Below are 288,358 nucleotides of genomic sequence, written 5' to 3'. Positions count from 1 at the left end.
AGTACATTCCTTGAATAGAATTATATACAAAAAAATACAATGTCAGCCAAAGTTCACAATAAAGGTTTGCATACAAGAAAGCACCTCCAAGCTAAGTATTTTACATAGAATTTGAACCATATACTGTTAGGTTTGCTTTTGCAACACAAATAGAACGTTAGTATGGATAAAACCACGAATCGAGTGTATGTGACTTGATCATAACACTCAGTTCATATTTCACCTGATATCCATCCAAGTTCAAACATGGACTTGATTTGAGGTCAGCAACGTTACTACCAAAATCAGAAAAGTTTTAAATGGTGCACAGTCACATACGTTTATGTCTCAAAGTATATCCAATTTTGGATGTACTGAGATTCTTGAAAGTGAAATGTGAATAGAAATAACTCAAGCTGTGGGCCTGTTCCAAAGGAGGACGGGATAAAGTTCCACCATCCACCTAGAATACAGCACTTGTTTTAATACGGATTAAAAAGCGAAATGAAACACAATAAATGCAATGCAGAAGGTACATACTGAACTGAAATGCATACAATGGTACACACATACACAAACCCATACCTGCCTCTTTGTACAAAGAACAAGTTACTTCTTACCTTGTAATGTTCTTTCGATGGGATGTTCCTCCGACGTATTCCTTATCTTAGATATCTCCTTCCAGCTCTGCTGACCTCGGAAAATTTTTCTCTAGAGGGCGCTGCGCGTCGACGTCCTCCGAGTCGATGTCCCTCAACAGCCGCCGTATCGACGTCATCCTGCCTATAAAGGCCGCGCGCAGCGTCCGTTGCTCAGTTCCGTTTTGTAGCCCACAGTATTTCTGTCTGGACTAGACTAATCACCCTGAAGGAGCGTAAACTGCAACAACAAGGGAAGTAGAACTGCGGGGATGGATGGGAGGGTCGATAAGGAATACGCCGGAGGAACATCCCATCGAAAGAACGTTACAAGGTAAGAAGTAACTTGTTCTTCGAAGGGATTGTGTCCTCCGACGTATTCCTTATCTTAGATAGGCTCCCATAGCAGTATTCTATTATTGGAGGTGGGAGTACTGACTTCACGCTGTCTTCTATTGATGAATAGAGTGCAGTACAGCCCTTCCAAACCTAGTCTCTTGACTGGAGGAGGAATCCAAGTTGTAAAATCGTGTAAAGGTATGGACAGACGACCATGTGGCGGCCGCACAAATGTCTTTAACCGGCACACCTCTTTTGAGGGCCGATGAAGCTGCAATACCTCTGGTCGAATGAGCCCTAAGGTTTTGAGGGGGCTCTTTCCCTGCCAGTTTATAACATTCCAAAATGGCTAGAATGATCCATCTGGAAATGGTCTGCTTAGTTATTGGTAACCCCAGCTTGTGACCTGTGTAACCTACAAACAGCTGGTCTGCCTGTCTTATCCTGGCTAGTCTACTGATGTAAAAACTTAAAGCCCTTCTAGGGTCCAGCCTGTGTAACCTCTCTTCCTCTTTCCCCGGATGAGGAGGAGGAGGATAGAAAGATGGTAGGGTAATCTTCTGAGTGATATGGAATTCAGAAACCACCTTTGGGAGGAAATTAGGCTTCACTTGCAGGACAACTTTGTCTTTGTGAAAGATTGTATGAGGGGGGTTTACAAGAAAGAGCTTGTAATTCGCTCACCCTTCTAGCAGATGTAAGTGCTATTAATAAAACAGTTTTAAGGGTAAGGAATCTTAACGAACAAGAATGGAGTGGTTCGAAAGGTGTGCCCATCAGGAAAGTTAGGACTAAGTTTAAATCCCATAGGGGAACCTGGAATGGTCTTGGGGGGATAAACATTGGTTAACCCCTTTAGAAACTGTATTACCAAGGGTAACTTGAAATAGGATGGTTCTTCCGCAGTGCGCTTAAAGATGGATAGCGCCACGAGATAGCCCTTAATGGTGCCAACTTGAAGGCCTGAATTCGCCAAATAGAGTAGGAAGGACAAAACCATTGGTGTACCACATGAAAAGGGGTCGATATTCTGTTCTCTACACCAGCTGCAAAATCTGTTCCAACGGCAGCGGTATAAAGACTTTGTTGCTGGCCTCCTTGCCGAAAGCAACACCTCCATAACATCATCAGGGAGGTCCCAATCCTTGTACCTCAGCCTTTCAGAAGCCAAGCGTGAAGGTTGAGGGTTTTGATGTCTGGATGGAGAACCTGACCTCCCTTCTGTGAGAGTAGGTTCTCTCTGAGTGGAAGTCGAATTGGAGGGCAGATGGACAAGTCTAGAAGGTCCAGGTACCACGTTCTCCTGGCCCAATCCGGGGCAATTAGGATCATGGTTCTCCGGAATCTTCTCAACCTCCTGATCATTTGAGGAATGACAGGGACCGGTGGAAACGCGTACAGAAGCGGAAACTCCCAGTCCACTATGAACGCGTCTCCCAGAGCTCCTCTCGGGGGAAATTCCCTTGAGCAGAACAGATCGCATTTCCTGTTGACGCTGGTGGCAAACAGATCCACCTGAGGGGTTCCCCAAAGGGCGAAGATCTCTTGAAGGACTTCCTGAGTTAGTTCCCACTCGTGGGAGACTGTGCTCTGCCTGCTCAGAGCGTCCGCTGTCAAGTTCTTCTCTCCGGCTAGGTGAACTGCCGATAGAGAGATTCCTTCTTGGATTGCCCAAAACCAGAGCTGCATCGCCTCTCTGCACAGGGGTAGTGATCCTACGCCTCCTCTTTTGTTGAGGTAATGCATGGCCACCGTGTTGTCCGTCATTATCAGGACATTTTTCCCTTGTAAGCTGGCAGGAACGCCTTCAGCGCAAGTCTGATGGCTCTCAGCTCTAACAGGTTGATATGTAGTCTGGACTCCGATGGAGACCAACGACCGCTGATGGTCAAGTCGTTGGCGTGGGCTCCCCACCCCGTGAGTGAGGCATCCGTGACTACTGTTATCTCCGGCCAGGGTTGCCAAAACTGTTCTACTTTCAGAATGTTCTCCTGACAGGCCCACCACTGAAGGTCTCGACCCACCCCGTCGGGAACCTGAAGAAGATCTGTCATTCTCCCTGAGAATTGTGACCACTGAGTCCTCAGTGTCCACTGGAGGGATCTCATTCTCAGGCGAGCCTCTGGCACTAGGAAAATGCAGGATGCCATGAGGCCTAGCAACCTCAAAAAGTCGAAGGCTGGGAGACGTTGGGCATCTTGGAACTTGGTAACCATCTGTAGAATATCTTGAGCCCTCACCTCTGGTGGCGAGGCTTTTCCCAGGGAAGTGTCCAGGATCGCTCCTATGAACTGGAGTCTCTGCGATGGTATCATTTGTGACTTCTTTGAATTGAGGGAGAAGGCCAGTCTGTGAAGGGAGTGGCAAACGTGATTTAGCTGGATCTGAGCTTGTTCCGAAGATACAGCCCTGATCAACCAATCGTCCAGGTAGGGGTAGATGTGAATCCCTTCCCTCCTTAGACTTGCCGCCACTACCGACATTAACTTGGTGAAGACCCTCGGGGCGGAGGTCAGCCCAAATGGCATCACTCGAAATTGATAATGAGAGTTGCCAATTGCGAACCTCAGGTATTTCCTGTGTTTGAGATGGATAGGCACATGGAAATAAGCGTCCTGAAGGTCCAGAGATACCAACTGAACTGAAGGGCCTGAAGGATCTGAGAAAGAGTGACCATCTTGAATTTGTCTTTCCTGAGGAATTTGTTCAATTCTCGCAAGTCCATGATGGGTCTCAGTCCTCCGTCTTTCTTTGGAATGAGAAAGTAAGGGGAGTACCAGCCCTTGTTCCTCTCCGCTACAGGTACCGGTTCTATGGCACCTTTCTCTAGCAGGTCCAACATTTCCTGCAAGAGGAGCGGATTGGAGCTTTCTGAGAGCTGATCCCCGGTGGATGACTGAGGTATGCGTAGGAGAGGCAGGCAGTAACCTTGGGCAACTGTTTCCAATGCCCAAGCATCTGACGTGATAGCCTGCCATTCCGCCAGATGTTGAGTCAACCTGCCTTCTACAGGTGTCCTGTGAGGGAAGTCCTCAGAGTGGTTTTGGGGCGGCTGATGCAGATGCCGATGGTAAAGAGGCACCTGCTGTTGCTGCGGCTTTTGAATATCTACCCCGTCCACCTCGGGTAGTTCTTCTTTGTCCCCTTTGAGCCGGTCGTCCTCTACCGAATGCGGAGTAGAAGCGAAAGGACTTGCCCTTCGCAGAGGTCCCTGTGGGGCGAAAAGGTGTCTGACGGATTGCAGCGCCAAGGGATTTTGCTGCTGCTTTTGAAGTTTGCAGTTTCTCTAAACTGTCATCCGCCTTTTTCCCGAACAAAGAAGAGCCATCGAATGGCATGTTCAAGAGCCTGGCTTGCACATCTGGGGCAAAACCAGACTTTCTCAACCAAGCGAATCTCCTGGTTGTTGTACTTGCCGCCATTGCTCTGCTGATACTGTCAGCCGAATCAATGCCCGTCTGGAGGGATTCGCACATAGCGTCTTTACCGTCCTGTATGATATTCAGGAAGGCCTCCCTTTCTTCTCCCTCCGGGATGCAGTCAGCCGCTGTAGAAGCACACTCCCAAAGTGTATGGCTGAATCTAGCAAGGGTGCAAGTAGCATTAACAGATTTTAACGCCATGCTACATGCCGAAAAAACTTTCTTTGCCATAGCATCATATTTTTTATCGTCCCTGTCCTGTGGGACGGTAGGGTAAGCAGTCTTGACATCAGTAGAAGATGCTGCCTGTACCACCAGACTTTCTGGGGATGGGTGTTTTGACAAAAACTTCGGGTCTGCAGAAGATACCCTGTATTTTGTAGACAGTTTTTTATTTACTGCCGGGACGACATCTGGGGTTTCCCAGTTCGTCATAATCTTTCTCTGAAGAGCTTTATGAAAGGGCACTACAGGATCCTCATGTGGGCCTTTGTCAAGAATATCCGTGAGGAAAGACTGTGGAAAGACTGTGAAGGAGCAGACCACCCCATAAACTCTGTGATCCTGGCCATTAAGGCTCTATAGGGGGTTTCAGCATGCTCCCCCGGGTCTGGCCTAGCAAACTCCACCTCAGGGGAAGTGTCTAACCCACTTGCCTCATGTAAGGAATCATGAAGATCCTTTAACCTGCGTTCTTCAGAGGATAACTCCTCTCTAACTGGGGTTGCAGGTCCCTGCAACTCAAATGTGTCTTCCTGTTCTGACAATTCACCCTCTTCCATAATTGAGGACATAGTTCTCAATTGTTCTGAACTCATAAAGGGTGTAAACCCCATCTCCAAGGCAGAGGGTGCCATATTTGTCATAATTGGCCTCGAAAACGTCGATGTCGTCGACGCCGAAGGCTTCGGGCGTGGCGTCGAAAACAAAGGCGGAGGCCTCGATGACCTCGACAGAATTGGGATTCTGCTCGAGGAAGTCGACAACCTCGACGTCATCGAGGACCTGGGGATAGCCACTCGGTGTGTCGTAACTGACTTTTCTTGGCGTCGATGCCGGTGTCGAAGATGGCGTCGAGTCGACAGACCCGTGTGTCGAAGGTCCCTTCGACAACGGCGTCGAAGACACCGACCTCTGCGTCGACTGAACCTTCGAAGAAGGTTTTGAGGTCATAGCCTTACTCGAGGGTTCGAGACGCGCTCGAGAAGCTTCCTTCGCCGGGTACTGCGACTCGCAGCGTTTTTGACCTTCGGGTCTTTCGACCAGAGCATCGCTCTCGGCAGTCTTCGAGGGGGTCGAGGCCGCTTTCTCGAAGACGCACATCATATTTTTGCGGAATTCCTCCCATTCAGCCCGGGAACTATGTTTCGTGGGGCAAGGGATTCTCTTTGGAGAAACAGAGGAAGAGGAAGACGGAGAAGGGGATCTTTGACGTCTCCTCTTAGAGTGCTTCGATCTCGAGGAGTGATGGGACCCACTCCGAGACCTGGAGCGCGAATGGTGACGAGGAGACGAATGTCTCGACTTCGTCGAGGAAGAAGAAGCTTTAAAAGTCTTACCTTTCTCCAGCTTCCCCCTACGCTCCTTCAGGGCCTTGGCTGTCATGGACATACAGTCCTCGCACTCCGAACAATGGTGTTCAGCTCCCAAACACCACAGACAAACTCTGTGAGGGTCAGTCAGCGACATCTTTTTCCCACAATCTCGGCATTTTTTGAAGCCGGACCGAGGAGTTGTCGGTTCCGACGAAGAAGCCATTGAGTACGGATTGAATATTTCGAGGTAAATAGGATTAACCTGACGAAACTGAGCAACGGTATTCCGAGGCACTGAGTAAGCGCGGAAAAACGGAACTGAGCAACGGACGCTGCGCGCTGCCTTTATAGGCAGGATGACGTCGAGGTCGATACGGCAGCTGTCGAGGGACATCGACTCGGAGGATGTCGACGCGCAGCGCCCTCTAGAGAAAAAATTTCCGAGGCCAGCAGAGCTGGAAGGAGATATCTAAGATAAGGAATACGTCGGAGGACACAATCCCTTCGAATAGCTAGTTCTGCACATAATACATTTTGATATGTTTACATTGAAAGCATAGCACATGCAAGTAGTTCAATCGCATACAAAGATTAGTGTAATATAATTTCTTGGTATGTTTATGAGGTTGATGTTGACTCCGGGAATGAGATTGATGCAGAATCTTGCTCCTTCATTTTCAACTCAATGTACGAAAATAGTACAATGGAAAAGGAAAATTAGTTCTTGAAAGTGGATTTATGCAACACTAAAACATTTCACTTTGTGCGTGTCGGTAGGGCTCACCATTGGGATAGAAGGCGTGGCCGAGGTTGTGTCGCTTGTGAGGGCTTGTTCTTCCAGCAATGTGCTCTAAGTGAAGAAGGATATGTCAACCAACATATTTCCCAAACAAATTTCCAAGGGGCACTGTGGAAGTTTTCATCAAGGATCACATTTACTGGTCAGAGGCTCCAGAAAGCGGGGAAAGATTAAGTATAACAAGATTAAATATTTGACACTTGTGTTGAATACAGCGACTATGGAACAAGGAGTAATGGAACAGTGATGTAGATCAACAGATGGAAGATCATACTTATTAATGCAGACCATCGTCCTACATATCAACAGACCAAGTCAACATTCACCTCTCACCTCACCACCCGCATGCGGAAATTGAGTTGGGATGGCATTTGCAAGCAATTAAGGAACAACTTGCAGCCGATTTTTTTGTGCACCTTGACTGGTCGTACATATCCTGGGTGAAGTGCAGGCTGCAAACGTGGAATCTATAAGCCCTCACGTCAGCCAAGATTTCCTTGGCCTTAATTTCAATCTCGTCCACTTTACAACTGCAATTTCTAAGCCATCTTCTTATTAAATCAATATCCTTTGGGAATACATGCAGGATAGTACCTGGATCTTTAACGTGGCTTGCAGAAGTGCAACCGACAACCACACATGGCATTCTTGAAAAGTGTGTGAGATCTGTATAAAGAAATATGAACTATTAGCACGAATAACAAGATGAATGTGAAAAAAGCAATTTGCACCAGAGATTTGTCTTTAAAATTTTAATTAGAATAAAGAAAGAAAAGCTATGAGACGTAGTCCAGTGAACTCTGCGACAACTTTATTATACAATTGTTATATCGCATATTCTACTACAACGCAGTATTGTGGTAGTTATCGAGAAGAAAATACCTGAACTAATCGCTAATGCACAAGTCTTTGAGATACATGAACATTAAAATCCTGGGTACATTTGGTGGAAATCGACAAACGTTCATAGTAACGTTCAATGAACATAGGGAAGTAATTGATTTACCCTTACTTTGGCAAACAGATGAGCAGATTCAGCAAGCAGAGGAACAAGTATCTGGTGAACAGGTAGCTCGATGACGATATTCCTAAATGTCTTCCTTCACAAGCTGTTCGCTCATCCGCCTCCAACTCCCTCAGAGTCAGTCGCTTCTCCAAGCAACAAGTTGGTGGTAGATCTCTTTCTTTGGCTGGGGCCTCTCTCTGGAACAGCCTCCCTGAAACTTGAGAACCATCTCCAGTTCCAGAAGCACCTCAAAACCATCCTCTTTGCTTCCGCTTTCTCTCCTCTCCCCTGCTGAATTCCTGGTTGAAACTGTACCCCACCCTCTGATCTCGGGCCCAGGTCCCCTGCCAGTTACACACCTGCACTGCCTCCCTGGCAACTCCCGCACTTTGGGACTATTTCTGTATTCCTACAGTCCCCTCACCAGCACTTGACACCTGATGTCTTCACTTGCCCCCTGCTGGCCCTACTTCTCATTGTTTATTCTATAACCCCTTGTACTGCACTGTCCCCCCCACCCCCACTCCGCACTTCTCCTCCCCCTGCACTTGTGCGATCTGAATGACACTTGGCCTAGTAGGATCGCTGTCTGTCTTCCCTCTGTTCCACCTCCCTTGCCACGTCGCGACTTGAAACACTTGTGTATAGGCGTGTTATAAATGCCATATCATACCTAGTAGATCTCCCAAATGTTCTCAAGGTAAATGTCAAGGTGTTTAAAAAGGCTTACAGAAGTGGGTGTGTATGTGAATGGATGACGTGTTCATAGACACCCACTCTGCCTCCATCCCAATGGTTCCCATCTGCCATATGAACCCACCCTGCCGCCTTTCCAGCGCACAGGCATAGGCCTAATCATGCAGCATGTAGGGCAATAGGGCCAGGCTTGTAACAAATGCAAACCTGGTTGTCATCAATGTTTGACAGCTCGAGCAGTCACACCCACCATGCCACCTTGGGAGCATACAGTCATTTGTGCGAAATGCCACTGATACAGGAAGGGTGGGTGGATGGGCATGAGGCGAGCGTGAAAAGGCCGGAACAATGCTGAAGGGACACAAACGTTTGTTGATTGTAGGGGCTGGGCTTTGAAGAAGGGAGTCTGGAGATACAGGGTCTGGGGAGGCCATGTGGACAATGGTGACCGTGCGGCAGATGCCTTTGAAGTGTACATGGTGTTTGACAACTTGAGCGCACAGTCATAGGTGCAAAATGCTATTGAAATTGGAAGGCCGATGGATGGGGACATGGTAAGCGCAGAAGTGCACCAAACGGAGCTGGACTGGGCACTGTGGAGATTTCCCTGTGTGCCTCTGCACTCTGTGCCTATTTTATTTTCACATTATATCATATGAAAAGGGTGGAGCTAGATCAAAATGTGTAATATGGGACCACTTTGCAAATTATTTTCAGTGCCTCCATTCGTTCACAGTCCACCCGGGCAACAACCATTCTAGCATGACACTCAGACGATTGCGCATGTTCTTTTCTAAAGAAAATATATGAAAAAAATATCCTTATTTACTGAGATGTATTTTATTTATTTAATTGGGTGATGTTGATGGCACCAACAAACTATACATTGTATACTTGAGGTTGAAGTACAGTATGCGAAAATCCCCTGTCCTGTCCGCTGTCACTGGGGAATTTGTGGCGAATGGCTCGAACGACACAGGCGGGTATTACTCGTCGATTGCGGTATCCAAGCCTCCAATAAAGTCACCATGTAAACGAGCGATAGGCCACCAGCCTGTACCACCTGAGAAAGAGAAACATACATATTTTAATTGAATGAACCTGATAAGTGTAGCAGCCAACTACAAAAAGTGCATCCGAAATTTGATGGCATAGTTGCCCCTAGAGAAATGAAGGAACAGCAGAAGTTCCCACTATATGCTAAAAGAAATAACACCACCTAGGTTTGATGTACCATCTGCCTTGCTTGGACCCTAGTGATATAGGTGGAGGTGTGTTGCTTTTGGGAGAATATACTGATGCACGGCATTAGGGCTGTGGTGGGTGTTCTGGAATGGTCAATGCAAGGGAGTCAGATGAGTATCAGCATGAAAGCAACTGGGGGGGTCAGGGCTGGTGGGACCCTGGACTAGAAGGGTTGGTGTTGAGAGGGCACAGGAAATTTAATGTAGATTGTACACTTGGGATATGGCTTGTCACAGCCTAACGCCCTCTGCAAAGCACCTTCTTTCGGTAATGATACTACAGAACTGTAACAACGGCATGGCAGGACTTTCGTAAGAACAGTTCTTTCGCGGAGCTGACAGGGGGAGGCAATGGGTGGGTGTGTGTGGGCTTGCAGTGCGAGATACTGGGGAAGGTAGAGCTGCATTTCTACAGAGATGGAACACAATTCTGAGAAAGTAGGAGGGAAACATGAAATTCAAATCGTCTAGGTAGTCAAAATGATATCACTAGAGTATACTTAGTCGTTACTTGGATTGTCTGGCCGAACTGTTCCGAAGTTTGTGCATAAGCACTGTCATAATCCTCAAAACAAACCTTGTGAGGCAAGCTGCCCTGAAGTCATGCAGCTCTGTAACACAAAGCAGTGGTGTCTCTTCTTCGGCTATGTAGGCCGAGCATCCAGAGTTTCCTCGACAGCAGCAGTTCTCCACCTCGGTTGGCATGACCTTGCATTGATTGGAGGTACACCACGTTGAAACGTCTCTCATGCGACTCGGCTGCGGCCCAAGCTGGGGTGATTTGTCTTGCAAACTATGGAACAAGTTACTTACCTGTAACTGTTGTTCTCCAGCATGGGTCTGGCATGGATTCACATGCTCATGAATATTCCCCGTCAGGCCGGGAATCCTCGGTATAGAAAAAATCAGTATCAGTTTTGTTTCTGATCTGTCTTTCTCAGTAGTAACCAATCACTGGTCTCTGGGTCATACTGCCCCCCAGCCAATGACTGCCCTCTCCCTAAGCCCCTCCCCTGGCAGCCATCTTCAGATTTGGTAGCACGTGAAGTGGCAGTATGACCAAGTGAAGAGCCGCATAGGGGTAGGCAGGAGGGTTCGCATGTGAATCCATGCCAGACCCATGCTGGAGAACAACAGTTACAGGTAAGTAACTTGTTCCTTCTCCAGCATGGGGTCTGGCATGGATTCACATGCTCATGAATCTAAGAATACATAGCAGTATACACATGCACAACCACGGGAGGTGGCACAAGGCTCAATATCAAGCAATACAACAACTCAACATTAAGCAACTCTTACCTCCTCACCAGGCTCACCTTAGGCGAACAGGTTGCGCAGCACTGCCTGGCCGACTCTGGACTCCTCCCTGGAATCCCGGTCGAAGCAGTAGAATCTCGTGAAGGTGTGCGTCGACCTCCAAGTACCAGCCCTACAGATGTCGAGCAGGGGCACACCAGACAGGAACGCTGTAGTAGCAGCGATCGCTCTGGTCGAATGGGCTCTCGGACGGCCGGGCAGAGGTCGGTTTGCCAACCGGTGACAGTGCATGATGCAGCCGGAGAGCCATCTGGAAATGGAAGTCTTCGAGAGAGCCTTCCCTTGATTCACAGGTCCAAAGTTCACAAACAGCTGTGATGTCTTCCGGAAACTCTTCGTGCGGTCCACGTAGAACTTCAGCGCTCTAGCCACATCTAGCGAGTGCAGAGTCCTCTCAGCCGGCGACGAAGGCGACGGGAAGAAAACTGGCAACACCAAGGGCTCGTTGAGGTGGAAGTCGGACGGCACCTTGGGCATGAAGGAGGGGTGCGTCCTCAGCACCACCCTTGTGTCGTGAAAAGTCAAGTATGGAGGCTTGCAAGACAGGGCCTGGATCTCTCCCACTCGTTGTGCAGAGGTGATGGCCACGAGGAATGCTGTCTTCCACAACAGAAACTTCAACGGCACTGAATGCATAGGCTCGAATGGGGCCCCCATGAGCCTAGTTAGTACCACGTTGAGCTCCCACGCCGGGGCAGGGGCCTTCACCGGCGGCAATGATCGGAACAGTCCTTTCATAAATTCCTTCACCAGACAATGAGACCACAAGGACGCCCGTCCTGTAGTTCTGGTGTAACGTGAGACGGCAGCCAGATGTACCTTGATGGAGGCGTGAGATAGGCCAGCCTTGGCCAAAGACAGTAGGTACGGCAATACTTGAGGGGCCGTAATCCGCAGAGGGTTAATCTTCTGTGCTCCGCACCAGACAGAGAACCTCTTCCATTTGTGTCCGTAGCACTTGAGAGTTGAGGAGGCCCTGGCCTTTGCAAGAACCTCTCTGCAGTCGGCCGGGATGTCGTATCCTCCAAACTCTAGTGCTGCAGGAGCCAGGTGTCATGATCTCTGCTTCCAAAAGGTCAGGGTTTTCCCCAACTCCCTTGGAAGCAGATCCATAACCCAGGTTCCGAGGGCCAACCAGTCCCAATTGGGACCTTTTGGACCCAGTCCCCAATTGGGACCTTTTGGACCCAGTCCCCAATTGGGACCTTTTGGACCCAGTCCCCAATTGGGACCTTTTGGACCCAGTCCTGGCGCCAGTGGCACCAGGCTCATAGATATGCCCAGTCCCAGCGCTGGAAGCGCCGGGCTCATAATGCTTGGGTGGACTTACCTGCAGCAGACCATGCTGCTTACTTGCCTGCCAGTTGAGCCTCTGATCCTCTTCTGTTTGGAACTACTTTTCCTGTTGGGTGGGGCAGGAGCCACTCCCTAGATTCAGAACACTGGAACTCTTCTGGAAAGCAGGAACTCTTTTCTTACCTAGGCGTGGCTGTGGAAGGAGACACCTAAGCACTACTGGAAGCTATTTAAACCACACCCGGTGGATGAATCTTGCTTTGCGTTATTCTGCATCCTCTGCAGCAGAACGCTCATCGTGTCTTCTGCATCGGATCCTGGGCCTAAGGAAAAAGGCTTACCATCCTGAATCCAGTCTTCAGCAACACCTATAAAGACAAGAAAGAACAGGTTAGCATTCCGGCATCTGAAAGACAAAAGCTTACCAACTCTTCGCACTCTCCGGAGGCCTTCGGCGCTGCATCCTGCATCTGAAAGACAAACAAGGTGCGTTTAAAGACATTGGGGAACTTTAATACTCACGTGCCATTACTCCTTTCCACATCTAACCCAGTGGGTATTCCGGCACCCTGCAGCCGCTCCGAACTCGTACCTGCAAAATAAAAGACAGTTAGAGCGCATCGTGAAGCAGGCAACAAGCGCTTACTTACGTGCTTCCAGGCGCTTCTATTCATCACACGGACTCCATCTTCAACTCACTTCAGCCCGTCATCCGCCATCGCCGGAACCCTGCAAAACAAGAGACATCATTACTAAAGACTTTAAAGACAATAGAATTACTCGAAACTTACAGTTCGTGCAGTAAACGACAGACAGCAGTCCTCTGAAGTCAAGAGGCCTGCGCTACCTATCCAGTGAAGAAACTGGTTACAGCACCCTGCCCTGAGGCAGATGGAGAGCTCGGCATTCACTTACCTAAGGTGAGAGCGTTAACCTTTGGGGGTCTACTGGAGAGCAAAAAAGGAAAGAGATAGGGACACCCCAATAACCCCAGTTCATTAATCCCATATTTTCTATCTGCAGACATCTTACTCTTGAAGTCAGGCATACAGTGCACAGAGGTCCAGCCCAAAGAGCCAACCGGGTGCTACACATCACCTTTGAAGATACGGTAGTCGCCCAGTCAAGACCGGCGCCTCTGCGAGAATCAGGTGAGCGTTACACCAGGCCTGCAAGTTCAGCGACTCTGGTTTGTGATGAAGAATGGCGCCTCCTTCTCTGGAGAGAAGATCCGCGTCCGTCGGTAGCTTGACTGGTGTGGACGCTGACAAGTCCAGAAGGTCCGGGAACCAGATCTGCCTCGGCCACGCCGGTGCGACGAGGATCATCCTGCACCGGGACCTCTTGAGCTGGTTGACGAGCCGGAGTAGCAACGGCAACGGCGGGAATGCATAAAGGAACAGGCCGTCCCAGGGGAACGAGAAAGCATCGCCCATGCTCCTCAGTTGGGGAAACCTGCTGGCGAACCTCTGGCACTTGGAGTTCGCCGCCGTCGCAAAGAGATCGATCTGGGGTTCGCCCCATCGTCGGAAGAGTCCGTCCACTTGATCCTGGTGCAGTTCCCACTCGTGGCACGAGCGCAGCTCCCTCCTGAGTGAGTCGGCGATGGTGTTTTTTTTATCCCTGCCAGATGAAAGGGTACCAGAAACATCCCTTGTGCGATGGCCCAATGCCACAGATCCTGGGCTTCCTTGGACAGGGCAGGGGAATCTGGTTCTGCCCTGTTTCCGAATGTAAAACTTCGTCACCGTCACCTGGTGGGCCGGGGCTAGGAAGCCTGTTCCCGCTGTCAGATGAGCGCGGACACCCCACCATCGTATCGCGTGACGGAACTTTTTGTCGAGCGAGATCCTGTCCTCGAAGCTGCCCGTCGTCTGGATCCAGTGGGCGTTGAGGAATTCTTGCAAGGGCCGCATCCGAAGTCTGCAATGGGGCACCAGATAAATGCAGGAGGACATCATTCCGAGGAGGGACTTGATAGACCTCACTTTGGCCACGTCCGTGGCCAGTAGACGTTGCACCTTTCCTAGGATGGTCCTTATCCTTTCCTCCGACCGTGAGGCCCGCCGCGCCACTGTGTCGAGCTGTGCTCCCAGAAACAGGGCGACTTGCGACGGGACCAGGTGGGATTTTGGAAAGTTGATGGAGAACCCCGGGTCCGTGAGCAGCTGGACGGACTTCGCAGTGTGTTCCACGGCGAGCTCCCTTGTCCTTGCCCGTATGAGCCAGTCGTCCAGGTAGGGGTAGACGTTGATGACCTGCAGGCGCAGCCGCGCCGCCACCGGTGCCAGGCACTTGGTGAACACCCTGGGCGCCGATTTTAATCCGAACGGGAGGGCCTTGAACTGGTAGTGCCGCCCTTTGACCACGAACCTGAGGAACTTTCGGTGCCTCTTTAGAATAGGGATGTGGAAGTAAGCATCCTCCAAATCCAACGACGACAGGAAATCGCCCTCCTCCAGCTGTCCCAGCACGTGCTGGAGGGTGACCATCCGGAACTTCTGTGCCTTGATGTATTTGTTTAGTCGTCGCAGGTCCAGGATGGTGCGCCATCCTCCTGTCTTCTTCCTCACAAGGAAGTATCTTGAGTAAACTCCGGAGCCCCGAAGCCTCTTCGGGACGAGCTCGATGGCACCTTTCCTGAGCATCGCCCGTACTTCCAACAGCAGTTGAGGGACGTGATTTTCCTTCCTGGCCACAGGAGGAATGCGGGGCACCTCTTCTGGAACTCAAGGGCGTGCCCCAGGGCCAGGGTGTCCAGCACCCTAACGGTCAGTGGAGATGGACTCCCACACGCCGACGAACTTCGTCAGCCGGCATCCCACCGGGGTGCTTCGGCGGGGGCCCGACCCGACGGACGGTTCAATCCTGCTTGGAGGCCGCTTTGCCTCCTTGACCACCTTGGCGACGACGGCGGGATCCACCTGTCTTGCCGCGTCCCCTGTAGGCCTCCTGCGACGAAGACCTTGCCGCTTGACGGTAGAGGAGCTGCTGCCGGCTCCCTTGGAGGCACCCTGTCTGCCTCCAGAGCTCCGAAAGGACGGCCGTCACTGTTGGAGCACCCCCAGTGCACGGGCCGTCTCCCTGTCCGTCTTGATCGCCTGAAGGGATTCATCAACCGCCTTGCCGAAAAGGTTGTTCCCATCGAAGGGCATGTCCAAAACCTTGGTCTGAACGTCCTGGCGGAAATCCGTCGCCCTGAGCCATCCTCGTCGTCTCAGGCAAACGCCGTTGCCCAACTGACAGAAACCGGTGTCGGCGATGTCCGTAGCCACCGTAATGGCGTGGTCCGAGGCAATCTCACCTTCCTGCAAGATTTCCAAGGCCTCAGCCCTCTTGGCATCCGGAAGGAAGTCCAACAGAGGGGCGATCTTAAACCACAACTCCCTGTCGTAGCGTGCTACGATGGCCAGGGCGTTGGCCGCCTTGATGGTCGTCCCATCGCGTCCAGCTTCCTACCCTCGCCGTCCGCTTTTGCCGCCGCCGAGACGACCGAGTCCGGGGTAGGTTGCGCTCTAAGGCACAAGGGGGCCGCGTCAGGGACCCAGTACTTCTTATCGTACCGGTCCCTCTTCGCAGGAGCCTTGGCAGGGTTCTTGAGGAGGGCGAGCCCCTCATCCCAGATGTCATCAAGAAGCGGTACGGTGAGGACCGTCTTCCTTTTAGCCTCGCGCCGCTGGTAAAGGAACCCCTCATTTTCCTCGGGGCAGAGCTGGAAGAGCTCGGATGCCCTGGAGATCATTGCATGGAAGGATCCAATCTCGTCGGGCGGGGGGCGACAGGGGACACGTTCCGTCGTCGCCTCCGTCGTCATCCGTACCCGTCGTAGTTGTGTCCATGCCTGTATCATCCCCGTGGGTAGTGGACCGGGGGGAAGGCAGAGAAGGCCGCAGAGGCGGGAGAGGAGGCCTAGGATGCGTCCTCCTCCTCCTCTTAGGTGGTGGGCTCCCCGAAGGTCCTGGCTCCGCATCCTCCGTCGGGTCTGGCTCAGGCTCCTCCGTCAGGGGAAGGGGCAACCTAGTCCTTATCTCCGAGCATAAGGACTGGATGGCTGACAAAATGGCCACCGAGGTGTCCTGCGGCGCCGGAAACGACGGGCGCGAGGGCTCTTGAGGAGCCTCGTCGGCGTCACCGTTGCCCTCGTCAGGATCCCTCCCGATGGGCTGTGTCTCCTCCACGACTTGGATGAGCTCCTCTTCAGAGGACGTGTCCGTATCCACGACTGCCACCAACCCCTCCCCCCTTTTTCCATCGAGGACTTCGTGGGGGTCTTCTCGATGGGTCTGAAAGACTACTCCCTCCGCGGTGGCAGGGAGACTCTGGTACCTGAGGGCGCCTCCACTGGTGTAGCCTCCACAGGCTGAGCCAGGGCCGCGGCGACATCCTCAATCGAGGTCCTAGCAGGGTGAATCACGGCCAACGTCACCTGTACGCCCGGGGCCTTCACCTTCGGGGGAGGGTCCGAGCCTCGCTCCCCCTCTGCCGGAGTCTTCGAGATCGACCGGGGCCTCTCCAGAAGCTTCGCCGGGTTCTCGGACTTCCTCTTACCCGAGCCAGAGCGTTGGCTCGTGGTTGATGGCACCAGGGAGGGTGCGCCGTGCCTGGCAGCCAAGGAGCCCGACCGTTCGGCGCTCCTGGTGCCCGCGGACTTGCGGTGCTTAGCCTTTTGTTGGGCCCCCGTCGCCGGAGCACCCTCACAGGACTTAGAAGACCGCTCGGACTACTTCTCGCCTGGCGGGCTCTTACCTTCCAGCCAGTTGGCGAGACGGATGTGGCGATCCTTCATGGTCCACTCCGACATGTTTCCACAAAACACGCAGTCCTTTTCCTTGTGCGTCTTGTCCTCATGGAGACAGTAGAGGCATAACGAATGCTCGTCCTCCTTGAAAACGTTCTGAAGCTGGCATCCAGGGCAGGTCCTGAATAGCTTCCCGGGCGTCGAGCTCCCTTTCTCCTGGGCCATGTCCGGGGTAGGCCTCGGAACTTCTGGAATCCTCCAAAAGCGTAACTCGACGAAATCTTCACCCTTGGGGGGCGTAGAAAACTCCTAAACGGATCCCCGTTGATCGGAAGTAGAAACGGTGGAGCTTGAGGCTCTTTTAACTGAAAAAATGAGAAAAATCTCCTGAAAAAAGCGCGAAAACGCAGCAAAAGCTCGAGAGCTAAGCACAAGGACTCCCAACACTTGAACGTGCGGTAAAAATCTGAAGATGGCTGCCAGGGAAGGGGCTTAGGGCCAGGGCAGTCATTGGCTGGGGGCAGTATGACCCAGAGACCAGTGATTGGTTACTACTGAGAAAGACAGATCAGAAACGAAACCGATACTGATTTTTTCTATACAGAGGATTCCCGGCCTGACGACGGGGAATATTCATGAGCATGTGAATCCAAGCCAGACCCCATGCTGGAGAATGTCAGATTCCCGATCGTTTCGGCAGCCTTCTCTTTGCTTTAGTTCCTCCTCTGAATACTCAGGCTCGTACTGGTAGGGCTGTTTTGTTGACATTGTTCGACAAAGATTTAACCAAAATGCAAGTAAATGAAATCTGTTCTGCTACTGTAAGTAACTGTTCGCAGGGGCTTTGTACTAGTACGACAGCTCAATCAAGCAGAAACGAGCAACAGGGATCTAAACTAAATAGAGTAAAACTGTTGATTAAAACTTAAGTGTTGCCTAATCAGAAAGGGTCGGTTTATACTTTGAGGAAAGCAGTGTCCTGCCATTTCCATGGAGACAAGCCAATAACTTGCGGACAGAGAACGTTGAAACGAGACATGCATTGGCGTTGTGGAATGGGCCGAACAAGTCTAGTGATGTCAGCATCAGGGGTGGGTGTTTTGATTAATTACCTCGAGTGCACTTGAATTTAGGGCGATCGATCCATAGATAAGATTAGCACAAGCTGGCCGCACCCAACATGTTTTTGCATGTGTAAAAGTGAGGAAAACTAAGGTAAGATGCATCAGAAACATTTTTATGATCACTATGCGTATAACGACTTGCCCCAACGATCGGGACAATAATATTTGAGCACACTATTCCTTTAAAGCTCTTTTACTGTTTGATTAACCAACAATTTTTCTTCCTAAGGAAGGATAGCTCAAGGGCAGCGCGTTTGTCTTGGAAGAAAAAAAAAACACATCGCAAAACAGGTTTGAATCCCAATCCCACACTTAGAAACCACTCATTGGTATCAAGCGTGTTGTAAAAGAACGCTTCCAATTATAAAAGACTATTTTATGTGTTTTTGCTAGCTAAATACAATTGCTGTATATCTTTGTCAGTGCACGAGTCCGTGTTATTGTCGATAATAGGGTAGAACTGTCTTTAGTGTCAAACTAACAATTGTAACCGTGAGCAACTACAAACTAAGCACTGGCCTTTGGCCTTTTAAAAGTATCTCAAAGTAGTTCTATGCATGTTGGTTTAATTATCTAAGCATTTGGAAATGTGTAAATACAAATATTTTACATACATTTATTGGTATAAGAGTTTCTTGGGTTCTGCTATACTCTTTTCAGTGTTCTTACCTGCAGCTCACATCTTATAAGCCTGACTGCTCTGCCACTCTACGAAGGTGCCATGAGTAGTACAGACTGACACAGAGTTGGGGAACTGTATACAAGTGGGATAGTTTTATGAAGTCTTACCTCAAGTGGACTTTAGGAAAACTCCCCTAACAATGCCGGACTGAGGTAAATGGCAATCCCTTGATTTTATTGAGAAATGTTGAAGCTAGTAATGGTGGCAGAAGGCAATATCCGGTGTCGCCTTTGGCATGGAGTCTCTGCAGCTTGGTAACCCTGAAAGTTCCGACTCACGTTTCATGGGCTAGCCAGTATTTTGTGATTGCTGCATCGTTGGACTATGTAGATATCAATTGATTGCATGGTGTGATCTGGAAACCAGTGCATACGTTTCGATATCTGGAGCATTTAGGCCACCCCTCTTGATGGAGTGGGAGTGTTTCCCATTTGACCCTTAACCATTTCCCCTACCTCCCCCAATGAAGGCTTGTCAATTGAGCATTTAGGCACATGGGGATGTCCGTGAATACGTACAAACACGTCGTCAGATGATGAAGGGGAGGAACGGTTGAGTGTTCTTCGTTTCAGCGCTTTATGTACTGTTTGCAGTATAGGAGCCAACAGAGTTATAAAACTATGCGTCCACCATCTGGGCCTGGTGCTTTGCCAGATTGCACTGCAGGGTCATAATTGCTGCTGCAATCTCCTCCATCAACAGAGGCCTGTTAACTTAGACACGCGGTTAGTCACCAAGCCAAATTAGTGTAGCTTCGTCCAAATAGGCATGCAGTTGGGCGTCTGTTTTGTTGGCCTTTGCTGAGTAGAAGTTATTTAGGAAGACCCTGTTAACATCTCAGGGGATAGCGGGGGCGGTAGAGATGGCTACTCACTCGTAGGTGTGGATAGCCTTTACCTAAAGGGGTCCATTAGGTCCCCGACTGTCCATACCATCAAGCTAGCAGGTCTATCTGATTCACTGTAGTGTCTAGCTAATAGCTTACGCATGCAGATTTTAGCCCCTCAGTCTGCTAATTGATATAGCTGCTGAGCTGTTAGCCTGTTCATTCTCAAATTAAGTTTGGTTTCAGTCTGTAGGCTCTATGTGTTAACTTCAAGATACAATGCTCAGACACGCATGAGATCTGAGGTGGTGGCCCATGAGCTGTGATGTTGAACCCATAGACCTTTTGATATTGATATTTTAGTTCTATCGCGCTCGTACACAAGTGTTTCAGAGCGCGACAAGGGAGGGGAACGGGAGAACAAAACAGCAATCTTACTAGGCCCAGTGACATTGAGAACGTGCAAGTGCATGGGGGAGGGGAAAGTGCATGGAAGGGGGGAGAAGTGGAAAGTGCGAAGCAGAAGAGAAACAGATTAATAATAAAGGCAACAAACAGTGGTAGTGCAGCCAGCAATTTGCAAGTGCTAGGTTTAAGGCAGCAGACAGGGTAGGTCTGATAAGTGCAGGAAGAAAAAGGGGGGGCTGTATGGGTACAGATGCAGACCCCAGTGCAAGGGGTGGCCCGGAGGCAGTACGGGAGGGTGGCAGGGTGAGCAGGTACCTGGGCCCGGAGGACAGAGGGTGGCCAGGTGCACAGTGCCAAGAAAGAACAGATCAGCAGGGGAGATGGCGGAGTGAAGGCAGAAGAAAAGAGGAAGGTCTTGAGGTGCTTCCGGAACCGGAGATGGTTCTCCTCAAGTTTTAGAGTGGCAGGGAGGCTGTTCCAGAGTGAGGCCCCAGCCGAAGACAGATCTACCCCCAGCTCGTTTCTTTGAAAAACGACTGACCCCTGAGGGAGTTGGAGGTAGAGGAGCGAAGAGCTCGAGAGGGGAGGTATTTGCGGAGGGATAGCTGAAGGTATTTTGGACCCAGGCCCCAGAAAGCCTTGTGGACAATGTAGAGGGTTTTGCATTTAATCCTTGCATCCACTGGGAGCCAAAGGAGAGATTTCCGAGCTGCAGAGATACGATCCCAGGGCTTGAGCCCAAGGACAAGTCTTGCAGTCCTTTTCTGGATTAGTTGCGGAGAGTAGAGGCAGGTAGATTTAGAGACTGTTACAATAGTCCAAGCTAGAGAGAACCAGAGCTTGGGATACCATGAGCTTCTGGGGGAAGGAGAGGAAAGGCAGAGTACCTCTGAGGAGGTGCAGTAGGAAATTTGACTTTTTAGAGACCTCAGAGATGTGGGCGGAGAAGGCAAGGGTGGAGTCAAAGATGACCCAGAGGTTCTTAGCCTTGGAGGTGGGGGTAGGAGGAGGGTCAAGGAAGGTCAGCCAGAGAGTGAGGGGAAAGGCTGGTGAAGGTGTGCCGATGATGGCGGCACACCAATCTTGAATGGCAGTTAGTCAATCAGGGATGAGAGAGGGAGAAGAGGTGGCAGAGGGGAGAGTGTCGACAGCGTAGCACCGGAAATTTGAGCAGAAACTGGCAATGCAGTCGGCGAGAGTTGCCAGGTATTGGTTGAAAAGCCAGGGCGAGAGGTTAGACCCTTGGGGAACACCACAGGTAGAGAGGAAGATAGATGAAAGGACCCAAGTTGGACCTGGGAGGGTCGATATGAGAGGAAAGAGGTCAGCCAGGCCAGAGCCTGATCAGTGATACCCAGGTTTTCACGGAGACGGTAGAGCAGGATGGTATGGTTGACCATGTCAAAGGCAGAAGAGAGATCAAGGAGGATGAGGACAGAAGGAATGTTAGAGTCAAGGTTGTGGAGCAGATCTTCACGGATGTTCAGGAGAGCAGTTTTCATGTTTCTGGCAGCTCTGAAGCCAAACTGGTGGTCATGGAGACAGCCCACAGAATTGGAATGAAGGTTAAGCTGAGAGATGGTCATCTTTTCAAGGAGTTTGCCCAGAAAGGGAGTAATGGAAATTGGGCGATAGTCAGCTGGACAAGAAGGATCAGCTGTGGGTATCTTGGGTCCTTTAAGAAGAGGTAGCAATACTTCGATATAGATGGGGATGCAGAATTTACTCAAACATCAATAATCAAACCGACTCCGGAAGTTGGCAAAACTTGGTCTGTTATTTGCAATTATCTAAAACAGGGAGTGACAACGGACGCTCGCTAGATTTCTCTCATGTTATAAAAACACAACTTTGATAGTCAAAAACATGTCATAAGTGATGTCACACTTCGTGGCAACTACAAAAACCTACTTGGGGATGTGATAGGCTTACAAGGAACATCTAAGTATATGTTCCATACTGACGGGGGAAGTGATTGGGTCTCTACTGTCAGGTGGGCAACTAAGCACATCCCAAGTGCAAGTCATGTTCTGTGTCTTACGAATACTCGACACTATTGGTTACACAAACTATAGGGCTCTTTGATACGTGGCCCTCTACAATTGGTTTGGCACCCTTGTACCCTTTTGGAATATTCCACATGCTAGCAGCATGCCGGCTACCATACCAGGTGCAGGGAGGGTCAGCGTGATCATGCCTCCCCTCCCTATTAGCCTAACATCCATCATCACTCTTGCAGTCTGCCAGTCAATTAAGGCTTTGAGCTTGGCCTTGCAGAAGCTCTCTGTGCCTGAGAATAAAAAGGAGTTTCTTGGTTTCGGTGTAGCTCGACACGTCTATTTTGATCCGACCATGTGACTTGGAGACAGTGTTTAAGCCCTTTGCAGCATTTAATTCTATTAAAGGATGAACTTTTGACGCCTTAAGTGTTTTTCCATTCCACCTCAAACAGAAGAAAAATGTACTTACCAACTGGTCATGTTCTTTCGACTGGAGATTCCTCCAACGTATTCCACATCTTTGACATGTAATGTTCACAGCAGCGCTGCTTCGGAAATTTTTCGGCAGAGGGCGTCCTGCGTCGATGGCATTGGGTCGATGTCCCTCGAAGGCCTCTGTCGAGTGTGATGTCATTGGAGGTTTTCCCCCTCCACAACGTGTGACATACTTGTACACAATGCCTGCTTGACTGCACATAGTCTTGTTGGAACGCAAGCTTCAATAGCATAGGATATTCTTCAGAGGGGCAGGTGATGAGGAATACGTTGGAGGAACATCCAGTCGAAAGAACATTACCAGTTGGTAAGTAACTTGTTCTTCGAATGGATTGTGTCCTCCAATGTATTCCACATCTTTGACAGACTTACCAAGCAGTGATTTTGCAGAGGGAGAAGAATTTAGATGTAACCAATCAGATGGCAGAATAAAGCACTGCTTTACCAAACGCCATATCTTGACCATGAAAGTATCCAGGGAGTAATGCTTGACAAAGGTGTGGATGGAAGACCACGTTGCAGCATCACAAATGTTCTTAACAGGAACTCCCTGCTGCAGGGCTGTGGATGTAGCCATGCCCCTGGTGGAGTGAGCTCGCAAACCCTCAGGAAGGTCCTTGCCAGCCAATCTGTAACATTCAGCAATGGTGAGGTTAATCCAGCTGGACAAGGTCTGTTTGGTAACAGCCTGGCCCAATCAGTGTCCAGTGTACCCCCACAAAAAGTTTGTCGTCCACTCTGACCCTGGACATCCTAGAAATATAAAAGCTCAAAGCTCTCCCGGGGTCCAATCTATGTAGCCTCTCCTCTTCATTACCAGGATGAGGAGGAGGATAGAAAGCAGGAAGCACCACCTTCTGGCTCAAATGAAAATCAGACACTACCTTAGGTAGGAAGGACGGACGTACTCTGTACAACCCTATCCTTAAGGAACACAGTAAAGGGTGGCTTAGATGAAATTGCCTGCAACTTGCTCACTCTGCAAGCAGATGCAACTGCAATCAAGAAAACCGTCTTGAAGGTCAACAGTCTCAAAAGGACAAGAGTGCAAAGGTTCAAACGGAGCACCCATTAAGAATTTCAAGACCAAATTCAGATCCCAAACTGGCACCTGAAAAGGACGGCGGGAACACATTTGTGAGCACTTTTAGAAACTGGGCAATTAAAGGAATCTTAATAAAGAACATTCTTCAGACGAGCGCTTGAAAATAGACAGCGCTGGCAGGTAACTTTTAATGGTACCCACTTGAAGACCCTTGTGGGCCAAAGAAAGCAAGAAAGAACGAACCATCGGAATGGAACACTGAAAAGGATCGACATTGTGTCCTCTGCACCAGTCGCAAAACTTACGGCAACGGTACAGGGATGTGGTTGCCGGACGCCTGGCCGAAAGCAACACCTCCATCACGTCATCCGGGATGTCCCAATCCTTATAGCTCAACCTTTCAGAAACCAAGCGTGAAGGTTGAGAGTCCTGACCTCTGGATGGAGAACCCACCCCCCCCCACCCCTCATGTGAGACGATCCTCTCTGTGGGGAAGATGGCGTGGAGGACAGATGGACAGTTGTAGAAGGTCCGGGTACCATGCTCTCCTGGCCCAATCCGGAGCAACTAGGATCATGTGGGACCCGAACCTCTGCAACCTCCTTAGAACCGGAGGAAACGCATACAGAAGTGGGTATGACCAATACACGACGAACACGTCCCCCAAAGCTCCTCTCGGAGGAAATTCCCTTGACCAATATTTCTCGCACTTTCGGTTGGCACCAGTCACGAACAGATCCACTTGAGGGGTTCCCCAAAGGGTGAAGATCTCCTGTAGGACTTTCTGAGCTAACTCCCACTCATGGGAGACTGTGCTCTGCCTGCTCAGAGCGTCCTCTGCCACATTCTCTGCAGTTCATCTGGTCGAGGAGGAGAGTGAGATTCCATGCTGTATCGCCCAGATCTGCATCGCCTCTCTGCACAGTGGGAGTGACCCTACACCCATTTTTTTGTTGAGGTAATGCATGGCCACTGTGTTGTCCATCATGATCAGGACACACTTCCCTCGCAGAGACAGAAAAGCCTTTGGGTCTAGCCTGATGGCCGTCGGCTCCAAAAGATTTATGTGGAGTCTGGACTCCAACTGAGACCAACGACCGTTGTCGGTCAGCTCGTTGGCATGAGCCCCGTCCATCCTGTGAGGGAAGAGTCCGTCACCACCGGCGATGGTTGCCAAAAAGGCTCCCCCCCCTTAAACAGATTCCCTGCACTGGCCCACCACAGAAGATCCTGTGAGACTGAGCAGAATCTGAAGGAGATCCGGCATTTTGCCTAAGAATTGCGACCACTGTGTCTTGAGAGCCCATTGAAGGGACCTCATCCTCAGTCTGGCCTCTGGTACCAGAAAAATGCAGGATGCCATGAGGCCGAGCAACCTTAAGAATTCGAAAGCCAAGAGACTCTGGGCATGTTGAAATGTGTCGACCATCTGTACAATGTGATAAGTCTTCACCTTGTGGGGCGAGCACTCCACCCAGGGTGTGTCGAACACAGCTCTGATGTACTGGAGCTGTTGGCAAGGTGCCATATGTGACTTCTTGAAATTGATGATGCCCAGTATGTGAAGGGAGTGGCAGGTGAGGAGGAGATGATCCAGGGCTTGTTCGGGAGAACTTGCTCGGATCAGCCATGGGAGGGGTAGACGTGAACCGCCCACCCCCTCTACCGAGATACGCTGCCACCACCACCATGAGCTTGGTGAAAAGTCTCGGGCGGAGATCAAACCGAATGGCAGGACCCGAAACTTAAAGTGTGAGTCGCCAGCCGCAAGCCTCAGGTATTGTCTGTGCTTTGTATGGACCGGCACATGAAAACAAGCATCCTGTAGGTCCAGAGACAACAACCAATCCTGAAGTCCCAGGGCCTGAAGGACCTGAGAAAGATTGACCACCCTGAACTTGCCCTTCCGGAGGAACCTGTTCAAGCAACTCAAGTCCAAGATGGGTCTCAGTCCTCCCTCTTTCTTGGGAATCAAACAAGATGGGGAATACCAGCCCTTGTCCCTCTCCGCCACAGGCAGTAGTTCTATAGCACCTTTCTCCAGCAGGGACAAGATCTCCTGAACAAGGAGCGGATCCGGAATCTTCAAAGAGAGATTCCCCGGTGAATTGTCGTGAGGCCGACTCAGGAAGGGGGGGTACTGTTTCCAGGACTCACGCATCTGATATAATGGCTTGCCACTCTTAGAGATGCTGAGACAGTCTGCCCCCAACCGGCGAACAATGGACCTGGCCTCACAGCTGTTTTGGAGCAGCTGCGGCAGCGCATCAAGGCAAAGAGGCAGCTGCCTGAGCGGCTTTGGCACCTCTTCCCTGTCCACTACGAGGAACCGTACGACAGCCCCTTTGACCGGCCACTCCTCTCTTTTTACCAAAACAAGAGTATTAACGTAAGGAACCACCCCTCCACTGCTGTCCCCTAGGACAAAAAAACCAGAGGTTGACGCACAGCTGCTCCCAAAGATTTATCAGCTGCCAGACAAAGGAGAACCGTCAAAGGGTATGTTGAGAAGACGGGCCTGGACATCCGGAGCAAACTCAGACTTCTGCAAACCTGCGTTTCACGGTGCTCGCACCCATGGACCGGCTAACACCATCAGCCGTGTCCAACCCAGACTGAAGGGATTCACACATGGCAACCCTTCCATCCTTCACAATAGCAAGGAACCCATCCCTTTCTTCCCCCTCAGGAATATGCTCAGCCGCCAGAGAGAATCCCACAGAGTGTGCAAAGGTTTTGGCAAGGCACAGGTGGAGTTGGCCGATTTCAGTTCCATACTCCCAGCCCAAAATACCTCGTGTTCCCATCCATTGAAGCGCTTGTTGTCCCCATCTGGAGGGATGGTAGTGAACGCCGCCTGCCTCGAGGTGGCCGCCTGAACCACCAAACTCTCAGGAATGGTGCGCGTGGATGGGTAGCTGGGGTCGCTACTGGATGGGCGGTATTTCTTAGTCAATGACTTGTTGACTGCGGGAAGAGACTCCGGGGTGTTCCAAATAGCAGCCACCCTTTTCTGTAATTTCATGTGAAAAGGCAACACCGGGTCAGTGGACGGACCCTGATCTAAATTGCCAGTTAGGTCATCCTGAACAAATTCAACTGGAGGGCCTGACCACCCAAGGTACTCCGTAACTCTAAACATCAACCTCTGATAGGAGGATTGAGCATGAGCCCCAGGCTCTGGCCTGCCAAACTCCATCTCTGGAGACGTGTCAAGGCCACTGGCATCATGTAAAGACCGACAGATCCTCCAACTGACGGTCTTCAGAAAAGAATGTCAGGAGCCTTAGGAGTTTCACTAGGAATATCAAAAGGCTCCAACTCCACATCAGACCACTCCTCATCCTCAAATGTTAAGAAGGGAATGTAAAAACTCCTTCCTAGGGAAAGGAGCAGACCTGGAGTCAAGAATAGGCCTCACAGGCTTAGACAGCCTTTCTCAGAGGATGCAAAGCCACAGGTGCCTCCACCGGCAAATTCTGACCTTTAGGCTCCGATGGCATCAAGGGCGCCGAAGGCTCTGAGGGCCTAACCGAGGGCAAAACCCTGACAGCCGCACTCGATGGACACGGCGCAGACTGTATCAACGCTGTCCTCGACACCTTCCCAGACTTTGACGGTTTCATTAGGGACGAAGACCGCGACCTGGATCCGACACGTCTCTGGCGATCTAACGGAGCTTTGTCCGAACGGGACCGCGACTGTTCCCGTTGTTTATCACATCAACTGCTCGGGTCCGAAGGCGCGTGAGTGTCGCACCAAGACCATCCCTTGCCGGCTTCAACCGAAGGCGCGAACGAAACAGTGCCCAGAGATTGAAAAATGTCCAGCATTTTCTCCCTGAATGCCTCCCATTCCTCCAGAGGATTGTCCACTTTCCTCGTGGAGCCATCACCCGACGAGGATGGGGAAGGCGAACAGTGATGCCGCTTCCGGGAGTGCCTCGACGAGGAGGAGTGGCAGGAACCACTCTGGGACCGAGATCTCCTGGACTCAATCCGACGGGGAGAGACACCCCTCGAGTCTCAGTGGAAAGACGAGCAGACTTTTGGGATTTGCGGGATTTGGATACCAGACCTACCTGCAATTTCCCCTTACGCTCCCGCAAGGCCTTGGCAGTCAACGACTGGCACTTCAAGCTGTCTGTGTCGTAGCCCTTGCCTAGACACCACAAGCAGACACAGTGCAGGTCCGTGATGGACATTTTGGACTTACAGTCCCGGCACCACTTAAAGCCAGTCCGCAGGGTCGGCGGGGTAGTCGAAGAATACATTATCGAAGTAGATAACACGAGGTGCGCCGAGTTCTCGAAGCAAAAACTTTTGCAGAAAAAAATGGAACTGAGATACAGGCTTTGTGCGTGCTACTTATAACATCCAATGACGTCACCCTCGACGGAGGCCTTCGAGGGACATCGACCCGACACCATCAACACAGGATGCCCTGTGCCAAAAAAGTTCCAGCACAGCTGTGGACATTATATATCAAAGATGTGGAATATGTTTGAGTACGCAATCCATTCAAAGTTTGTTTCTTTCTCGCTTTCATGTAACTACTGGATGGACAACCAGGCTCACAGTGGCCTCGACTTCTTGATGCTGGACCAGCCAAGCCTTTCTTGAATTCCCCTTCGCCATTAGTTATTTTCCAACTCCCCCACACTGAAAAACCCTTTCCAATCACAGGGTTTCAAGCCTTGCTAAAGTGCATTGTGGAATAGCCAGGTTCTATACATTTCTATGTATTATACATTTTGCATCGCCGCAAACTATTCACTACGTAGCCAGCCATAAGATCACTTTGTCTACTTGCGTTACTGCGTCTTTACAAGTATAAACTGATTTACATTTTCTTCAGTGTTTCTGTAGGAGCATCTTCACCTGGAGCCCGAAATGTTGCTCATCTTCGACACCTCTTCAGATCTTATAGAACATCAATGTTCTTTTGCCTCGTGCATCTTTTCTAGGTGTCAATTCTGCTCCGCATGACGTCACCAGTCCTTTCTCACTTGTTTTCACACTTCTTCCAGGACTTTGTGCAGAAGGCCCTTATATCTTCATGAATGCATATAGGGTTTTCTCAATGGATGACATGCTTTACTCACGTATTAGCATTTCTGATGATTGTATTTGCTTAGATTCACATGCTGTGCATATGGTCCGACATCCAGTGGTAACCGCGGAGTATTGCAGCTTTTCTTTCTGGGACCGAAAGCAAACGTCGGCATTGGCGTGTCTGTAACACCATCCCTATCGTGATGTGTAGTGTACCCAAAATCCCTCACGCACCAAGGTCCCTCCGATTGTATTTTTTCTGCCATGAGGGAGCCCAAGGCTATTGTGAGTGAGTACATGGAGAGAAAGACGTCTATGCTCCTTTCACCCATAGCGGTTAGGCAGGGAGGGCGCATGTGAATCTAAGCAGATACAATCATCAGAAATGCTATTACGGTGAGTAATGCATGTCTTCTGATGCTTGTTAATCTGCTTAGAATCACATGCTGTGATTAGACTAGTGAGCAGTACCCGGAGTTGGAGGTGGGTTGTGAGAAGGAACAGTAGAGAAAATATGTCTTAATAATGCTTGTCCCACCTGAGAGTCAGATCTAGGTTGAGTGTCTAGGCAATAGTGTTTTGTAAAGGTGTGTACAGAACTCCAGGTTGCCGCTTTGCAAATTAACTCTGGGGGAACAGTTGCAATGAATGCTATGGAAGCCCCAGTGCCCTGAGTAGTGTGCACTCTAGGCTTTAAGGGCAGGTCTCTCTTAGCAAGAGTGTAACAGTGTGATGCATTTGACAAGCCACCTTGATTAGAGACAGGATCCCATTCTCTACCAGCTGCCACGGAAACGAAAAATTGGTTCGTTTTCCTCAGTGGTTTCTTTCTTTCCATGTAGAACATGACTGCCCTGCGCACATCTAGTGTGTGCAGGCTTCTTTCAGCCATGCTTGTGGGATTCTGGAAGAAAGTGCGTAGTTTGATTGATTGGTTCACATGGAACTTCGAAATGAGTTTAGTCGCAAATCTCGGATGAGGGCGCAGAACTACCTTATCCCTGTGGACTGTAACAAAAGGGTCTAGGACAGAAAGGGCCTGTAGCTCACTAAGCCTTCTAATAGAAGTGATGGCCACTAGGAAGGCCGTCTTGAAAGTAAGGTCTTTTAGACTTGCTTCATGCATTGGCCCAAAGGGAGATCCCATGAGTCTGATTAAAACCACATTTAAATACCATCCAGGAGCTGGGCGAGACATGACGGGATGGATTCTCGTAATCCCTTCCATAAAGGCCTTAATAACCGGTATTTTCCACCATGACTTTCTGCTGTGACGTGGTGTAGGCTGAGAGAGCAGCAAGATGAACCTTTAGGGAATTGAAGACCAGTCCTGTGTCTAACAAATGGGTTAGGTACAGCACAATGTGTGTGGGTGAGCAATCGATGGGATTGACGCCCTTGGTATTCCACCAGACGACAAAGCGTTTCCATTTACTGGAATAGCGGGTGTTAGGTTTCCTAGCTTCCCTGAGAATGTCCATGCACCTCCGAGGGAGCTGAAGGTGTCCAAACTCTATGACCCCAGGAGTCAGGCTGCTAAATTCAGAGTTAGTGGGCATTAGTGAAGGGTCTCCCCCTGGCCTGAGAAAACATGTTGTACGGGCAGGGTAGTTTTACTGGTGGGGAGAGTGACATCTCCATTAGATGAGTGAAACAGGGTTGGTGGGCCCACATGGGGGCCACCAGTATCATGGTAACTAGTTCCTGGTTCATCACTATCTTGTTGAGTATGGGAGTCGGGTGGGAGGAAGCGTAAACAAATTTCCCTGACCATGTTATCCAGAGTCCGTTCACCCTTGGAGCGGTTCTGGGGGTACCTGGAGGCATAATCTTGGCATTGGGTGTTCTCCTGAGTTGCGAACAGGTCGATCTCTGGGAAGCCCCTTTCTGCGAAGACGTTGGAGATGCCATTCGTATTCTATGGGCAGTGGGAAATCTCTGCTGAGCACGTCTGCCAGAAGATTGAGTTCCCCTAGAACGTGTTGGGACAACAGAAACATCTTGTGTTTGAGAGCCTACATCCAAATGTTTTGGGACAGCTTGGATAGCCCTGGAGAGTGCATGCCCCCTTGTTTGTTTAGTTAATACATGCCTGTGGTGCTGTCTGTCAGAACCAGAACTGTCTTCCCTTGTAGTTGAGTCTGAAAGGCTTTCAGTGCCTTGAACACTTCTAATAGCACTAGCAGATTTATATGGTTGGCTGCTACTTGTGGGGACCACACCCCATGTGCTGTCTGCTGAAGCAGGTGAGCCCCTCCCACCCCGTGAGAGATAGTCTGTCGTGAGAGTGACTTCCACTGCAGGGGTGGTGAAGGACTTCCCCTTAAAGGATAGTTCCGGGACTTTTTTTTTATTGTCCCTACGGTTCGGCCATGTGTTTTTAAGCATAAATCGGTAGATCGTAGAAAACTTTCCTATGGACCTTACCCGACTTTTCGTGCATTAACGCACTCGAAATCAGCCGCCATTTTGTGATAATCCTATCATTTCCCCCATCGACCTGGCTCACCTACGTTTGCAGCACTAAATCAAATCCCCCGCCCCTGAGCCTGACATCAGCAGACGCGTACCGCCCATTTCCCAACGCCAAAGCACGTTTCGTGTCAACAATCGCTGCGCCTCAGCTAATGAAGTGTCGCCATGGAAATGGCAGGACGCCTCTTTCCTCAATAAGTATAAACACACCGTTTCACAACACACAGCAGCAGATTTCCGATTCCATTCCTCTCTGTGTTATTTTGAGTATTCTGTGACTCGTTTCTGTGCTCTGGTCAGCTACCTTCGCCGCTTCTAGGCCTTGTGAACACCTGTACCATCTCTGTAAATTATTTTACTTTCTTTACCACACAATGGCTACAATAATGCCGTATATGTACGAGCCCGAGTACACCGAGGAGGAACTACTGGAAAGGCAAGCACGCGAAAACGATGGGGATTCGGACGGCAGTTGGGAGGACCAGTCAACGGATGAAGAGCCTGGACCATGTCGCATGGACGGCGTCTCCACCTGGTGCACGTGCAATCGGTGCGAGCTAATGCCAACTGAGGAGGAGAACTGCTGCTGCCGTGAAAATTCCGGGTGCTTGGCCTACATTTCGGAAGGCGAGCCAAGTCCGCAATGCATCACCGAGCTGCCAGAGTTCAGGGAAGCCTGCCTCTCACGGACCGTGTTGAGGATGATGATGGTGCTTATGCACGAACTTTGCGGCACTGTTCGTCCGCGTAATCCGAGTAACGAGTAAGTATACTCTGGTTGTGATGTCAGTGATGAAAGTTTTGTCATTTTAATACAGTTTGCATCTTTCTTTTTCACAGGTGGTACAGGCTGGTGGCCTATCGTTGCTTCACTTGGTGGCTTCACGGGAGGCTCGGACACCGCGTTCGGAGAGTAATACCTGCCTGTGCGGTACTTGCCATTAGACAACATTTCCCCAGCGACAGTGGACAATACCGCGGATTTTCCCTGGATGTGCTGCAACCGGAACTTTACAATGTGTAATGTTTATTATTTATGTTCAATTGAAATTAAGATCTAAAATAAAACCCAACATATATTTTAACAATGGTTGTTTTGATTTTTTAAATGATTCTAGTGTGTCTCCATTGAATAGTCTTCCTGTGCCTTGTCTTGTCACACCACATGTCTCCGGCCAGCATCCTCCCTCACGCTGGCCGCCCACCTTCAATCCACATAAGTGTGTCTCCATTCACGAGTCTTCCTGTGTCTTGTCTGCACGACCACCGCCCCAATCCACCCCCCGCCCTATCAAAGGCAGTTCGCACCGGGGTACTTGCGCTGGCAAGTGGAGCTGTCAGGGAGCGATAAAGGCCAAGAGGTGCCAAAGACCATGTACACTTCAAAGTGGTCTATAGAGCATGGGTTGTTGTTCCCATTGTCTACCTCCAGACCCCGTGTCTCCTGCCAAGCATCCTCCCTCACGCTGGCTGCCCACCTTCAATCCACATAAGTGTGTCTCCATTCACGAGTCTTCCTGTGTCTTGTCTGCACGACCACCGCCCCAATCCACCCCCCGCCCTATCAAGGGCAGTTCGCACCGGGGTACTTGCACTGGCAAGTGGAGCTGTCAGGGAGCGATAAAGGCCAAGAGGTGCCAAAGACCATGTACACTTCAAAGTGGTCTATAGAGCATGGGTTGTTGTTCCCATTGTCTACCTCCAGACCCCGTGTCTCCTGCCAAGCATCCCCCCTCACGCTGGACACCCCCCTGCAAACCGCATAATTCCACGACATATACACGTCATTCATTCACAAACACACCCGTTTCGAATTCTTTATAACCCACTTCATATTTCTAATGGGAACTTCTTTGCGCTTTGCTAGTCAACCCGTGAAGGTGCTGGTTATCTGCTCTTCGTCTGTGAACTTCCGTGACCACTTCGAGCAAACTCGTCAGTTTGCAACCTGTGTACTGCTCCCTGTTCTACGACAAGAAACTACTCTGATCCCTGCATCTAACTGTTTGTTCGTCAAGGTAAGGCCATGTACCATAATCATTTTGCGTCCAATTTTTTAATTTATATCTATTTGCTAGTAGTCATCAAATTGCATCCATGTTTTTTTTTCGTTCAAGACAGTGCATGCAAGGAACTAGTCACATGTTCTGAGTTTAGTCAAATTATTTTTCTATTTTTTTAAAGTTATTCAAATACTTATCCGCATGTGAATAACGTGTATAGTTCCAAGAACCAAAACGAACCTTGCATTGTACCTTTTATGTGTCATTTAATTTTTTAACACATTGGTATTCATTGAGAATTGTTGATCTTTACTTTTCAGAACTTTCCACAATGCCTGCCTGTTGCATTGGCGGTTGCCCTTCGAAGACCCATAATAAATCTGAAGGTACTATAATGCATGTTTTCCCTAAGACAATAGATCAGATAAGAGAATGGGTCCGATATTGCGGATATCCACCGTCTGAGCTTGAAAGTAGAGTCCTAGAAGTCTTTGCGGACAAGAGGGGTGATCGATACCGCATCTGCAGCAGGCACTTTAGCTCAGACATGTACTACACATCATTGCTAATAAAGAAGAAAACACCGCGAGCGACGCGAAAATTGCTCTCAACCGCTATTCCCACTCTATTCGTCCACATCCCTCCACTGGTGAGTCAAGTTTACGGATTTAGCTCTCGGCCTTGCGGTAGTGTGTAGCATTAGCTAACAATAATTTCCCCATTTATGTATCCACTCAATATGAAGGCGGAAGATTCTCCATCCGTGTCGTTATTGCAGTCATCAGCCACTTCAAGCGCCTATCGGGTAATCTTACTTGGCTATTCTGCCACTGACTTGTTTTAGGCATGTAAATCAATAGTTTTAATTTATCGTGTAATTATTTTACCTAATGGTACACCCTAGTACTCGTCCTCTAGTCTTTGTTTCCAGTTATAATTATTGTTATCCAAAATAATGCAAGTACTGTCTTTCAGGGAGATGCTGAGGAGTCCAACGCATTGACGACAACCGTTGATGTCACTCAGATGCTCGAGGTACGTTTCCGGACAGTTCCATCGATGGAGATCATCAGATCTTGCATTCTTGTAGCGTGATTGTTACACACAATGTTTCTTCCGTTTTTAGCCATTGATATGTCCTTCTGTCGTCGCCCTCCTATGTGTCTTCTTTTTTCAATATTGTGTTCATTACTAATGAAAGTCCTATGTTTCAGGGAGTCGATGGAGCATTAGTCCAAGAAGAAGGGGGAGCATGCAGTTAAGGGTCGGCGCAACAGCTTGCAGAAGTGTGCACCGCAGTTACAGCGTCCCTTGATGTTCTTATGCATTTCGAGGTATGGATACTGACAGTTCGATCAAGCGAGATCATATGACGTGATTACATCCGCTATACTTCCTTCTTTATTAACGCAAGTACTATGTTTCAGGGAGATGACGGAGCTTCTTCTACAAGAACATCACCCCTAGTAGTTGATGCAGATCTCTGGGTGGTGACACTTCCAACGATCGAGCAAATCGAATCATATTTAGATATCCATTATTTATTTTAGACAACTGATCATTTGTGCAGGTCTATTTAGATGAGCCGTTGACGCCTGCACAAAGTTTATGTTCTTTTTCAACAAAATAGAAAACCATACTAATGCAATTACTGTGTTTCAGGGAGTTGCTGAAGCGTCATCTTCAATAATATCATCAATGGAAGTCTATGCGGAGCCCGAGGTATGGATCTTGACAGTTCCATCTAACTAGATCAACAATGCGTGAATAATTGTCGTTTGAATGTTCTACACAATGCGTTCATTCGTGTTTTGTTATTGAGATGTACGTGGGTATTGGTCCCCAAGTACATTTTGTGTTTTCAATATTATTATACATACTAATGAAAGTTTTATTTTTCAGGGAGTCGATGGAGCGTCAGTGCGTGTTGGATGTGCTTATCATGAAAATATAGTCGTTGCAGCGCAAGAGGAAGTGGAGACATGCACACACGAGTCGGAGCAACAGCGTCCAGATGTTGAAGTTCGAGGCAAGAAAGTTTCAAAGAAAAGAAAGCAAAAGAAGGTTAGTGTCCTGGTCACTATATTATGTTGTTTTTCACTGTTAATAGTTCAATACTGTAAGTTGTGTTTAAACTGAACATCCCTTTTCCAATCTGTCCTCTAGTTGCGAGTGGGTGTACGAACTAGATCTACACAGACAGTGAAGCGAACGAGAGATGTTGCTTGTCAAACCTTTTGGCAGGGACTTGAGACTGGAGATGCATCGTGCCAATGGGAAGAATATGAAGTGATTGACAAGCCATTGATCGTGAATGTCCTCCTGGTAGTTCGGATGCAGTCGGAGATCAATTCACAGAATCCACACCCGCAAAAACTAAGACCGCGAGAAAGTTGAAGAAATTGTTTTATTCTCCCATCGCCGGAGAAGGAACAGATGTTGCAATGGAAGAGAATGAAATGGACGACAATGAAACACCATCAATATCACTGAACACAGCGGAAGACGTTATCAGAGATTGTACCTTTAATGTGAGTGACATGTGCTCAACGTTACAGGCCGAACCAGCTGGGATGCAGAGTGACAGTATAAGGAAAGAGGCCAAATTCATTGTATTCGATAGTTGTTTGATTGATATTATTATTATGGTGAAATGTGGGCATTCGGTTGGTGGGGAAGTATGTGGGGAGCCATTGATTAATGTGACTCGTGCAATTCGAGGCACTAATCTTAAAATACATGCCACCTGTACACAATATCATCCATTCTCATGGTCTGCACAACCCATGCTGGGGCTACTGCCAGCAGGCAATCTACTTTGTGCAGCGGCCGCACTTTTTAGTGGTTCAAGTTTTAAAAAGTTTGTGGGAATCCATTTCATTGCGAAAACTCAGTTCTACAAATACCAAACCGATTATCTATTTCCAGCCATTAGCGAAGCTTGGAGAATGGAAAAAATGTCTATTGAAAGTACATTCGCGGGCAAACGGTTCAGGCTAGCCGGTGATGGCCAGTGCGACAGCCCAGGATTTTCAGCCAAGTACTGCACCTACCACTTTCAGGACATGGAAAGTAAGAAAATTGTGAGTTCGGTGGTCGTGCAGGTGTCACAAAGTACATCCTCAGTGGCCATGGAGAAAGTTGGCTTTGTAGCATCATTGCAAGAACTACAATCGCGGGGAATGGTGATCGACCTGATAGCCACGGACAGACACGTTTCAATTGCCAAGACAATGAGAGAAGAGTACAAAAATATAAATCACCAATTTGACGTATGGCATCTTGCAAAAACATAAAAAAATGTCAGCTGCAGGTAAAAAAAAAGATATGCAAGGTATTTCACAGTGGTCCAAGTCAATCAGCAACCATCTTTGGTGGAGCTCAAAAACATGTGAAGGGTCGTTGGAAATTCTACTGGAAAAATGGTGGTCAGTAATGCTACACTGTAGCAACGTTCACCGCTGGACCACAAACCAACATTTCCACAATTGTGAACATGGCCATTTGTCCACAGAGGAGGCACGGAAGAAGAAGTGGTTGATTCCTTCATCACCCACTCACAAAGCCATTGAAAAGATTGTATTTGATAAAACTATAACAAGAGATTTGAGGGGACTCACAGAATTCTGCCACACAGGAGATTTGGAGGTGTTCCACAATATGTGCCTAAAGTACAGGCCAAAACGATTGCATTTTGGCATGGAGGGCATGATAAATCGGACTCTTCTAGCGGTCTTGGCACATAATGTTGGCCGTCAACAAAGTAGGACGACCGGAACTTTAGGGACGCTTCGCTACAATAAGGCCTTCACTAAAAGAAGTAAACAATGGGTGATCAAACCAGTGTTTGAGGATATGCAATATGAGTTTGAGAGACTTATTGTTGATGTCCTAGATAGGCACATACATGGAGTTGTGAACGAACCTGTGCAGGGGACAACTGCATTGCCACCCAACATTGCCTCTGTTCCATGTCCACCTAAAGCAGAGCTCATTGAGAAATACACATCACGGTTTAAATGATTGTAATTTGATTGTCTGTTCTCTCGAGTCTCCTCATGTTGCAGGCCCATTGAATGTGTGTATCTATGTAATGTGTAAATAAAAGTGATTGCTCAGTGTACATGCTATGTGTCTCTCCACCCTTGCCCCTCCCTTCACCGTGCAGTAGTGCGAACCACCCGGGTGTCACCTGTGACTTTGCTCTCGAGTCTCCTCATGTCGCAGGCCCATTGAATATGTATAGCTATGTATTGTGTAAATAAAAGTGATTGCTCAGTGTACATGCAATGTGTCTATCCAACCTTGTTCATTTGCGCATTAAATTAAACCAAACAGTATTATAAATCATTTTTCAAAAAATATAGAATGTCTCCGTATTTATGGTTCTCTGGGGCTGCAAAGCACGCAGACAAAATGCAAAGATGGAGTGTAAATTTCAAGTCCTGCGAGATGGCCTTACACTGAATGTAGCTAACTAGGAATGTGTGCTCGTTCAAAGTGAAGGTCAGCTGCTTTGATTTTTTGCTCGGGTGCCGGAATGGCCCACGACTCAGTATAAGGTTCTATTGTTATTTGACCTTGACAGGCCGGGACCATCCCGAAAGACTTCTTTTTGGTGGTGTGGTGCAATAACGTAAGAAACGATCATGAATAAAATTTCAGAAACGTTAGAAGAAATAACGTCGGCATAGAAGGAGTGGTATTTCGGGGCTGCCCTACGCACAGACACAATGGAAAATGCAAATATAATGTAAGTAACTCTTTAGATGAGTTTATACCGCAATTTAATTACTATACAGTAGCTTTAAAGACGGGTTAAGTTGTACTTGTTCGTTCTATGTGGCATATTGTTTTGTACCGCGCACTATCTTGAGGAGAACCATCTCCTTTTACGGAAGCACCTCAAAACCTTCCTCTTTGCTTCTGCTTTCTCTCTCCCTCTCCCCTGCTACAACTGGTCCACTGTCTGCGACCTCGGTCCTGGACCCTTCCACTCTCCACCTGCACTGCCTCCCCGTCAACCCCTGCACTGGGGGACTGTCTCAGTATCCTACAGCCCCCCCCTTCCCAGCACTTGTTCTGCAATTACCTTGCACTCGCCACCAGCTGGCCCTATGTATTTATTATTTTATGCTACTTACCTTGTACTCCACTTCCCCCCTCCCCTTCCCCTTGCACTTTTACCTTCCCCCTACCCCTGCACTTGCGCGTTCTGAATGACACCTGGCCTAGTAGGATCGTGGTCTGTCTTCTCCTTGTTCCCCCCCCCCTTCCTGACTCGCCACGCCCTGAAACACTTGTGTATAGGCGCGTTGCAAATGCCATATTATATCAGATCAGTGACGAAGTGGTCCACTGGCGCTCAGGCGGCTCTGAAAAAGGCAGAGGAGAGGGGGTGGGTTACTGGAAATGACGTATAATATCCAGTTGCACTGTCCTAGCTATGAAATAATTTCCCGACCTAATATATAAAATGAATAATTTTAATAAAGATCTGATGGTGAGACTAATTTCATTTTTTATGTTTTTAAAACAGGTACATCCTTCATTATTGTCTGTGTCACGAGTACCAGACACCGGCGGATGGCTTTTTCAACCGCCAGTTGCTTCTCCGCGTGAACAACGTTACCACCCTGACCATTTTATGGGACGATCGCCAAGTACAAGTATGCCCTTAAGCGGTACTAATGGCTAGATGCAACATACATACCGTTGTGGTGGCCTAGTGCCTCGTTGTTGGAACAGCCATGCGATTATCAGTGCGACCGAAGAGCTTATTTTATCGTAAACCAACACCCTGTGTACTGCACACGAACATTGCTTGCCTCAAGAGGAACTATTTTGGATCGAGAGCAAAGAAAAATGCAAATCGCTGAATATTCTCTAAACATTTGATGTCCAATAAATGTACTTTACCAAATGTACCGTGTTGCTGTTTCATTTTAAAGTACAGTTTCATATTCCAAATTGTGGCGCGCTGTGTTGTGAGCTGATCTGTGTTGGTTTCCGGGTTCTGTGTGGAGTCGCGTAGAAGACGCCTGGGCGCGTTTGCCTACGCAGCACAGTCACGTCACGGATAGAGGCGGGGAATATGAATGTTTTGATAAAGTCTGTTTCAGGGGCGGGGGATATGATTTAGTGCCGCAAACGCAGGTGAGCCAGGTCGATGGGGGGAAATGATAGGATTATCACAAAATGGCGGCTGATTTCGAGTGCGTTAATGCACGAAAAGTCGGGTAAGGTCCATAGGAAAGTTTTCTACGATCTACCGATTTATGCTTAAAAACACATGGCCGAACCGTAGGGACAATAAAAAAAAAGTCCCGGAACTATCCTTTAAAGAGGTTTTCCCTCGACCACCACTGCAGAGAGAATAAGGGCTGGCCAGACAACTACCAGATCTTCCCATTGTCCGCTGGCCTGACACCACTGGCTGTTGAGCCACTCTTGCATGGGATGCATGTGCAGGCGCGCACGGGAACCAAGTATATGCATGATGCCGTCATACCTAGCAGCCGCATGGCCTTGCGTACCGTCACCTCCGGACTGGCTACATAATAAGGGATCTGAAAAAGCATTTTCTGAACCCTTTCGTTGGAGGGGAAGACTAGGCCATACTTCGTCCCGATTAGAGCCCCCAGAAATTGTTTTACTTGACTGGGGACTAGACTGGACGACTTCTCGTTGATAAAGAATCCCAGACTGAACAGGTGGTCTATGATCTTCTGGGTGTTCAAAAAGCATGTGTCGTAAGAGTCCCCTGTTATGAGCCAGTCGTCGAGGTAAGGGTAAACTGGGACGGATAGTCTGTGCAGGTGTGCTGCCACTATGGCCGGGACCTTTGAAAATGCCTTTGGTGCTGAGGCAATGCCGAAGGGGAGCACCTTGAATTGATACTGCCTGTCTTCTATCATGAACCTTCGATATTTCCTGTGCGTTGGCAACATTGAAATATGAAAGTATGCATCTTTCATGTCCAATGTTGCCATGTGGTCCCTCCTGTTTCAAACAGTGGGATCACTTCCTGTAGCGTTATCATATGAAACTTTTGAGGTTTTATACATTTGTTCGATGGGTGCAGTTGTATAACAGGGCACATGGTGCGGTCCTTTTTGGGTACATGAAAGTACATTGAATAAATACCGTCATTTACCTGAATAGGGACGGCTTCTATGGCGTCCTTTCCCAGAAGCGCTTCCACGTCTTCATTCAGGATCTGCAGATGGTCCGGCGAGAGGTGTCGTGAACGTGGCGTCTGAACTGTGGTGGTCGGGCGAATTCCATGCAGTACCCATGGGCGACCGTCTTTATAACCCACTGGTCTGAAGTTATCCCCTCCCATACCGCGAAGAAAGATGTTTAACGCCCCCCCCCGCCCGACTGGGGTGACATGGGAGGGGATCTGGCTCCGTTGGGTCATTTCTGACCAGAGGCTGCGGCTCCTCTGGGGCTAGAGCCTCTGCCTTGTCGTTGACCCCTTTGTGGGTAGTTGGCGGGGCTTCCGGATGTTTTTCCAGAGTTCCAGTTTCCCGTATTATTGTAGTTTTGACCGGCACAGGATTGGCCTCGAAAGGACTGACGAGAACCGCCTCCCCGTTGGGGGGGAAGGATTCTGAGTTATTTGTTGCAATGACTTAAGAGTCTCATGCTCTTTCTTGGCCGTCTCCAGAGAGCATCATTGACTGCTTTCCCGAAGAGATTGGTCTCTTCTATGGGTTTGTTAGACGGAGCGGCCTGTGTTTCAGGCTTGAACCCCGATTTGCGGAGCCAAGCGTGCAGCTTTAGTAGTGTGACCTGGGCCTGGGACCTGCCTGCCGTCTCTGCAGTGTCCAGAATGTTTAATTATATTCTGATTTACCTGCCTGCCCTCAGCCACGATGGTGAGAAGTCTGGAACTAGCGGGTTCAGGAACCTCCTGGCGACCTTCTTGTACAAGGTTCCATTGTGCGTCTGCATAATTGGCAAGCAGCATAGTGTTATTCGCTAGTGTAGTGTATGTAGTGTATGCAGCTGCCGAGGTAACCCGTACACCTAAGGCATACAACCCTTTAGATTCCTTATCTGGAGGTTCCTCCCCTGTAGCAAGGGGTACCCCTGCCAGTTTCCGGGTGGTAGTGACTACCAAGGAGTTGGGGGTGGCGTGGTCTTTAATATATTGAGGGTCCGTAGGAGCTGGCTGAAGTCGTTTTTCCACTCTTGGATTCACTGCCCGGGTCTGAGCTGGCGTGACCAGGGAGGGTGACAACCTTCTTTTAACAGAGTTCAGGAGAGTAATGGCTTGGCTTGAGGGGGTTTTTTCTTTGAGAATGTTCTCCACAAGACCCTGTTCAGGTACAGACTCCTGGCTGGTGATCTGAAAGTGCTCTGCTGCCTTCCTTAAGATGGCATTGAAGTCCATTTGATTGTCTACAGGCAATGCCTAGTGGCCAGAGTGGTGGGAGGAGAATCCAGGCATAGGACATCAGTGTCCTGATCTTGTGGGGGGGGAAGAGACCATGGCTCCGTCTCCACTTGCTGGGTTTCCTCCCAGTTGGTTGTCCATGGCATCCGCCTGGTCATCAGGGTAGTCTTGCAAGAAGGAAGGGTCTTCTTCCTAGTCATAGATGTCTTGGTAAGTGTCCATCTGGACTACATCTTCATGGTGGTCAGAAGCCGAAGGCTGAGAGTCAAGATTTTCCTGGAAATGTGAAGCTGACCCCCCCAAAAAAGGGTCTTCATGAGATCTCTTAGGGGAAGGAACGCGAGACAATCCTTTCTAGACGGTCCATGCATCCTTCGAACTTTTCCCTGGTCCACTTAGATGAACCAGAAGGGCCAAAAGGTGGAAAAACGTAGTCTTCCTCTCTTTGGTGTCGAAATTTGTCACCATGGGTGCTGGATAGAGGCTCCCCACTGTCCTCGTAGCTTTTGCGAGTACTGGGGTGCCATGGCGTGTCTATAGACTCGTCCGCGGCACGATCCATGCGTTTCAACAGTGTCTTAGGCGTCAGCCAACCGCTGAAGTAATCCTCGCAATACTATCCTCAATCTCCGCCGAATCGGCATGCGTCAACGGGTCAGCGGTAGATCTACCACCTACCGCGGCATCAGAGTGTCTAGCGGTAGATTTTGCACCTGTGGAAAGGCTAGGAGGCCTAGGAGTAGTTTTCGGGCCTACTGGGGCCTTAGGGGGTGCCGGAGCTTCGGATGATCGCGCTTCGGTGTTTAAACCCAATTTAGAGGTAGCGCCCTTAGCTTTGTAGTGCCCAGTCACAAGATGCTGCTGCGGATGCGGGGAAGGCTGCTGATCCACCAGATCAGATGATTCCGTCAAAATCTTTGGCGGTCCTGTTGGCGCTTTCACCCTTTTCAACGGAACCGTTGAAATCGGTGGTGGGGTTGTTTGCTTAGTGTGTTTCTGTACGCCCCTGTCGCTGAGTGTTTTCTCTGAAGTGAGACTTAAGTCAGGCCTCAAGGTCGATGACATCCGACACGGATGTCTGGTCATCCTCAGAGACACCGTCACTTTCGGCAGGTGTGGCGGTGGGGGGTTGAGGGTTCAGCCCGCGACATACAGTACGCAGCCCACCGCTTTACACAGCGCTCCTTAAGGGTCTTAGGCTAAAGGAGCTTACAAGCCGCACACCACTGGGGTAGACAAGAATTACACGTTCTGTGCTAGTCTTTCCACAGGTACCTGACCCTACACTTAGGGCAGAACCTAAATGATGTCCTTTCCATAGCGAAAGGTATAGACAAAGATGACCAGACCTAGAGGGCAACGAGAGGGAAAGAGAAGAGACATAACGAAAGACATGGCCACCCCAACCCCACTCTCCCTACTGTGTAGGCCAGCCAAAGGCCCAAGACACGTGGATGACTCAGCCGCCGGATCTTAGGCGCCGAAATACACTGCCGTAGAAACTTCCTGCCGTCTTTGCCGAAGTTGCTTGAATTGCCGAAGTGATTTATGGGGGAATAACTGACAAGTCGGTGTAAAGATAAATGTCTCTTATGAAGAGCTCCACTATAGGGCGACCAGTTATCTGGGCGGAAAAAAACAATCTGAGGGACCTCGGAGCATGAGGGATTTTGGGTACACTACACGTCACGATAGGGTAAGTGTTAGACACGCCTATGCCGACGTCCCCCTTCTTTCCCCGAAAGACCAGATGCAATACTCTGGTTACCACTGGATGTGGGACCATATGCACAGTATGTGATTCTAAGCAGATTAACAAGCATCAGAAACCTTGTTTCCAGGATTTTCTGCGGTACAGGCATCCTCACTGGTATTGCACATCTCAATTTCTGGATCCCAACATATAGGCAACATGGGGGTAGTGCTTTTGCTGGGGGTACTTTACTCCTCCACTACAATGTCACAATAGCCAACACAACAGAGGCACTGTCGAAAATGTCCTAGGTATGATTTTGCAAGATATTTCAGATGAAGCAAGCCATAAACCTAGTCAGGAATGTGAGTCATGACTAGATTCATGACGTGTACACCATCAGTCTGACAGACCAAATGTACTCATACCCTCTAGTATGGAGCGAGTGGTGTTCGGGTGGCCTTTGCAACATTTGGAGGATCTGTCCAAAAGACCTTTAAGGGTAGTATTGAATTCACCTCGAAGGATCTTGTTTCCTGCAGAATTGGCAAATTTAGAGTATCGAATTGAAGAAGGCAGGCTAATTAAAATGTGGGTCCTAAATATTAATAATTGCAGTATGAACATTGTTTAAGCGGGGGGGGGGATGCGGACCTAATCCTCCGAGCTCTGCTGAGGCTGCCGTAAATCTTGTTTAAACATCCTGAATTCGGCTGCTATAATCTGTCAAAAACTCAACATAAGTTTCCTGAGGGTCCCCCTCCACAGAATGATCATTTCAGTGAGGTGAAGCAACACCAAATTGCATTAAATTCTGCCTTGGCGCGTGAAACACCAAACGCCAGTCGCCATTTTGCTGGAATCGTGGGAACGAATGAGGACTGGCTCCCAAGACGGCCTCGGAAAATATCAGCAGAGTACAGTGGCAGTCAGCAGGATGAGTGTGGTGGCCTGGCTTCCGCATCACATCTTGCTGGGGACATTTGGGTGCAAAGGAAAACCTGCTGAGGACACCAGCGCCTTCGCTGCGGCGGGGCTCCTCTGAGCATAGCTCACGTATCAGGGCGGCCCGCGGGGGAAAGCGGGTGGCCATGGACAATGCTGTAGCTACCCAGTGAACCGGCCTTAAATCGGTCACTGGGGAGCCGCGCAGAGCCCAGTTCTGTACTGCGGGGAGCCTTCCTGGAGCGGTGGGACTAAACACGCGGCGTTGCCGGCCACCGGCTTGGAAAGGGACAGCACAAGTTAACGATCGGAGGATAGTCCACACATACGGATGACATCTCCGCGGTAGCCACTTTCCAACCGGTGAACCAGAGCAACACCGTTATAAGCAAGTAAGTGGCCATTGCAACCGAGGGCGAGAAGGAGCCACACTCCGGAGGAAGGGCAAGATTCAGCTCCACGCTAGTGTCCTCTAGACCAGGAGGAGAGGAGCGGTCCACATAAATAAAATCAGGGGAGCCCCCTAATCCATCAGTGGAAACTCCAAGACGGACACGGTCACATGCTGGCACAGAGGATAACACCATGAGCAGAAAACCGCCAAATGCCTGAAAGGAAACCCCTAACCGACTCTCAAGCAAGCACATATATATGCCCCAAGGCTAATAACCAAGGCAATCTGTCAGCTTGAAATGAGAAAGCAAAGAGGAACTGAATAAAGAGGCACCTAAAAAATAGAAAACCCAGAACAAATCTGCAAGGCAGACACAAGCAAACCTTAAAAGACCCCGGAGCAAATCAAAATTGAAGACTAGCCCCAAGAGATATTTCAGCTGCGGACAGACTATATGAGCACCTGCAAACATGGTGAAAGGCCAGCAGAAGATGGAATCATATGTTGGCGCCAGGTCCAAATAGTTCAAACGAACTCCCGACCAGCAAGAGGGAGATACGAGTAAATCGGAGGAAATGGGCGGAGTGACTGATTACCTTGAATTGCTGTCATGAGTTTCTCCAAAGTATTGGAAACCAGAATCCAAGAGGTGGGGGTGGATGTGTCGCTGGTACGAAAAGACCCCTCCTCCCCCCCCAGAGCCATAATAGCCAAACTGCTCAATTTTAGAGATTGCGACGCGATCCTGCTGGAGGCCAGAAAACCAGGGAACATTCATATTGAGAACGCCCGGATCCTGATATTCCTGGACTTTACACAAGAGGTACAGCGGCAAAGACGATCCTTCGACTCAGTGAAAAAAACTCTGGGAGCGGGGCCTATGATATATGAGGTTCTTCCCGGCTAAACTAAAGGTCTTAGCGGATAACCGATCACACCGTTTCCTCACATCGAAAGAAGCCTGGTCCTGGTTGGAATCAAAAAAATGACCAAGCTACTAGCCCAGGAAAGCAGAACGATACAGAAGTCTGAACAACAATGGTCCATACGCTTGGAACGTTATGAGACCGTCAATTGCACGTAAGGACACGGAACCACAGAAAAGGACCTTCAGGAACTTCGATACTTGCAGCCAAAGTTGAGGCCGAAACCCCGACTGCAACCCCACTAACCTCACTGATAAAGCGCGATTGAGCAGTCCAACCTGTATCTTTTTTGTGTTGAGGTTTAATGGCAGACTTCCGCCACAGTATAAATTAGGAGTTAGCTCCTACGACACACCTGTTGGCAACATATGGTGAATCAAAGGAGGTGGGAACCGGGAAGGGGGGGGGGGGGGGGGGGTGAACAGCACACGTCAAAATCGACAGGTTTTCACCAGATCAACACAACCGACATAACCAGATGGCAACTTCAGTCTTAGACACAAGCACAACTACACGAGAGGGTGGGGAAGCAACAGAACAGATAGAATGGGGGTTAACCCCGGTAGAGGGGAGATCTCTTGGGACACAATACACAAATGGAGTAAATGTTAACTAAACTAGGGACATGGACTGTATGGTGCCTGGGAAAGAAATCAAAGCACTTCCAGGTCAAGCAATTTATGCGAAGACATGGAATTCAGATCGCGCCAATACAGGAATCACACTTGAATGCAGATCGATTTTAGGGAACTACAAAGGAGCTAGGGTGGCACCACATACTCATTGTACTCTAGGGGAGTTCTTATCTGGGTAGACTCCATCATGCCATTACAGGTGGAGTCTACAGAAGGGGACGACAAGGGGCGTACATTTATAGTCTAAAGGACATTACAGAGTTACAAACTATGCATAGTGAATTTGTACACCCCCCCAACTCGGATAACGAGGACTATTTCCAAAAAGTGGACAAGATGATGGGAGGGGACAGGTCGGATATTCTCATCTGGGAGGGGACTAATTGTTGCTTGGACCCAAACAGGGACGGGACCCAAACAGGGACGGGACCCTACCAACGTCCCCTATCGACTTGCTGCCTTAACAAAATAGTACAGGAACTAGACCTACAGGAACTGTGGAGGGTGTCACATGGAAATGATAGGGAATACTAATTTCACTCACCCATCCCTGGGTCACACTCCCGCTTGGACTACCTACTCACAGGTGTCGAACACACACAGATTCTCACATACTGAATATCTGGGGAAGGTGGTCTCCGACCATGCCCCTCTGGTCAATGCTACAATTGGGACAGCGCTGTCCTACAATACCGACTTGGAAACTGGGGATAGAACAACTTAAAGATGGGGCCTTCGATGCAAGCATAAGGGAGGAGATAGTCTCCTTCCTGACAACAAACGAGGGATCGGTAGAAGGAGTGGGGTCCCTATGGGAAGCCCTTAAAGTGACAATAAAAGGGGTATGTATTGCTAACACAGTGGGTATTAGAAAGACTTTCCAGAAAATTAACATGATCAGAGGGGGTGATCAGAAGGTGAGAAATTGACCTGGGGGAGGGGAAGGAAGTGGGACAGGACTTGGCGGGGGACAACATTACTCAGTATACATAAAGAAGCCTTGTCTAAATACGATATAGCTACACCAAAAAGGTACATAGAGAAGGAGATAAAGCGGGTCGACTACTTGCGGAGTTGATCCGAAAATAACGACCCAGGGGTGCAATCACACATATTACTAACAATATGGGTTCCAGAGTGACTACAAGATTAATGAATTCTTCCTCGAATACTATAAATCACTATACTCGAGCAAGGGTACATATTTTGAGGTGGACACGTCAGATCTGCTGGAAATATCAAGGATCCCCAAATTGTCGACACCACAGATAGTAGCACTGGAAGCTCCTATAGAGGTCAACGAAATAGAGTGGGCACTAAGACCACGCAGAAAGGTAAATCCCCCGGTACGGATGGTTTGCCGGTGGCATATTACTTTGAGTATGCCGACATACTACTCCCAGTGTTACAAAATGTTTACACAGAAGCATTTACTCTGGGAGTTCTCCCTGAATCGATGAGGGAGGTGCTAATCACGGTCATCCTGAAACCCCCAAAAAGACCCTCTTATGTGGGTCATACAGGCCCATGTCTCTTAAATGTGGATACAAAAATCCTAGGGAAGGTAATTGCATTGAGGCTACAAAAGGTGGTTATGGATATCATACACCCGGACCAATGCGGTTTTGTGAGAGACCGTAACACCTCTATGAACATTAGGAGACTACATTTCATAAGGTTACAGGTCCATCACTCGGAAGAGGAACTGGCCATGATGAGTCTAGATGCCACAAAGGCCTTTGACTCCCTGGAGTGGAGATGGTTTTTCAAAGTCTTAGAGGGGTTAGGGATGGGACCCATAATGCAAAACTGGATTTGTGTACTGTACACCAGCCCCAAGCGAGAGTAAAAACCGGGGAGTGGATATCAGAAAAATTGATGTTAGAATGGGGCCCGCAACAAGGCTGCCCAGCATCACCGATATTTGCCCTGGCACTGGAACCCCTGGTGGGATTCTTTAGGCAGTATATTCCAGCGACGGGGATTAATACTGTGGCAAAATGCACAATATATCATTATATGCGGACAACGTTCTGATATACGTAAACCCCAAAGATAATGTTCCAATAATATTAGAGGTACTGTCTAACTTTAGAAAACTATCGGGCTATAGTATTAACAAAGAAATCCCTGCTGTTCCCGCTGGGGAAATGGAGTACACAACCTGTGGACTCGCTCCCTTGGGAAGGAATACCTTGGGAATCTGAGTCATTCCATTACCTAGGGATTACAACTTTTCATTACCTAGAGGAGACATTTCAATTCAATACTGAAAGAGCATTGGCCGGTATAGGCGACTCTACTAAGTTCTGGAAAACTTGGCCACTCTCTTCGATAGGGAAAAGAGCCCTATGCAAAATGGCGATATTACCCAGACTATTGTATCACTGTTAAGATGCCGTATAAAATTAAAAATATATTTTTCAGGATGTTCGAAGTCTATATAGGGAAGCTGCTTTGGGGATCAAATAGACGGAGAATGGCACTCGCCACTCTGCCTAGACAATACACTTACACTAGGGGGACTTACACTACCGGATTACAAAGCATACTATGCAGCGGCTCAATTGCAGACAGTCTTTAACTGGGTACGTACAACGGGTGGGGACCTGAATTGCCTGTTAAGAGGATTTCCCGACACAAAGAAAGGGGATTGAACTTCTGTGGGATCTGATAAGCCATAGGGGAAGAGTCCAATTTATGCGATACCCATTGAAATATAGAAACAGATATTGGGGAAATCAAAAAGCCCTCACCCATATAGTACAGATTTACCATTGAGCTTCAACACAGACATCAGGGGATTAAGGAATCTTGATTGGTCCAAATTACGTAGCATATTGTGCACGTCAGTGGGAGACATATGAGGGAGGGATATTGTTGCCATTTCAGGACTGGAATCAACGATACGTCAGGACTGGAGTCAACGATACGTCCAAAGGGTCCTTCCTAAGGTATGCCCGAATCGTAAAAAGAATAGCTAATATATGGGAAGAAACCCTGACAGAACCGGAAAATAATACTCGTACATCAAGTTCTGGACATCTCAGCCAGGTTATAGATGGAAGAAACTCCCGGAACTAGCCGTGAAAGCAAAGTGGGAGAGACACATTGGAAGGGAGATACCCATCGAGCTGTGGTCCAAGATATGGGAACAGTCCCGCAAAGTTTCTAGAGACTGCAGGTTTAGGCTGGTAAAATATTTTCACCCACAGGGTGTATATGACACCATCTAGATTACATATGATTAACCCGCCTCACACATGCCCGAGATGCAAGGAAGATACAGCAGGGTTTTGTCATATGACCTGGAACTGTTCGATAATTGAATTTTGGGAAGAGGTGGTAGATCAAGTCAATACTTGAACCAACAGTAACTATGTGTTCACCTGAAACATGTTTGTGGGGGTTGTTACCAGGGGGAAAACAAACGAAATCTAAGAAGGAGAGCAGCCTTTTTACGAATATTGGCCAAGCGTAGAATCCCAATCTCATGGAAAAATCCAAAGGGCCCATCGATTCAATAGTGGTTCAAAGATTTATACCGTTGGGGGACAGCAGAGATGGAACTACTTAGAGAACAGACCCCGGAGGATGCAAAGACGGACAGCAGTATAAATTGGGACAAATGCTGAATGAGCTAATGAACAGTCCCGATTGGCGCCCCCAATGAAAAGAAAGAGCAGTCAAAACTAATCTGTCGTGGCGCAGAGTAACCGGAAAAAAAGAAAAACCACACGAGACAAAGATATTGATCCGTATCACCCCAATAGTGACAACTACCCGCCCATTTGAAGCAAACAGGAGCGAAGATGTGGATCTCAAACTTGTAAAGGCTCAATGTAGGCACCAGCTTGATATGTATGGAATCAAATTCCCACACCTGTGAGGTAAACAGTTGTGGCACAAACGGCTGGCAAGACTAAGAGCCCACTCACCGTTTATTATGGTAGAAAATTAGGTGTTGTCTATACAAAGTAACTACATTGCCAGGATATGTATGTTGATGAATGGATATATTGTTGAATGCTGTAACCACTTACCAATAAATACATTTAAATAAAAAAAGAAATTGTTTAAGCTGCCAAACACCAGCACATACATACTGTCCACATCAATGTCAACATTTATACATTTTAAAAAAACCAACATTTTTGTGAATTCTGTTGTTACACCCCTTGGGTATGAGGAGTATCCTGAACACCAGTGTTTACACAAAGAGTGCAGTAGTGCTACATGGGCGGCATAAGCAAGATATGTCTCTTGTAATAGAATAATGATCACTGTGCCGCAAGCAAGCACTTTCCGTGACTTCATTGAATTACTCAGACCTCCGACGTTCCAGGTGATGCATCTAGCAGACCCCATTACCGACAGATTCAATGGCTTGCAGCAACCCCCGGGCTGCACAGTAACAGGCAAGTTGAATCTTGTCTGCTACAACATCCCGTATACAGCTAAACTGCTTAAAACGTACACATACAAAACAACCCAAGAATTCAGAGACGAGCACTGCCTACTAGACCAGGCTCAAATTGGTTTCAGACCAATGATAGGAACGGAATCTGCTCTTCACTCAATATGGGATGACCTAAAAGCAAACGCAGATTCAGACAACAGCACTGCCTTGATACTTCTAGACCTCTCTGCGGCATTCGACACAGTTAACCATGACATTCTCATCACGAGATAAGAAGGATTGGGAATAACACATCGCCCTACTATGGATCAAATCCTTCCTAACTGAACAAAAACTATATGGATGAAACCTTTCAAATCCAACCCAAGTGAATCCTCATGCGGAGTACCACAAGAATCGTCCTTCTCCCCGGTATTTTTCAACATCTACCTATCTCAACTAATCAAAATCATCAAAAGACACTGCCTCACTTGCTACAACTATGCCGACTCTATATAAATGGTCTTTAAAATACAAGACACTGAAGAAGAAAACACTAGAGAACTGCCTTCGTGATGTATTCAACTGGATGAACTCTCAAACTACCTCAAAATCAACCCGGGCAAAACAGATAATGATCATTACAAAAAATGGGAGGAGACAACCACTAGATCCCTTGGCCGAGGGAACTCGGTACAACCCCAGCCCCATCGTCTACTGTACAAACCTGGGGGTCCTGATGGACAACAAACTTACTCTAGAGCCACAAGTAAACGCTCTAAAAATGCTTCTTTCTCCTGCAAGCGGCAAAAAGGATCCTAGCGTTTCTGCCATTCACCAACAAAACACTTCCCATCATCGCTCTTGTCATGTCCAGAGTAGATTACGCCAATAGCCCATATCTAGGTATGCCTGAACGACTTCTAAAAAAAAAAAAAAAAACTACAACGCATACAAAATGCAGCAGTCAGACTGCTCCTCAAACTACCCCGAAGAGAACACATCACACCTGCGCTAAACACACTAAATTGGCTACCAATTAAACAACGAATCAAATTCAAATCAATGTGCATCACGCACAGAGCAATCTACAACCAAAGTGCAGGGTTCCTGAGAGACAAATTACGCTTACACCACCCAGCAAGAACGCTCAGATTGAGCAAACTCAGAGGATCTTCCTCTCACCTCGCACCAAAAACTTGGAATGACTTACCAAAGAGCATACGTAACAAGAAACCACCTACTATTCAGGAAACTGTTAAAATCCTGGCACTTCACTGCATAACTAGAAGAACACCCACAGGGTAACGCACGCAGCTGAAACAATGAGTGATGATACCGATTCCGGATCCCACCAAGCAATCAACCACAAGCAGAATCTAAGGAAGACCATCTACGACATACCAACTACAAACTGAGAGATAGGTATGATAGGATGACACTAAAGACTGAATACATAGACCAAGACGGAAGGACAAGAACAATTCATCAATAGCACCCTGGCCCCGAATTACACCCAAGCTCCAACAAACCACTGTCTAAATAGGTAACGAGGAATAGGGGGCAGCCAATCCAGAGCCCCAACACCAGGGGGGGGGGGGGAGATAGCCACTCCCAACCCCACCATATTAAGTTCAAATGCAACACGCCCAGAAACCAACCGTGCCATCACCCACAACAGTTAGATGGTCAAGAAAGGAAATCAGCAACTAAGCCTACCCATATAAATGCTAGTTAAATAGAACAAGATCTGCTAGAACCAGACATACAACCCACTAACCAAACTTCAATTCTCTGCAAACCTAATTCACCGGAAAATCCACACAACCATTTCTCGCCCAGCAAACCATAACGCAGCAACAGCACACAAGGTCTTGCTCCGGTCCAATACTCGCACCAAAGCTCAACGCACATGGAATCCAAGCTGAAGCCGCCAACAGCATCCCCCTCTCTCTCCCTCTCCCAGACTAATCTAACCCGCCCGCCTTGTTTTACAGATCTGCATGGGGACCAACTGCGCTGGTGACGGTGCATGATATAAATACCTTTAACATAACTAATACTTTGATTAGCACATTATGTTATTTCACTATAGATAAAGTATATTGCAATGGCTGGTTTTACCCACATACCCTTCCCTCAGAAACCCACCCCCATTGACGGCACCAACTTGCCAGTCACAACGTATTCATCCCCAATCAATTAACATCCTACATATTTTGGTTAGAGCTCTGCCATCGCCCAGGTAATTTGAGGTCGCTCCAGTTTCCCACTAGAATCTTTACCCTATGTGAAGCACTAGGAGACCAAGCACAATTGCCCGAGTGGCGTTAGTAAAAAAACATTTGCAGCAGCCGACTGCCTCCACAATGTGGTGGTGATGCTCGGGTGTTGGTTTTGCATTAGTCTAGTGCCTCTAAGGGAGAGGTGAAGAAATGAGCTGCATTGTATATTCATTAGGAATGGCAGATGTGTAAAGATAAGGCACATTTAGCTGGACTCGTGGTGATGGGGAATCAGACAATGAAACACAAAATCATGCACATACTTTTTAATCAGCACTGCTTTCATACAACTTTCCAACCAGTCAAATAAAAAGCAAAGCAGATGAGACTTGGATTTAAAAAGACACCATCCAAATTTATTTGCCTCCCTTTATAATAATCAAAAGGAGTAAACAATCAATTTGTCTTGGAGCCCCACATTCTCTGCCTCCCAAGTCCCTTCTTTTCAAAGCCTGGCAGGCGATTGGATTCTGTGGACCACAGCGATGAGGAAGACACTCAAGACCAAAGTGAGAAAAAACAACGGCAGAGTCATCAATAATAATTATATTAACAAAGATACATTTTTTTCTGACTCTGCGAACTTCGGTTCGGGTTTAGGATGCAGGTGAACGGCTGTAAATGGCTTTCTGCACCGTGGTGGTGTAGCCAGGCGCAGACAGGCCACATATGGAGCGAGTTGAGTGCCAAGGTGTGGTGCTTTTGGTGTTTTACTTAGGCGGCCTGTACGCAATCTTCCTGCTCTTTAACACAGACCACTTGTGCCTCTTCAAGTAGTACATCGTGGGAAGAATGATGGCAGCAATCATCGCCACCTATGAAAATCAAGCAGGAGAGAACAAAAAGTATAAGATGCATTATATTCCAATCAAGTTCAGTAGAGAAGAGCTCCTTCACAGTACTACATGTTAACGAGTATAAAGGATAGCTCCACCCGGCAGTAAGAGTCAGAGTGCCAAGAGAACATCCCGCCCCCGCCGGCTCGAATCAGAAACGTTACTCAGGCAATCATCTTCTGAAAACGTAGACTTTAATTGGACCCATCATCAAGTGTAAGACATTAGTACATTTGAAAAATTGTTTAGGCCCAACATCTTTAAAGATGCAAAGAATTGCCGATTTAAGAGTCTGCAGAGGACGCCCATCCAAACATTAGAAACAAAATACTGTAGAGAAGCAAGCAGACACCCAAAGACACCCCTTAACTCGCTAAAGAAGCAGCTTTCCCTCAGAAAGGGCATTCCATATAAGGCAATTCCAGCACAGACCGGGTAGGAAGAAGGCCAAAGAATGGTATGGCTAAAGGACAGGCAAAATCTCATGGCAAGTCAACCTGATTGCTTGCCAGTCTCAGGAGCCATTTGTAGTAAATGCAAAGGTGCACAAGGAAAATGTTCAAAAGACGGTAGGAAAAGATCTGCTGCAACTAGCCCAGCCAGACCACATTGTATTTTCAACCCAAAAGTTACAAACAAAAGATACAGGGATACAAAGTATCCTAACCGCACTTCACAGTGGTGTGTGCAGTTGTAAAAATACAAGAAATCCATAAACAAACGTAGTTTCGAAGCACTGACAGTCTTATGGACTGATCAATCAACCAATATAAATGAGCATAAGCAAGGGAACTAAAGCAGAAGGCTTTACTTGCATCCATAAAGTCAGGGTAGGAGTCCAAGCACAAAAGAGCGTCCCATACAGGTCTATGAGAGGAAAGCAACAAAAAACTTTTCCAACAAGCAGTGGTATGTTCCGAGTGTCCAGTTTTCAGGACCAGTCCAATGAAGCCAAGAACCGCAACTAGCCTACCCAAAAAAAAAAAATCCCAATGCCTGAAGTTCCATGCACTCAAGACCCGTGGACTTTCTTCAATGGAACCAAGGTACAAATCTAGAAGGCCCATCCATTATAGGAAATCCTACGGAGGTCCCCGAGTGAATTGGAGTACATACTGTTGCAGCCTGCCCCCATGTCATAGGGTTCTATGGACAAAGTCCTAGTTGTATCTCTCCCTTTGCCTAGTTTTGAACGTGTTCTGCCCTGGTATCCTCCCATGGGGCTGATCTAAAGTGGTTGGATTGGGAGAGGGTCTGTTAAAGACCTTTTTTACTAAACTTTGGAATACTCAAACTTCTTGTTGACTCCAGGCAACTTGTGTTCAACTACCCAAAGAGGTTTAGCCTAAGGAAAATACATATTGGTACCTGTGACTAAGGACAATACGACCCTGCCTTTCTAGCTAGAGAAGGACTTGCTTAGGATCTTGTTTGTAAGGTTTTGTACAAGGTTTGCCAACTCCATTATTTTCAAACTATTAGTTCTCAAGTGTTGATTACTTTTTATGCATTCACTTGCTTTGCTACACTTTAGTACCTTGAAATATATCAAACTATTTAAAAGTCAAGTGTTAATCCTCTTGGCAGACTACATCAAGGTGAATATGTATACAATAGTAGTGAAAGTTGGGCGTTTCGTACCTGCAATTTTTCACTGATAAGTGTTTGACTAAGGCTTAATTAACTATTTTGATAGCTTCTGCCCAACTTGTATTGGAGAGCTCCGTGTGTACTTAACTGAATACTTGACTACCTTCACAGCTATCCAATCCACCATAATCAAACAGGTTGACTGTGCTTTGGAGTAATTATGATCCCAAAGATCATCCAGCTGTCCTCGCCATCATTGACCCTAGCACTATTTAGCCTGCTGCACATGGCCTTTACTATGACCTGCATTAGATACACCCCTTGCCCGCTAGCGGACAAAAACTGCCGATTTAGGGCCAGATTACCTCGCCTCTACGAGGCACCCAATCACAAGCTCATAATACCCAACCAGAAACAGATTGTAAACGCCCCTGATATCAAAGCTACACCCAACTTCGATACTGAGAACTCGCACAGAATACTGATCTCAAAGCCTCGCTTTCCTCAAAACCAAAAGTAACTCCTCTCCATCTAAACCCATCCTCAACAGCCCACAGGACCCTAAAAACTTGACTATCATCTCTAGTGCTCTGATGAACACTAGGTCGCTAGTGGCTCACGCTACCGAAATAGCAGACACTATCTACACTGAGAACCCCGACATCCTAGCCATCACAGTCATGGCTGCATGACGCTGCACACCCTGCCCTCACGCTTGCAGTCCCTGAAAATTACCAGCTATTTAGAGCAGACCGACTTAATGCCAAAGGAGGCAGTTTAGCCCTCATAGCTAAATCTGGCCTTTCTATAAGACTTGTACCCTCGCCTTCAATCAATTCTGCGAACTGCTCACTGCCAAACCCCCATATCTAATTGCTGTACTCCATTTACCTACTCTATAGACCCCCGGGGCCTATCAGCACCTTTGAAGAAGACAGATCTAGTATCCTAGCAAACACTAAAGATTCCTCACAAATATTACTACTGGGTGACTTCAACCTCGGATTCAATGACCCTGCAGACAAAAATGCCCAGTCAGTAGCTAATATCCTGCGAGAAGAAGGACAACCACAAAGAGTATCCCCCAACTACCCATGACAAAGGCAGGACCTTAGATTGGGTAGCGGACCAAAACTGTGAAACCTCCATCACTAAGGTCACCCCACAACACTGGACTGATCACAATCTGATCACCTTCACCTTAGCCACAGCTAATCAACGGCCTAAAAACAAAGCTATGGCACCTCATCTTCCTACTAGAAGTAGGAAGAATATCACCCCGGAAAGCCCACTTCCTCACATCCCTCCATCACTTAACTCACTCCCAGTTACCTCTGACCCCAATCTCATGGTCAAAGCATATATCAACACCATTTCCAATGCGTTAGACACGATTGAACCTCTTAAAATGCATAGAAGCAAACATTTTGCACACCTTAATGATTGATTCTCACCTCCCCTCAAAAACCTGAGACTACAAAAAAGGAAATTAGAAACCATATAGCGACACCCCCCCCCCCCCCCCAACAGATGAAAACAAATCAATTTTAAATTTGCCAATAACTACAAAAAGGAAATAATCCGTACCAAAAAACCCTCTACAATGAAAGAATTTCAAAAGCCAACTCTAATACAAAAGAATTATTTGTGATACTACGCGAAATGGAATCCCCTATTCCGAGGACAAACTATGGTGCACAAGCATACAGAATGCTCCAGCTAACAAAATAACTACTCCAAAACAAGATAGCAAACAAAAAAGCCTCCCTAAATAATCTTGAGCCACATCCGACCATCCTTTTAGAAACTAATAGAACATTTGAACCATTTAGATTCAAGAAAATATCCATCCAGGAAACCGAAAAAATTCTCTTCTCTAAAACCGTCCAATTGCCAAGGTGATAACTGCCCCACACAAATAATCAAAGAGGCAGCGAGAGACGTTGCCCCATTCATCTCCAAACTCATCAACGCTTCCTTTGCGACCAACACTGTCCAGAGCAATTTAGAAGAATCTTGGGTTTTATCACAACTTTAAAAAAAAAAAACTCTAGATGCTGCCATCCCAACTAACTACAGGCCGATTACTACAGTGCCTTTTCTCCTTAAAATAATCGACAAAGTAGCATACTTGCAAATACAGTCCTACCTTGAGGCTAACCACCTCCTAGGCTACAGGCAATCCGGCTTCAGGCCACAACATGGCATGGAAACGGTATTTATCGACCTAAAAACCCAAATCGATGAGGTCAAGGACAATGGGAAATCTGCCATGCTACTCCTCCTTGACCAGTCAGCTGCCTTTGACCTGGTAGGTCACGCAGTGCTGTGCAGACATCTGGCATCGGCTGCCCATTTCTCTAAAGGTGCAATTGCCTGGGTCCAATCGTTCTTAAATAGAACAGAGTTTTCTCCCCATCGGCATCTGCAGATCCCATCTTGACTACATGCGGCGTGCTACAAGGATCTTGTGTCTCGCCGACCATGTACAATATATTTACCAAGCTTCTGTTTGACAAATTGGACAGGCTGGGTGTCACCTAAAACTATGCAGATGACACCCAGAGCCTTATCCCACTTTCGGGCAATTACGATGACGACTTAAATAAAATCTACCGCCTCATTCAAGCATGGATGGCAACCCATGGCCTATGCCTGAACAACGACAAAACAGATCCTGATTCAGGGCTCCGCTGTCAACCTAAAAAAAAACCACTGAACAATTACTCTGCCTTCAATATAGATGGAAACACGATCAAGGTCATGAAAGTAGTAAATACTCTTGGCTTCTACCTGGACTCTGCACTAACCTTTGGCAAACAGGTTAACTCCTTGGCCCCCTCATCTGCCTACACGTGCAAGTTAATCAGGGCCTGCAGGTCATTTTTATCGAATGCTAGTTGTATTGTCCTCGCCAACGCATTAGTTTTGTCAAAACTGGATTACTGCAACGCCCTTTACCTGGTTGCTAACAAGTATATCTTAGATAAACTCCAAATTGTACAAAAGAATGCGTTAAGAACAGCTTTGAACATTCCCAACAGATAGCATGTGTCAGAAATCAGAACAGAAAATTGTTGGCTGAAAATAAATGATAGAATCCTGCTCAAAACTGTGACCCAACCTTCAAGTGCCTTAACAAGGCAGCAACCCCTTACCTAACAGAGAATTTTAAGAAAAACCTCCACCCGCCCCTCTAGAAAGCCAAATGCTTTCTGCCTCAACATCCCCAGATTTAAATTTGAAAAAAGAAAACTGGAGAAATTCGCTTTCCTGTGAAAGCCGCCCAATCCTGGAATGCACTTCCAATTGACCTTCGAGCTGACCAATCCCTCCTCAGCTTCAGGCGCAACACCTTGAACTGGCTGTGCTCCAACGACATCTGATCTGTCTCTCAGAACCTGGCTCAGCAACTATATCCGATTATGTACTGCCTGTACTCATTTATTGTATCTAGATCGGTATATCTATACCTGTGCCTTAATATGTACTTTAACCTGTTTAACCTTGTACCTTTCTCTAATTCTGTGTATTCATATGTAACTTGCCTGTCATTGTAACCTAAGCTGTAAATCTCCTTAGGCAATTGTTGCGCAAAGTTACCTCCGGGTTTGATTCGCCCTACAAATCAACAAACAAACTACTATCACACCTTTTTAAGTCTAAACTTTGCAGCTCTTCCACACTATCCAGAGTTTGGCTAGACAAGGTTTGTCCCTGTTCATCAGCAAGGGTGGACTAAGAATTCTGTCCACAAGGCACATTCAGAAAATCTTAAAGTATAAAAAATTACCTTTTATTTAGGCCTAAATGCACATGCAAGTAAAATTTAAGGATTTTTTATACTACAGCACAAACATGGACACTGTAATTAGTCCTCAGTACTTTACACTAAATACTGAAAAAACAAGCAAATCAAAACTGTGGCATAGAAAGTATAGAAAAGTAGTTAAAACAGGTGCAATTATAGGGGAGGTTGCATAACACAGAAGGCACCTTAGCTCGAGTATGTACTTACCCAACCAGGTAAGTAATGTCCCAAAGATTTCAGTCCACAGGCAAGAACCAGGGAAGGTGGTTAAGAGGTTTTAAAGTTCCACTGCACACATTTTGGCTTCAGCGATTTCAGGTAGAAATATTTTCAGTAAATGGCAAAACTTGGTGCTCCCTCAGCAGCAACAAGCAGCTGAGCGAGGGCTTTTGGGCTGGCTTGAAATGTCAAATATAAACATTGTTTCCCTTTCACAGTTCAAACCTCAAAGTACATGCCCAGTGTGCCACACAGGGGTCAACAGGGAGTTTAGCTTCCCTAGTCTTGCATGGCCCATTGGGGATGCAGGCCGTGGTACAGCAGCCAGCTTTGAATATGTTTAAGGGGCGCTCTTGCACCTACCCGCACATTCAGAGCTGCCAGGGGACACTTTGGCTCCGGCACGCAAGTGCAGGAAGCGTTACCTGCTTCCTGTTTATGCCCAGAGCAGTCACAGGATCCAGTCCTCCTGAAAGCGGTGGAGCGAATTCTGGACCAGGGGTGCAGGTAAGAAAAACAAATGTGAATGCATAGCTACGTGTGTAGAAAGGAGTACGTTTTGGAGCGTGAGTGAATGAAAATGTGTTATATGGGTGCTTGTGAAAGAGTAGGTCATGGGTGGAAGTTTTGAATGCTGTTAATATTTGCATGGGTTAAATGGGTTATTAATGGGTGAAAATGTCCCTCGCACCCTCCAATTTGGGGTGCACTAGGTGCCACCAAATCAGAGGAGCGCTCACTGTGTTGGTGAGCAGGCTTTTGATTTGGAGTAAAAAAGAAATCGGAGCAGAAGCCCTCACACCAGTAGAGTGAGTGGCTGGTGAGCAGGCCTTTAATTGGTATATGAATCAGATGTCCGCTCACCAGCACCTTGAGCAGCGCTCACCCTACTGGAGAGCGGCCTTCTGATTTGGGGTCCGCCCCTTCTTCGCAGCCCCAAATCAGAGGCAACTCTCATTGTGCGTGGGACCCCGATTTGGTGGATGCTTTTGAAGGGCGTGCATATTTTACTAGGTGTCAATGTTCTAGCAAACAGGATAGTCGGTTTGCTTTAAACATGATGCTCAGTAAAAAATGCCAGGCCAGAGGCACAAAGGGTAACCAGAGACTTAAGAATTGGTGCAGTCGAACTGGTGCAGGACTACACAAGACCTCTCTTGGGATTAGGTAACCCACATTTTAATATAGGCCTGCACTACACGAGTTGGTAGTGTGACTGAGCAGCCAGGCTCATCTTAAGTCGGGTAATGCGAGCTGTAGAGCTGTATAATGAAATCAGTAAATACAGGTATCCAAAACTAAGTTATATAATTAATATGTATACACAAAGATATTTAAAGCAATCTACAAAAAGTAGTAACTAGCAGTAACATTTATCCCTATAGGATTCAATTCAAAAACTGAATAAAGCAGGTGTGTAATTCAGTCATATGTTACACATTTTCCAGCACCAAGAGTTGAGATCATTTGAGAGCATTATAACACTTATTTTGTATCACCTTTGTAGTATTGAGTTACTATAGGAGGGAAAGGTTAGATCAGAACAGACTGGTATTCTATAAACAGTTAGTTTCTCCCAAAGGGATCCAGGCAGTCTTTTAGCCATGGAAGATTCTGCAGCCTTGGAAAGTGCAGCAAGTGGGGGGGTTGTGCCAAAATAGAGTGTCTTGAGACTAGTTGATCCCAACACCCTAAGGGAGGAATTTGTCCCATACGACTCTTCCCTGTCGATTTGAAAACTGGATCAGCACAGCTGCATGGCTTCACCGGGCACTGCACGGTCCAGGAGGGTGCTGCCGGCATCTTATTCAGAGGTTGTCTCCAGTGGTCAACTCTGCCTCTAGGTCCCAAAAACCTCTTTATGCGAATTTCCATTCATTCACAACCCTAGGCTGTCAGACAGCAGGGTGGCTGTCCTTCAGGACAGCCAGCCGGCCAATTGGAACTGGTTTCACTCAGGCACCCCTAGTGACAAAAAGACAGGGAGGTTTCAGGACCCTCCCTCACCTCCGGCTTTTCCAGACACACTGGAGCCTGGGCGGGCTAATACAAGTAGTTACTTTTGGATTACAGTAATACAAGGTAGTAGCAGTTGTACCGTGACACTCCACAAGAAATCACACTAAGTCAACTGGACAATATACTTTTCAGAATAGTGGGACACTTTTTCCAGGAGTAGTATAAACATAACTCTGATTCAGGATAAGTTATCCTGGGCGAGTTGGACCATGGGTGTAATATACAATTACACTATTTTGTAGCTCAGGGAAACCGTCTAAGATCAGTTAGAACTTATTACACTATTTCTGGATGACTCGAGGCAGACCAAGGTTTGCTACACCTAAGAAGACTTCAAGAATGGCACACAGCTATTCTAGGCAGGTAAAACCTAAGGTTGTAATATACTATTACAGTTTGATTTTTAGATCAGTTCAACACAGATTAAGGCAAGCAATAACTAACTTGTTTTAGGATGGCACCCAGCTGAGACAAATTGAGTAAAACCTATGCACGATTCCAAAGGAGCCATCAGCAACTTCAAGGTAAGTATAACCTAAGGCAGACTTATTCTTCACAACCTAACAGCAAGTCAGGGGAAGCAAGACCCAAATGGGGACACTCCTACATTTATATCCTACAGTGGGACCAACATTACTTTTAGGAAGGGGGAGGGAGGGCAATTCACAGGTGAGTAAATTAGCCTACCATCTACTTTCTTTTAGAATAGCGAGACTTTTAGTACACTTATTCAGAATGGCACACAGTTATTCCAGGTAGTTAACACCTATATATACCTACTTTTCAGAATGGCAAAACATATCTAAGGTAAGTAATAACTTTTCATATACTTTTACATGTGGCAGAACACTTAAGGTAAGTAATAACTTTTGTAACTAATCACTCAGAGTTAGTTACCAAACAAACTCTTTTACAAGTCAGTCAAACTTTAACACTTGTTTCACTTTCCAAGGCAGGCCCCTTAACGTATCCAGCCCTTCCCAATTCTACTACACGAGTACTCTCAGAGGCAGAAGAGGGACCCTAGTGATCTAGGAGCCAGCTGTAGGCAGATTGAGATGGGGCTCAGTTGTAGGCTAAATCATAGTTCCTGAGGAAGACTGCTCAAACAAGTAAGTGTTCTACTCTCAAAAGTTAGTTGAGAGTCCAGGGACTTCAGAGATGACACCCAAGGAGGATTCCAGCAGGGGCCTGGGTGAACTGGAAGAGAGGATTCCCAATCACAGTAAAAACCCCAAAGATACACAGGAATCATAAGAGGCTTGAGGTAAGTAATACCAAAGCCAACAGTACCTCAGCACAAAAGAAGTGTTTGCAGCAGGAGCACATCAGGATTTGCAGCCAAAGACCCAGGCGCTGAATTCCTTATAATTAAGACAGGACCCTGGATGGGCTTTTTCAGCAAGGATCGACACAGAAGGCTCCATGCAAAAGTTTCATTGCGGCTGGATGTGGTTTTGGCGCCCTTTTCAGGAGCCAGAAGACTACTGAATATCACTGGTCGGATTCTCGCCATTTAAAAAAAGGTCCAGCACTCCGGTGAGGGGACTTTTCAGACTCCATTCAGGTATCTGGAGGTCCAACAGGATGCCCACAAAGTTTCAGCAAGATTCTGAATTCAGAAGGCCATGCACCGCACAATGACTTGCGGTCACAGGGTATTGGATAATTGCAGCCCGCATGGTCGCAGCACGACATGGGATGGCTCAAAATGCAGGTCTCGCATCTAGTGGGACTCACCAGGCTCTGGGTCGAGAGGCGTTTGTTTCAGGATCCCCAGGTAGATTGGAAGGAAGGGTAACCGCAGACATTCCTTTCACTGGAAATCGTCTGTTTTCTTCTTCATCCTCTTCGGTTTCAGTCCCTGTGGTCGACTAACTTTTCAGCTTCCAGGATCAGACTTTTATGCAGGAACCCAGCCAAACAAACCACCATGTGTTAGGGAGAATTTATTTTCATTTCTGTGCCAATTCCCTTTAACCTTAGAGACCTCCAGCTCTCTTGCTGAACTCAGGGATTTGTAATTTGAACTCCTGAGTGAGTGGGACTGATGTGGGACTGTTTTCTCACTCATGTGTTTTTCTGACTAGGGTCTTTGTGTTTTACTGTTTTATGGAGTTTGGTAAACTCCATAGGCATCTGCTTTTTGCATTGACAGCACCTTTTGTGCAGTGTCACTGAGACGTACCTTGGACTTCTACTCATGTTTAACTACATTTTCTTGGGTGAACTACTGTTCCCAAGTATAGTAAGATGGCCCCAGTCTTACTTACCTTTCTCTTTGTGGGTCCAGCACACTGACACCAACCTATGTGGAGTGCTGGGGGTTATTTTATCCCACCCCTAGTGTAACATTGTTACACTAACTCACTTGAACGGCTGGTGGGAGTGGGTTATTTTTTACTACCTTGTGCCATGTATCTGCGTGCACTGGGCCTTCAGCTTGTGCTTCTTCAAGGTGGCGACTCTTGAGTTGCTGCGATTTTCTATTTGAACTACTGACTATTTAAAGACATTTTCTAAAAGCATCAGAACTTTCAAGTGGCCCTTTGACTTTGGCTGTCCGGGCTCCCTAGAGGCCCCCCTTCTGAACCTATTGGCTTTGGCAGTGCTTGTTCCCTTAGAGGTTTTAATTGTTTTTTTATCATCATATTTTATTAGTTTTTGCATTGAAACTTACAACAGACCCTTTCGGGGTCAACAAAAACAAAAAGAGGGAGACATTGGATTCGAATCAGTTACATGCAACATAACCATATTACTTTTATCATCTTGTGTAACATCTCGCACCATGCTTCGGACAGAAGGCTTACATTGCATCTTCCCACCGTTGCCAGATTTTGCTGGCTTTTTCCGGGCATCCTCTTGCTCTATATACTCTGCTCAATAACAGCGCATAACTGTACATCTTTGGTCCACTGTTCAACCGTTGGCACTTCTGCAGCACCCCATAGTTTTGCAATATTTCTCAATTACTACAGTGGCGGTTGACGAGCACAATTCTTCCTATCGGGACAAGTCTTCCTCCCCCTCCATTCACAGCAGCATCATCATCATCATCTTGGGATACCTGGTGATCGTTTGACCTAGGACCTTTGACAGTATCACAGCATTGCTGCCAGTAGTGTTTTATGCATGGGCAGTCCCATAATATATGCAAGAAAGTTCCTTTCGCAGTATGACAACGCAGGTAGTTTGGTTCTGCTACCTTGCCCCAGCAATACAATGCCACTCTCCGACAGTACACCCTATGCAGTATCTCTAATTGTATCAGACGTAGTCTGGCCAAAATGGCCACTTCACGTGGGTACGTTGGGGCCTTAATCCAATCCACTGGCATAATATCTCCCACATCCCTTTCCCATTTGGCTGTCAGGCTCAACAGTTGAGGCATGGCAAAGGAGGTGATGGCAGCATACATAACTGTGGTAACTTTTGTGGCAATCCGTTCTGTGACTGTTTCTTTCCACTGGGGTGCTTTCTGGCATGCTGGACAGGGCAGGTAGTTGTTGCTGTAATGCGTGTCAGTTCTGTGTAGTGATATCTTTCGGTTACTGGGAGGGCGCATTTCACCATTAGCTCTTCAAAGGGTATGAGAGCCATGTCTGCTATTACATCTCCCACTTTTTGCACACCGCCCTCCACCCAGGTTGGCCATTGGGGCAGTTTATTCACCCAAGGGAGGTTGCTATTCTCCCACAGTGGTTGTAGTGGTGTGACCTTTTTATCCCATCCAATGAAGGTATGCATCTCTGCCCAGTTCTTGGAAGTCCGATGACGTGTCTATGGAGTGACGTGTATGGCTTTAAATACAGTATCATTGTTGACGCTGCCCATGTGTGGTAGCATTTCATTATCATGCAGTGTATCAATGACAACAGACAACTGGCTAGCCCAGTAGCATGTCTGGAATCCTGGAAGACCAATCCCACCCTTCCATATAGATCTCTGAAGCATCTGAAGCGCTATTCTTGGGTGCCCAACGTTCCATAGAAGTTTCCCGATTGTGCAATCTATTGTCTGGAATATCTTTGTTGGTACGTGTATTGGGACGTTTTGCAAGACGTATAGAAAGCGGGGGAGTGCCAGCCTTTTAAGGAGAGGTGCCCGTCCCAATAGAGTCAGTGTTGTATGTCTCTTGCAAATCTTTCCATAATGGGCTGCAGGTTATCAGATGTATATCTATTAAGGTCTCGTGTGACTTGGATACCCAGGTACCGGAAGTTGTCATTCACAACTCTATATTATGGACAGGACTCAGGGATCCTCCCCTCTGTATCATTGATTGGGAACAGTGTGGATTTCTTTTTTTTTTTTTTTTTTTAAGGTATATCAGTAGGTCATCCACGTTTAAAGAGACTGTCCTCCCATCCCAGGGAGCCCGGGGACCCTTTCCAGGTTTGCGATTTCCTGAATAGCGTAGCTAGTGGTTCCATTGCTAGTGCAAAAAGGAGTGCCGACAGGGGGCAGCCCTGCCTCGTCCCCTTTCCCAGAGCAAAGGATCTTCATACCCAACTGTTTACCTTGATTTCAGCTATTGGTGAAGCATAGAGGAGTCTGACCCAACTCAAAAAATGTTCACCGAACCCCATCTGTTGCATGATCTCCCAGAGTGCGTCCCAATAGATCGAGTCAAACAGTTTCGCGAAGTCTATCGCCAATAGTGCTAATGGAACCTCTAGAGTCTGGGCACACACTATTGCTAGGTGCAGTCTGCGTATATTCATCCTTGTGGTTCTGCAGGGAATAAATCCACATTGATATTAGTGGATCGAGGATGTTATAACTCTCTGCAGTCTGGTAGCCAAGAATTTAGCTAGGATTTTTGTCTTGCTGTTAAGCAGGGATTTTGGCCTGCACTTATCCGGTGGTTTGTCGGCTTTGGGTATCACTACTATGGTGGCCATTCTAAGGACTGCTGGAAGGCTGCCCAGTTTGCTGGCTTTGTGATACATATTCAGAAGGTGCGGCGCAATCTCATTGCCTCCTATTCTCTTCCAGGTCTCCACAGGGAAGTTTGGACCTGGTGTTTTCCCAGACTGGAGCTGTGCCATCGCCGAGAGCACTTCTTCCGGGATTTCCACCTCTAAGATAGTGTTTTGCTCAGGGAAGGGAGGGTGATCTCATCCAATATGCAAGTCAAGGGGTTGGCACTAGGGGCCTGGTATAGTACTTCATAGTATTTCACAAACCCATCTGCTATCTCTGCGTCTGTTAGGAGCGGGTCGGCATTGTCCGGCATGATCATTCTCACCTGGCTATGGTCCTTGTCCCTTCGTTCCAACCACGCCAGCATCTTCCCCACTTTATCCCCTGTCTCGTAGATCCTGGCTATCACTGCGCTGTGGGCCCGTCTAGCGTTGTCCAATGCCACGTTTTGCAATTTCTTTTGGGCCAGGGTTAAAGCTCTGTGTGTCTATTTGGTCCTGGGCAAAATGGGCTCTTTCAGCTTGTTTAACTACCTCTTCTGCCTCTTCTACTGCTGTTAGGTGTGCTTTGTGTGCGCCATGGTCCAGGAAATCTCTCAGCGGAGCACTGGTTTGTAAGCCTCCCAGAGTGTTATGGGACATTCCACTGACCCTACATTCAGCTCAAAGTATGTTTTGCTTGTGGTTTGCATGCGTTCAGTTAGCTTCGGAAAGCCCAGATAGTAGCCGTTCAAGAGCCACAGTGGTGGAGGTGCTGGTTTGGAGGTTTCTATCCATATAAGCAATGGGGAATGGTCTGAGATGCCCCTTGGTTGGAAGTTTGTCTGCATGGCCATGTGTATGGTGGGTGCCGGTAGAAAAAAGATGTCCAAGCGTGACAGTGAAGCGTGTGCCCCAGAGTGAAATGAGTATTCTCTATTGTTTGGGTGTAGATCTCGCAACACATCCCGGAGTCCAAATGCTTCGGCGAATGTTGCCAATTTAGTACGTGTATTGGGGTCTCTGCCTCGTAAGTGTGTGCGGTCTTGGGTTACGTCCAGAACCTCATTAAAGTCCCCTCCCAAAATCAGGATCTCAGACGTATCCTCAATCAGCAGTGGTGATATATCTTGCATCAGTGTGGCTAATATTGTGGATGGAGAGTAGACCGCCAGCCAAGAGATCGCTTTGTCCCACAGTGTACCTGTAACGTATATGAACCCACCGGTATCCTGTGTTACTTTCGACAGGGTGAATGGGAGTCTCTTGTGTATAAGTATAAGCACCCCTCTAGAGCCCATCGTGAATCCTGCTTGTATTGCTATGCGGTAGTTGGTGTGTCCAAAGAGGGTGCCGTTTGTGCCTGCAAGGTGGGTTTCCGTCAGGAAGACCACACCCGGGTGTGTGTTTAAAAATGGTAACACTAGTCTCCTCTTTATACTGCGCCCCAGCCCGGTCACGTTCCAGGTCATCACTTTTAGGACCCGGGTCATTGTGTTACGTGTAGACATTTGGTGGTCTTGGGTGTGAATAACTAATGTCTTGTGTAAGGCAGCTGCCGGCAGTCCAAGTCTCTGTTCGGTGCCAGTCAATGAGTGTGCTGTGTACACGGAGTTCTGGCCAAATACATGCACGTCTCAGTGCATCCCTCCAATCATCCCAACTTTCAACATACAATTTGAGATTCAAATTAACACAAACTTACCCTTCCCCCCCAGCACCACCCCATACTCCGTTCCAAATCGAAGCCTCTGTCGCCCAAACTGTAGTCGGAAGACAACTATCTATTTGTTCCCGACTATGAACATTACATTAATACCCTGGCGTAGCATAGGCTCTACTTGGCCCTGCACCACAGTTCTTTCTGTCTGAGGCGCACGACACAACAAACCTGGTTTATAAACAACTCTGTGGGGGCCGCCATCATTCGGTCGTTCCATTCTTCTGCAGGAGTGCACAGTACTGTATGCACATTGTCTAGCGTACTGTTGGGCGACTGGGTAGCATCTTGCACGGTGGGAGGGGAACTCAGTTCACAGCATGCGGCCGAGGCCTATGTCCATTCATACACCCGCTGCACCAGGGGGTTTGGCGTCTCTTGGCTGTGGTGGGGGTGGTCTTCGATCTGGGTGAGCACGTTGGTTCCCATGCCTGTTTCGCGCGGTTTTCCAGTCACCGGCGATGTGAAGCTCTGCCCATTTCCACGCCTCCTTTGGGTCAGTAAAGTGGACGTCTTGCCCTTATGGTAGATTTTAAGCTAGGCGGGAAATAACAGACCATATTTAAAGTTCAAACCATGCAGTTGCCTTTTCAGCTGATCAAATGATTGTCTGGCTTTCTGTACTTCCAGTGTATAGTCGGGAAAGAAGGCAATCTTGGATCCGTTATAGGTTAGCGTGCCTTTTGCTCTTGCCCGGTGCAGCAGTGCGTCCCGGTCCCTATAATTGAGCAGCTTGGCAATTATAGTGCGGGGTGCGGCCCCAGGGATTGGTTTGCCTGTGGGCATTCGATGTGCTCTTTCGACAGAGAAAATTTGAGTAATCTGGTTCAAACAAGTCCGTGATGCACTGTTCGAGAAAAAGCTCCATACTTGGACCTTCTGTGCTTTTCCAGTACACCTAAGATCCTGACAGTTACGTTGCAAGCGTCCTTCTCCTTCGTCCACTCTTTCCTCCATTGTTTTCATTTTTGCTTTAATACCCTCCATTTGTTGCCTCAGTTCCTGTATCGCATCTTCAGTTCCAGCAATGCATTGTTCAGTTTCTCCCGTACGGGAGGGCAATTTCTGTAAGTCATGTCGGAGGAGTGAGACATCTACACTTATTCCGTCCATTTTCTGCTCCATTGGCGTGCGCGAGTCTGCTATGGCAGCCTGTATCCATGTTGGCAGTGCTGTCATCCGGGTCCCGTACTTCCCAGTTGGGCACTGGTTGCATTGTGACTTGGTCAATCCTGCTCTGGGTTTTGAATTTCTTTTGCTCGTCTTTGCCCATGGTATGCAAGGAGGTCAGTCGAGACACTTGTCCCGCCGCCATCTGGGATTGCAGTTTGAGTGCTAATCAGGCTGCTGATCGCCTGCAGCAGGTCTTCAACCTTTGTGTGGTCTTAGCTGTTCACGTAGGGTACCCTGCCTCGGGTTTGCCGCGTGTTTGCTAGAGTCTGCAAGGGGGCACACTTTTCCTCTGTACCTCACTCTTTTCCTCCCGCGTGAGAGCTCCACAGTAGCTGGATATGAGTTCAGGGCGGGTATTGGTAGATACACCACCCCACTTGCATACTCCAGGGGCTCCCAGATCCCCTGTCTCTTTGGCAACAGCTGTAGACAGCTATAATATTGTGAGCTGCAGGTTTTAGGTCTCTCCTGTTCCACAGTGGTATGGGGCTCATAGGCTCAGGGACTAAGTGGTTGTAGTGTCCCTTCTGCATATTCTGCTTGTCTTGCCACTCCCTAGCCTATTCGTTGTAGCCCTGTTGGCTGCGTTAGTTAATGGCCAGTGATGGCGTTCCCGTGAGGCCCTGACATGACGTTTCGCTTTGGGCAAAAAAGCTCTGTTGTCTCAAGGTGTGCCTCACCTTACACCACGCGCCCCACCACCGCCTTTGGGTTCTTGCGGGCGCTCTGTGTTCACCCAGCATGCATGTTCGCCCAGGGCTCGCTAGCGCTCCATACCTCATGGTCTGCGGGCCGGGTGTTCCATTGGTGCGACTGCTGCAGTTCCCAGGACAGTATGCTCAATGCCAAGGGGTGCGTCACTGAGTGGGATGGAATGGACTTCCCTGCAGCGTGCTTGTGTCGCTGGTTTCTGCTGCCCGTAGCACAGATATGGGTGGCAGCCAGCTGCAGTCCTCACAGTGCTCTGGCGTTTCTTCTCAGGACGATCAGCTCCTTCGTCACTCCACCTCGCTGCGCATGGCGCACCAGACAGTGCGACCCGGAACGTAGTCTTTTGTTGTCAGCGACGCACCAGAGCTCTGAGGGACAGATCCGCAATTTCGCCCCGCTCGTCGTTACCGCTGTTCGTGGTGTTGGATTGCTCCTCTTTCAGATTTTGCTGGGGGGCACACTCTCCGCTCGGTGGTGCGAGAGCGGGTCCACAATCCCCACCGTTCACACTCAATCGCCGGCTGTGACTGTCTGCCAGTGCAGGGTCCTCAGGCGTCACACGGTGGCCATCTTTGCTTTTCTTCCCCATCCGCAGTTCGACTCACCGGAGGCCGGCAAGACAGCCCCTCGGAGCGCCAAAAGTCGCCAGGATTGTGCTCTAGGTATTTGTGTCACAGCACAATGCTTTATTCATTCGATTGTACACTGGGAACAGGCTGGATGTAGCAGGATTGTTTGGCTGCCCGTAGAGCTGTGTGGACTCATGTCCGCACTGCCTCGCCGCTGGCCACGCCCCCCAGGTTTTAATTGTTGAACACTATTATTGCTGTGATAAAAGACTGCCTTCATCCCTTTGGGAGAATCAAACTGTTTTTGTTGAATGCCAGTATATTCTGATCTAACCCCAACCTTTCCCTACCTTCTAACTCAATACTGCAAAAGATATACAAAAATAAGTCATTACTGACGTCAAATGAAATCACCATTGGTGCTGGAAAATGTATAATCTATAAAAGAATGACACCTGCTTTATTTTTCACTTTTTTTAATTGAATCCCAACTTGGGATTAATGTTACTATTAGTTGCTGCTTTTTAAAGAATGCTTTAAATATCTGTATATATAAATAGTTATTTAAGTGTTTATTTGGATACCTGTATTTCCAGATTTCATTGTACTGCTTTACTGCTCTTTTTTTATTGATTTAGTTGAATCGAATCAACTTTTCAATATACAACTGAATAAATCAATACAAATATGTACAATTATACCAATCTGATACTTCATATTTACAATTTACATTTTTCTTTCTCTTTAAAAAGAAAACAAGAAAAAAAACTTTAACAAATACAAAAAAGAAAAGGATATAAAAAAATATGTACACAAACATTAAAATATACCAATTCAACGTACAAAAGATATTATCTTATACAAGCAGACATCAATCAGCGATGACTTAACATTAAAGACAAGGTTAGTTTTAAAGCCAATATATCATAGACAAGAAAGTCCATCTGAACAAAGTTTTCAAACAATGTCTAATTGTAATGTCAACAAATGTACAGTTGCAATTTGAAAAACTAAAGAGGAAGAACCGGAGATAAATGCCCAACATGGACTTGAATCCATTATGGCAAAAGTAGAGCAGAGCTTATTAAAGTGTGCTTGTCTCTTAGTCTATAACAAGGGAAATTGTGTAATAAGATGTTCTAATGATTCATGAGTGCCAGGGGTACAACAAAAACGACAAATGTTTTGGGCAATGGAAAGAATCTTACGCGAACAAAGCAGATCTCTAGTCTTCCATATATGGAAACAAAAGCCCAGAATCAAGTGCCTATAATTAGAAGAGGGCGATTTGGACAAGTAATTTTCCATGACCCCTCTTGATTTTGGTGGAAAACGTTGGCTAGAAGCATTTCTATAGGTCAAACATTTAAGTTGATTGTCAATCCAGTCCATTTGATAAATTGTGTTGGACTTTATCTGGATTTGAAATTAATAGATCAATTGTGATGTCTCCATGTCCCATAATCTTATATGTAGAAGTAAGCAATTTTTGTAAAAATTGATGTTCAGTACTGAACATATAATTTGACAACATTTTTAATAGAGTTTGTTTGAGTTGAGATGTGGCACTTTCTCAAAAGTGCACATTGTCTCCAATGGTACATTGCAGATAATGAAATGATGCCCAATTCATAATGTAACCATGAGATTGGACTGCATTGGAGAAGGTGCAATACTTTACGCCAGAATTTAGCTTCCCATTTATCAAGGGTAAGAGCTGACAGAGACCCAGTTTCCAAACCATACAGAATCGTGGGAGTAACCTTCATTTTCTAAAAAGTCACTGCCGGAGTGACCGAAAATTTGCCATACCTTGCAAGTAGAATGCGAGCTTGAGAGGTTGCTGTTATAAGTTTAGAGTCAATCTGCTTTAGATGTCTAGTAGAATTGGGTATGGCTTCAAAAATGACACCCAAATATGTGTAGGCTGTGGCAACCAATAGTTTTACATTGTCAACGGTCCAATGCTTCATAATATGGCATCCTCTATTAGGATTATACATAACCACTTCGGTTGTGGCAGCATTTACTTTCAGTTCATTTTCAACTATGTAAGTTTCAAAGGTTGATACATTTTTGCAATCCACAAGGAGTCTTCTATATCAAAACAATATTGTCTGCATACATGAGGGCCTTTATCGGAACGCCATTAATTCTGGGAGAATCAGACAACAGATTCAAAAGCGTGTTTTATGTCGTGAATGAAATAATTAAATATGGCCAAGGCCAATAAGCAGCCCTGCTCGAGACCGCGCGCAGTAGGAATGGGTCTTGAAAGTAGACCATTGAGATTAATTCTGATTTGGACAAACGTAGAAGAATGAAAGCTGTACATTATATCAAGAAGTGTAGAAGGACACTTATCTCTAATAAGTGTTATCATGAGTTTAACTCTAGAAAGCGAGTCAAATGCCGAATGTAAATCTACAATTTATTCAATGACAGAATTACTAATGCCATTTCTAATACCAAGGAACTTTTCGCCATTGCTCCGGGATATGGAATCCCCTATTCAACCAACTGACACGGTCCCCAAGGACAAGATATGGTGTACTAACATACAGAATGCCCTGTCGAATAAAGTCTCCACCCTCCAACACAAAATAACTAATAAAAAGGACTCCCTCCTCCTACTGATCAACAAGTACCTTTAGCGACTGAACCCAATACTATTCCGCCTTTTAGCTTCAAACATATCTCCATTATCGACACTGAAAAGGTTATCCTCTCGCTAAAACCATCTAACTGTAAGAGCGACAGTTGCCCAGCACAAATAATAAAGGACGCAGCTAGAGATTTAGCCCCGTTTATCTCGAAGCTCATTAACTCCTCTTTCAAATCCAACAAAGTGCCGGCCAACCTAAAAGAATCCTGGGTCCTACTTAAAAAACAAACCCTTGATCCATCCATCCCAACTAATTATAGGCCTATCACCACCGTACCTTTCCTATTAAAAATCATCGATAGAGTAGCCCATTTCCAAATTGAAGATTACTTAGAAGCTAACCATCTACTAGGCTTGCGCCTATCGGGCTTCCGCCCTCTCCATGGCACTGAAACAGCCTTGATAGATCTTAAACTAAAATTGAGGAATTCAAGGATAGTGGGAAAACAGCGTTGCTACTCCTACTGGACCTGTCAGCAGCTTTTGACTTGGTGGATCATGTAGTCTTATGCAACCACCTCAAACTTGCTGCCAATTTCACAGGGGAAGCTATAGCCTGGGTCCAATCCTTTCTAGCCAACTGGACCAGGAGTCTTTTCCACCTCTACTTGTGCTGATCCCATCCAAATCAATTGTGGAGTCCCACAGGGCTCCTGTGTCTCACCCACTATGTACAATATTATCACCAAGCCATTGTTCAACAAGTTGGACAGACTGGGTGTAACCTATACAAATTATGCAGATGACACCCAGATCCTCATACCCCTTTCGGGCAACTATGAAGCGGACCTGGCCTTGGTGAATAAAATATACATCCTCATTCAGGCATGGATGGCCACCCATGGCCTCTGATCCGAGGAGCAGGATTTCAGTTTTATCGTCTTTCAGGCAGACCATAACCTAACTAAACTCACCCCGGACTATGCCTCTTAACATTGACAATAATACTATTAAGGTTATGCTAGAGGCTAAAACTCTAGGTTTACCTCGACTCAGCTCTCACCCTCAAAAAGCAAGTGAACTCCCTCGCCTCTACAACCACTTACACCTGTAAACTCATCCGTGCTGCCAGACCATTCCTGTCCAGTGCCAGCTGTCTCACCCTGGCCAATGCCCTTATGTCTAGACTGGACTATTGTAACGCCCTATACTCAGGAGCTAACAAGTCGGTCATTGACAAACTCCAGAGATTACAAAATAACACCCTAAAAGCAGCTTTGAATATCCCACGCAGAGAGCCTATCTCCAAATACTGGACCGAGGCCCACTGGCTAAAGATAAAGGACAGAATCCTCCTTAAAACCATTTCGCTCACATCTAAATGCCTAAACAATCAAGCACCCCCTTACCTAGCGGAAAAAATCAACTGGAGACCCTCAAACCGACCGACGAGATCTGCCAACACCTTCTTACTCGAAGTCCCTAGATTTAAAATAACCACGGCGGGAGGATCTAGCTTCCCTGCTAGAGCTGCTCAATCATGGAACATACGCCCACCTGACCTCAGACGCCCATTACCCTACACAAGATTTAGAAGTAACACTCTCAAATGGCTTCACAACAACGATATGCAACTTCACCCTCATCTAGCTGATCATGATATACATATGTTAAGACCGTATTCTTCTAATGCTGATCCATTATGACCCTGTATGCACTATCATTTGTTGTAAGTTACCTCTGGTTCGTAATAGCCTGTGTCAGGCACTGTAACTAAGCTTCGAGTCTACTTGTACTGTTGCGCCCAGCTGCCCAAGGGCTTGGTGCGCATTATCAAATAAATAAACAAACACAAATCCAAAGGCAAAGTAGATCTGTTGATTCTGTGAATTGCAATGTGATTTTATTGCATTGAGAAAAAACAGATTTACAGTAGTGTCCATTCTTGCAATGAAACCCGATTGATGAGGGTCTCGATGGGGAGTACACAGTGTCCAAGCACAAACATCTTTTGGCAAAAAAAATTCACAGTGTGTCAAGTAGCGCAATGGATCTGTAATGCGATGGTAGGGACCGCTCCCCTTTTTTAAAGATTGGCACAATGATGGACTTGTGCCAAGAAGTAGGTAGACTCTTTGTAAGTAATATATGCTGAAAAAGATGAAACGGAATGCCCGCCCACTACTCCGGATTATTCTTTAACATGTTATACTTAGACCATCAGGTCCAGCTGCCCTGGATTTATTGGCAAGTTTTATATAATAAATGATGGACTCAATATCACAGTTTAGGAGCCAGTTGGACTTGGTCTATATGTTATAAGAAAAATTGTCAAACAGGGGATCAGCATACATCTTCGAAAAAGGCAAGATCCATTGATCCTCTTGTACTCCGTTTGACTGGGAATCAAGTTGGTGAGAACGGTTTGCATAGTTAAGAAGTTTCCAGATTGCCACAGAGTTTTTGGAGTCAAGAGTGTTGAGCATGATTTCACCATTGTGCTGGAAACGAGTGGATCTATGCGCATGCACCAAATTCGTGTATCTGCATTTGTCAGTTTTGAGAGTATCAAATCGATTAATAGAGGAAGAAGCAAGCAGTGTCTTGCGTTCCTTTCTGTACATGGCCCTCTGGTGATGCAACTCAATATCATAAGAATGCAAATGGGTTATTGGCTTGTGTTAGGCAGAAACCTGTGCAGTTCCCTTAGGGACCAGTGCAAAAGATTTAAGACTACAGGTGTTTGGCAGTAAACCCACTTGGTAGCAGTCTGTACCACACAGATTCACTTGGTAGCTGTGGCTGAGCAGTCAGACTTCCCTCAAGAAGAGTTAGGCAGTATACAGAGCATACAAGATAGGTACAGAAATACAGTAGCACAAGCAAACACTGACCAGAGCTTGGGTGTAAAAGTATATACTTATTTAACACACTCTTATAAAACACACTAGCACTAAATTGGTAAGATAAGTTCAAAACACAATCACTATCATCATATGTACATCCCCGATTACTTGTTGGACAAGTCTTAGTTAACACCACTTATTTCCAGACAGAGGTGAGCGCTTAACGTTCGAAGGCACTCCAACGAGGTAAATAAAAAGGGAGGGAAAAGCAGAATTATGGAAGCATACACACTAAACACTTTTTAGAGAACCACAGCAAGTTTAGGAAGGCACAGTCTACTGGTGAGCAAGGAAGTTTAGGCGCCAGGCCCATTTTCAAGGGAGCCGGGCGGAATGATGCCCAAGATCGGACAGTTACACAGAGTCTTTGAAGTTTGTGGAGGTAGTTCGAAAAAGGTTTAGTTTGGTGCAGAAAAGTTAGCTAAGGTGTCCCAGGCTAACCCAGGTTCGAGAGACGAGGATTTAATACACCCCGTTCAAACGGTTGCAAGGGAACCTTAAATGGAGAGGATCATCCAGCGGGGGCAGTTGTTCCTGGCAGCGGGTGCAAGTCGCAGCGTCGTCCAGAGGAAGAGAAGATCTCGTCATGGAGGAAGGATGAAGGTCGTTGCACTGCCAGGGAAGAAACCAGCCGCGGAGTTCTCCGGTACAAAAGGTACTACCCTTTCAGTTCGCGATAGTGGTGAAACCGTGGTATCCCGGTTGCCGGGGTGCTTGGCACAGGCAAGGCGGCCACGAGATGCTCCAGGAAGGCGAAAAGAAGGTAGACTGGTTATCCCCACCAGTCGAAGGAAGACGACTCTCCGGGCAGGAGATCTCCTGTCATTGGGAAAAGTGGTGAGACGGTTCAGCAGGGCTCCACCGGTGGTGTCGTCGTAGCAGGCCGGCTCAGCTTCTCCCTCCTCGAATTCTTAGGTCCTGTGGCGACTTCTGAAGTTCCAGTCCCCAAAGCCCTGCTTTTATGCAGCACACCCCCATTCACTCAGCCTTGCTGTCAATCAAACATGCTAAGTGGTGAGCCGGCCGGCTCACCACTTGGGCCAATCACACAAGAGTGCGACTTGAGTTACCAAGGTAACTCAGTCCAGGGTGCCTAAACCCCCTCCGACCCCCCTTGTGGGTACCCAGACAGAGTGGCACCACTTTTGGAGGCTTCTGTGGAGAAGCCCGCCAAAAAGTGGAACAAAGGGCTCGACTTGGGTTGGAGTCGCAGAAGAGAACACAAACGCCATTTTAGAATCGAGTTCTGGCAAAAAATACCAACCGGCGAATTAATATTAAATAAATAAACAGGGGGTATGTTCGAGGCTATAAGAATTAAATAATTAAAGTTGGTAGCCTCGAACAATGGGAAAATCCCATAGATATATTTGCGGTCGAATATAAATAGCATCCACTGCCACCAGCCAAAACTCGATCAGGGGGGGACGGAGACGTGCCCCCTCGAACAGACCCCGGGGCAATCGAATCACCCCGACCAGTACGTCCACCATATGATGGTTTGTACTGGTTTCTGTTCATAATTTGGGACTATCAAAGCCAATGGTGACTTTACATGCCCTGGGAGACGGTCAGTCCCAGGGTATGGAGTCTATGTTGGGGGGGTCGCTACGACACCCCTGGGTTACGGCACGGAGGGTGCTGTGTAACCCACATCAAAAAAACACATGAGACCCTATGGAGTAAAAGACCCCATAGCCCATAAAACACATGGAAAGTTAAAGGAACACCTCAAATCATGTCTAAGAGTGGGAGCAAAAGAATCTCACTCTTAGCAGGAGAGAAAAAAATAAACCCCAAAAATCCAGCAAAGCTGCTGGGGGACTAGCTAGGTTTGGGAAATTAGCCTTACAGAGAATTCTCCCCAACAGCTTGTTCTTCAAAAATTTCAAAAAAATATCTGGATTATGAAGATTGTGAGTATATTCCGTTTCCCTATTGGAGATGGTAAATGAGCAACAAGGTTATTAAGATCATGTAGCTTATTAGCGGACCAAGAGAAGCTACTTCTAGCTTAGTTAACTAAAAGTGGTGGACAATAGGTTTGAGTGTAATTGGTAATGGGACTGGCCTAGAAAAAGAAAGACAACAGGTTGTGGTCACTGTAGCGGAGACGAGATAACTAAGGAATTGATATCTTAGAATAAATCCGAATCAACATATATAGTCGATCGTACTGACTAGTTTATCTCTGCCAGGTAGTAGCAGTGGGGAGATCTAGCACCGCTCCATTGACCATTTTGAGGTTTTGCTCCAACATAAAGGCAGACCACGTCAGGGCCTCCTGTATAGCAGCATTATTTTTTGGTTTTAGGCAATTAATATCGTCAGCTAGTATGATTGCTTTTATATCTTTAGCAAGAGCAACTGACATATCAGAGCGCTTGAAAAAAAGAAATGTTTGTAATTTTTAACGGGTTGCGATAGATGTTAAGTAGGGCAATGTTGCCACAAGAACCAGTTAATTTGACCAATTGTATGAAATTATTAAAGGAGGCCCAAGGTTTAATCGAAAAGCCGGAGCTTAAACTAACTGCCACCAAGAGGCCCAACGTGGGTCGTCCCTTATCTCTCAAAGCAGGTACAAGAGAAATGGTATAATTGTCCCATACTGGAGGAGTGATCAACCAGGTGTCTTGAAAAACTAGGACATCATAGAGGTGCGCAAATTTAACGATGGAAGTCTGAAGATGTACATGTCACCTCGTATTCCAACTGCATAAGGTTACAGAACTAGTCTGTCGTTCATTTTGTAGTTATGAAATAGTAGCATTTTTGGTTGAATGATATGTACGTGTCTCAGACGTGGAAAAGTGTGGCCCAGTTAATGATGGAAATATAGGAACAAACAATGTTTGAGACCTGACGAGATCTTGGCAGATGAGAAATCCCATATCAAAAATTGATAGTTTAGCATTCCAGATGGTTATTGCAGATATCGCCCAAGGGATCCATAATCTCACTGCGGTGAGGTCCGGGCCAGCTATAAACTCCACAAGATCAATGTCACCTGAAGTTACGTTCTCTAGAGTATCAACATCATTAAGTATATTCAAAATACATTGTCTGTTGAGATCGTATAAGGGAAAATTCCCTCCTCTGCACTTCTTGACAAGTGAGTGACAACTTGAGGCAGGATTATTTGAGGACTGGGGCAGTTTCCTTAAACGTATTAGTTGGCCTGGTATTGGTATCATAGGAACTCAAAGAAAGAGAAGAAGGCAGTCTATCAGGCTTTGTGGCGTCTATCGCCCTGGCTGTCCATGGTGCTAGATTAGAATCAATGGCATTGATATTAGGGACAACAGATCTCATCGTTTGTTGGTCCGAAGGAATATGGGCCAAAGCATCAAACATTGGAGCCAATTGGGTATTACCCCTGTCTGCATTCACCCGTTTGTCAAAAAAGCATCAATACTCTAACTGTAATGCTACCAAATTAGGGTGGGAAGAGTCTTCAACTGTTTTTTGAAGCACAAGTTGACCACCATCAAATGATGAAACCGGAAAAGAAACAGATTGAGCAATTCTAGAAGGGTCATTTGATAAGTTCAAAATAGATGGAACAGTAGGCACACACTTAGTTTGCAAACATTTGTCAACCATTTCTCTCATTCTCCTGAGATGATGTTTAGGAAAGAGGCAGGCTTCGCCAAAGTTTTAGAATTCAAATACTCGTCGATAGATGACTTCATGTGGGAAAAATGAGAATTAGAAACAGGAGACTTATTCGTTATGGAGTCATGAACAATAGCGACTTCTACAGGCTTGGAGATTGGCTCGAATGGTAAAGGGAGTTGAATTTTTGGTAAGGTCTCTACAGCAGGGTTTCCCAACGCATGAACAAGATTACTTAAAGGAGAATATTGTAGACCGAGTTGAAGCAGCTACTGAGTTTGCGGCAGGAACTTCGTGTAGTTTCAAAAGGATTTTCTTAGTAATATCAGACTCAGTATTGGAGCACAGATGCAATAGAGTTTTTAGGTACCTTGGGTGCAACCATGTTTTTAGCTTTTTTAATCAAAGACTGACGTGGAACCATTTTCTTTTTCATCTGCTTTTTTGCTTTAAGAGAGGTACGTGGAGGCTCTGGACTATTGGATGCAAGTGGAAAGGGTACTTCATTCTCACATGGCTAGTCTATGATCTCAGGAGAGACACTCCCATGGACTGACAGTATACTCAACCAGGAGGTGTCACCTACTTGAGGAGTAGAACTGGAATTTGCGCCATCAAATGTTCGAATGATTGCCAGGATGGCAGGCACGATTGGATAACTTACAGGATCATCTGCAAGAATAATCAGTGCTGGACAATCCAGGGGCCTTAGAAAAGGGAGCAAGCTTTTTAGGGCAGCCATCCATTCACATATGGAGTCAATCTGTAGATTCTGTTTAGAGGTCTATTCATCCAACCGTTTGAGTAGTTTAAAGACACTCAGAATCGAAGTATTTATAGCAGCAAGCGTTCTCTAACATCGTAGGAGTCACTGATAGAGGAAGCTGCTCTGGGAGTGCCTTAGAACGTGGGCACGGGGTAGGCTGAACGTACTGCGAGGTCTCATCAAACACGCTGCTTATTGATGAAATATCGTTCTGATGTTGTGCAGTATTGCTGCCAATAGCTATGGGGGATGCATATTGCCTCGCGTGAATAGAGATTATTGTCATCATTTGGCGATTCATGAGAGGCATTGTTATCGGTTGATGTGTATTGACGGTTCAATGGACATTGTATCCCTTAAACAGTCAGCCGAAAGCAAGGTAGAATCAGAAAGCACCTGCGGCATCGCAATGATATTATTGGAAAGAGCCTAAGTATGATTGTTCCGCAAAGGACCCTCAAGGCCACAAAAGGGGGAGTGCAAGAAATCTGGCAAACGCGCATTTCCAAACGATAAAAGGCAGGTTGGAGGATGAACGCGCAGTAGAAAAATGTTGGCACTCCAAACGACTCACATTCATAGTCGCATTTAATATGTTTAATGTATTTTTGGTGTTACGACTAGGAGTCAGCATAGTCTAGGTATGCGTTCTGGACATTGCATGCAAGTTGCCTGTAGCTGCCACCTTGGATGAGATAATATGGTCAGGCATGCCAGATTTAAGAGAATATAAATGATTAAACAGTGAAATTAATAAGTAGACACTTGAAAAATCACTTAGCTTGAACAGACAATTGTATAATAACCTTTGACTGCCTTAGCAATTAAGTGCAAAAAAACCAAAAAGTACAACTACACTCAGCTACGCTGGGCAAAGCAGTACTTAACTAAAGGTACTTCGCAGAGGGTGCAGGTGCGTGCACGTTCTTATGCAAAGAAATCAAGACCAGCCCTGTTGTGGGCGGTGCTCGTCACTTTGAAAAAGGATCTCTCAACAGGAATGAAGCAATCCGAGTCAGCAACGTACAAACACACCGTCTCACGCGGGCAAAGTGTTACTTAACCAAAAGGTACTTCGCCGAGGGTGCGCGCTCATATTAGCCCTCTTAAGATAGGCCTGGCTACTCAGTTCCACTAACAACTTGTGTAGTACAAGCAACAAAACAAAAAGGAACAAGTTACTTACCTGTAACTGTTGTTCTCCAGCATGGGTCTGGCATGGATTCACATGCTCATGAATATTCCCCGTCGTCAGGCTGGGAATCCTCGGTAAGAAAAAACCAGTATCAGTTTCGTTTCTGATCTGTCTTTCGTAGTAATAACCAATCACTGGTCTCTGCGTCATACTGACCACAGCCAATGACTGCCCTCTACCTAAGCCCCGCCTCTGGCAGCCATCTTCAGATTTGGAAGCACGTGAAGTGGCAGTATGACCAAGTGAAGAGCCGCAGAGGGGTAGGCGGGAGGGTTCGCATGTGAATCCATGCCAGACCCATGCTGGAGAACAACAGTTACAGGTAAGTAACTTGTTCCTTCTCCAGCATGGGGTCTGGCATGGATTCACATGCTCATGAATAAAGAATACATAGCAGTACACACATGCACAACCACAGGAGGTGGCAAAGGCTCAACATTAAGCATTACATCAAACTCAACATTAAGCATCTTACCTCCTCACCAGGCTCACCTCAGGCGAACAGGTTGTGCAGCACTGCTTGGCCGACCCTGGACTCCTCCCTGGAATCCCGATCGACGCAGTAGAATTTCGTGAAGGTGTGCGTCGACCTCCACGTAGCAGCCCTGCATATGTCCAGCAGAGGCACACCAGAAAGGAACGCCGTGGTAGCTGCGATCGCTCTGGTGGAATGGGCTCTCGGACGGCCAGGCAGCGGTCGGTTTGCCAACCGATGACAGTACATGATACAGCCGGAGAGCCATCTGGAAATGGAAGCCTTCGAGAGTGCCTTCCCCTGATTGACAGGTCCAAAATTCACAGAGAGTTGTGACGTCTTCCGAAAACACTTCGTGCGGTCCACGTAGAACTTCACCGCTCTAGCCACATCCAGCGAGTGCAAAGTCCTCTCAGCCGGTGACGAAGGCGACGGGAACAACACAGGCAACACCAAGGGTTCGTTGAGGTGGAAGTCCGACGGCACCTTGGGCATGAAGGAGGTGTGCGTCCTGAGCACTACCCTCGTGTCGTGAAAAGTCAAGTACGGGGCCTTGCAGGAAAGGGCCTGGATCTCTCCCACTTGTCGTGCGGAGGTGATGGCCACAAGAAACGCTGTTTTCCACGACAGAAACTTCAACGGGGCCGAGTGCAGAGGCTCGAACGGAGGTCCCATGAGCTTGGTCAGCACCACGTTGAGCTCCCACGCCGGGGCCGGAGCCTTCACCGGCGGGAACGATCTGAACAGTCCCTTCATGAACTCTTTCACCAGACGATGAGACCACAAGGACGTCCGCCCCGTGGTTCTGGTGTATCGGGAGATCGCAGCAAGATGAATCTTGATGGACGCGTGTGCCAGTCCAGCTTTGGCCAGCGTCAGCAGGTACAGTACTTGGGGAGCCGTAATCCGTAGAGGGTTAATCTTCTGTGCGTGGCACCAGACAGAGAACCTCTTCCATTTGTGTCCGTAGCATTTAAGAGTCGAGGACGCCCTGGCCTTTGCAAGAACCTCTCTGCAGTCGGCCGGTATGTCGTATCCTCCAAACTCTAGCGCTGCAGGAGCCAGGCCTGCAAGTTCAGCGATTTCGGGTCGTGGTGGAGGATGACGCCTCCTTCCCTGGTGAGTAGATCCGCGTCCACCGGCAGCTTGATTGACGGGGACGCTGACAAGTCCAGAAGGTCCGGGAACCATATCTGCCTCGGCCACGCAGGTGCGACGAGGATCATCCTGCACCATGACCTCTTGAGCTGGTTGATGAGCCGGATTAGCAGTGGTAATGGAGGGAACGCGTAAAGGAACAGGCCCTCCCAGGGGAACGAGAAAGCATCGCCCATGCTTCTCGCCTGGGGAAACCTGCTGGCGAACCTCCGGCACTTGGAGTTCGTCGCCGTCGCGAACAGGTCGATCTGGGGTGTGCCCCACCGTCGGAAGAGGCGATCCACTAGATCCTGCCGTAGTTCCCACTCGTGGCACGAGCGCAGCTCCCTGCTGAGTGAGTCGGCGATGGTGTTTTTTATCCCTGCCAGATGAAAGGGCACCAGAAATATCCTTTGGGCGACGGCCCAATGCCACAGGTCCTGCGCCTCCTTGGACAGTGCTGGGGACCTGGTTCCGCCCTGTTTCCTGATGTAAAACATGGTGGTGGTGTTGTCGGTGAAGATCCTCACCACCTTGCCCTTGAGGGACGGAAGGAAGGACTCGAGGGCCCAAAACACTGCACGGAGCTCCAGGACGTTGATATGTAGTGATTTCTCCGTCGGGAGCCAAAGGCCTCTTGCGTGCAGATTTTCGGTGTGCGCTCCCCACCCTTCCAGGGAGGCATCCGTGGTCACTGTCTCCTGGTGGGCTGGGGTCTGGAAGTCCATGCCCGCCGTCAGATGCGCGCGGGTGCCCCACCACTGGATCGCTCGTCAGAAACTCTCGTCGAGTGTGATCCTTTCCTCGAAGCTGCCCGTCGTTTGGATCCAGCGCGCGTCCAGGAACTCCTGCAACGGGCGCATCCGGAGCCTGCACAGGGGAATGAGGTAGATGCAGGAAGACATCATTCCGAGGAGGGACTTGATGGACCTCACCTTGGCCGCGTCGGCCACCAACATCCGTTGTACCTTGCCCAGGATGGCCCTGGTCCTCTCCTCCGACGGGGAGGCCAGAAGGGACACTGTCGAGCCTCGCTCCCAGAAACAGTGCGTCTTGCGCGGGTACCAGGTGGGATTTGGCGTAGTTCACGGAGAATCCCAGGTCCGTGAGAAGCTGGACGGTCCTTGACGTGTGGTCCACGGCGAGCTCCCTCGTCTTGGCTCGGATGAGCCAGTCGTCCAGGTAGGGGTAGACGTGGATCCCCTCTCGGCGCAGCTGCGCCGCCACCGGTGCAAGGCACTTGGTGAAAACCCTGGGTGCCGACCGTAGTCCGAAGGGGAGGGCTTTGAACTGGTAGTGACGCCCTTGGACCACAAACCTGAGAAATTTTCGGTGCCCCCTTAGGATGGGAATATGGAAGTAGGCATCCTCCAAATCCAACGACGACAGGAAGTCTCCTTCCTCCAGCTGACCCAGGACGTGCTGGAGGGTGACCATCCGGAACTTCTGAGCCTTGATGAACTTGTTCAGACGTCGCAGGTCTAGGATGGGGCGCCATCCTCCCGTCTTCTTCTTCACGAGGAAGTATCTCGAGTAAACTCCGGAGCCCCGAAGCCTCTTTGGGACGAGTTCGATGGCGCCCTTCCTGAGCATCGCCTTTACCTCCAGGAGAAGCTGCGGGACGTGAAGCTCTTTCCTGGCCACGGGGGGGGACGCGCGGGCACCTTCTTTGAAACTCGAGCGCGTGGCCCCGGGCTAAGGCGTCCAACACCCAACGGTCGGTGGAGATGGACTCCCACACGCTGACGAAGCACGCCAGCCGGCCTCCCACCGGGGTGCTTCGGTGGGGGCCCGACCCCACGGCCGGTTCAATCCTGTTTCGACGAGGCTTTGCCGCCTTGACCTCCTTGGCGAAGACGGCGGAGTCCGCCCGACTTGCCTCGTCCCCTATAGGCCTCCTGAGACGACGAGCGGGCCGCTTGACGGTAGGTGGAGAAACCGCCGCCGGAACCTTTGGAGGCGCCCTTGCCTCCGCTGCTCCGAAAGGGCGGCCGTCGTCGTTGCAGAACCCCAAGGGCCCGGGCCGTCTCCGTGTCCGCTTTAATGGCCTGAAGGGAATCGTCCACTGTTTTCCCAAACAGGTTGTTCCTATCGAACGGCATGTCCAGGACTCTGGTCTGTACATCTTGACGGAAGTCCGTAGCCTTGAGCCATCCACGCCGCCTAAGGCACACGCCGTTGCCCAACTGGCGAAATCCCGTATCGGCGATGTCCGTCGCAATAGTGATGGCGTGGTCCGACGCCACCTCACCTTCCTGTAGGATCTCCAGGGCATCCGCCCTCTTGTCGTCCGGTAGGAAGTCCAGCAGGGGAGCCAGTTTGTACCATAGCTCCCTGTCGTAGCGGGCCACGATAGCCAAGGCGTTGGCCGCCTTAATCGTCGTCGCTGCAAACGAGATGACCCTGCGTCCCATAGAGTCCCATTTCTTTCCCTCGCCGTCCGGCGGGGAAGTCGATGTGGAGACCGCACCCCTCCCCCCCCGCTTTCTTCCTGGCCGCCGCGGAGACGGTCTCTTCTAGCTGGCGTCGTGGAAGGGTTCTTGAGGAGGGCGAGGCCCTCATCCCAAATGTCGTCCAGTAGAGGCACCGCGAGGACCGTCTTCCTCTTGGCCTCGCGCCGTTGATAAAGGAATCCTTCCTTTTTCTTCTCCTCAGGGCAGAGTTGGAAAAGTTCGGATGCCCTGGCGATCATGGAGTGGAACGATCCAATCTCGTCGGGCGGAGAAGCCCTGGTGGGAGGTGACGACGGAAGATCCTCGTCGTAGACCTCGTCGTCCGTACCCGTCGCGGCCGTGTCAGTCCCAGTATCATCCCCTCGAGTCGTGGACGGGGAGGAGGGCTGGACGGGGCGCGACGGCTGAAAAGGAGGTGGAGGGTGAATCATCCTTTTCTTGGGAGGAGGAACGCCAGAAGGTCCCGGTCTGGTTCCTCCGCTGGCAACGGTAGTCTCGTCCTTATCTCCGAGCATAAGGACTGTATAGCCAACAAAATGGCCGCCGAGTTGTCTTGCGGCGCTGGCAGAGGGGAATCCGACGGGCGATCAGGGGCCCCGTCGGCGCCCTCGACGATGTCGTCGTCACCCGCGTCGGGATCCATCCCGACGGGCCGGTCTTCTTCCACGCCGAGGCCGTGGCTTAAGACCTCGATCAGCTCCTCCTCCGAGGTTGAAGCCGAGTCTACGACGACACCCTGCCCCCCCCTTTTTCTTCTCCGCCGGAGATTTCACGGGGGTCCTATCGATGGGCATAAAAGAGGACTCCCTCCGAGGTGGCAGGGAGACTGAGCCCCGAGGTCGCCACCACTGGCGCAGCCTCCACAGTCTGAGCCAGGGCCGCCGCGACAGTCTCGATACAGGCCTTGGCTGGATGGATTAAGGCCTTCACCACCTTAGGTGCGCTCACCGCCTTATCCTTGAGGGGGGGGGGGGGGACACTGCCTTGCTCCCCCTCCGATGGGGCCTTCGAGCTCGACCGGGGCCTCTCCAGGAGCTTCGCCGGGTGCTCGGCCTTCCTCTTACCCGACCCAGAGCGTTGGCTCGTGGTTGATGGTACCGGGGAGGGTGCGCCCTGCCTGGCGCCCGTAGAGCCCGACCGTTCGGCGCTCCCGGTGCCAGCGGACTCGCGGTGCTTGGCCTTGTGTTGGACCCCCGTCGCCGGGCCGTCCTCAAAGGTCTTAGAAGACCGCTCGGATTTCTTCCTCTTCTTCTCGCCGGACGGGCTCTTCCCTTCCAGCCAGTTGGCGAGACGTTGATGGCGGTCCTTCATGGTCCGCTCCGACATGTTGCCGCAAAACGCAGAGTCCTTCTCCACGTGCGTCTTGTCCTCATGTAAGCAGTAAAGACAAAAGGAGTGTTCGTCCTCCTTAAAGACGTTCTGCAGCTGGCATCCAGGGCAGACCCTGAACAGCTTTCCGGGCGTCGAGCTTCCCTTCTCCTGGGCCATGTCCGGGACTTGAGGCTCTTTTGACCGAAAAAACGAAGTTTTTGAGAAAAAACGTGAAAAAAATAGCACTAACGCTCGAGAGCAATAGCACGAGGATCCCAACACATGAACGTGCGGTAAAAATCTGAAGATGGCTGCCAGAGGCGGGGCTTAGGTAGAGGGCAGTCATTGGCTGTGGTCAGTATGATGCAGAGACCAGTGATTGGTTATTACTACGAAAGACAGATCAGAAACGAAACTGATACTGGTTTTTTCTTACCGAGGATTCCCAGCCTGACGACGGGGAATATTCATGAGCATGTGAATCCATGCCAGACCTCATGCTGGAGAAAGGTGGGTTACCTAATACCAAAGTCTTGTGTAGCCCCACACCAGTTTGACTGCTGAAATTCTTACCAAACACTGTGCAACATTCAAACTCTGGAGGGTTGGCAGTCCTATCCGGAAACCCACTTTAAACTGGACTCTTGCAGTCAGGCTGAAAGACAAAAGGGCTGCAGAGTTTTGGACTTCTCCCTCGCTTCCTGCCTTCACACACTGGAGCCTGGGCAGGGAATCCACAGGATTCCCACAAAGGATTTTCCCACCCTGAATGTCAGAGGAAGGAACCAGCAAGGACAAGAAACATTGAAATGGCGAAAAAAATAAGACAGGGCCAAAATGGTAAAATGAGCACCCATGTGGAAAGAGCTCTAAAGGTGACCCCAAATAAAAACGTTCACTACCACCAGCCATTAAAGGCAAGTTTGTCCTTGTAACATATGTTACATTTAGAATGAGAAAGGAGAAACCCAGTATCTCCCCAGTACTCCACATAAGGTGTTGGGTACTGGTTTCAATAATAAATTGTACAGGGGATCCAACTATCCTTTTTACCCTTGGGAACTGTAGTTCACCAAGGTTAGCCAGAGAAAGTTAAAAGGGGAGCCCCAAGGGCAACCCAGCAACAATAGGCAGTATGTGCCAAAAGAGGAGAATTAAAAAGACACTATGGAGAGTATTAAAAATGACACATAACAGAGTAAAAGATTACGCAAGTGTGGAAAAAGGTTCCCACTCAATGGAGGTATAGGGAAAAATAATTCACCACTAAAGCAAAAAGTTCTGGGGTTGACAGGTGCGGAAGATTTATTGTTGCTACGAAAATGTAACCCAATAGCTTTGTTCCCAGCTGTGGTAATGCACAGCAGTGTCACCATTGACCCAAAATGGTGGCTCCCTTTTTTCTGGTGTCCCTGTCCTTTCTTGGTCCTTCTACCAACCTGGGTGGGGCTCTGCAGCACTGTTTTCTGGCATGCCTGCCTGGCTACAGTTCCAACTAATGATTGACTGTTGATTGACTGGGTTCCTGGATAAAAGGCAAGGATACTGAAGCAAGACAAGTTGACCACTAGAACAGAAGAACCGAAGAAGAGGATGACCAGAGACGCCTGCAGCACCTCTCAGCAACCGGTGAAGCCCACTGAAGTGACCGCTGCTGTCCTGACCAGTTTTCAAATAGACATGACAGCTCTGAAGAGGACGACTTCCTACCTTGGACTGGTGGGCAAAGTCAGTCCGAAGACTACCTGCAATTTGAGCAATACCACGACATGCTGGGACCTTCCTGGGCTGCAAGCCGCCAATACCATGGGACCTCTGACTATCCTGCAGGGCATGGTCTTCCCATGAACACTGTCCCGAAACCTTGGTGGACTCCTTCGGGGCTTCCAGAGGCAGGATCCCCGCCTCACAGTCCCCTCACCAGTGAAGGTCCGAGCATGCAGGGTAAATCACTCTGCAAGAACCGTTCCTAATTCGAGTCTGAAAAGGCAACAAAACTGCAGACTGACTGAGCACGAAGAAATATTTACTGGGAGTCCTTTCTCCTGACTGCTGCTGCGACATACCTTCCAGAGTCCCTCCTTTTGCCACCACAACCAAGGAACAGTCGACCGGGTCGACCACTTTTGCACCGTAACAGAATCGAGCTCTATCTACTTCAACTCTCCACAGGTACTGTGGGGCTCATGGTAGTACATACCTAGAGTCACTCTGTCGGTCCTTTGCTGCTGGAATGCCAATTCCGGTGTTTTGGTGTTCGCCCAGGCCTAATGCTTGTGCGCCCATAGGAAGCATTTCCCAAGGTCCCTGAAACTTTTTGACGAACAGCCCTTCACTTACTTACAAGTAAAGCATCCTATGGAACGTTACCATTTCTGCATCTGTGCCTTATCTGCTTTACTTCCCATCCGACTTGAACTCATACGTAGATGGGGATATTAATATAAGTCTTTTAAAGTACTGATCTGATATTGTTGGTGTAGCTTAACCTTTTTATTCCTACAACAGAACATTGCTATATGTTAGGACTGATTTTCTATATAAAATTTAAAAAAATGTAAAAAATACTGTGGCCTAGTGGGCAGATATATAGATGGCCAACCTAGTATTGTGACAGGGACAACTCTGGGAAGCTGTAGCCAAACCATTTCCACGTAACAGGGCGAGTGGTCTAGGCTAAGTCTGAAGAGGTGTTGAACTTGTAAGGGGTCCACAATGAGCACACAGTGAAACAGTCCAGGAACACACTTAGGCAATCTGGTATAAAAATACTACTTATGGCCATATAACAGTGAAGAATGACTACTGACAGGTAATATACCATTATAAAACACAAATAGATATATAGACAATCACTGGAGTAGGGCAAAACACGCCAACTCTCAAAATAATCGGGAAACTAAACCATGAAACTACAACAGCTGGTCAAAAGGAGCAACACTCGGCAGGGCACATACTGGACATAATCTTCGCCAAGAAAAAATCACCACGGCACTTCCGATACAAATACTTTGGCGTGACCATCTCATTCCAACTGAGCTCACGCTACCGACCAAAGTTACGAACCAGCCCCTCAAAATCCAACCACCACAAAAAAACTGGAAAACCGTCAAAGCATGCAACCTAATATAACTGGAGCTGACCAAACCTTCCATGAACTGGAGAAGGCAGACCTAGATGGGGAAAATTGACCTACTACACAAATGAATTGCGGATACAATCAAAAACATCTCCCCGGAAAAACCATTTACGCCCTCAAGAAAAAAAAGCAATAGCACAATGGTTCACCCCACTGCTAAGCACCATGAAAAACAACAAGATGCTGGAACTAGAAAGTAGGAAAGAATATGACCAAGGTAACAAAACTCACTTCCAAAGACAAATCCGATCGTACAAGAAGGAAATTCAAAAAGGCAAAGAAAAGGCATGACGACAATCACCAAAGCCACCAACACACAAAGCAATATTCAACATTGTTAATGAAATGAGTAATCCACCAGGTTGCGACAACCCTCCAATACCTTCACAGAAACTATGCAACAACCTAGCAGACCATTTCAAAAATTAAATCAGCGACATCCGACAAATCATAAAAACAGACCGACCAATCCTAACACAACCAACTGGATCTGACAAGGAGCCAGAGCACAAACTCCAAAACTTCCTACAAATATCAGTGGAGACATTAGTCAAGTTGGTAAAACATAGCAAGAAAGCCGGATCACCCATGGATCCCTGCTCGCCCAGACATTTACATCAATCCTCACAAAAGGAACACCATCTGAATACTACAGAAATCTCCAGAATCTGTCGCTCGCGACAGGGACTGTACCACAATCCTTCAAATCAGCATATATTAACCTACTTCTTAAGCACACAAGTGGCGACATGGAAGACCTTTGCAACTACTGGCCGATTTCAAACATTCCCTACCCGGCAAAACTCCTATTAACTTATGTATACAAACTAACCCAAGGTTAGGGAGAATTCTCAGAAATGTGCTAATTCCTCTCTACCTTAGAGACCCCCAGCACTCCATAGGCATCTTTTTGCATTGTGTCACACAGCACCTTCAGTGCAGTGACACAGGGAACCCTTCCAAGGTTTAAATACCTTATTCTTGGATTAACTACTGTTTCCAAGGGCAGTAAACTGAAATGGACTTTACTTACATTGTAACTTTCTAGAACCAGCACACACCATCTTAAAATAGGGTGCTGGAGGGGTTACTTAGTAGCCCCTTTATCTAGCTTCTCATGTAACTTCTTTTAGGTTACCCATTACACAATTAATAGCTGGTGACAGTGGTTATTTTTTACTACCGTGTTGTGTTTTGACTGTGGGCTGCGTTCGAAGACACGGTGAAGCACCCATGGGTGCCATTTTTGTCAAAATGGCCCAGTCTTTTTTCGCCATTTCCTGTTTTGGTCCTTCAGATTTACTCTGCGCGCCAAACCAGGTTTGGTCCCTTTGTTCGTTTTGTCTTTGGCGGGCTTCACGAGTGAAACCCAACCCGCCTCTGGCTCTAGAGTGTCTGGTGGAGGCAGAAAGTGAGGGAGGTGCCCGAAACTCCATGCTTAGTCTCCTAGGAGACAGGAATGCACTCCTAAGTGATTGGCTGGCTGTCTGGCAAGGACAGCCACCCTGCTGGGTGACTGACAGCTAGGCTGGAATGAACAGGAGCGAGCTGCATAAAAGGCAAGGCTTTTTGGCTTGGAAGGCAGAGTCGACCACTGGGCGAAGGAACCCGAAGAACAACTTAGAGAGAACGCCTGCTGAAACTCCCGGGCCGTCGGTTTGCCCGGTGAAGCCCTGCTGCTGTGCTGGAACTCAAATTCGTATCGACAGAAGCCCTGCGAAGACGGCTTCTCCCCTTGAGTTGGTGGGACCAATCAACTCCAAAGTAAGCCACCTGGACATCCTTCTCGGAGCTGGTTGAATTTCCGTTGCAGTCACTGCTGGAACCAAATTGCCAGGGACAGGACCACCAGTTTGAGCGTTGATTTTAAGTTGGCCAAGAGCTCCAGGAAGATCCTCTGGACTCCCAGGAAGCAGGACTGAGCCATCTCAAAAGAGTGGACCCCCAGAAGCAAGGATAGCCCATCTCGACAGCCAGGAACCGCTGTGTTGCTGTTTGCGGTAGTCGCGAGAAGCTGAAACACAGTCAATTGTTTGAGGTTTGACGGTTTCCTTCGGTGACCGTCCCGTTGTAGTGCAGGAGTCCCCAGAAGTCCTCCCTCTTGTCCCCACGAGTGAGGCCCAGGAACAGGATCTGCAGAGCTGCACAGAACAGACGTCATCTGCTGCATCTTTTCTTCAACCTAAAGGTGCTGTAAAGTCTAAGAGAACTTACCTCTCATTGTAGATTTGCTTGCTCTTCTACTTCACATGTCTCCCGGCTTGTGGCCCTACATTTGATGATTCTTTTTCACCAAAGACTTCTAAAAACATTGTGCAAAGACTTTCACTTGCAAGAAGTGCTTCATTTCACATAGACCTTTGCCCATTGACATTGGCTTAGCCTGGTTCACCGAATGACTCTTCTCTGCTCTGTTATTGTGTTTCACCTATGCTTCCAGGAAGAGGTTAACTTACTCTACATTGTGGAGTTCAAAGGTATTTGCCTGCTTAAAGAATATTTGTGAACTCTTGTTCTAATAACCCTTTTCTTTTGACACTCTCAGAGCCTACTCTGAATGTACAGTAATATATTAATGTCCACAGTGTCCTAGCTACTTAAGTCACCTGAGGGTGTAGGAACCGTGTGTGCCATCCCCAATGGGTCTTTACTGATTCTGCGAAAACATAAGAGTGTGTATTTGAGTGTTACTTTTATATTGCTCCTTCTGAAGGCTTGTTTAAATGACTGGTAAATAAATTGCTTTATCAAGAAACCTTGAGTATCAGTTTATTTGAACACTACTGTGAATCTCTGTGTAACTACACTACTGCTCACATTGACCTCTCTTGAGATAAGCCTGGCTTCTAGGCCACACTACCAACCTGTGTAGTTCAGACTTGTACCAAAGGTTGGGTCCCTATTTCCAGGAGGCCGATGATGTTTTAGTGCACCCAAAAGGGTACTACCCAAATCTTTACCCAACACCCAAGAACACATAGAAAAACACCAGTAGCTAGACCAAGCACAAGTCGGCTTCAGACGTGCAAGAGGAACAGAAGCGGCACTCCTATCCATTTAGGCCAACCAAACAAACGCAGACTCTCAACCTCGACCCTGATTCTACTCGACCTCTCGGTAGCTTTCGACACAGTAAGCCAGGACACCCTGATCAAAAGATTAGAAGCTATAGGTATAACAGACATGGCACGAAAGCAATACATCCCGAGCGGCAGGGTCATTACCGAGCCTGGTAATGCCCCGGGGGCCCATAGTTATAGGCACGAGCGACTCGAGGGCCTTAACGTAGGCCTCGGGGCATTACCGGACTCGGTAAAGCACCCACTGCGAAGGGCATATTGCCATTAGTACCCCAGCCCAAGACATGGGTACTAAAAGCTTTTTTTCTGCCCCAAAACGCTGTAGCATTTCGGGATGGAAAATAAAATAAATGACACCAAAAATGGCCGCCGGGAAGGACAACCGAGTCAGTTTTCCCTTTTCATGGCAGCGATCGGGAGCGGACGTGCTGGGAACAGAATTGTTCCCAGCGCGTTTACTCCCGAAGGACAAAAAAGGTAAGTGGGGTTTGGGTGGGTGAGGGGAAAAAATGTACAAAAAAAAAAAAAAGTACCCGAATCCTCGGCAGGGGACGATGGCAACTTCCAGCCTCGCAGCGGGGATGGCACCGCTTTGAGCCTCCTCATTGGCTGAGGGGCTGACAAGCCCCCACCGTGGTCAAAACAGCTGGAATCCCGGTCGAGAATCGAGGTATACTCGGCCAGACAACGACCCTGCAAGAGCCAATCGGAATGTATGTTACATTCTGCTCGACTCTCGCCAGGTACTAATCTGGATTAAATTATTCCTAGAAAACAGAACAGAGTCTGTATGGATAAAAACCTTCATATCTACTCCACAGGTAGACGACTGGAGTACCACAAGGATCCTCACTATCACCATTGTACTTCAACATCTACTATACTCGGCTAATCAAGATTGAAATAAATATATAACCTTGTGTGCTACAACTACGCAGATGAGTCAAATCTTCTACACAATCGAAGATACACAAACAGATCACTCAACTCTAGGAGAATGTCTTAAAAGAATCTATAACTGGATGAACGCAAACAACCTAAAAATCAACCCAGGAAAAACAGAAATCATGAATATATCCAAAAACCAAGAGAACACTACATACCCTGGCTGAAAGAATTGGGACCCACACCCATACCAAAAGGTAGTCAATCTGGTTGTCGTTATAGACTATGCACTAACTTTAGAACCACAGGTAAACGCGATAATTAAGAAGAACAAGTTATTTACCAACTGGTAACGTTCTTTCGATTGGATGTTCCTGTATTCCATCCAGCTTTAGCTGCTTCTGAAATTTCGGCAGAGGGTGCCGTGCATCGATGGTCCCTCGAAGGCCTCCATCGAGGGTGACGTCATCGGGTATACAAGTAGCACGCGTGGCGCCCGTTGGCCTCAGTTCTGTTTTCTCCCCCTCTTGCTCTACTGTGTAGATTGTGCCGGTAGTCCGGTATCAGCCTTGCGAGAGTTGAAGTGCCAATCAACCGGAAAATCTACAGAGGGGTAGGATGGGAGGGCGATGAGGAATACGTTGGAGGAACATCCAATCGAAAGAACGTTACCAGTTGGTAAGTAACTTGTTCTTCAAATGGATTGTGTCCTCCAACGTATTCCTCATCTTATAAAGGTTCCCAAAGCAGTATAGAAAAATCTCTAGAGGAGGGAGTAGATTTTTGATACCATTATAAGGTGGAATATAGCACTGCTTTACCAAAAGCAAGCTCCTTAGACTGGGAAGCATCCAGACTATAGAATTTTTAAAACGTGTGCAGCGATGACCAAGCTGCTGCTTCACAAATGGATTTTATGGGAACACCTCTTTGAAGGGCTATCGAAGAGGCAATGCCTCTGGTGGAATGGGCCCTTAAGCCTTCTGGTGGGTCTTTTCCTGCCAATCTGTAGAATTCTGAAATGCAAAGCACAATCCAACATGATATGGTTTGTTTTGACACCGATTGACCCAATTTCCTTCCGGTGTAGCCAATGAAAAGTTGATTATCCACTCTAAGCTTGTAAAGCCTAGAAATGTAAAAGCTTAAAGCTCTTCTCGGGTCCAATCTGTGCAATCTTTCCTCCTCCTTACTAGGATGAGGTGGAGGGTAGAATGCGGGTAGAACAATTTTCTGATTTAAATGAAAATCGGACACAACTTTAGGTAAAAATGAGGGTTTAACCCTTAATACCACTCTGTCCCTATGGAACACAGTATAGGGTGGGCCAGAAGACAGTGCCTGCAATTTGCTCACTCTTCTTGCAGATGGTAAAGCAACTAGGAAAGCGGTTTTCAATGTTAGTAATCTTAAGGGACAAGTGTGCAGGAGTTCAAAGGGGGCACACTAAGAATTTTAGAACCAGATTAAGATCCGAACTTGGTACTTGGAAGGGGTAAGGAGTAAACGCATTGGTGAGTCCCTTTAAGAATTGTACTATTAAAGGAATTTTGAAATAGGAGCATTCTTCCAAAGAGCGCTTGAAAATGGAAAACGCTGCAAGATAGCCTTTAATGGTCCCAATATTTAGACCTCTATGAGCTAGGGACAAGAGGAAGGACAACACTTCTGGAATGGAACATAGAAAAGGATCAACATTCTTTTCTCTCCCCCAGTGGCAAAACTTTTTCTAACAGCAACGGTATAGAGATTTTGTTGCTGGCCTTCTTGTGGAAAGCAACACCTCCATGACGTCATCTGGAAGGTCCCAATCCTTGTATCTCAGCCTTTCAAATACCAAGCATGACGGTTTAGAGTCTTGACCTCTGGATGTAGAACCTGGCCCTCCATTTGTGAGAGAAGGTCCTCTCTCTGAGGAAGACGTAACGGAGGACAGATGACATGTCTAGAAGGTCCGGTTACCACGTTCTCCTGGCCCAATCCAGGGCAATTAGGAACATGCGGTTTCCGAACTGTCTCAATCTCCTGATGGCCTGAGGAATGACAGGAATCGGAGGGAACGTGTATAATAGTGGGAAGTTCCACTCCACCACGACCCTAGGGCTCTTCTCAGGGGAAATTCCCTTGAGCAATACTTTTCGCAATTCCGGTTGATTTCGGTCGCAAACAGGTCTACTTTAGGGATTCCCCAAAGGGCGAAGATCTCTTGAATGACTTCCTGAGCCAGTTCCCACTCGTGGGACAGTGCTCTGCCTGCTCAAAGCGTCCGCCGTCATATTCTCCTCTCCGGCTAGATGAATTGTCGTTAAGGAGAATCTTTCTTGAATTGCCCAATACCAGAACCGCATTGCCTCTCTGCACAGAAGTAGTGACCCTACACCTACTATTTTGTTTAGATAATGCATGGCCACTGTGTTGCCCGTCATTATCAGGACATTTTTATCTGACAGATGGCAGAAAATCTTTCAGCTCTAGAAGGTTGATGTGTAGTTTGGACTCCAATGGAGACCAACAACCGCTGATCGTCAGCATGCGCTCCCCACCCCATGAGTGAGTCGTCCGTCACTACTGTAATCTCCGGTCATGGTTGCCAAAACTGTTCTCTTTTTAGGATATTCTCTGTGCAAGTCCACCACAGAAGATCCTGCCGAACCTTGTTCGGAATCTGAAGAAAATCCGTCATTTGACCTGAGAACTGGGATCATTGAATCTTTAGAGCCCATTGAAGGGATCTCATCCTCAGGCGTGCCTCTAGCACTAGGAAGATGCAGGATGCCATGAGGCCGAGCAACCTTATGAAGTCGTAGGCCTGGAGATTTTGGGCATTTTGGAAACCATCTGAAGAATGTCTTGAGCTCTTGAGTTGGGAGGCGAGCTCTTTCCCAGGGATGTGTCTAGTCGAGCCCCCCCATGTACTGGAGCTGTTGGGAAGGTGTCATTTGTGACTTGTTGAAATTGAGGGAGAAGCCCATTCTGTGGAGGAAGTAGCAGGTGACTTTCAGATGAACCAGTGCTTTATCGGCAGAACGTGCCCTGATCAACCAATCGTCTAGGTAGGGGTAGACGCGAATCCCCCTCTCCTTAGGTGCGCTGCCACCACTACCATTAACTTGGTGAAGACCCTCGGGGCGGAGGTCAACCCGAATGGCAGGACTCAAAACTGATAGTGTGAGTCGCCAACTGCGAACCTCAGGTATTTTCTGTGCTTGAGATTAATTGGCACATGAAAATAAGCATACTGGAGGTCCAATGACACCAACCAATCCTGAAGTTGAAGGGCCTGAAGGATCTGAGAAAGTAACAATCTTGAACTTGTCCTTCCTGAGGAGCTTGTTCAATAAGTCCAAGATGGGTCTCAGTCCTCCGTCCTTTTTGGGAATCAAAATGTAAGGGGAGTACCAGCCCTTGTTCCTCTCCGCTACAGGTACTGGCTCTATAGCACCTTTCTCCAGCAGGGTTCGAACTTCCTGCTGTAGGAGCGGGTCTGAAAACTTCAAAGGGCGTCTCCCTGGTGGATTGCTTTGATGTTGGGTTAGAAAAGGAAGGCAGTAAACTTGGGCTATTATTTCCAGAGCCCAATCATCTGAAATAATGGCTTGCCATTCTTGCAGATGCTGCGACAGCCTGCCCTCCCACAGGTGTCTTGTGATGCAAGTCCGCAAAGTGGTTTTGTGGCGGTTGCTGCGGCCGCTGATGGCAAAGACGCTGCAGCTCGAGCTGGCTTTGCACGTTTTCCTCGTCCACCACGAGTGGCCTTTCTCTGGCCCCTTTAACTGGCCATTCCTCTCACCTTTCCATATGAGGAGTTGTAACGATAGGATCGTCCCCTCCAAGATTGTCCCTACGCACGAAACAGAGAAAAAGGATGACTATACTGGAAAGGATACTGACAGCCCCAGAACCGACAGGGAAGCTCCCGCAGTACCGGGACGGATGAAACCAGATGGAATGAAACACATGGTGACTGAGTCAACTACCCCAGGCAATCCCACCAACAACCTCCCCGTCCCCCCTTAGTTGCCACCAGGTACCAAGTGTCAATTGTCAATTGAATTGTCGAGACACTGACAATCACCACACTAGCTGAGTGGTGGATATAGGCAGATGCTCTGGCCCCAAAACTAGGAAGGGAGGACAGGTGGGGTGGTGAGGGAGGCTGGTTGAGGTGGGAGACAGCTGTCCAAAGGACATTGAATGAAAGATGGGCCCAGATCATATCAGTGGCACATCAGGAGAGCCTGCACAAGCCCAGCACCTCAATTCAGGATAGAGATGCCAACTAACCAATTCCACTAACAATTTCCCCCCTCTGCACACACCTCTCAAACTCCAAACAAACACAACCACAAACCTACAGCACAACAAACCGCACAAACTTCACTACATTGCAACACAACAAAAACAGACTTCCACAACAGTACACGACGACTACCGGCCGCAAACACCCTAGGCCCAGCCAACGGACCCACCGGGCTGAGTCCGCCAACAGCACATCACTGCTCTCTTGCACTTTTCCTGCTTTCTCCCACTAACTCACCCTCCCTTCCTCTTTCAGAGCCACCAGTGTGCCAGGGGACCACTCCAGTGGTTATAATGCGCGGTACAAATGTCCTTTAACATTAACGCTCGAAAAGGCTGAGATTGTCTAATAGCAGCTCCTAAAGACTAGGCAGCTGCTTTTGAGGGCTGCAACCTCTCAAGGCTCTTGTCAGCCTTGTTGCCAAAAAAGGCGATACCCGTCAAAGGGCATGTTCAGAAGACCGTTTTGCACGTCTGGTGCGAAACCAGACTTCCGTAACCACGCAAATCTGCGCATTACTAGGCTAGTGCCCATGGACCTGCTCACACTATCTGCAGTGTCCAATCCAGACTGAAGGGATTTCTGCATGGCCTCCTTTCCATCTTTAATGGCTAGGAATCCTTCCCTTTCATCCCCTTCTGGTACGTGCTCCGCCGCCATTACAATGCACTCCCACAGAGTGTACGAAAATTTTGCCAAGGCACATGTGGAGTTGCCCGATTTTAATGCCATACTCCCAGCTGAAAATACCTTGCGTGCCCAACCATCCACACGCTTGTCGCCCCTATCTGGAGGGATAGAAGAGTACGCGACCTTATTTGAAGCTGGGGCTGCCTGGACCACCAGACTCAGGAGTAGGGTGTTTAGACAGATAGCCGGGGTCGCTACTGGAAGGGCGGTATTTTGATATCAGGGATTTATTCACCGGAGGAATAGCATCCGGAGTCTCCCAATTTTTGGCCACCCTATTTTGCAAGGGTACATAGAAGGGTAAAATCTGATCTTTGGTGGGACCATGATCCAATATATCGGTCAGATCATCCTGGATGAACTGAGTTGGTGGTCTAGTCCCATCCTAAATATTCTACCACCTTTGTCATTAGTTGACGGTATGAGGGACTGGCGTGTTCCCCTGGTTGTGGCCTGCCAAAATCTGTTTCAGGCGAAGTATCAATACCACTTGCATTATGCAAGGTTTCCACCAGGTCCCTCATCCTGCTTTCCTCAGAAGTCAGGCATTCTGGGACATTTGGGGTGCCATATTCCAGTCCAAAAGGAACATTCTCCTCATCAGACCTCTCCTGTTCTTCAAAAATTGAAGTTAAGGATTTGATACATTCTTTCCTTGGAAGAGGTTTAAAAACCTTTTCTGGGAGAGGCGGGGGAGCACCACTGATGCACAGCAACGCAAAGTGATTCACTTGCTGCAATCACACTTCACCTCCTATAGTGGGTCCCCTGGATACTAGGACCACGAAATATTGTATATTTAAGTTGTATTGCACAAGATGAAGCTTCCCCAAGTTCCAGGCATCAACACGGAACAGCAACATCTGCAGCACAGTAGGCCAAACAAGCGTTGGTCAACCACTGGGCAGTCCAGGGGCAAAGGCTCTTCGTAGGTCTCAAGCTAACGTCAAGAATGGATGTTCCATCCACTCCAAGGGTCGCAGCTCCTTCGCAGGACAGTTGCAGATCTTCCACAGGAAAGGGGTCTACCAGGGCAGCAGCAGAGGTTGGTCACCAGGTCTTCTTCCAACAGGTCTCCGGTCTCCTCACAGGTCTTGAAGCTTCACAGAATCCTTTGTTTTCTTCCAGAATCTCTAGTGTGGGTGCAGAGGTCCACTCAGACGCACTGAAACCAGGTTGTGGATTGGGATCCGACAGTCCCAACCCACATGCTGGCAGCAAACGCACATGGCCTGCCAGTAGCCTGCCAAAAGCCTCTGCTTTCCTGGGCACTGGAACTCCATAAGGATTTTCCTTGCCTCACAGGCCAGGAAGAAGTGTTAAAGACAAGAAGGCCAAAGGACAAGCGAAAAACCATGTGCATGGCCATGTTTCGACACTAGCCACAGCTGGTAGCCAAATGCTGCAAGACTAAAATTAAACACCAAAAAAATTGCTAACGGTAACTGCTGCCACCAGCTTGTCCCATAGGCACACTTAGAGTAACCAAAAATACTCTGAGTCTTAGTCTATGGCAAAACAAAAGGTGTACCCCATTGTACAATGATAAGATAACAAACGTAATAACAATTTACTAACAATATTAAGATTAAGGGAAACAATGTTTCCCAATGCTGACAACCTGAAGCATATGTCATTTCCGCCCCCCACGATGACAAAATGAGCAAAAGCTGGTGTAGGGAAGCTTAAGGCTTCGCTGCACAGCACAAAAGGAGTAGGTCAGAATCAAAAATAAAAGCATGAAATGTGGGGGCTCCATTAAAATGGAAGCAAAGGGGCTGCAAAGAGAAATCTTACCCAACACTTTAACAAGTGATTTTATTTACGTTTGAACTGTGTTCAATTGTAAAATTCTAAACTTATGGTTTACACATGAAGTATTGCATTGGTTTTCTATTGTGTCTATTAGTTTGAAATAGTACTTATTGAATATAAATGTACCTTGTGTATATAAAATAAAATAACTATTTTACTATAACTATAAGTGTGAAAGTGTTTCTTTGGCTCCATGTATTTACTGAATTCACTGTACTTCACTACAGCTCACATCTCCCTCCAAAGATGAGCCTGGTGGCTGACATACTACCAAAACCTTTAGTAGTACAGATTTATACTACAATGTGGGGTTTTGTATACCAAGGGATGTTGTATAAAGTCTTACCACAGGTAGGACTCCTCGAACAGTGCTCTCAGAGTACAAAACATAACTCAACAGGAACGGACCAGTGCTCCCAAAATAAATAGGAGTTGTTGAGTGACACCAAAAAGGCTTTTCTCACCACAAAAGTCAGCCAGGATTCAACGACAAACAGATAATATGAGGGGCCTGCTGTGCAAGTCAATGATGGAATGCTAGATTTTCTTTTTTCACCTTTCCCTCCATAGATTTCTATGGGATCCCCTTTTTGCTTGTTTTGAACCATGTTCTCACTTTATGGAGGTAAGTCAAGCCTTCCACTTTACTACCGTTGCCCGTTTGGCTCATTCTTATGGAAGAAACTGACTAGTCGCTAAGACCGGCAGTACTGCGAGACAGCTTCCCTTTTGGAAGTCTAACATTTTTACAATTGTACACATCACCTTACAGTGAAGTGCAGTTGGGATATTTTGTATCCCATCTTTTCTTATAATGGCTTTTTGATTACTTTTACAATGTGCCTAAGACAAGCTTGTAGCAGCATTGATACCGTTTGTTTTATTTTACTCGTGCACTTTCGCAAGTACTGCATATTGCTACTAAATGTGGCTAGCACCTTAAAAATGGGCGTGGCTAATTTTTTTCACTTGTTCTTTGGCCATATTCCCACCTTCTCAGGTTAGATAATGCCTTATGTGAAATTACTCTTCTGGGTAAAGCTGTGGCTTTTGGGCGCTCAGGGGTGTTCTGTGCGTGTGACAGGGAAAGGGCTACAACTGTCTATTCCCAATCTACATCTCTGGTGCCAGAAGTCCATTGCTGGGCAGATATGACTAACTGTGGCTATAGATGATTGGATAGCCACTGGCTATCTGAAGAGTCCAGAGGTCCTTACTATCGGTCGGCATGAGCTTGCTCCCAGTCCGAATCCTTAGGAAGGATAGGCCTAGGGTTTAGTTGAGTACTTGCCTGAACTTCTATCTAACATTGCAACTCATGTATTAATCATAACCACTGGCATGGCTATTCCTATAAGAACTTACTCAAAAAGTATATGCTTTGGAACTGGTGACTTTCGGGCACAAGACCCCAAACCATCTTAGGGTTGGCCTTCAACAGAAAACAATTCCCCTCAATCTTATAGAGTTATTTCTATTGTATGCATCTGATTACTCACCTATGTTGCACAGGTAATTGATACATGTGCAATCCTCCTAAGGGTGAATGTATACATCTGTCTTGTAAGGGTTTTGTGTGACCGTATTTGCCTGGTATTTTTATCTGCTTAGTGTGTAAACTAAAGACCCAATAAATAATTGTATTTTCCTATATCAGTCTAACTAGTGTGGCCTTGTGTTGACTCATTGTAGCCCCTCCTCTCACCCTTCATGAGACTAAGGCTTTACCACTCTGCTACCTCACTTTGACTGGGGTTGGCTGACCCCTCAGTCTTCCCTGTTCACCATAGCAGGGTGGGCTCCCAAAATCCTCCAGCAGGGCCAATTTTTGGAATCCATCTTAACAGCTAATACTGGGTCTAACCCACAAGGTAGCCATGTTTGCCACTATAATAGGCAAAAGGCAAGATCACAGCATAAAGACAAAGATGCACAGCAGTGCTGAGATAGTAATATAGATAAGTAAGGTAAACCCAGCCACCAGTCTGTCGGGAACACACTGCCAGTATGTAAAATCTCCCACAGTAAAAAGAAATGGGGGGGGGGGGGGGAAGGCCTCCTACACTAGTTGCCATAGGGACCAGTAATGCTACACAAAACAGTAAAACGTGACAGGGTCCGCTGTCACGGATAGCTATAAAGGAATAATCCATGTAGCCCCATGCAAACAGTGCGTTACTTGCCAGGATAGATCGGAGTCAGAAAAGGCAAACCAGTGAAAGACACTGGGGGTCTCTAAGAATGAAGCTGTAAGAGTGGCATAGAGGAAACCACTGCTCCTGATGAAAATTAAACGCTGATACATTAGTTTGTAGTGCATTGGTTGGTTCCATATCAAAGCAGTGGTTTGGTTTTTAAGCTGCGTTCCCGAGAAAAGATACTCCTCTATGATCAATAACGAAAACTTGCATGATGGCAAAAGCACTACTGCCAGACTCACTACCCATAAGAATGGAAATGTGTTTCTTTGATGCACTGGTTAGGTGTCATTACCCCATCTTTAACAATATAGCCTCTCAGGGTTTGGATACAATTACAGTGGAGAGAAAAAGTAATCATGTTTCCTCCCGTCCATTCATTTACAATCAACTGGTTCACACTCACCTTCAGTCCCATACGTTTGCGCTGGTCATGCTCTGGCTCAGCTGCCCACCTCAGGAAGGTACAAACATCCTTGGCGACTTGAGACATGGTCGCTGGAGTGCCTGTGGTGTAGAAAGAACGATTTACTACAGTTAAATACAATTTGATAATCACCATTGTTACTGGTCTGCTTTTTGCAGGGTCTTCAACGTTTGACAAAAACAAATCACAAACAAAAGTATCAATTACTGCAAAGGTGATTCAGGCTTTGAGGAAAGACTCCTTTTGCTGCTTTCCCTGCAGAGACATCAATGGGACACCCCACTTTTGATATCGTTTTGAACCTTTCATGACTTTTAGGAGGTAAAGCATTTACGCTACACTTCGCTTGCTAAAATCAGAACACCACCACCCTCCACACCTCTTGTCATCACACCGGATCTAGCCAACTCACCTCACTCCTAACACTCTTCCTCGAGGAAGCCCACCCCACACCCCCATCAAACTCTTCGACCTCTGGCGCTGGCGTTCCCTCGCACCCTTCACACCAATTAAACGGCCCTCTCAGAGATCGGGTGCCACACTCCGGTGGTAAACCGCCAACCTCAAATCACGAAAAACTGAGCACCGTCTGTAACGGGCCCGGAGAACCTACCCAACCACCAAGAACAAAACCACCCTAGCAAGACCAACAAGAGCATATAGACTGAAAATCATAAAAACCAAGAAAGCATTCTACCGGAACAGAAGCCTAGCAAGGAACTGCAGGGAATCAGTTCCAAATGCATTTCTCCGAGCTGCTCCACCCGCTCCCCCCTCCACCAAACTCCCAATCCCTATGCCACGCCTTACCAGAAAACCTCCAAACGTAGAAGACTTAACTACAGACCCATCTCCAACATACCCTACATAGCCAAACTACTAGAAAGGTACGTCTACCAAATAACCCAAGAATTCATAGAAGAGCACTGCCTACTACACCAGGCACAAGTTGGCTTCAGACCTATGAGAGGAACAGAATCGGCTCTCCTCTCAATATGGGACGACCTAAAAACAAACGCAGACTCAGACAACAGCACCGCTTTGATTCTCCTTGATCTGTCTGCAGGCTTCGCCACTGTCAACCACGCCATTCTCATAAAGAAGGACTAGGGAGAACAGACACTGCCCTACTATGGATCGAATCCTTCCTAACAAACAGAACAGAAACAATATGGATGAAACCTTGTAAATCCAAACCCAGAGTCTCCTCGTGCGGAGTACCACAAGGATCATCCTTCTCCCAGCTTCTATTCAACATCTACATGTACCTACAAACTCATCAAAAAACACAGCCTGTTAGGCAGAAACCTGTGCAGTTCCCTCTGGGACCACTGCAAAAGATTTAGGACTACAGGTGTTTGGCAGTAAACCCACTTGGTAGCAGTCTGTACCACACAGATTCACTTGGTAGCTGTGGCTGAGCAGTCAGACTTCCCTCAAGAAGAGTTAGGCAGTATACAGAGTATTCACAATAGGTCAAGAGAACACAGTAGAACAAGTAAACACTGACCAGGGCTTGGTGTAAAAGAGATAATTATTTATTTAAAACCACATCTAGAAAAACACAGGCACTAATAGTAAGCAATTCAAAAACACGGTCACTAAAAGATATACACTCCCTTAAAAGAATATTAGACAAGTCTTAAGTAAAGCCCCACTTATTTTCAGACAGCGGTGAGCGCTTAACGTAGATGGCACTCTAATAGTTCGTTTTAAAAAGGGAGAGAAAAGCAGAGAACAAGTTGAAACAGATCCCAACACTTATCAGAACATAACAAGAGAGGAAGGCAAAGTAAAACCGTGAAGTTAGAGTTCAAGAGGCCGGATCCACTTTCAGAGGATCCAAACGAAATGTGTCCAAGGTCACACGGTTGCAGTGCACAAAGGTCTTGTAAAGGTTCAAAAAAGAGTTGGACCAAAGAAAGGGACCAGTTAGAGGGTCAAGGCGGCCAGCCCAGTCCAGAAAGTTAAGTGGTTATTATTACCTTGTAGCAATCTTTAGAAAGGGAGGCCTGGCGGACACAGTACCTTAAAGTGGTGAGAACGCTCCAGCAGGTCAGTTGTTCCTGGCAGCGGGTGCAAGTCGGTGCTTCATCCGGGGGAAGAGAGGATCTCGTCGTGGAGGAAGACAGGAGTCCGTTGCACTGCCAGGGAAGAAACCAGCCGCTGAGTTTCTCAGGTACAAGGAGCGGTCCGGTGATTCGCGGTTCAGTGGTGAGTGGCTATCCGGCCGCCGGGGTGCTCGGCACGGCAGTTCGACCACAAACCGGTCTGGGGTGCGAAGAATGAAGGTAAAACTGGTTGTGCCCACCAGTCAGGGGAAGAAGCCTCTCCAGCCAGGAGATCTTCTGTCGTCGGGAAGTGGTGAGTCGTTCTGCAGGGCTCCACCGGTGGTGTCGTCGTGGTAGGTCGGCTCAGCTTCTCCCTCGTCGGATTCTCAGGTCCTGTGGCGACTTCTGAAGTTCCAGTCCCCAAAGCCCTGCTTTAATGCAGAAAACCCCCATTCACTCAGCCTAGCTGTCACTCAAACATGCTAAGTGGTGAGCCGGGCCGGCCAATCACACAAGAGTGTGACTTGAGTTACCAAGGTAACTCAGTCCAGGGTGCCTAAACCCCCTACCCACACCCCCTGTGGTACCCAGACAGAGTAGCACCACTTTTGGAGGCTTCTGTGGAGAAGCCCTCCAAAAAGTGGAACAAAGGGCTCGACTTGGGTTGGAGTCACAGAAGAGAACACAAATGCCATTTTAGAATAGAGTCTTGGCAAAAAATAGCAACCGGAGAATTAAAATTAAATAAACCGGCGGTATGTTCGAGGCTATGAGAAATAATTAAAGTTGGTAGCCTCGAACAATGGGAAAATCCCATAGGAAAAAATTTGCGGTCGAATATAAAAAGTAGTTTCCACTGCCACCAGCCAAAACTCGATCAGGGGGGACGGAGACGTGCCCCCTCGACTAACAGACCCCGGGGCAATCGAATTGCCCCGACCAGTACGTCCACAATAGGATGGTTTGTACTGGTTTCTGTTAATAATTTGGGACTAGTAAAGCCAATGGTGACTTTACATGCCCTGGGAGACAGTAGTCAGTCCCAAAGTATGGAGTCTATGGTGGGGTGTCACTATGACACCCCTGTGTTACTGCACGGAGGGTGCTGTGTAACACATAAGAAAAACACATGAGACCCTATGGAGTAAAGGACCCCATAGCCCATAAAACACATTACCAGTCAAAGGAATACCATAAATCAGGTCCAAGAGTGGGAGAAAGAGAGTCTCACTCTTGACAGGAGAAAAAAAAAAAAACTCCAGAAATCCAGCAAAGCTGCTGGGGGACTCACTAGGTTAGGAAATTCAGCTTAAAGAGAGAATTCTCCCCAACAGCCTCACATGCTACAACTACGCCGACGATGGAACAAGTTACTTACCTGTAACTGTTGTTCTCCAGCATGGGTCTGGCATGGATTCACATGCTCATGAATATTCCCCGTCGTCAGGCTGGGAATCCTCGGTAAAGAAAAAACCAGTATCAGTTTCGTTTCTGATCTGTCTTTCGTAGTAATAACCAATCACTGATCTCTGCGTCATACTGACCACAGCCAATGACTGCCCTCTACCTAAGCCCCGCCTCTGGCAGCCATCTTCAGATTTGGAAGCACGTGAAGTGGCAGTATGACCAAGTGAAGAGCCGCAGAGGGGTAGGCGGGAGGGTTCGCATGTGAATCCATGCCAGACCCATGCTGGAGAACAACAGTTACAGGTAAGTAACTTGTTCCTTCTCCAGCATGGGGTCTGGCATGGATTCACATGCTCATGAATAAAGAATACATAGCAGTACACACATGCACAACCACGGGAGGTGGCAAAGGCTCAACATTAAGCATCAATCAAACTCAACATTAAGCATCTTACCTCCTCACCAGGCTCACCTCAGGCAAACAGGTTGCGCAGCACTGCTTGGCCGACCCTGGACTCCTCCCTGGAATCCCGGTCGACGCAGTAGAATTTCGTGAAGGTGTGCGTCGACCTCCACGTAACAGCCCTGCATATGTCCAGCAGGGGCACACCAGATAGGAACGCTGTGGTAGCTGCGATCGCTCTGGTGGAATGGGCTCTCGGACGGCCAGGCAGCGGTCGGTTTGCCAACCGGTGACAGTACATGATACAGCCGGAGAGCCATCTGGAAATGGAAGCCTTCGAGAGAGCCTTCCCCTGATTGACAGGTCCAAAATTCACAAAGAGTTGTGACGTCTTCCGAAAACACTTCGTGCGGTCCACGTAGAACTTCAGCGCTCTAGCCACATCCAGCGAGTGCAAAGTCCTCTCAGCCGGCGACGAAGGCAGCGGGAAGAACACGGGCAACACCAAGGGTTCGTTGAGATGGAAGTCCGACGGTACCTTGGGCATGAAGGAGGGGTGCGTCCTGAGCACTACCCTCGTGTCGTGAAAAGTCAAGTACGGGGCCTTGCAGGAAAGGGCCTGGATCTCTCCCACTCGTCGTGCGGAGGTGATGGCCACAAGAAACGCTGTTTTCCACGACAGAAATTTACACGGAGCTGAATGCAGAGGCTCAAACGGAGGTCCCATGAGCTTGGTCAGCACCACGTTGAGCTCCCACGCCGGGGCCGGAGCCTTCACCGGCGGGAACGATCTGAACAGTCCCTTCATGAACTCTTTCACCAGACGATGAGACCACAAGGACGTCCGCCCCGTGGTTCTGGTGTATCGGGAGATCGCAGCAAGATGAATCTTGATGGACGCGTGTGCCAGTCCAGCTTTGGCCAGCGTCAGCAGGTACGGCAGTACTTGGGGGGCCGTAATCCGTAGAGGGTTAATCTTCTGTGTGTGGCACCAGACAGAGAACCTCTTCCATTTGTGTCCGTAGCATTTAAGAGTCGAGGACGCCCTGGCCTTTGCAAGAACCTCTCTGCAGTCGGCCGGTAAGTCGTATCCTCCAAACTCTAGCGCTGCAGGAGCCAGGCCCGCAAGTTCAGCGATTTCGGGTCGTGGTGGAGGATGGCGCCTCCTTCTCTGGAGAGTAGATCCGCGTCCGCCGGCAGCTTGATAGGCGGGGACGCTGACAAGTCCAGAAGGTCCGGGAACCATATCTGCCTCGGCCACGCAGGTGCGATGAGGATCATCCTGCACCGTGACCTCTTGAGCTGGTTGACGATCCGGATTAGCAGTGGCAAAGGAGGGAACGCGTAGAGGAACAGGCCCTCCCAGGGGAACGAGAAAGCATCGCCCATGCTCCTCGCCTGGGGAAACCTGCTGGCGAACCTCCGGCACTTGGAGTTCGCCGCAGCGAACAGGTCGATCTGGGGTGTGCCCCACCGTCGGAAGAGGCGATCCACTAGATCCTGCCGTAGTTCCCACTCGTGGCACGAGCGCAGCTCCCTGCTGAGTGAGTCGGCAATGGTGTTTTTTATCCCTGCCAGATGAAACGGCACCAGAAATATGCCTTGGGCGACGGCCCAATGCCACAGGTCCTGCGCCTCCTTGGACAGTGCTGGGGACCTGGTTCCGCCCTGTTTCCTGATGTAAAACATGGTGGTGGTGTTGTCGGTGAAGATCCTCACCACCTTGCCCTTGAGGGACGGAAGGAAGGAACTGAGGGCTCAAAACACTGCACGGAGCTCCAGGACGTTGATATGTAGGGACTTCTCCGTCGGGAGCCAAAGTCCCCTTGCGTGCAGATTTTCGGTGTGCGCTCCCCACCCTTCCAGGGAGGCATCCGTGGTCACTGTCTCCTGGTGGGCCGGGGACTGGAAGTCCATGCCCGCCGTCAGATGCGCGCGGGTGCCCCACCACCGTATCGCTCGTCGGAAACTCTCGTCGAGCGTGATCCTTTCCTCGAAGCTGCCCGTCGTCTGGATCCAGCGCGCATCCAGGAACTCCTGCAAAGGGCGCATCCGGAGCCTGCACATGGGAATGAGGTAGATGCAGGAAGACATCATCCCGAGGAGGGACTTGATGGACCTCACTTTGGCCGTGTCGGCCACCAACATCCGTTGCACCTTGCCCAAGATGGTCCTGGTCCTCTCCTCCGACGGGGAGGCCAGAAGGGACACCGTGTTGAGCCTCGCTCCTAAAAAGAGTGCGTCCTGCGCGGGCACCAGGTGGGATTTGGCGTAGTTCACGGAGAATCCCAGGTCCGTGAGGAGTTGGACGGTCCTTGCCGTGTGGTCCACGGCGAGCTCCCTCGTCTTGGCGCGGATGAGCCAATCGTCCAGGTAGGGGTAGACGTGGACCCCTCGCGGCGGAGCTGTGCCGCCACCGGTGCGAGGCACTTGGTGAATACCCTGGGTGCCGACCGTAGTCCGAAGGGGAGGGCTTTGAATTGGTAATGACGCCCTTGGACCACAAACCTGAGGAATTTTCGGTGCCTCTTTAGTATGGGAATGTGGAAGTAGGCATCCTCCAAATCCAACGACGATAGGAAGTCTCCTTCCTCCAGCTGACCCAGGACGTGCTGGAGGGTGACCATCCGGAACTTCTGCGCCTTGATGAACTTGTTCAGACGTCGTAGGTCTAGGATGGGGCGCCATCCTCCCGTCTTCTTCTTCACGAGGAAGTATCTCGAGTAAACTCCGGAGCCCCGAAGCCTCTTTGGGACGAGTTCGATGGCGCCCTTCCTGAGCATCGCCTTTACCTCCATGAGAAGTTGTGGGACGTGAAGTTCTTTCTTGGCCACGGGGGGGACGCGCGGGCATCTTCTCTGAAACTCGAGTGCGTGTCCCCGGGCCAGGGCGTCCAGCACCCAACGGTCGGTGGAGATGGACTCCCACACGCTGACGAAGCTCGCCAGCCGGCCTCCTACCGGGGTGCTCCGGTGGGGGCCCGACCCCACGGCCGGTTCAATCCTGCTTGGACGCGGCCTTGCCGCCTTGACCTCCTTGGCGACGACGGCGGGTCCGCTAGACTTGCCTCGTCCTCTGTAGGCCTCTTGCGACGACGAGCGGGCCGCTTGACGGTAGGAAGAGAAACCGCCGCTGGAACCTTTGGAGGCGCCCTTGCCTCCGCTGCTCCGAAAGGGCGTCCGTCGTTGCTGCAGAACTCCAAGGGCCCGGGCCGTCTCAGTATCCGCCTTAATGGCCTGAAGGGAATCGTCCACCGTCTTCCCAAACAGGTTGTTCCCATCGAAGGGCATGTCCAGGACTCTGGTCTGAAAGTCTTGCCGGAAGTCCGTAGCTTTGAGCCATCCACAACGTCGAAGGCAAACGCCGTTGCCCAACTGGCGGAACCCAGTGTCGGCGATGTCCGTCGCAACGGTGATGGCGTGGTCCGAGGCCACCTCACCTTCCTGCAGGATCTCCAGGGCCTCCGCCCTCTTGTCGTCCGGCAGAAAATCCAGCAGGGGAGCTATTTTGTACCAGAGCTCCCTGTCGTAGCGGGCCACGATAGCCAAGGCGTTGGCCGCTTTAATCGTCGTCGCCGCCGAGATGACTCTACGCCCCATCGCATCCAATTTCTTTCCCGCGGAGACGACGGAATCCGGGGTAGGCTGCGCCCGGAGGCACAGGGGGGCCGTGTCCGGGACCCGGTACTTCTTTTCGTACCGGTCTCTTCTAGCTGGCGTCGTGGAAGGGTTCTTGAGGAGGTTAAGGCCCTCATCCCAAATGTCGTCCAACAGAGGCACTGCGAGGACCGTCTTCCTCTTGGCCTCGCGCCGCTGATAAAGGAAGCCTTCCTTTTTCTTCTCCTCAGGGCAGAGTTGGAAAAGCTCGGAAGCCCTGGAGACCATGGAGTGGAAAGATCCGATCTCGTTGGGCGGAGAAGCCCTGGCGGGAGGCGACGACGGAATATCCTCCTCGTATGCCTCGTCGTCCGTACCCGTCGCTGCCGTGTCAGTCCCCGTATCATCCCCTCGGGTGGACGGGGAGGAGGGCTGGACGGGGCGCGACGGCTGAAAAGGAGGTGGTGGGTGGATCCTTCTTTTCTTGGTAGGGGGAACACCGGAAGGCCCCGGTTCTGGATCCCCCGACGGGAGAGGTTCCTCCGTCGGAAACGGTAGCCTCGTCCTTATCTCGGAGCATAAGGACTGTATGGCCAACAAAATGGCCGCCGAGTTGTCTTGCGGCGCTGGCAGAGGGGAATCCGACGGGCGAGCAGGGGCCCCGTCGGTATCCTCGATGATGTCGTCGTCGCCACCTGCGTCGAGGTCCATTCCGACGGGCTGGCCTTCTTCCACGCCGAGGCCGTGGCTTAAGACCTCGATCAGCTCCTCTTCTGAGGTTGAGACCGAATCTACGACGACGCCCTGCCCCCCCCCTTCTTCCCCACGGGGGGTTTCACGGGGGTCCTATCGATGGTCACAAAAGAAGACTCCCTCCGAGGAGGCAGGGAGATTCTGAGCCCCGAGGTCGCCACCACTGGTGTAGCCTCCACAGGCTGAGCCAGGGCCGCCGCGACCGTTTCGATAGAGGGCTTGGCCGGATGGATCAAGGCCTTCACCACCTTAGGTGCGCTCACCGCCTTATCCTTGAGGGAGGGGGCACTGCCCCGCTCCTCCTCTGCCTTAGAGCTCGACCGGGGCCTCTCCAGGAGCTTCGCCGGGTGCTCGGCCTTCCTCTTACCCGACCCAGAGCGTTGGCTCGTGGTTGATGGTGCCGGGGAGGGTGCGCCCTGCCTGACGCCCGTAGAGCCCGACCGTTCGGCGCTCCCGGTGCCAGCGGACTCGCGGTGCTTGGCCTTATGTTGGGGCCGGGGCGCCCTCAAAGGTCTTAGAAGGCCGCTCGGATTTCCTCTTCTTCTCGCTGGACGGGCTTTTACCCTCCAGCCAGTTGGCGAGACGTTGACGGCGGTCCTTCATGGTCCGTTCCGACATGTTGCCGCAAAACGCACAGTCCTTCTCCACGTGCGTCTTGTCCTCATGAAGGCAGTAAATGCAGAAAGAGTGTTCGTCCTCCTTAAAGACGTTCTGCAGCTGGCATCCAGGGCAGACCCTGAACAGCTTTCCGGGCGTCGAGCTTCCCTTCTCCTGGGCCATCTCCGAGACCGGGCCTGAGAAGCTTCTGGAGTCCTCCGAAGTGTAGCTCGACGAAATCTTCGCCCTTGAGGGGCGCGGACGAATCCGACACGGGTCCCCGTTGATCGGATGTAGGATCGGTGGAGCTTGAGGCTCTTTTGACCGAAAAAAATCAAGGTTTTTTGAGAAAAAGCGCGAAAAAATAGCACTAACGCTCGAGAGCAATAGCACGAGGATCCCAACACATGAACGTGCAGTAAAAATCTGAAGATGGCTGCCAGAGGCGGGGCTTAGGTAGAGGGCAGTCATTGGCTGTGGTCAGTATGACGCAGAGATCAGTGATTGGTTATTACTACGAAAGACAGATCAGAAACGAAACTGATACTGGTTTTTTTCTTTACCGAGGATTCCCAGCCTGACGGGGAATATTCATGAGCATGTGAATCCATGCCAGACCCCATGCTGGAGAAACTCAAATAATCTTCAACATACAAGACACCCGAGAAGAAACCACCACACTAGAGAACTGCCTTTGTGACATTCAACTGGATGAACCTCAACCATCTCAAAATCAACCCAGGCAAAACAGATGATTGTTTCAAAAAAGGGAGGAGACATCAACTACATCCCCTGGCCAAGAGAGCTCGGCAGCACACCAGAACCATCATCAACTGTAAAAAACCTAGGTGTCCTCGTGGATAACAACCTCACTCTGGAGCCACAAGTAAACTCGGTAATCAATAAATGTTTCTTTCTCCTGCGAGCAGCAAAAAGGATCCTACCGCTCCTGTCATTCGCCAACAAAACACTTTCCATCATCGCTCTGATCATGTCCAGAGTGGACTATGCCAATAGCCTATACCTGGGCATACCCGAACGACATCTAAAAAAACCGCAACGCATACAAAATACAGCAGCCAGACTCCTCCTCAAGCTACCCAGAAGAGAACACATCACACACGCGCTAAAAATACTACACTGGCTACCACTGAAACAGAGAATAAAGTTCAAGGCCATGTGCATCACGCACAGAGCAATACACAAACAAGGCACAGAATTCCTAAGCGACAAACTACGCCTACACCGACCGACAAGAACACGGAGATCAAGCAGCGACATACGCCTGGAACCAAAACCCTATAACAACAAAAAAAGACTCGGAGGATAGTCTTTCTCTCACCAGGCACCCAAAACCTGGAATGACCCACCTAAGATTATACGGAATACAACAAACCACCTAGCATTCAGGAAACTCCTCAAATCATGGCTCTTCAAGTCATAACCACAACGGAGACGCACTAGAATGCCCAGACATCAAACAATGATGGAAATAAAACCAACCTCGACCACCCTCAAATTGGACAAACACTCAAACCAAAGAACCAACCACTCGACAGAGCATAAGACATCATGGAAAATAGCCACAAAGGAAGGCTGCAGAGACTGACCACATACCTAGACCCACACGAAAGCCCAATTGACTCCCCCATGGTACGTACCGGACAAACATACCCAGACCGACAGACGCATCTAGATAGACGCTGGCCTGCGTCGCATCTGGATAGGATCGATTGAAGGATAACATGCCCGCACTTAGAAGAAACATGAATGCCAACATGTGCCACACCTAGAGTTGTGAATGGCAGCCTGTGTGGCGCTCGGATGGAGTTGTGAATGTTAGCATGCCCACAACTGGACGGGTCTCTGGACACTGACCTGTGCCGCATCTGGGTGCGAGTGTTGGCATGACCACGCCTGTATGGAGTCTTGGGCGTTGGCCTGCGCTCAGGTTGAGTTGTGAATGTTGGCAAGCCCACAACTGGACGGGTCTCTGGACACCGGCCTGCGCCGCGTCTGGGTGGGAGTGTGAGTGCTGGCACGACCACGCCTGGATGGAGCCCTGGGCGTTGGCCTGCGCCGCGTCTGGATGGGAATGTGGAGGCCGACAGGTGCCGCACTCGGACAGAGCTGTGAATGTTAGCATGGTAAAGGTCAGGTAACCCACTAACCAATATAAGTTCAAACTCTGCATACTTATCTCACTCAAAAAACTCACACAACCATCTCTCGCACAACAAGCCGCACGCACTTCACAACACTGCAACAACACACAAGCAGGAACAACCGCACACGCGGACTGACTCCGATCCGATACCTGCAGCAAAGCTCAGCACCCGGTGTATACCGAGTTGATGCTGCCAAACAGAACACCACTCCTCTCACTATCCTACTTCCTTCACCTTACTAACCCATCCCACCTTTATCATTTACAGATCCGCCTGAGGACCAATTCCGTTGGTGACGGTGCGCGGTACAAATACCTTTTAACATTTAACAAAATCACCATCTAAATTAGAAAGAATACCCCCACCCCTCAACCATCCACATCGTGACCTCTGCCCAATCGGCATGCAGACCTAAACCTTCACCTCTTTCTCTCCAATCTCACACCAGGAGTTCCTCTCGCTCCTAGCAGACAGACACCCATCAGGTTTCCCCAAGGACCCCTGCCTGCCCACCCTCAAAAAACATCCTAGCCTCGACCTGTGCAGGCAGTATCGCACCCTCAACCCTCAACCACTCCCCAACATGGGGAACCTTCCCTAAATCCTCAAAAGAAACGTACACTTGACCCACTCCTCCCCCAGAACTGCTAGCCCATCTCCAACACCCGCTTCATGGCAAAACTCATGGACCTCACAGCATACAAGCAGCTCAGACATTTCACTTAAGCCAACAACCTCCTGGACCCTGCCCAATCTGGCTTCAGACCGCTCAGAGGAATGGAGTCCTGCCCCCATTGTCCGTGTGGGAGGACCTAAAAAGAACAGCAGACGCAGATTGCACGGTACTCCATTCTCCTTGACCGCTCTGCCGCCTTCAATACCATCGACCACACCATTCTACTAGACAGACTACACTCATTAGGAATCAAAGACACTGCCCTCTCTTGGATCTACTTTCATCACCAATTGCTCACAAATCATGCTCCTCCACCCTTTCACCTCCACCTCACGACCAGTACCAAAAAAAAATAAAGAGCATCCTCCCTTTCTCCCGACCTGGTCAACATCTATCTGAACCTATTCCTCACACTCATCCGCTTCCACCACTGATACAACTACGTATACAACACCAAGATCATCCTTAAAATCCCCAAATCGCCAGGCTCCAACCGTCCAGACTTGTCATTATGCCTCTCGGATATGGACTAATGGATGACTACCAGCCTCTTACTCAATCCTGGGAAAATGGAAATCTTAGTCTGCGGGAAACCAGCACTCCTTCCACAACCTATTCCCTGGCCTCAATCCACAGGCCCCCACTTGCAACCTCCACCTCATTGAAAAACCTTGGATGAACACTGGGCACGGATCTATCCCTCTCCCAACACAACTCTGTATCCAGAACCTGTTTCTTCCATCTACACATCCCGATGTGCATCTTCCCGTACAGCAACTAGCCTCGCTATTTCTCTGCCATCATCCTCTCCCACTTAAGACTATGCAAACTGTCTTTACCTAGGCACACGAGCATTTCAGCTAAGGTAACTGAAAAGAATCCAAAAACGCAGACGCCCACCTGCTCATTAGCCTACCCCCCCCCCCCCAGAGAACACATCAGCCTAAGAGTCCTTCATTGGCTCCCTATTGCTCTAGACACTACCTTTGTAGCCATGTGCATCACTCACTGAGCCATCCATAAAACTGGCCCTGAATTCCCAGGTGGTGTGTGTGCTGGTCCCACCAAGAGAAAGGCAAATAAGACTATGGACATAGTATGACTATGGACGCTGACAACAACTCATTTTCAGGCTGCCCCCAACCACCTTCTCTCCCTCTCATTGCCTAACTGCCATTCAAGATTGGTGTGCCGCTAATGATCTTTGTCTGAATGCCAGCAAGACAGATATCTTCCTCATCGGCACAACTTCACCATTCCTTTCCCCTCACTCAGGCCGCCCTACCTTGCCCCCCCCTCCAACCCCACCTGAGGCTAAGAACCTCAGAGTCATCTTTGACGCCACACTTTCCTTCTCCGCCCACATCTCTGATGTCTCTAAAAAGCACCTCCTCAGAGGTACTCTGCCTTCCCTCTCCTTCCCCCAGAAGCTCATGGTCTCCCAAGCTCTGGTTCTCTCTAGGTTGGACTATTGTAACAGCCTCTTTCTAAATCTACCTGCCTCCATCTCCACCCTCTGCAACGAATCCAGAACAGGACTGCGAGACTGGTCCTCGGCCTCAAGCACTGGGATCGCATCTCTCCCGCTCTGAAATCTCTCCATTGGCTCCCAGTGGATGCAAGGATTAAATTCAAAACCCTCTGCATTGTTCACAAGGCTTTCTGGGGCCTGGGTCCAAAATACCTTCAACTATCCCTCCGCAAATACCTCCCCTTTCAAGCTCTCTGCTCCTCTACCTCCAACTCCCTCAGGGTCAGTCGTTTTTTGAGGAAACGAGCTGGGGGTAGATCTCAGTCTTTGGCAGGGAGGTTGTTCCAGAGGGAGGCACCAGCCGCCCTAAAACTTTAGAACCATCTCCAGTTCCGGAAGCACCTCAAGACCTTCCTCTTTGCTTCTGCCTTCGCTCCTCCTCCCCCTGCTGATCTATTCTCTCGTGGCAACGTGCACCTGGCCACCCTCTGTCCTTTGGGCCCAGGTACCTGCTCACCCTGCCACCCTCCCGCACTGCCTCCGGGACACCCCTTGCACTGGTGTCTATCTGAAGCCCCCCCTTTTTTCTGCCCGCACTTATCACACCTACCCGGTCTGCTGCCTTAAACCTAGCACTTGCAAATTGCTGGCTGCACTACCACCGATTGTTGCCTTTTTTATTTATCATCATTTATCTGTTTCTCCTTTGCTCTGCACTCTCCACTTCTCCCCCCCCCTTCCCCTCTCCCATGCACTTGCACGTTCTCAATGTCACTGGGCCTAGTAAGATTGTTGTTTTGTTCTCCCCTGTTATCCCTTGCCTTGTCGCGCTCTGAAACACTTGTGTACGAGCGCGATAGAAATAAAATATCAATATCATCTTACTATTCTTGGGAATGGTAGTCCACCCAAGAAAATGTATTTAAACATTTAAAAGAGGTCCAAGAGAATTCTCTGTGGCACTGCACCTAAGGAGCTGTGTGTCACTATACAAAAACCAGATGCCTATGGAGTTTGTCAGACTCCATAAAACAGTAAAACACATAAATCCCAGTCGGGAAAATAGACGAGGGACTTGTAAAAAGGTCCCACTCACTCTCACTCTATACCGTCGGTACGCGCACAGAAACACTGTCCCGAACCCAACACCAATCCACTGCCCCCACCCCACCCCCCAAAGGATGTTGGCAGCGTTCACAGCGGTACACTGACATTCTCGCCCTTCCCTTCTCCCCCTCACTGACAGATCATACACCACCACTCATACGGGCCCCTCTCCCACTGCTCAGACTTCATTCGATTGAGACCACAACTGGCAAGAGCAGCCAATCGCAGTTCACCTAGAAAAACGGCTTCAAAAGACAAACTCCATCCAAGTTTACGCTATGTATACCTTGCACTACGTCTGGACACAGGCCGCTGGTACGGCCACCCATCCATGCACTCTAGAATGCAGCTAGCAGCTCGCGTAGCCATCCATATAAACCCCTGACATACTTCACCACCTCAGCTATTAGTATACAGCGACAACCTATAGTAAATGTCAGTCTAGCTGGGCACACATCGAATCTCCAGCACTAGCACGCTCTTAAAACCACCAACAGCACACACCCACGTGCCAGAACTCAGGGCTGCTTACTAGAGCCTAGTCAGCCCACTAAGTCCTAACCTGGCAAAATGCACATGCGCATCTTAAAATTAACTCTCTGAAACTCCCACACATGGACTGCGGTCACCAAGGGTGTTCATACCACAAACCGCATTGAGGCCAAACAAATGGGGAAAGGGCGCTATATAAATAATGAATACAATACAATCTGCTTTGAGGGCACGGATAAGTGCATATGCCTATCACTGCAGGAACAGTTCTCCACAGTGAAATTCTGTTCGATTTTCAGTGCACACATTTTCCATGAAGTGCAGTAGAGACACAGTCTCTAACTTTGTGGTTACTTGCATGATATGTCCAAGAGGGACTGATGGCAGTGGGTATTTTGTACAGTCTCATGCACTTTTGCATTTTACCACATACTGCCATTTAGATTACCATATACTCTAAAATGCTGTGCCATGCGAATTTCACCTCTTTGGCCATATTGTAGTTTGAACTCCTTGCCTGCCAGGCACTGATTTTCCATGTATGGCAACCCCTTTCCCTGGGAAAGCTCCAGCTTTCAGTGGCAAGTAGTGCGCTGTGTGTGGCCGGATGTGGGGTTGGGTCTGTCTGGGCCCAATCTAAATCTATGCCAAAGTGTCTATTGCTGAGCAGATGTAGTGACCAGAGGCTGTCCAAGACTGGACAGCCCCTGCCAGTTTGAATGGTGCAGATCCTTTCCATTGGGGGGCGGGGTAACTCCAGCCCAGATACTGGATAAAAGTGACTCCAGCAGCTGTTCAACATCATGATAATCATTGGAGGTCAGACTCACCTCCTCATTTCCCCCCCCCCGACCCCCTCGAAGGGGAGGAGCCCACTGAGAACTGGGAACTCATTGAGAGCCAGCCAGCAGCACTTTCTTCACTTGCCTGGCGAAGCCCTGCTCTCTGCAGATCTCCTGAAGACCTTTGTGTACACTTTGACCCCCGGACCGGCAGTAACCACCACTCTGGTTAAAGATCCAGCCATTGGAAGCGTTCAGAAGAGTCCAAGAACCACTCTGTTGGCAAGAAAGATGTCCTCATGGACTACTTCGCTGTACTGGTGTGGTCCAGAGTTCAGTCTTTGTACTCTATGTACTTGGCTTATGGAACGAGCATTCACCTGAGGTTACAGCTCTCCAACACAAACCAGAACCTTGTAGGACCCTTAACCAATTGAACAGTGTTCTTGTCAGGTATCCTCCTCTGGGCCTCCCTTAAGGTGGTGGGATTGGGAGAGGGTCTGCCAAGACCTTTTCGCAAGTTATTTCACTTTGTAACACTTAAAAACTGCCTGTTGGCTCTAGCCAGCACTCGAGCGATATCTAGCCTCCTGAAAATATTTCTATGGAAGCCTGACTCCAAAGGCATTGGGCCTTTTTTTCAAGCTCTAGACGGACTTTAAGGCGAATACCTTAGTTTGTAAGGTTTTGTATGGCGTGGACAACCCATTTTCAGCCTATTCCACACTTGGTTCCATTGTTTTATTCACTTGCTTTTCTACATCTAGAGTCTTCTAAAACAGATTTCAACTGTATTCTAAAAGGAAAGTGCTAGTGCTCTTTTTGTGCTGAACACATTTTATAATGTATATTAAAAACAATTTAAAAAAAGAAATCACAGGAAAAGCTACACGTTTTTGGCAAATAAATAAAAGCACTTCCAAAATTCACCATTGATCAGAGTGAGGAGGACATGGGTTCTTTACAATGGGGCGAGAGAATGTGAAAAATACCAGATGTTGAAGGGAAAGATGGAAACAAGCCAGGGGCCAGGACAGAATGACATAGAGATGGGATGGTGGAGGAAGTGCTAAATCAGGAATACAGGGATGGAACAAGTTACTTACCTGTAACTGTTGTTCTCCAGCATGGGTCTGGCATGGATTCACATGCTCATGAATATTCCCCGTCGTCAGGCCGGGAATCCTCGGTAAAGAAAAAACCAGTATCAGTTTCGTTTCTGATCTGTCTTTCGTAGTAATAACCAATCACTGGTCTCTGCGTCATACTGACCACAGCCAATGACTGCCCTCTACCTAAGCACCTCCTCCGGCAGCCATCTTCAGATTTGGAAGCACGTGAAGTGGCAGTATGACCAAGTGAAGAGCCGCAGATGGGTAGGCGGGAGGGTTCGCATGTGAATCCATGCCAGACCCATGCTGGAGAACAACAGTTACAGGTAAGTAACTTGTTCCTTCTCCAGCATGGGGTCTGGCATGGATTCACATGCTCATGAATAAAGAATACATAGCAGTACACACATGCACAACCACGGGAGGTGGCAAAGGCTCAACATTAAGCATCACATTAACTCAACATTAAGCATCTTACCTCCTCACCAGGCTCACCTCAGGCGAACAGGTTGCGCAGCACTGCTTGGCCGACCCTGGACTCCTCCCTGGAATCCCGGTCGACGCAGTAGAATTTCGTGAAGGTGTGCGTCGACCTCCACGTAGCAGCCCTGCATATGTCCAGCAGGGGCACACCAGATAGGAACGCCGTGGTAGCTGCGATCGCTCTGGTGGAATGGGCTCTCGGACGGCCAGGCAGCGGTCGGTTTGCCAACCGGTGACAGTACATGATACAGCCGGAGAGCCATCTGGAGATGGAAGCCTTCGAGAGAGCCTTCCCCTGATTGACAGGTCCAAAGTTCACAAAGAGTTGTGACGTCTTCCGAAAACCCTTCGTGCGGTCCACGCAGAACTTCAGCGTTCTAGCTACATCCAGCGAGTGCAAAGTCCTCTCAGCCGGCGACGAAGGCGACGGGAAGAACACAGGTAACACCAAGGGTTCGTTGAGATGGAAGTCCGACGGTACCTTGGGCATGAAGGAGGGGTGCGTCCTGAGCACTACCCTCGTGTCGTGGAAAGTCAAGTACGGGGCCTTGCAGGAAAGGGCCTGGATCTCTCCCACTCGTCGTGCGGAGGTGATGGCCACAAGAAAAGCTGTTTTCCACGATAGAAACTTCAACGGGGCCGAGTGCAGAGGCTCGAACGGAGGTCCCATGAGCTTGGTCAGCACCACGTTGAGCTCCCACGCCGGGGCCGGAGCCTTCACCGGCGGGAACGATCTGAACAGTCCCCTTCATGAACTCTTTCACCAGACGATGAGACCACAAGGACGTCCGCCCCGTGGTTCTGGTGTATCGGGAGATCGCAGCAAGATGAATCTTGATGGACGCGTGTGCCAGACCAGCTTTGGTCAGCGTCAGCAGGTACGGCAGTACTTGGGGAGCCGTAATCCGTAGAGGGTTAATCTTCTGTGCGTGGCACCAGACAGAGAACCTCTTCCATTTGTGTCCGTAGCATTTAAGAGTCGAGGACGCCCTGGCCTTTGCAAGAACCTCTCTGCAATCGGCCGGTATGTCGTATCCTCCAAACTCTAGCGCTGCAGGAGCCAGGCCCGCAAGTTCAGCGACTTCGGGTCGTGGTGGAGGATGGCGCCTCCTTCCCTGGAGAGTAGATCCGCGTCCGCCGGCAGCTTGATCGGCGGGGACGCTGACAAGTCCAGAAGGTCCGGGAACCATATCTGCCTCGGCCACGCAGGTGCGACGAGGATCATCCTGCACCGTGACCTCTTGAGCTGGTTGACGAGCCGGATTAGCAGAGGCAAGGGAGGGAACGCGTAGAGGAACAGGCCCTCCCAGGGGAACGAGAAAGCATCGCCCATGCTCCTCGTCTGGGGAAACCTGCTGGCGAACCTCCGGCACTTGGTGTTCGTCGCCGTCGCAAACAGGTCGATCTGGGGTGTGCCCCACCGTCGGAAGAGGCGATCCACCAGATCCTGCCGTAGTTCCCACTCGTGGCACGAGCGCAGCTCCCTGCTGAGTGAGTCGGCAATGGTGTTTTTTATCCCTGCCAGATGAAACGGCACCAGAAGAATCCCTTGGGCGATGGCCCAATGCCACAGGTCCTGCGCCTCCTTGGACAGCGCTGGGGACCTGGTTCCGCCCTGTTTCCTGATGTAAAACATGGTGGTGGTGTTGTCGGTGAAGATCCTCACCACCTTGCCCTTGAGGGACGGAAGGAAGGACCTGAGGGCCCAAAACACTGCACGGAGCTCCAGGACGTTGATATGCAGGGACTTCTCCGTCGGGAGCCAGAGTCCCCTTGCGTGCAGATTTTCGGTGTGCGCTCCCCACCCTTCCAGGGAGGCATCCGTGGTCACAGTCTCCTGGTGGGCTGGGGTCTGGAAGTCCATGCCCGCCGTCAGATGCGCGCGGGTGCCCCACCACCGTATCGCTCGTCGGAAACTCTCGTCGAGCTTGATCCTTTCCTCGAAGCTGCCCGTCGTCTGGATCCAGCGCGCATCCAGGAATTCTTGCAACGGGCGCATCCGGAGCCTGCACATGGGAATGAGGTAGATGCAGGAAGACATCATCCCGAGGAGGGACTTGATGGACCTCACTTTGGCCGCGTCGGCCACCAACATCCGTTGCACCTTGCCCAAGATGGTCCTGGTCCTCTCCTCCGACGGGGAGGCCAGAAGGGACACTGTGTCGAGCCTCGCTCCCAGAAACAGTGCGACTTGCGCGGGCACCAGGTGGGATTTGGCGTAGTTCACGGAGAATCCCAGGTCCGTGAGGAGTTGGACGGTCCTTGCCGTGTGGACCACGGCGAGCTCCCTCGTCTTGGCGCGGATGAGCTAGTCGTCCAGGTAGGGGTAGACGTGAATCCCCTTGCGGCGCAGCTGTGCCGCCACCGGTGCGAGGCACTTGGTGAAAACCCTGGGTGCCGACCGTAGTCCGAAGGGAAGGGCTTTGAACTGGTAATGACGCCCTTGGACCACGAATCTGAGGAATTTTCGGTGCCCCTTTAGGATGGGAATGTGGAAGTAGGCATCCTCCAAATCCAACGACGATAGGAAGTCTCCTTCCTCCAGCTGACCCAGGACGTGCTGGAGGGTGACCATCCGGAACTTCTGCGCCTTGATGAACTTGTTCAGACGTCGCAGGTCCAGGATGGGGCGCCATCCTCCCGTCTTCTTCTTCACGAGGAAGTATCGCGAGTAGACTCCGGAGCCCCGAAGCCTCTTTGGGACGAGTTCGATGGCGCCCTTTCTGAGCATCGCCTTTACCTCCAGGAGAAGTTGAGGGACGTGAAGTTCTTTCCTGGCCACGGGGGGGACGCGCGGGCACCTTCTTTGAAACTCGAGCGCGTGGCCCCGGGCCAGGGCGTCCAGCACCCAACGGTCGGTGGAGATGGACTCCCACACGCTGACGAAGCCCGCCAGCCGGCCTCCCACCGGGGTGCTTCGGTGGGGGCCCGACCCCACGGCCGGTTCAATCCTGCTTGGACGCGGCCTTGCCGCCTTGACCTCCTTGGCGACGACGGCGGGGTCCGCTAGACTTGCCTCGTCCTCTGTAGGCCTCTTGCGACGATGAGCGGGCCGCTTGACGGTAGGAAGCGAAACCGCCGCCGGAACCTTTGGAGGCGCCCTTGCCTCCGCCGCTCCGAAAGGGCGTCCGTCGTTGCTGCAGGACTCCAAGGGCCCGGGCCGTCTCAGTATCCGCCTTGATGGCCTGAAGGGAATCGTCCACTGTCTTCCCAAACAGGTTGTTCCCGTCGAAGGGCATGTCCAGGACTCTGGTCTGGACGTCCTGCCGAAAGTCCGTAGCTTTGAGCCATCCACGACGTCGAAGGCAAACGCCGTTGCCCAGCTGGCGGAACCCAGTGTCGGCGATGTCCGTCGCCACGGTGATGGCGTGGTCCGAAGCCACCTCACCTTCCTGCAGGATCTCAAGGGCCTCCGCCCTCTTGTCGTCCGGCAGAAAATCCAGCAGGGGAGCTATCTTGTACCAGAGCTCCCTGTCGTAGCGGGCCACGATAGCCAAGGCGTTGGCCGCTTTAATCGTCGTCGCTGCCGACGAGATGACTCTACGTCCCATAGCATCCAATTTCTTTCCCTCGCCGTCCGGCGGGGAAGTCGATGTGGAGGCCGCACCCCCCCCGCTTTCTTCCTGGCTGCCGCGGAGACGACGGAGTCCGGGGTAGGCTGCGCCCGGAGGCATAGGGGGGCCGTGTCCGGGACCCGGTACTTTTTCTCGTACCGGTCTCTTCTAGCTGGCGTCGTGGAAGGGTTCTTGAGGAGGGAAAGGCCCTCATCCCAAATGTCGTCCAACAGAGGCACTGCGAGGACCGTCTTCCTCTTGGCCTCGCGCCGCTGATAAAGGAAGCCTTCCTTTTTCTTCTCCTCAGGGCAGAGTTGGAAAAGCTCGGAAGCCCTGGAGATCATGGAGTGGAAAGATCCGATCTCGTCGGGCGGAGAAGCCCTGGTGGGAGGCGACGACAGAAAATCCTCGTCGTATGCCTCGTTGTCCCTACCCGTCGCTGCCGTGTCAGTCCCCGTATCATCCCCTCGGGTGGACGGGGAGGAGGGCTGGACGGGGCGCGACGGTTGAAAAGGAGGTGGTGGATGGATCCTTCTTTTCTTGGTAGGGGGAACACCAGAAGGTCCCGGTTCTGGATCCCCCGACGGGAGAGGTTCCTCCGTCGGTAACGGTAGCCTCGTCCTTATCTCGGAGCATAAGGACTGTATGGCCAACAAAATGGCCGCCGAGTTGTCTTGCGGCGCTGGCAGAGGGGAATCCGACGGGCGAGCAGGGGCCCCGTCGGTATCCTCGACGATGTCGTCGTCGTCACCTGCGTCGGGGTCCATTCCGACGGGCTGGCCTTCTTCCACGCCTAGGCCGTGGCTTAAGACCTCGATCAGCTCCTCTTCTGAGGTTGAGGCCGAATCTACGACGACGCCCTGCCCCCCCTTCTTCCCCACGGAGGGTTTCACGGGGGTCCTATCGATGGGCACAAAGGAAGACTCCCTCCGAGGAGGCAGGGAGATTCTGGGCCCTGAGGTCGCCACCACTGGTGCAGCCACCACAGGCTGAGCCAGGGCCGCCGCGACCGTTTCGATAGAGGGCTTGGTCGGATGGATCAAGGCCTTCACCACCTTAGGTGCGCTCACCGCCTTATCCTTGAGGGAGGGGGCACTGCCACGCTCCTCCTCTGCCTTAGAGCTCGACCGGGGCCTCTCCAGGAGCTTCGCCGGGTGCTCGGCCTTCCTCTTACCCGACCCAGAGCGTTGGCTCGTGGTTGATGGTGCCGGGGAGGGTGCGCCCTGCCTGGCGCCCGTAGAGCCCGACCGTTCGGCGCTCCCGGTGCCAGCGGACTCGCGGTGCTTGGCCTTATGTTGGGCCCCCGTCGCCGGGGCGCCCTCAAAGGTCTTAGAAGACCGCTCGGATTTCTTCTTCTCGCCAGACGGGCTCTTACCCTCCAGCCAGTTGGCGAGACGTTGATGGCGGTCCTTCATGGTCCGTTCCGACATGTTGCCGCAAAACGCACAGTCCTTCTCCACGTGCGTCTTGTCCTCATGAAGGCAGTAAAGGCAGAAAGAGTGTTCGTCCTCCTTGAAGACGTTCTGCAGCTGGCATCCAGGGCAGACCCTGAACAGCTTTCCGGGCGTCGAGCTTCCCTTCTCCTGGGCCATCTCCGAGACCGGGCCGGAGAAGCTTCTGGAGTCCTCCGAAGTGTAGCTCGACGAAATCTTCACCCTTGAGGGGCACAGATGAATCCGACACGGGTCCCCGTTGATCGGATGTAGGATCGGTGGAGCTTGAGGCTCTTTTGACCGAAAGAATCGAAGTTTTTTGTGAAAAAGCGCGAAAAATAGCACTAACGCTCGAGAGCAATAGCACGAGGATCCCAACACATGAACGTGCGGTAAAAATCTGAAGATGGCTGCCGGAGGAGGTGCTTAGGTAGAGGGCAGTCATTGGCTGTGGTCAGTATGACGCAGAGACCAGTGATTGGTTATTACTACGAAAGACAGATCAGAAACGAAACTGATACTGGTTTTTTCTTTACCGAGGATTCCCGGCCTGACGACGGGGAATATTCATGAGCATGTGAATCCATGCCAGACCCCATGCTGGAGAAAGGGGAGTTGACAGAAAGGTGATGTACAGTGGTCCAGGAAGGAAGAAGTAAACTGATGCAGTAGAGTGCTAGGAAACCAGTTCTTCAGAAAGGAGGGCTTTGATATTGGATTCAAATAGTGGCGACAGTGTAATGCAGAGAGGAAGAGCATCCCAGAGTAGGGGAGCAAGGAGATCGAGAGAGCGGAAACGAGGGGGGGCGAGGGCGCTTCAGTGGTGGCAATCAGGAGAGCCAAAGATGATCGTAACGAGCGTGGTGTAGAGAGTAAGAGCAGAAGGATAGACCAGGCATTTTAAGGAGAGGGATGACAGCAGAGGTCTTTTGGGATGAGGGAAAGTGGCACTGTCAAGAGAAGAGTAGATGAGAAGCAAGATGTGGAGGAACACTGGCAGCTATGTGCTTCAGACAGTGGGTCTTAGCAGAGCACACCAAGGTGAATGTGTCTTTAATAGTAGCAAATGTGTGTGTGTAGTACTTACCTGTGGACTTTCACTGGCAAGAGTTTGTCTAAGGCCAAAATAAATAACTTTTTTTTATACATTTTGCCTAACGTGTAATTAAGAGTGTTCTGTATGTGCCTTGGCGTTTGTCCCTGTTCATCGAAATAGGGTGGCCCCAGAATATGTCAAGGAGGATTCGGAAAATCCACCTTTACACACGTCATCAAGATCATTTGTTGGCATACAGGCCAAATACTCCATCGCCCTCACCTCTTGGGCTGTGAGCAGTTGGCTCACATCAGAAACTCTTATAGAACAATCATATGAATCATGGGATGTCCCTGAACAGGAAATCCTACAGTGAAGGAGTAACCTTTATACAGTAGACTCGGCCATGCTAATCACATTCAGGGCAGGGACTAGGACTGCATTCTTTCTACAAGTACACACAAAGCCTGATTGGATGTGCACTGGTGATAATTAAGTGCATTGTTCGACTGCTCCCAATGTTTAATTAGCTAATGAAAGCGGCAAACAAGTTATTAACTCTGATCCCATGCCTGCGTCTCATCTTGCTTTGGGTTGAAGCCGCACCTTCAAGAATAAACAACCCGCTAAATCAATCTTAAGTAGAGTAACCACCCATAGAATTTGCATCCAAATTTCATAGTCTCATTAACAAACTGAAATCCAATTGGGCTTGCTGTCCTACAGCAGGCTCCTCATGAGTCTAGATACCTCGTAGGGCCATCCAGAGGCACTTTTGCTGCCCCGGTGTCTGGGTATGTGCTTTTCAGCATTCAAGTGACCCAATTCTCCCATATTTGCCCATCTTGGTTTATTTTCCTGCATTCATCCGCCCTCCCCTAACCGCTCTGGTCCCACTTCCTGGTTTGATCCCTACTCTCACCTCCCAGCCCACTCTCGTCAGCCCCCCACCCCCCCAGCCTTCGATTGTGCCTGCTGTCCTCTTAGGGCAACCACTTAGCCGACTGCCTGCCCGGGCAGAGGCTGCCCTTAGGGCCACAAGGCAAAGGGCAGCTCCTGACGAAGCAGCTCCAGTCTGCATCTGCCTGTGTTCACCTTGCAACCCCACAACGCTTATTACCCAACGAATTTACATGCATCTAGCCAAGTGTGTAACTGGTTTTCATTTCACAGCTCGAGTTCTAGTTAAGTGTTTTTTTATTATACTGTTGAACCCATGAGGCCTTTAAATTCTAATTTTCTCCATTACCAGGCATCTTGAACCTGGGTGCAATCCCATACCCCACCAGACTACTATGTTTCTTGGAACTAGGTGCACTTTCCCCACTATTGTGTTTCTTGAATCTAGGTGCCTTTCATCCCAACTACTGTGTACTTTGAATCTAGGTGCATTTTCCCACTGCTGTGAATCTCAAAATCCCAGCTACACCTCACACTGCTGCAGGCTTTGCTTTTAGACATTTTTCGCAGCTCTAGACACCACGCCTCACATCCCTGCTCAGAGCGGCACGCTGGTGCTCCAGAAACGTTAACAATTACCCTCTTAACCAACCTCTCCCCTCTTTCTCAAACAGACTGCCCCTATTTCCAACCGACCACACACACAACCTCTCTATTCCCAGTTAAACACTCCCCCCACCCAATACCAACCTCACCCACCCAACTACAATGCAGGCCACGCCCTTCCCAACTCAGAGCTGCACACTGGCAAGCCAGAAATGAACAGACCCCTCCAACCTCCCTACTCTACTCCCCAGCCCCTTCCACCCAACCACCCCCTCTTAAATACTGTCCTCTCCCACCTTTCCCTCCCCTCACTTCTCTCCCACAGCCCCCCGCCCCCCCATCTCACACTTCCCATCACTAAGTGCAGAAAGGGCCGCCCTGGCCAACACCAATCGTGACAGACCCCCCAACCCCTCCCGTACAATACTCACCATACAAATGCCACAAAAGCGCTATGGACGCGACAGCCTCAGATGTCCCCTTGCCTCTCCGCTGCTCCATCCTAGCTCCCAACCCCTGCCCCATATCTACATCACCCAAAACTCTCCACCCGACCCTAACCCTATGACCCGCTTACTCAAATGTAACCTATAGAAGCCCTCAACATGCAACAACTATCTGTAACCCCCCCCAACCAGTCCTTTAATGTGGACATATCCCTCAGCATTCTTCCAATTCCTGACCTCCCAAGCCCCCATATCCCAGCTCTCCGGGTTACCACCTTCAACGACTACCGCCCATAGCCCACTTATGGAATAAATTCACTGTGAACCTGGATCTAGCCAATTCCCTGATCAACTCACTCCCAGCACTCACTCCAGAAAGGACCCCTCCCCACCCCAAGTGAACTCTTCAATCAGTGGCTTGCCAGCACTCATTCCCCTCACACCAACGAACCGTACCTCCCAGAGACCAGGGCCCAGCCCAAAATGGTACACATCCCACCTCAAATCTATCAAAATTCTCAAGCACCAATTGGAGCGGACTTTGAGAAACAACCACACTGCTCAAAACAAATCATCTTGAGCTAGACTGAAAGGCATACCGGTCAGAAATCGGGAAAGACAAAAACCCTTCTGCGAGAACCGAATCCTCAACTCCTGCAATCCAAACAAGGAGCTGCAAAGCATCATCTTAGAATTCAAGACGCCAAGTTGCTCATTTCCACCCCCCCAATCTCTATGAGACGCCGTGTCTGATCACTTTCAAAATATCACTTTTGATAGACACTGTGTCATCCTTTCTAAATAGCAGACTCTCTCCACCCCCCTCCATTCTCCATCCGACACCAGGCCAATTTCTAGCACCGGCTTCATTGCCAAACATCTGGACCGCACAGCATATAAACAGCTCTGTTTCTTTACAGAATCCAACAACCTTCTTGACCCAGCCCAAACTGGCTTCAGACCACTGAGGAACTGGGTCTTCCCTTGTGTTCTGGGATGACTTGAAAAGAACAGCAGATGTGGAAGGATGTGCAGCGCTCATACTCACTGACAGGCTATCTCCCTAGGAATTAAGGACTCGGGCCTAACATGGAACTCTTCCTTCGTCTGGAATTGCTCACAAATCATGTTCTTGTCATGCTCTTCCCTTTCGTGCCCTGTTCCGAAAGGGGTTCCTCAGGGAGCCTCCCTATACCACCTCCTCTTCAATATCTACCATAGGCCTCTCCTCGCACTCATCCATCTCAAAACCTGATCGGTCACAACTACATTGACAACACCCAGATCCATTCTGAAGATTCCAAAATCGCCAGCTTCCGCCCGCCCTGACCTCTGTCTTTCTGATGTTGACCGCTGGATGACAACCAACCACCACCTCCCACCTTCCCCTACTCAACCCCGACAAAACTAAAAGACTAGTATGAAGCAAAAACCACTTTCCTTCCCCAACCGATCCCCTAGCCACACTCTCTTGGACACCCCCCCGCCCCCAACCCCACGTCCCATTGCAACATCCATCTGCGGAAAAACCCTAGGCTGTACAGTGGACTCAAATCTATCACTCTCCCAACAGATCAACTCCGGGTCCAGAATCTGCTTTTTCCACCTACGCATCGTCAGGCAAATTGTCCCCTACCTTACCTAGCCCACACAGAGTCTTCGCTATCTTGGCCATCATCTCCAGCTTCAAGTATGCAAACTGCCTTTATTCTAGGCGCTCTGGCATTCCAGCTGAGGAAACTCCAAAGAGTCCAAAAACACTGTCGCCCGTCTCTTCATTGGCCTCTCACCAAGAGAGCATATCAGCCCCACACTCTGAGTGCTACACTGGCTCCCACGCGATCGACAAACTACCTTTAAAGCCATGTGCATCACTCACTGTGCCCACTACAAGTCCAGACCCAAATTCCTGCAGGATAAACTCTCATGCCATCTGCCCACCAGAAACCTCAGGTCTGGCTCTGCCCTTCTCGTTCACCCCCATTATAATTCCACCAGATTGGGAGGTTATCCATCTAAGTCCATCAAAACTTGGCGATTCCTCAACTGTAACCTGAAATCCGTCATGGTCATCTCCATAGATGTTTCACATGTAGCAGCCTCATTGTCTATCCAAAACACCACCTAGTGGATGCCGGCTGCTTTCGCAGCTGCCGGCTTGTCTCACATCATTCACTGAAACCAGATCATACACAAAGCCTAGGGCAGATGCCAGCTGGCCCACCCCATCACTTCACACATCAATCACTGGAACCCTCTCATACAAATGGCCTGCCCTGCTAACTCAACCAGACTTCACGCTTTGCACTATTAAACATCAGCGATGGAGCATTTCCACCTCATAAAATTGAGCCTGCCTCAACGCTTCAAGGTATAGGCTGGTAACCCTCCATTGCAATTAAAGTTAACCTTGTAACGCACAGCAATCAGACAGGGTTTCCTTCATATCGCACTTAGTATACCCTTGGGTTTATATATAGAGAATCAGGAAGAATTGTAGTAAGTCTATAAAGATAACCAGTCTATTGCGCTTAGAGAATCAGATTACCCTAGATTCTGGTACCCTGCCTGCCCCTCTCCTAGGAGATGTTCTAAGACAACCAGTCGATTGCACTTTGTTTGACCCGTGGATAGCCTGATCATAATGCCCAGAATGATCCATTTAGGTAGCAGGTGTGGCTTCTCCACAGAATAACTGATACAGCAACTTTAAAAAGAAGCTCCATCCGAGCTTAAGGTAGGTATAACTGAACCACTTTGGTGGACATCTGCCACAGGCACGGCTATTCATTCACGCACTTTAGAATGCAGCTACGACTATGGCAAGTTTGTTCTAGGTGGCCACAAGCTTTTTCGCACTGAAAACTCCAAACCTGCCTCACTACCTCTGCCACTAGAATACAGCACACAACCTATGACAAGGGAGTAGTTTCTTACCTGTAACTCCATTTCTCCAGCGTCATCTTTCATGGATTCACATACTGTGAACATTTCCCTGTCAGGCTGGGAAACCTCGGTAACTTTAACTTAGCGTTGTGATTGTCCCTGGACGACGAGTGCTTCGACAAAGACTCCCTCGGCTTCACCAGGTCTTTCTCAGACACCGTAGACTTCTCGGGCCTACCACCAAACCCCTTGAACTTGTCCGGTCCACCATGCTTGGACAACGAAGAGCCACTCATCCCCTTCGACTGATGAAGACTTGCTGCCACGCCCAACCACTGACGCCGGCACTGCGGCCCGATGCTTCTTAGCAGGGGGTTCTGCCGACTCAGCTCTATAGATTTCACCACCCTTCTGGAAGACTCGCTCCCCCAGGCCAAACCCACCTCCGAAGCCAGGCACGTGCCCTCATTAAGCCAACATATGAGCCGTCGATTATGGTCCTTCAAGGTCTTCTGGGAAAACCCCCGACATCTCGCAGGTATCCGCCGAGTGATGAGGGTAAAGACAGTCCATATGACCATCCCCTTCATGCACCTTCATGCCGCAGGTAGCACACGGCCGAAAAAGACTTCTGGGCTACAGACATCCTAGCCCCTGAACGAAACGCATGTGCAAAAACACGAGGTGATCCAACAGTTTTGAGACAGTTGAAATCTGAAGGGAAGCTGTGGGGGCGGGGCTATTTATACCAGGTGTCCTATTGGTGGGCCCTAAAGGATGCAGATAGGACTAAAGTGTTGAAGTTTTCCACAGGAAAATGGCAAGTTAGAGTTACTGAGGTTTCCCAGCCTGACGGAGAAATATTCACAGATGTGAATCCATGAAAGATCCAATGCTGGAGAAATGTCAGTCTAGCTGGGTACATATTAAGTCTCCTGAACTAGCGCTCAGTCATATTCACTTGCCCGACCTCCTGGGTTGCTTATTGGAGCCTAGCCAGCCACCCCCCAAGCCCCCCAAACAAAAGCCATACTAATCAGTAATTTAGATAGCATCTGTTCCAATAGTGCCTTCCCCGTTAAAACAGCAAAGTAGAATGATGAATGAACGTGCTCTTGTTTTCGCTCCTTGAAACGAAGCTGACTTTAAACTCAAGAACAAATGAAAGACAAATATAAGAGCAAAACAAGGAATGTTACCTTTGTGTCTTATATTTGGAAAACATGTGAAATGTTTAAAGGAAAACAACTATTCAAAGATGTTTAAGCATGACTAAAGTTATGTGGATAGGCTATGAACCCTAGGTAAAAGAGGGGCTGGACGATGTGTGCAGGATTGTGCAAATCTGTATAAATACTTGTGATTTTGAAATGTCCAGCACTTCCTCATCTCACAGTGTCTGCTTGCACACATTGCATGGTGTTGAGAGCCAGACAGCTGTCTGTTAATAAATGTACATTATAATTTGACTTTGTGACCGGCGTATTTCTATTATGTGGTATTAAGCCTCGATATTCTTTACTCTCACCTTCACTTAGAACTTTCCCACACCTGGACTTCGGTCCCCGAGGGTGTTCCTACAACAAAGTACCTTGAGGCCATACAAATGGGGAAAGCCGCTATATAAATGACTACTACAATACAACGAGGGGGCACAGAACACAGGTAACTGTTTTGAGGGGTCAGCAATGCGAGGCGGACAACCTTTGGATGATCTCAAAATACACCATTTTATTAAATCAGTAGTGTCAAACGCCTTACTAAACCTGAGACGAGGATTTCCCTATCAAAACAAAAAAGGAAAACGCCAACATAAGATATATGACATTATCAATTAAACATCAAGTACATAAAGAAAATATATGGTAGTTCATAATAACATCACAATGATATTCAGTCTCTTGGTAACCTGGGTGAATTTCCCTTTGGAAGATTTCAAGGTATAGTCAACTCCAATGTTCAACAAAAGAAACAAGGTCATCCAAGTTTGTAAAAGTCTCAATTTGGTTCTTGGCTTCTTCAATGTCAAAGTAAAGTTTTGTCAACCAAAGGTCCACAGAAAAAGCTTCTCTTCTGGGTGAAAAGTCTTTCCACTTCGTCAAAATAGAGTCAATGTCATTCCCTGCCGCAATGCTTGGCCACAAATTGCAGTTGTCCAAGAAGAAATACCACAGTTCATGGTTAACATTTAGTAAATACAACTTCTGCAAAAGTGTTGGTGAAACAGTTTTTTGGTTAGGTATCTTTGTCAGGATGACTTCAGAGCACATCTACTTCAGCAATTTACAACTCTGAGCAACTTATACAAACGTTCACCAGGGGGGTCTACTCCTCTACCCCATAGTATTCCAACTTCAATTGTGCCAATTGTGTATCAAAGCTAATGACGGGCAAATACACTACCACAGCTTTGGTACTTGTGACTTTACCAGTATTCGGGTAAGACAAGATTCACTTTCTGGTACTTCCACACCTGCAAGTAATCAAGGCACCTTTCCTCTGAATTCTCAGGGCAGTCCCTTTGCCTCTTGTCTGTCTGCCATGACAACCCAGAATTGCCTTAAAGACACTTCTCTCTCCTTCCTATTGGTTCTGGCAATGTAGGTTGCATCAACTTCAAAAGAAAACCCACAAGTAGCAAGCTTCCCTTCCCCACTCTTGCCTTTATTCCTCTACCCAATGTTATCCAGAATAATTACCCAGAAGCTTGGTCACCACCATTCAGGTAACACTTGCACACACTTCTCTTAAGCAAGGCTGAGGTTCTATTTGGCTCGAAGTAACAATCAGAATGTTCTTAGGGTCTGGGAAAAGCTGGTGTGTGTCTTAACTGGGGCAATACCTTGTTCACTCTTTGCTTGGGCAATGCTTGCTCTGTCCGACTTGTAATAATGTTTCAACACTTTGCTTCTCTACTAATGAATTAACTGCTTTAATAAAGATTCAGAGGTTACCTTTCCTTTTAGAATCTTTTATTAGACAAATGTGACCACTTCAGGTGCCTTTCAAGTTCAACAATGCAGTTTCACTGCTTTTTCTCTTCATGCAAGTGAAGGGGAGAATGCTTGGACACACGCGAGTGCTACAATTCAAGTGTTACATTGTCAAATACTTAACTATCAACTTCGCATCACTTCTACTCATAAGCAAGTGATTGTTTAGCTGGATATTGTTGCCAGCAGTGCTCGCGCAAGGAATCAGAAGGTCCGGATCAACTTGCTGGCTTCCCGGTTCCTTTCTCTACGTGCTGCACAACGTCTCCAACTTCTGGCCTTACTTGGGATCCACACCCTTTTTCGTTGAGGGAGTCTCCGGTCTGGCAACTCAATTAAGGAGCCCCTCTCCTGAGGCCCACTGCTCCACAGCAACTTCATGCCACAGTCTCAGACCCGCTTACTGGTGCACAATCTCTGCAATTAGGCTCACATGGGCAAAGGCAGTCTTCCTGCACGCTTTCTGCAGCCTCTGCACATCAGAGTGCACATCAGGCAGCAGATGGAGCTAAAGGGACAGAAATATTAAATCGGGTCCAACAAGATTGCAAGACAATAGCACCAGAGGTGGCAAAAGCTGGCATAACCTTAGATAGAGTTCACAGGGTGGGCCCTCTCAGATCTCCAAGATCCCAACCAAGAGACATTATGAAGTTCCACTCATATTGCACTAAAGAAGAGATACTGCAGGCCTCGAGGAAGTAGGAACTATCTACTCCCAGGGACAATGCGTTCTTATATTCCAGAACATAGCGGCCTTCACCCTACAAAAGGGGCAAGCATTCCGACACAACAGAAATTACAGAAGGAAGGTGTGCGCCATGTATGGACATTTCCCTTTAGGTTGGTTTTCACATGGAACAGCCATGAGACAAGAAGCACAAACCCAGAGAATGTGGCACAGACCACGGTTCTCCAGAAGCATGGAGAGCAGAGCATGGTCGAACATGCCAGCACGTAGGAGACCTGACAATCAGCGCCTAGAGTCCTGAGAAAAGTAATTCCTCATCATAGGTGCAGTTGACATAACCTTGATGGCTCCCAGGGGTGGTCTAGTGGAAGGAGTTGATCCTTGCTGATTATGTTGCGTTTTAGTGGCAATGGACACTGACGGGAAAGCCATCTTCTGCGAAAAAGACTGCCCTTATCCACTCAACTGGTGTCCCTTGCTCTCAAATTGTTTACTTCCCAGTTATTGCATTTTCATGTCTAGCAGAGGTTGTTATGGAACTATAAAGAACTATACTTTACTCAGTTTCTGCTCACCTCAAACATTGAGGCAGCGCTGAGAAAGTTAACTTACCTGCAAGTGGGGCTATTTATCTGTTTTCTTTTCTTGAATATTCATAGCCTTTGGACATTTTCTCATTCTGGTATTTGTTTAACTGGTATCTTGTACTGATGAACCGCCCTACTTCAACCTCTTGAGAGTGAAGTCCGGTCTGCTAGGCTACACACCACTTAATGATTCCCTCATGCTGACAAGGCTCGCTTTGCCAACATTACCCAAGTTACTCAGGCATACATAAAGACCCGGACCAAAGGGCTTAAGAAAAATCTCCCTAACAAAAAGGAGGAAAGATAGCACCAAAGACAGTAATCTGAAAAGACAGGCTGTAAACCACAGCAGTAGTCATTTTGGCTACTTTAGTGGCCAAAAGGTACGCTCATAGTAAATATAAAGATGCACCAGCAACATATATAAAAATAAAGTTAAACTGCCAGTCTGTACAGGACACAATAAGGGTGAGAAACACTAAATGACAGCCTAGTCCAAGAAGTGGGTTGTAGTGGCGAGGGGCAGGGGGGGGGGATATGGGGTACGGGGACGGCTGGGGGGGCGTGCGGGTCGGCTGGATAGGAGTAAACTTATAAAAATATTGAGGGGGAAGGGAGAATAAGTCTGCATATATGCAGAGGGTTGTGAGAATGGGGCTAAAAAAAAAAAGTGGTTAACGCCCCCCCCCATCTTTCCTGATAATCAACCAGGATTACAAAAGAGAAAGGCAAGCCTTGGCAGACAGCTCACAGATTAATTTTGCAGAATGTAATATAGCAGATCAGGGGGTTGCAGGCTAGGGATGCGTGAAGGGTTTGGGGTGAGGGGGAATGTCGGATTTTAAGGTGGCAGGATGATTTGTTAAAAGCCTGGTTCACAAGAGTTTTGCAATATTTTTCAGTGGTGAAATCAATGGCATCAAACAGGCGTTAGGATAGGAATGTAAATTGTGCTGAAAGTAAATGTGAATGGCAATGGGATCCTGGAACATGTCTTGATCAATGGTACAATGATACGAGTGTATATAAAAAGGAAATTACAAATTTCATTTCCCAGAATTATTGGTCATAAGTAAAAATTAATTCCTCAAATATGACAAATACAATGACAAATACAATGACAAATACAATGACAAATACAATGACAAATACAATGACAAATACAATGACAAATACAATGACAAATACAATGACTAGAGCAATGAGAAATCCAGATACCAAAAAGGTTGCTGTGAGCTCCTGGTCATGGACATCACACCATGCAAGTGGGCCACTCCTCCCGTGGTTAAGACTCCTAACAAACCCCCTACTCACCATCTTCGAACTCCAGAATCTCATTATAAATGGGCGGTGCCATGCCAATAGCCTGTCCAGGAAAGAAGGGGTTGTAATACAGTCCTTCCCGCATCGTGACCCCTGTTGGAGGGTCGCAGTAACCAGTTAATAGAGAGAAGACATAATCCTCAGCACCATGCCTGGAAAAAAAAAATGAACACATAATGAGAAGCAGAAAAATTTTAAATAGAAACTGGTTTAACAGACTACAGAAAAAACAGACACTACCGCATAGTAGAATATAGGCCAACTGACGGACAAATCTTACAAGAGACACAGCAACAACACTCCATGAAGGGGGACTCGGCTGTATAACCTGAGCAGGACTGTCTGCACAGGAACCATGAGCTAAACTAAACCAGAGCTAATGCTCAGCACTACCCTAAGTAGGGGTGTGTTTGGAATTAGTTCAAAGTGAGCCTGCCCACTTCATTCGGCAAAAGACTTGCGCCAAGTGTCCCACTCATCTCCTTAAGAGTAGAAAAGCTAAACTGAGCAGCACATTGTGGATCTTCCAGAAACAGAGAGGTAGTTAAGTCGAAGGTGTTCACGAGGTGGGCGGAGGGTCCTGTGTCATTTTGAACAGCATGCAATTAGTGTCTTGCCTTTTTCCTAGGAATCAACTAAAGCCATGGCCTCGGTGTCAACCTGCAACTGAAGACACAGGTTCTGCCCCATATAGGTGTTTTGATAGCATGCAACATAGAACAGCTGTGTGGGTCAATCGCAACAGATGCATCATTTACAGCATTCTTCAAAGGAAGGCAATCAAAAAGAGTGAAAGGCAACACCCCTCCACTCCCGACCCCCCCCCCCCAAAGTAGCATGGCCGTTTATCTCGCAGAATAAAACCGGAGGTAACAGCGGAGAAGATAGGTCCTGACTTACCCAAAGGAGGAAAGGCAGCAACCAAGGATATATACATTGGTGGCTGTGAGGAATTCGACCATCCGCACAGGAGGTGTGCGCTCGCCTGGACTTTTTGATTTTTATTTAAAAAGCATGAATGATGGGAGATCCAACTCCCGGAAAATATGTGGAGCCATTCCCGCACATATTTTCCACGCTCACTGCAGAAAAACAGTCATGTACTCTGGGAGGACACGGCTTACCAGCGCCGCCCTCCCCGGTCATGTGTAGCTGACACCAGACAGCTGTGGGTATATCAAAAGCCTCTGGCCGTGGAAGCATTTCAAAGCCCCTTTGATTTGCATTTCCATTGTTACATCTTGCTGGTGGTGGTGAATACTGAAGAATGTTAATTAGCAGGCCTCAGGGAAGGCCTGGGTCGAGGAAGTGACAATGGAGACCACAGACGCATACCCCTGTGCAATGCAATGTGTCAACTTGGTACTAACACCCCTCCTTGGTATCAAAGGGCAGTCGATGCCCAGTCTGGAACCACTCCTTCCAGGGCAGGGAAGCATGTGAATAGTAGGAGACGAAAGTCTGTCTGCAACCCCCTACTTCAAAGGAGGCCCATGTTGTGACCGCGCTGCATAGGGCTCAGTTAACTAGGGAGACACTTATGTCCAGCAGACAGGAAGATCGGTGGGACGTATATAGAAGTATATGTTGTCATCCTTCCCCGTCTGTTGCCAAGCGCCCTGATTCTGACCTGAAGCATCACTGAAGATGGTTGGTGGGGACCCAAGATTGGTTCCTTAAATTGGGCTTGTTTGGCTTAAAGAGGGCTGAGCCCCTCACTGATCAGATATGAAGACTTCACAAGGAGTAAGAACAACTCATTTGGACCCGAGCTGAAGGTACAGTCTACCTTACATCTTCCATCAGTGAAGGAAGGCCAGGAGTTCCAAGATGGAAGCAAGATCCCTCCCCTAAACATCTCCCAGGGAACAGAGGGAGCTCTGAGGACCCATCCATCAGCTCCAGAACCGGTGCACAGCCAGCACACAGCGTGCCCTGCTAGGTTCTGACAGCAAGCTTCCTAGGTGGGAAGTGCAGGAGAGTCCCTGGACAAAGGACAAGGCTGTTTGCCTGTTAACACCCTCATGAGCTTTGGACAATCCGCCTTGAAAGAACACAAGCCCTGCGAAGAAGCTAGGATGAGTGCCACTCGAGCATCGAGCGGCCATCTTTTTCAGGACAATTTTGAGACAGTCGAGTCCTTGAACTGCATCCAGCTGCACCGATGACTGTTGTCCTGCTGCAGTCACCAGAGCCATCAGAGACGCCTCGACCAGCATTCCAGATCCGCCAACCAGCACACAGAACGTTTCATGGCGCATAGCCAACGAGCCGGACAGCCTGCAGACGTCCGTCCAGCCTTGCTTGCCGAACTGCCTGTCGCCTGGTACCAGCAGCTGTCTCTCGCCACTAACTCAGTCTGACGACTGCAAAGCGCCTTGGAACTTCTTCAGCACCAGGTATATTGTGGTTCTGCCCCACTGGTCCTCTGAAGGTCCCTAGAGACAGGTGTTGAACCCAAATAATCTTGAACTGCAAGAAGGATTACTTTACCAACTGTCCTCTGTGTTCCTGTACAGTATAGGTTGTAATTGTAGTGTGCAAGAACTGTGTTGTAGTAATAATAAAGTAGTTATTTTTATACAACCTTGACTCAACAGTCCCTTTTATCATTGGGATACAATTGTATTTTCGCTGTGTTGCAACTAACCAACAATCCACGACCTTGCGGAGATGAGCCTGCCGCTCCGTCCACCTTACCAAAATTGGACAAGGTGGTCTTATAATTTACTTGTATTCCAATCTTTTCGGATCCGTAGTAGAGGTGTGGAGTTGATTGATGGTTAAGAAACCGATATTCATCCCTGGACTAGTGGTGCCCCGGAAGTTGATTTGTCATAGTGGTGGTCTGTAGGGCTCGGCCGAGAGATAGGAGGTGGTGCACATAACCCAACCCTAAAGGTTCTTCAAGGGACTGCAATCTTTTTAGAGATACTTTTGAGTCCCAAAAGCTTTGCAAGTAATTCCACATGAATTGCAGAAGAGCAGGATAGAGTAATCAGAATTTGGGCATGTGTATTCTTTAACAAAGGGATGCAACCATTGGCTTTCCAGATGTGTTGGTCTGCAACTACCAACCATCCCATGCCAGCGTAGTCAATGGATTGGGATCATGGAAGTTGCAGTCTAAAATATCCACTCTCCTGGAAGACAAATAATGGCATTGTAAGCATTACATATTTTTCTATTTTGCCTGTGGTTTTTTGTTTAAGGAATTTAGGTTTATTATAGTCCAAAGAATCATCCTCTTGGAGGACACAAAACTGGAATGAAAATAGTGAAAAACCTAACAGCAATGAAAATATCGAGAGCATCATATACAGTACAGAAATTAGACCTATGGCAGTTTTTCATATGTACCAACATCCGTCACACTGCTAATATCGAGCGAAAGAGGGGAACGCCACCAGTAAACCAATATGGGTGGAACCCGGTTGAGAGATTTTTGAGGTACCTTAGTTTGATCGGCACCTCATGTTCGTGCAGCCTAAACATTGAGCTGTAATTGTGGAATAAAACCGAGCTCAGCGAGACAGCCTGAAAATTAAAAAAATAAATTAGTTACCACAGGCATTGCGTGTTGGGACAGTGTTAGGAAAGATTTTCTTTTTGCTGCTTCGCTCCCATAGGCTATGGGATACCCTTTCTTTTTGCTTTGTTTAAACTTCTATCCTGACTTTTTAAGTAAAGCCTTCTGCTTTCCTTCCTTTGCCCGTTTGCTCATTCATATGAGGAAACTGATTAGTACCCAAGACTATCAGTTCTGAAAGACTGGCTCTAAGTGAATCCCTTGTATGGTTACAACTGCACACATCTTCAAGTGAAATGTGGTTAGGATACTTAGTATTCACATAATATTTTCTATAATTGATTTTGTGTTACTTTTACAATGTGCCTAGGACAAGCTGATGGCAGCAGTTATTTTTCTACCATGTGTGTAATTTTTACTTGTAGACTTCTTCACTTTTCACAAATGGTTGCGAAGGGTGGTCAGCACCACAACATGGATGTGCCATGAGGTTTTCGCTTGTCCTTAGGCAAAAAAGGCCAAAGACCAATATGCAGAGTCTTCTCAGGTCAGGAAATGCTGCATATGGAATGCCCCTTCCCAGTGAAAGCTGAGGTCAAAAGGGCCAGTTTATTTCTGAGCCTGGGATGTGGATGCTGGGAATGACTGGTCCCAGTACACATCCTGGCAACCTAATGTCTCTTTCTGGCCAAATGTCTCCAGTGGCCGGCCTGCCTGAATGGTGTAGATTCTTACCATTGGTGGGGTTGGGTAAGCTTCAAGCCGGAATCGTGGATAAAAAGAGGGCTCCTGCAGCCATTTTAGAAAAATCGCTGGAGCGATGTCCTCTACGAAGAAGCGCAGCCAGTTGATGACCAGAGGACTGTTGAGAACATTTTTTGAAAGTCCACCCAAAGGGCTTTATATGACTATCCTTGGGCAATAGAATAACTCCAGCTCTTAGTACATGTCTGTACCACTCAAGGTAATGGTAGTGTAGCAGAACAGCCAGGCTTATTTTAAGGAGGGAGAGAGGGCTGTTGGAAGGGAAAAAGAACTTGTAGCATACATATGATCCAAAGAAACAGATACATGGATATATTGTAAATTAATGGTTTAGTGTGTATAATATATATATATATATGGGATACATTACTCACCGTAATCGTATTTCTGATGCTTGTATCTGCTTAGATCACATGCTGTGCATAGGCCGACATCTAGTGGAAGCTGCGGAGTATTACAGTTTGTTTTTCGAAGTCGAAAAATGGGCGTCGACACAGGGCGTGCCAGTAATACTATCCCTAGTGTGACGTCCCCTGTACCCATGATCCCTCACGCGTCTAGGATCCCCAGATTGTGTTTTTCCTGACATGAGGTAGCATGAGGAGTAGCGTGAGTACAGATAGTCCAAGCAGATAGACAGAAAGGTAAGACTACAAGCAACCATGCGCCTTCTCTCGGAGGGGAGGAAGGGTGGGTCGCATGTGAATCTAAGCAGATACAAGCATCAGAAATACGATTACGGTGAGTAATGTATCCCTTCTGAGGCTTGTGGAATCTGCTTAGATCACATGCTGTGCATAGATTAGCGAGCAGTACCAGAAGAAGGAGGTGGGATGTGAGAAGGGTCATGAGCAAACAGGTGTCTTAGAACCGCTTGTCCCACTTGTGTATCTGCCTTGGAATGAGTGTCAATGCAGTAATGCTGAGTAAAAGTGTGAATAGAGCTCCAAGTAGCTGCTTTGCAAATGGTGTCAAGGGGAACATTTGCAATGAAAGCCAGAGTGGCCCCAATGCCTCTGGTAGAGTGGGCCCTTGGCGTAAAAGGCAGAGTTTTTTCAGAAAGAGAGTAACACAGCTGTATACAGTTGATAATCCACTTTGAGATAGCGCCCTTAGAGACGCGATCCCCCTCTCTGCCTGTAGCTACGGAGACAAACAGTTGATCTGTTTTCCTTAGCGGTCTGGTTTTATTTACATAGTATAAGACCGCCCTACGCACATCTAGGGTGTGTAGTTTCACCTCAGCTGAGCTCTGTGGGTTTTGGAAGAAAGCCGGAAGCTCGATGGACTGGTTTACATGGAACTTGGATATGAATTTTGGTGAGAATCTAGGGTGTGTGCGTAAAACCAGTTTGTCCTTGTGGATAGTAAAGAAAGGATCTTGCACTGACAGAGCCTGAATTTCACTGACCCTTCTTATGGAGGTAATGGCTACTAAGAAGGCCGTTTTATAAGTCAGGTGTTTGAGACTACTTTTATGCATGGGTTCGAAGGGGGGCCCCATGAGCTTAGATAGCACCACATTGAGATCCCATCCTGGCGGTGGGTTCGAGATAGGAGGGTGAAGTCTCTTTACTCCTTCCATGAAGGCTTTAACTACTGGTACTTTCCACCACGAAACCTTGTTATGGGATGTGGTGTAGGCTGAGAGGGCTGCCAGGTGTACTTTCAGAGAGTTAAAAACCAACCCTGCATCCAGCAGGTGGAGCATGTATGTTACAACGTTGGAAGGAGTGCAATCAACCGGGTTGATTTGTTTACTCTGGCACCAGATAACGAATCTTTTCCACTTGTCAAAGTAACAGTGCCTTGTATTTGGTTTCCTAGACTCTTTTAGAATGTCCATACACCTCTGTGGTAATTCGAGATGTCCAAACTCTATGACTTCAGGAGCCATGCTGCTAGGTTCATAGAGTTGGGTTCCTGATGCACTGTTTGACCTTGTTGCTGGGACAGAAGGTTGTACCAGGCTGGGAGTCTGATGGGCTCGCATACCGCCATCCTGCGTAGGTGTGGAAACCATGGTTGTCTCGCCCACATGGGAGCAACTAGGATGAGCGTCATCGATTCCTTGTTCATCTTGTACACCACCTTCCTGATGAGGGGAGTTGGTGGGAAAGCGTACGCAAACATCCCTGACCAGTTTATCCACAGGGCATTCCCCTGGGAGTCCGGTTGTGGGAACCTGGATGCAAATCCTGGGCATTGTTTGTTTTCGCTTGTGGCGAATAGGTCTATAGTGGGGAAACCCCACTGAGAGAAGAGATCTTCTACTACGTCTTTGTGAAGGACCCACTCGTGTTCTTCTGGGAGGGAGTCTCTGCTTAGAGCATCCGCTAGGGAATTGAGCTCCCCTGGAACATGTTGCGATGACAGGAAGATGTTCCGTCTGAGTGCCCATATCCATATTTTCTGGGCAAGCTTGGACAGATTTGGCGAACGAGTCCCTCCTTGCTTGTTCAGATAGAACATGGCTGTCGTGCTGTCCGTCCTGATCTGCACCGACAAGTTTAGTAGATGGGGCTCGAACGCCTGCAGCGCTCGGAATACTGCCAGAAGCTCTAGCAGATTGATGTGGTTCTTGGCTACTGAGTGAGACCAGAGACCCTGAGCTGTGTGGTGGAGATGGTGAGCTCCCCACCCCGTCAGGCATGCATCTGTAGTCACCACTGCCTGTACTTCGGGATCGTAAAAGGGTTTCCCCTTTGCGAGATTCTCTCTTGTCCACCAGTGTAGGTTCTGTACGAGTGTTGGCGAAACGACCACTAGATCGTCCCACTGACCACTTGCCTGAGACCACTGTTTCGCCAACCATTCCTGCATGGGACGCATGCGCAGACGCGCGTGGGGGACCAGGTAAATGCATGACGCCATCATGCCGAGTAACCGCATAGCTTTGCGTACTGTTATCTGTTGACCTGACTGATAATGCGGAATTTGCAGAAGTATGTTCCGAATTCTTTCTTCCGAAGGGAAGGTCAATCCTTTCTGAGTATCTAGGATAGCTCCTAGAAACTGTTTTGAGGTGCTTGGCACCAGACTTGACTTTTTCTCGTTGATGGAGAAGCCTAATTCGTGGAGGAGGTCGATGGTCCTCTGAATGTTTGACCTGCAGATTCCTGGGGTTTCCCCCGTTATGAGCCAGTCGTCCAGATAAGGGTACACTGGGATTGCCTCCCTGCGTAGGTGTGCAGCTGCCACCGCCAGTACCTTGGTGAATACCCTTGGTGCAGAAGCTATCCCGAAGGGCAGTACCTTGAATTGGTAGTGGCGACTGTCCACCTTGAAGCGCAAGTATTTTCTGTGCGCCGGGAGCATGGAAATATGAAAATAGGCATCTTTCATATCCAAGGTTGCCATGTAATCCCCCTTTTTTAGGAGTGGGATTACCTCTTGTAGTGTGGTCATACGGAATTTTTGGGGCTTGACATACTTGTTGGCAGGCCGTAAGTCTAAAACTGGGCGCATTGTTAAATCTTTCTTTGGCACAAGGAAGTAAGTTGAATAGATACCCTTGTTTACCTGGTGTCCCGGGACGAGTTCTATCGCGTCCTTTTCTAGCAGAATGGCGATCTCCTCGAGGAGGATCTTCTGATGTTGTAAAGAGTGGACTTTTTGTCTTGGAGGATGGTTTAGGGGACGTTGCAGTAGTTCTATGCAGTACCCATTGGATACTGTTGACAGCACCCATCTGTCGGATGTTATCCCTTCCCATGCCTGGGTGAAACTTGATATTCGTCCCCCTACTGGGGTTGCATGGGAAGGGACCCTGAACTGAGCGTCACTGCTTTGGTGGAGGCGTGCCTCCTCCTTTACTGGGGCTGCCTCTGCCTCTACCCCGTCCTCTTTTACTACCCCTACCATACGCCTGGGTAGACTGTTGTGAGCTGGTGTTCCACTGTGTACCCTGGGTGTGGGAGTAGCTATTTCCTCTATTGGAATTTTGGCCGCGGGGGCGACGAAAATTGCCATTCCCTCTTTGGTTAGGTGGTTTGGTAGTTAACTGGCCAAGGGATTTGAGGGTGTCGAATTCTTCCTTAGCGTTTTTTAGAGCGTCCTCGACTGCCTTCCCAAACAGGAGATCACTTTCCACTGGTTTGTCTAAGAGCGCAGCTTGTGTTTCTGCTTTGAATCCCGACTGCCTCAACCAAGCATGCCTTTTGATGACAGTCCCCTCTGCTATAAGTCTACCCGCATTGTCAGCGGCGTCCAGAGTTGCTTTTACAGTGCAGCCTGACACGTTCCTTCCTTCCGCACAAATGCGAGCTAGCTGGCTTTTAAGGGGTTCGGGAGCAGAGTCTATTAGTGCTGCCACTTCTTCCCACTGGTGACAGTTGTAGCTAGCCAACAGTGTGGTGGAATTCGCGATTCTGGCTTGGTAGGCTGCCGTGGAAGCTACTTTCCTGCCAAAACCATAAAGTTTTTTACTTTCTTTGTCGGGGGGAGCCTCAGAGGAAGATAATGGTGTACCAGCTCTTTTGCGGGTGTTGGTTACTACTAGAGAGTCTGGCTTAAGTTGACCTCTAATATATAGGGGGTCCGACTGGGCTGCTTTAAACAGCTTCTCCACTCTCGGATTTACAGGTCTTGTCAGGTTTGGGTTGACAAGGGATGGTGCTATTCTGCGTTGAACAGATTTTAGGATGGGAATGGTTTGGGCTACTGGCTTCCTTTCCCCTATTAGTTCTTCCGCAAAGTCCCTTTCTTCCTGGACACCTTGTGTGTCTATGTGGAAGTGGTTAGCTGCCCGAAAGAGCAGTTCATTCAGGAGGGGCTGATTATCTATTGGGGAGTCAGACACTGGGGCTTCCCTTTCGACTGGTGAGTCCATTCTGAAAATATCTGGGCTATTTTCTGGCTCATCCTCGTCTTCGTCTTCGCCGTAATAATCTGATCCTGCAGGATCTTCTGGCGTGTCAATTTCCTGACCTTCTATAAGGGAAGAGTTTCCTTGGTCTGTAGGGAAGAGGTAAGAATAGGGTTGGACCTCGATGGGGTCTAAAGGCCTAAATGGTGTCTCGACCCGGGGTCTTTTATTTGAGGGGATAGAGTCCCTAGACCCTGAGGGAGAATCTTCCTGAGGGTTTAAAGCTAGGAGTTGTTCAGGGTGTCTTTCGAAAAAATTCGCCAAGGAAGACATCCTTGACATTACTCTGTCAATGTCCTCGCATGACCAGAGTTTTGAGCTTGGGGTGACCTTGCTGGGACTTTCTATGGATTGGCCCTGAGAAGACTTGGTCAGTTCTTTTGTAGTGGAGGACTGCAAGGGTTGTTTCCTTTGCTGTTTACCCCCTTCCCCGTGGGTGGAAGTGTGTTTCCCCTTTCCCTTATCTTTCGACGCCTGGCGTCGAGGATCGGAGGTGGAATCCCTGTCTTTCGAACTAGGCTTCGAAACTGGCCCCTCTTTACTCCCAAGTGATGTACCCTTTTCCTGGGGTGCAGGCTGGGGGTGGAAGTCGTGTTCGTCTTCGGACGATTGATCTTCCGGGATATTAATGGTCGAGGCACTCTGTGCAAGTGTGGAGGCTTGCCTGACGTCGTGCGGCGACCTCGACCGGGACCGCCCAGAGGACGTCCTTTCGGACCGCTCCTTCTGTGCCTCTTTCCGAGGTTTCGACGACGTCGAATCTCGGGTGGATTTTTTGTGTTTAGCGTGTGTATGTGTAACGCTTTTGTCGCCGGGGGACTTCCCCATAGTCGCCGGGACGGACGACCTTCCGAGGCCGGGGACGTGCGTTCGGCTGTCCTTCGACGCCTTGGTGCCCTCGCCGTCCGAAAGTTCGGCGTCGCTGCCGTCGCTGAAGGTACCCTCCGCCTCCATAGCTGCTAGCTTGGCGTGGTGGGCCCAACGCTTGGTGGAGCGGTCCTTAAGAGTTTTTGCCTTAAACCTGCTACAGGCCCTGCAACCCGTCTCGGGGTGGTCTCTGGGTAGGCAAAGGTTGCACGTAGCGTGCTTATCTACCCAAGGGTATTTCTTATTACACTTGGGGCAAAACTGAAAGGGCGTACCCTCCATACGCGCCTGTGGGCAGCGGGCAAGTGTGTGTAGGTAATAAGGTGTCGAGTGTGGAAGTGTACCACCCCCCACTCTCCCTACTTGTAGGGCCGAGGCCAGCGGCCCAGGCCCGAGCCGAGGCGGAAGCCTCAAGGCCCAATCCGTCGGTATTCGACGTTGATCTCCTCCCCGGTTCGGCGTCGAGATGTTGATCGACGAAGGTTGACAAAAACGGGGCAAATTATAATTATTTTTAGTGAAAATATGGCAAAGCCAGGGAACTCCGATGAAGTGCTTCCGACCAGAATGGCGGAAAAAAACAATCTGGGGATCCTAGACGCGTGAGGGATCATGGGTACAGGGGACGTCACACTAGGGATAGTATTACTGGCACGCCCTGTGTCGACGCCCATTTTTCGACTTCGAAAAACAAACTGTAATACTCCGCAGCTTCCACTAGATGTCGGCCTATGCACAGCATGTGATCTAAGCAGATTCCACAAGCCTCAGAAATATATATATAACACACCAAGGCAAAGAATTCATTAGAAAGCCAAGGACGTTTATCAAACATATTTCTGTTGAGTAACCCAAAGTATTAAACACATTTAGAACAGTAGTAGGCAACTCAAGGTGAGCAAAACCACTGGATTAGACTTTTAGAATGGCAGTATGAAAATCGAGGCTGGAAGACGCTATGGTAGTAAACTTACACTTCTGTTTCAAGAATAATAGTTATACTAGCAATGTTACTTTCTAGAATAGTGGAATGCCATTCAAACCTAAGTCAATACTTTGTAATACGCAAGTAATAACTTTAAATCTTGCGACCTATTCCCTTTCTGGAATGACATGCATTATTCACCGTAGCTGCAAGAAAAGCAACCCATCATGATGAAAAGAAATTGGAGAACCATAAAAAACTCCAACCTAACCGAGCTCCTAGAACTCGGCAAACCACAAGCATCAACCATGGAAGAAGCAGAATTAGACAAAAAAGTTGCCCTACTTCATACCTGGATCGCAACAACCCTTGACGACATCACCAAAGAAAAGCCCTTCACACCATCATGCAAGAAAACTACAGCAAAATGGTTCACCCCACTACTCAAAACCATGAAAAGAAAAAACCGAAAACTAGAATCTGAATGGAGGAACAACAACACCGCAAACAAATTGAAATTCCTACAACAGATTCGCGCATATAAGAAGGAAATACAAAAGCGAAGAGGAAACATTACGACAACCGAATCTTCACAGCACCAAACGCTCAAAGAGAACTATTCAAAATCATAAACTAAATTAAAAACCCACCGGCCTGCAACACCACGCCAATCCCATCGACGAAACTTTGCGAGGACCTCGGAGACCACTTTAAAAATAAAACAACCTCCGTCCAACACACCATACAAAACAGACCAAGCGTTCACACCTCAAACGCCACTGACGGACGAGGAACACTCAAACAAGCTACGAAACTTCCCAGAAATATCAGTTGAGGCTTTGTCAAACTGGTAAACCAAAGCAACAAATCGGGCTCTCCTGATGAACCTTTCCCCCCTGGACCTATACAAAGCAATTCTCAAACAAGGAACCCCCATGGAATACCACAGGAACCTCCTCAACCTCTCAATCTCAACAGGTAAAGTACCGCAGGCCTTCAAATCGGCATACATCAAGCCGCTACTCAAAGACAACTGGAAACGTAGAGGACTTATCCAACTACAGACCCATCTCCAACATACCCTACATAGCTAAACTGCTAGAAACGTATGTAACAAATAACCCAAGAATTCATAGAAGAGCATTGCCTACTAGACCAGGCACAAGTTGGCTTCAGACCTATGAGAGGAACAGAATCGGCTCTCCTCTCAATATGGGACGACCTAAAAACAAACGCAGACTCAGACAACAGCACCGCACCGATTCTCCTTGATCTGTCTGCAGCCTTCGACACTGTCAAACACGCCATCCTCAAAGAGATTAGAAGGACTAGGGGTAATAGACACTGCCCTATTATGGATCAAATCCTTCTTAACAAACAGAACAGAAACAATATGGATGAAACCTTGTAAATCCAAACCCAGAGTCTCCACATGCGGAGTACCACAAGGATCATCCTTCTCCCCACTTCTATTCAACATCTACATGTACCTATTAATCAAACTCAACAAAAAACATGGCCTCACATGCTACAACTACGCGACGATACTCCAATAATCTTCAACATACAAGACACCCGAGAAGAAAACACCACACTAGAGAATTGCCTTCGTGACATATTCAACTGGATGAACCTCAACCATTTCAAAATCAACCCAGGCAAAGCAGAGATGATGATCGTTTCAAAAAAGGGAGGAGACCAACTACATCCCCTGGCCAAGAGAGCTCGGCACCACACCAGAACCATCATCAACTGTAAAAAACCTAGGGGTCCTGATGGATAACAATCTCACTCTGGAGCCACAAGTAAACTCGGTTATCAAGAATGTTTCTTCCTCCTGCGAGCTGCAAAAAGGATCCTACCGTTCCTGTCATTCACCAGCAAAACACTTACCATCATCGCTCTGATCATGTCCAGGGTAGACTATGCCAATAGCCTATATCTGGGCATGCCCAAACGACTTCTAAAAAAACTGCAACGCATACAAAATGCAGCAGCCAGACTGCTCCTCAAGCTACCCAGAAGAGAACACATCATAACCGTGCTAAAAATACTACACTGGCTACCACTGAAACAAAGAATAAAGTTCAAGGCCATGACCATCACGCACAGAGCAATACACAAACAAGGCGCAGAATTCCTAAGCGACAAACTACACCAACTGACAAGAACACTAAGATCAAGCACCGACATACGCCTGGAACCAAAACCCTACAACAGAAAAAAACTTGGAACGTCTTTCTCTCACCAGGCACCCAAAACCTGGAATGACCTACCTAAGAATATACAAAATACAACAAACCACCTAACATTCAGGAAACTCCTCAAATCATGGCTCTTCAAAACGTAACCACAACGGAGACGCACTAGAATGCCCAGACATTAAAACAATGACGAAAATAACTCCAACCTCAACCGCTCTCAAATTGGACAAACACTCAAACCAAAGAACCAACCATTCAGAGCATAAGACATCATGGAAAATAGCCACAAAGGAAGGCTGCAGAGACGGACCACATACCTAGACCCAGACGAAAGCCCCAAGTGACACTCCCACTCGTACGTACCGGACGAACATATCCAGACCGGCAGACGCATCTAGATAGACGTTGGCCTGCGTCGCATCTGGATAGGATCGATTGAAGGATAACATGCCCGCGCCTAGGAAAAACATGAATGCTAACATGTGCCACACCTAGAGTTGTGAACACCAGCCTGCGTGGCGCTCAGATGGAGTTGTGAATGTTAGCATGCCCACACCTGGATGGGTCTCTAGACACTAGCATGCACCGCATCTGGATGGGGGTGTGAGGGTTGGCATGACCACACCCGGATGGAGTCCTAAACTTTGGCCTGCGCCGCGTCTAGATGGGAATGTGAGGGCCAACAGGTGCCACACTCAGACAGAACCATGAATGTTAGCATGGTAAAGGTCAGGTAACCCACTAACCAATATAAGCTCGAACTCTGCATACTTATCTCACTCAAAAAACTCTCACAATCATCTCTCGCACAACAAGCCGCACGCACTGCAACAACACTGCAACAACACTGCAACACCACAAGCCGGAACAGCACACGCGGACTGACTCCGATCCGATACCCGCACCAAAGCTCAGCACCCGGTGTATACGGAGTTGAAGCTGCCAACAGAACACCACTCCTCTCACTATCCTACTCCCTTCTTCACCTTACTAACCCATCCCACCTTTATCGTTTACAGATCCGTCTGAGCGCCTGGGGACCAATTCCGTTGGTGACGGTGCGCTGTACAAATACCTTTAACATTTGATGATTGTAGCTGCTTAGAGTCACATGCTGTGCACATACACCAACATCTAGTGGTAATCGCAGAGTATTCCATCTTTCTTTCGAAGATCGAAAGGGGATGTTGACATTGGCGTGACTAACACAATCCCTAACGTGACGTGTAGTGTACCCAAAATCCCTCACACTTTTTTTCTGCCATGAGGGAGCCTTATACTTCCTTCTACTCCACAAGGTGAGGCAGGGTGGGTGCAGGTGAATCTAAGCAGATACAATCATCAGAAATGCTATTACGGTGAGTAATGCAGGTCTTCTGATGCTTGGGAGCAGTACCCAGAGATGGTGGTGGGATGTGTGAAGGAACAGCCTTAGCACCGCTTGGCCCACCTGAGAATCAGACCTAGAGTGTCTATATAGGCAGTAGTGTTGTATAAACAGTGTTTACGATCCACTTTGAAATCGCTGATTTAGAGACAGGGTCATCTTCTACCAGCTGCCACTGAAATGAAAAATGTGTTTTTTCTTACTGGTTTTATTTTTTCCTGATAATAGATTACCACTCTCCACACATCTACTGCGTGGAGGTTTCTTTCTGCCACATTAGTGGGGTTCTGGAAAAAGGTGGGCAGTTCTATGGACTGGTGTACATGGAACTTTGAAACAAATGCAGGTGCAAATCGTGGGTGAGTGCGCAGGACCACCTTATCTTTGTGAATCGTGATGAATGGGTCCTGAACTGAAACGGCCTGCAGTTCACCAACTCTCCTTATCGAAGTGATCGCCACCAGGAAGGCGGGCTTGTAGGTCAGTGCTTTAAGGCTAGCACTGGTACAAATGGAGGCCCCATTAGTCTGTTATGTACAACATTCAGGTCTCACCCGGGAGCTGGCTTGGAAATATGGGGATGAAGTCAGTTTTCCCCTTCAATAAAAGCTTTAATTACTGTAATTTTCTATCACAAAACTATTTTGGGACGTGGTGTATGCTGAAAGCACAGCTAAGTGGACTGAGAAAATTGAAAACCAGAACTGAATCTAACAGGTGGGTTAGGTACAGGACAATATGTCTTGGTGTGCTTTCAATAGGATTGATGCCTTTGCCATTATAACAGATGACAAAGCGTTTCCATTTGCTGGAGTAGCAATGCCCGTTATGTTTCCGTGCTTCCCGGAGTATGTCCATACATCTTTGAGTGAGTTAGAGGTGTCCGAACACTATGACCTCAGGAGCCAGGCTGCTAAATTGAGAGTTTGAAGGCATGGATATATTGCCTTCCCCTGATCTTGTGACAGCATGTTGTAAGGGCACGGCAGCTTCCTGGGAGGGAAGACTGACATTGCCATGAGATGGAAGAACCAAGGTTGGCGGGCTCACATCAGGGCAACCAGAATCATCCTTACTGGCTCTTGGTGCATCCTGTGCACTATTTTGTTGAGCAGGGGAATCGGAGGGGTTGAGCATACTCCTATTTCTCTGACCATGTTATCCAGAGACAGTTCCCCTTGGAGCAAGTCTCTGCGGAGTACATCCACCAGAAGATTAAGTTCCCCTGGAACGTGTTGTGACAGGAGGCACATCTTCTGTTTGAGAGCCCATTTCCATATGTTCTGGGACAGTTTGGACAGCCCTAGAGAGTGAGTGCCCCCTTGCTTGTTTAGGTAATACATGTCCGTAAAGACTAGAACCGTCTTCCCCTGGAGGCGAGTTTGGAAAGCCTTCAGGACCTTGAACACTGCTAGCAGTTCCAACAAGTTTATGTGATTGGATGCTACTGCTGGAGACCACACGCTGTGCGCCGTCTGATGGAGGTGAACCCCCTTCCAGTCAGAGATGCGTCTGTGGTGAGTGTGGCTTCTACTGCAGGGGTGGTGAAGGTTTTCCCCTGAAGAATGTTTTCCCTTGCTGAGAGAACCACTAAATCAACCCGCTGGCCTGACACCATTGTCTCGAGAGCCACTCTTACATGGGGCGCATGCGCAGACGAGCGTGTGGAACTAAGTAGATGCAGGCGGCCATCATCCCTAACAGTTGCATGGCTTTGCGTACAGTCACCTTGTGACTGGCTACATAGTGGGGAATCTGGAACACCATATTCCCATGTGCCCGCAGCCCTTGTCACAACTCTTCCTGCTTCCTCCACCTCCCGCCTCCTATTCCAACCCACCGCCCGTGATTGGCTGAAACAGCCTAGTGTTTTGGGTGCATCAACCCGTGCTTGCACGCTCACTGCCTTTCCCCAGACAGGCAGATGAGTGAGGCCCCGAGATCCATCTTGCTGATTTTAATCCATTTAAAAAAAAATAAAAAAGGCCTCCCGTCCCGCCCACCGCGCGTGATTGGCTCTCACCCAAGGTCTTAAGTGACTTCTCCACGGCAGCCCACTGCCCGGCAGCCCCTGTGGTCAAGGGCCCCAAGGCAAAGGGCGGCTCCAGATCGTGTCTGCAGGTGTCAGCAGGGGAAGCCAGTGGCCAGCCGTCAACCAGTAACGACTAGGACCAGTATGGGAGGAGTGGTCTAGGTGGGGAGTAGAGCAATCCCTCCACCCCGGAAGCCTAGCCGCTTATCAAACTTATCCAAAACACTGAATATTTTCCGCTGCCTCTTCCCTCTCCCCCACACTTAAAGTTAACTGTGTTTAGTACTTCACTCAATTGTTCTGTCAGGCGTGGGCCTCTCTCCCACTATAAAGGTATCTCAAGTCTAGCAGAGCCTTATTTCAGAATGTATTGTCTGGTATTCAAATTGCACTGTTGGCTGTAGGCCGCTCTCCCACTGTCCAGGTCTCTCAAGGCTAGCTGAGCCCTTTCAAACTGCATTGTCTGGTAGTCAAGTTGTATTGTTGGCCGCTCTCTCCCTATACGACTCAAATCTAGCTGTGTCCTATTTCAAATTACATTGTTAGCTATAGGCCTCTCTCCCGTGATAAAGCGATTATTGGCCGATTACTGTGGAGTGATACTGTAATTACTGGGTACCGCTCCATGAATGGACAGTGATTATCAGCTACGCCCATTTGGACTATTCTGTAGTTACCAGCTATACCCTTCTTCACACCACATAGTTTGCTTACTGCAGTAAACCTTTCCAGGGAGACCCACATTAGAGACAGACACTCTAATACCCTAACAATATAATCCTAGCAAACCTCCCCTACCTTACTCGATACAGCGACTGAACAAGCCAGCAATATCATCTGACAAGACCACCAAAAGAATGAGCCTTAAAATGTACCGGACAATCCCCTAGACCCAGTACAACACCACAAGACAGCCGGACCAAAGCAAAACAAACGCGGCATCAACCAACAGAAATAAAGACTAACAAAAACGCTCAAGCTCAAAATGCAGCGCAAACCGACTGGACCAAAGGAAAGAGCAGAAAGAACAAATTCAGCTGAACACCACTGAAGACTCGCAAATGCAGAACATACCCCCACAGACACAAACGACAACACAACAGATCCAACGAAGAGAGAAGAGAAAAATCCCTCTACCCAACTCCATAACTCGCAAATAACCAGTCACCAGAACGAGCCAACCCAACGTACAAATCAACAGCAGACAACCAAACAACCGCGCAGAAGAATGGACAACACTAGAAATGACAACATGATCGACGCACTAACCCATTACATCACCAAAACAAGAGGAACTTCCACTCCACAGCAAAATAACTTTGTAGAGGAACCTGATGAAAACAAAAACGCAAGACTGAACCTAGAAGAACTTTGACGAGACACACAACGGTACCAACACCTCAACAAGAGGCCGACCTGGAAGGAAATTGCAACACCACTCAGGAAACAAGACCAGACAATAAAACACAAACCACACCTTTAAAATCCACTGCAACCTAATAATCCCAAGATCCATGTCAAAACACTCAACAGAAATATTTGTGACAACGACATCCTATTCATCATAGAAACATGGCTGGACTACTGCAAAAATCCTCCAAAGCTGCCTCCCGACCAACTTCAAATGCCTTCAGGTAAACAGGAAAAATAAAATCACATTCAAAGGACAGCTGAAAAAAACAGACAAACCTCAACATCAACTGCGAAACCATGGTCATACACCCATCAGCGAATCCAAAATCTAACATCACATTCATCCTGGTTTACAGACCACCGACATACAATGCAACCTTTGTCGACAACTTCATAGAAGCCATCACTAACATAGCCATCAAGCACAAACATCTAATAATCCTGGGGGACTTCAACATCTGGTTCGAAGAAAAACACACCCACTCCCAAAACTCACCAATTGGGCAGCCAACAACTATGAAAATGCCAACAGTTGGTCAAAGGGGCAACACACTCGGCAGGAGACACCCTTGACACAATCTACACGAAGGAAAAACGTATCACCACAGCACCACTGATACAAAAACTGTGGAGAACCATCTCATCATCCCATTTGTGATCACAATACCAACTCCAGTCCGCATCCAGCTACCGAAACTCACAATCACCACGAAAAGAAACTAGAAAACCGTCAAAACAAGCAACATAATGGAACTGGAGATTACCAAACCCTCAACTACAGAACTAGAGCTGGCAGGCCTAGACAGGAAAGCGCAGCTACTCCACAAATGGATTGTTGGTGCAATTGAAAATATCGCCCCAGAAAAACCTTTTACCCCCTCAAAAAAAAAAAAAAAGCACAATGGCAAAATGGTTCACCCCACTACTAAGCACCATGAAAAAGGACAACAAGAAAATGGAATTGGAATGGAGGACAGAATACAAGCAAGACAAGATAATACTGTTCCAGAAACAAATCCGCACATACAAGAAGGAAATACAAAAGGCGAAGAGAGGGCATTAAGATGACAGAATCACCAATGCCACCAACACAAAAAAAGATGTTCAACATCATTAAAGAACTGAGAAACCCACCTGGTTGCAACAACATTCCAACCCCCCCCCCCCCTCCCCCCTGCCCCCAGAGAAACTTTGCAATGACTTGGCAGACAATTTCAAGAAGAAAATAAACGACATACGACAAATCATACACAACAGACCACCATAACACTCAACCAACCGGACCGAGCGAAAAGCCACAGCACAAACTCCAAAACTTTCCTGAAATATAAGCAGAGGAATTTCCCAAGCTGGTAAAACACAGCAAGAAAGCAGGATCACCCATGGATCCCTGCCCCCGACATCTACAAATCAATCCTTGCACAAGAAACGCCATCAGACTACTACAGAAACCTCCTAAATCTCTCACTCGCAACAGGAACTGTACCAAGATCCTTCAAATCAGCTTATATCAAACCACTTTTAAAAAACGCAAGTGGCAACGTGGAAGACCTCTCAAACTACATACCGATTTCAAACATTCCCTACCAGTCAAAACTCAGAAATGTGCATATATAAATGAACCCAAGAACATTTAGAAAAACACCAACTGCTGGACCAAGAACAAGTTGGTTTCAGACCCACAAGAGGAACATAATCGTCACTCCTATCCATCTGGGATGACCTAAAAACAAATGCAGACTCCAACACAACCTCAGGTCTGATTCTGCTCGACCTCTCCGCAGCCTTCGACAGTTAGCCATGACACCCTAACCCAAAGGATTGGAAGATATAGGTATAACAGACATGGCACTAATCTGGATTAAATCATTCCTAGCAGACAGGACAGAAACCGTATGGATAAAACTCTTCAAATCTACTCCACGAGTTAAAGACTGTAGAGTACCACACAGATCCTCACTATCACCACTACTTCAACATCTACCAGACTCCAGTAATCAGAATCTTCAAAAAATACAAAATTACATGCTACAGCTACACAGACGACCCTCAAATCATCTACAAAATCGAAGACACTCAACCCGATCACTCAACCCTAATTGAGTGTCTTAAAGAAGTCTAACTGGATGAATGCCAACAACTTGTAAATCAACCCATGGAAGACGGAAATCACGATTATATCCAAAAACCAAGAGAACGTCACCTACATTCCCTGGCCAACGGAAATGGGAACCGGACAATACCCTAACCTTAGAACCACAAATAAATGCAATAATCAAGAAATGCTTCTTCCTTCTTCACACAATAATAAGAATCCCACATTTCCTCTCCTTCACCCACAAAACACAATTGTCGCCATAATCATGTCAAGAATCGACTGCGTAAACAGCCTCTACCTCGGGATGCCAGAATACCTCCTGAAGAAACTACAACGCATCCAAAATGCAGCAGCGACACTCCTCAAACTATCCAGAAGAGACCACATCACTCCAGCACTAAAAAACGACATTGGGACCCAGTCAAACATCGCACCACCTTCAAAACAATGTGCATAACACACAGGGCAATCAGCGGACAGGGAGCTGAATGCCTACAAAAGAAAATAATCTACAAGCAAACCAGACTCCTCAGATCAAGCAACGCGATCCGCCCGGAACGAAAACCATCTCTCAAGGAAAAAACTAGGGGGAGGTCCTTCTCCGACCCAGCCGCAAAAACCTGGAACATACCGAAAGAAATAAGCAACACCAAAGACCACCTACAATTCAGAAAACTACTAAAAACCTGGCTCTTCAACGCTGCAGATTAAAATTAAAACAATCAAACAGGAAACACAAAGAACAGGATGACAGAACTCAAGATGATACTGAACACCCAGAACTGATTAAGGGTAACTCACAACAACAAGAGATGGCACCAGGTCGAATAGGACACAAGCCACCCCCCATAAGGACAGAAGTTGGCATCCCTGTCCAACTCCATCCAACAACCTCACCCACTCCATGAACGCTACCAGGTACCATAATTGATAGAGTTGTGTGAATGTAAGCAATTGCCATACCCGAGTTGCGGACATAGGCATTCGCCAGGCCCAGACGGAGTTGTGAATGATGACAGGTGCAGCGCCTGGACGTAGCTGCGAGTGTTGGCATGTGCCATGCTTTAAAGGGGCTATAAGCGATAACCTGCATGAGCAGCTGGATAAGACTGAGTGCCAACCACTGCCACATTAGGATGGAGTAGCGTTGGTTGACCAATGCTGCGTATTGACTGGATTGAGAATTCTATCAGGGCCAGATTTGGATGGACTCACAAACACTTGTGTAGTGATTAGGTTTCTTTGTTGCTTGTGCAGAAGGAGCAGACTGCTGAGTGAGTGACACAGAATCTTGGTTGTGAGAATGTTGATGTATGATTCAAGGGTTCTATGTTGGGAGTTGAAATGTAAGCCTACCTGGGAGGATGCAGGTGTATGTTGCCCTGAACCCAGATGTACTTGACCTTATATGATTATCACAATGTACTAGAACTTCAAGATGTTGCTGGAACTTCACCTGAGGTCAGAGTCATCTGTGGGGAACCCAGAACTCTACATTGGCGACGAGGATGCAGGCTGTGCTGGGGAGACAGCATTGAAGATGGCACATACACCTCCCCCCAACCCAAGAAGACCCTCCCAGGTAGGGCGAGCGCTTAATGCTGGAGGCACAGAAGGGCCCAGCGCAAGGGGCACAGGCGCAGAAAGTAAGGGGCTGCGCCAGAGCCAGCGGCTAGCTGGCCTGTCACTAGTAAGACAGGTCAAGCACAGAGGAAATCAAGAGACTGATAAAGGGCTGAGGGCCCAGAGACTGGTATAAGGGGTGTAGTAACCCAGGCTGCAGCATGGAGGGCTTGGTGCCCAAGGCAGTAGCAATTTGAAGAGACCTGGGGTCTAGTTACGCCTGGATAATGAGGAAGCCATGCTGTGCAGCTGGGGGCTGCAAGCCCAGGGCCGTAGCATTAGAAGAGGTTGGGAACCTACGCTGCGCCTAGATGTTAAATGGAAGATTGGTGGCTAATGTGCAAAGCGCCTGGAGCAGAGGAGGGTCATTCCAGCATTTGAGGGGTTTGTAGCCTGTACCTACACCTAAGAGACTTGTAGCCCGTGAATACACTTGGGGGTTTGGAGCCCATGGCATTGCTGGAGGGGCATAGTGCCCAGGTCAGCACTTGCAGTGCTTGGATAGGCTGGGACCCCATGGTACAACATTGGAGGGGCTTGGAGCCAGTCCAAATAAGATTTTACTGACAATTAGAAAAAGGTGTACCTGAAGGGTTCACAGGATCCATGAGCTGGATGATGCTGTGTAGCTGTGAGAGGCTCCTGGAGGCGTTGTGGTGCTCGTTTGCTGCCGTGTCTCCGCCCAGTGTTGCCTTTTATTTTAAGGAGTTGAAGCAACAGATGTAAATTGCCGAAATGGATATTTCGGCGGTACTTTGAGTTAAAGGGGTGGACACCCGAGTGGGGCTGTGTCCCTGAAGGAATTGTTATTAAAAGACGTGGATGGCAGGAGCAAGAAACGGAATGTTTTGTTTTCTTTGCCTTTGAGATTTTGTATATTGTGGTAGAACAAAGAAAGCCAACTGGTGATAGATGTCATGTGAGGCTTGTTTTTGATTTAGCCATCCCTGTGTGTAGCTGAGAGTGAATGCAAGAAGTGGTAATGTCGTAGCCTCTGTTAACAATACAGGTTGAAACGCAATTTTATGTGAATTACATGGTAGATTGGAAATAAGTATAGCAATGTTGTTTAATGGATAATATATGCGTTTGCTGTACTAACATTTTTTTTCAGGTTCATTTTTTTTTTAATAGGAAACGTAGTAATGCATTTGACTAATATTTGTTTCCACATATGGACTTTAAAGTGAAGTGGTTTGGTCAGAATTTCAAAATAGGTTGTGGAAGAGTTTGTCTGCACTCATTTTTCCACATGTGGGACTGTTCAAAGGACTTTTATGCATAATTTTTGGGGAAGGTTTTTTTATAGAGCATATGTACCATTGTAGGAGAAGCAAATAACTTAGAATTTTTGAAAATGTTGAATTTTAAAGTGTAGAAATAATTTGGCAGTGATGTTAATATTTGGTAACACTGTTTTAAGAGAGCAGTGTGGGGATATGCATGTGTGAGTAATTGTGGTGTGCTAGGTATTTAACATTTTGGCGATTTTATAGTTGTGTGCTTGGATGAATTAGAGTGTGTGGTGTAAATGATTACTCGCAGCAGTGGTGCTAGTTAGGTTGTTATGAGGAACACGGGTAACGAATGAGGGGTAGCAATATCACACTGGTTGTGTTCAATGGGTGTTTTACCCAGACGTTCAGACCATCCAGCCTGGTTTTTAGTGTGAGGTGCACATCTTGGTGCTGGTTTTAGTGGCTGCAGGGATTTGAGTAGATGTGGTTGTTTAGGTGACTGAGGTTTCGAGTTGTGTGGGATGTGTTTTCATGCTTACTCATTCAGTGGTTGAGGTTTGTCAGGTGGACCATTTGAATACAGGCGACGAATTGGGGGTGGCAGCATAGGCATTTGTTGTTTTGTTGTTTACGCGGGTGTTTGGAATACCCAGCCTTGTTCATTTGTGCGTAATTTAGCTTGGAGCTATGTAGTGATGTGAGTTAGCATGAGTCGTGTGTTGTTGTGTGGTAGAGGAGGAGAGATTATTGGTTTTCCTGAGGTATAGATTGTAAGTGGTGCAATTTTTATGGTAGTGTCTTTCCCTTACTTGGTAGAAAAGGGGAGGGGCATTGTAGTTGGTGTCATGGTACCATTTTTATTGGGGATGCTTTCAGGTTCTGGATGTAGTCTTAGTTCTAGTGGTAGGGATGTACGCACATGGAATTTGAGTGTGTGGATGCATTGCGTTTCGTGTATGATGTTTGGCTGGTGTGTCTGTTGTGTGTTAGGACGGGAGATATGTAGTGATGTAGTGATTAGGTTTCTTTGTTGCTTGTGCAGCAGGAGCAGAATGCTAAGTGAGTGACAGAATCTTGGTTGTGAGAATGTTGATGTATGATTCAAGGGTTCTATGTTGGGAGTTGAGAGATGAAGGCCTACCTGGGAGGATGCAGGTGTATGTTGCCCTGGACCAGTGGTCTTCAAAGCATTTTGGCCTGCCCCCCCCCCCCCCCCCCCGAGTCAAGTTTGGGCAGGCCAGGCCCCCCTAAAAGTGCCGGATGGACAGTATTTAGAAATCGCTATGAACCTTTGTGTGCCATCACCGCACCCTACTCCCAGTCCAGTCCAGATCCTGGGCTCTCCGCCTCCCTACTCCCACCACTTTCCCAGTGCTGCCGCCCATCCTGCTCCCACCACAGTCCCATAACACAAACATACACACATCCATACACATTTAAATAAAAAATAAATCGCCATAAACGTACCTTCTGCAGGGGGCCTGCGCATGGTTGCAAAAATGCCCCGTTCCAGGTTGCTCTGCCCGCATGTGCGAGGGGAGCACCCCCTCGCACATACATACATGCAGTGCCCCAGCCGGCATTTCCAATGAGCGATGCAAGGCTGGCGAAGCAAAACACCCCCAACATTGCATGGTTCAGTGATCATGTGCGGCTGGGAAATGAACTGTCAAAGGCAAACAGTGTTTCCCTTTGACAGTTCAGCCAGCCCAGGAGCACTCCCTCAGCTGGAAAAAGCAGCTGAGCGAGTGCTCAGTGTTTGACTGGGCTGGCTCCTCGGCTCCTCCATAATGGGTGAAGTGGCCAGTGGGTGGACGCCCCCTCACACATTATGGATGAGTTGGCAGGCTTGGACTGGCCTATAGGGCAATAGGGCGATGACTGTACCAAAAATGCAAAATGCTAGTGTAGGTCAATCAAAATGGGCCACTTTTTGTTGGCCAATGTGGACCAGTTTGAGGAGTTGCTTCACTATTAGTTTTGACCATTGTTGCTGAATAAATATTCTTTAAATATCACAATTTGTTTACATTTGAATAAAAAACAGCCCCTTGGGTACTATTCAAACAGTCTGTGACTAAAGGACTGAATATCCAGTTGCAACTGCTGGCCATGTTTTCATTGGTGCCTAAGACCCTTTTATGGTCCATTCCGAACATGTGAGCTGCCCCCTCCCATTTCCTCCAATCTAAAAAATAATTAAAAAAAAAACAAAAATATTATATTATATTATTTCATTATGTTATTATGTTATGTTATTATTTTACATTTCATGCTGGGCTCTGGCATTCCCCCCCTCCCCAGGAGGCGGCCGCGCCGCCCTGAGGGGGGCGCGCCCCACAGTTTGAAGACCTCTGCCCTGAACCCAGATGTACCGCACCATATGATTATCACAATGTACTGGAACTTAAAGAAGTTGGTGGAACTTCACCTGAGGTCAGAGTCATCTGTGGGGAACCCAGAAATCTACAACTTGCTTACCCCGCATACAAACACGTTTGACGGAGGTGGGCGGGGGCTGAACTTGGACACGGTTATGAATGTTGGTGGGCGTCATGTGTGGAAGGAACTGTGGGTGTCGGCCGGTGCCGGATCTGGAAGGAGGCACGGATATGCTTGCGCGCCCCACCTGGAGGGAATAAGGAAGTTAAGAGCTTTGCTTACAGGCAGCAATGCCAATTAACCAATCCATTAACAATTTCATCCCTCTGCATACACCTCTCAAACAAAACAACCACAACCCTATACCACAACAATCCACACAAACTTCACTACAACAACAAAAACCACACAAACTTCACTACAACAAAAACCACCCAGACGCGCTCAACAGCACCCAACGGCTACCGACAGGAAAACACCAAGCCCAGTGAACAGTGCCAACTGGGCTGAGGCTGCCAACGGCACATCACTGCTCTCTTGCACTTTTCCTGCTTACTCCAAGTAACTCACCCCCCCTTCCCTTTACAGAGCCGCCAGAGCGCCAGGGGACCACTCCGGGGTTGATAGTAGGCGGTAAGAGCAGATCTACCGTCTTCTGGGTATTTGTTAGGCATGTTCTGTACGAATCCCCAGTCGGCGAGGTAAAGATAGACTGGGATGGACTGCCTGCGCAGGTGAACAGCTACTACCGCCAGTACCTCCTTAACACCTGTGGAGCCGAGGCCATGCCGAAGGGAAGAACCTTGAACTGATAGTGGGTGTCCTGCATCAACCTTCAGTATTTTCTGTGTACTGGCAACACTGAAATATGAAAGTATGCATCTTTCTTATCCAATGTGGCCATATAATCCCCCCGCAACAGTGGGATTACCTCCTGATGGCGAGATCATTTTTGGGTCCAAGCAAGTACACTGAATAAATCCCCTTGTTTACCTGGTGAGGGGGGACGACTTCTACGGCACTCTCTTCCAGCAGTATTTGCAAGTGTGCTGGCGATGGGTGTCTGCTCTTCGGTGGGTGGTATCAAGGTGGCCGGTGAAACTCGATGCAGCAGCCGTGAGTGACGGTCTTGAACACCCACTGGTCTCATGGGATCCCCCCAGGCATGAATGCATTATGACAAGTGACCCGACCGGGGAGGTGTGTAGGGGACCCGAACCGGTAAATTACTTTGAGGTGGAGGCCGGGCAGCTTCTTGGAGTAGAGTTCCTGCCTCTACCCTTACCTCTACGCTGACCTCTCTGCTGGGACTGGCTGTTACCAGATGAGCCTTGGCTGGAGGACCAAGGGCTACTTCCAGAGCGATATTGCCCATGGGGAGACCGGGAGAAAGATTGCCCACGAAAGGAACAGAGAATTTGAGCCTTCTCGCTGCTGGAAGAACTTGGCTGTGATCTGGCCGAGTGACATCAGTGTCTCATGCTCTTCAGTCTCCGGGGCGTCATGGACAGACTTACCAAATAAGTTGGCGTCCTCAACGGGTTTATTAATCAGAGCGCCCAGAGTCTCTGGTTTGAAGCCCGAGTTCTTCAGCCAGGCATGTGTCCTAAGTAGATTCCCCTGCACTAGAGTGCATCCAGCAGTCTGAGCAGCGTCCAGAGCATTCTTCACGACCACCAGCAGGCGGGATCTCGTGGGCTCTGGGACCTCGAAGGCCTTCCTTGAGACGTCACTTTAACTAGAGAGGAAAGTCATATTAGCTATGATGTAGTAATAAGTTTTCCTAGGGAATAACGTATTTTTGCAATCTTTATCCGGGGGGGGGGGGGGGGGGGAGTTTCTGCTGTGGACACTGGAACACCCGTCCTCTTCCTAGTGGTTCTAACAGCCAGGAAGTCTGGTGTGGCATGACCTTGTATATACATAGGGTCAAATAGAGAGGGGTGGAACAATTTCTCAACCTGGCTGGGGGTCGACTGCCCTTGTAAGGGATGGTGACAATATAGAAGGAGCTAGGCGTTTCTTTATTGAATTGAGTAATGGAATAGCTTGATTAGTGGGAGGCTTCTCCTTGACAATATTCTCAACAAAATCAGAGTCAGGGACTGCCTCATTTGTGGCGATATCAAAGTGATCGGCAACTCTCTTTAGAATGGCATTAAATAACATTTGGTCACAGTCAGGTGATGATTGCCTTTGTTGAGTGAAGACGGTGGATAATAATAACAAATAGCATCCGGGTCAGGTGTATGTGTGGGTGAAAGCAAATGCCCCTGATCTGCTGACTGATCCCGATCCCAGTCGGGGTCCGGGTCAGCTGTGTCCTGATCAAAAGGATTGTCCCTGTATGGATCCTCTTGTTCAGAGTAATCGAAGACCACCTCTTGGTGGGCTTGTATAGGAAAGGGAAGCTTCTGCAATTTTTGTGGAATGGGGCAGGAGTCCTCTTTCCTAGGTCTCTTGTGAGTAATGTATTTATCAGAGAAATCTATAAATTGGGTCATCTTTTCCATATAATTCGCAAATCTATGCCTAGTCCACAGGGAAGATGCAGAAGGGTATGGAGGTGGAAAGGTCTTGTCAGAAGGGGGGGGGGGGGAGATCTTTCTGATAAAGCCTTTGAGAGAGGCTGGGGGGCTTCAGAATGCTATCGATGAGGGGGAAGGAGGGTGCCCTTGTGTTCTCCTGCTGACGAAATAATAGCCACAAGTTTACGACTACCGAAGCCTTAAGTGCCTGTTTGGACGGCGCGTCAGTGACTTTTTTGGGTGATCGCCCTTTTGAGAGGAAAGCCCAGTCGCATGCCAAGAAGACAGCTGCGCAGAGGGCGCCCAACCGCGATGTTCCGAAGACACCGACGTTTGACGGATGTCCATTGAGGAGGCCTTAGGGGTTGTGTGTTTGGGTGTAGGTGGTGCATGTGTGCCTTTGTCGCCAGGGTGTGAACTTCCCATAACCGAGCCAGTGGCCTGTCAGGGCTGGCATCTGGGAACCAGAGGGTTCCACCGAAAGGTTGATGGCTCCCAGTGCGGAGCCATGGCTACCGATTGATTCCTAGTCATCCAAAGTGACGGCGCCAACGGGGGACTATCTTTCGGCCTGCATTGCGTAGAAAGCCCGCCGTTTTGTCTGCCTGTCCTTTAAAGTCTTGAGACGAAAGAGCTTGCAGGACTTAAAAGAACACTTGTCGTGGTCTCGAGGTAGACACCCATCCCAACAGCGATGGGTGTCGTTCCAAGGGAATTTGCAGTTACACTGCCGACAAAATTTAAAGGGCGTCCTCGGCGTAGCAAAGTGAGACGGCAGCCAGACCAAATATGGAAAGAGAAGGGAAAAGGAAATGCATTCTTGGAAAAAGAATAAACCCCGGGCCCCACTCCCTACTGCTAAGGGCCTGGCCAGAAGGCTGAGGCCAAACGGTCAACCGGCTATCTGTAGTGGATGTCTTTGGCAGCAGGAAGTCCACGAACCAGTCATCGAAAAAAAGTAGTCGGGAGACTAGATGACCATAGGTCGTGGGACAAAGTAATATTGAGCAATGTTAAATCTTGAGAGTTACACATAAGGCGAAGAACTATATATATATATATATATATATGGGGGACCTCTAGGCGTGAGGGATTTTGGGTACACTACACTTGACGCTAGGGATAGTGTTACAGTCACGGCCATGTCGACGTCCGTTTTCAAGCTTCGAAAGAAAGACGCAATACTCCGTGATTACCACTGGATGTCCGACTACGTGCACAGCATGCGAGTCTAAGCAGATTTACAAGCATCAGAAATTCAGTTACAGCACCAACACATAGCAAGTAAGTACTTTGCAACACTTTATATTTTCTTCAGAGTACTTATACTTCAGGAGTGCTTCCCTAATCTAGAGCAGGAGTGTTCTTGGAGGCAGAAGGGGGACCCAACTGTCCAGGAGCCAGCTGTAGGCAGAACAAGATAAGGCACAAACTGTAGGAAAGTCAGAGTGGCAGAGCATTTCTTGTCTAACAAGCATCAGACTTCAACCAACTTTAAAGTGTTCAGGGACTTCTTAGAAAGCTCGCTACAAGCGTTCCAGCCTGGGCGAACTCCCAACTGTACGAATCACCACCGAATCACCACCCTAGCCACACAGGAACGACATGACTAAGTATTACCTCAAGCCACACAGTATCACAACAGTGAAGAAGATGCAGACAGACGCCTTCATGATGCAGCAGCAAAGGACTCAGTCTCTGGATTCTTGGTCATGGTGACAAAAGAAAGGACACTGGCGGGGGAACTTGCCGCAACAGTAGAGGAAAATAATCCCAGCAGAGGATTCTTCAGTGGCTCTGGATTTGGCATACTTTTCAAGGTATCAGATGAAGAACGGTTATCAGACCGAGTCACATCGCCATCTTCATCCAGCACTCTTGCTTCTGGACGTCCAACAGGAGTCCACTGAAGTTTCAGCAAGATTCGCTCATGGGAAGACTGTTAGGACAATTAAGGGCTTAGTAAAACCATTCACCTGAGACTATACAAGACTCCACTCTTAGTATAAGGTGTACCACCCGAGTTCATGGTAGCGTAACCTGAGCAGCCAGGCGTATTTTAGGAAGGAGAGGGGGCTGTAGCATCAGCACAAGCACATTGTATTATACATATGCAGGCTCTCAGATATGTAACTACAGACTCTCCATTTCCAGCGTCTACTACTCAGGCCTAGCAGCCTCTTGTGCAATCGAGTTGACAATACCCTTTCGCTTTGTACCCTGTCAAACTACTTACCTAAGGTACGATCCCATATAGGTGCTAAAACACCCAGACTCTACAATGCCTCCGACCAGCCTATCCTCTAGTGTCACTGCCTTGATGTTACTACGTTGGTGCGAGATACCCCGTCCTATAACCAAATATCCTGCCTAGAACTACATGTCTTTTCACTGAAAGAAGTTTCATTGAAAACTTTTCACCTAATGTAGATTTAGGAACAAGTTACTTACCTGTAACTGTTGTTCTCCAGCATGGGTCTGGCATGGATTCACATGCTCATGAATATTCCCCGTCGTCAGGCTGGGAATCCTCGGTAAAGAAAAAACCAGTATCAGTTTCGTTTCTGATCTGTCTTTCGTAGTAATAACCAATCACTGGTCTCTGCGTCATACTGACCACAGCCAATGACTGCCCTCTACCTAAGCACCGCCTCTGGCAGCCATCTTCAGATTTGGAAGCACGTGAAGTGGCAGTATGACCAAGTGAAGAGCCGCAGAGGGGTAGGCGGGAGGGTTCGCATGTGAATCCATGCCAGACCCATGCTGGAGAACAACAGTTACAGGTAAGTAACTTGTTCCTTCTCCAGCATGGGGTCTGGCATGGATTCACATGCTCATGAATAAAGAATACATAGCAGTACACACATGCACAACCACGGGAGGTGGCAAAGGCTCAACATTAAGCATCATATCAAACTTAACATTAAGCATCTTACCTCCTCACCAGGCTCCCCTCAGGCGAACAGGTTGCGCAGCACTGCTTGGCCGACCCTGGACTCCTCCCTGGAATCCCGGTCGACGCAGTAGAATTTCGTGAAGGTGTGCGTCGACCTCCACGTAGCAGCCCTGCATATATACAGCAGGGGCACACCAGATAGGAACGCCGTGGTAGCTGCGATCGCTCTGGTGGAATGGGCTCTCGGACGGCCAGGCAGCGGTCGGTTTGCCAACCGGTGACAGTACATGATACAGCCGGAGAGCCATCTGGAGATGGAAGCCTTCGAGAGAGCCTTCCCCTGATTGACAGGTCCAAAGTTCACAAAGAGTTGTGACGTCTTCCGAAAACCCTTCGTGCGGTCCACGTAGAACTTCAGCGCTCTAGCTACATCCAGCGAGTGCAAAGTCCTCTCAGCCGGCGACGAAGGCGACGGGAAGAACACAGGTAACACCAAGGGTTCGTTGAGATGGAAGTCCGACGGTACCTTGGGCATGAAGGAGGGGTGCGTCCTGAGCACCACCCTCGTGTCGTGGAAAGTCAAGTACGGGGCCTTGCAGGAAAGGGCCTGGATCTCTCCCACTCGTCGTGCGGAGGTGATGGCCACAAGAAAAGCTGTTTTCCACGACAGAAACTTCAACGGGGCCGAGTGCAGAGGCTCGAACGGAGGTCCCATGAGCTTGGTCAGCACCACGTTGAGCTCCCACGCCGGGGCCGGAGCCTTCACCGGAGGGAACGATCTGAACAGTCCCTTCATGAACTCTTTCACCAGACGATGAGAACACAAGGACGTCCGCCCCGTGGTTCTGGTGTAACGGGAGATCGCAGCAAGATGAATCTTGATGGACGCGTGTGCCAGACCAGCTTTGGCCAGCGTCAGCAGGTACGGCAGTACTTGGGGAGCCGTAATCCGTAGAGGGTTAATCTTCTGTGCGTGGCACCAGACAGAGAACCTCTTCCATTTGTGTCCGTAGCATTTAAGAGTCGAGGACGCCCTGGCCTTTGCAAGAACCTCTCTGCAGTCGGCCGGTATGTCGTATCCTCCAAACTCTAGCGCTGCAGGAGCCAGGCCTGCAAGTTCAGCGACTTCGGGTCGTGGTGGAGGATGGCGCCTCCTTCCCTGGAGAGTAGATCCGCGTCCGCCGGCAGCTTGATTGGCGGGGACGCTGACAAGTCCAGAAGGTCCGGGGACCATATCTGCCTCGGCCACGCAGGTGCGACGAGGATCATCCTGCACCGTGACCTCTTGAGCTGGTTGACGAGCCGGATTAGCAGAGGCAAGGGAGGGAACGCGTAGAGGAACAGGCCCTCCCAGGGGAACGAGAAAGCATCGCCCATGCTCCTCGCCTGGGGAAACCTGCTGGCGAACCTCCGGCACCTGGTGTTCGTCGCCGTCGCGAACAGGTCGATCTGGGGTGTGCCCCACCGTCGGAAGAGGCGATCCACCAGATCCTGCCGTAGTTCCCACTCGTGGCACGAGCGCAGCTCCCTGCTGAGTGAGTCGGCGATGGTGTTTTTTATCCCTGCCAGATGAAACGGCACCAGAAAAATCCCTTGGGCGATGGCCCAATGCCACAGGTCCTGCGCCTCCTTGGACAGCGCTGGGGACACAGTCTCTTGGTGGGCTGGGGTCTGGAAGTCCATGCCCGCCGTCAGATGCGCGCGGGTGCCCCACCATCGTATAGCTCGTCGGAAGCTCTCGTCGAGCTTGATCCTTTCCTCGAAGCTGCCCGTCGTCTGGATCCAGCGCGCATCCAGGAATTCTTGCAACGGGCGCATCCGGAGCCTGCACAAGGGAATGAGGTAGATGCAGGAAGACATCATCCCGAGGAGGGACTTGATGGACCTCACTTTGGCCGCGTCGGCCATCAACATCCGTTGCACCTTGCCCAAGATGGTCCTGGTCCTCTCCTCCGACGGGGAGGCCAGAAGAGACACTGTGTCGAGCTTCGCTCCCAGAAACAGTGCGTCTTGCGCGGGCACCAGGTGGGATTTGGCGTAGTTCACGGAGAATCCCAGGTCCGTGAGGAGTTGGACGGTCCTTGCCGTGTGGACCACGGCGAGCTCCCTCGTCTTGGCGCGGATGAGCCAGTCCAGGTAGGGGTAGACGTGGATCCCCTCGCGGCGCAGCTGCGCCGCCACCGGTGCGAGGCACTTGGTCAACACCCTGGGTGCCGACCTCAATCCGAAGGGAAGGGCTCTGAACTGGTAGTGACGCCCTTGGACCACGAACCTCAGAAACTTTCGGTGTCCCTTTAGGATGCGAATATGGAAGTAGGCATCCTCCAAATCCAACGACGACAGGAAATCGCCCTCCTCCAGTTGACCAGAGGTCGTGTTGGAGGGTGACCATCCGGAACTTCTGTGCCTTGATAAATTTGTTCAGTCGTCGCAGGTCCAGGATGGGACGCCATCCTCCCGTCTTCTTCTTCACGAGGAAGTATCTTGAGTAAACTCCGGAGCCCCGAAGCCTCTTTGGGACGAGCCCGATGGCGCCCTTCTTGAGCATCGCCTTTACCTCCAAGAGAAGTTGAGGGACGTGATGTTCTTTCCTGGCCACAGGGGGGAATCGCGGGCACCTCCTTAGAAACTCGAGCGCGTGACCCTGAGCTAGGGCGTCCAGCACCCAACGGTCGGTGGAGATGGACTCCCACACGCTGATGAAGCTCGCCAGCCGGCCTCCCACCGGGGTGCTTCGGTGGGGGCCTGACCCCACGGCCGGTTCAGTCTTGCTTCGACGAGGCCTTGCCCTCCTTGGCGACGACGGCGGGGTCCACCTGACTTGCCTCGTCCCCTGTAAGCTTCCTGTGACACCGAATGGGCCGCTTGACGGTAGGTGGAAAATCTGCCGCTGGAACCTTTGGAGGCACCCTGTTTGCCTCCGCTGCTCCGAAAGGGCGGCCGCCGTTGCTGGAGAACCCCAAGAGCCCGGGCCGTCTCCGTATCCGCCTTGATGGCTTGAAGGGAATCGTCCACTGTTTTCCCAAACAGGTTGTTTCCATCGAACGGCATGTCCAAGACTCTGGTCTGCACGTCCTGACGGAAGTCAGTAGCCTTGAGCCATCCACGCCGCCTAAGGCACACGCCGTTGCCCAACTGGCAAAATCCAGTGTCAGCGATGTCCGTCGCAATCGTGATGGCGTGGTCCGAAGCCACCTCTCCTTCCTGCAAGATCTCTAGGGCTTCCGCCCTCTTGTCGTCTGGTAGGAAGTCCAGCAGGGGGGCCAGTTTGTACCACAACTCCCTGTCGTAGCGGGCTACGATAGCCAAGGCGTTGGCTGCCTTAATCGTCGTCGCTGCCGACGAGATGACTCTGCGTCCCATCGTGTCTAATTTCTTTCCCTCGCCTTCTTGAGGAGGGCGAGGCCCTCATCCCAAATATCGTCTAGTAGAGGTACAGCGAGGACCGTCTTCCTCTTGGTCTCGCGCCGTTGATAAAGGAAACCTTCCTTCTTCTCTTCCGGGCAGAGCTGGAAAAGCTCGGATGCCCTGGAGATCATGGAGTGAAACGATCCAATCTCGTCGGGCGGGGAAGCCCGGGTGGGAGGTGACGACGAGAGATCCTCGTCGTAAACCTCGTCGTCTGTACCCGTCGTTGCCGTGTCAGTCCCCGTATCATCCCCACGTGTCGTGGACAGGGAGGAGGGCTGAACAGGGCGCGATGGCTGAAAAGGAGGTGGAGGGTGAATCCTTCTCTTAGGGGGAGGGCTCCCAGAAGGGTCTGGCTCCGGGTCCCCCGTCGGGAGCGGTTCCTCCGTTGGTGGTAACGGCAGTCTCGTCCTTATCTCCGAGCATAAGGACTGTATAGCCAACAAAATGGCCGCCGAGTTGTCTTGCGGCACTGGTTGAGGGAGATCAGGAGCCCCGTCGGCATCCTCGTCTTCCACGTCGGGGTCGCCCCCGACAGGATGGCCTTCTTCCACGCCAGAGCCGTGGCCCAAGACTTCGATCAGCTCCTCCTCAGAGGCTGAGGCCGAGCCCACGCCGACCTCCTGCCCCCCCTTTTTCTTCTCCGTCGGAGGTTTCACGGGGGTCCTGTCGATGGGCACGAAAGAGGACTCCCTCCACGGTGGCAGGGAGATTCTGGGCCCCGGGGTCGCCACCACTGGTGTAGCCTCCACAGGCTGAGCCAGGGCCGCCGCGACTGTCTCGATAGAGGCCTTGGCCGGATGGATCCAGGCTTTCACCACCTTAGGTGCGCTCACCGCCTTGGGGGGGGGGGGGGGAGGGTCACCACCTCGCTCCCCCTCCGATGGGGCCTTAGGGCACGACCGGGGTCTCTCCAGGAGTTGCCGGTTGCTCGGTCTTCCTCTTACCCGAGCCAGAGCGTTGGCTCGTGGTTGATGGCGCCGGGGAGGATGCGCCCTGCCTGGCGCCCGTAGAGCCCGACCGTTCGGCGCTCCCGGTGCCAGCGGACACGCGGTGCTTGGCCTTCTGTTGGACCCCCGTCGCCGGGGCGCCCTCAAAGGTCTTAGAAGACCGCTCGGACTTCTTCTTCTCGCCTGACGGGCTCTTTCCTTCCAGCCAGTTGGCGAGACGTTGATGGCGGTCCTTCATGGTCCGCTCCGACATATTGCCGCAAAACGCACAGTCCTTCTCCATGTGCGTCTTGTCCTCATGTAGGCAGTAAAGGCAAAGGGAGTGTTCGTCCTCCTTGAAGACATTCTGAAGCTGGCATCCAGGGCAGACCCTGAACAGCTTTCCGGGCGTCGAGCTTCCCTTCTCCTGGGCCATGTTCGAGATGGGCCTGAGAAACTTCGGGAGTCCTCCAAAAGCGTGGCTCGACGAAAACGTCACCCTTGAGGGGCGTAGACGAATCCGACACGGGTCCCCGTTGATCGGATGAAGAAACGGTAGAGCTTGAGGCTCTTTTGACCGAAAAAGAGACATTTTTTGAGAAAAAACGTGAAAAATAGCACTAACGCTCGAGAGCAATAGCACGAGGATCCCAACACTTGAACGTGTGGTAAAAATCTGAAGATGGCTGCCAGAGGCGGGGCTTAGGTAGAGGGCAGTCATTGGCTGTGGTCAGTATGACGCAGAGATCAGTGATTGGTTACTACTACGAAAGACAGATCAGAAACGAAACCGATACTGATTTTTTCTTTACCAAGGATTCCCAGCCTGACGACGGGGAATATTCATGAGCATGTGAATCCATGCCAGACCCCATGCTATACCGAATTTATCAAAAAAATGTTTTCTTAATTGGGTGGTCTCCCCCAACCAGTTTCCTGCCCTTAAAAACACCTCAAACATTCACAACAATTTTTTAGCCCCCCCCACCAACACCTGTTTTCCAAATGTAGCACTTTACCCCACCCAAACACATTTTAGATAAAATTGAGATTTTTTTGATGGTTTGCAATGAAACATTTTTCGGTGAAAAGACTGTATAACCTTGCAACCCACTATAAACCACAACCAGAGATCATGAAAGTTGGCTCGGTGTGACTAGGTTGGTGTGAGCGCTCCGGCCCTATAACCAAATATACTGCCCAATCCTAACCTGCAATCCACCATAAACCTCATCCAGTGACCCGAAACCGGGTCCCTAACATGAATAGCGCTGAGCCCAAGAATAATGACACTCTGACCGAGCAAGGAACAAGTTACTTACCTGCAACTGTTCTCCAGCATGGGTCTGGCATGGATTCACATGCTCATGAATATTCCCCGTCGTCAGGCCGGGAATCCTCGTTAAAGAAAAAAAAATCAGTATCAGTTTCGTTTCTGATCTGTCTTTCTTAGTAGTAACCAATCACTGATCTCTGGGTCATACTGCCCCCAGCCAATGACTGCCCTCTACCTAAGCCCCTCCCCTGGCAGCCATCCACAGATTTGGTAGCACGTAAAGTGGCAGTATGACCAAGTGAAGAGCCGCAGAGGGGAAGGAGGAAGGGTTCGCATGTGAATCCATGCCAGACCCATGCTGGAGAACAACAGTTACAGGTAAGTAACTTCTCCAGCATGGGGTCTGGCATGGATTCACATGAACATGAATATAAGACGACATAGCAGTATACACATGCACAACCACGGGAGATGGCAACAGGCTCAACATTAAGCAATACAACAACTCAACATTAAGCCTCTCTTACCTCCTCACCAGGCTCACCTTAAGCGAACAGGTTGCGCAGCACTGCTTGGCCGACCCTGGACTCCTCCCTGGAGTCCCGATCGACACAGTAGAATCTCGTGAAGGTGTGCGTCGACCTCCACGTAGCAGCCCTGCAGATGTCCAGCAGGGGCACACCAGACAGGAACGCCGAGGTAGCAGCGATCGCTCTGGTCGAAGGGCTCTCGGACGGCCGGGCAGCGGTCGGTTTGCCAACCAGTGACAGTGCATGATGCAGCCAGTGAGCCATCTGGAAATGGAAGCCTTTGAGAGAGCCTTCCCTTGATTCACAGGTCCAACGTTCACAAACAGCTGTGATGTCTTCCGAAAACTTTGTGCGGTCCACGTAGAACTTGAGCGCTCTAGCCACATCCAGCGAGTGCAAAGTCCTCTCGGCCGGAGACGAAGGGAAGAAAACTGGCAACACCAAGGGCTCGTTGAGGTGGAAGTCTGACGGCACCTTGGGCATAAAGGAGGGGGTGCGTCCTCAGCACCACCCTCGTGTTGTGAAAAGTCAAGTATGGAGGCTTGCAAGATAGGGCCTGGATCTCTCCCACTCGTCGTGCGGAGGTGATGGCCACAAGAAATGCTGTCTTCAATGACAGGAACTTCAACGGCGCCGAATGCATAGGCTCGAATGGGGCCCCCCCCCCCATGAGCCTGGTCAGCACCACGTTGAGCTCCCACGCCGGGGCAGGGGCCTTCACTGGCGGGAAAAATCGGAATTCTGGTGTATCGGGAAATGGCAGCCAGATGTATCTTGATGAGGCGTGAGCCAGTCCAGCTTTGGCCATCGACAGTAGGTACGGCAATACTTGAGGGGCCGTAATCCGCAGAGGGTTAATCTTCTGTGCACGGCACTAGACAGAACCTCTTCCACTTATGTCCATAGCACTTGAGGGTTGAGGACGCCCTGGCTTTTGCAAGAACCTCTCTGCGGTCAGCCGGGATATTGTATCCTCCAAACTCTAGTGCTGCAGGAGCCAAGCCTGCAAGTTCAGCGACTCCGGGTCGTGATGGAGAATGGCGCCTCCTTCTCTGGAGAGAAGATCCGCGTCCGTCGCCAGCTTGATAGGTGGGGACGCTGACAAGTCCAGAAGGTCCGGGAACCAGATCTTTCTCGGCCACGCCGGTGCAACGAGGATCATCCTGCACCTGGACCTCTCGAGCTGGTTGATGAGACGGAGCAGCAACGGAGGGAACGCGTACCGGAACAGGCCGTCCCAAGGGAACGAGAAAGCATCGCCCATGCTCCTCGGCTGGGCGAACCTGCTGGCGAACCTCTGGCACTTGGAGTTCATCGCCGTCGCAAACAGGTCGATCTGGGGTTTGCCCCACCGTTGAAAGAGCCGATCCACCTGGTCCTGGGGTAGTTCCCACTCGTGGCACGAGCGCAGCTCCCTGCTGAGTGAGTCGGCGATGGTGTTTTTTTATTCCTGCCAGGTGGAAGGGAACCAGAAACATCCCCTGGGCGACGGCCCAGTGCCACAGATCCTGGGCCTCCTTGGATAGGGCTGGGGATCTGGTGCCTCCCTGCTTCCGGATGTAGAACATCGTGGTGGTGTTGTCGGTGAAGATTCTCACCACTTTGTCCTTTAGGGACGGAAGGAACGATTTGAGCGCCCAGAACACGGCTCGTAGCTCCGGGATGTTGATGTGAAGAGACCTCTCCTCCGGGAGCCAGAGGCCTCTTGCGTGATCTCCGGTGTGGGCCCAACCCTCCAGGGAGGCGTCCGTCGTTACCGTCTCCTGATATGCTGGGGCCTGAAAGTCCATGCCTGCCGAGAGGTGCGCACGGGCACCCCACCATAGAATCGCCCGACGGAACTCCTTGTCGAGCGGGATCCTGTCTTCGAAGCTGCCCGCCGCTTGAATCCAGCGGGCATCGAGGAACTCTTGTAGCGGACGCATCCAAAGTCTGCAAAGGGGCACAAGGTAGATGCATGAGGACATCATCCCAAGGAGGGACTTGATGGACCTCACTCTGGCCACATCCGTGGCTAACAGGCGCTGCACCTTGCCCAAAATGGCCTTCGTTCTTTCTTCCGACGGAGATGCCAATCGCTTCACTGTATCGAGCTTCGCTCCCAGAAACAGTGCCACCTGCGACGGGACCAGATAGGATTTGGAGTAGTTGATGGCGAATCCCAGCTCTGTGAGCAGGCGGACGGTCCTCGCTGTGTGTTCGTCAGCGAGTTCTCTTGACCTTGCACGGATAGGGGTAGACGTGGATCTCTTGCAGGCGCAGCCGCGCCACCACAGGTGCGAGGCACTTGGTAAACACCCTGGGTGCCGACTTTAATACGAACGGCAGGGCTCTGAATTGGTAGTGACACTCCTGTACTACGAATCTGAGGATCTCTGTCCTTTTAGAATGGGGATGTGGAAGTAAGCATCCTCCAGGTCCAGTGACGATAGGAAGTCGCCCTCCGCCAGCTGTCCCAGCACGTGCTGGAGGGTGACCATCCTGAATTTCTGTGCCTTGATTTACTTTTTCAACCGACGCAAGTCCAGGATGGGGCGCCAACCGCCTGCCTTTCTGACGAGGAAGTATCTGGAGTATACTGTGGAGCCTCTTGGGGACGAGCTCGATGGCGAAAGTCCGTCGCCTTGAGCCGCCCTCGGAGGCAAACCCTGTTGCTCAGTTGGCAAAATCTGGTATCGGCAATGTCCGTTGCCACAGTTATGGCGTGATCCGACGCCACCTCTCCTTCCTGCAGAATCTGTAGGGCCTCCGCCCTCTTGTCGTCCGGTAGGAAGTCTAGCAGAGGAGCTATCTTGAACCAAAGCACCCTGTCGTAACGGGCCACAATCGCTAAGGCATTGGCCGCCTTAATCGTCGTCGCCGCCGAGATGACTCGTCGTCCCATGGAGTCCAACTTCTTGCCCTCGCTGTCCGGCGGGGAAGTGGAAGTTAAACCGCTGCACCCGCTGCTTTCTTCTTGGCCGCTGCCGAGACGACAGTCTGGCGTGGGCTGGGCCCTGAGGCACAAGGGGGCGGCATCGGGGACCCGGTACTACTTCTCGTACCTGTCCCTCTTGGCGGGTGTCGTGGAAGGGTTCTTGAGGATAGCCAGCCCCTCATCCCAGATGTCGTAGAGCAACGGCACCGCGAGGACCGTCTTTCTCTTGGCCTCTCGTCGTTGGTAAAGAAAACCTTTTTTCTGTTCCTCAGGGCAGAGCTGGAAGAGCTCGGATGCCCTGGCTATCATGGCATGAAAAGAGCCAATTTCGTCGGGCGGAGAGGCCCGAGTGGGGCTGGGGGGGGGGTGATGACAGGATGTCCGTTGTGTCATGGCCGCCGTCCGTCCCAGTCGCTGTACCCGTCGCCGTATCCTCCCAAGGGTCCGGCGAGGGGGATGAGGGGTCCACAGGCCTCGCGGGCACAAAGGGCGGAGCGGGGTGGACTCTCCTCCGCTTGTTCGGAGGGCTTCCCGACGGGCCTGGTTCTGGATCCTCCGTCGGGGTCCGTGGTAACCTCGTCCTTATCTCAGTACATAAGGATTGGATCGCCAACAAAATGGCTGGCGAGCTATCCTGGGGCTCGGGTAATGGCTGCGACGAACGGGATGGCTGCTCTACTGGGCCCTCGTCATCGCCATCGTCGCTATCTTCGATCACATCAGCGGGAACCTTCCCCTGGGATTGAACCTTCCCCTGGGATTGAACCTTCCCCTGGGATTGAACCTTCCCCTGGGATTGAACCTTCCCCTGGGATTGAACCTTCCCCTGGGATTGAACCTTCCCCTGGGATTGAACCTTCCCCTGGGATTGAACCTTCCCCTGGGATTGAACCTTCCCCTGGGATTGAACCTTCCCCTGGGATTGAACCTTCCCCTGGGATTGAACCTTCCCCTGGGATTGAACCTTCCCCTGGGATTGAACCTTCTCGAACCTCTCGTTGAGGCCTTTCATGGTTTCCACCGGATCCTCCTCGGAGGCTGAATCCGAGTCTGTAATGGCCACCGCCGCCCCCTCTTTTTCCACTGGGGTCTTCACAGGGGTTTTTACGATGGTCTGTAAAGAGGATTCCCTCCGCGGCGGCTGGGAAACTCTGGGCCCCGAGGCCGCCTCCACTGGCGTAGCCTCTGCGACAACCTCGATAGAGGCCTTTGCCAGGTGGATCAAGGCCCTCACCACCTTAGGTGCGTCCCGGGCTGTATTTTGGGGGGGGGAGGGTCATCGCCTCGCTCCCCCTCGGCTCCCTTCGAGATCGACCAGGGCCTCTCCAGAAGCTTACCCGGGTTCTCGACTTACTCTTGCCCAAACCAGAGCACTGGCTCGTGGTTGATCGTGCCGGGGAAGTCGCGCCCTGCCTGGCAGCCGAGGAGCCCGACCTTTCGGCGCTCCCGGTGCCCGCAGACTCGCAGTGCTTGGCCTTCTGTTGGGCCAGGGCGCCCTCACAGGACTTAGAAGACCGCTCAGACTTTTTCTTCGCCTTCTCACCTGCTGTGCCCTTCTCCAGCCAGGCGGCGAGGCGGGAACGACGATCTTGCTTGGTCCGTTCCGACAGGTTCTTGCAGAACGCACAGTCCTTCTCCACGTGCGTCTTGTCCTCATGAAGGCAGTAGAGACATCTCGAATGCTCGTCCTCCTTGAAAACATTTTGCAATCCGCATCCTGGGCAGCTCCTGAACAGCTTGGATCCGGGCGTCAAGCTTCCCTTGTCCTGGGCCATGTCCGTTGAGGTAGGCCACGGATCTTCTGGAATCCTCCAAGAAGCGTAACTCGATAAAAACTTCACCCTTGAGGGGCGTAGAAGAATTCCGAAACGGGTCCCAGTTATCGGAAGTAGAAACGGTGGAGCTTGAGACTCGATTAACCGAAAAAATGAGAAAAATCTCCTGAAAAATGCGAAAACGCAGTAAAAGCTCGAGAGCTAAAACACGAGGACTCCCAACATTTGAACGTGCGGTAAAAATCTGAGGATGGCTGCCAGGGGAGGGGCTTAGGTAGAGGGCAGTCATTGGCTGGGGGCAGTATGACCCAGAGATCAGCGATTGGTTACTACTAAGAAAGAGATCAGAAACTAAACTGATACTGATTTTTTTCAGTACCGAGGATTCCCGGCCTGACAACGGGGAATATTCATGAGCATGTGAATCCATGCCAGACCCCATGCTGGAGAAACATCTTACTCTGCTTCTAGCTGTGAATCTACCTCCGTGTACCGCTACCGCAAAACTTTAGGGCGACCACTATCAGCTCATCCAGATTGTAATCCTGGAACAGTGGGCTCATAATGAATAAACCATCCACTCCAGACACTCACCCCTCCTACCACTATGCTCACTCTACACCAACACTCAATTGAGCTAAGCTATACCCCTCGATCAATCTCGAGCTAGTTCCTCACATACTAAATATTCCATGAAGAACTCAATATCCTATTAGGAAACAGCTATACCCCACGGCAAAAACAATTAAACTAAAATTGGCCTATCTGCACACATAAAGGTCCTACATAGGCCTAATGCTGCCAGAATGCGGTCTTGGGGACCAAACACCTGACTGCACACATGCGAATGATCTCTCACTACCACTGCACCTAGTGTTAGTATGCAGCCGCCATCACACTGGCTGCACACATAACGAGTGCTGTTACGCACTAATTCTACGTCTCCCTGTGGGAGACCACACAACACTTGTCCTCTCGGTATTAGGTAACCCACCTATTGGTATAGGTCTGTACTACACAAGTTGGTAGCGTGACTGAGCAGCCTGACTTCGCAAGAGGGGTAAATGTGACTGGTAGAAATGAAATCCACAAATATAAGTATCCAAATAACACTTAGGTTTTCTAGTAACATTATTATTTAACAGTTTTAAATAAGCATTCTTTAAAAAGGGCAATATAAACAGCAATCAAATACACTTCAAAATACTTTATCAGAATCGACACAAGTCAAGTAGATACTCTTTAGAGATGCTTCATACACACTTCCTACACCCCGAGGGACTTCACTAACTAGGACAGTAATGGCATTTATACATCACTTGTACACTTTGTAAATTCTGAGGTTGGTAGAAAGGAAAGGTTAAAGGAAGGAAAAAGGTTAAACAGGTTCTCAATGCATGCAAGCACTTTAAATCTTCCAATGAGGTCTAGATTTAAAAAAAAAAAAACATTCCCAGCAATATTAGTTAAAAACCAATATATCACCTATGAGGGACAGTAAGAATGAAAGTCAATGGATTACTTCTTAGAAGACTTAGATAGTCAGTCTTGCACAAAGCTTGAGAGTTTGTTGAAGAAAAATCACTGTAGGTTCACTAGCTGTTACACTTGTTAATGTTAAAGGATATGTGTACGGCGCACTATCACCACCGGAGTGGTCGGTCCCCTGGCGGCTTTGAAAATGAAGGGGGGGGGGGAAGAGTTAGTGGGAATGAGCTGGAAAAGTGCAAGAGAGCAGTGTTGTGCTGTTGACAGCCTCAGCCTGGTGGGTCCGTTGACTAGGCTTGGGGTGTTTTCCGTTTGGTAATCGTTGTGTGCAGTTGTGCAAGTCTATGATATGGCATTTATAACGCGCCTATACACAAGTGTTTCAAGGTGCGACGAGGCAAGGGGGGGGGTCGGACAAAGGGAGGATAGACAACAATCCTACTAGGTCAGGTGTCATTCAGATCGCGCAAGTGCATGGGAAGGGGGGGGGGGGTGAGAGTGCCCAGGGGGAAGGGAGAGGGGAAGTGCAGTACATGGGATGTGGAATAAATAAGACCCAAAAACAGCCAGCAAGTGCAAGGAAATGCAGACGTAAATGCTGGTAGAGGGACTGGAGGGATACAGAAAAAATGGTCCCCAAGTGCAGGGGTTGCCAGGGAGGCAGTGCAGGTGGGTAATTGACGGGGCCTGGGCTAGAGATCAGAAAGGATGGCCAGGTAACCAGTGCAATTTCAGTCGGAGTTCAGCAAGGGAGGGGAGGAGAGTAAGCAGAAGCAAAGAGGAAGGTTTTGAGGCGTTTCCGGAAGCGGAGATGGTTCTCCTCGAGTTTCAGGGAGGCAGGAAGGCTGTTCCAGAAAGAGGCCCCTGCCGAAGAGAGCGATCTGCCACCAGCTTGTTGCTTGGAGAAGCGACTGACCCTAAGGGAGTTGGAGGCAGATGAGCGAAGAGCTCGAGAAGTAAGGTATTTAGGAAGAGAGTTGAAGGTATTGCGGCCCCAGACCCCAGAAGGCCTTGTGTATAATGCAGAGGGTTTTGAACTTAATCCTCGCAGTCACTGGGAGCCAGTGCAGAGATTTCAGACCTGGAGAGATACGATCCCTGGGCTTGAGGCCAAGGACAAGTCTTGCAGTCCTGTTCTGGATAATTGCAGAGGGCGGAGAGTGGAGGCAGGCAGGTTTAGATAGAGGCTGTTACAGTAGTCCAGCTTGGAGAGGACCAGGGCTCTGGAGACAGTGAGCTTCTGGGGGAAGGTGAGGAAAGGAAGAATACCTCTAAGAAGGTGCAGCTGGTAGTGTGACTTCTTAGAGACATCAGATGTGAGGGGAGAAGGAGAGTGCAGAGTCGAAGATGACCCTGAGGTTTTTAGCCTTGCAGGTGGGAGTGGGAGAAAGGCCAAGAGAGGCCGGCCAGAGTGCTGCAGGGAAGGAGGGAGTGGGTGTGCCGATGAGTAGAATCTCAGTCTTACTGGCATTAAGGCAGAGGTCTTTGGCAGCACACCATTCCTGGATGGCAGACAGTCAGAGATGAGGGAAGGAGAGGAGGCGGCCGAGGGTAGCCTGAAAATGAGCTGGGTATCCTCCACATAGCACTGAAAGTTGGGACAGAGCGGCGATGCGGTGGGCAAGGGGTGCCAGGTATCGGTTGAACAGCCAGGGGGAGAGGTTAGATCCCTGGGGCACACCACAGGTAGAGAAAAAGGTGTCGGAGAGGAAGGACCCAAGTTGGACCTGGGAGGGTCAGTTGGACAGGAAAGAAGTCAGCCACGCCTGACCAGTGATACCCAGGTTATCACGGAGACGGTTGAGCAGAATGGCATGGTTGACAGTGTCAAAGGCAGAAGAGAGATCAAGCAAGATAAGAACGCGGTTTGATTTGTTGTTGCAGTGTAGTGAAGTTTGTGCGGTTTGCTGCGTTAAGGCTTGCGGTTGGTTCGAGTATGAGAGGTGTATGCAGAGGAGTGGAGTTGTTAGTGGGTTGGTTATTGATTCAGGATTGCACACTAGGTTCAGGATAGGCAGCAGAGTAATATTTCAGTCATTGAATTTCTTTCCTACCTAGATGTGGCGCATGGTTGGCTAAAGAATTCCCTCTATGTGTGCACATGCTAACATTCACAATCCCATCTAGATGCAACGCAGGCAAAGCCAAGAATTCTAACTAAGTGGCGCATGCCAACATTCACATTTCTATCATTTCTATCAGTTCTGTCAAGTGTGGTGCATGCTAACCTTCCTAATTCCATCTAAGTAAGGCAAATGTTGACATTCATAAACCTATCCAGATGCGACGCAGGCTAGCGTCCACAATTCCCTCCAGGTGTGATATTTGGTAACATTGACTAGTATGTTAGGATGCAGTGCAAAATAACATTTCAAAGACTGTCATGGATAAGATAAGGCTGGTGGTCACAAATCTTCCTAAGTATGCATGGGCTATGTCTATGGCAGTCTATTTTGTGGGAAGGTAAAGTAGAGTGGCGGGGGCTTTCTGTAGTAGAGTGATTGCTCTACACCCCACCCATGCCACACTTACAGTTTTTGTTGGTGTCTTATGACTGCCGGCTTCATTGGCTTACCCTGCGGACACGTGCAGACATCTTGGAGCCGCCAATGTAGGAGCCGCCCTTTGCCTTGGGGCCCTTAGCCGCAGGGGGCTGCCCTTGGAAGGTGGCTTAAAAGTACTGAAAGAGCCAATCTGGGTGAGGGGGTGGGTAGGGAGGTGGGAGGGAAGGGGAACTGAGGAGCACGGGATGATTGGGGACAAAGGTAGGTGCCCGGTTGGGGGGGCAAACACTAAAATGGAGGCATGGTGCCCAGGGTCCCAGAAGTGGCACTCACCTGCAACGCCGAGATGGAATTTTGGCATTGTGAAAGTTAGAGCTGAACTCAACTCTAGAAAAAGCAGTTACTGCAAGTCTCAACTGCGAAAAGCAAGCTACAGACACCGAGATAAGTACCCCAAGTCAGAACAGTACCACTGGTTAGAAGTAGAGGGTCCAGCTGGCTCCTGTCTGGTTGCAGTGATGCAGATCCTTTGTTCCTGGGCCCAAGTTGTGGGGACAAGAGGGAGGACGTCTGGAGACTTCTGCAGCAGCAATTCGAATGTGGGCTTCAGCTACGGGCTCTTTTCGGATCAGCAGCACTTCACGGTTTCATCGCTCTGTAAATAGCACCACCGCAGATCTTGGTCACATGTAGGGCTTCCTTTACTCCTCGAGTCCTGCACTCTAGTGAGGGGACTAGTTCTGGTCATCCTGATGGAGCTGGTGGCCGGCTCACAGATGTTGCACTAGACTATGGATTTCTCGACTCCTGGCACTCAATTCCTGCAGCAGCAGAGAAGTACAGCCAGGCGGGGAAGATCTTCCAGCAAAGTTAGTCTCAGGGTTAGTTGTTCCCACTAATCCAAGGGAAGAAGTCGTTCTTTCCAGAGCTTCTCTTGTCAAAAAGAAAAAGGAGTTTCAGATGAGCAGCTGGGCTTCACCGGGCAGTTCACCGGTCCAGGAGGATGCAGCAAGCATCATTCACGGTTTCTTCGTCGGGTTGTTCTTCCCAGTGGTCGACTGCCTCTAGTCCCAAAACCCTTGCCTTTTAAGCAGGTTTCTCCCATTCATGCACAGCCTAGCTGTCACTCAAACAGCAGGGTGGCTGTCCTGCAAGGACAGCCAGTTAATCAGGACTGGGTGCATTCAGGTTTCTCTAGAGATGAACAGGGGAGTTTCAGTCACCTCACTCACATCCTGCCCTTCCAGACACACTGGAGCCAGAGGCGGGTTTCAGTACTGAAGCCCACCAAAGGCAAAACGAACAAAGGGATCAAACCTGGCTTGTGCGCAGAGTAAAACCCAAGACGTCAGAAAATGGCGAAAAAAGACGACCAGGGCCATTTTTGACAAAATAGTCACCCATGGGTGCTATACTGCAGCTGTGGATTCAGCATGCAGCAGAAAAGCACAATGGTAGGAAAACTAGACCACTGCCACCAGCCATTTAAAGTAGTGAGGGCAACATAAAAAAATGTTACATGAGTAAGTTGGTACAGGGGCTACCAAGTAACGCCCCAGCACTCCACATAAAATGGTGTGTGCTGGACCTACAAAGAGAAAAAGTAAAGTCAATTTCACTTTACTATTCTTGGGAACTCTAGTTCGGGGGCGTGGCTTGGAAGCCATGTGAAAAGACGTGCCTGTACGGGGGCTCCCGCTGATCCGTACATTATCCGACTGATACCGCGCAAGGACTGCTGCTACTTGGCGAAGATTGGGATGACTGTGTACATGAAGTTCGGCTGCACGCGAGGATACATTTTTACACGGGTTTGCATTGCGTACGTGTACTTGGGAGCCGAGTGAAGCGCTGGTGGCGAGACCTCGACGGACGACAAAATGGCCGCCGCCGCTTGACGAGGGGACAAAGGAGCGGTGGACCGGGACCACAGCATACGTGCGCCCTCTCGGCGTTACGAAGGGGGCAGCGCGACCCGGCCCATCTGGGGGGAGCGCCGGACAACAGCGGTGCCTGAGAATGTTGGGCGAGCTGGGACTCTCACACTGAGTTGTGGTGCATGGGCATAGTGCCTCCCTGCCTTGGATCTGAGCGCGGCCTGAAGGACGCTCCTGACTGGAGATATGTCGAACAAGCTTCTGAGAGCGAAGAATAAACAGCCCACGCTCGACGAATACGCCAAGACGCCGCCCGGCCCGGAAGGAGCCAGGAGCAAGGATAAGGCTCAGACCAAGGAGATGGCCGCCGGTGGTGCGAACCAGGAGGTCCTCGCTGCGATTGCGGACCTGAAGGCGACGTGGGAGACTAAGCTCCAACTTGCTGTGGCCGAATTGAAAACTGCGATGGAACTACAGGTTGGGGCGGTGCAGGAGGACGTGAACCTCCTGAGGCAGGATGTGCGAGCCCTGGCTGAGCGCACGGAAACTTTGGAAAAGGAGATGGGCCCTACTGTGGCGGACTGCACCGCACATAATCGTGATATCCATGCCCTGGTGCAGCGGGTGGGCAACTTGGAAAGTAGGGCTGAAGAGGCGGAAGGACGTGCCCGGAGAAACAACGTTCGCATCGTGGGCCTGCCTGAGGGGGCTGAAGGCCAGAATCCCACGGAGTTTATGGAGAACTTGCTGCTGCAGGAGATCACTGGGGGAGCCCTGTCGCAGGGGTTTGCGGTGGAGAGGGCGCACAGGGCCTTGATCAGGAGACCACCGCCGGGGAACCCGCCTAGGCCTGTGATCGCTAAGATCCTCAATTATCGGGATCGGGAAAGGATCCTCGAACATTTTCGGAAGGGGGGCACCATACGGCGAGGAGAGGCGTCCATTACTGCTTACCCCGATTACACTTTGCAAGTGCAGCGCAGTCGCATGAACTTTGGGGCGGTTAAGAGGAGATTGCGGGCAGCCGGGTACAAGTATATGTTGCTCTACCCGGCCAGACTGAAGGTTTTCTTCAAGACTAAGATGCTGTTCTTTAACACTCCGGAGGAGGCCATGGAGTGGCTCGATGCACAAAACTGTCCTCAGGAGCCAGATGAGCGGACGGCGGATGGAACGGGAAGAGATAAGTGACGCTGCGGGCCCGGTTGGGCTATGAACATTGGGACTGGAATATAGTCTGTGGCTTTGTTATGGAAGTGTATGCGTTAGGAGTTTGGAACATGGTCCGTGTGCGCGGATACAGATGCGAGGGAGAGGAGCCTCCAGGGGCTGTTCTTTGTACCCCAGTTTGAGTTTAGGTTAGTCACTGTGTGTGGGGTGACACCCTGTCGGGTTCTCTACTTGGGTTCCAGAGAGAACCGAACACGGGGATGCCCGAGATCCAGGGATGGAGCTGGGCAGTTGGTTGGGTTAGGGGGGTGGGGTGTGTTAGTTTTTATATGAGCCTGGGAGAGAAACTGGAAATGGGGGGTCTTTGAGGTGGGGGGGAGGCGAGCAGACCTGGGAGGGAGGAGGGAGCTACTGATAAATCATGGGGGACCTTAGGATACTAACGTGGAACGTCAGAGGGCTTAACAGCTACCTTAAGCGTAACAAGGTCATGTTGTACCTAAAAAGGCAAAAGATAGATGTCGCCTTGTTACAGGAGACGCATCTGACACGGGATAAACTGGAACTGGTGGGGAGGAAGTGGAGAGGGACAGTAGTTGGATCTACATACTCTGCCTATGCTAGAGGTGTGCTGGTTTGGGTTGCACCACATGTCCCGTTTAAGCTACTTGGGGAGGTCGTGGAGTCTGATGGGAGGCTAGTCATGGTAAGGGGGCTTGTGGAAAATAAAGTAGTGTGTATTATAAATACTTATGCTCCCAACCAGGACACGTCGACATACTTTAGGACGCTGATCACTAGACTTGGTGAAGGGATGGGGGGTCCGGTGATTTGGGGCGGGGACTTTAATTGTGTACTAAACCCCAGGGAGGACAGGTCGGATGACAGGGTGGTCAGGCCCAGCCCGGCGGCTAGGGTGCTGCAGACGCTGCTGGTAGACCTTGGCCTGGCAGACGTGTGGAGGACGAGACACCCTGGCGTGAGGCAATATTCGCATTATTCGGCCCCGCACCAGCTACACACAAGGCTGGATTACTTTTTCGCCACTCCGGACGTTGTCGCGGAGTGCGACCAGATAGACTACAGGGCGAGAGTCCTTTCGGACCACTCGCCCCTGGTCATGCGATGGCAGTTTTGTCCCCCACGTGCGCGAATTCCAACATGGCGCCTTAGGGCGGAAGCGCTCAAGGATCCAGTCTTCAGGGAGGACATGAGGGAGGAGATAGTTGCTTATTTTGAGGCAAATACAGGTAGTGTCAAGTCGGCTGGTACTTTGTGGGAGGCCTTTAAGGTTGTAATGAGGGGGGTTGCCATTGCGAAGTCCAAGGGATTAATGGGTGGAGTCCTGGCTGATCTGCGTAAGGCCGAGATTGAGTTGGAAAAAGAGCTGGCGGAGGGTGGGATCGATACGGAGGCGGTCACTAATCTGCAGCAGAGGTGCGCAGAACACTGGGACAGGCTCTGCAATCTGAATTACAGGAAGTACATTGAGAGGTTGCATGCGGGGGGGGACAAGACGGGCAGGCTTCTTGCTTGGCTGTATAAGAGCGAGACCCCGAGATCCCCGATCCGATCAATTATTACTGAAAAGGGCGTGGAGGAGGACACCCAGGAAGGGGTGAATGGGGCATTCGCGGAATATTATCAAGCATTATATGAGGATCGAGAAGGGGGAAGCCGGGAGGAGATAGAGGTAGTACTTGAAGACATAGGCCTGCCCAGGATAAGTGACGAAGAGCGAGAGGAGATGGATGCTCTGATCACTCTGGAGGAGCTGCAGGAGATTGTGAGGCAGCTTCCCACTTGCAAGGCCCCAGGAGCGGATGTGTTCCCCAGTGAATTTTATAAAGCGTATGGAGAGGAGGTGCTCCCGCCCATGCTGGAGATGCTTAATGAAGCATTCGAGGTGGGGCGGCTACCGGAATCGCTCAGGGAGGCGATTATAGTACCGCTCCCCAAACCCAATAAACCGGGAAATGATTGTGGCTCCTACCGGCCCCTGTCGATGCTGAACCAGGACAGCAAGATCCTAACAGCTGTCCTGGAGGCCAGAATGCGGAAGGTGATAAGCAAGCTGATCCATCCTGACCAGACGGGCTATGTCCCGAATCGGAATATTACTCAGAATCATAGACGCCTTCACAGGGTGGTTGAATGGGGGGGCAATGAGGACAGCGAAATGGTGATAGTGGCGTTGGACGCGGTTAAAGCGTTCGACTCTGTTCGATGGCCGTGGCTGCTGGCGGCTTTGGGGCGGTTTGGATTGGGACCAGGCTACATGAGGTGGGCCGAGCTATTATATAGTGCGCCTCTAGCTAGGGTCCGAACGGGCGCAGTGGTGTCAGATAGATGGCAGTTAGGCAGAGGCACTAAGCAGGGGTGTCCTTGGTCCCCAATGTTGTACATACTGGCCCTCGAACCCTTAGCGATTTACCTCCGGCAGCAGTATGACCCGGTGGGCATAGAGGTGGGAGGGGAGTGCCATCTTATATCCCTGTATGCAGACGATATGCTGTTATACCTGAAACATCCAGAAGAGAATTTGCAGTATATCTTGGAGGTATTGGAGAGGTACGCCTGGTTGTCCGGCATTGCGGTCAACCCTCAGAAATCCGCATTATTCCCGCTGGGTAGTTATGTGGGGATACCGGGGGAGAGGTTGCCAGTGCTGCGGATCCCATGGGCGACGAGCTCCTTCCGGTACCTGGGCATTGATGTGTATCACACGACCGAGGAAGAACATAGGCATAATACCGAACTAGCTGTGGGGAAGATTGAGAAGTGCATGAGGTTCTGGGAAAGATTGCCTTTAGCGATGATGGGTAGGGGAGCTATGCTTAAAATGGTGGTGCTGCCCAGGCTCCTGCATTACTTTAATAACATCCCGTATATGATACCTAGGAAGTTTTTTGCTAGGTTACATAGTGTATGTAGGGATTTCCTATGGCATGGCACGCGCAACAGGGTCGCATTGTGGAAATTGCAGAACTCTTATGAGAAAGGTGGCGTGAAGCTGCCGAACTTTGAGGCCTATTATATGGCAGCGCAACTGCAATATGTGGCCAGGTGGCTCTCGGATGAAGAGATCTCCGAACATAGGCTGCTAGGTAAAGACTGTTCCCCCTTCTATCTGCGGGAGGTGATCTGGGTGACCGGTTCATGGATGAGGGAGCGTCCTAAGATGCTAGCCCTTGGCAGGAACATGTGGCGGCATGCCTGTCGGATGATGGGTGACCCCTTGCCGTGTATGCCGCAGTTACCTCTGGTCGCCCTGGCGAAGGGAGACGGGCAGCTGAGAGCTATTCTCCGGACATACTGGGAGTCAGTGGGATTGATCACTATGGGCGACATCTGGCAGGATGGGACCCTGATGGAGTTCGATGAACTGGAGGCAGGGACGGGGCTACACAGAGGTCCGGAGCACGTGGCCCGAAACTACTTTGGCCGATGAACCGGATGCCACGCTGGAAACAATGTATGACGCATCAGAGGGTGGGCACGAGGTCTCTAGGTTGTACGAAATGTTGATGACAAAGGTTGGGAAGGATTTGGGGCACCTGAGACTGGAATGGGAAGCGGAGATGGGGGCCTCGATGACGGATGGGATGTGGGAGCGCGCACTGGGGTACCACAAAAAGGTATCGAGGAACGGCAGGTTTAAGCAGATGCAGCTCTATATTACGCACAGGGCATATATGACCCCCCTTAGAGTTTCCAAATTTCGGGATAACGGGAGCCAGGCGTGCCCCAAGTGTAACGAAGAGAATGCGGACATGATACACATGTTCTGGGCGTGCCCAGTGATTGCAGCCTACTGGGGTGAAGTGGCGCGGAGGCTGGCAGGGAGGGGTATCACACTTAAGGTGGATTCGGCTTGGGCCTGTCTGCTGGGAGGGTATCCCAGGGCGCGTAAGCTTCGACATGTTGAGAAGTTTAAAGATCTGGCTTATGTGCTTGCCAAACGTAGGATAGCCATGGGGTGGAAGAAATGTCATAAGCCGCGAGTGGAGGTCTGGTGACGAGATCTCCAAAAATGGGCTGATGCCGAAACGGCAGCATGGCAGGATGGCAGTATGGCAGGGGGGGAGGAAGAAACAGGCTCTCTCACGGCATGGACGTCATTGTTAGCTGAGCTGTTTGGTACGGGGGCGGCCTCGGCTGGACTTGAGAGCGATGAGGCCCCACCGCATGGAACGGACACTGATGGTGGACACTCTACAGGCTCATAGGGGGGAGGGATGGGGATTGCAGTGCCTTATTTTTTGTTTGTTTGATTTTTGTTGTTTGAGGTGTTTTATTTATGTTCTGTTGTAATGTTGTTTGGTTGAGATAAAATAAAATATATTTTAAAAAAAAAGAAAAAAAAAAAAACTCTAGTTCGCCCAAGAAAAGGATTTCTCTTGACAGTGCACTGAAAGTGGTGGGCGTCACGATACAAAACGTAGATGCCTATAGAGTTTTGTCAGACTCCAAAAACAAAGGAAACAATCCAAATCAGGCAAAAAACACACGAGATTGAGAAGAGATTGAGAAGAGGTTCACACACTCCAGGGTTAAAATGAAAAAGTCCTAAAGTCCAGCAAAAGAGCTGGGGTCTCTAAAGTTGAAGGGAATTAGCACAGAAATAAGAAATCTCCCTAACAAGTGCAGCCAAGCACCGTTCTCTATCCTGCTCCCTCGAATGACCTGGACTGCGGTCTCCAAAGGCGTTCAACCCACAAGCGCTTTGAGATCATACCAACTATATAGGGCGCTATATAAATGCCAAACAATATGGTCCATAGAAAAACAAGTAGACCAAGAATGTCTTTAGTACCATCACATTATATATAACCACAATTATAAAAACACAACCCTATGCTTTAAGGCACACAGGCCAAGGCATAGAACTTATTTATAACACCTAACAGTATTTCTAGGGGAGTCAGTCCTTAACAAATTCAGTATAGGACACACCTATTCTTGGGGAGTAAAAACGTTGGTTACTTTCTGATTACCTTTAGTAATACCAGGGTAGTAGACCCTCCTAGCAGTTGTAGCATGACGCTCAGCAAGGAACTCGCATAGTAAATCAACTGTATAATATACTTTTCAGCATAGTGGAACACTTATTCCAGGAACAGTAAAAACCTATAATTACATTTGTGATCACACCGTTACACTAGGCGAGTAAAACCTATGGTTGCAATATACTATTACAGGTGCTTTTTGAGATCAGTCAAGGGGTCTAGTCTTCCTCTAGAAGTCTGACATTTTCCCGCAACTGAGCTCTATCTCACCCTGCCTACAGCTGTCTCCTAGGCCACTAGGGTCCCGCTATTGGCTCAGAGAGTACTCATTTACTAGAATTGGGAAGGTTTGGATAATATAAGGGGCTAGCCTTGAAAAGAAAATCAAGTGTTGAAAAGTGACTTCCTTGTAAATGAATTAGTTGGTAACTGTAGCTCAGTGAAAAGTTAAAAAAAGGTATTACTTACCTTAGATATGTTCTGCCATTCTGAAAGTACATATAGGATTTAGTTATATTGAGTAAGCTGCGTGCCTTCTTAAGTAAGTATTCTCAATGTCTTAGAAACTGTCTCACAATTCTAACAGAAAGTAGATGGAAGGTCAATTTACTCACCTGTGAATTGGGTTCCCCTCTTCCCAAAAGTAATGCTGCTTGTTTCACTTTATTATTCCTGTTAGGATAATTGTATGCGTGTCCCCAATTGGGTCTTGCTTCCCCCTGATTTGCTGTACACCTGTCCAGAATAAGTCTGCCTAGGTCATACTGACCTTTTAGGTTGCTGGTAGCTTCTTACAAAAGTATATGTTTTACGTATAACACTTAATGTGTTATCCTAAAATAAGTTAGAATTATTGCTTCTCTTAGTCTGAGCTGAAAAGCAACTGTAATTGAATATTACATCCCAAGGTCCAACTCCCCTAGAATAGCAGTTATCCTTAATCAGAGTTGTGATGCCCCAAGGCATGGGGCCACAGCGGCAGAGACCCCTGGGGCAGATGATCACAGCCCCCAGGGGTGGAAAAAAAAAAAATCGAGGTAAGGGGGAGGTGGGAGGGGGTTGGGGGCCCGGGGCCCACTAGACCACCAGGAATTTGGCAAAAAGTGGTGTCCTTGGAAAGGGGGGTTCTCCCCTTTCCAAGGACACCACATATGAGGCATTGCTGGTCACGGATCGGCGCAGAGCGCTTGATCCGTGACCAGCAACCCACTAGACCACTATGGATCCGTTTGTGAGGGGGGAGGGGGCTGCCTCAAGTAAGCAGCCCTCTCCCCCCTCCCGGCCCCCAAAGCATGGGGGCACATGCATGTGAAAACTTGGGGCAGATGTCTGACCATCTGCTCCAGGGGAATGGATTTTTTTTTTTTGAAATGATGGGGAAAGGGGGTGGGGGAAGGGGTGGGAGGCCACTAGCCACCATGGATTTTTTACTGAATGAAAGGGGGGGATGCCCCCCAACCGAAATAGAAAGGGAACACCCCTTGTAACACTCCCTGGGGGCAGATATCTGCTCCTAGGAAGGGGCATCTGACCCCAGGGAGGGATGCATGAGGTGGGCCCCCCTATCTGTCCCCAGGGAGGGTTGCATGCGGTGGGCCCCTCCATTTGGGGTGGGGGGGTTGAGGGCCACCCCCCGTTGTAGTACATCATTCGCTGCCAATTTAGGGTGGTCCTCAGCCCCCCCCCCCTAAAAAGCAGCCTGTGAATTTGTATTTTTTTGTTTACCCAACTTCGCTTGGTGCAGATGGCCACATTACTGTGGCAATCTGCCCCAGGGTGCCCAAACCCTACTGCCCCAACTATTGGGGGGCCTGCCCCATCTTTTGTGGTGGCCCTCTCCCCCCACCCCAAATGGCTGGGGGGGGCACGTCATGCTGCCCTCCCTGAGCCTCCTAGGAAGGGTTGCATGATGTGCCCCCCCTCTATTTGGTGTGGGCGAGGAGAGGGCCACCACAAATGATGGGACAGGCCCCCCAATAGATGGGGCAGTAGAGTTTGGGCACCCTGGGGGCAGATTGCCACACTAATGTGGCCATCTGCACCAGGGCAAGTTTCGTAAAACAAAGAAAAAATGGTGGAACGCTTTTTAGGGGGGCTGTGGGGCACCCCAAAGGGTCTGGGAAGTTTCTAATGGGATGGGGCATTGACACCCCCCCCCGCCCCCAACGGCAATGGAATGGGTGCCATGTCATGCAGCCCTCCCTGGGACCAGATATCTGCTCCTAGGAACAGACGCCTGAGCCCAGGGAGGAGTGCAGGACAGCCCCCCCCCCCTTATCTGCCCCTGGGGAGGGCTACACGAGATGGGCCGCCCCTCCAATTTGGCCATGTGTGGGTTCCCACGGGTGTCCTCTTTTGGAAAATGCATGGGGTTCCCCGTTTTCCCTGCTGGCTTCGACGCCCTAGGCCCAATCTGTAGGTTGCCCACATGAACAAAATGGGCAGCGGCGAAAGGCTTGGGGTGACCAGTGGGTTACCCTTTTCCTTTTGCGCCCCCGGTAGGTGCACCCACACATGTGAGGTACCTTTTTCATCGGGACACCTGTGGGAACGCGGGACGGTAGGCTGTGTGCTGTTAGCGGTGTGTTTCGCTGAATGGCCAGAGGGAAATGTCTGAGAATTGTCTGCATTTCCAGCCAATTTCAGAGACATTTCCCTGTGTCCACTCACCGAAACACATCGCCACCAACAGATGTCATACCTTCTCGCGTTCCCACAGGTGTCCCGATGAAAAAGGTACCTCACATGTGTGGGTGCACTTACCGGGGGCGCAAAAGGAAAAGGGTAACCCGCTGGTAACCCCAAGCCTTCGCCACAGCACAATTTGTTCATGTGGGCAACCTACAGATTTGGGCCTAGTGTGTCGAAGCCAGCAAGGAAAACGGGGAACCCCATGCATTTCCCAAAAGAGGACACCCGTGGGAATGCGCAGAGGTCAAATGCCCCCAACATGGTCCAGTGGTAACTCCAAATCGATTATTGACTATATTTACATCTCTGAAGGAATAAAGAACTTAATTACCACTGAAAACTCTGCACAAACAGATCACTGTCAAATCTCAATAACATGGCAAACAGAACAAATCGAAAACTCGTCCCTGGACCTCCCAGACCTCCAAATAAACAACGAAACTAAGAATTAAACAGCATCAAACAATCGACTAAGTATCCAAATGTGAAAGATCAATGCCCGACCATGTAAAACTCAACAATGAATGGGTACTCAAGACTACCAATCCTCCGAAAGTACCAATCCCCATTGTTACACAAACATGCATTCAATATGGAAATTAAAGAAAAGAAAAAAATGCTTAGAAAAAAAATAAAACTGAATACAACAGCAGCAAATATCGCCATAAAAAAGAAAAAAGATCTATTCTAACTCGCTTAAATCAGTCAAAGGATTATTGCAACAAGGTGACGCTGAAGCTATTCTAGCGGCAATCAAAGGGAAAAATAAAAGGCAATTATGGTCACTCCTAAACGGAAACAGAACAACAAACATGATCCAGAAGCGTGGACTGCACATTTCAACACCTTATACAACAGTGCACACGCAGAGGCTATCCAACAACAATCCACCTGCCCAACATGGAATCTGGAATGGGAACCTGAGGACATCATTCAAACCATTAGAACTTTAAATCCATTAAGAGCGCCAGGTCCAGACGGATTATCAAACGCAATCCTGAAGGCTGCACCGGAAAATTGGGCTAGCCTCTTCTCCCACCTGCTCCTTATCATTGAAAAAACCCCAACGAATCCCACATAGCTGGACACTAGCCATCTTGATCCCCATCTACAAAACTGGTGACAGAAAGAACCCACATAACTACAGACCCATAGCCTTACTCGACCCGTTAGGAAAACTTTTTGCGAACTTTCTACTGAAAAAACGTACTGATTGGGCAATGGGCAACGAACAACGGGAAAGTTGAAAAAAGGCAAACAGGATTCGTAGGCAAAATCGGAACCAACGTCAACTTGATAATACTGAGCCTCCTCAAATACGAGGCGGCATTAAGAAAACAGGTTCATGCGGTTTTCATCGACCTAAAAATGGCATTCGATTCAGTAAACAGAACCAAACTATGGACCAAACTGACAACATGGGGCTGTCCACCAGCAATTTTTCATCCAATCAAGCAACTATACACCAATACCTCAGTACGAGTCAGGCTAACAAAACAGGGTAAAGTCACACAACCGATCAATACCTTCAACGGTCTCAAGCAAGGATGTCCCTTAGCCGCCTGCAATCTATTCACCTACGACTTTGTCAACTCAAAGATCCACTCTCAAATCCTCCGAAACTAAATAATGAATCAGTTCTATCATTAATATACGCTGATGACATCACAGTCATGGACAAAACCCCATCGGGTCTACAAAAAACTCTGGACAAAGTAGCAACCTACATGACAGCTAATGAACTTCAGATCAACATAAATAAAACCAAAGTAATGAACCTAACAACCCAAAAAACAAAGAAGAACCGAAAAACCCCAAAATTCCAGCTTGAAAGCAAAGAAATTGAAACAAAATCCATCAAATATCTATGGGTGATGGTCAATGCGTCATCCACGGAACAGTGGAAAATGCACATCGAAGACAAAGCCAGATCCCTAGCCAGACTAGGTTGGTTCTATCACTGCAAATTCAGGACATATTCCTTTAAATCAACAATCATCTTCTATAAACAAAAAGTTGTTCCCATATTGACCTACGCTGGCGAAACCCTGGCAAACCAAGGACTGAAATGGCACCTCTACAAAGCAATATTCTGGAGGAAAACACTAGCACTACCAAAAAACTTTCCCATGACATGGATCCGTTTCGAACTGGCGTTGGAATCATTACAATCCATAATATCACGGAAACAGATGGATCTCTACAGAAAAAATAATAAGCCACGAAAAGATCCCAGCCATAGAAATATTGAAAAGCAAAAAAAACACTATGAACGCAACAATTCTCCAACAATGGACCAACAAGAGCAAGACCCAAATGGAAGCTGAAGACATCACTGAAGAAACGTTAATGAACAGGCCACAACACGCAAAGCTAACACTACAAAGGAGCGACTGGATAAAAACTCTCGAAGATCAGACTAAATATAAACGCCACCAAGTATGCGAAATAGACATAAGAGCCCTTCATGAACTTCCACCATACTTGACCGGTTTTCCAGATCGACATACCCGAGATCTATTCTTAAGGTTCCGATTGAACATCTTACCAACCCAAGACTATCCGAGTATCACCCACCAGACAGAAATCAAATCTTCAGACTGTCGCTTCTGCCAGAGCAACGGAACCAAAGAGACATTGTTCCACATCATCATGATTTGTCCAGCCCCCTACAAGAAAAAAGAAATCTATTTAAGGATTTCTTTAGAATATCAAAAAAACAGATGACTACAAAAGAACGCTGGAACCATCTGCTAAAAGGCAACGACAAACATCTAATTCTAACGGCCATTCAATTTTGGATCGAGACCCAAAAGATCACGAAAAAAAACAAGTAAATCTTTCTTTAGCAATTATCCTAACGATTCTTCGAAAAACAAATATAATGAAAAGTTTGGATTACCAAACATAAGATTTAAAAAAAAAAAAAAAAAAAAAGTAAGTTTAAGAAGGAAAAGGTTAAACAGGTTCTCAGTAAATGTGAGGACAATTAAATACTCCAATGTAATCTAGTCAAGTCTTTCCCAGCAGTAACAGTCTAATAAAAAGTTACCACCTCTAAGGGACTAAATATCAAAGTCAATGGGCTAGAAGAGTCTGCAGGGAGCCAGGACAGCCAAAGTTAATTGGAACACAGTCTATGGGGCTGAGGCACTTCTTAGATAAAAAAAAAGTCTTGCACAAAGTTAGAGTTTATGGAAAAATCACCTGTAGGGGCACAAGCCATTAAGCCTGTGAAAATAAAAGGTAAGCCACTGCAAGCATCAACTGAGAAAAGCACAGCTCAAAGACATCGGGGTAAGTACCCCACGTCGAAACAGTACCTCTGGTTTAAAGAAGAGCGGTCCTGCTGGATTATGCCCTGTTGCAGCAGTGCAGTCCCTGGGTTCCTGAGCCTCAGTCGTGGGGAAAAGAGGGAGGACGTCTGGAGGGCTCCTGCGGCTGCAATTGAGGTCGTGGGCAGCTACAGCTCTTTTCAGTTGAGCAGCACTTTGTGGTTTCAGCACTTGGTAAGCAGCACCATCACGGATACTAGTTGGGCTTCCCTCACTCCTTGGGTCCTTTGGGAGACTCCTGGAGCTTCTGGCCGGATTTCAGACGTTGCACTCTACTACGGATTTCGAGCCCTGGCACGCGTTTCTTGCTGCAGCGAAGTAGTACAGCCAGTCAGGGAAGATGGTCCAGTGGAGTTGTCTCGGGGTCAGTTGGTGGCACTAGCCCAAGAGCAGTCGTCCCTTCCAGGGCTTCTCTATCGAATTGAAAACAGTTTCAGCACAGCAGCAGGGCTTCACCGGGCAAGTCAAAAGTCCAGGAAGATGCAGCAAGCTTAGTTTGCGGTTTCTTCGTTCGGTGTTTCTCCCAGTGGTCGACTCTAGTCTCAAAACCTTGCCTTCTAAGCAGGTTTCTCCCATTCAAGCACAGTTTAGGCTGTCAATCACACAGCCAGGTGGCTGTCCTGAAAGGACAGCCAGCTAATCAGGACTGGTTGCATTCAGGCATACCTAGAGACAAAGGACAGGGGAGTTTCGGGAAGCTCCCTCACATCCTGCCTTTCCAGACACACTGGAGCCGGAGGCGGCCTTCTGGGCTGAAGCCCGCCAAAGGCAAACCGAACAAAGGGCTCCAACCAGCCTCGACACACATGATGTCCCTTACCACAGCTGCGAAGGCAGCCCGAGAGAAAAGCCCACAAAAAGTCCAGCAAAAAGGTACACTGCCACCAGCCTGTCACATTAACTTGGAACAGTAACTAAAAGTTACTGGAAAAGAGAGAAAAGGGAGACAATGTTTCCCCTCAGCACTCCACTTAAGCTGGGGTGTGCTGATCTCACAAAATAAAATACAGGGGCAAAACGTGTCTCCCTGACCTCGTAACATGCGTTAACCCAGGTAAAATAAATGGGAAGCTCAAGGAGCTTCCCTCAACACTGCACAAAATATACTGCAATAATTGTAGATGACAGAAAAGATAGAGGGAAGCATCCATTACAAAGTATCAAAGAGGTAAAAAGGGTCCCCATGGTCAGAGTAAAAGAATGAGTGTGTGAAAAACGGTTCCCACTCAGGAGACTTAGTACAAAAATGCTGGAGGACTCACAAAGTGGGGAGAATTTCACTCAAGAAGAAAAATCTCCTCAACACAGGCAAACAGTTACTTTCAAAACGTTGGTGATACAACTGCAGACTTGAATCAGGTGCAAAGACGGGGGTAAAATGCAGGGGCAGCCAATCAATAGAAGATACAGAAGATACTGAAAGGGAGCTCCACTCAGCACTCGCTCAGGGCAGGGTAAAACAGCCCTGTAAGAGCAACTGGTTAACTTCCTCTGAAGCACAAAATAGTTTCATGCAAGAATACAAAATTGCCTGGCATTCTTCTGATTTTTTTAAATGTGCATTTATGAAGCGCACAAGCAGCCTGCAGGCGTCGTGGCGCTGTTACATGGAGTCGACTTAGTTACAGGTCATTGTACACGCTGGGCTACATGGTGATGTGTTACCTGGAGGGCGATAGGGCTACATGAGGGCATAAAGAGGAGTGCCTGGAGCGAACAGATGCCTAGAGCGAACGAGTGACTAGAGTGGAACGGACGTGTCCGATAGTGCGGACAAGTTGCGTAGAGCAGCCGAATGCGCGGGGCAGACTAGAGTGCATGCGCGGGGCAGACTAGAGTGCATGCGCGGGGCAGACTAGAGTGCATGCGCGGGGCAGATGGGAGTGAATGAGTGCGTCGAGCGAACCAGAGTATCTGGAGCAGAATAGGATGCATGGAGTGGATAGGAGTGCATGGAATGGACTGGAGCGCATAGAATTGCGTGACGTATATAGAATGGTTGGAATGCAGAGAATGTTTTGAAAAAGCATATAACCCATCATATCATACCACCACGCTTACTCTCTTCTTTACACCACCACTCAACTAGAACACAGAGATACGACACCATTCGGTATAACTGTTCTCATACCAACATCCGCCACATACTACACATCATTCTAAGTAAACACTGCGGGCTATGCACCCCCCCAAAGCCAGGCGTTCTCCTCAGGCCTAACGCAGCCACATTCGATCTGGATAAATCGTGCCAGAAAGATCACATACTCCTGATCTCTCTACCGCCAAGAAGCAGTTACTACACGAATACCGCACCAGCTGCACACATATCCGGTGCTCACACGCACCATTGACTCTACTCCCTCTACTGATCTGAACTTCGGTTCCCAAGGGCGTTCAACCTACCAGCGCCTTCAGACCATACCAATGGTATATAAGGCGCTATATAAATGCAAAATAACATAACACAGAGGCTGTGATGCTTGCTGGAGAAAACAGCAGGTGGGTGAGGGGGGATTTAAGGCATACAAATAGAAAAGACGTACCTGGCATTAACGATATAGCTGAGGTCAGGGGGCAGTGCCCCATTGTTGGCAGCCCTGGCAGCCTCTGGGTTGGGATATGGGCTGGGGAAATAATCCGACAACTTGCCTGGCCGGTTAAACATCTCACCATCCTCGTTGGGTCCATCTACCACTTGATACTGGTCATAAGAAAAGGGAAAGAAGGGTGATTAGCCCATCATCGGATTCACAACAGAGTATATCACTAGTCAGAAAAAGTACCCTTAAAAAACGTGACCCGAGAGCTTTCGGACAAAGCAACAGATTAAATAGGTGATGTTTTTAACCAATAACGAGCAAGCTCCAGATTTTCAGCTGAAGATTAATTTTACACTGATGGCCACAGAAACACCAAAGCCCTTTTGGTTTCCCATCTCTGTACCTAGCCCCTGGGGACACCAACCCAGAGATAACTAGCTGAGGCAGACAGCCAATGGGGGTGGTTGGGGGAGGGGGGGATGAGGGGGGTTAAAAAAAGAGGACAGTAAGAAAAGGCAGGTGGGTTGTTCAGGTTATGTCAAGTGAGAAGGGGGACCAAGAGACCAGGTCGAAGGAGTAACAGCGTGGAAGAGAATTACTGAGAGCGGGTGTGCAAGGCGAGGTATTGTTTGGCAAGTAAGTGTTACTTGAGAGCGAGAGTGCATGCATGGTGAACGAAGAGGGTGACTGAATTTAATTGCAAGCGTATGGCGAGTTAGAATGGTGAAAGAGGAGAGAGAGTGTATAGTCAGAGTAGAAAGTGAAGTATAGTAGGTAGTGGGAGAAGAGTAGTAGAATGTTGTGGGAGGAGAATGTAGCAGAGAAGCAGTGGACAAGAGTGGAGCATCGTAGAGTTTAGAGGGAGGGGAGTTGAGGTTTGGTGTGGGAGAGTAGAAGTAGACGTGAGTGGAAGAGGGGGAGAATAAAAGGAAAGGAGGCAGAGAAGGGAAGACAGGAGAGGGACAGGAAAATAAATAAAGGTATGGAGTATGAGGGAGTGAGAGGGAGTGAGAGATGAAGATTGAGTGAGACCTAGGCGCCTAGAAGGTACAACTTTCTAATAACCCCAGGTTAGGATCCAGCTCCAAGACCGGAGAGGGCGTCAGAAAGAAGGTTGCCTTTAGGCCTTCAGCACTAGCCAAACCAATTTTAGACTGTATGCGTTACAGACCTCTAGTGATCACCTTGGGATTTTGGGGAGTCTGGGCTAGGACGGACCATATTAAAATACTTTTTTTTTTAAAACCTTGAACCATCTTTGAGAGTTGGTGTGCTCTTGAGGCCATATCTGACAGCGCTCACAAAAGGTTATCCTCCAGTGTTGGTCGGACCTTGGACTTCAGTTCACACAATACAATAGTTTGTTCAATGTCACTTTCTCAATGTCCCCCCTGGGAACTAAAGCTTTGCGATACTGTGTTACTGTTCGCGCCATCCCATGTGAGACAGATTTTGGCCTCCAGGCCAATTCGAGGAGTTTGATTTTCAGGGACCCTAAAATGTGACAAAACTGGAGCAGATTGCCCATGACATTTGAGGTTAAGCCCAACGTTTAAGAGGTTAGTCAAATTGATCAGGTCTGTGCAAATCGGTGTCATGAGAGTTGTACAGAACGCCCTATTAGGAGTGCTGAGATTTGATGCTTGCTTCAATACCATAGATGCAAATTTCCTAACATCAGATGTCAACAAAAGTCAAGGTGGCAGTGGAGAGGCAATTGAGGGTCTTTGCATTTAATGAAAAACTTTTTTTTATTAAAATGTTGGTTTACAAATCAAACCTTTCATCCGATTATCGTATCGCACATCTCTTTCTACTTCCTCATATTCACAAGTGTCTTTCACAATTGTCTTTCTCCCATGTTGCTTTCCGTCAGTTCTCCTTTATTTTTTTGTCCGTATTCTTCCTCATCCAATTTGTTTGCTCTCCATTATGTTGTTCCAAAAAGATCACGGCAAATATCGTTTTTTTCTCGTTTCCTGCTATCATTAAGGCCCATCAATCTTCAGGCAAGAATGACGTTTGGTTATTCATAAACCATCCTCTAGATAGGGACATATCATGATGATGTGGTGCAGACTTTGTTACTGCACTGTCATTACAAAATTGGCAGTGTTTTTGGGTTCCAGGAATTCGGTTTCTTGTTGCCAAAATTTCACGTGTTGGTAAGATATTTAACCGCAGTCTCATGAAAGTGTCTCTTATCTTAGATGATGGGAATATCTTTAAATATGTTGGCAGTTTACTGATAGGTCTAACATCTAGTTTGCATGGTATATCATGATGATACTTGACTTTAATCTCATTTGTGTGTATCCAATCATTCGTTGTTTCTCCGTTTCGCTTTTTGTGGTCTTTTTAACAGCATGTCTAAAGAGATGCCTTGTGCTTCTCTTTTTGCTTCAACCGATCTTTTCCAGAGTTCCAGTGCTTGTTCATTGCTTCCTTACTTCAAGATTTCAAGTGGTGGCGCGTATGTTTTGCTCATTATTTCCCGATATAAATCGAATTGTTTCCAAACAACAATGGAAGCCAAAGATTGTAAAGCGAGTTCTGCCCGAATGCGAGGCATTGCAAGCGACGTAGGTAGATTTAATATTTTCCTCCAAAAGCTTCCCTCTAGTTGTGCCCAGATGGAATTGTCGATGTTTATCATTGCCTCTGCTCCACACGTTAGAATTGCTGTGACTGTCTATAGAATGTTATTACAGGGGTCATAGAAAGTTTTTCACATTTCCGATGTAGTATTTTGGCTTGGCGCGCTTGTAATAATGAACTGAGAAAGAACCTTTCAATTGCAGGTTGCTTTTCAGGAATCCCGTTTTTTCCCCCCGTTAATATCTTCGAATAGCAGAAAACACTGCTCCCTTTGAGCGACAGTCCGGGACTTGCGCAGGTGCCCCCCCCCCGCTGCCATAAAAAGGGAAGCGGGGGACAAGCAAACAAAAAACAAAAGAAAGGGAAAGGACCCTGCGGCGCCAGTTCACTTCCATGAGCGTGAAGGGAACCAGCGTTGCAGGGGGATTGCAGAGGCAGCACCACTCTTCTCTGTGTACCGCCAGAAGTTAAGGGTGTGGGGGCAGAGCGGGTGGTCTGAAAAGTCAGTGGGAGACAAAACAAAAATAACTGCTTTTTTTCTCCCTCAGTCATTTCGGATTCGATCATTACACAGTGATCCTGCTTTTTACATGGCAGTAGTGAAATAAAGTGTATACATCAATATTTCATGTCTAGTGCATCAGAATGGTGGCAGCTAATTAGTTATTTACCCCAGGTCTAGAGTAAGGGGAATATTTTAAATAATAAATCAATCAATGCAAGGGATAATTGAATCCCTGCCAGGATTATTAGGACAACTAAGCGTCCGGCGATAAGTCTCTGCCTGTGTTCTGGAAAGAAATCAGGCCACAGTGAAAGCATCCGATGGGGCGTTTGGATACATCAAGCACTCCCCATCTAGGAAGAGACATCCCTTGACAGTTGTTAGGGATGATTCTCATTCTATGGCTAATTGCCCACAAAACCAGTACAACCCATCTTACTATGGAAGTACTGGGAAGGGTTAATTGTTTTTCCCTAGTGTTCATTTTCGAGGGGGTACCGTACGGTCCCTCTCTCAAAGGTTTCTGGCTGGTAGCAGTGGTTACTACCATAAATCGGCCGCAAATATTTCCCTATAGGATTTTCCCATTGTTCGAGGCTACCACTTTTACTGACAGCCTCTAACATACCGTCGGTTTATTTTAATACTAACTTTACTCCGGTAGGATTTTATTGCCAGAACTTTGATAATATTTCTTTCTCGCCTCTTCCTCTATAATCCGAACCCAGGTCGGGGATCCTTTGTTCGTCCTTTTGGCGGGCTTCTGCACAGAAGCCCTCCTCTCAGCGCCACTGAGTCTGGGGTAGACAGGATGTGTGGGAGGGGGGAATAGGCACCCTGGACAGGGTTGCCTATGCAACCCAAGAAGCACTCTGCCCTGATAGGCTGGGGGGTTCTCCCACCAGGAGAGCCACCCCACTGTGTGAATGACAGCTAGGCTGTACGAATGGGGGTCTTGCTGCATAAAAGCAGGGTCCTGAGGACTGGAGGACAGACGTCGCCACTGGAAGAAACCGAAGAGGAGAAAAGCTCAAGACACCTGCAACTACCACCGGTGAAGCCCTGCTGCAGATCCTCCCCACTTTTCTGCAACGACTTGAGAAATTCTTCACCTGCATGAGTCTTCTTTCCTTGAGCTAGTGTGGCCAACCAGTTCGTCAAACGCCTTCCAGGACCTGCCTTGGTCAAATCGCCAGTGGCCTGCACCCAGAGACCGGATAGCCAGGCACCCGTCCACCACAACCGCGATTTAAAGGAGCGTAGCTTTTATTCGTTTTGGAAGCCCCACGGCTGGCTTCTTCCCTGGGCAGTGCACTTCCTCCACGACGAGAGTCTCTTCCTCTGCTGGACAATACGAATTGCAGGAACTGCCAGGAACCACCGCCACTGCAGGAGCCGCTTCCACTTTCAGGTACATTGTTCCGCCAGGCCCCCCGTTTCGAGGAGTACTGCTAAAAGCGTTTGAAATCCTTTACCTACCTCCTGGGTTGGCCACCCCTTTCAACTAACATCTTTTACCTTCTGCACCCTCCTTTTGAATCGTTAAACCAAAGACTTGACTGCAGCTAGAACAGTCTGATCCTGGGCACATTGCCTTGTACCACTAACTCTGGCACAGGCCTATTGACTTTGGCTAAATCTGTTACAACTGCCTTCACTAGATTGCTTTTCACCCTCAACTGTATTGGTGCACCAGAAACTCTTATAACCACTCTTCCTTCGCTCTAAGTATTGCTGAAGTGCCATTTTGCTCCGTTTTCACCTATGTATGACTATTGCTAAAGTGCTACCTTGCCTAACTTGTTCACAATCCACTTGGGAAGTATTGCTCGTGTGTTTAAGAGGTTAAATCTGTATAACTTGTCCTTTCGCTCCCTTTTGAGAAATTACTAGAGTGCAATTTTTGCTTGTTTGACCCTGTGCCATTTTGCTCAGTTTTCCCTCTGGCTCAAACTTGTCTATAATTTAAATAGGGAGTTGTGTATACTTTTCTTGACTGTTTGAACTTACTTTGATAACTTGATTTATGTGTTGAACTAGAAGTGTGTAAAATAAATATATATTATTTTTTAATACAAAGCTTTGGTCAGTGTTTCCTTGTACCATAGTACTGTAGTCCTAATGTGTAAACCCTGAATACTGTCATCTTCCTCTTGAGATATGTCTGGCTGCTCAGCCACAGCTACCAACTAAATCTTTGTGGTACAGACTGATACCAAAGGGAATGTATTGCATATACCTGTAGTCCTAATCTGCTGTAGTCTTTCCCAAGGGAACTGCAGTGGATTCTGCCTAACAGCGATATGTCACTGGTCAAAACATGGAGAAAGTATAATTTGGTGCAAAGCCCCTTTACTGGGCCAGACCCACAAAGCATTTACAGAAGTAATGTTTTAATGTTAGACAGATTTCAGTAGGCAGAGTGAATTCTGTGCTTGGGGACAGCCAGTCAGACGGTCCCCTTCCCGGCAAGGAACTGCTGTCCGACCAGTTGCACCTCTGGGGATCTTGTCTGAGGATTTCAAGTTACTCGTCCCAGTCTCACTCCTCCATACACCCGGGAAACTGACTTAATCGAAAAAAGAAACAGATCATGTTGAGGAGCAGCATATCCTAAAATAAAACAGGGATGAGGTAAACTTGGGTGAATATGGTCACACCAGTTAGGCAGAAATCCCACTTTTTGCCAAATGTAGTAGCTCTGTACTTTACGCTGGATTTGCAATTTGATTTTCTTCCAGGCAAGCTTAATCTAAAGCCTGACTAAGGGTTGTCTTTATTTTGCACTCTGCCTTGAGAGGCCTTAAGACATAGGTTTCCTCAGGAAAGGAGTGATAGAATTCAGGCGATAGTTAGCCGGACAAAGGCTTTTTAAGGAGGGGGTGTACAAGAGTGTTAGAGGGGGGAAGCACCAATGGCGAAAGAGTGAAGCAGAAATTGGGCAAGGCTGGCGCGAGTGTCAATGTGGTCCTTGATGGTTATGGAGGAGCAGGGGAGCACCTGTTTGGATGACACTTTCATAGAAAGGACTGGTCTAGAAACATCAGGTGTCAGAGAGAAAGAGGTAAAAGGAGGAGGAGCAGGAGAGGTGCCCGGAGGGGGGCCAAGAGTGGTAGAGGGAGAGGAAGAGGAAGAAGAGAGAGAGGACAGGAGGTCCTGAGTTTTAGTAGTGAAGTGAGAAGCCAGGGCCGTACAGAGGGCCTAGGAGGGAACAGGAGAGGTGGAGACTGCAGAAGGATTGGCCAGCTCCTTGCAGATTTCAAAGAGTTAAGACGTGTTGTTAGAGGCTGCAGAGACAAGCTTGGATGTAGACTCTTCTTGGACAGGACAGAGTCTGTATTGTATTGCCTTTGGAGCAGGTGGCAGGCCAGTTTGTCAGAGGAACACCCAGTCTCGGGAGGATAGCTCAGCGGCAACGTGCTCGCATTTGGAAGCAAGACTACTCTGAGCAACACAAGTTTAATCATCGTGTCCACGTTTAGAAAACTCTGGGTATTAAACGCGTTATAAATAACCAATCAAAGACCTAAGCCATCCATTTCCTCTCAGCCACCCTGCACTTGCGTTTCAGAGCTGCGAGGTCAGAGTCGTACCAAGAGTTCCACTCGGGGGTAGGTTTCAGACGGATTCTCGTGGCAAGGGTGTCCAGAGTGCATGAGATGGCAAGATGCAGATTAGACAGGGCTGTGTCAGGGTGTGAGTCAGCTGCAGGAGTAGGAGGAGCAGACGGTGGAGGCAAAGGCATCAACTGACAAATGCTTCAAGGGCTGAATGACTGAAGGTCAGTGGCAGTGCTGGGGTGGGTTTAGCGTGGTGGACAGTGTGCATCAGGTGATAGGAAAGAAGAAAGTGGTCATTCCAAGAGAGGAGAAGTGAGAGAGTTAGAGAGATGTCTGAGGAGATGAGAACATCCAAGGTGTGTCCGGCAGTGTGTGTCAGATCAGAGGATAGAATGGAGAGTAGTAGTAGTAGAGGTTGCGGAAGAGCCCCGGGGATGGATCAGAAGCATACAGGTGGATGTTAAGGTCTCTGAGAAAGAAGATGAGCAGTAGAGGCAAGGAGACATGCAGAGAGGTCAGCCCACTCTGAGGGGAAGAAGACAGCCTGGCCAGATGGCCTATAGATGGTGGCCAGTCCAAGAGAGGAGAGGCTAGAGAGCGATAAAGAGCCTGCAGACCAGGCATTCAAATGAGGAGTAGGCCTGCGTATTAATGACAGAGGCAGGGATCCACTCCGGTTCTGGGAACTGAGAGTATCGTGTAGCCATCAGGGAGGAGGGTGGCAAAACTTGTGACAGGGGTGGACCTGAAGCATGCCTCAGTAAGAGCGAGGACATCCAGGTCAAGCTCTTCGAGAAGGTGGCAGATATCAGAAGATTATTTGAAAGCGGAGTAAGAGTTGAGTGGCAATGTGGAGCAGGTTTCCACATTTGAAAGACTTCCGGAGAGTGGTACAGGCTTGAGGTAGATCCGGAAGTGGTAGGGGTACCTGAGTGGGCAGAGGTGATAGCAGGTGGTGGCAAGGTAGCCAGAGAGGGGGAAGGAGTTGGCAGAGGGGCCAGAGAGGTGCTAGTAGGGGTAGCAGGAGAAGGATGTTGGACGCTAGGAATACCCAACAAAAAGGAGACGATTGGGCTTAGGGCCCTGGACCAAGACAGTGCCATTCAAGTAGACTTTGTTAAGCAAAGTTTCTATGCAGTACCCTTTGGGACCACTGCACACAAATAGGACTACAGGTGTAAGCAGTTTTGTGGTAGCGCTGCTAAGCAGTCAGGCTGATCTCAAGAGGGAATGTGAGCTGTAAGGATGTTACAAAGAGGTCTAGAATTACAAGTATTCAAAGAGACTCTTATACTCAAGGTTTCTTGGTAAAGACATTTCACAGTCTGTTATAAAACATTCACTAGAAGGAGGCAATCTATATCACACAATAATATACTTCAGTACTTCACAAGATCAGGTTTTGAGGCATTTAAACTACTTTGAAGTAGGAGCAAAAAGGCATAATATATTAAAACGAATATTACAGTTACTGTTAAATAGTTGAGTTCCCCAGAGGAGTCGATTCAATGCAATGTGTTAGGCCAAAGTCAATGGGCTAAAGTCTTGTATAGGATAATACAGTTCTGGAAGTTAACCGTAAAGTCTTTGCCAAAGTTCTCAGAAGTAGTTCGCAAAAGAAAGATTCTTATGTTGGTCACAAGCTGACTAGGCCTGCAAGTTGCCAAAGTTTCAAGCACTTCGCAGTGAGGAAAGTTCTGTCGGGTTTTCACAGTACCTTACAATGAAGAAAAAGATGCAGATGAAGAAGTCTGTTCCTGGCAGTTCCTGCAGATCTTGCTGTTCCTGAGCCTCAGTCATGGGGACAAGAGGCAGGACGTTGGGGGACTCCTGCTCTGCACTGGGACTAGTAAAGTTGGCAAAGGAAAATCTTCAATTCCGGTAGCTGTAGTCAAGCACACAAACTGGTGTCCTTCTCCCTGGCTATTCGGTTTCCTGCAGAACTGCGAGGAAAATACAACCAGCTCCGAGAATGGTATCCAGGTGGCTTACGAGTTGATTGGTCCCACCAACACAAAGGGAGAAGTCGTCCTTGAAGGGCTTCTCTGTCGAGATGAACTTGGCGATTCAGACAGGCAGCAGGGCTTCACCAGGCAAACCAATGGTCCAGGAGTTGCAGAAGACATCCTCTTCCAGCTAGTCTTCGGTTCTTTTGTTCCAGTGGTCGACTCTGCCTTCCAAGCCAAGAGACATGTCTTTTATCCAGTTTCCTCCAATACATTCCAGCCTAGCTGCCACTCACCCAGCAGGGTGGCTGTCCTTGCTGGACAGTCAGCCAGCCAATCACGCCAAAGTGCATTTGGGTCTCCCAGGAGACCAAGCACAGGGAGTTTCGGGCCCCTCCCTCAATTCCTGCCCAGCTCAGACACTCCAGCGCCATAGGCGGTTTTCAGTCCTGAAGCCTGCCAAAGGCGTAGGAACAAAAGGACCAAACCTGGTTTGGCGTGCAGAGGCAAACTCTAGAAGGACCTTTCCAAAAAGAAATGGCGAAAAAAGAATACCAGGACCCGTTTGAAAAACGTGGCTCTCGCGATTAATGCTACTGGTGTTTGCAGTCGGTAAAAATCATAGTAGTTTGTTGTAAAACCACTGCCACCAGCCATTGAGAGGAAAGGGTAGCATTAGACTGCTACATGAGTTTCTAGCCATAGGGGATACTAAGTAACCCCTAAAGCACTATGGTAAGACACATTGATTTGAAAAGTTCAAAGTCCCAAAGTTTAGCAAAAGAGCTGGGGGTCTCTAAGCTAGAGAGGAATTAGCACATTTAAGAGAATTCTCCGTAACAGACATTAATGATGGTCTTGGGAAGAATGCCAAGAGGACCTTCCACCGAGTGCCAGGGAGAGAGATTAATGGGAGAGAGAGACCCAAGACCATATGAGGTGTCCCATGGGTCCAGTGACGGAACGACAAAGATGATGTCGGTGAGTATCTACAGGAAGCATGGATGTAGGCATCAGCGATAGGAAGGCCAGGGTTGGCAACCAGGATGTCCTTCTTGAACTTCTCCCTTCCAGACTTAGTATGAGATACAAGGTAGGAGATAGAGTAGCAGTTAGAGAAAGAGCACCATATAGCGTGCGAAGGAGGACAGTCGGAGGAAAAGGGCATGAGAGGATAGATGCACAGACCAGCGCCACACAATGCAGGATACGCAGCGGGGGCAGGGTCACAACCAAATGGGAAGACACAAACACAGGAGGAGAAAACCGGTGACGCACAACAGTACAGCGACACCCCGTTCAGAGTGGGGGACCTAGGGAGTGGGAGAGATTCTAAAGGGACAGTTAACAGTACCACAGTTACCACACTATACACCATCCAGATTCAACTTTCCTAAAAAGCAAAAAAATGGCTAGTTTTTAAACAGCAGCAATGTAAAACAGCTGATTTAAAACTTTCCTGATTTGTCGCAGCAGATTGGCGGCTGCAGGCTTCCTGCTTCCCTGGCAGATGCCAACTCGAGTTGCTGCCACAGAGCCCTTCGCCGAAGGGGGCTAAAACGGGCACAGGCCTGCCCTTTGTGCCCAGGAATGATGGGGCTGGGTAGCCAATGCAGGAAATAGCTCGGTGAATGAATGAATGAAGGACAAGATCCTCGTTCACAAAACAGCTGACCAATGAGGAAATAAGGTGGCACAAAGGGAGGGGGAAGCAACCAGGAGAAACTAACGATGCAGGGAGGACAAGGATTCAAAACACAAGCGAAGCAAAATTATAATTAAGGCATCCCAAGCTACTACAAGCCTCACCTCAAAGCCTTCCTATTATCAGGAATTCACATCCTCTGCAAACTCTCCCTGCAGTTTACAGAAAGTTGCAGGTGGCTGTCCAATCAGGACAGTCAGCCTCCTCTACCCCCCTCCCTCCACCCCGTGGGAACTGGTTTCTCTCAGGCACAATAAAAGATAAGGGATAGCAGAGTTTCGGAATCCTCCCTTGCTTCCGGTCCTCGCAGACACACTGGAGCTTCAGTGGGTTACACAAAGGGTTCCCGCCGAAGACAAAACTCCAACCAGACCTCCTCAACCCCTAATGGCAGAAGGACCAAGGAAGGACAGGCACACAAGAAATGGCGATGAAAGAAAGATGCCACAATTTCGGGTAAATGGAGCCCCTTCTGTGCACAAGCACAGAAGTGAAGACAGCCACGAGTAAAAACTGCAGACAATCAGTACAACCCGTCCACTGCCACCCGCCGTTAGTTTGTCTTATCAAATGTTACAGGAGTAGCGAGAAAGGGATTATAAGGTAACCCCTCAGCACTCTACATGTGTGCTGATCCCACACAAAGAAAAGCTAGCAAGGATAAAAAGTCTCTCAGTAACCTTGAGAACAGTAATTCTTAAGGAAAAGAAAAATATAAAAAGGAGAGCCCAAAAGGCTCCCAGCAACACTGCACAAAAGGTGCTTTGTGCTGCGAAAGTGAAACACAGGTGCCTTAAAAGGGAATGGAGGAAAGCAAGACTACATACACCAAAGTTAACACACAATGAACAGGGTTCTCATGGTTAGAGCAAAAATAATCAATGAGGGGGGGAAAAAGGCTCCCCTCATACAGGGAGAACAACTACACTGGTAACCACAATATAGTAACAGTGTCCCAATGATAGGTGAGCTTAAAGTAAAGCAAAAAAGACTCTTTACCCTCCAAAAGTCAGAACGGGGGGGGGGGGGGGGAATCTATGGAAGTCAATGTACGGAAAGTTGAAAAATGAAAAATCTACCCAAACATTGATGCGTGCCTAAAAACAGATTCATCGAACTCTTACCTCCTCAGCCAGGGCCTTCGCCTCAGCCTCAGTGTGACTGACTCCAATCAAGTTTCGGAAGGCAAGGTACTCCATGCTGTGGCAAGCAGAACACACCTGTTTGTACACTTGGTACCCACGACGGATGCTGGAAGGCAATAAGTAAATTGTGTAAAAAGGACGGCACAGCGACATTTTTTTAATTCACAGGTCACTCAAATCCTGTCACCATGCTATTTGCCAGTTAAGCAAGATGGTCGAATACATGGATTGGTGACCAAGTGGAGCATAACCCACAAATAAGCAGATCACTTGCTTTATGACCTATTAAGATATTCAAAGAAAGGATGTTTAGTTAATATTTAGAAGCTTTCAATGTATATACAAAAAATACACATTTGACTAATGTTGGGAACCGAATTGTTGTGGGACCATGGTTTTTTGAATCATGGAGCAAGAAGGCATGTGGATAAAAATAAGCTGTAAAAGTACACAATAACGAGACAAGCTTTTGAAGGTGCAGCAAAACAGATCTGAAGTTAACCGTAATGAACCGTTACTATGTTGCACACATGACGGCAATGTAATGGAAAAACAAATGACATGTCAGCCAACAGTTGTAGCACAATTTTATTTGTGCAGCAACCCTCAAAGGTTGCCTATATTTGGCATACATTCTAGAATGATGTAGTAAACATGGTTAATATCTGCAATAAGAGCTAGCCTTACATTGATCAGTTTACCGTTTTTTGGTTATTTCAGTTGATCTTTCGGAAACTTCAAGGCCTAAGAATGACAACTGTATTCCCGTACCACTTTGAAGCACTTCACCCCTGTATAAGCCCTTTACAAATAAACAATTAGAATTTACAATCACAAGACACTACACTCATAAGGTACGTTTAGGTTGGAGCAGTCACTTGTCTACGAACGCTACAGTGCCTTCCTTTTCAAAATGTACAAGATAGTACCTCACATACAATTCCTACAAACCATTTCTCAACCGCCTCATTGTAATATATGAAGTTTTCCAAAGGGTGCTCATGCAACGACCATAAGATTCATCCTTCAACTAGTATCACTGAAACTAGAGCAACCAACATTCAGATATTCTATTGTCCTTTTAAACTTACTAATTGAGACAATAGTCTCAATTAATAGAATTAAAGAGCAATTTCTAAAATCAACCCAGATTGGGGGTGTGGAGGCAGCGTTTTTAGGTCACCAAAGTTATGGTGAACAATGAGTACGTTTAGTCAAAACCCAGGCAAGGTATAATGGGAGAGCAGTCAAGGCTTGATGGGCTCGAGAGGGGTCTAGAGCCCCAATGAGTTCACACAGAAAACATTCATAAAAACAATATATATTAGGCCTTTCAGTACACACTAAGAATATCAGAAAAAACGATATATAACAAATATATACATTCACCAGTAGGTTCACTTACAAAGCAGACAATTTAACCAGGGAATTTCGGGAAGTATTCAGGCGCATTTACAATAAATTTAACAAACAACTCCCTTTCACCAACACAAAAAGGTAAATACGAGCGTCAAGTCATTAGAAGTAGCCATTTTTGAAAGTGCGCTCCTCGGGGTTCCTCTTAACAGTGCAGTGTCCAGAGCAAGATGACTTGGAGTAAGCATAAGATTGTCACTCAAATATATCTGGAAGGGATAATCTAGAATTAATGGGATCTAAGTCAGCACCCTAATGTTAATTTTCGATCTATATCCACAGGGCCTTAAGAAATAGTCAGAAGTCTACCACGCACAAAATATAATAGTCAAGGACAGACCAAGAAGGATTTTGGTAACACATTATGTAGGTAAGCTTCCAAAACATGTTATTCACTATTGAGATTAGAATAATTGGCAATTGTCCCTCTATGGATGAGAGCGGCATCGTAGTTGATATACATGTTCTAACTTACAGCAGCAGATTTAAGGACATGAATTATGCATGAAGGGATAAGATGACATATGGACATTGAGTGGACGAATTTCTAACTACACTCTACAGTGGATTTTTTGCTACCACACAGGTAAACTACATACATGTCCAAAATAGAGAACAGTCTAATTTATCCAACCTCAGTTGTCCAGGACATTTGAGATTACTATATTGGGTACTAGCACTATGTTTTTTAGCCATCAAGATTTTAACATGTAACTCTGAAGATATAACCTTTTACTGATCCACACCACCTCTCCCGTTTGCACGCGGAACCGTGCCCCATCGAAGAAATCCTGATAGAAGGAAGATTTCAAAATTCTTTGCAATATAGTATCATCCAGGTGATAATTTGAGTAGGATTCATGACAGATGTTGAAGGAGATACATTGTATCAAACAGATGATATATAATATATGATTATTATACACTGTAGATAAGAAAAGAAATAGCACTGTACTGAATAAACAGCTCCTGAAGAAGGGAATGGTTTCCCGAAACAGAGCAAATTTTCAAGGACACTACCAATACCATGAATCCACCAATGTGTAAAATTGTTTAGGATATGACTGGGAATAATTGTGCTGGTGGTTTTACTATACATTCTGGAGATATACAATTACTTTCACTTTTCTATCTATAAATCTATCTTTTTGATTTAATTTTGAATTTAATTGGTTTTGAAAAAGTGAATTATATATGTAAAATATGATCTAAAAATGTTCATATGAAATCTAATGCACAGGAACAGTAAAGTTTTTATTACACATTATGTCTCAAGTGGCGTCATGTAAGAGATATAGTAAATGGTGAATGTTTCGTTGTTTTTCCAACACAAATTGGGTGTGCAAGGGACGGAAGGTGTGGACATCTGCTGTTTCTCAAAATATTTACCATTGGCAAATCGGACACAGCGTACTGTAGCGCCACTATTGTGTTCAAGGACACACCCATCAACATTCTAGGAAGAGATTTCTTAAGCAAGTTGAACACCACAATTTCATTTTCAGATAAAGTGATGGTGTGCACCACACCCGAGATGTACCCAGCAAGAGTTGCAGTACAAGCATACTACGCACAAAGAAGCCCAGCACCTAAATTCAGGATAGAGATGTTAATTAACCAATTGCACTAACAAATACACCCTCTGCATACTCCGCTCAAAACACCAAACAACCACAAACCTACAGCACAACAAGCCGCACTAACTTCACTACATGGCAACAACAAAACAAAAAACACTGACTTGCACAACAGTACGCGACGACTACCGGCCGCAAACACCCCAGGCCCAGCCAACTGACCCACCGGGCTGAGGCCGCCAACAGCACATCACTACTCTTGCATTTTTCCAACTTCCTCCCACTAACCCTCCCCCCCTTCTTTTTCAGAGCCGCCAGAGCTCCAGGGGACCACTCCAATGGTGATAGTGCGCGGTACAAATATCCTTTAACATTAAAATGAACAAAGCACATTGAGAGGGATACACACACAGGTGTTTTTGTACGGGGTGCAGGTGCTGCTAGGATGGGTCCCAGGAATAGAGGGGGATGTTTTCGATTGTCCAATGAATTCCTGACCACGGTGCCCCGTCCACCATCACTCCAGACACAAACACACACTGCTAAACCCAGAGGAAGAAGCAGTCAAAAAAGACATACTAGTTGCTACAGATGATAACATGGAGTGGCAATCAATATTGCGCAACACTCCCACACTACACTGACAGGAGTAACAGAGTTGTTCACAAAAAAAGAGGGAGAGGGAGTGTTTGAATTGAGCATACCATGTCCAGTACAGATAAAAGAAAGAGCGGTGCCACAAATGATAATTGGTGAAAAAGAAACTAAATACTTGCAGGAGGATTTGGAAAATGATCCAAAGGTTCTATGGACCAAAGGATCCCATGACGTGGGCATACTGAAAGGGGCATGGGCAGTACACGTTAAAATAGAAGGAGCACTGCTACCGTGAGTAAAGCAATAACCCCTTTCTCGAGAAGCAGACAAGGGCAGATATGAGACCCTGCATGCCAAATGGCAGCAAGGTGCAATAGAGGAGTCTGCTTCATCTTGTAATATGACAATCTATCCGATCAAAGAATCAAAAGGGAGTGGTGTGGAGTTCCATACAGGATTTATGCCCTCCTAACTTTATCGAAGCAGGGTACCCACTAATTGGAAATCCTGCGAACATTTTCTGCAGCATCCCAGCAGAGGCACACTGCTTCAAACTAGTAGATCTGAAGAATGCATTCTTTATTGCCCTGCATCCTGACTCAAGGTATCTCACTGCGTTTACGTATCGCAGGACCATATTTGAACACACAAGAATGCCCCAAGGGTACTATGAGGGACCCAGCATATTTAACAGGGCAATACAAATGGATGCAAGCAATTTACAGGTTGCAAGTGAAGTGATACAATACGTGGATGACATTTTGGTGTCTAGAACAACAGAAGGAGTGCACAAAGAACTCTACTGACATTACTAGCTGACAAAGGGTACAAGGTGGACAAAGAAAAATTGCATTATTGTCAAAAATAAGTAGTTTACTTGCGAAAGATTGCGTCAGCCGATGGGAGAAAAATAGAGTTGAGGCAATATATAAAAACACGTAGACCAAGGACTGTGAAAGAAATGCAACAGTCTCTAGGATTATGTAATTACTGCAGAGCATGGATTTAATTACTCCACTTACATCAAGCCACTTCTCCAAGCACTCAAAGAATCTCCGAAATACAAAAGCAGCATAAATAGGAAAGCTGAAATGGGTGAAAACGTTGACTAAGTCAAAAATGAATTAGCACATGCACAAGTGCTGGCTAAACCCAATTATAAAAGAAGTTTCACTTGTTTTCCCATTCAGCCGGCAAGGTAAGGACAGCTGTATTGACACAAAAGAAGGGACAGAGACACAAGCCACTGGCCTACTACAATGGGTCACTTGATCCAGTGATGCAAGGACAATTTCCTTGTGAGCAGGAACTTGCTGCCGCTGCATTCGCTATTGAGAAAGCACCAACAATTATGATGGGATACCCACTCATTTTGTACGTGGAACATGCATTTTCCACAGAATTATAGATCCAAATCAACATTGACAACTTGGAGCATCTGGGTAGGAAAAACAAATACTGCAACAGAAGTGATAAGGTGTAGGATGGAAAACGCAGCAGAATTCAGAAACACTTGAGAATGGAAACTGTGTGTGGTATGTAAGGACAGGAATGAAGGGAACCCCCTAGTAAAAGAAGAAATAATTGAAGGGGGGGCATAAAATTTATTGAAGGAAGCTCAATTATCGACCCACATTCAGGACAGGCATTTTGATTTAGCAATAGTGGGACACAAGCATGGAATACACAAGAGGAGCCGATACTGTAGTCACAGACACCATTGGCAACGCACTACTCTGCCCAAGCAGCAGAGTTAGTGGCACTGATTGAGGCACTAAACATGTCAGAAGGGCAAGCAATATTTTTCAGACTCTGTGTACATAACATCCACTGTACATTCAGGACTAGCAAGGTGGGAAGGAGAAGATTTAAGAAATGTGATGGCACACCAGTACTGCATGCAAAACTTTAGTAAATTAATGGCAGTGCTGCCATTCCCAGTAGAATTAGCACTAATAAAGTGCAAGGCCCACACAAGACGGCAAGATTTAATTTCATTGGGTAACGAAAAAAGCAGACCAAGCAGAGAAAACACCAAATCTGCCAGAATGGACACGTGCTGTTTGTTCCCTGGCACGTAAGAGACGATGCCTCTTGTAGCATTGATAAAAACTAGCAAGGAAAAAGATGTATTGCCAGAGAGCTTTAATGCAACATGGGTAGTACAAATAGAATTGCAGGGAGAGGCACCAAATGATTAAGAGCTGTGGAAGAAAAGGAGGTTGTTCTTTCTTTGTTACCGACTGATTTAATTTGCACCACGATAGCACGGGTAAGGTAGTAATGCCAAAAAAGTTGTTCAATGTAGCACTGGAGCAGCTTCACTAGACTGCCCATGTGGCTGCAGGGATAAGCGAGGACAGGTTTGTGCCAAACTATGAACATTTTTCGAATTTGTGATGAATTGCATGATTTGTCAAAAATTCCTGCCAGGTCACTTTAGAGACTAGTGCATGGGACTTTACTGCGACCAGAGGGGCCCTTCCAGCACTCTCATGTAGACTATGTTGGCATGCAAGAGAGATGTACCGCTTACAGATACATGCTTACTGTGGTATGTCCATTTTCACGTTGGCTTGAGGCTGGTCCCTGTGCCCTTGATGCCCAATTAGCGGCGAAATTCTTGGTGAGGGAGCTATTCCCGAGGTGGGGGATCCCAGGCAAAATTTGCTCCGACAATGGTCAGCATTTCACAAATTATCTGATTAAATAATTCACTGCCCTCCTGGGTGGGCGGAAATCGGACACAAACTTGTGCACCGTTTATCACCCACAAGCCAACCGTGTAGTTGAGAAGATGAATGGTCTACTAAAACAGTGCTTCGCAAAACTAACGCAAACGCTTGGTAAGTCCTGGTTGCACTGCTTACCTCTTGCACTCTTCGCTTTGCGCAATTCGTCTGGAGATCATCTCACTCTACATGAGTTACAGGCTGGAGAATGCATGCGCCTATACCTCCTTCACTTACAATCCCCAACGCCAACACTTCTAACAATGTAGGGGAAAACTATGCATACCTATTGTTACAGAACTTACAAAATGTATTAAATACATATCCAACAGTTCAGACGGAACAAGCAAGCTAGCAGCGTGGAGAGTTTCCACAAAGAGCACTTCTCTATCCAGGAGACAAGACATACGTCAAGAATCTCATCAGAAAGTGGAAGGAGGAACGCTTCACAAGTCCTCACAGTGACTTAAGCAACACCAACCACAGTAAAGATAGGCCGGCGCGGATGGGTCCACATAACCGACATGCGCAAAGACAAGAGCACCACCTCCCACTGAGAAGAGGAGCGCAACAGGATGGGAAATTTCATTGAACTTTTTTCAGCTATGAGACTTTATAAAAGACGAACAAAGGAGGAACTAGAGAGTTTTTCAAGACAATGTCATTATAAACAGCAAAAGCTGCATTTTTTGGAGTATAATGTTAACATGCAGTAGTATATAGATTTTCTATTTTTGTTTTGCTAGGTTTTTAAAGTAAAATGTGAAACAATTAAATGTGTGAGAATAGAGGCAAGAGATGTATTTGATGAAGAAGGGTTCCATCAGGACACTGAAAAAGGGCAAATTATATCTAAACTTATGGTACAAAGAAATGTTACGTGTGGCAAAGGAGAGGGCAAATGGCACATGCTATGTCTGTTGTCTTCTCCCACACATAGTAGGGGCAACCAAGCTCTTTCTGCCTCAGGCTGTATCCTATGAGGAAACAGGATGCCTTATGCACCTATCCCTCTGTAAAACTAGGGGTTTATTCCAAGGAGCAAACGTTACAGTTCAATGGGTAAATGAAGGGGATAATTATATGCAGCTAAACAGGAAGGCTAAAAAAAAAAAACACTTGAGTTGAATACATAATCGAGGGATCTAAAAGAAGGAAGCTAAATATTAGTGAACACAAGCAATTACAGTGCATAAATGAGGGGCATAGCATTCCCTGGTGCCATACTAGACCATTGATGAGGATAAAAGGAGCATTGTGATATGGTGGCCAATAGGAGGAGGGAAAATGTAATGTTGTGGTTAAGGTTTGGTGGGATTTGAACGAGTGAACAACAGCTGTAAGGCAGTTTGGGGAAAACATGTACATGCATTAACTTGGATAGAAAAACGTCACCCGGTTGACAAAGAGCATTACACAATTCCCTCTGTTTTTCAGGTCCATCGAGTCCATTCATCTGGGGACCAACAATGGCTGTACCAAGGTGATGAGTGCAGCGCCGATGTTGGGGTCAACCGTCATCATGGACATGTGGAGGGCCTGTGGATCGAAAGCCTATGCGCCTAGCTTCCGCCCGATTGGAGTGGGGTTTATGTGATCATTACACTGCACAGCCCGGCCCTGGTGGTGCCTCAAAACAGCAGTGCCATGGAATTTACACTAAAGGAGAGAGTGGTGCAGCAAAGTAAAGCAAGCATTGCTGAGCAGGTAGAGAAGTAACTAATGGTCCAAAAAGGAGTCCAGAAAAGAAAATGTGCCCGCTATGACTGATGAATTCCGCCTGTTTTCCAAGGCTGCCACTTTCTTTACATCTTTGCTGCTTCCAGGTGTGCAGGCTGCAGCCAATGCGAAATGGCTCCAGTTTACCAGATACGAGTTGCTGCTGCTGGCCAATTCAACAATAAAAGGCCCAAATGCAATAAAGGAAGGAGTTGAGAGCATAAAGTTTGGTGGCTCTCCAAAATCGATATGTTCTAGACGTTTTAACAGCTACAGAAGGCGTGCGCCAAATTTGGGAGTAGCTGTTGCACAGTAGTGCCTGATGGAGAAGCTTCAAATGGAAAACTGAAAGCAGCTATCAGTGAAATAAAGAAACTCCACGAAAGGATGACAAATTAAGTTGGCGGAGTGCAGTCAAACTGGTTGAACAGCGTTTTCACATGGGTGCCCATCTGGTTTTCTGGAGGATTTCAAGTGACTGTTTCCACATTGGGTCACACCTTCTGCACTGGCAAAACTATTTTAAGACTTTATACTAACAAACGGAGAGGGCAATGTATGCTGCTCCTGAATGTTGATGGGAAAACGCGCAGGCATCGGGGCACAAACATAAAGACACAATCAAGACAAACATGTATACAACGGGACAAGAACTAGGGACACCTAATCGAACTAATTAATCCGCCCCTTGACTTGAAGAGGTGCGTGTTCAGAATTTATGAACACTATTTAGTTAGGCTCAAGTCTAAGTCGCAATCGGAGGTTGTTCCATTTTTTACTCAGGTATCACTGGAAACTATCTTCGATGGTTTGTCGGCCGAGACTGTGATCTGACCCAAGGCCTCCGATCTCAGAGAGCACCTGGGTACATGTCGAGTAATCCTTTCCTTCAGGTATGCCGGGGCTTTCCATACAGACATAAAAGCACTAGGGTCATGGTTTTAAAAAATTAACAAAGGGAGATAAAAATGATTACGTTCATTGGGTCACAGTACAACCTGAAGACATTGAAAATTTAAGCCTATTGGGTCTCATGTGATATGGATGGGCCTGGTTGTGTGTTGATAGATGGACCATTAGAAAATTGCGAAGATGATGGAGGAGACATGAGTAGACTAAAAAGGTGTGAATAACAAAAAGGAGAGCAGCGGAGTGGGGACACGGGGGTGGTGGAGGAGGGAAATAAGACTGAAGATGTTAGTTATTGATGGATCAATAAAAAGGGGAATAATGTGGTAAAAGGGCAAGTTAAACACAGTAAAAAGGGTCAATCTTACCAGCTGTAGGATTAGCCCACCCAATGTAGATGGGGCTTCATTGAAAACCACACTTTTACATGCACCAGGCTGGAGAATGCACCCATTACTTGTGTTTTAAGCTAACATATAGGCAATAGAGTCAAGTTACAGGTTAAGTATACAATTTGGAATATTAAAACGAGGCGCAGAAAACAAGCCTCGAAACATTCTTGTTTAGCAACATGTTCACATTCCATAACTTGCTTAGTAGCGGCATAGGCTGCAGCACATTGAAAATGACATATTCCCAGGACCGCACTGTAGGAAGCGAAGAGCCTTTGTTACTTTCAAGGTCAGGAAGCAGAGTATGCGTCCCGTGGAAAAGGCAATGAATACACAACCATTTTATAATATGGCATATTCATTTTTGAAGATGGTCTACTGATTCGAGGTCTCAAGTTGCCCCTTGGAACATCCTAGCCTGGGAAGATGTTCCAAGAATTCTTAAGATGCAATATTAAAGCAGCAACTGGTTGGTGGTTCAAAGCTCTGGCAGTGTCATGAGCCAATACCTTCCCGTGAGAAGACAGATGGAATGATCGGCGGAAGTTGAATAAATCCCAAATGTTTCAATACACACTACCAATGTGGGAATTGGGGGTTGGATTGTGACATCACGGGGGTGTACAAGGGAGGAATGGTAAGGTTTGTGAGACGCAATCTTTTCGATATATCGTTATGTCCCTCCATAGGGGAATGCCACAGTCCCGCCCATCACCCACCCATGGGGGAATGGCTTAATGTTGAATGTGTGTTGATGCCAATTCATTTATGCGATTATTAAAGCTTTTGTTTTTTGGGCACATCTTTGACAGTGCTTTTCATGTAGTTATACATCGTTTGAATTTCACTTTCCCAGCTGCAACTGGGCCCGGAATAAATTGCATTACTTCTTACCCGTTGTAAACTCCCTTTTAGACTACAGTAATTTTTTACTGACTAGTTCCGAGGCAACCAGGTTAACAATACATATTTATTTTATATACATTTATTGGTTTAAGTGTTTCTTTGATCTGCTGTACTAATTGGGTTCTCATATCTTCCTTCCTCCTATGATAAGCCTGACTGCTCTGCCACTCTACCAAGGTTCCATGAGTAGTACAGACTGATAAGAGTTGGGGACCTGTAGCGTGGCCTGAGCTCATGCATTGAAGTTGTAGCTACTCTGAGCTCCCACCGTGATCCTACCCTCTGTTCCTGTATTAGACATAAGTATTTGCCAGAGACTCCACAAACATATTCCAGCAGGGGAAACAAAGCATTGCAGGAGCGGCTTTGTCCTGAAGGAAAACTGAGAAGAGGAAGCAGTAAATTACACCCAAAAGGCTGCAAGCTGGCTGCTCCAAAATGGCGGAGGCGCCGTCACAACGAAGCTTCCGACGACCTGAGCAGTGAAGGGGACATTCAGCAAATAAGACGCCGAGCTTCCCCAGACGGATGCCGGAGTGAGGCCGGCACGAACTGCTGAAAATTGCCAGCATTTTACCAGAGCTGACTGAGGTGCCGGTGACCCCGGCCTGAGACAGCTGGAGTGCGGGCATGCCGTTTGGGGTACAGGCGGCACTCAAAAAAGCAGGTGAGGAGAGTGGATGGACATCTGGTTGCCCCCTCCCAGGGGGCTACCCACGTCAGACACTGGCCATTTGAAGCGCTGCACACCCTAAACGGTCTGTGACTGCTTGGCTCCTGGAAAAACTAAATATTGACTGTGCTGCCTGTGACTCTGCAGCAGCAGCCATCAGACCACTGATGGCCACATCATACCAGGAATGCTGAGGTCATAGCACTGATACAGGCAATGGTCCAGGCGGCTGGAAGTAGTATACACCCCCCTACAGCGAGTTTCAGTATTAGACCTGCTGAAGGAGGTAAGCAGGACTTGGGCATTTGGGGGATATGCTGATGGAGGTGCAGCAAAAGCCTATTGTGAGTAAACAGTATGTACAAGAGGAGTCTGCTGTTCCTAGAGCCAATTTCAAACTACAACTGCATCTGACCAAGACATCTCTTCACTAATCTCCAGGGGGACTACCGCTAGATCGAACTACTTAAACTTCAAATGGTGCCTCGCAGATAGGGTTCCCTCATCACGACTTCAACGACTGCCCCCTTCGCCCCCAGTTATTGCACCCTGACCCGCAATTACACTGATTTTCTCGGCATGTCACATGCCAAAAACAAGGCAGGGGAACAATAATGGACTCCTTCACTAATCAGCATAAGAATCTGGACGCAACTTTAACAATGGTAGCGGAACAAGACAAACCTATCCCGCAACCTACGGGCCCACAGGAAAGCCAGGTCCTTGCTGCCCTAACTGCTTTGCGATCTGCATTGGAAACTAAAATTGACGAGGGGAAAATAGATGTCCAACTACTTTGGCAGGACATTCACACACAGGCAGAAAGAGTTACCAATGCAGAATCACAGCTGAAAGAAACCACTGCCACTATAGGAGACCTTGTGACGAGAGTTAAAATGCTGGAGACACGCAAAACCATACTGAACACAGACAGCAGATCCTGTAGGAGCAACATGTGTGTGTGCTGGGGCTGCCGGTGAGCGCGGTAAGGCCCAGACACGGCCACCTACATTGAAAATCTAATCCTACAAGAAATTGGCCCTGGTAAGTTATCACATGGCTTTGCAGTGGAAAGAGCATTCCGATCACTTCAGAAGAAACCTCCAACAGGGTCCTACAGAAGACCCATCATAGCCAAACATTTCAGAGACAGGGAAGTAATCCTCCAGTCCTTCAGGGAGGGTGGGCCAACTACAAAGAGGCAACTCAAAGATTGCCATGTACCCGGACTACACACCAGCAGTGCAAAAAGTGAGAAACATGTTAATTCCCACCAAGGCAAGGCTCAGGCAACCGGAGCCTAAATACATGCTTATGTACCAGGCTAGGATGAAGGTGCTATACAGTGGCAAATCAATTTTTTTTCGATAGCCTGACTGCGATAAACATGTGGATATAACACAATAACTTGCTGGACACAGCGCCGCCCTCCAGATTCTTTGGGAAGAGATGCACCCCACACTTTTCAGCACACATTTTTAAGTTCCCCAAATAGCTGCAAAGGTTCATATGAAAAAGAAACACTTGGAGACAATCGCCACAAACTGGCTAAATAAGTAGTTGGACGGTGCACTGTGAAATGCTAGACTTGGAACTTGTTTGTGACCCCAACTGAGGGGTCTTGATGGCTCCTTGAGGCATTCTTATGTCCGGTGGGAGCAACATTTTGTTAGCCACTGGTGTGCTTGGGTTAACCTCGTTAAGGCTGATACCTGTATCAGCCTGTTGCTGGTTTAGCTGCTTTTTACATACGGCCATGTTAGGCCTAAGGAGTACAGGTGCGCACAAACAGGAAACTCCTGTTGGGCAATGTTCAACCCTTAAATCTGGATTATTGCTGATCTGGTTTTGCGCGAGTTGTGTTGTGTACCCAGCACTTTGGGTATTTTAAACGAAACAAGAACAAACTCCCTAACTGCAACAAGAGGCTTGTATTGTATACGATAGATCACAAGGGGGGCTTGAGATGGAAGAAACCCTTTGTCCCTCACAATTGTGGTAATGTTGTGCAGGCTGATCACAAAAGGGTGGATGCCACTGGGTGGCAAACTGTATTCACTATGTCTTATATTACAGCTACATAGGGATGAACATAATTGGTTATGACAACAATTAAAACTATTGACCTAGATTGTCAGGGGTCTTGGAACCTACATGCGCCGGAACAGGGTGAAATCCTACTTCACAGTAAAAAGATATAAATAGTTCTCCTTCAGGAAACCCACCTGACTACAGAGGATCAGGAGGACAAACCGTTGGGGAGGGACTGCCTATGGGGCCACATACTCCAGATTTGCTAGGGGAGTGCTTATATGGATAGTGGATCACTTGCCATTCCAATTGTTGGAACTGGACAGGGACACAGAAGGCTGATGCATAATCCTGAGGGGCTACATGGGCAACAATATCCTGGGAACTATCCATTGTAAATTCTTATTTCCCGAACCACATGATACCATCTCATATGCAGACACTGTGCACCCACGTGGTTTTAAAACGGGATGCTTTCTTTATATGGCGTGGTGACTAATTGTGTGCGAGATGTGACGCTAGAAAGATCTGCAGCACCCCAGGGTGGCCCGTCCTCCACCAACGCCCTGAATAACGCAATCACTGACCTAGACCTGGTGGATGTTTGGAGAGAATTACATCCAGGTGTTAGAGAGTATTCCTTATTCATCCCTGCATAAGATACACACCAGAATAGACTTTGTGGGGGTGAGACAACTGGCTGAATTTGTCAGCGTAGAATATATGGGTTGCACAGTATCTGATCACTCCCCCTTACTGGTTATATGGGACATCGGGACACCTCGAGCCCCTATGCCCACATGGCGAATGCCCACTAAAGCCCTTTTAGACCCCTCTTTAAAGAACAGCGCTGCACTATACTGGTCTCCTTTCTGGATAACAATGTTGGGAGCATAGACACTTGGGTAACTGTCTGGGAAACCCTAAAGGTAGTGACCCGGGGTGAAGTCATTGCTGGCGCTCGGGGCATTGGCAGGAAGTTGAAAGAATTGGGGGCCCTGGAGGACAAAATGCCACTCCTGAGAGATTGCTCCCTGACCTACAGTCAGTCGAAGGAGAGCTAAGACCAGGTACCAGGGTATAATGGTGTGGGAAGACATTATGCCACCTGAACGGCACGGGCGCACAGTGAAGGAGACAAATCTGGGAAACTATTAGCTTGGCAGTGCAGGCAAGAGTAGCCTAGACCTCGGACTAGGCTACTGTATGGCGAGTGTGGGACCTCATGGCAGGCCCAGTATGCAATTAATGGTATATTTGCCAATTACTGTGCCAAACTGTACAAACACAACCTGCAAATACCTACTGAAGAAATAGCTGAGGTCTTTACAATGATCCGTCTCCCGAAACTCACTGCCAGCCAGAGTTATCCCTTTACTTTGGAAGAGCTGGGTGCAGCAATGGCTTACCTCTCCACAGGCAACACGTGTGTAGGAGGAAAGGTCTTTAGGACCCCCACCCCCCCCAAACATTTCTCACCTAGGTGGGGCTTATGACTCACCAGCAGCCATCTATGCACATGGGCCCACGAACAAGTAAGAGTACAAACACTACTCTCTCCTTCCTCCCTCTTAATCTGGATTCCGCCCCAACACTCCGAGACTGTTCGCTCTCACATGCTCAATTCTCTCCTTACTGCTCACTACGCTAAGCAATCCTCTATCCTCATCCTCCTTGACCTGTCCGCTGCCTTTAATACCGTCGATCACCCCTTATTCCTTAGTACTCTTTCCTCCTTGGCTTCAGAGGCTCTTTCCTCACCTGGCTCTCCTCTTACCTCTCCAATCGTTCCTATGCTGTCTCCTGGGGAGGCTGCACCGCTTCCAACATCCCTTTGGACTACGGTGTCCCAAGGCTCTGTACTCAACCCTTTTCTCTCTTTACACCTCCCTTCTCGCTCCCGTCATCTTTCGGCTTTTCCCACCACTTCTACGCTGATGACAACTCTTTTTCTCTATCCATACTGTCTCCTTGGTCCTCACGACTATTTCCCCTTCACTCTCAACTTGGCTGGGTCCCTTTCCCCCCAACTTAAATTTCAATTCTTTTGTCTTGTTTTCAAATCTTAGATATTACCATTTGGGCAGATTCCAATGAGAGAGTACTGAAGGTAAAGCCTCTTCATAAATCAACTGACAAAAATGCTCTAAATTTTGAGAGCTGTCACCCCAGGCATACACGGGAGAATTTACTCGTTGAACAGTTTCTTCGTCTTAAAAGGAGTACATTAAATTCTGCCTTCCAAAATGAAGCAGAATTGAGAAAAAAAAAACTATTGGCAAGGAACTATCCCAGGAAAATTGTAAAGAGAGCATAGAAGAGATCCATCAATAATAATAATAGGCAAGCCTTGTTAGAATACCGCCCTGAAACTCAAGGGAATTCAGAAATAGTCTTTGTGAGCACCTTTAATGAGAAATCTAATGCAGTGACAAAGATCATTAAGAACAATTGGCATTAACAGGAGGTGAATATCCACTGGGAAGCCCTTTTTGTGCCTACAAGAGTTCCAAACCTTAAGAATAACTAACCAAAAATGACATCGCCTTAAAATCCGGGGAACAGACGAGTATTACACAAACATGTGGGCTACCCACGGTGATTGGTCATGCTCCTTGTAGTAAATGCATAAAATGCAAATATACTCTAACAAAAGACTTGGCACTTTCAAAACCATGGATGCAAACTAGAGACACCAACTGGAATTCCACACATGTAATATATGCAGTATGGTGCCAATGCCCAAAGTTGTACATTGGCCATGACAGAACGTAAAGTACACAGATAGGTGAACATAGGAGCTGTATTAAAAAAACGATTTAACAGCTCCTCTAGCTGGCCATTTTTCTACAATGGAACATGATGCTGAAGGACTTCGAGGGACTGCACTATGGCAATTGGCAAAGACTAACAGTGAAGCTGATACCAATAAATTGTTTTATAAAGAACAATGGCTCATTTTTATACCTGAATCTGCAACCAGTGGGCTTAATGAACAGGTGAACTGGAAGCATTAGCAGGATATTCTGGGGAGGTCTTACGACATCCGAGTTCACCTGGACCACATATGCTATGTATAGTGCGCAATTTATTTTCCACCTGGTAAATTTTTTTTTAAACCTATAACAGCAACAGATTGATGTTGGATTAATATAGAAGGAGAAGATATCAAAAAATAAGGTCATACCCGCTTGAAGAATGAGCTCGTACTTATCAACAGCGTCCCAAAGACCACGTGACCGTGCACGTACGCGTCATGGTATGAACATCACATGACCGACTCATGTTACTATATCTTAGCAGAGAATAGCCAGAAATGCAATATCCAACCACAGAGAATCAGGCATTGCGTACAACGCTAACACGGCTTTCCAAACGTCAGAATAGAACTATAAGGTGAGTCACGTATGAAAAGAGACCTATTCTTAGCTGAATATGCGTGTGGAGAGCATGAGCGAGCAGTAGGTTTTTAAAGAAATTAAGGGCTCCATATATGCATTGTGTCCTAGACATCAAGAGTGGGTGATTGCTGAATATCAAAGAGCATCTATTTGAGGCACGAACAAACACAGACGCGTTTTTGGTTTTCAATCATAAACAGGAAGTTGACTCCACGTTATTGAAACCAACGCAGGTTTTAAAGGTAAAAACATTTGACAAATGTTTAAGGAATTTCTTGCCAAAGTGTGTAGATGATCACTAGAACTTCTATTGTTACATCCACATTAACCTAATAAGGATTACACCACAATTGGTGATATAATAGGGGCCCCTTGACTTCAGAAATTACTGACTGTCTGGCCCACTTAGGCACTTGGTATCAAAATACAATACTGGGTAGTGGTTATGGTTGTGTGATTTATACATGACAACACTACCACCTGACTTGACTAGATGTATCCTTTTTCTTGTTTTCTAGAGGTTGAGAAGTCAAACATTGGTTGAGACGCTCCCCTGCAACAGTGGTCAAGTTACTTTGTTCACTTGCAATCCACGGTAAGCCTTAGTATGGTAGATAAGGTACCTTCTAAGTAGAACAGTCAACTAAAAATTCTGACTGCTGTTTGTGTGCGTCTCTTTTTGTCTCCAAGGTCCGATTGTAGGTCAGACAACGATAGAGGTTGCTGACTTGGTCGTGTACACGCTACATTGATAGGTGTATGTTCACTCCATCGACTAGATTGATATAGGAAGGGTACAGTAGGTCCCCCTGATGAAGTTCAAATTTATGTGTTTTATAAAGTGTTGAACGAAACATGTTTGGTCTTTTGTAGAAGAGGTATTGGAATAACAACAATACCATAGAACATATTTAGTTGATAAAGATTCCCTGGTAACCATAACAGGGATTAGTCTTATTGACCACTGTGTCACCTTACACAAGATTGGTTTGAGGTGTGCGTTATGTCCTATGTCATATAGATTTGTATAGGCAGGGTGTTCTATAAAAATTATTTTTCCCCTCGTGATTACACTTTTTTCTAAACCAACACTTTTAATGTTTGTATCATGTTTTAGAATCGTGTATTAGGCTTGTTTTATATATATGTATTAGGTTTTACATATTAATTGTTGCCTAAATTATATGTTCTAATTTGTGATTTCTAATCAAATTGGAAATAAACAAAATTGCTTAAAACAAGTTCGAGTTAAATTTGGCACCTATTTGGTCCATGGGCCAAGTTATCGTGACCTAAGAGATTAAGAAGAGTATGAGTGGTGGACGCATGGTTCCTTTTTGTTTAAGATTGTCCATATCTTTATAGTAGGAGCTGGATCCTAGCATCGGTAATTAGCTCCTCTAGTCTCTTGTTTTTTTTGTTGTGGTTTTCAAATCTCTCCATGACCTTGCTTCCCTCCCCCCCAATCTCTCTCTCATTTTACAATCCCTCTCGTTCTCTCCGCTCTGCTGACTTCTTACTCACTGTACCCCTCGTCACCATGTGCCTCTTCTCACTTCTGTTCCTTTCAGTTCTTGCCCCCCCACCCCCACTGGAACTCCTTACATCTCTATATCCGCTCCATCCCCAGCTACACCTCCTTCCGCACCTACTTGAAAGCCCATCTTCCCTGTCCCCCTCATACCTTACCCTTCCCTACCTTCTCACATCCACTTGAACTTGAATCTAATATTTGAATTATTGTTCCTCTTCCCTTTACTACCTCCTCTCCCTTCCTTCTCACCTTTCCCTCACCTCCCCTGTCTAAGGAAACTGTTCTACATATTGTTTTGCTGGTTTGTCTCATGGTTGTTAACTTGCTTCTTCCATTATTGTACCTTGTTATATTGTAAAGCGCTTTGGATTAAAGTGCTATATAAACCTAATAAACATATTTGAATGCAGAGAAGTGGATTACTGAGTGACCAGTGGTCAGGAGGCACTGCAGGTGCTCCAGGTTCTTAAGGCGAAGATGTGTCTGTGATCAAGAGGGGGCAGAGGTGGCTTCACTGGAATGGTGAGGGCCACTGGGCCCACTGGGCCCGCCCCCCCCCCCCACAGAAGGAGAATGTTTATGAGATGAAGGAAAGATCTGCATACTGGTCGGAGAAAGGGGGAAGGTAAGTGTGCAGAACTACCGCCAGGAGAGATGAGGGGATATTGGGGACAACGGGTAAAACTTCATCCTTAGTGGCACACCTTAGGGTGGGTGTCTCGTTTGTGCAAGACAAACTTCAGGGGGTTGTGATGGGGGGACGGGGGCATGGTTGATTCAGAAAGTTCTATTTGGAAAGGCAGATCAGAAGTAGAGCTGGAGAATTGTGTATTGGTTGAAACAGAGTGGGCAGGAGGGGGAAATGGTGGTTCCAAATGGTGCACCATGAGAACAGGGGCCGAGGGGAGGTTATCAAGATGGGAACCTTGAATGTTAAAGGCCTGAACTCCCCCATGAAACGTTACCTGCCCGGGAAAGAAATGTGGAACTGTGACCGAGATGTACTCCTGGTACAGGAGACTCGAATGGTATATGGGGAAGAAAGACGCATCCCAGGGGCACACATTGGCAGGTCTTCTGGGACTCTTAAGAAGAGAGAAGTGGGGGGGTCATACTTAATCTGAGAATGAGAATGGTGTACCCAGTTGTCTGGTGTTTAGCTGAGGGAAGGGCTTGGGGACCAGTTGACCATAGCATCCATTTATTCCCCCAATTTTGGTCAAATGCAGTTCACTGATGGTGCCAAAGGAGGTTATCTGAATTAAAGTGGGGTGGGGGAGGGCAGGGAAATAGTGGGGGAGGGCAGGGAAATAATGGGATAGTAAGGTATGTTGTAAAATCTGTTTTAGGGGGGGGGTTCTCATTTTGCTCAGTATATGCAATGCTTGACCCCGTTTAAACTCAATTACAACCTTGCTATAGCACTTGCAGGCATTTCTTCATGCATTTGCCAAGAAGGAGAGCCTAAATATTGCGTTTGTCTCTGCTCTCTCCCCTTTCAGAGTACCACAGACATACTCCCCTACAGAGGTAGGTTCCTTCCTTCCTATTTTCCACAGGCCATGTGTTCAGGAGTACTGTTGCAATTCACTCAGGTTCACCAGGCACAGGATTAGTGATATGAGGTGGCCTCCTGGCACAGATGAGTCAGGCACCTCAGGTGAGTGAAGATACTCTTTACTAGGTTGTAGGTCACAAGTAGTAACAGGTAGACTAGGCACAAAGTTAGGACACATGCATCAGGAGATATTGTAGGGGAGGACTGGTCCTGGAGACCCCCCTCGCCTGCGTTTTCTCCCCAGGTAAGGGCTATGGCTCATTGGTCGTCCCCTCATGCCACCCGGGCCCAGGTGGTGGAGGGTTCACCCACTGGAGACATTGCCCACACGAATTAATTGCCCACACGTATTGATTGCCCAAGTGTATTAAAATTTAGCTAGGCCCAGAAACCATTTTGTCTGGTAAAGATGGTGTGAGCTCAGCGCACTGTAGCGCGGCCCCCACCCTTGGAGAGTTTCAATTATCCCTGTCGCCGTAGCACCCTGGTAGATCCGTTGGGAGCACGTTCCCACGAACAAGACGGACATGAGCTAGCATAAAATACTAACACTGTAACATTTCACCTTCCACAATGTATTACTGCTCCCAGCGTGACCCGGTCAGCGAGGCCGGGGCGATGGGGAGAACTGTAGCATGGCCTTCCGATAAAAGCAGAAAAAACCCAAGTATGAATGTTAAAAACTACTTAACCTACAAAATTGTGTAATGATTGTAGAAGTACATGCGTATATGACACCAGCAATGAAGGACCCACACCCCGCGGCCCATCGCCATAACTGAACTAATGCTGCTAGATTACAGAGGAGGGTGCATGCAACTATACATGAGGCTTATGAGAAGGACGTGCAAATACTCTAGTCTTGTGTAGATATCTCAACCCTTATGCGTCGTTCCCGTCACACATGGTGGCGGGCGTCATTCTCTGTGTCCCACTAACCCGTTCACTACCTCACGCAATGCAAATGTATATTTAAATAATTAAATGCCGTAGTTCATAGAATGCAATACAGTTACAAGGTGCTCAGATTCACTGTTTTCAAGAAACGTTTAATGAAGTTGAAATGTATGTACTCGAATGATCTAAGTGAATATTATAAAAGTTCAGATGTTATTAAACGTTCTTCACCTAAAAGTCAGCAACACACGGGGAAAAATACCTTTGTAAATATGTGCAAGGCCATTCTCCCTCCCACCCTGCGAAGGCTGCCAGACAAGAGAGCTAAGGCCTGCGCCGCGCTGCCCCACCTCCCCCAACTAGGCTGGAGCCGCTTCAAAGATTTGTAGGTCCCGTTACAGCATCCAAGGCCACGACCTGCCACCTGCGTTATTTACAACACGGCAGTAAACCCCTGTTTAAATACACAGATCCTCCAGCGCCCCCTCGTAAGCCCCACAATCCACCAGATCACCTTAAGACTTATGACTCTGTGTAATCGAGACCCCCGACACTGGGGTAATATACAGCGCACCATTCATAATAACTTCTAACAAGACAGAAAGACATGTACCACCCGTCCCATGCCCCAGGACCTAGCCCCACGACCTAGGATACCGGTCAGCAGGACACAGGCAATCCTGCTCTGACAAATGGCCTCCAGACCCCTCACAAGGTGCATTCCTCCTGTGTTGCATTAACCTGTAAGATAACCTATTGAAAGATTTACTAAAGAGAATAACACTGTAATAACTGAATGACTGCGGTGTGCATGGCTGAGGGCAAATAAGTCAGGAAAGGTATTCATCTTTGCCACCAGCCGCAGTGGCACACCAACACCGCCCGGATGAACTCAAGCCGACCCGCCAGGCCCAGCCCAACCCACGAGGCTGACCAGTGACGTCTTCCAGCCAAGACCAACCACGCCGCAGCAGTACCTATAGTTAGTCGTCACCACCCAATCCCAATGGACTTGTGCCCCCTATAGTATGTAGGTTTTTGATTACGTTTTCTGTGAATATATACGCCTGTCTTTGCTATTGTCAGACAGAGCGCTCTCGGAGTTTGCAGAGTTCTTTGCATGCCCTATTCTGATTGATAAACTCCCATTTACGCTCACCCGCACTCTGTCTTGGCCTTATTCCCATCTTGGGAGAGTCCTTTATTGCCTCTCATTGCGGGGAGGATCGTGCTGTTTGGGGACGCTTGCCTTCAGTGGTGACCCCGATAGCGTGATTTTTATTTCTTCCTAACTCATTATAACCGTCCCCTTTTGGCACGAGAATCTCCGGTCGAAAAGGGATACGCACGGTGCGCCGGCTCCGGGAAGCCGCCCGCCAACGGCGACCGGTACACTAAGAAGTGCGCACTCAACAGAGAGAGGGTACGGGATCCCGGTTGAAAAATCCCCTTTGCGTACCGCTCGCCGGAGCCGGGGCTGACTGTTGAGCAGACGGCAACACTGCCTGGACGGACCCAGTTTCGGAGACTATCGGTTCAAGACGGGCACGTGAGTACTAAGTGCGAGCGATCATAAAGGGAGTGGGGAGAGGAAACTCAGAAGAGAAATAGTGGCCGGGTAGAAAGGGAGAGCACGGGGGTCTACTAAAGACCGTTTTTAAACTTTCTTTGCCTTTTTCTTTGCATATGGCCATTAGGATTAAGAAGTGAATAAGAGATAAAAGTGACGGAAACCTAGCTCCGAAAGGGGGTGGAAGGCGGCGCCGCATAGTGCTATCTTGACTAGTACTGGGAATATATGAAGAAGTGAAAAGTGTCTGGCAAAGGGGGACACGGAGAATATATTAGTAAACTGCTACTCTTTCTATTATTTTCTTTAGGGTTGGGGGTAAGGACTAAAAGTGAGCCTAGTTTGAAATTGCAGATATAAAATCAGAAGACAGAAAGTCCCACTGCAAGAGTGAGGATTAAACATTTGTATATGTATCTGTGCATACGAACATCTGAGTAAGGCGACAGGGACAGCCGGCCAGGGAGGAAAGGGAGGGCAAAGTGAGTTGCGAATGGAGTGGTACAGTGAGGTGTGCGCACATCGCGTATGTTGAAGAGATAGTTTTGTGGTGTAGGTGTGTAAGATGTGTACATGTATAGCCAGTGAAGGGCCACGATAAGTATGAGCGGACGAAGCCCTACAAAACAAGAATAATAAGGTGAAGTGAGTGCGTAATTGTTTGATTTTTTTTTTTTGGTTTGACTTGGTCGATATTACTGGCGGTTTGCTCTTGTATGTGCCCCAAAAAAGAAAGGAAAAAAAAAGTAGAACAAAGATTGTGTACGACCATTGCCGTCGAGTGCGGAAGGAGGGAGGAATACTGGAACGCCCACTATTAAAAAACACATAGAATACGAGGGCTCACAGAGCGACAGTTCGCATACACAGGGACACGTGAGTGCCAGGAGAACACAAAGTATGGGGGCAGAAACACCCTTATCACATATTTGCAAGAACCTACCGGGGTACGCGGAACAGATTAAGAAATATCATGACCAATGGATAACAGAGTTGAAGGGAGAGGGGTTGCCCCAGATATGGCCCGAGGGGGGTCCTTTGACAAAAGCGTCCTAGATATGGTAGCCACATGCATCTGCATAAAATACAAAGGGAAGCAGTTGCACAACAGGAGGGAGATATTAGAGCTCTGGAGATTATTTGAAGAAGTACCACCACCCAAGGCTCCGGTAACAAACCCTGACCTACCGTCCACCACTGACAACCCACTATTGATACCGAGAGATAAGGAACCGCCAAATGTAGAACCACCCGTGGAGGTGATAAGTTTGTACCCGATAATAAATAAGTCTGTGCCCGCAGAAGGGTACAGCGACCCCACTTATGTGTCTCCCCCGATCACTACTACACCCCAAAGGCCAACGGCACCCCCGCCATACGAGAGCACTAGAGAACGAGCCCAGGTAGGTACACAAGGAGTAGACATAGAAAAGCTAACAAACGATCTGGAATCAAGGCTCTCAATAGCCAAGGATGAGCTCTCGAGGATAAAAAATATATGTGAGCAAACAGCACAAAATGCAGTAAGATCAGAACAAACGTCTAGAGCACAGAGCGAAAGTAGACCACTTGATGAAGGGTGGAAAAAGGGTGAGATACTGTTTAGAATTGAGGAAGAACCGACACGAATAATTGAACTAGGGGCAAGAGGGAGGTGTACTGATAATGAAGAAAGGCCTCTAGGAGACAGGGACGAGCTATTATGTGACATAAGGGACGATTGGGAAGAAAGTGACAGGTTGAGTATGGCAGTGGGGGGAGGAAGTGAAGGGGTGGATGGCTCATGTTCCATGAGAACACTGGGAGATGGACGGGGCGATTAAGGAACAGGGTGGGGAACATGGCAACAATGGGAACATCGGGGGTGAAGGCGGGAAAAGACGCCACGGTGAAAGGAAAGTTACAGCTCCCACTAATACATAGGGGAGGAGGGAGACCAAACTACATCCCATGGGCTCAAATGGACAAGGCCAATTTATTGAAGTCATTGCCCCCTTTATCAGGAGGGGCAAGCAAGTGGATATATGCTTTTGAGAAACATACTGCCGGGGTACCCTTAGCAATAGGAGATGTCAAGAGCCTGCTTGTATCAGCAGTGGGGGATCAGGCTGACAGAGTATGGGTTAAGGCTGGGTTCCCGGGAGTAACGATAGAGTGCGATCGCCATGATGGCACCTCCTTTAACACAGTGCGTGCGAGGGTGTGGGATGCCCTGCGGGAAGCGTTTCCGGACACACCAGACCTGCAGTCAGTAATGCAGTGTACGATGAATGACGGGGAAGATGCTATGGATTACATTTTCCGGGTCCAAGAGATGTGGAGAACAGAAACGGGCACGCCCTGGTATCAATCAACATCTCTGTTTTACTTCATTATAAAAAGAGGGCTCCCAAAAGAGGTGCAAAAGGCGCTTGACAAGATAGCAGGTATTGAAGCAAAGGGATGGCCTGAGATCCAAAGCATAATAGTACACCACTGTAAGAGGATCAAAGAGGGAGAAAGAAGTGGCGCAGAAAAGATTGGCAGACGAAGCGAAACTAGTGCAGACAAAGTTGGTGAAGGTCGCAGCAGCAGTTGCCGCGCTCCCACACAGCAGGGAGGGAGATGAAGAAGGAGGGGCTGGTAGCAATTCAAGGAAGGGTGGCAGCTAATTGGGCTGGGCCTGGAGCGGGACAGCGGCAGTGGAACGAGCAGGAGCAAGGCAGAGGTCCGCAGTGGCAAGAGTGGACTCCTCGAGGGGGACGAGGTGGGTACAGGGGCCGAAGAGGGGGTGGACAGGGGTATGGGGGAATGGGAGGAAATGGATGGCAGGGTCCCAGAGGGCCCCAGGGGGGTTGCTGGAACTGTGGGCGATGGGGACATTACTCCAGGGAGTGCAGGAGCAGACAAAACAATGGGTTCCAGGAGGCGGAGAATTATGGTCATCCACACCCAGGGAGCCCATACGGACTCCCGATGGGACAACAACAGCAGAGAAACACAGAACAGAGGCCCAATGAACAAACACAAGGGTATCAGTATAGGACACAGAACCACCCACAAAATAATGATGTTATGCAATACGCGCCAGGCAACCCCTTCGCCACAACAGCAAACAGCGCCCCCGCACCAGCACCCTATAGTGGCGTGTCGGTGGTTTCAGGAAGCGTCTGCAATCAAGGGGGGGCAATGAGACACCCCGCATAGGACAGCCCACAGAGAACACTTGCGTGTCCAGTCCTATCTACCACCTACGATGCATCAGAGGAACCATTGGTAGGAGCGCAGATAGGAGACAAGCAATTTATATTCATGGTGGATTCGGGAGCGGAGAAATCATGCATTAAAGAGGGCCGGTTCCCGTTATCTAACCGGAAGTTAGAGACGCAGGGGTTCTCTGGGGCTGTAATTGAAGTTCCTTACACAGAAGCATTGGATGTAACAGTGGGGGGTAAAACGGTAAAAACACCCTTACTGTATTACGAACACTCACCAATAAATTTACTAGGAAGGGATCTCCTGAGTAAACTAAACATGACCATATCTTTCACTGAGAGAGGCATAGTGTGTTCGACACCCGGAATATGCCCATTACGCGCACTGTTGGTAGTACAGGCACTCACGACTACACAGGAAATACGAGGATCGCCAGCCAATGAAGAAATGTTTGTTGAAGGGCTAAGAACACTGGCCCTCATAATCCCAGAGTTGAGGAGAATGGACTGGAGGATTCCAGCGGAGTTCCTCTTCCGCCCCATAGTGTGCCCCGATACAGCACCAGGGTCAGTGCTATCGTTAGACTTACACGCTGTGCAGGTATCAGCGAAAAGGATCTGTGTGATTGGAATTGACATGGATGGATGCGAGTGGCGGACAGTACTGTGTACAAATGCAAACATCGCCCTAAGGGACGTAATAGATGAGGATCTCTTCTCAGATGTAGAGGGGGATGGCGAAATAGTGATGGAAATTGCAATGCCTTGTGACATAATGATTCAAGCAAGGGAAATACCCGTTCAACTAATGGCGGTGGTGGGAGCACCACCGTCGTTCTCAGATGATGACATGAGGCTCATACCAAATAATTTGTGGACAACAGGCCCCCATGATGTAGGACTGTTGCATGGAGTACAGCCTGTGATAATTAAATTGAAACAGGGAGCAATTCTACCCCGAGTGAAACAGTACCCATTATCCCGCGAAGCTGAAGAAGGGATAAAAGAGACAATAAATGCCCTACTAGCACAAGGGATCATAGTGCCTTCAAATTCACCATGCAACACCTGCATTTACCCAATCAAGAAAGCAAAGGGAGGGTCTTGGAGGATGATACAGGATTTACGTCCCTTAAATGATGTGATACAGAAAGAGTTCCCATTGGTCCCGAATCCTGCATCAATACTATGCAGCATCCCACAGCAAGCATCACATTTCACGGTGGTTGACTTGAAAAATTCATTTTTTTCCATCCCCTTGGCTGAAGAAAGTAGATACTTGACAGCATTCACACTAGGGGGTAAGAGATACGAACATTGTAGATTACCACAGGGATACTGTGAGAGCCCGAGCATCTTCAACCGCGTATTACATGAAGACCTAGGAAACCTATCAGTTGAGAGCACCATAATTCAGTACGTAGACGATTTACTGGTCTGTGCACACAACGAAGAGACATGCAGGAAAGATTCCATAACACTACTGACTTTACTGGCCAACAAGGGGTACAAAGTGGACAAGGGAAAGCTACAGTACTGCCTGACAGAGGTTCTATACCTGGGACAGCTAATTCAAAAGATGGGAAGAGAATAATACCCGACAGAGTAGAAGCCATAAGATCAGTAGGAGAACCCACAACAGTAAAAGACATGCAGAAATTCTTGGGAATGTGCAACTACTGCCGAGCATGGATATTAGATTATGCGGCATACACCAGACCCCTATTACAAGCATTAAAGGTGGCCCAACAGGAGAACAAGAAGCTGGAATGGACGGAAGAAATGAGCTCCTCTTTCCAAACATTAAAAGATTTAATTTCGAGCGCCCCAGTACTCGCAAACCCTAACTATGGACGAGAATTTTACCTATTTTCACACTGCAAAGGGACACTGATGACGGCCGTTTTGACACAGAAGACGTCACTAGGACACAAGCCTTTGGCTTACTATACTGGCACTTTAGATGCCGTAATGCAAGGGCATTTCGCGTGCGAGCAATCACTGGCTGCAGCCGCGTTCGCAATTGAGAAAAGTGCCACGATAGTAATGGGATGCCCGGTTACATTGTTCGTGGAACACTCATTATTTGCAATATTAGAAAGGTCAAAGAGTACACTGACAACACAGCGGGCGACCGCTTATGAAATAATACTATCCAGTGCCAATATCCATGTAGTGAGATGCAAAACAGTGAACCCGGCCACATTCATCACAGAAGCTTGCACGATAACGGACATGCAGGAACATGACTGTGCAACTTACACAGGCAACAAAGGGGAAGACACAGTGGTGTGCGAGGATGCTCTGAGTGAAGGGGAAGTGTACTTCGTAGACGGGTCAGCATCAATTGACCTGGATACAGGAGAGAAACATGTAGGTATGGCAGTGGTGAGGTTAGAAGACGGTGAGTATGAGACACTAGTACAATACCGCCTCCCATCACATTACTCCGCACAAGCAGCAGAGCTGATTGCACTGATAGAAGCACTACATGCTGCTAAAGGTTGTGCAGTGACAATATACACAGATTCAGCCTACATGACAACAACAGTACATGGGGGTTTGGCAAGATGGGGGCGGAGGGGTTTTCAACGAGCAGATGGAACTCCAGTGCAGCACGCAGAATTACTGAAAGAGTTGATTGCGGCCTTGCAAGACCCCACAGCGGTAGCAATAGTGAAGTGCCAAGCCCATACATCCAACACAGATGTTGTGTCTTTGGGAAATGCGGCAGCGGACGCTGCCGCCAAGGAAGCCTCCTACTTTCAAAAATATGAAATAGGTGAGGACATGCTACAGCACAAAACAAACGAAGAGCTCGCAGAAGGCTACAATATGATGCCTATATCACAAATACTAGAACTACAGGATGGAGCTAGTGTAGATGAGAAATTAATGTGGACCAAACGAGGATGTAGTAAATGGGCAACAGATTTACTGTGGCGACAAAATAACTCAGGAAAAGTGGTAATGCCAATAAAATTATTGGAAATTGCATTCCAACAACTGCACTTCCCGGCACACAATACCAAGCAGCACATTGCGGCAGAAATACAGGAAGAATGGTTCGTGCCCTGTCTCCAGGAGCACATATCTCGACTAACACTAGAATGCACAACATGTCAGATATACAATTCAGGTATGACACTGCGTACGCTCAGGGGGACCATTCCAAAACCCAATGGCCCATTCAGAGAGCTACATAGTGACTACGCTGACATGGGAGAAAGGTGCAATGGGGCGCGTTACATGATCGTGGTTGTATGTCCATTTTCTAGGTGGGTGGAAGCAGGCCCCTGCGCGCGACCTGACGCCAAAAGCGCTGCAAAGTTCTTAGTGAGGGAAGTGTTCCCGCGCTGGGGAATTTGTGACGTAATTCGCTCAGACAACGGCACTCACTTTGTCAATGAGCTCTTCAAGGAAGTGACTGCATTATTGGGTATAAAACATAAGTTGTGCTCGATTTATCACCCTCAAAGTAACGGCGTAGTGGAAAAGATGAACGGATTGTTAAAAGGCAGGTTATCAAAACTATGCTTTTCATTAAAAAAGAACTGGATCTACTGCTTACCCCTTGCACTTTTTGAGCTGAGAAACCAGCCGAGCAAAGACCACCATTTGTCCCCGCATGAAATCGTAACTGGGAGACGAATGCACACCGCACACTCCCCACTGCGCGAACACTCAGATGCACACAGGAGCGCCGCGATATTAGGTGAGGAATTTACAGATTATTTGAAGAAATTAACACGGGCTGCGCGCGCAATATCAAAGCAGCTTTCTCCGCCCTTCACAAGAGAGGAGGGAAACACAACAGAGCCTGTTACACAGCCTGAGCCACAGCTACAGCTGATGCCAGGGGAATTCATATATGTCAGGAGTTTCGTGCGTCGGTGGAATGCACCACGGTTCCATGGCCCATACGAGGTCGTGTTTTGCACGCCTACGGCGGTAAAAGTAAAGGGCCTGAAGTATTGGGTGCATTTGACCGACGTACGAAGAGCGTACAGCACTGTACAGGAGGAGGTACAGGAGGAGGCACAGACAACAGCAAACATAGATGTGGAGCAATGAATGTCTGAATATCAGCTTGTGCGTATGACTGTGATGAACGTGAATGAAAAAGTAGCTGACAAATATATTTGGATTACACAGCTGATACTTCCCCTCGTTGAAAGAGTTTCTTTTTACATGTGAATTTATATGTAATTACTGATGTAACTAAATGTACGACATGTTTACTACCTTGTCTGTCAATGCCCTTCCCTGAAACCCTACCCGCTTCCATTCCCCGTCAATATATACTTGGCACTGGTAGTGCCAACAAAATGTTTACATCCATGCACTTAATGCACTTTTATATCTCGAACAGGAGCTTCCATGGCATCTAACGGGCAGCCTGCAACGGATAGATTTACTAAGATTAGAGTGTGGTTAACTGAGAAATGCATATATTCGTATGAATGCGGACTATCTGCGTGCATTATATTGTTTTTTACATTAATGTTTGGCCTGGTTACATACTGGTTCATAACGTTCATCTCTATCGAGATGAACGAGGTGGGAGGGAACAACATAACTACTGGGACAAACACAACTGCAAGTGTCAATGTCAATACAAAGGAAGGTGATTTTTTGGTTTGGGATGGAACTAAACTTGTATGGGGCTATTATACCACACCATCCAATGCTGTCATCTCACGAAATGAAGGGCCAGAGGGTAAAAAGCAAAATAACACACTGCCCCCACATGAGATGTCTGATTACAATGCTCACAGCTTAAACGACCGAAACCCCTCTGCCATATCCTGGTTGTATAACACCCCCACCAGCCAACCTGCCCCCATGGCCATAGACAATCAAAGAATGAAAGCAACACATGAAATATTATATGATGACTGGGTGGAGGGGGCGGGAAGGGGAAAGGGGGGTCTGTTTTACCCTTCGTTCAGGAGGCTGGGAAGCGCCAAACAAATAAGAATAACAGACGGAAAAGGGGAGCAGGGAGGAGGAAGTATGACGAGTACTATGGGTTGGGGCTAGATAAGATGGAAGACCCTCGACACCCCCACCAAACCAATAAGTGGTATGCAGACATGAGTGCAACAAACAACAAACGAGAGCTGCTATGTCTGCTCCCTCATTCCCCATGCTTCAGGCACACCCAAAGTATTGTTACCAAAAGAGTTGCCTATTGTGGATGCCCAATGTCTCCTTCATCTCACACTATGCAGAATTAAGAACACCTTCCAGGCACATGAAGTAACTTTTACAATGCTGCAAAACGAAAAAACCTGTTATCCAAAGACAGTGGGAGTGGTATGTCTCAAGGAACCATTTTTTGTAATACAAGGGACACTTTTTTCTGACAACAAGTGGGAGGATGAGGAAGTGATATGTAAAGCTGAAGCACCGAGGGGTGTGGCACCAGAGAAGTTGCAATGGATAGAAGAAACGTGCACACCAGTATGGAAGGAACACATCTCAAAATTAACTTGGGTTACACCCATCGAAAAACCTTTCAAGCTGCAGAGCGAAATAGACTATGAACTGTGTTTTAAAGGAGAAGGGAGAACGTCCATGGGGACGAACAAGAACTGCAACAAGACCCTCACCATCCCAGATCTGAGAAAAGGGACAGCGGCACTAATGGACACATACTGGGTATGTGGTAACCAAGCATACCTGCACCTCCCGCAGTCATGGAGTGGCAGCTGCTCAATGGCCACTCTGCACTCGGCCCTAATGGTGATCCCAGAAAGCCACATTAACGGGAACAAGAGAGCACCAGGAAGTGCGCAACAAAGTGAGGTCCAGCCAACTGCAGAATCACATATCTATGTCCTGTCCTCCGGAGGTGAACAAGAAGTACTGACCCGAAACAGACGAGCATCTAACTACATATCAAAGGCGTCATCTGAATTGTTGGCACAGATCCCAGACAGGTATCGATTATTCAGCTCTGCAGAAACATTTTTTGCTTCACTCATCTCAAGTGTTCAAGCAAGAGCAAACGCCAAATGGCTCCAAATAACACGCTGGGAGCTGATCCAGTTGGCCAATGACACCGAGGAGGGCTTTAACGTCATAAAAGTGGAACTGAGAGCTCTACGACTGATGACCATGCAAAACAGGTATGTCCTGGATCTGTTGACGGCAATTGATGGAGGTGTTTGCCGAAAAATCGGGAGTGCCTGCTGCACTTTCGTACCTTCTGAAGACGCAGAAAACGGCTCCCTGTCCCATGTGATCGAAGCAGTGCACAACCTAGGCGAAAGAATGAAGATGGAAGGTGGAGCAGAAGATAGTACGTGGTTTGACAATCTTTTTTCCTGGGTCCCCTCGTGGCTTGGAATGACTGAAATTTTTGATGCCAGCTGTGGTGTTCCTCCTCGTCATTTTTTGCCTGTGCCAGGTGGGTCTTCGATGTTGTGCTAATGCAGCGCCCAATGGTGCAATGATGATGGTGACAATGGGCAACTCAAACGGTACAATTAAAACTATGCAAGAAGCACACGTACAAACAGGGACAGATAACACACCCCGATACCAAATGGTGCCCATGTACCACGATAAGGAGATTGTAGATAAGTTGTGGCACACCACCATCAAAGAGCCCCGTATACTAGAATGGTACGAGGAAGTTTGGGTAGATTTGGAAGGAGATGGTGGATGTATATATTTAACATGTACCCCAGACGAATACGCCAGGAGAGGTGAGAGCTTAAGGGGGGTGTGCAGAGCATGGATGCCCATAAAAGGAACTCCTGCATGGGATGAGGCGGTGATGGACGAAGCCGAATGTAGGAGGATAGAAGATTTAAAGAATTCGTTACTTAAGTAACGAAAGGGGGGAAATGTAGGGGAGGACTGGTCCTGGAGACTCCCCTCGCCTGCGTTTTCTCCCCAGGTAAGGGCTATGGCTCATTGGTCGTCCCCTCATGCCACCCGGGCCCAGGTGGTGGAGGGTTCACCCACTGGAGACATTGCCCACACGAATTAATTGCCCACACGTATTGATTGCCCAAGTGTATTAAAATTTAGCTAGGCCCAGAAACCATTTTGTCTGGTAAAGATGGTGTGAGCTCAGCGCACTGTAGCGCGGCCCCCACCCTTGGAGAGTTTCAATTATCCCTGTCGCCGTAGCACCCTGGTAGATCCGTTGGGAGCACGTTCCCACGAACAAGACGGACATGAGCTAGCATAAAATACTAACACTAACATTTCACCTTCCACAATGTATTACTGCTCCCAGCGCGACCCGGTCAGCGAGGCCGGGGCGATGGGGAGAACTGTAGCATGGCCTTCCGATAAAAGCAGAAAAAACCCAAGTATGAATGTTAAAAACTACTTAACCTACAAAATTGTGTAATGATTGTAGAAGTACATGCGTATATGACACCAGCAATGAAGGACCCACACCCCGCGGCCCATCGCCATAACTGAACTAATGCTGCTAGATTACAGAGGAGGGTGCATGCAACTATACATGAGGCTTATGAGAAGGACGTGCAAATACTCTAGTCTTGTGTAGATATCTCAACCCTTGTGTCGTTCCCGTCACACATGGTGGCGGGCGTCATTCTCTGTGTCCCACTAACCCGTTCACTACCTCACGGAATGCAAATGTATATATAAATAATTAAATGCCGTAGTTCATAGAATGCAATACAGTTACAAGGTGCTCAGATTCACTGTATTCAAGAAACGTTTAATGAAGTTGAAATGTATGTACTCGAATGATCTAAGTGAATATTATAAAAGTTCAGATGTTATTAAACGTTCTTCACCTAAAAGTCAGCAACACACGGGGAAAAATACCTTTGTAAATATGTGCAAGGCCATTCTCCCTCCCACCCTGCGAAGGCTGCCAGACAAGAGAGCCAAGGCCTGCGCCGTGCTGCCCCACCTCCCCCAACTAGGCTGGAGCCGCTTCAAAGATTTGTAGGTCCCGTTACAGCATCCAAGGCCACGACCTGCCACCTGCGTTATTTACAACACGGCAGTAAACCCCTGTTTAAATACACAAATCCTCCAGCGCCCCCTCGTAAACCCCACAATCCACCAGATCACCTTAAGACTTATGACTCCGTGTAATCGAGACCCCCGACACTGGGGTAATATACAGCGCCCCATTCATAATAACTTCTAACAAGACAGAAAGACATGTACCAACCGTCCCATGCCCCAGGACCTAGCCCCACGACCTATGATACCGGTCAGCAGGACACAGGCAATCCTGCTCTGACAAATGGCCTCCAGACCCCTCACAAGGTGCATTCCTCCTGTGTTGCATTAACCTGTAAGATAACCTATTGAAAGATTTACTAAAGAGAATAACACTGTAATAACTGAATGACTGCGGTGTGCATGGCTGAGGGCAAATAAGTCAGGAAAGGTATTCATCTTTGCCACCAGCCGCAGTGGCACACCAACACCGCCCGGATGAACTCAAGCCGACCCGCCAGGCCCAGCCCAACCCACGAGGCTGACCAGTGACGTCTTCCAGCCAAGACCAACCACGCCGCAGCAGTACCTATAGTTAGTCGTCACCACCCAATCCCAATGGACTTGTGCCCCCTATAGTATGTAGGTTTTTGATGACGTTTTCTGTGAATATATACGCCTGTCTTTGCTATTGTCAGACAGAGCGCTCTCGGAGTTTGCAGAGTTCTTTGCATGCCCTATTCTGATTGATAAACTCCCATTTACGCTCACCCGCACTCTGTCTTGGCCTTATTCCCATCTTGGGAGAGTCCTTTATTGTCTCTCATTGCGGGGAGGATCGTGCTGTTTGGGGACGCTTGCCTTCAATATCCACCAGCACCCTCTCTCAGTCAGGCCTACTTCAACTCTCACTCTAATCAAACAAGGCAAAGGTGTACATGTTTGGATTTTATTGCTATGTATGTCATTTGGAAGAGACATACATAGCAATAAAATCCAAACATGTACCACCCCTCAACAGCACAACTAGAGGGGCACAACACAGACCCTCACACCACTTTATTCCAACCTCAAGAAGGAATCCTCCCACACAGCAAAACCTATGCAGTCCTTCCAACAGTGGGACAAAAATACACATTCTCCACTCCACTCTCATCATAGTGGAACAAAACTGCAACAACAATGCCCCTCCCCTTTTGCACATAGTAGCGTAGTGACACCCAAGGACTGAACAAGAATGCCATGCTCTAACCTTATAAAACAGGCTGCAACCCCCACAACCCAAACAACTTCACACATACAGTCCTGAACTTCAGCTCAAATTTCACACGACACCAACAAAACCAAGTGCTCCTCCCATTAACACGAGAGGCACACCCTAAACCAAAGCTCTGCTACATTACTAAAATTAATCCCTCACTGCGGTACAGAGTAACAAAAGGCAATGCCCAATGCCAAACCACAGTTTGACAACACACCAAAAACACACTTTAGCATGTCCAATGCCAGGCCACAGAGTGGCATAACAATATGGCCATCGGGGCAAATACCCCACTGGCCACAAAACATGGCGTCAAACAAACCCAACAACCAATTGAGTGTCCAACACTCCAATAACTCTAGGGTGTCCCAACACCCCACAAAAACCTAGGTGTTCAACACATACCTCAAACGGCACATTTTCCAAACCCCAAAACGCACCCGGTGTCCAACACTCCGAAGCGCTACGTAGGTAGGCCGGAGCACAGAACAGCTGACACTACTTAACACACAACACTGGCCACCAGAGCCATGGTTTGCTATGCCACGACCCCAGTTTACAATGCATGACAAAACGTACATCCACACAGCACAACAAGTAAGCATGCATGACACATGGGTACATGAAGACACTTTTTCCCCTACCCTTCACAAGTCCATGCCCCGAGCATAAGTCCACAAATGCGGTGTATTCCTGTTGAGGTAAAATGTTTAACATAAAACATCAAGTTCCCAAAAGTGCCTTAAACCTACTACAGAGACCACATCATGTACAATAATCCATTCAGACATCACTCCAGCCCTGACTGAGTGGTAGGGAAAATTCTCAGAAATGTGTCAATTTCCTCCCACCTTAGAGACCCCCAGCTCATTTGCTGAACTTCACGACTAATTTATTTCTAACCTGGAGAGAGTGAGCCCTTTTCTCACTCTCTCATGTATTTTTATTGTAATTTAGACTTTGTTTTTAACTTGGGAGTCTGACAAACTCTATTAGGCACCATCTTTTACATTGTGACACACAGCACCTTCAGTGCACTGGCACAGGGAAGTCTAAGATTTCCCCCAGGTTTAGATACCTTCTCTTGGTGAAACTACTGCTCCAAGAGCAGTGAAGTGAAATTTACTTACATTTTGTAACTTTCTAGACCCAGCACACACTATCTTACCATAGGGTTCTGGAGGGGCTACTTAGTATCCCCTTTGCCTAGTTTCTCATGTAACATTTTTATGGTTTACTTTTTACTACCATTGTGTGTTTTAACCGCAGGCTTCGTTCGCAGCCACAGTAAAGCACCCATGTGTGCCCATTTCGTCATAATGGCCCCAATCATCTTTTTTCATAATTTCTTGTTGGAAAGTACCTTCTTGAGATTTACTCTGCGCGCCTAACCAGTTTTGGTCCCTTTGCTCGTTTTATCTTTGGCGAGATTCACAAATGAAGCCCGCCTCTGGCTCCAGTATGTCTGGCAGGGGCAGGAAGCGAGGGAGGTGCCAGAAACTAACTGTGCTTAATCCCCTTGGTGACAGAAATGCACCCAAAGGTGATTGGCTGGCTGGCACATAACGTCTGATAATATATTTGGAAAATTGGAAACAACTTGAAAAATAGCTCCAACAGCCATGCTTCTCTGGGCTGAATCAAAATGTTCTCCAAGAAAAGGAACACATCCCGATTAAGTCGTTTCAAAACTGAAAAATAACTTCTACCCAGAGCATGCAAACCCCCCCACTCCTCCAGACAGTACCTTTTAGGCTCACAGATTCATGTTCAGTTGACTTTCCTGCACACGGCCCACATTTCCTTCCTCTACAGCAGATTGCACCGACTCACACAGTTGTTCCCAATCATTGCAGAACATTACCAGTTCTTCAGGACGTCATCCCTGGAGGGATCGAAAGTATGTGATAATCACTTATGAACCGAATCCTGTTAGAAGGCTTTGAACAAATCTGTTGCACATCTCCATCTCGCTCAAGCAGATCCTTCTTCCTGGCCTAAGCGCCGTCACCTTCACGCTGCAACAAACGGACTACGCTGGAGCCATCCATGAAAGGAGTACTTGGCAGTGCAGTTGAAAGAAAAAAGGAAGCACTGGCCACATGGAGCTTCCTAATCAGGGGTGATGATGATGGTGGGGAGGAGGGTGAAAATGGAACCTGGGTGCTTTGATTTGTTGGGGTGAAGATTGAACACTGTGCTGAACAGCCCAGACAAAGTCCTGGGCAGCGAAAGAGCACTCATTCCTGGAACAGTCCATACAGGTTCCGTCAGGAGCTTCAGGAAGACTAGGCCTTCAAGCAAGAGCTGTGATCCAGTTGTTCCAACCAGATCAAGGGAAAGGAGCGGCGCTGTGGTTTCCTTCTAGTCATTGAGGCGTAGCTTCACAGTCCAATTTGTCAGAGCAGAAAAGAATGTTGGTGCTTTCCTTGAGCAGCAGACCTTCCAGAGTACAGATTCAGTCCCAGCTGTTGACAAAGTGAGTTGGAAGGGAGGCAGGGGGGGAGCTACGAGGGTGGAGATAGGAGGGTAACTGGCCTCTACTTTTGTACCCCTCTGAAGATGGTGAGTGAACACCACACCCAATCACACACCAAGCATCATTCAGAGGGTTGGTCATCCAAAGCATGTCATCTCTCAAAGAATTCTAGAAGGTTCGCACACAAACAAATTAATCCACAACGCTATTCCAGACAGGCATCTGTACAGTCCAGTCAGAGCTGGTTCAGGCTGACCACAACCCTTGGATACACATCCTTTGACTAAAGATGGCCAATTTCATTTATATAAAGGGGAGGAACAATGCTCTTTACATCACAGAAGAGGGTACAATAGATAATAGCTAAGAATCAGATTTGACAGGAAGCCATGAGCTTCTTACAATGGGGTGAGTTCAGGTGACATTCGGACCAGGTTGTGGAGGCGAGTAAATAGAACAGTCACCGGGGACAATACATGGCTGGACCTGCATAGATGAAGGAAAACAGACATTTTTAAGTGCAGATGGGCGGTACGGCCAGCTGTGTTAGGGATGTGACCATGATGGATTAAGTGCTAGAGTGGAGTTAGCTAGAAGGCAGATTAGAGGTAGGTTAAGAGGGTAACTCCCAGGCGAGGAGGTAGGCTTTTATTTTGGTTGTGAACAATCAGTGTGCACCGTTTCTCGGAAACCGGGGGAAGAGAATTCCATAAAAGTGGAGCAAGAAGTGAAAAACCAGAAGCGAGGGGAAGCACAGGCAAGGTGAGGTGCCATTGGGGGAGGGTGCGGGCAGAGAATTTAAATCTGGCCCCGTTTTGCATGGTCAGCCATGCAGCCTAGTGACTATAGCAGGAAGTAGGTGTAAAGTGAGAAGTTCAAAAAGGGGTCCTGGAAGCAAAGTTATAATTAACTTGTCGAGAGAACAGATAGCATAGTTGGGGAGACCAAAGAAAAGGCTGGCACAATGGTTCAGTTAAGAGAAGACAAGAGTGGTTAAGAGATGTTTGGCATTGTGGAAAGGAAGGAGGTGCCTGATTTTCCTATTATTTAGGAAGTTGAGGCGAGCTGCCATTGCAGTTTTGGCGTTTCAAGTAGAAGATGTGACAATGGTCATAGAGGACACTGAGGTTTGTAGCTGAAGAAGAGTAGGGCAGCGTGAGGTGGGACCTGGATAGGCAGGGAAAGATATGAAAGAGTATTTGAAAGCAAGAAGAGCACCTCTGTCTCCTCTTCAATATACAGATGGATATGAGCTAGGTATGTGACCCCACCAGTGTTCGAGGCAATAAAAAGAAAACATACATTTTGGTTATTGGAGGATGAAGTCAAAAAGGACCCAGCCAGGTTAAACTAGTTTGCTCCCTGTGGAGCCATTTTAAAAAGGTGTAAAAGCCACTACCAGCTTAACCACATTAGTAACAGATGGTAATCTCTCTGGGAAATGAAGCGGTACCTTTAAGGATCCCTTGCCTTAAGAGTCATAAGAACTCTGAAGGCAGAACATATGAAACACAAAGCCATACTCACTGAGGCCTTGTATGGGAGGAAAAACGAATCCAAAAAACAGTAGTACATGTGGTAAAATGTAATTCTTCTACCAAACAAAGTGCTGGCTGTAACAAAAACAGTGCAGGAACACGTGGTGTAAACGTATGGATTCCCATTGGGGAGCCCAGCAAGGAATTCCACCAGCGCGGGAGAGCAAAGATGCAAGGAATAATGAGGTCAGGTGCACAGCCAGCATGGCCACAACTTGACCTTCAGCAGCAGTGTTCAGTTACAGATCCGAGAAACACACTACTAAACATTTACTCAAAGGCTAGCCTAAGCTATCCCATCAATCACAATCCATGCAGCACACAATCAGGTCTTGCAACAAAGCAAAACCCTCCATCATACAAGCACTCCCACACAGGATCTAGAATGCAATGTCATAGGAATCTATGGTTGCCTTTGTGGTCTCAGGATGAGCCTACGTCCTGAAAACGGTATGCAGTGATTATACCAGAAGAAAAAGAAAAAATAGTAACTGTCATGATTCCTGCCCCTCATGTCCCCAGCCCTCCAAGATGTCAGGCTGGAGCCAGGCCAGAATCACCTACACGGCCCTCAAGGGCCTCTCCATCCCTCCAAAGACCCACTTGGAGTCAGACTTGGCGCTTGTGGCACCAGACTCACTCCCATAGGATAACATTGGGGATCGGACTTTTAGTGCATTGATGGTGACAAGATGGATGCCCCCCACATATTTTGGTTCCCAGAACTGCATGTGCAGTCTAGTCTTTAGGTTGTGGTTCAGCCCAGAGACACCTGGGATACCCAGGGACTATTTAAGCCACGCCCAGGCCGAGGAACATGCTTTGCATTTTCTGCACCTGCAGCGTGACACTCACCGTGTTCGGGTCGGTCTCCAGTAGGCCTGCATCTTTCTTCTGCGCTCAGCTCCTGCAAGAACAAGAACACCATTAGGAACAGCCTTACCTTGCGGCGCTTCTGCCCATCATTCATCGCTTCTTCTGTTCTGCGGGCATCTTCAGCGGTGTCATTCCCATCCCAGCACGCCGCTTCCTGAGGAAAAGGGAAAAGAACAGAAAAAAGGCATTAGTAATCATTCAGCAAAATCTTCGCTTATTTTTAAAGACTGTACGAGCTTCAAACGCTTACCTGAATCCCAGCCACTCTGGGGGAACCCTGTCTCCGGAACTTCTCCTCCATCTGCAAGAGGGAAAAGACACTCCAGGTTAGCGTGGAAACATCTAGAGGCGCCGCATACCGTGCTTACTCACTGCATTTCTTCTTCATAACCGGCATCCACGCTGAAAACGTCGCGGCACTTAAGACACAGAAAAAGAACTCAGTTCAATACAAATACGAAAGGGGCGCATCGCGCTCTCACTCACCTTCAGAGCTACTCATCTCAGCAGCACGTCGCCATCCCCGGACGCCGGCCATCATCTAAGGAAGGAAAGGAACGAAGTTAGAGAACTGTTCAAAAGACTCATACTTACCTGTCAGACTGTTGCCAGTGAAGTAACTAGGCAGCAACGAGCCCGCATCAATCAACGCGCCCCTGCGCTGAAAGCAGGACGGAGAGCCCACTTTCCAAGAAAACAAGGTGAGCTGTGGATCAAAGGGAAGGGTTGGACCCCGGGGAAGAAGGGGGTTCAAGCACACAGACAATAGGGAGTTAAACTCTACCAATCCTGTGTTTCTACCAAGTTTCGAATGTCTGAAATTGTAGGGCTTATTTTCAAAGTTGATCAAGCAGGCGACTCCTTACAATCCCCATTAATTGCCACGCATTGATAATAGTAGGTTCACTAAATCACATTAACTGTCGCTGGTCACTGGATTCGGACGGGTATTAAGCCCATCCCGTCCATGAAAAACCAGAACCACCACAAAGGACTCCAGGACTCAGCGCCAATGGAAAAGGTTGGTTTAATAGCATGGGCTGTATCAGTCGTGGCTATGTATGTAGACAATAGCCCTCCACTAGATTAGATAACGCGTTTCGGCTCACACAAAGCCTTTATCAAATCAGGGCTATGTTGGTTCAGACAGACATAATATTGTATTGGAGTATTATCATTCATACAACAATTCAATGTCACATATACCATGTAAAAAAAGTAATTTGTAAAAACATGTGTGCCAATAATTTAGACAGAGAAACAAGGGTTGGTGAAGGGGAGGATAGAGTGGGTTCAGAGAAACATCAAAATAATGCCATAAAATCGACATACACAATCATATCAAAAATAGAAAAATACAAGCACAGAATGTCAGTATATCAATCAAATCAAAACAAAACAAATAGAGAAACGGGAGTATTGGAAAACAAACAAATAGGGGGAAAGAAGATAGAAAAATACCCATTAGTTCGGTCATAACAAAAAATAGGAAAATCTTTTCCTCCTGCTAGAAGGCCTGAAAAATCTGCGTACCCAAATTTAATGTGCTAATCCTTATGACTGTTGTCCGATATGCAATGATAGGGACAAATCCCAAAGACAGAGTCTACAATTGAAGAGTTAAAATAACCCCAAGTTAGTCAAACAATATAGTTAACAATTGGTCACTCATAGTAATAGTGAGGAAACCTATAACAATTGTGGAGTGGGAACCTATACCGGTCCTGGTCATCGAATCCTCTCTCTTTGTGGGGTAGCTGTTAATTAAGTTCCGGTAGTCATGGCATTCCTGCCCCAATCCTTACCAATACAAATACTCGCATCTACGTGTGTGCGAAGTAAATAATGTAAAATTATTGCAACAATATAATACGTGCTGGCGTGTCTTTTGATTGCGCTCGTGATACACATTGTATACCAGATAAACAAGGCATTCCTGCCCAGATCCTTACGAATAAAACGCTTACTTAAGCCAGTGTGCCAAATGAAAACGGCTAAAAAGAATGGCCATATTAGTGCCCAGTGATTGCTAACGTATTTGCATTGAGAACGTTCGTATTAGCAAGGTAAGCACTTACTTTACCCCTCCGGTTACACTCGGGTCGGCTGCTCAATAGGCAAAGGCAGCCGGCGCCATTTTGAATTAAGTTAAAGTAGCGTTCGAAAAACCATGGCAACGCATCTACTCGTTGCCATGGGAGCCTCACTGGTGTCAGCTCACGAGTGATTGAAGATTTAAGCGGCCACCAATGCCGCCATGATGGAAAGTTCAAGCGCAGGTCAGATAAGACAAAGCCTCGCGCTATACCACTGTGTTTGCGGAGCTCTGTTTGCGCAATATTTATAGAGGGCGGCCACCACGACCCCCGTAGTCATAGGTATTAAATTGGGAATAAGCCTGAATTAAGGCTCGGAAATCACCACAGATTATTTACTTATATATAAATTATGTCCCATGAATGCTATGTAAAGTCTCAATGTGTTGGTGACAACCAAGTTACTGAAAGTCCAATTAACGTTTGTTGTTCTAATGTGTGCTGAACCCCACATCAGTTGTAGTGTTAGGCTGGAAAATAGCCCAACCCTACACAATATCCCTGTAAGTGGCCGGTGCCCATAGGTTACCAAGTATTCCACAAGAATCACAAAGAGGTACATGTTACCTGCACAGAATGTGCATGCATTTCGTCAGTAAATAAGTTATAATAGGTGAAAACATTTAACCAGTCATTTGTGCATTGACAAAGACATATACATTCTATAGGAATGACGCCATCTCCTTATTATTCAGACCAGTGACAGTGGAATTAAAATAGCAGATAGTGCGTGCTTCAGACTGCCTCAAAGCCTTCAGTCTATCGCTTCCTCGTTTGCTCAGTGTGACTTGCTTGAGGCCTATAAATCTAATGTCCGCTTTATTGTGCATCCGATGACAGCTTTGCCAGTTTTCAGTTAAGGGCAAGGAATTATCTTGACTGCCAATTTTAGCCAGGTGTTCCCGAATGCGTATTCCTAGTTCTCTTAGTGCTGCCAATATAAATCTTATTACAGACACAAATAATACAATAGACAACAAATGTAGTCCTGCAGTTGATCCCTTGGCGGATTACCCATTATTTGCCATGTATATCCGTAAATTCAGTCGTCTGTTGATAGGCATATTTGCATTGTGTGCACATGCCACATTTTCTGAATCCACTTGAGTTGCTGGATAGCCAGGTCGTACGGTTCATTTGCTCCATGTCTGGTAGTAGTGATGGGCTGAGCATGGTCTTGAGAGTTCCAGCTCTCTTACAGATCATACGAGGTCTCTCCTCTATAACTTTGGTGATGTGGTCGTCAAGTTTCAACAGATACCAATGTTTGTCCAATATACGTTGAATCTGCTGATGGTCCCTGCAGTATTGGGTAATGAAGCAGGGTCCACCTGGTTTCACTGTGGTTCCATCAGCTTTAGGTTGAAGAGTATCTTGCTGTTGCATCCGTTTCGTTCTCTTATATGCAGATATGACACATTTGTCCGAGTATCCCCTAGTTTTAAATCGGTCTCGTAGTAGCGAACACTCTTCTTTGAACTTATCCTGTTGGCAATTCCGCCTGGCTCTAATATACCCTCCTAATGGTATATTTTGGATTGTAGGGCGATAGTGACAGCTACTCGCATGAAGCGTGGAATTCACCTCTGTCTGTTTCCTAAATGTCTTGGTGTAAAGCTGATTACCCTCAGTTTCTATTGTCAGATCCAGAAAGTGGATACTCCTCTTATTACATTCCCCTACAAACTGGATATCATAGCAATTGTGGTTCAGTGTATGAACAAAATCTTGAAATTCATCTGTGCTCCCATTAATAATGCAAAAAACATCGTCTATATAACGGGTCCATATTTTGATCTTGTTAAGATAGAAAGGAGCTATGTATACTATTTTGTCTTCTAGCATACCCATGACAAGGTTGGCTAGGGCAGGAGCATATTTAGTGCCCATGGCCACCCCGTTGGTTTGTAGGTATATATTGTCAAATGTGAAAACATTTTGATCCAGAGTTAATTGCAGCATTTCTTTCAACATTTGAATTTGATTGTAGTATGAAGCAGAGTCATTCCTATAGGTGTAATCAATGGAGGCAGTCGCCCATTTGTGGTGGATGGAGGTATAGAGGGCCTTAACATCCAAAGTGGCAAGATAATAGGTGTCGTGCCATTCAAAATTCTGTAACTTGCGTATGAGGCTTGTCGAGTCTTGCAAATATGACTTAAGCATGGCTGCTCTTGGCTTGAGAATCGCATCTAGATATTCAGAGATATTTTCAGTGATCCACCCAATCCCACTCATGATTGGGCGTCCTTCAGGTACGGTATTAAATTCCTTGTGTATTTTGGGAAGGAAATACATCGTTGGAGTTACTGGTTCTTTCACTGTTAGGAATGTCCTTTCCTCATCTGTAATGAGTCCTTTCCTGTGCCAGTTCAATATGTTATCTTCGAGTAACTCAACAGCTTCTTTCTTGAAATTATCAGGTCTTATTTGGTAACACCCGGGGGTTGCTAAGGGATTTGTTAGCCATCTTTAGGTAATCCTCCCTGTTCATTATCACAATGTTCCCCCCTTTATCCGCTTCCTTTATGACAATCTGTGTGTCTGATTTCAATTTCTTGAGTGCTGTACGTTCTCCCTGTGTCAAATTGGCACAGTTGCCCTTACGCATTTGCTCGTGTTTTTTCTTTTTTCGTGCATGCATTGCATACAGATCTTGCCATACTGCTTTGTAGAAGGTATCTATTAGTTTGTCAGCCGGTAATTGAGGCACAAATCAATTGCATTGGTAAATTCAAAATAAGTACTCCCAAATGGGGCATCTGGCGATGCAAGTATCACGCTGGTATCAGACTGAAAGTAATCACCGCCGTAATGGCCGTATCAGATATATATCTGATAATAACGGCTTTCTGGGATTTCCCCGTTATTGGTGACTGCTCGATCAAACAAGATATATATCTGATACGGCCATTACGGCGGTGATTACTTTCAGTCTATGATACCAGCGTGATACTTGCATCGCCTGATGCCCCATTTGGGAGTACTTATTTTGAATTTACCAACGCAATTGATTTGCTCACGCCTTGAGAACGACCTGTGTGTCGAAACACGTGTCGGCTGTTTCCGTTTCAATTAAAGCATCAACAATATTTATCAGTGTGCCTTATTGTTGTGGTGTATAGCGCATCTCCACCTCACCCTTCTTTTTACTCGTTTTCAGTACCAGCCAGGGTGGACTGGCTGGCGTTGGTGGTAATGCGGCTGACACTAAGATTTTCTGAATGAATCTTCAATTTAATCAGTTATCATTAGCGCACGGACCTTCACTTGCGAACCCACAGTTTTGTTTTATGGAATATCACTAAGCCAACGGCACGGCACGCTGCTACAAATGCACTGTGGTAAAAATCTGGTATAGCCAAATGGAAGGTACAGCTGACAACAGCATACCCGCTGACACCAGCATTCCCCCAAACACAATTTATGGGTGATATGTTGTCTATAAAGTGCATCAGAGCAGAAAAATGGTGGACTTCAGAAGAACCTCTAGATACGCAAATACACCAAAAACCGAATTCTGCTCACGTAACCCCCAAGGAAGGCCCATAAGAAAAACTGAAAAATATAGACTGTGCTCAATTCCAGCACTCTACGACCCAATTTGGTATACTTGAGAATTGCTCTGTATGATTCCCCAGCACCTGGTCTAGAGTGGGGGCAACTAGCTATAACTCAACCACCTGCCTTACAGCTGGCACCCTACAGATGCTGTGGGACAGGCAACAGGCATGCCATCAGGGGCAGCAATGGAAGCTTCAAGCGCCAGCTGGTGGCAGTATTTTGCCACACAACTCCAAACAGGTAATTCAGCCAGATCTTTATGGACAGCATGCCATCAGATCGCAGGGCCCAGCCACACCCATGAGTACTCCATCAGAGCCTCCATAACCGACTGATATTGCCATATTTGGCTAGCATTTCCATACTTTGACAGGCGGCTTCCACAACCTGCCTGATGTAGACATTCTAGAGGCTCAAGACTCTGCGAGATAAAAGGACGGATGGTGCCGATTGCATGACAAGGCACTGGGCTGATTCCCCAAGGGTCTCTTCAATTGAGTCTCTGCAGTGGATTATGAGGGGCACACAAACTCTGCATGTGGCGATGAATCAACAGGACAGGTTGGCAATGCGACATGCACACAATTTCATGCAAGCTAGTAATCGCCAACACTAAGCTTTTGATCAAAGCTGAATTTGAAACTTTGCGTTTGAAGTTCAATTCCTTTTTAGATCATTCTTTACTGTCTTTACAAATGGCCTCTACACTGCAGTTCAGTACTGAGCACTTGAAATCGTGCTTTGCTTTCAAAATACACCCCCACAACCACCAAACCACCAAACCACTACCAACCAACCCCTTGCTACCTTCACCCATCACTTCTCGGGTTCTTGTCATTTAAGATCGACAAATCAACACTGCCGATAAGGAGCATGGTGTTCAAAAATACATATTCGACTTCTTCGCTTTTTTTCTGTAAAAAAATGAACACCATTTTATGGACTTCGGAAGTTAAGTAGTGGAGATGCTGAGAATAAAACCAGGGACAGACAGATTATACAAACAGGTGCTCATTCACCAACAATACCCTGTATGCCCTGTACCTTCCCACTACACCAACATTAGCGCAGTTCTCCAGCACTAGCACCCAACATTCCTCGATCATCGGTAAAGTGTACATCAGCTACACCCTCACTCCAGAGTAACCTTTTTATACCATTGTTGCCAATGCCACCATACCTGCTGTGATCTAAGGCGGAGAGAGCTCCATTGTGGCTCCAAGGATACTTCGGAGGATGCAGCTCCAAGTCACTGGCTTTAACTGATCTGTGGAGAGCCAGGGCTAAGCCAGCTCCTCCTGCAGCAAGCACACCCAGTGTGGAGAGGGCCACCTTTCGGCCTCGGGACAGGCTGGAGAAGGACATGGGGGCCTGAAAAAGAAAATGAGACATCACCAGAAAAGTCCAACCACTGTTTCATCAAAACTGGTTAAATGTACAGAACAAGTGAAACATCCTTATTTTTAAAATCACTTGATTGCATGCACTGATATCAGCCGATGGATACTGATCTGACATTACATGCAGGTCAGATACACTGGCACAATAAAGAAAGAAAATAAGTCTCAACGAGCCTTTTCCTGTGAAACCCTGTACGTACCTCAAAGTTTTTAAAACACGCCAAAGGTACAGTTACTAAAATATTGGTTATATTTTCTAGCAGTTGACTCCATGGCAAACGTGGATGCCATGTCCAGCCCAATGTCCCAGCACCCCACCCACCCCCTTGACCATCGGAACGCAAGCGGCTGTGGAGCAAAAATAGTCTGATAGGGTGATTGGATGGCAAAGAAGAGACATGAAGATTCTGGAGTACCACCATAGCACAGACAAATAGAAGCAGAAGAAGGTAGAGACTATGCAGTACAGATCAGCAAGATGAAGCACAAAAGAGCACTTTAACCATACCGAAGTTATGATTTAGAAGATGTCAAGCAACCCAGGCACACAGCTGACACATAACATCCCTACATATGTGAAAATGTAAGGGGTACCTTCCCAACCACAGTGGCTAGCTTAAGCAGGCTAGAGTGCACAGTAACATGATCTTGCAATAGGTCCAAACAGTGATTTTAAAATAGGTGAATAGGTCAATATCAAGCCTTTCTTAATTCAAACATGGCCCCCGTCAGCTGCTACAATACATTGCTAGTGCCCATAACAATTACACTTGCTAAACAGCGGTTGGTAGCATTGTAGTTTCTTTCAGTAGACATTTTCATGACATTTCTCAGAAAATCAATACACTGATCATATTGGAATCTGAACTTCAGGTGCTCTTTGGGTTTGCCACAAAATCCTGCCTACCAATTTCGTGTCCTCCATTGGATAATTTCCAAATCTTCGTATGAAGCTCTCTTTAGATGCCTCCAGCCTCATTTCTGGGGCATTCATCCACCACCTAGTTGCCCATCTTTGAAAGATTGTCACCAATTGTCTCGGGAGGATAGCTCGGTGGCAACGTGCTCACCTTGGAAGCAAGATGACACAGACAATACAAGTTCGATCCCTGGGTCCGTGCTTAGAAACCTCTGGGTATTAAGCGCTTCATAAATAACCAATTACAATTTGCTCCGTCAGAGACATTGGTATGTATGTTAACGGAGGCAACGTAAAAGGCAAATTCTCAAAAAAGGTCACACATCTCTGTAAATAAGCGCACCGCAAAGATCTGCAAGCTTGCCACTCTCTAAAGCAGAACTTGATAAACGTGTCTTAAGAGAACTGGACCATGCATCCCAAGCAGCTAGGAAGCAAATATTCTGCTCAGTCTTTGGCTAGTTGGGGAAAAAAACACCAGCCCACAGTAACTTATTCCTCTAAATAACATTTCCCGGTATTATTTTTTTTTTTTAAAAGTTGTATTCGTGCCCATCATGTCTTGGTTAATGAGGCCTGTGAACATTGCATGGGCTGAAAACAGAACTCAAGATGGCCAACTCTCTCTTTCTTACTGCATCATGGTGCACCTAGGGGAAGAAAAAAAAGGCACGTGCTTGAATTAGTCCAGATAAATTGTACTTTGAGTCACTTCTTAAACGATTACTGAACGGAAACCTCCATTTGTACCTGGTGTCTATACCAACCAATAACATTGAGCATCAGAAGCCTGAATGTTCATTAAATCTGGTAGAACCCTTGCAGTGAAATTCAACTTGAGCCCAGGTCCTCGCATGCATATTGATCATGTGACCCGAGGTGTAAGCCTTACAGCGCGAAGTTGTCAATTTCTTAATCTGCTCATGACATCACTGCAAGCAATTGTCCACTGCCCGGGGTCTTTACAACAATTTCACTTCTCAGGCAGACACGGCCCAGAAGCGTGGCAGCCAAAGGTTCTGCTGTTTTTGGAAGGCGGTCACTAGAGGCGTAGTGAAACTGGAATTTGGGCCAACAGCAATGCAAAACCTTCCTCTTACACCAGCGCTTGCTCGGTCACATGTAGGCCGTGCAAATTCTTAGCAATCCAGCAAGACCTGCTCTACCCAACAGAAAGGCACTGGACCCATGGCGACGGGTGACAAACTTTACCATTGCTTTCTGTAAAATGGTGCACGTCACCATGAACCCACTTCATATTTGGCCCAATGCTACCACCCAGTGGCCAGCCATGCAGTGATTTGAAATGTAATGCAAAGTTTCTTCGCTGTAAATAGCAAATAAAAGCTTCAAACATCCTGCCAGCGCCACACCCACAAGCAAGGTGTGCAAATTGCTTGGTACACTACAACCTTATATAATCTCATGGACTATGCGAGTAGATTTTGCAAGCCATGCCATGGAAACTAATAATGCAACACCCCAAAATGTTACTGCATACCCTTTTTCTCTTAACATTGAAACTGGTTACCTCTTCTTCGTGGTTTAAAGAAGTGCGTTTACAAGTAGTAGTGTAGTGAATGCTACTGCCACCCTTACAACATTATCCAACTCTTCATAAAAATGTGATCATTTGTTTCCGTTAGTTCCACGGGCGCAAAGAACTCTTCACACAAACTAATGCACCAGTTTAGGAGCACTACTGATAAGGTTAAAACGCACTTGCCTATTTTCTTTTCTGGATTTTCCCCGATCCGATTTAAGACTCATTTCACGGATGAGATCCCAAAGCCAAAAACAGAACTGTGACAAGTCTTTCCAGATTAAGGTGCCCAAAGGCACTGTGCTTCCATGTGCAGTTGTCCTCACAGCTTACTGGTGCGCACTACTGGTTAAGTCAGCCTTGATTTGATTTAAAACTAAAAGGGTATAATTACCAGCAGTAACCCAAGAGTGTGCCTGCCATGAATACTTGTGAAAATCCAGTAGGGTTCAGAGGCTAGACATTGTTCCTACAAGAGTGAAATAGATGTTGCCATATATGGCTATGGCTGCAGTCTCCCGCAGAGAGCAAAAGATGCAGTTGCCAAAACCAGAGATGCCCATTTTGTCCGGATTCAAGGCCGGAACCCACACCAGAGTAAAAGCAAACCCCCACAAATGTTTTACATGACAGCCCCATTGGTAATCATGTGGCTTCCAAGACCAGACCTGAATCTGAAGCTCTGCTGACGCCTGCAGAGCTGTTTTGATGCCAAAGTTTTGCCCAGTACTTCCGGAACTCTGGCATTTAACCACCAAAGAGAAGAAAAGGAAACAGCAACCCCTTCCTTTGACCCATCAACAATTGTCAAATCACAAGTGAGCAAGAGCAACCTCCTACCAGGAAAGCCTACTGCCCAGCCCGTGCTCAGGGCGTGCAGAGATCCAGAAACACGGGGTGTATGCGGCATCAAAAATTGTGATTGCTACTTGGGACAAGTTGCAATCAAGAAACACGAATAATAATGTCAGGGACACAAGGAGTCCATCCCGATACCCAACTTGAACTGCATCACTGGCACTGGATGGGAAAGTTCAGCAAAACTACAGCTTCACTGCACTCACTCCCAGTAGTTCCACTTTTTAGGACAGCATCACCACAGCAGTCCTCGTTGGTCAGAAGCTAGTCTGTATCCCCTCTAGAAGGTGTTGCTGCACCCCCAGAACGCCCCATCCTTTTGATTCCAATGAGGAAACGAATGCCACACCTGTGGGGTAGCAATTATCAAACGTGGTGCCCTATGCTCTACGCGGACAAGAATTATGAACGTCAGCTTCTATGAACACTCAATGAGACTGCCTGAATCAACATTTCGGACCTGGAACCTGTGCCAACAGCATTGCTTACCTTTTTACTCGATACAATTTATATTTTCATAAACCATGCATGCACATTCCTTTATTCAAAGTCATGCAGTGTTAGTCTGAAATCTTGCCAACTCAGCACCCTATGTTACTCTGTATTCTTGTCAACCCAGCACCCTACCTACAACTTAGACTTGATTGATTGACCACAGCCAGTACTAGGTGAGCTAAGGAAAGCTTAAAGATTTGACTGTTGAAGGGAAGCAGATATCCACTGTTGAAGGAAAGTAGATATCCTAAACACATGGCCGAGAGATTCCCACACAACCTTTGAGACCATGGTTTTGGTTCTAATTGCACAAGCTTGCCCTCTTGCAATCAATGGATTTCAATGCCCAGATGGTGTCTCTAATATGAATTGTGCATTATGCCCTTTTCGTGACTATGGCACTCTTAGAACTGCACCCTAATGACATACATATTGGAAAGTAATTTCAGCTTTGTATGTATGTACCAGTTACTGTCAGAGTTGGGTGCCGTCGTCCTTGCTGCGCTTTTTCTTCAAGTTGCTATGCAGCCTGGTTTCTTCGGCACACTACAACTTCCTCCACATGGCGCTTCACCCGCATCTCTCAAAACTTCAGGCCCCTTCTCTCAGAATGTGGTTAGTGCAACGTCCCCATTTCCAAATTCAGTTACTATACATCCGTTATTTGAGGGGGATAGAGGGGACACAGAGTCCTCAAAAGTAAAGCAAACAAAAACTATAGTCCTCCCTGTAGGCAAAGAGTACTCCAGCATGCATCAATTAAAGTTCTAGTAATGAGGTATCAGCTGCAACGATGCCCTCCCTTTCCGGGCAAGTGCAATATGCCATCACACAATGTTGTCACTACGCTCTGGCCTAGTATTTCCCTTAAAGATTTCTCAATATAAACAATTCGAACAGCAGCTTTACTAAGGAAAACAGTCACCCTCTCACATGAATTCATTGACATTCCACTCATTGTACCAGTCCTTAAATAACTTCCGTTCTGTGCGAGACCTATTCAATCCTCACTTGACAAATGCTATAGGGGAGAGAAACAAACATAGCCTGTGGGGGGAGTGTGTGGAGCCAGACCAGTTAAGCCAGCTGCTCCTTGGGGCAGCAAGTAAGGTACATGTGTTGCAGAGGTCACCCTGAATTCCTTTGTGCCCTTCCCATCCCCCTCCACCACATGCCATCTCCCACAACCTTTAGAAAAGCCCCCCCAGAACACAACCCCTTTGTCCACCTTACCAACCCATTCCATTTGCTCTCCAGTTACTGTATAGGGACCCTGCGCAATTGCTACACCCAATTCAGATGAAGCATACAAGCTCCATCCACAGCGTTCTTCAGACTGCTGCACTAGTGGCATGGCCTCCATCAATTACTCAACGCGAGTGGGTGTCACACCCCCAAGCCATTCTTCCTCTATGCTCTTCTTTCTCCGACTCCCCAGCTCCCTTTTCACACACATCTTTACGGTCCCAATTATAGGTATGAGTGTCTAAGCAATTAAAACAGTATGTTAATCTTCAATGTTTATCAGAATAATTATTACGATTCATCTCAGATATTTCTGCAGAGTCACAGGAATTTAGTTTGTGCGATGCTGAACCAATTCATAAATGGCCAGTAGAAGCAAGTCACTCATGTACATTCGATAAGATGACTATACGCCATAACGGTTGGGTTAAATGATAAATCTTCCTGACCTGCGTCAACCCCAGAATTTTTCCTTTACTGGCGGATTATTCTTCCATATACCTCAGCGAGTGGGAACCTTTTTCCACACCCACAGAATATTTTGCTCTTTTTATGGGCGTCATTTTAAAGACTCTCCATAGTGTCTTTTTAATTCTATCCTCTTTGGCACATATTTCCTATTGTTGCTGGGTTGCTCTTTGGGCTCCCTTTTTAACTTTCTCTGGCTAACCTTGAGAGTACAACAGGTCCCAAGGGTAGAAAAGATCTTTGGATCCCTTTTACATTTTATTTGGTGAAACCAGCACACTCCACCTTAGGTGGCCTGCTGGGGAGATACAGTTTTAGTGTGCAAGGGGATACATTGTAACAATTCTGTTACAGGGCAAAGCTTACCTTTAATGCCCAGTGGCAGTGATACCATTTATTAATTTGGTGCACCTTTACCGTGAGCTATGTGCACAGCCTCGCCAAAGGCACCCATTGGTGCTCATTTTACAAAAATCGCCCCAATCTTGTTTTTTTCACCATTTTAGTGTTTGTCCTTCCTTCTTCCTTCCCCTGACATCCAGGGCAGGAAATTCCTTTGTGCGATTTTTATCTTCAGCGGGAGGCCCATGGACTCCCCCACCCAGGCTCCAGTCTGTCTGTGAAGGCAGGAGGCAAGGGAGGAGTCCAAAACTCCACGACCCTTCGTCTTCCTCCTTGCCTGAATGGGAATAAATCCCAGTGGGGGTCTGGCCGTCCTGATTGGACAACCAGACTGCCCATTGTTGTAAAACGCAGGCAGAGAATACAGACACTGTACTGTAGTTCCTGTTAAATACTTCAAACCTTGAAGCTGAAGACAAGTCGACTACTGGAACCAAAACCGAAGAGGATGATTAAGGAAAAGCGGCCAGACGATTTCGAACGAACAGAGAGCCTGCTGTGTAACCGGAGCCTTGCAGTAGCCCTTCCTTCCCAATCAACCTGGGGACTCCAAAAACAACGACCCAGAGCCTAGTGAGACCCACTAAGACCACCTACATTTTGAGCCATCCCAATCCGTGCTGCGACCTTCCAGGGCTGCAATATCCTAGGATCTCAGCCATTGTGCGGTGCACGGTCTTCCGAATTCAGAATCTCCCTGAAACTTCATGGGCATCCTGCTGGATCTCAAGAGTCCCCTCACCAGAGTGCTGGATCTAAGCAACGAAGAGAATCCGACCTGCGATATTCTGTCTTCTTCTGTGCTCCTGAAAAAGACACCAAATCCACTGAGACGCATCCAGCCATGAGGAAACCTTGCCTAGAGCCTTCCCTATTGACCCCTGCTGCAAAATCCCTTCCAAGGTCGTGTTTTCAGTCACCACTGCAAAATCTTCTGTGGGGAGGTACTGTGCTGGCTTGGGTATTTACTTACCTTAAGTCTCTTGTGATACCAGTGTATTTTTGGGCTGCTTTCTGTGACTGGGAGGCCTCTCGTCCAGTGCACCCAGGCCCCTGATGGAATCCTCGTAGGGTGTCCTCTGAAGCCCCTGAACTCTCAACTAACTCTAAAGTAAAATACTCACCTGTTTGAACAGTCTTCCTTAGGAACTCTGACAGTTGGTACTTAAGAACCTATCCTGACACTGCCTGTTGACACTAGACCCTTGTGAACCCCCTTCTGCCAATGAGCACACTCATGCTCCAAGAATCACAGAATAACTTTTAAAGGATTGGGGCTCTAAGTGTTTAAAAGTTAATTAGAAAAGAGGTGTTTAATGGTTCACTCAGTTACAGTCACAAAAGTTATTGCTTACCGTAGAAATGTTCTGCCATTCGGAAAGTAGATGTAAGGGTATATTACGGACCTGTGATTTGGGTGCGCCTCTTTCCAAAAATAATGCTGTTGGTTTCACTTCACTATTCCTGTTAGGATATATGTACGAGTGTTCCCAAACTGGGTCTTGCTTTCCTTGACTTGCCGTTAGCCTGTTCAGAAAAAATCTGCATTAGGCGTTACCTACGTAGAATAATTGAGTCATTCAAAGTGTAACATTGAGTTTTGCTTTTCCTGGTCTGTTTTAGACAGACAAAAAAAAAATTGTCTTAGATGTGCACCTGCCTTTAAGTTGCTTGTAGATCATATATAAAAAGTGTATATGTTTTACTTCCATTGAGTAGAACTGTTATCCTGATAGAGTTTGTCTGTGAACTGAAAAGCAACTGTAATTGAATATTACACCCCAAGGTCCCCTTGATAGGTTCGGGCTCCCTTCTGCGCTTGGTCAATATGGCATTTTAGGGGGAAATATGGATGCCTCACCAGCCGCCATTGGCCCTCAGGCGGTGTTGGGAACGGGTAAGGGGAAGCCCAGGGACTATGGGCAGGAGCCATGGGATAGTTTTGGGAGCAGAGTGGCGAGAGCCCAGGAACTATACTGGGAGTAGGGTATGGTGACGATGTGCAATAGTTCATAGCCATTTGTACATACTCTCCATTTGGTATTTTGGGGGAGGGGACCAAATTTTGCTCAGAGGGGGGTGCGGGGGGGCAGGCTAAAAACGTTTAAAGACCACTGGGTTAGATTAACACATAACCAACAAGCAAGCCTCCATGCATCAAGGTTACGATGGAGTACATCTCAGGTCTGTCACGCAAGCACTGACCAATTTCAGCCCTTACAGGTACATTCAAGAAACGGTCCACATGAGAATAATAACGCCTTCACAGAAGAATTGGGCAAGTACTTATTCAGCACTATGCTTTTATCATTCTTCACTGATGCTAAAGGCATGCCAACTGTCAAAATGCCTACCCCCTCATTCCCTTTCTTACCCGTACAACTCCTGTAGGTTTAACCTTTCCTGCCCCCTTGCCCTTCCCCCTCCTCTGCTGCCCCTTTCTATTCTCCTGCAGACCGTTGGCAAAGGCACTATATGCCACTCTGCGACAGGTGTAGAAATAAAATAAGCTTACCGAACCGAGGGTGGCAGTCATGGCCTAGAAGTAAGCGGAGGGACTGGTACATGAAATTCAGTCAGTGGAAGCAGGGGTAATGAACAGTCAGGAATCAAATTTAGGGGGGCACAGAGGGGGCCAAAGACAAAAGTAGGGGGGGCTGCCTATGAAAGGCAATGTGTGACATCACAAGCACTCCTGCAGAGAAGCTTGTGTGCACACCAACTACCAAACCCCACTGCACCGACCCTCCCATCAGAATGTAGGCACAAAAACATTAAGTCACTAATGACCCATCATTCAAAGTTTTGTGTGCTACATTCTGATTAGAGGGGCTGGTCTTGACAGAACTTAACAGCTCTTCATTGTTGATTGTGGCCCTGTCTGTGTGCTGTGCGGTGAACACTGCAGTGAGTAGCCCAGCTGACTTAGTGGGGGCACAGCCACCCCCAGCAACGCCACTGGTAATTAACATAGAAATAACAGTTTACAATTGCTGGTAGCTATTTAGTTTGACACCAACAGCTGCCGAGAACTACCTTTGAATCCCCAAGCAAACTGGTACAATGCTAGCATACCTATGCGACATTAACCTTGTGCGTTTGGGAACATGTATATGTTAATGGGTTTTATATAGCAATTATGAAAAACATTTAAAGCATAAAGGATTATCTAGAATGAACAAAGTTATGGTTTTTGCATCTTGTGTGGAAGTTATGTTAGTGGCACCCTTTGAGCTAGCTCCCATTCCCCCCCACCCCCCCACGGCAGCTCTCTCACTGCGATTCCAGGTGCCCAGGAGTTGCTTTTAGGTCATGTTGATTATTGCGATTCCCAAAGAGAACCTTGTTTTTTAAAAAAAGTAAATCTTTCTAGAATGGTGATACAAGGTTGGGAGAAGGAGAAGCAACGTACATAAACATACCCACAAAGGCCAGTTAATATTACTCCGTAAATTACAATTGAAGCAATGCTGCAAGTGTTATATAAAAAGAGTACAAATGCAGCCACTGTCCTCGTGTGGTGTGCAAGGGTTTTACTGCAGTTTAAGCAGTGATCGAAGTGAGCGGGAATGGTTGGGAGCATTTTTTATCGGTTTACCATTTCTCTACTTTTTACGACCATATTCACTATTCTATATAGAGAATGTGTCGATTTATATCCCTGTGCAAGTTTAAAGTTATAATAGGAGCCTAAGTTTCTAGTCACTTAGACTATTGCAAAGTCCCGGCTGCAACGTCACATGTTGCACTATGCTTCAGACTACCCTCTACCCTGTCGATCTACTACTTTGTTTGGTACAATTCTACCACCGAGTTGGAGTCCTCTTATACTTGGTGTCTTCAGGTAAGCATGCCCTTTTCACTCCTGTAGTGACTGGGTGGGGCAAGCTCGTTTATCTTCTGCAGTGAGTGGCACATTGCGGATATGTAGTAGTGGTATGGAGTCCTCTAGGATGTATTCTTGTATTGCCAGTGCAGCGATGGGTTGGTCACGTTTCATTTTTGGAGAGCATACCAAGGCAGATCTGTCTAGCCACTTCTGTCAGACACTTGAGAAAAGACCATAAACTTCAAAGAAACCCCCATCAAGCGTTACACTCAACGCGAAGTATTCCCCCTTTGGAGATCCCCATCCCCCTGAACCCTCTGCTATCCCAGCTCTCTACCCATTATCTTCTTGGGACAGCTACCATGTACAGTGCTCGATTGCTGCAGAGTTGGTTTTGCGTTTTATAATTCACATAACGCATTACATGTTATTTGCAAAGTAGTTAATTCGATATCCCAACAAAAGGTTGCCTCAGAAATTCAGACATATACAGTACTGCGCATTTGCTCTGTACCAAAACTCAGACTACCTTAGGTATGGCGCAATGGCGCAGTATTGTACACCGACCAAAGGGAGTCAGGGTTGTCCCCTGCTTCCATTACATGGAAAGTGTGAGACAAGAAAGTAAAACGAAAAAAATAACTAAAATAAAAAAATACCCTGTTGCAGATCCGGCCTACGTAAGGGGGTGGGAACTGACATTGCAGGGATAGAGGGGAGTTGGCAGCACACTTGGGAAGCAGCAATGAAAAGGGTACACGGGTATAGGAAAATGAAATAGGCGATCTATGTGATCTCTGCGCTTCACCATAATTGCACTGGGCATTTTTTTGTCGACCTTTTCAGAGTCGCAGTGATCACATAGAACCATTAATTCAACCTTGGTTTTGTCGATGCCTGTAGTTCACACAATATATATTATTATGTATAGTGGGCCTATGGGATGGGAGTGTGGAAGGGAGGCACCCCCCCCAATAAAAAAGTGTTACAAGATTCAACCACAGGTCAAAGTAACTAGTCACAATAAACCTGTAGAACCAACAAACAGATCTGCGAGGTGCCATTGTTTTAGTCCTTTTCCATTAGTGACTTTGCAGGGACCTGTTGAGGTGAGCTGGTGAATGGCAGTTTTAGTTTTGGCTAGTAAGTGATGCTTTAGCGCCACCTATATAGCCCAGTGCTTTAAGGAGGCCAGGGCCAGTTGGGGCCTGGCCCCAGCAGTCTCCAAAAAATTAATGTTAAAGGACATTTGTACCGCGCACTATCACCAGCGGAGTGGTTCCTTGGCGCTCTGGCGGCTCTGAAAGAGGAGTGGAGGTTGCGTTAGTGGGAGGAAGCAGGAAAAGTGCATGAGAGCAGTGATGTACTGTTGGCGGCCTCAGCCCGGTGGGTCCATTGGCTGGGCCTGGGGTGTTTGCGGCCGGTAGTCGTCGTGTAAGGCTATGTGTGTTTTTTGTTTTGTTGTTGCAATGTCGTGAAGTTTGTGCGGTTTGTTGTGCTGTAGGTTTTGGTTGTGTCTGGTTTGCAGCTTGAGAGGTGTATGCAGAAAGGGAAATTATTAGTAGGGTTGGTTAGTTTGCGTCTCCATTCTGAATTTGGAGCGCTCGGCTTGCATGGTCTCCCTGTTGCGGCTCTGTCCTGTACTGGGTCCGACTGGCATACAGGTTCCTTACTCCTCTAGCCCCCGCCCCCAACATGCTCTCTCATAGCTCTCCTTATCCTCCATTCATACTTCTGTGGCCAGTGCCCCTGCCAATGACAACCTCTCAAGTAGTGGGCGATTGCTAATATCTTGATAGTTCCACACCAATGTGTTATCTGGCGGTAATTCAGGGCGGGCGAAGTGTTGGTGGGATTGTCTGGGGTAGCCGACTCAGTCTCCGTGCGTGCCGCCTGTTTTCCAGTCTATCCGGTGTCACCCGTCCAGGTGTCGTGGGCATTACTCTCTCGGGTCAGAGATGTCCATGTCTTTCCGGTTTAGTCATCCTTTTTCCAGTTTCGGTTTCCAGGTTTAGTCTGTGTTGTTGTAAACCAGGTTTTTAGTGATTTCCTGAATTTTAGGTGATCTTCAGTGTCATTTCTTTTGGGATGTTGTTCCAGGTTTTTGCGGCTAAGTGGTAGAAGGAGATGCCTCCAAGTTTTTTCTTCAGGTATGGTTTGAGTTCCAGGCAGATTTCGTTGCTTGATCGGAGCGGTCTCATTGGTTTGTAATTTTCTTTTGTAGGAATTCTGCTCCTTGTCCGCTGATTGCCCTGTGTGTTATGCACATTGTTTTGAAGGTGATGCAATGTTTTACTGGCAGCCAGTGTAGTGTTTTTAGGGCTGGAGTGATGTGGTCTCTTCTGGATAGATTGAGGAGTAGTCTTGCTGCTGCATTTTGGATCCGTTGCAGTGGTATTCCGAGGTAGAGGTGGTTTGCATAGTCGATTTTAGACATGATTAGGGTGACGATAGTGAGTGTTTTGTGCAAGAAGGAGAGGAAAGGTAGAATTCTTGCCGTGTGGAGGAGGAAAAAGCATTTCTTCACGGTTGCATTTATTTGTGGTTCCGGGGTTAGGTTGTTGTCCATTAGGACTCCCAGATTTTTTACTACCTTTGATGGTGTTGGTGCGTTTCCCATTTCTGTAGGCCATGGGATTGTGGTTTCATTCTCTTGGTCTTTGGATACGATCATGATTTGTCCTTCCTGGGTTGATTTTCAGGTTGTTGGCATCCATCCAGTTGAAGACTTCTTTTAGACAGTCGATTAGGGTTGAATGGTCGGCATCAGTGTCTTTGATTTTGTAGGTGATCTGGGTGTCGTCTGCGTAGTTCTAACATGCAATGTTGTATTTTTTGAAGATAGTGAGGATCCTTGTGGTACTCCACAATCGTCAACTCGTGGCGTGGATTTGAAAGGTTTTATCCATACGGTTCTGTCTGCTAGGAATGATTTGGTCCAGCGTAGTGCTGTGTCCGTTATGCCTATGTCTTCTAGTCTTTTGGCCAGGGTATCGTGGATAACTGTCAAAGGCTGCGGAGAGGTCTAGCAGAATAAGGGCTGAGGTAGTGTTTGAGTCTGCGTAGTTTTGAGGTCGTCCCAGATGGATAGTAGTGCTGTTTCCGTTACTCTCGCTGGTCTGAAACCAATTTGAGCTTGGTCCAGCAGGTGGTGTTTTTCTGCGTGTTCTTGGGTTAGTTTATATACGTAGGTTTCTAGGAGTTTCACTGGATAGGGGTTGTTAGAGATCGGCCTGTAGTTGGACACTTGTGTTTTTTAAGAGTGGCTTGATGTATGCTGATTTGAAGATCTTCGGTACAGCCCCTGTTGATAGTGACAGATTTAGAAGGTTTCTGTAGTGTTCTGCTGGCGATCCTTGCGCGAGGATTGATTTGTAGATGTCTGGGGGACATGGGTCTATGGGTGATCCCTCTTTCTTGCTTCGTTTAACCAGCATTGCGAATGCCTCTGCTGATAAAAAGTGGGGCTGAGCCGGGGTCCACCGGGTCCCACCACAACATTGGTGGGACACATTATCCGGCCGCAGAGACGCGCATGCCATTTTCGAGTCAGGGAAGCTGACAGAAGTGTCAGACAGTGACAGATGTGGCTGGCTGACACTTCTGTCAGGCACTGTTACTTACACTTCTAAGAGGAAGTTACTGTCTTTTTGTTTCCTGCCCCCTTCCCAGGATCCCTCCTATGGCACAGCCTCCCCCTCCGTCTGCGCCTTTAAGTTCTGTAAGCACCTCAAGACTTTCCTCTTTCCCCTCACCTTCCCCTATTCCCTCCTCTGCTAATCTCACAATTGCTGTGATTGGCGTCTTGGACCCTTATGCATCCTCGGGGCCCGTGACCGCTCACACCCAATCTCCCCAGCTCCCGTCTACCGTCAGAGCTTGCCTCGGCACACCCTCTGCACTGGAGACTCGCACTTTCCCACCCAACGCAGCTCCTGGCTGCACAGCACTTACCATTCCTTGTACTTCACCTGTGGTTCACCCTCGAGCACAGACACTCCAGCACTTGCCCCACTGCCCTCTTCATTGCTGCACCTGCACATTCTGAATATTCACAAGGCATAGGAGGTTTGGCCGTCCCTCCCTCCACTCTATTTTTCTTTGTTTTTGTATATTTTAATTGTACTGCAATCCCATGTCCCCTCCCTGTTGCCCTGTGGGTGCTTTGAAACTGAATTTATTTGCTGTATAAGCACCTAACAAGCAAACAAACTAAACTGTGTTCAAGTGCCATCTGTTCCAGAGCCAAAAGGTATCCTACCAGAGCTGCAATTGGCTCATGCACCTGTTGGGATCTCAATGCAAGGGTGTGGAGAATACCAAGAAGCAGACTACTAGCTCCAGTTAAGGTTAATTATTAATTTCTTCTTAGCGAGTTACAGGTAGGTGATAATCCTCTGGTAAGTATTTATAGTAGAAGCTCAGAAGACCCATCGGTGCATCCATTCACCAGCAGACCCAACTTCGAACTGTCACTCTGGGAACACTCACGCATTCTACATTCCACCATTCATGACATCACACCACAGTCAGAGACACCCAGGTATCGGGGACCCCAGCCCACTCACACCCTGAAAGACCATGCATAACCACTCTCACCTCCCCACCAGACACACACTCAGGGTAGCATACAACCCAGGCTAATCTGTGCGCACACCCTCAAACGCAAAACAGTTGCTGGCGCCCACATTTACTCAAGTCTTTCATGCCTATACTTAAAAACACAGAACACCCAACAATGTTTATACCATTCACACAACGATGCATCCCCTTACACACACACACACACACACACACACACACACACACACACACACACACTCTAACATGGACAATCCTTTCCCCCACCCTCTCACAAGGGTGGAGAACACGCCCCACAGGAATCAGATGGTACTAACAAAAGAAGACGCCTGTGACTATTTGACGACCCGGGACTGCAGGGTCTGAGGCTACAACATAAGAGTGACACCAAAGAGCACTCAAGATCAAGAGTTAGTGAGACGGAGACTAGACAAGGCATGGGAAGAAGGCTGGGCCAAACCTGTAACAAAGGTGAGGCATGACACTGCAAATGTGGAGAGGCTGGAAAACTGAGTCAACACCACCAATTGTACAAGGTGGCCAGGCTAGGTGAGCTGCGTTATGAAGACACTGCAGTTACACTAAGCAACACAAATTCAGGGTCTAGACCATGGGTGCACAACATACGGCCCGCGGGCCAAGTGCGGCCCGTGATGCTGCTGGATGCGGCCCGGCAGGGTTGAAGACTTTCCTAATGGAAGGCGGCCCGCAAGCAGCAAAGGTCGCCCTCCATTAAGAAAGTCTTTGTTTTCCTTGCCGGGCCGTGAGTCACGCAGTGTGTGTGTGTATGCTGCCAGGGAAGCTGGGGCTCAGTGACCTAATCTGCCCTGGCAGGGGTGCAGAGTAGGGGGGGGCTGCGGGGCCCTCCTCCCCCCCTCCCACCCCCGGCAGAATGAAGTTGGGGCTGAGCAATCCCCAGCCCCCCCCACGGGCCGCACAGAAGAGGGGCAGTATGGATGGCCCTTTGTTCCATCCATACTGTCTCTCTCTGGCGGCCAGAGAGAAAGCCGGAGAAAAAAGATGTTTAAAAATGGAGGGACGGATGCAAAGCAAGAGGCTCTTGTTTTGCATCTGTCCCTCCATTTCTAAAAATCGTTTTGGGTTGGGTATACTTCTACATCTGTGCACCGGGGTGCACAGATGTAGAGGTACACCCAACCCAAAACGATTTGGGCAGTGCCAGAAGCCTCGCCAGCGTTCCAGGACGTCTGGGTAAGTACATGGTGGGGGGGCTGTATGTTTGTGTGTGTGTCTCGGCTCCGTCCTGTGTTTTTTGTTTTTGTATGTATGTTGAGATGCGGAGGTGGGGGTGTGTGTCGGGTGTGTATGGGTGTGTTTGTATTTGTATGTCTGCAGTGTATGTTGAGATGCGGGGGTGGGGTGTGTCGGTTCTGCTTGAATGTGTTTGTGTGCAAGTGCAGTGTATGTTGAGATGCGGGGGTGGGGTGTGTCGGGTCTGCCTGAATGTGTTTGTGTGCAAGTGCAGTGTATGTTGAGATGCGGGGGTGGGGTGTGTGTCAGGTCTGCCTGAATGTGGTTGTGTGCAAGTGCAGTGTGTGTTGAGATGCGGACGGGGGGTGTGTGTCGGGTCTGCCTGAATGTTTGTTGTTGTTGTGTGCACGTTCAGTGTATGTTGAGATGTGGGGGGTCCGAGTCTGTATGCGTGCATGCTTGCGAGTTTGTGTGCTGAGTTGGGGGGGCTCGAGTTTGTATGGGTGCATGGTGTATGCTTGTGGGTTTGTGTGCTGAGTTGGGGGTGGGGGGTTCGGGTCTGTATGGGTGCATGGTGTATGCTTGTGGGTTTGTGTGTAGGGGTGGGGGTTGGGGTCTGTATGAGTATGGGGCATAGTGTTTGCATGAGGGGTGGGTGTCATGGGGCATAGTGTTTGGTTGAGGGGTGGGTGTCTTGGGGCATAGTGTTTGCATGAGGGGTCGGGGCCATGGGGCATAGTGTTTGGTTGAGGGGTGGGTGTCTTGGGGCATAGTGTTTGCATGAGGGGTCAGGGCCATGGGGCATAGTGTTTGCTTGAGCGGTGGGTGTCTTGGGGCATAGTGTTTGCATGAGGGGTGGGTGCCTTGGGGCATTGTGTTTGCATGAGGGGTGGGTGTCTTGGGGCACAGTGTTTGCATGAGGGGTGGGGGGCATAGTGTTTGCTTGAGGGGTGGGTGTCTTGGGGCATAGTGTTTGCATGAGGGGTGGGGGCCATGGGGCATAGTGTTTGCTTGAGGGGTGGGGGCCATGGGGCATAGTGTTTGCTTGAGGGGTGGGTGCCTTGGGGCATTGTGTTTGCATGAGGGGTGGGGGCCATGGGGCATAGTGTTTGCATGAGGGGTGGGTGTCATGGGGCATAGTGTTTGGGGGTGGGAGCCATGGGGCATAGTGTTTGCTTGAGGGGTGGGGGCTATGGGGCATAGTGTTTAATAAAAATAGGGGGTTGAAAAAGCCTCCTGCCACACCACGCCCCACCGCGCCTACCGCCCCACCCACATTTACTTTTTGGCCCACTATAGCCATCATGTAAGGTACTTTCGGCCCTCTGTCAAAATCAGTTGTGCACCCCTGGTCTAGACAGTACCAAAACATAAGGTTACACAAGGACCCTAATTAACGGTACGATAGTAGGAAGAACAAAAGCCACGGCAGGCAAGGCAGGAAACAGGGGTCACCTACCCCAACGCAATGCCGATCCACCTCACACGTAAAACTGGGATGAAATACAGCCAAGGAGGACAAAAGGATGAAGCACATCCTCCCACCCCAGGGAGCAGAGAACCAGACCCAAGGTGGAAGAACCGTTACTAGTGGAAATAAACACTCCGCTATCAAATCAGCACAAGCATTTTGGCCAGATGTCTGCAGAACACTAATTACACAATTGCTAGATGTTAAAACGGGACTCATACCCACACTAGCCCGATACTTAAGCAGATACCAACACTAAATAAACCACAGATAGGTTTCAATAACTACAATCTTGAAACTTCAATGTCAGGCGTTTACCACCACTCAAGCACACACATACATACCCCTCATGCATAACATGTGCACACGATTAGCAAGGCATAAAATAAGCAGTGTTGCATAGCAATTTGCTATATAATTCTGTAGGTCTGCCAATATCACACTTGTGTACCAGAGCTAGCGATTTAAATTACCCCGTTCACTGAAGCTTATCCTGTATTCCTCTCTTGCCCCTGTGGCTCTCCACACCCTCCTTTTTTTCCCTGTTGACTGCAAGCTCAAAGGGGCCAGAGAGTGTCCAAAATTAAGAATGCCCTGCACTGCTCAAAGTGGCAAAGGCCTCTGTGGGAGTTCTAGCCAAAAGGTTCCTTCTAGTTCAAATAATTGCAAAGCATAAGTAATCTGGGTGATACGCTTATAAAGCCAACTCCAATACATGCAAACTTTTTTTTTGTCATGCAATTTAATCACTAGGAATTTAAGTGATTAAATAATGCATATTTAAAGTATTTCTACCTTAAAACACTACGTGGTCTACATTTATTTCAATATAGCTTAGATAAGTATCTAAATCTCAGTGTCCACTAGATTTCATTTAGTAGGGGAAGGTGCATCATACTGACGAGTGAATACTTTTGAAAATGCACATGATCACACAGCCAAATGCTTTTCGTAGAAAATGTAGGCCTGTGACCTCTGTGCAACTGGTGCTTCACATGGTGAATCCCCAACTCCTTGACATTCTATCTTCCCTGGTTGCTTTATACCTTCTACCTTGAAAGTGAGATGTCTACAAACTACAATATTCTAGTTTGGCAGGTTCTCTGCCTGCTCCACAATACACTCTGGTAAATCTCTTTCTTTCTTTCCTCTTATGCAATGAATACACAAAGCTAACTAGATGTTTACACAAAGTAGCGATCAATCGTTCCATCCAGTCTGTACATCTACAGACCTACTACAATACTAACTGTAGTTAGTCTCTAGAGCTCACTTTGCTCTGCCATTATGATTGCATCATATATTAGCACCTGCCAGAGAGAGCTGGTCAATCAGGAGGCCGGGAAGGCAAGCGAAATCCACAAGTTGCAGCTTGCATTTCATGCTTGCCTGCTGTGCCTCTGTCCAGTCTTCACTGTGTCCTTTGGGGCAGTGCTTCAGGAAGGGCCTCTACTGGAGCTCCTCGGACCACCAAAGTCACCCAGCACATTCACCTGCACTCTTCTGGCCCACTGCCAAGTCCTGGAAACAGTCATTTACAATTGCTCACATGTGCAATTTCTTTTTAAGGGAAGCATGAATTGTGCAAAGTCGTGTTCTCCTAAAAAGAATCAAGAAAAAAGTATCTGCCTCGCAGATGGCATCTCAGAGTACACAAAAATGTATTATTGCTCATTTTACGTCTTGGGTACAACGGAAGAGACCAGGCGGGATACATTAGCACGCAGCAGGAAGTACTCTACCGATGCAGTACTAACCGCATGGGTAATATGTAACAGCAACTCTGGTACAGTGTGGACGCCATTTCCCGAAGACACTGTGGCGGTGCAGCTTTAAGAGCACACCACAGCGCGTAATGGTGCGTCAGACGCAGCGGCCGTACTAATGCAGGTTAACCCTTTAGGCCAGACTACGGAAGGGTAACGTCTGCGAGACCACGTGTTGTCCGTGAAGGTTCTACGCAACCACACTGATTAGCAAAAGGCAAGCACGGATACTTTGCAAGCCCCCTGGATCCACACCATGTGAGTTTGTGTAGAACAACTTGGCATTCGTCTTGTGTGCCACCGTCGCATGCAACTGAAAAGCCTGTTTTCCAGTCTCTGTGAACATCTGTCTTCGAAGTTATCGTTTATGGGGAAGTTTCATCCTCCAGGCCAATAAAAGAGGACTATTGGACTAGTATTCAAGACCCCAATAGTACACAAAGAAATTACTGTGCACACTTTTTTCTGAATGGCAGTCCCTGAAGGATTTCCTGGTATCATTGTCAAATGAGATTAGGAAAGAAACATGTTGGAATTTGTTATGCTTTTATGAAGTGTAATGAGTGAAAGGAATGGAGCATGAATGGTGTGTTTGATGCAAGTTTTAGAGGAACTGATTTTGTTTGCACAGCACGACACTTTAGAGATTAGTGGATGTTTACATTTTTGCATTCTGTCATTAAAGGGATGGTCTAGTAAAAAATTTTATTTAAAAAATAGATAGGAAGTTTTAAAACGGAGGATGCATAATGTGGCCTATGTAAAATTTTGAGCTATTCAAGCTCAAAATTCGAAAAAGCAAGCACAGGGGCGCCGCCATTTTGTGAAATGGAGGCCCTCCTGTGCTGGCTTTTGCGGCACTAATGAAGGAAAAGCCAGCCAGCTGTAGTAAACAAAAGCTACCGCTGGGAGGCTTTCCCTTCATTAGTGCAGCACGCGGAGGACGGGGCCCGGAGACCAGAGCAGGAAAGCTGCAGCTGAATCTCGGTAAGTGCCATTTATTTTTTTTACAAAAAATAAGCACTAGCTGCGGTTTTTTTTCTAAGTTTTCCGGGCTGGAGGAGCCCGGAAAACTTAGAAATAAAACAGCAGCTTTAAAAACGTATTTATGTTTGCGGTCGCTTTTGAAGCGACCGCAAACATAAATACAACGTTATTGTGTTGGAAAACGCTGCGGTTTTAAAACCGCAGCGTTTTCCAACACAACCGCGTGTGTTTCTGCCTGCTGTGGCTATCACTTTGGGTCTCCGGTGCTCCCAGCACCGGAGACCCAAAGTGAAAGCCACAGCAGGCAGAAACACACGCGGTTATGTTTACATGCCGCGTAGTGTTTCTACCTGCAGCTGATTTCCCATTTGGGGCTCTCGGGCTCCCCGTGGGGAGTCCGAGAGCCCCAAATGGAAAAGCAGATTCAGGCAGACAACGCGGTTGTTTTCCGCAATGCCGCATTGTGTCTGCCCGAATCTGCTTTTCCATTTGGGGCTCTCGGGCTCCCCACGGGGAGCCCGAGAGCCCCAAATGGTAAAGCAGATTCAGGCAGACAACGTTATTGTGTTGGAAAACGCTGCGGTTTTAAAACCGCAGCGTTTTCCAACACAATAACGTTGTATTTATGTTTGCGGTCGCTTCAAAAGCGACCGCAAACATAAATACAACATTTTTAAAGCTGCGGTTTTATTTCTAAGTTTTCCGGGCTCCTCCAGCCCGGAAAACTTAGAAAAAAAAACGCAGCTAGTGCTTATTTTTTGTAAAAAAAATAAATAGCACTTACCGAGATTCAGCTGCAGCTTTCCTGCTCTGGTCTCCGGTCCGCGTCCCGGCACTAATGAAGGGAAAGCCACCCAGCGGTAGACTGTTTACTACAGCTGGCTGGCTTTTCCTTCATTAGTGCCGCAAAAGCCAGCACAGGAGGGCCTCCATTTCACAAAATGGCGGCGCCCCTGTGCTTGCTTTTTCGAATTTTGAGCTTGAATAGCTCAAAATTTTACATAGGAAGTTTTAAAACGGAGGATGCTAGTATATTTCAATACTTCAATAATCGAGCTGTATGAAGCTAGATAAAATTGTTTGCTTGATTTTAATTCTATTAATAAAAAAAATATTTTTTGATAACACAATATACATAAGTCCAGTCTTTGTCTTGCCAGATTTGGAAGACGAACATCCCACTTCAACAGGGTTTTTTCGCCCACAAACGCTTTGTTTGTTAGTAAAGGTTCAGGAACCCACCAGTTCCCTTATGCCTTTTAAGGTTATGTGTTGGGTACTGCTGGCGACAAACATTTTAGTACAAAATTGCTAATCAAATAGGCTTGTTTGCTAATCAGTTCAATTGTAATAAGCACACTCTGCTATTCAATTTTTTTTAAACAAAATGTATGCCTTGGAATATTAGAGATTAAACTATCTAAATAGCGAAAGTGACAGAAGAGACCACATCACTTAACACTGAAATGCCTACACTGGTTACCAGCAAAAAAGTGCATCAAATTCAAAGCACTCTGCATTGCCCATAAAGCCGAATTCCCCCAAGACAAGATTAGCCGATACTTCCCAGGAAGGTAACTAAGATCCAGCTAAGACCTGCAAATGGAGGCAAAGCACTACTCGGTGGAACAGCATTCTCGCGTCTAATTGCTAACATCTGGAACAACATTCCCAAAATAATTAGAACCACATCACCTTCAGGAAACTGTTCAAAACCTGGCTATTCAGCAAACAATGACAACCTCAAAAGGGACACCAGCAACAACACCACAGAAACAATTAGAGAGTATACGGGGTGGGCCAAAAAACCCACACCCTGGCTAGATACTGTCAAGTGGTATCCAAAGGGCCGTGCCAGAGACTAAAAAACGAACAGGCCGATCTTACTAACCCATTTTCCCTTCATGCTCTTTCATAACTGACTCCACAACACCAGACCGGGACTAGCTGCACTTCAACATAAACATACAGAGAACCATTATTATGTCCACACCTAGAGTGAACCAGCAGCATAGTCCAAAAACCCATCAACAATGCAACTGCACATCATGATGCCAGGTTTTCTTACAGCTCTGACCACCTATGACTATGGATCCCTTATGGACACTATCCAACCAGTGCACACGACCATCCCTTCATAGCCCACACAGCACACCAACACAAAACTACCATACACGCGAGGCACTGTACCTTACCGACGGTTACAATGCACAAGGCCTCTCACAATACTACCACATGCTAAACACTCAGACACCAGTTCCTCCTGGTTCTGCTCTCAACTTTTCCCCACTAATACTCCACCCCCTTCTCTTGCAGAGCCACGCGAGCGCCTAGAGACTGTCCCTGGGTGGTAGCGGTGCGTGACACAAATCAACGCAACATCAATATGCACACAAACATGCTTAAAGCACGTTCACCCAGATCCATGTATTTAAATATTAGGTCTGCACTCACCATTCCAGCATGCACACATCCCTGGTGCACATTTACAACCAACAATAGCCCAAACTACCAGTAGACACAATTAGGATAGTCCACTGCTTCCTCAAACAAAAAGGGGAGAAAAAAAAACAATTAAATTCCTAAAATGTTAAGGGAGCAACAAACCAACTCATTATCATAAAAAATAAAGTAACTCGAAAGACCTGTAACCAGTATTATGTTACAGAAATTCCTAATCCTTAGATCTTACTGCCCTAAAGTAAAAAAGATTAGGATAACTAAACTACATGGGCAAAAAGGCATGGCAAAGTTAATAAATTAGCATGATATACAAGATGTGAGAGGAAGGTTTCAAATTCGTTCACAGCAAAACAGAGCTCAGCACGCCGCCACCAGAAGTACTCATTCCAGCTCCCTGAAGAGGTGAGGGGACCTACTGGAACAAATCATGGATGATGAAAGGGCTGATCACTTGACCTCGTACCCCAAAACCGACATCTCTGAAACGTCTTTCCATTCTCATAAGTGCCTTCTACTGGATTGAGAGCAACACAGAGCTCAGCACACCACCGCCAGATGCACTCTTTCGAGCTGCCTGCAGCATCAGGGTACCTAGCAGAACCATCCAGGGTTGATCTATGGGATAATCACATGACCCCTAACAATCTTTATCAAGCAACGCCAGCCCCAGGCGTCCAGTTAACGGTAGAAGATAGGGTTGATTCTCCACCACCGATTTAGCATCTTCTATCCAGTGCAATTCTCCAACCCCCATTTTGCATCTTTTATCCAGCGCCGTACAAGCATCTTGTGACCTTTCAGCTGCTGCTTTCACTTTCAAAAGAAGACTGGCTTCCTGGTTACACTTTCCTGCTGAATTACTTCCGGGTTACTTTGGGAATTTAAGCAACTTCCTTTGGGCATTCGAGAGCAAAGGGTTCTTGCTATCATCTTTGTCCTTTCTCGTTCTTTGTTGCGTTAGCCCATGGCTGCCACAAACCATGTTGCATACAAAAGCACACATTCAATATAAACTACAACTAATTGCATACACCTGCATTCTCCCAAATGCCACCATGCATATGCTCACACAAATGAAATGAATGCACTCATTGGCACGCGCCTGTACACAAGTTTTTCTAGGCGTGACAAGACAAGGGGGAAACAGAGGGAGGATCCTACTAGGCCTTGTGCCATTCAGATGGCGCAAGTGTGGAAAATGAATGCACTCATTGGCACACATTAACCAGATATACTCTTATAGAAACATGGCTCAAACCACACTACTCCTATTATCCCTGACATGATTCCCCCATATTATCACATCCGGCAAAGAGACCACCCACACAAAGAAGGTGGTGGCATTGATATCAAATATAAAGTTGATCACACTGAGCAAACCCACAGGCATCCTTTGAAGCACTCAATTGCTCCCCTCCATCACACCCACCAAATTTAACGCCCCAACACACAATCCCATTTTACACACTAACTGGACTGACTTCACAACTAAAAACCCTGCATTAATATCTACCATGGTGACTTCGACCCTGGCAGTCGACAATACAAGAAAAAATACACCGATTGTGCACTCCCTAAGGTCAAGAAGTTTTGAAATATTTCTACAGTACAGTTGTCAACTTGAGGTGCGGGGGAGAGTGATGCCAGCCTGGCACACGGTGGAAAATAAATTATAAGGATGAAGAGAGTCTCCTAATGAACAGAAACCCTCACATCCCCTGCACACCTCTATACTAAGATACAATCAGAATTCATATACACAATGGTGATTATGTTTTTGCAGCAATGATTCAAAAGGAGAATGTTTACAACAAAACCATTAGGACTCCTCTTCAACCCTGGCAGTTCCCATCCAGACAACCCCATAATAAACTATCCACATGCTACTCACCCCCTATAACATCCCAAAATGAATCACCTACCACACACACAGCTGGCAACACTGTCTCTGATGTCAATCGAAAATCAGGTCTCTATGGAAAATCAAATTTGGACGTCATGGCCAAACCTTTTTGCTATCCCCTTCATGGTCACTATCACACAAGATCCCCCCAGCTGCCACACAATCCCCTCACTCCCAACATCCAGACAAAGAAACACATTGCAGACACAGCCTTAGCACCACTCATACTACTCCCCGCAAACACATCCCTCCACTCACAACAATTACAACACAGTCATCATACAGGCACTCAACAAAATTACCCCCATCAAATCATAGAAACCACACAACTATCACCAGAAACCAAGATTCAACAGTTCCCTCCACTATCAAGCAGGAATGCCAGATGCCTAAAAAGAGACTAGCAAGAGAACCCATGCCCGCCATCAAAACACCACACAAACTCTGCTGCAACAAATACAAGAACAGCCATATGCAGATGCCAAAGCCAACCATTACCACCAGGAACTCCAAACGGCCATCAATTGTATACAAAAACGATTCAACATTGTCAAATTCCTATCCTAACCACCAGCCACACCCCCATATCAACTGCAGTATGCAACTCCGTCATGGACTACTTCAGCTCCAAAATACACACCGGTCAAGCCCTGCCTTCTGTGCTCTCACCCCCTCCCAAACATTCCATCACATGGGGACACATTCCTCCCAATTGACACAGACACCCTCATCACCCCTACAACCAAAACAAAACGTGCAGACTTATAGGATAATGGATGCCAACTTAAGCCCATATTCATCTGCCTCTTCATCCCACTCCACACTAACTAAATATCAGCTCCTGCCTCATGTCAAAAATGGACAAATCTCACCCCTCCTCAAACTCAAAAAATCTCTAGACCGCACACTCCCAGAAAAATTACCACTCCTTTACTGTCTTGCCATACTTCTCCAGAATCCAACTGCAACACACATCACCACATGCAACCTACTCAACCCCTTCCAATCTGGCTTTCGATCTGGACAAAGCCACACTTCACATCATCGATCATCACTGGCAAAGGGCACCGCACTATTTGTGCTTGACAGCATTAACTCGACATCTAATTTCACAGAATAAAACCCCAGCATAGTCCCCAAGTGGTTCACCGCCTTCCTTACTGACAGGACACACGTGGTCTCCATGCCCACTTTTCGAACCAACCCTACCCTAGTCAGAAAAGGAGTACAACAAGGCTCCTCCGAGTCTCTACACATTTTCAACCTATACGTTAAATTCCCTTCACAGACCCTTCCCAAACAATATCTATTTCCACCAATATGAAAATGAGGAATACTTCCAAATCGCATTCCCCCTCAACTCCACATCTTCTAAAGCTGTCTCTGCCTCCTCACCATCTGGATGGCCAAACATTTACTAAAGCTCAACCCTTCTAAAACAGAATTGCTTCCAAAGGACGCATGGTTTTCAAAGCCAACCACCACAAAAAAACAATTTTACCTTCATTATAAACCACACAAACAGCAGACATGCAAAACCAGCCTATCCGACATATTACACTCTGCAAACTAACAAGCACACAAAAAGTAGGCATTTACGCACTGGACATCCAGGGCAAGGCACTCCATACCTCTTCACGTTCACACTGCATCCTATCACCAATTTCAGAAAGAGCATCAAAATATACCCATACATGTCACCCACATAAAACTATGCCCCTCCATTTCCACTGCTTCCAATCGTCTATCCTAATCTTACTATCCTGAAAATATATTGTACCTTCCGTTTCACCTCCCACCTTTTTAAACTTTAACCTTGTAAGGCACTCTGTGACCCTGTGGGTAGGGCCAGTGCTGAACAAAAATAATATAAGCATTCATTATAGCTTGCATGGAGCAAGCACACTTCATAGCCAAACACTAGCCAGGCTGGGTCAAATTCACGATGTACAGTCTCCTCTTCAATTGACAACTCCACAAATCAGACACCTGGCCAAAACTATACTACCACTGTAGAGGAAGTCCCAAATAAAGACGGCACTCCAGTCGCCCATTTCGAAGTACCAGGAACATTCACACCGAGATAGGTGACATGACGGGCAAATAAACCAGCAGAGAGGCGCAGTAGGGCTCTGACCAGTACCTATTAGAAGAACAGAACCTATTGACGTACCAATACCAAGAAAACCATGGACAGTAAGGTATCCATTGAGAAAACCTTACCAACAAATGAAACAAAATGAATATCGTCTGAGTACAGTCCCTAAGAAACGAGTGGCGTCGCTAGGGGGGGGGGGCAGAGCCCCTCTGTGAAACCCTGTGCCCCTCTTGTGCCCCTGTACCCAAGATGAGCAGTGACCATATTCTCCCCCTACTTTTGTCTTTGGCCCCCTCTGTGCCCCTCCTAAATTTGATTCCTGGCCACGCCACTGGAAGAAACCAAAAAGGCCTTAATAGAAGACAAATGGTGATGTCACGATAGCCCGAACAGACTCACAGATAGAAGAAATGACGACCCGAGAATGCCAGAGGAAACGCCATGAATAAGGATATTGTGAATTTAAAGTAAAAGAACGATGTCAAAAAACAAGAAGCTTAAGCTGTAAGCAAGATGAAGATATTCAACCAGTTTACACCTGTAAATATGATTGGAAACGCAAAAAAGCCAAGAAAACAGTGTGGCTTGCTATGCTAGTGCGGCAAGCGCCATTATACATAATCTACCTCAAACGAAGCACCTTAGTATAAGTATATGTCTACTTTGCACAAGAAGCAGAATCAACCCAGGTCGCTAAAGGCCATACAAGAAAAGCTAGCAAAAACGAGAAGAGACAGCTGAATCGAAACTCAGCAGAGGCAGCTCTTGCCAGGAGAACCAAGGTCATACCAATAGAAGTTATGAACAGTAGCTACATTTAATTGAAACAGGTGAAGGCAGGTGGCGGGTTAAATGAAAATCAAATACACAAATTGAGAGAAAAGGGAAATTCAGGGTGTTGAATCACGTGACCAGCCGAGCAAGAAGAAGCGAGGGTTCACAAATACGCCTGGCACCTGACCAAGCAGAGCTATCAGAACTTTTCCAGACAGAAGATGCAGTTCGAGGCCAACCGCGGAGAACTAATTAACACATGGCTACTAAAGTAATGATTGATTGTAACCATAATCTGAGGAAGGCCGGGTAACTAAGGGGCACCCCGCACCTGGCCAACCATTCCACGTGCTGCTAAGCAAAGTAGAGAAGTGTGCATGGGGTTGGTGTCAACCCAATCACAGTGGACCAAATAATCTAGGGTCCTATAGTTGGTAGAACCAATGGGACGTCGTACTTTTAGTGACGTCTGCAGTAGTCATTTTGAAGGAAGGGCTTAGATGCCCACCTGTCAGTGTTTACCCAATCCCCTCACTCTGTTACCATATACAGATATAGTATCTATAGTAAAGTTACCTTTCCTAACCAATAGAATTGCATGTTTCGGGTGTTACACGTCAATGATGAGGAGTTTTGAGTATAAATGTATAAATGTTACTACTTGTATGAAGTTTGTTGGAGTTGAAGCGAGAAGGACGATCGCATCACTGCTGATGTCCATTACACCCGCCAAACCATTGAGTTGTCCTTATTGGTTGGTGTTGGAGTAATGAATCTGCACCCTCATCCATCTCAAGGGTGCAGCAAAGTACTTCTGAGCAAGCCTTGGCTCTATGGGTCGGCCGGGGGTCTCAGTACACCACGGAAAACTGAAATCCTTACAACCGTCACACAGAGGGCTCTGCTAAGGGATTGTACTCTTCTTGGGTGGTGGGGACTGGTTCGGATGATCTGCTGTCCAGTGGTACAGTGCTGCACCCACTCCCGTCTCCATTGCAGTGCCTAGAGGGAGCACACTCATCAGATACTGCCGACTATAATCTACTTCAAGCTGAAAGATCTAAACAGCGCTCCCCACGTGTACCGATTTTGCAATCCTGTGAAAAAAGGGGATGTTCTTCTAAAAAAGGGCGAAAACGACAGTTTCTGCAAAAAACGACCACTTAAATTTAAAAAAAAAAAAATACAAAAAGACAAGTGGCCAGGTTCGCAAAACTTTATTTGATGCAAGAAATTCAACGTGCAAACATCACTTGCACCACAAAAAAAAATAAAAAATACCTGCTAAATTCCACAGCGGACAGACAGGTGCCCACTTAGATGGCCTTCACCAATTTCCGCAAATCAGCGGGCATTTCTCTGCATTTAAAAGCGCACCTCAAATGCACTAACTAGATGCGCTTTTAAATGTGCAGAAGTTGTAAGCAACCCTGTGTACCTGCGCACGGGGGAGGCCTGTGCTCCACAGCTTACACTAACAAATTAATTTACAGCTGCAAACCATACTTGTCCACCAGTAGTTGCCTTACACTAGCCAGAGCACAAGCATTGTCAAAAATTGATAACTGTAACACACTACTTAGGATTCTCTGAATTTAACCTAACCAGGACCCAGCTCCTGCAAAATAACTCATTGAGAGCAGCACTCAACCTACCCAGATCCAGTCACATCTCAACGCCCAGACGCAATGCTAACTGGCTGTCAGTTTGTGATAGAATAACTTTCCGTACCTTAGTAATAACAAATAAGTGCCTTTTGAACTCAGCCCCCAAATACTTGTCCAACAAAGTCTGCAAGCACCAATCCTCAAGGACTACCAGATTAGCCCTCTTATCATTCCCCAACAGTACCCAGGTTCAACCTAAAAACTGCGGGAGGAGCTAGTTTCCCTGTCCAAACAGCCAAACGCTGGAATTCCTTGCCCCTGACCTACAGACAAGAACCATCCTTTCTGACATCCAAAGCTGGAATCAAAAATTGGTTAAGCAATAAGCCCCCCCTCGAATGTACCTTGATACCACTCCTGCACTCCTAACCAAACTTCCTCTGTATGATTGATGATCGCTGATTGCACTTGTGCACATTTATGTTATTTATGATTCTGGTCTCCAGACCTACCTGTAACCTTTGATCCGTGCAACTGTAACTGTCTTGTACCATTCATTACTCTACATGTATGTAACAGCCAAGTTCTTTTCCAGCGCCCAGTTACCTCAGGGTTCAGTGCGCGATACAAATAATAAACAAATACAAATACACTACATGGCAGGGTTTGATAGTTTCTAATCCGGTAATGCATTTTTTTCCTTTTTTTTTTTTTACGTGCGACAGCAGAGGTGTGAACCTCTGCAGTCTCACTTGCATTTCTGTTCCTCATACAGGATAAAAAAAGTTTTTTTTTAGTTCACATATTACAGTGGCAGGCCCATTAAGGGCCTGTCACAGTGAAATATGCTGGGAGCCTGTAGAATATTGTCAAGAGAGCACTTCTGACACCAACATATTCAAGACGGCTGGCTAGCGCACCATTTGCGCTACAGCTCAGCCTTGTGGAAATAGGCAGGTCACCTTTGATAATAAGGTGGCCTGCTCAATCTGATAATAGCATATCATCCGTACCAGACATTCCAGATCAGACGGTGTCCTCCGCAACAGGGTGTACTTGTGCAGAATCGGACAAAAAAAAAAAAATACAGGATCTCTGAGGTTCTAAGGAGCGCTTTCGGTTATCTCGTCTCTTGTACAATCCGCAACTACTCAACAGTGCGTGTACTGTTAGTGACCTAAAATATAGGTATTACTTCAGAGGGAACATACTTCTTTACCCAATCCCCAAGTGAGGTACTCGCACCAATGTAGCGTGGATCTCTCTTTAGAAAAACATGTCTGTAGCATAGATAACAATGGTGCTGTGGGATATAAGGCAGGGAACTCTTAGAACTAATATAAAAGCTCTCCTGTCTCTGTCTCAAGACATAAACGCACTTGGAAACAAAGAAGTCGTGGTGAGTCACAGAGTGAAGTCGTCCAATAGTAAATTAGCTGGTTAGACACTGCTTCATCAAGCTGTACATGTTTTATGTACTAGTCGCAGAAGTCCTTAAGGGGCTTCAGAGTCAGAGGAGGGCTGTCGGCGTACGTTTCTGGCACCATCCCCAGTCCACCCGTCTTGGGTACAGGCACCAGGCTTCGGCATGGAACAGCCCATAGTGGGGACCCAAAAGCTGCCAGTTGCACCATCAACGGAGCGCCCAGTCAATTCCGGTACCCGCATTCACAGCATCAAGGGAGCTGCCGGACAAGACACCCATGGAAGAGTGCTGCGTTCGGCCGGGAGAGGCGATCCTAACATATCCTCTGCTCTATTTTTAGATGCCCCATTTTTTGAGGATCTGGGCCAAAATCTACATTTAAAATAAAAAAGTCACAATAGGTGAGAAAAGGCTAGAAAGAAAGGAGATGTGGAGTGATAGGCAAGAAAGGAGGAGGAGAGCAGTGGGTCGGCACCCCGTGTTTGTAAAACTGGCATCACTTGCTGTGACACGCAGACCTGTGCAGGTGGATCAGTAGAAACATACCCCAATCTTCACAAGAACGGTAGTGTCCCCTACACTTCTTGTGTGCACCCCAGGTTATGGAGCTTACTGGGTATGTTCAAAGCGATGGCTGTGCAGACATTCTAACTCATGGGGTATTGTCATTGTTGTGACCAATATTTAGCATTACCTAAGGTTAAAAGAAAAATCGAACCGGTCTCAAGGCCACCAATAAGCACACACCGAAGTGACAGCAGGATCCAATAGCAGAGCCCTGCAGTCAGTGGGGTGGGCAAACAGGGGCATCTGCTAAATACCAGGATCCGAGCAACAGACCTCTAGCCACGAATCTCCCTGCAATGGATCACTATGGAGATAACGGAAGAAAACACGTTCATCACTCATCATTGCCTTCGCTCATGCACTCCCCTTGCCCTGTCCCTTCAAGCCCCGTGACCTTCATTCAGAAACTGACCATGCTACTGTTCCTTCTACACAAACCAAGGTTCCTTTTATTCAGACGGTAGGCTCGAGCTGAATACCTGAGACTGCGCCGGCCAGGCAGTTGCGCCCCCGGGTGCCCGCAGAATGCCCCTCCGCGCTGAGCTCCGAGCCGCCACACAGACCGCCACCGCCGCCATCTTTGGCCTTCCAGTGACGTCAGAGCTCTCACCTTGGAACCGGCATCGGGCGTCGGAAGGACGGAAGGAAGCGATGTGGCATGGACATAGACGAAGGACAGAAAGGAACGCTAATGGAAAGAGAAGAAGGCACATCATGAGAGCAATCATCCCTTAAAGGAGTACACGGCAGGCGCCATTCTTAAATTGTCCACAGTTTACATGTACAACAGGAGTAGAAAACAATTTATAAAAAAAAAAGTTGCACGGTAAATAAAAAATGTTTAAGTAGTGTGAAGAAGTCAAATAACACTCGACTTGGTCTTCCTTTTCTTTGGACTTCGACCT

The 288,358-nt window shown here is 48.0% G+C and overlaps 1 protein-coding gene across 1 annotated transcript; it reads right to left on the bottom strand.

Annotated features, from left to right (window-relative positions):
- Positions 1 to 53,131: 53,131 nt before the first annotated feature.
- On the bottom strand, positions 53,132 to 288,152 carry CYC1 (cytochrome c1). The gene is made up of 7 exons (XM_069621810.1): positions 287,933 to 288,152; positions 256,620 to 256,810; positions 210,552 to 210,678; positions 199,117 to 199,274; positions 136,902 to 137,062; positions 103,337 to 103,437; positions 53,132 to 53,617 (listed from the first exon to the last, which is right to left on the bottom strand). Exons 1-7 carry the CDS (start codon positions 288,029 to 288,031, stop codon positions 53,513 to 53,515), a joined length of 942 nt encoding a protein of 313 aa, XP_069477911.1. The 5' UTR covers positions 288,032 to 288,152; the 3' UTR covers positions 53,132 to 53,512.
- Between the last annotated feature and the right edge of the window lie 206 nt (positions 288,153 to 288,358).

The sequence above is a fragment of the Ambystoma mexicanum genome, chromosome 5q (assembly GCF_040938575.1).
Source record: "Ambystoma mexicanum isolate Mex_15411 chromosome 5q, UKY_AmexF1_1, whole genome shotgun sequence".
NCBI classification, from domain to species: Eukaryota; Metazoa; Chordata; class Amphibia; order Caudata; family Ambystomatidae; genus Ambystoma; species Ambystoma mexicanum.
Note: the sequence above shows the minus strand (reverse complement) of the source record. Positions and strands in the feature narration are given on the sequence as shown.

Bases quoted from the DNA above. Each gene is read 5' to 3' on its own strand.
- CYC1 (XM_069621810.1), bottom strand. From the start codon at position 288,031: ATGGCGGCGGTGGCGGTCTGTGTGGCGGCTCGGAGCTCAGCGCGGAGG. The intron at 137,063-199,116 runs GTACGTCTTTTC...TTTTTTTTCCAG, and splicing joins AGCTATATCGTTAATGCCAG to GCATGGTGCTGAGGATTATG. The intron at 53,618-103,336 runs GTGAGTGTGAAC...TGATTTTCATAG, and splicing joins GCAAACGTATGGGACTGAAG to GTGGCGATGATTGCTGCCAT.